The 288,358-nt window shown below is 41.5% G+C and overlaps 13 protein-coding genes and 1 non-coding gene across 19 annotated transcripts in view; 9 read left to right on the top strand and 5 right to left on the bottom strand.

Annotated features, from left to right (window-relative positions):
• LOC138620626 (uncharacterized) overlaps window positions 1-45,345 on the bottom strand; it is a 69,704-nt gene extending 24,359 nt beyond the window's left edge. The window contains exons 1-3 of the mRNA XM_069697992.1: window positions 45,043-45,345; window positions 44,525-44,617; window positions 42,110-42,291 (exon numbers count right to left, since the gene is read on the bottom strand). Of these exons, the coding sequence (XP_069554093.1) occupies window positions 42,110-42,291; window positions 44,525-44,586 (244 nt within the window). The 5' untranslated portion in view covers window positions 44,587-44,617; window positions 45,043-45,345. The remainder of the gene's footprint in view (window positions 1-42,109; window positions 42,292-44,524; window positions 44,618-45,042) is intronic.
• Window positions 45,346-56,023: 10,678 nt separating this feature from the next.
• LOC138620623 (ankyrin repeat and SAM domain-containing protein 6-like) lies at window positions 56,024-65,254 on the bottom strand. The gene is made up of 18 exons (XM_069697988.1): window positions 64,679-65,254; window positions 63,424-63,642; window positions 63,121-63,322; window positions 62,646-62,796; window positions 61,838-61,882; window positions 61,496-61,700; window positions 61,153-61,259; window positions 60,025-60,176; window positions 59,536-59,773; window positions 59,287-59,336; window positions 58,145-58,339; window positions 57,869-58,031; window positions 57,526-57,740; window positions 57,193-57,385; window positions 56,968-57,035; window positions 56,598-56,714; window positions 56,225-56,321; window positions 56,024-56,110 (listed from the first exon to the last, which is right to left on the bottom strand). Exons 1-18 carry the CDS (start codon window positions 65,005-65,007, stop codon window positions 56,061-56,063), a joined length of 2,796 nt encoding a protein of 931 aa, XP_069554089.1. The 5' UTR covers window positions 65,008-65,254; the 3' UTR covers window positions 56,024-56,060.
• An 11,235-nt stretch (window positions 65,255-76,489) lies between these two features.
• rps20 (ribosomal protein S20) lies at window positions 76,490-78,141 on the top strand. The gene is made up of 4 exons (XM_069697987.1): window positions 76,490-76,599; window positions 77,329-77,428; window positions 77,614-77,687; window positions 77,917-78,141. The coding sequence occupies exons 1-4, from the start codon at window positions 76,597-76,599 to the stop codon at window positions 78,097-78,099; spliced, it is 360 nt and encodes a 119-aa protein (XP_069554088.1). The 5' UTR covers window positions 76,490-76,596; the 3' UTR covers window positions 78,100-78,141.
• LOC138620674 (small nucleolar RNA U54) lies at window positions 77,475-77,545 on the top strand. Its single transcript, XR_011310886.1, has one exon. It is a non-coding gene; the product is annotated as a small nucleolar RNA U54 (small nucleolar RNA).
• A 1,603-nt stretch (window positions 78,142-79,744) lies between the features above and the next one.
• LOC138620574 (kinesin-like protein KIF20A) lies at window positions 79,745-86,362 on the top strand. The gene is made up of 18 exons (XM_069697911.1): window positions 79,745-79,756; window positions 79,859-79,954; window positions 80,727-80,846; window positions 80,935-81,073; window positions 81,167-81,351; window positions 81,468-81,537; window positions 82,257-82,436; window positions 82,527-82,638; window positions 82,713-82,775; window positions 83,084-83,230; window positions 83,450-83,616; window positions 83,695-83,879; window positions 84,670-84,809; window positions 84,953-85,118; window positions 85,412-85,520; window positions 85,742-85,812; window positions 85,892-86,011; window positions 86,147-86,362. The coding sequence occupies exons 1-18, from the start codon at window positions 79,745-79,747 to the stop codon at window positions 86,360-86,362; spliced, it is 2,298 nt and encodes a 765-aa protein (XP_069554012.1).
• A 1,119-nt stretch (window positions 86,363-87,481) lies between these two features.
• Window positions 87,482-90,636, top strand: rgs9bp (regulator of G protein signaling 9 binding protein). The gene is made up of 3 exons (XM_069697985.1): window positions 87,482-87,577; window positions 88,861-89,167; window positions 90,260-90,636. The coding sequence occupies exons 1-3, from the start codon at window positions 87,482-87,484 to the stop codon at window positions 90,634-90,636; spliced, it is 780 nt and encodes a 259-aa protein (XP_069554086.1).
• Window positions 90,637-92,355: 1,719 nt separating this feature from the next.
• On the top strand, window positions 92,356-98,113 carry mcur1 (mitochondrial calcium uniporter regulator 1). Its single transcript, XM_069697984.1, has 9 exons — window positions 92,356-92,707; window positions 94,014-94,130; window positions 94,342-94,445; window positions 95,131-95,232; window positions 95,487-95,528; window positions 95,692-95,763; window positions 96,555-96,608; window positions 96,796-96,910; window positions 97,274-98,113. The coding sequence occupies exons 1-9, from the start codon at window positions 92,479-92,481 to the stop codon at window positions 97,327-97,329; spliced, it is 891 nt and encodes a 296-aa protein (XP_069554085.1). The 5' UTR covers window positions 92,356-92,478; the 3' UTR covers window positions 97,330-98,113.
• A 100-nt stretch (window positions 98,114-98,213) lies between these two features.
• Window positions 98,214-101,805, top strand: dph2 (diphthamide biosynthesis 2). The gene is made up of 6 exons (XM_069697983.1): window positions 98,214-98,548; window positions 98,717-98,829; window positions 99,223-99,443; window positions 99,801-100,490; window positions 101,054-101,236; window positions 101,434-101,805. Exons 1-6 carry the CDS (start codon window positions 98,399-98,401, stop codon window positions 101,559-101,561), a joined length of 1,485 nt encoding a protein of 494 aa, XP_069554084.1. The 5' UTR covers window positions 98,214-98,398; the 3' UTR covers window positions 101,562-101,805.
• On the bottom strand, window positions 101,788-106,799 carry ncf2 (neutrophil cytosolic factor 2). Its single transcript, XM_069697982.1, has 15 exons — window positions 106,613-106,799; window positions 106,293-106,375; window positions 106,028-106,136; window positions 105,626-105,760; window positions 105,188-105,295; window positions 104,889-104,948; window positions 104,537-104,580; window positions 104,155-104,296; window positions 103,931-103,996; window positions 103,606-103,660; window positions 103,473-103,516; window positions 103,215-103,363; window positions 103,012-103,123; window positions 102,105-102,222; window positions 101,788-102,001 (listed from the first exon to the last, which is right to left on the bottom strand). The coding sequence occupies exons 1-15, from the start codon at window positions 106,784-106,786 to the stop codon at window positions 101,910-101,912; spliced, it is 1,491 nt and encodes a 496-aa protein (XP_069554083.1). The 5' UTR covers window positions 106,787-106,799; the 3' UTR covers window positions 101,788-101,909.
• Window positions 106,800-107,531: 732 nt separating this feature from the next.
• garem (GRB2 associated, regulator of MAPK1) lies at window positions 107,532-194,759 on the top strand. Of its 3 annotated transcripts, XR_011310882.1 has the most exons (7): window positions 107,532-107,872; window positions 109,244-109,384; window positions 109,674-109,804; window positions 110,333-111,535; window positions 112,873-113,027; window positions 113,169-114,907; window positions 194,703-194,759. XR_011310882.1 is itself a non-coding variant. In XM_069697980.1 (6 exons), the coding sequence occupies exons 1-6, from the start codon at window positions 107,752-107,754 to the stop codon at window positions 114,010-114,012; spliced, it is 2,592 nt and encodes an 863-aa protein (XP_069554081.1). In that variant the 5' UTR covers window positions 107,532-107,751; the 3' UTR covers window positions 114,013-114,932. The 3 variants fall into 3 exon arrangements, 2 of the variants coding, with proteins under 2 accessions (XP_069554081.1, XP_069554080.1); XM_069697980.1 differs by lacking the exon at window positions 194,703-194,759 and having other exon boundaries at window positions 113,172-114,932; XM_069697979.1 differs by lacking the exon at window positions 194,703-194,759 and having other exon boundaries at window positions 113,169-114,932.
• Window positions 117,473-151,112, bottom strand: prkdc (protein kinase, DNA-activated, catalytic subunit). Its single transcript, XM_069697976.1, has 86 exons — window positions 150,841-151,112; window positions 149,909-149,985; window positions 149,722-149,826; window positions 149,349-149,423; window positions 148,971-149,079; window positions 148,753-148,865; window positions 148,433-148,532; window positions 147,706-147,761; window positions 147,559-147,589; window positions 147,316-147,473; window positions 147,009-147,155; window positions 146,657-146,821; window positions 146,416-146,584; window positions 146,011-146,060; window positions 145,762-145,878; window positions 145,239-145,388; window positions 144,920-145,029; window positions 144,568-144,727; window positions 144,273-144,359; window positions 144,038-144,157; window positions 143,456-143,615; window positions 143,245-143,354; window positions 143,016-143,103; window positions 142,718-142,881; window positions 142,423-142,575; window positions 142,062-142,169; window positions 141,670-141,896; window positions 141,358-141,452; window positions 140,785-140,887; window positions 140,305-140,438; window positions 139,884-140,114; window positions 139,552-139,778; window positions 139,248-139,456; window positions 138,992-139,124; window positions 138,620-138,778; window positions 138,159-138,362; window positions 137,852-138,040; window positions 137,584-137,688; window positions 137,311-137,478; window positions 137,069-137,196; window positions 136,262-136,469; window positions 135,875-136,053; window positions 135,592-135,760; window positions 135,003-135,068; window positions 134,851-134,914; window positions 134,468-134,616; window positions 134,154-134,294; window positions 133,876-133,995; window positions 133,605-133,748; window positions 133,267-133,418; window positions 132,712-132,843; window positions 132,391-132,502; window positions 132,000-132,124; window positions 131,642-131,791; window positions 131,036-131,209; window positions 130,786-130,884; window positions 130,292-130,502; window positions 130,009-130,183; window positions 129,689-129,889; window positions 129,362-129,477; window positions 129,085-129,216; window positions 128,776-128,955; window positions 128,352-128,560; window positions 127,613-127,751; window positions 127,338-127,526; window positions 126,771-126,995; window positions 126,502-126,610; window positions 126,239-126,341; window positions 125,988-126,150; window positions 125,726-125,900; window positions 125,420-125,613; window positions 125,006-125,189; window positions 124,049-124,209; window positions 123,284-123,495; window positions 123,106-123,193; window positions 122,864-123,007; window positions 121,713-121,920; window positions 121,472-121,539; window positions 120,615-120,835; window positions 120,299-120,391; window positions 119,883-119,972; window positions 119,612-119,683; window positions 119,313-119,514; window positions 118,875-119,063; window positions 118,192-118,331; window positions 117,473-117,852 (listed from the first exon to the last, which is right to left on the bottom strand). Exons 1-86 carry the CDS (start codon window positions 151,001-151,003, stop codon window positions 117,648-117,650), a joined length of 12,339 nt encoding a protein of 4,112 aa, XP_069554077.1. The 5' UTR covers window positions 151,004-151,112; the 3' UTR covers window positions 117,473-117,647.
• On the top strand, window positions 155,095-192,895 carry arhgap29a (Rho GTPase activating protein 29a). Of its 3 annotated transcripts, none has more exons than XM_069697973.1 (23): window positions 155,095-155,334; window positions 156,597-156,974; window positions 172,844-172,987; window positions 176,207-176,303; window positions 176,953-177,025; window positions 177,482-177,542; window positions 177,886-178,032; window positions 179,276-179,340; window positions 179,456-179,566; window positions 179,785-179,865; window positions 181,073-181,255; window positions 181,700-181,837; window positions 181,973-182,163; window positions 184,801-184,970; window positions 185,470-185,598; window positions 187,024-187,122; window positions 187,372-187,535; window positions 188,931-189,119; window positions 189,595-189,732; window positions 190,002-190,237; window positions 190,351-190,666; window positions 190,780-190,885; window positions 191,000-192,895. In XM_069697973.1, the coding sequence occupies exons 2-23, from the start codon at window positions 156,698-156,700 to the stop codon at window positions 191,959-191,961; spliced, it is 4,077 nt and encodes a 1,358-aa protein (XP_069554074.1). In that variant the 5' UTR covers window positions 155,095-155,334; window positions 156,597-156,697; the 3' UTR covers window positions 191,962-192,895. The 3 variants fall into 3 exon arrangements, with proteins under 3 accessions (XP_069554074.1, XP_069554073.1, XP_069554075.1); XM_069697972.1 differs by having other exon boundaries at window positions 190,777-190,885; XM_069697974.1 differs by lacking the exons at window positions 155,095-155,334; window positions 156,597-156,974; window positions 172,844-172,987 and adding an exon at window positions 174,885-175,222 and having other exon boundaries at window positions 190,777-190,885.
• On the top strand, window positions 193,877-231,598 carry abca4a (ATP-binding cassette, sub-family A (ABC1), member 4a). 2 transcript variants are annotated; one of them, XM_069697978.1, is made up of 50 exons: window positions 193,877-193,945; window positions 195,500-195,593; window positions 195,714-195,855; window positions 196,049-196,188; window positions 198,627-198,754; window positions 199,183-199,380; window positions 202,586-202,675; window positions 204,673-204,907; window positions 206,010-206,149; window positions 208,622-208,738; window positions 209,443-209,640; window positions 212,481-212,686; window positions 212,769-212,945; window positions 213,174-213,396; window positions 214,330-214,551; window positions 215,050-215,254; window positions 215,347-215,432; window positions 215,681-215,885; window positions 216,499-216,676; window positions 217,317-217,448; window positions 217,665-217,804; window positions 217,903-218,040; window positions 219,196-219,374; window positions 219,628-219,730; window positions 220,307-220,512; window positions 220,732-220,786; window positions 220,971-221,051; window positions 221,641-221,798; window positions 221,981-222,105; window positions 222,275-222,373; window positions 222,469-222,658; window positions 222,811-222,905; window positions 223,211-223,243; window positions 223,439-223,544; window positions 223,747-223,821; window positions 224,897-225,066; window positions 225,205-225,382; window positions 225,482-225,597; window positions 226,627-226,774; window positions 226,867-226,990; window positions 227,712-227,841; window positions 228,023-228,143; window positions 228,267-228,329; window positions 228,428-228,534; window positions 228,830-228,971; window positions 229,609-229,743; window positions 229,841-229,944; window positions 230,260-230,352; window positions 230,448-230,697; window positions 230,861-231,598. In XM_069697978.1, exons 1-50 carry the CDS (start codon window positions 193,880-193,882, stop codon window positions 230,978-230,980), a joined length of 6,966 nt encoding a protein of 2,321 aa, XP_069554079.1. In that variant the 5' UTR covers window positions 193,877-193,879; the 3' UTR covers window positions 230,981-231,598. The 2 variants fall into 2 exon arrangements, with proteins under 2 accessions (XP_069554079.1, XP_069554078.1); XM_069697977.1 differs by lacking the exon at window positions 220,971-221,051 and having other exon boundaries at window positions 193,880-193,945; window positions 215,347-215,424; window positions 215,697-215,885.
• Window positions 231,599-231,609: 11 nt separating this feature from the next.
• On the bottom strand, window positions 231,610-244,833 carry tecrl2a (trans-2,3-enoyl-CoA reductase-like 2a). Its single transcript, XM_069697981.1, has 13 exons — window positions 244,623-244,833; window positions 240,903-240,953; window positions 240,580-240,631; window positions 239,823-239,867; window positions 238,389-238,492; window positions 238,077-238,192; window positions 234,666-234,771; window positions 234,227-234,299; window positions 233,994-234,037; window positions 233,867-233,924; window positions 233,533-233,621; window positions 233,388-233,433; window positions 231,610-233,278 (listed from the first exon to the last, which is right to left on the bottom strand). Exons 1-13 carry the CDS (start codon window positions 244,737-244,739, stop codon window positions 233,151-233,153), a joined length of 1,029 nt encoding a protein of 342 aa, XP_069554082.1. The 5' UTR covers window positions 244,740-244,833; the 3' UTR covers window positions 231,610-233,150.
• Window positions 244,834-288,358: the final 43,525 nt, after the last annotated feature.

Below are 288,358 nucleotides of genomic sequence, written 5' to 3'. Positions count from 1 at the left end.
TTGTACCGAGTAAAATAAAGGGGGATGCTAATGCTGCCGCAATGTGCAATGCTGACTATGAAACAAGGCTGGAAGGAGGACAGTATAGATGCATGTTAACACTTCTTACAGTCCAATACAGTTGTCCAAAATGTTAATGTTTCATCAGTCATGTAACCACGTTTGTTTTTAGCATTTTGGCTGCATTTTTAGTCTAAAAGTGTTTTAAATGGTTCATTAAACTGAGATATTGCAGGATGTTCTCAACTCATAAAGCAACACTTCAGCTTTCAGTTTTCAGATCATCAAATTTGGAAAGTTGGAAAATTTGGAAACCGTAAGCAAAGAAAAGATACAGTGTTCGGCCTGCAGAGTCCACACCCCATACGTGTACACACAGACGCAGAAAGAGACACCGATGTGTAATTAAATGGGTGTGAGGTGGTTAATGTGTCCAGGGTTGAGGGGGATCAAGTGATAGCCGTGATGCTGATAATGCTTTATGCATGAAAGACATTAAGGTGTCAGTCAGTAAACTCTACCAGAGGTGTCATGTAGCCACTGCCTGTGTGTGTGTGTGTGTGTGTGTGTGTGTGTGTGTGTGTGTGTGTGTGTGTGTGTGTGTGTGTGTGTGTGTGTGTGTGTGTGTGTGTGTGTGTGTGTGTGTGTGAAGCAGGTAATTTAGAGCAATAACAAGATGCAGTATCCCCCCCTGAAAAGCTATTCAAAGTAAAACCTTTTTTTTTTTTTTTGTCACATACATTCAATCCAATTTTAATTTAAGGTAAAGTAATTAAAGAGTTACCTTATGTTTTCCTTAATAGTTTTAAGGGACAGATTTAAAGCAGACGTTTCTGTAGTTCAGAGGTCTAACAGCTTCAGCCTGATCTGATTTTACTCAGCAGCACCTGTCAGCTCCACTTTAACACGAGTGACTCGTCTCCCACCTTTCTCACCAATAATATCACATAACAATTTGGCTTCTGACAGAGGCAAATTGGGGCATCTGATTAAAGGTAATCTGATTATTTTTCTCCTAACGCCTCATCCTTGTGTTGCAGGGCATTAGGGCCGGGGTGCAGGCGAACACGGAAACCTCACTGAGGCATCTCAAACCTCAAATACAAAGCGGGACCCGCCTCTGGAAGTTAGTTAAAAGTCCAGGGTTTTGAAAAAGGACAAAGATTTTGTGTAGGTGGAGCGATTTACACTCATTTACAGCAGAAATATTCATCTCAACAAGAGTTTCAATAAAAAGAGTTCAAAGAAATATCAGAAAAAAACAAGAATTTCCTTCACAAGAGTAAAGTGGTGGTTTGTCCCATTAAAAGGAAAGATTATTAAAAATCAACTCCATGATATCAAAGAACTTTAACAACATTATAAATCCAGTATTGAGAGGAGTTTTTCATGTTTCTGAAGCTTTTGCAGCCTGACGACACCCAAAATTCAGAGTGAGACACTGAATACATGTAATAAATAAGAAACAGTGTCACACAGGGATGTTAAAAATCTAAAGTATTGAATATCGAGACGGGGCACCAGCTCCTGGCAGCTTCAGTCCAACAACAACTGTGTTAGTTTTCCAAAAAACATTGGCAGATGCTGTAGACGTGAGCTCTGGGAGGACAGGTGAAATCGGCCTTCATCAGGTTGTGGACGTATCGTGACTGTCCACTTGTCCACTTCACATTCTCCCATCTGTGCTCCTTGCATGTCATCACCGCACTCTAATCCAGGCCTGTTTATACCAACTGTGTTTGCTCCGATCACTTCTTTTGGCACAGGGAGGGAGGACATATACCCCCTGTGCTGTGGCCGAGCAGTGTGTGTGTGTGTGTGTGTGTGTGTGTGTGTGTGTGTGTGTGTGTGTGTGTGTGTGTGTGTGTGTGTGTGTGTGTGTGTGTGTGTGTGTGTGTGTGTGTGTGTGTGACTGAAGGATATGGGAGGGGGGGGGGTCTTGATAGGAGGCGGTGGTGGGATCACGCAAGCTCGCTACAAGAGGCAAAGTCAGGAGAGAGTCACGCATGACGGGACTTTAGCTGCAGATGCCGCTCGGTCGCCACTCCACTTCCTGGCATCTGGTGTTAGCGTGATGCTACGAGTGTATACATGTATGTGTGTGTTATGTTTAATTCCTAGCCAACTGATGAGATTTCCAGATTGTAAACATACACCGACTTGTCTGTCCTCTCTAAACAGGCTGTCGCTCTGGAGTAGGAAGACTATTTTCTTTCTTACTGCACATGCAAAGCTGCCAAATGTAGCGCTCCGTGCTTCCTCCGGAGGGAATATTGAACGCACTGCACGGAGAGAAGTTTGTCTGGTGTTGAGCTGGAGGTGCGTCGTACAAAAAAATAAAAATAAAGATGAAACTTCTACGACACTTTTTTTTTTTTTTTTCATTTCACAGAGGAACTCCACCTGCTTCTAAACTCAGTTTACCAGAGAAGTCCTACTCAGCCAGGGAAAGACAGTCGTATAATGTTTTATGTGCCTCTGGAGGATCTTTGTCAAGTCTTAGGAAACAAGTATGATGATGTCATAGTGATGACAACAGCATGGATGTGGAGACTGAAATCTTTGACAGAAAGAAAGGTGTTATAAACTGGAGTTGTGGATTTGATTTATTAGAAGGATGATAGAATAAAAAAGATTCTGTTAACTGCATTATGGTGAACTTTTGAAACTTGACTTACATTAGAGACTAAAACTGTATTACAGGATTTGTCAGCCGACAAAAAAACTGTCTGTGTACGTGCCACAATTGTATGAAAGCGAAAAACTAAATCACTAAAGCGTCCCTTTAAAGTAAAAAAAGAGAAATTATCTATAATGATAATAATAATAAAATTAATTTATGAAACATTTTTTTCTAACAATGTTACAAAGGGATTTATAAATTGGAAATAAAACCAGGCGAGGCCATGAGCACTGAAAAAGTAATACAATAAAATGAGTAAAACAATACAAATTAGCCAATAAAATGAAAATGATGATAAAAAGTAAGATAATGAATTGAAACACTTCAAATAAATAAAAGTATAAACAGAGAAAATACAAATATATGTTAAATATTTCGAAAAGCTTTTGCAAAAGAACAAGTTTAGAGAAAAGATTTAAAAGAAGACTTGTGCTCAATGCAAAGTGTAATTTCTCCCTCAGTGGCCACATTGTTTAAATAGTAAATCTAGTAGTCTTGAAGCAGTAGAAAGCAATTGCGCGATTGACCAACAAAAGTCAACGGTGCAGTATTTTACTGATATTTCAAGGGCGCATTATCAAGATCTCTTTTAGCAAGATATGATCCTACTTAGCAAAACGTGTGTCACTGCTGCAGGGACGTGTAGGAGCACACCAACATGCAAAAGCATTTAAAAATAAAAAGATTACAAAGTACAAGATTATTATTGTGTTCACCAAAATATGTGGAAATTAAGGTAAGGTTGGTTATGCAATGGAGCTGTGCCCGAACATTACGGCGAGGATGGATACGTGAATGATTTTTGTCTTCATCATCATCATCATCATTGGCGTCCAGCCTAGTAAAGCAAAAGTGCGTGCATGTGTGTGATTTTTTTTTTTTTTTTGCGTCTGCAGGCTATAGGTCAGCACTTGTTTTGTGCGCTCGTGTGTGTGTGTGTGTGTGTGTGTGTGTGTGTGTGTGTGTGTGTGTGTGTGTGTGTGTGTGTGTGTGTGTGTGTGTGTGTGTGTGTGTGTGTGTGTGTGTGTGCGCGTGCGTATGACACAGCAATTGTTTGTGTTTCAGCCTGGTGATGATCTCATCACCATGTGGTTAAAGCTCCTTGTCCCCTAAAATGAGACTCACAGCTTCTCACGGAAGCAAAGTCGGGAGCAGCGGTGAGCATGTGTGTGTGTGTGTGTGTGTGTTTGTTTGACTGTGTGTTTGTGTGCGTGTTTGAGTGCGTGTATCAGACTCAGGGAAGAAGAGGGATTGTTTTGGGCAGCGAGGCGGAGTACAGTAGGGTGCAGCAGGGTCAGCAGACAGAATCGAGTGTCTCCGTCCGATGACCCTGAATAACACGCACAGATCTGAACCCTGAACTGCATGTTTCACTGTCTGAAACTTTCCATCTGAAATTCATTTTGAACTAGAAAGTGGAACTCAGAACCAAAATGTTGTAAAAATGTATACATTACTTTTCGTGCAAATTAAAGATGTTTTTCAGGGAAATAATTCTCGTTAAATATCTGAAACTGCGTTTAGACCATCACAGAAAAGTAAGATTCTTAACTGAAACTGAGGGTGACCAAATTGATTTCATTTCATGCTAGATTACTGCAGGATGATGAGAAGACAAATCTCAAACTTCAGCCAGGATAGAGCGAAGCTATAGATTTATTTAAAGGCTAGTGCTTTTATGTTGCTTCTATCTAGAAATCTGCAGATGGTGAAAAGAGCCTTTGTAAAGCTCAGTCAGCGGATAAATGTGGAAAAAGTTGCAGGCTAATTTGATTTATGTAAATAGTAGGTAACATCCAGTCATCATATAATTTGATTTGTTGAAGATTTATGTTACTTATAAAGACAGCAGCTGCATGAAATACAAGATGAGAGCATGTGCATCTGATATTTGTTTTCAAGCTGGAGATTGAAATGTAATCAAACAGACGTGCATCTGTCAAACTCTTTAAAACCAACAATGTCTCAAAGTCCTGAAGGGACTTCTGGTGGTTTTTGAAAATATTCAGTTTAAGAAAGGTCAAAGTTCAGGAAGGCTTCTTGAGAAGGCTGAATGGTAAAAATCCAGATCTATTGCGCGGCACGCTTCTCAAACAACCCTCTCAATTATCGTCTCAACTCTAATGAACCTCACATTACAGCCTGTGTCAGTAAACCACCATTTAGCATCGGCAGCGTATAAACTTCCACCTCGGCTCTTTGGTGGCGCCCCACAGCTGAGACCTGTGGGCAACACCGCTGGACCAGCGCCCGTCTCTGCCTGTCTGACTCCACCGCTGGATGTTTTCATGCTGAATATCAAGAGTTGCTGCACACAGAGGGTTGGAAAGTTCTTTTCAAGTTCTTGATGAGGTGATAAACTCCTAAAACCCATCGTATGAAACTCAAATCAAGACTTCTACTCATTGTTAATCATAAGACAAAGTTTTTATCTCATATCAACCACTTATAATTCACGACTCACTCTCAACTACTCACGCATGTTTTCTGATCCAGCGTCCATCCAGAAATATGATTTATCAAATTAATTTATTGATGGAGAAGTAGTCCTATGATGTGTGCATCTACACCAAACTGCTGCCCGTCTATTTGACTTATTCTCTGATGCTGCAACCCTGTTTCCTCACAGAAATCATCTGAGTTTCATTTAGTCCAATGTCACTGTTGTGCTGGGTGAGATGTGGGAAGGTTGATTTGTGCCGTCCTGACGGTGCTGGTGTGGAGCCAGCTTTTCCGTCTGGGAACCAAATATTAATGGATAATAAATAGTGAGGATTTTGACACTGAGTCAAGTCATGAAATTGTTATGCAAATAATATACATGTACTGACTGTACATGCTGTAAATAAATTCTGTAGCTACATAAACTAAAGTGGGCGGAGCTGTAGGGGTTGTTATAGCATGTAGTATCTCTAAAGACTGCAACATGTGAATCTTCTCAAACACGCGCACGCACGTATGCACGCAGTGAGTGAATGTGCTTCATGTCTGTATTTTGACACTGTATGAACACGTCTGCCGTCAGTGACTCTAATTCAAACTGTTTCTGTGCATCACAGTCATTTTGCCAATTTTGAGGAAATACTGTATAATAATAATGATTTAAAAAAAAAAATCATTATAATTTCAGTGTGTCCCTGAATGCCTCATTTAGATTAAACTTTGTTTTCAGCTCTTCAACAGTCACTCACATCAGTGGTCCCAGCTTTTGGACCAGCGACTGTGTGGAGTCGTGACTGTTGGCAGCTTTTTGGTACCGGTCTTTTTTCAGTGGAAATGTGTGAAATCGGTTTGAGATTAGCCATCAGCAACGGCACAAAGGAAAAGGGAGGGACACGATACTCTTGAAACATGCAGAGGTCCTGTGGTTTAAAACCCAGACTCAGAAGCTCAAGCAGCTGTTTTGTCCATTGAGAGATCCAAAGTCGACCTCACTTCATGGCTTGGTTTAATCGTAAGCATCTCAGCTGCAATCTTTAAAAATCATAAGTTGCAAATGTAAAATTTTGCAGACAGAAATCTTTACACACCGTGTATAAAAGAATCCAAGTGATTCGGGATCAGTAATACTTTTTTCTTGTGATTTTGAGTTAGAGACAATGCAAAAAGACACCTAAAATAAGGTGGAGGTGAACAACATATATATCCATATAATATATAAGATATATCTCCAGAGCAGTTCATGTGGAGCTGCCCTGTACTGTACTGTACTGAACTGTATGTTAAATTGCAGGCCGGTCCTCCAGTATTTTCTGCTTGACTTTTCAGATGAAGCCTGATTTATGAGTGGGACCACAGGAATTCCTGTACAATAGCTTCAGGATGTCTCCAGAATAAGAGCAGCATCTCTGATTTGGGAAAACTATTAGCAGCTAAAAACACTGTGGTGTCACTGTGAGCAACGCACGCGAGGCTCAGCGTACCTTTTTCCCCTCCGTTACATAAAGACTGTTTGTTTTCTGCTCTCATCGGTCCTGTTGTAAAAACCGATGGGATTTCTTTCCACGACCGGTCGGCTGAACAGACTGGACCATAACTAGGATTTGGCTGATGTATTTCATGTTGACATAATTTAAATACCAGGAAAGTAAGTGAATTTTATTTCAATTGTGAATTTCAGTGCGCTGTTATCTGAATCACTGTCACAGTTGGAGAAATTGTTGATAAATTGTCATGCATCATTCCAGATCCACTTACACTTATGAAAGAACAAACAAACTCACACGTCAGCACAATGTGTTATATGTTATCCATTTAGGGACACTCTACACTTCAGCAGGACACACAGCTGCTGCTGGGTCTAAACCACCGTCCAGTTGGGGGCCGGTCTCCCGTTACACACACACAAAATAAACACATGAAATACCCACATCCTCCTCACCCAACAACAGTGCTGCAACTGTTTCTCATGTGACAGAAGAGGGGGTGGAGGGGTGGAGGGAAGCTGCTGAGCTGAGGGAGTGGCGAGGAATAGCGTGCGAAGACCTAATGCAATGTTTCAACCCCAGATGGGTCACATCAAGTAGCCCGCAATCAACAAATTTGGCCCTGGCAAGTTTACACGCTTTATATGTCAGAAGGGACGACGCAGAGAAAAAAGAACAACGGACCCCCCTCCACCTTTTACTGCTTTTTATCGGGCAGCCACAGGTTCTTATTATTAATTACTGTAACTGACAGGAGAAGGAGAAGGAGAAGGAGAGGAGAGGAGAGGAGAGGAGAGATGTTTTGAGCCCAGTTGGATGAATACAGAGCTGGTTCCAGACACATCGGGGCATTTCATGGGAAATTTGTAAGAATAGGTTAAATGCAATAGATGCCTCTCCGCCCTCCCATCCCCAACCCACAAGGAGCTGTGTAGTCAGCTGATCCATTACCTCACTGACACTGCTGATTATTAGTAATACCGCAAGGCAATTTAGGGTTAGTAAAAAAAAAACCTTTTTGTCAGGCCGGAGCCAAGAGGACACCTGGTGAGTAACTGTAGATGGAGGGCTTCCTAATGTGTTCACAGTAGGGATGTTTGAATAAGGCTGATGATATCACGGTCGCCTGAGAAATAAAGGACGAGATAACGGAAATTTACAGCGTCCGGTTCGGCTTTATCAGCAACAAATCACACACAAGCACGCCTGCATTCACACACACACACACACACACACACACACACACGGGGCCAGACAGAGCAATGTGTGAGAGATCTTCATCTTCATCTTCATCTTTCTCTCTCTCTCTCTCTCTCTCACACACACACGCACAACTCTCTACTATTCTCTTCTCTTCCTATAGCAGTGTGTGGTCTTGTCATTCAGTCTTTGTTTTCGCTGTGGCCTCCTCTCTTTAAATAGCCTGCTATAATCTGTCCATTCAAGCACAGACACATCTACTTTCAGACCAAATTTGACATTGGGCTGTTTAAAATCCACCGCTCGGAGCAGAGTAGAAGAACTGCTTTCATGGTTGTACACATAATGACGGAGGCTTTAAATAAGTGGAGAAGATAATTTTTTTCACACTGCCAGAAAGTCATTAATATAGTCTGGTGTGGACGTATTTAAATGGCAATCTGTTCCATCTATGAGTAACTGCAATTTACAAAAGGATCACAAAGTAATGGTGTGTGAATGATGAAGGAGAACTTCCTAACCGTCCACAACAAAATGCTTTTAATTGATGTCATTCAGAGATAATGATTTGACAAACTGCCTGGGTGTGGGCTAATCCTCATCCCCAACGTGTTTATAGAAGAGCACTTGAGTTTGAACTTGAGGGCGGCTGAATATGGCGCTGCAGCTCGAGCACCGATTCCAGTGATACTGAAGAGGTGGGAGGAAAAAAACAAAAAGAATGGAAACCCTTTGCAAGATAAAAGAAAGAGATGAAGAGGATCTGTGGTGGGAATCGTCATAAAAAAAGAGAACAGAATGAGTCAAAGTCTTTTTTCCCACCAGACAATAAAACATGAAAAAGTGTGTGTTGGAAGGAAGGAGAAATCCTTTGTGGCTCTGCTGTGAAGGAGAGTCGGAGAGATCTCCAGATGTGTCTCAAACATGCTTCAAGTTTCATTGTGATACTTAGTGGGTCTTAGTGAAGCAGCTTTGTATTAAACCCACTCCGGGCTGGACCGTGTTCACGCACGACCAGATGGGTAGCACATGGCAGATAGTTAGGAGCTTAATTGTAAAGAAAACTGTAAACAACACTCACCACATTACTTAGCTTTGATTTATTATGGAGCTACCGACAAGATGAGGATCACCATTTCCAACTCAATCTCACACCAAAGTGTGTAATACACCTGTTCAGTAAATGGTACCGTGTCAGTGTCACGTTTTGCCTCATCCAGCTGTGAAAAGTATGCGTACGAGGTTTAGGCATCAAAAACTTTTGAAAAAGATCATGGAAAAATTATGGTTGGGTTAAAATACGTAATTTTACGTACGTCATCTGAGTTACTTAACATACACAAGTTAAATACGTTATATTAAATACGTTCACTTCTGCTTCCTCGCAGACTTGAACACCGGTCGTACGGGTGAAAGTCCTGACTTGGTTCCATCCAAACACTCCCAACTTTGTCTCTATACACACTTTTTCACAATTTGTACTTCATCACACAACATCTGTGGCCTGACCTCCTCCTTTGACCGTGCGGGTACACTGACCATGCAGCAGCCAACAGTGACGTCGCCCATTGGTTTGTGAACTGCCGTTCTGAAGCCTCGAGTTTTGGAGCATTTCGGCTGTCGCCATCTTGCTCTTTTGGAGTCTGTGGATCTGACTGGAAACCTGAGGACTCTATGCCCCGCCCACCTACAGCAGAAACCTGACTGCACTACAGACCTGTCAATCAAACAGACACGGCCCCAAATATACATATTTTTGAGCACTAATATCTAATTAATGATGGGATGATTTTCAGATGGATCGCCAGAAAATGAATCGGAGGGAGTGACTTTAATGAACGACACCATTAGACTCACGGAAAACATGTATTGGCTTTGTATTTCATGAGAGAAGTTGAATGGGAGTCAATGGAGCCAGATCCTTTTTGAAGCCAGCCCCTAGAGGCCCGCAGTGGTACGTCTACTTTTATATTCAGTCTCTGACACTGACATGGTCGCCTCTAGTGGACTGAGGGGTGTATTACATGATATGGCGTGCTACTGAACTGCGACTCTACAGCATCTGTCCACAGCTGTTCAGACTGATCTGGAGAAGCTTTAAGACCACATCAATATTGCATGTTTAAAGGTAACAATTACAAGAGTTTAGAGCTATTTATGTCAGCTTCATTTTACACTTAACTGCACTGGATTTTGAGTTACTTATGAATGACTCCTTAGAGGAAAAAAGAAAACATGCTGAAGATGTAAAATGTATGCAGTCGTTACATCTTTTGTTAAAGACATGCTTTTTAGGTACCTGTGTTTGTGAAGGAAAATAAATCTTACTTCCAACAAATGCAGAGTATATTGTAACACCTCCCTCATTTCAACACTTCCCCGATGTGAAAGTCAGCGCTTGACATCACCTCTCCTTTCCTGCCGCTCTCCCCTCTTCCCCTTTGCACGATGGTCACAGCTTCTTCCTGTCTAAACATTTAGTGTCATCATGCAACAATAGAGAAACCCACCTTTGCTCACTGGGGGAGGAGTGGGGGAGGGGGAGGGGAACAAGTGGTACCACCTTGTTTGTGCCATTTTTAAGAAAAATATTACAAATCACGGTTGATTTTAACATTAAGTATAATTTTAGGATTTTAGGAGTGATATAAAATGAAAATCCAACAATGCATTAAAAACTGTGATAACATTTTCTCCATCACTGCAAACAATATAAAAACCACAACTGTTATTGATGTTGAGGAACTCAAACATCTTCACACCGCAAGAAATGTGTCTAAAATTTGGACTTTATTTTTGCTTTTCAGAGAGCGAATTCATTCAAAGATTCATATCTAACCAGCTCATTTTTTCCCTCACATGTCAAACATTTGCCTAATAGATCTCGACAGTTGGATGGAAACTCTGCTACAGTTAAGATGCCATAGTCGCCTCTCAGGATCTCAAATTTCTTGACTCAAAGCCAAACAAGTCGACTGATAAGCAGCCAACTGGAACACAAACTGTTACGCTTTGGGCTTCTTTTGTTTAGGACTTTTTTTCCTTTTACTTAAATCACATCAGACTGAGATTGAATTTTTAATCTGGCACATAATCACACAGTTTCATCAGTTTCAGTGTCGTGAAGAGCAAAAACAAAAGACACTTTGACAAAAGTAGGAAGAGCAGAGAAGAGGGAGGAAGACTTTTGTTTCTGATTGGTAGTTCAGATGGTGTGTGTGTGTGTGTGTGTGTGTGTGTGTGTGTGTGTGTGTGTGTGTGTGTGTGTGTGTGTGTGTGTGTGTGTGTGTGTGTGTGTGTGTGTGTGTGTGTGTGTGTGTGTGTAACGACTGTCTACTATACGTGTGTGATATCATCTGATCAGTGCCAGGAATGACACCTCTGCATCCTCGAGGCATTTGAGGAGTGTGAGTGTGCATTTACATGTGTGACTGCACCACATCAGTGTATCCAAGTGGATGTGTGTGTGTGTGTGTGTGTGTGTGTGTGTGTGTGTGTGTGTGTGTGTGTGTGTGTGTGTGTGTGTGTGTGTGTGTGTGTGTGTGTGTGTGTGTGTGTGTGTGTGTGTGTGTGTGTGTGTGTGTGCGTGTGCCATCTTTGCGACTGATTCCACCTGATCAGTGTCAACTATATCAGCTCCATATCCTAAAGGTGTGTGTGTGTGTGTGTGTGTGTGTGTGTGTGTGTGTGTGTGTGTGTGTGTGTGTGTGTGTGTGTGTGTGTGTGTGTGTGTGTGTGTGTGTGTGTGTGTGTGTGTGTGTGTGTGTGTGTGTGTGTGGGAGGAAGTGAACTGGGATTCCCTAAAGCGTGTTCAGTAAATCCTCAACCGGCACGGATTTCCAGGTATCTCGTGCAGCAGGGTGGAACTCCTGAGCGAAACCACGCCTCTGCACACATACTGTACTCGCACACATACGTATTTACACATGCATACACGCAGGAGACAACATCTCGTAACAGAGGCCGGTGTAATGGTTACACGGTGTAACAGGGCTTAAACTGGTGTTGTGGGAGGGTTAATGGATTTCAACCATTTATTCACCTGTCAGCCCCATTACATCCGTAGCTGGTCCTTCCGTGACCAAGTGAGACCTTTTATCTTCATAACAGCCTTCGTCTGGTTAACCTCAACCCCGTTCTGTCCCCGCCGTGTGCGTCAGTGGAAATGCATATCCGCTGAATGCAATCGCAGAATGATACTTATTTAATGTAAAGATGAGAGCAACCATCCAACATACCTGCCTGCGCAAAGATTCACCCTCAATATGCTTGTGATTTTCTAAAGGCTGAAACACCTGAAGACAAATGCAGGTTTTTGAAATAAAAGAGCAGGTTTGGCTGATGAGTCTCACATGTTGAGGAAGTTCTGGTTGCAGTGTGGGTGGTCAGTCCACAGCGAATCAGCGCTGACAAGAATAACTAGTCTGAACCATTTCTATGTGTGCGAGAGTGTGTTGTGGCCGTGCTTGTGTGTTTGAGGGGTGAGAGTGCAGCCTATTATGGTCGTCTACACCAAAACATGTCATTGCTGAGAAATGGTTGGTTCTCCACCTCCAGACTATTTTCAGCGAAATGCTTTTGATTTTAAGCAGCCCGCTGTAGAAGTGCACATAAACAAAAGGTGGTTTCCTGTGTTGATCATTAAAATATTTACCAGTCAAATTGGATTTCAAACAGGAAAAGTGTTGAAATCTGAATTCCAGCTGAGGGTCCCGTTTTTGGTACAAAAGCTCCTGTGCAGTTACAAGATGTGGCAGACCGTTGTGGCAGAAGTTTCCACACCGGGTTTCAATGCAACTCTACACGCTCCAGGGAGAGCCGTTCTCAGCTGGTCTCCTTCTAGGACCGACAGGACAGTTGCGAAGTTAGCTCACAAATTTTGCCGTGCTCAATGTGGTCTGAACACAACCATTAAAATGCACCGTGCAGTGGATAATTGCCAGTATTTTCTTGCACTGCCACATCTAGAGGGACTCGACCGATGCTGGATTTTTTTTGGGAGGCTGCAACCATTAACCAATTCTTACTGTATATCCAGTGTATTTTTTAGAAAGACAACATTTTTGTTGTGGTTTTTCAAATGTAGTCTGGCTCTGCAAGACTACTGCTAACGGCTTCAGCTTTCTTCACCGTGATAATAGCCTGAAACCCCTGTTTACATTCAGGTTTGCTCAGCCACTCTGAAAGGATGGACCAATCAGCAACCGGTCTCAGTGGCTAAGTGTGAAGACGCTGAAGCCAAGCATGTTTGGTACACGTATAGTTGTATATGCCGATTGGTTTAAGGCTGTTCCAATAGTTTTAAAATTCAAAGTCAACACATTCAAGGTAGGATACGATGACTGGAAACGATTCCCCAACACCAGACTACCTCAAAGGTGGTTATGTGGATATGTAATGAAGGCAGGATATTCTACAGGTTATTGTCCACACTGACCTCAGTGCCCTGAAACTGTAAACTTCAATGGGAAAAATACACAAACAGCTCTGGTTGTAATCTACCTCAGTCATCTTTTCCTGCATTAAATTCTGTAAAAAATAAAATAAAATACTTTAGTCAACATATACACCGATATTTATATCTGTAATAGGGTGATAAAATCAGCTCTTTTGGTCTATACAGTACGTTCAGCACTTGTCGGACCGTCACTGGTCTTTGCTTCAAGTTGTTAAACTTGAAACAAACAGCTGTTCTGGGCACAAGTCTTTAAATGTCAACATATTTCTTGTCATGTCTGAAATGCTGTCGTTGAGAATTTTATTTTGGGATGGGTCAGTTGGACCAACTGAAGCCAGCCGTCACGAAACATAATGCTGCATCTCATCACTCTGACTAAATTACAAGACAATAAAAAAAAAGCTCCATAATCTGGAGAAGAAAACAAAGTGGATGCAACCCCTTATTTTTTCAGTTATTCAGTAAAAAAAATAGTGGCGATAAGGAGATCAAGCGATAGCATCCCCAGACATGTTTACTGCTTCTGTGCAGGCAGTTGTTTCATTGTGGAAACAGAACATCTCAGAAATGTTTACTTTGTTAGTTTGTCTGGTTAAACCTTCGTTGGCTGAAAATTAATACAATTAAGGAACAAGAAAAAAATGCTGTTGGACGCATGCATCCTACCTCATTTTAGTGGCCATACTCATGTACAGTGCACGAGCATATGTGCAGCCTTGATGTATAAACCTGACACCATTACAACATGTGATGAACACCACCTGTGCAAACAGCACTACAAAGATTTCCCTGTTTTCACGAACTGGCCCTTTAATTAGCCTTTAATTGGGCCAGAGCTCCCACAGCCAGGACAGCGAGAGACGAGCGGCCAGCTGTGGGAGAAGATTAGGAGCATGAACGGATGGAAAATTACTTTTTCCTCCATCCAGCAGTCATTTTTAATGGAGTGATCTCAATGTATGAAACTATATGCAATGAGAAGCAGGATCTTTAAATAACAAAACGAAGATAAATAAGCTAAAGTGTGACGTGAGGAATCCGTCAGAGTACACAGACACACACACACACACACACACACACACACACACACACACACACACACACACACACACACACACACACACACCTCTCAACCCCCAAAAATACTTGATGATTTACAAACCGCATCTGAGGAGTTATGTAATGCTCAAACATGTGGCCAGTATTGAAAACAAACCGTGGCACGCAATGGGAAAGAGGTCACTTTATACACTGTCGAGTCTTACTGCTCCCTCTCCCTCCTCTTTCTCTCTATGCCTCTACCTGCTCGCTCTCTCTCTCTTACTCCCAAAGGAGCACTTATGCAGCTCACAGGGAAAGCGGTCAGACATTATTAGCTCAGCAACATGCCGCCGAGTTCTTCCTGACATAAGTCGAGACCTTAAATAGACTTAACACCGGAGCAGGGACACGCAATGTCTTCTACTTTTAGAGCCATTGATTAAAAGAGGAGTAATCCGCTGGTGAGTTGGATGTACACAATGAAATGCCACCGATCCTGATGGCAAGGTGATGATCCAACTGAACCAAACCGAAGCATGTACTTAATGGTTGATAAGAAACATGTGACTGTTTCTTAGATGTACTCAATGCTATGTGATTTTCATGTAATCAAAACCACACAAGAGTGGCAGGAAGCCAGACAGCGTTGTCCTGCAGGTTTTAGAGAAGACTCTCCTACACCCCAAACTCTGTGTTACTTCACACAGAGACGACCATTTCTCTCTTGGTTGAAAATCAACTTTAAACATAATAGGTGACATATAAACGACCAATAATACGATTGATAGAAGTTCATTTGTATGTGTGTGTGTGTGTGTGTGTGTGTGTGTGTGTGTGTGTGTGCGTGCGTGCGTGTGCGTGTGTGTGTGTGTGTGTAACCTGGCACAAAGTGATATTTTCATGATTGGATTGTACTAATCTTAAGAACCCAGTATTATTATGCAATAAAGATTTTGTAGGTATTACGTCTTGAATTTGGGAGGGAAAAAGCAACTAATAAGGGTTGATAAGAAGTTTAGTCACCTTTCTGGCCTGATATAAATCTTTATTGCTTAAAATATACGGATTGCGGAATGAACACCAAATGAAAAGGGAGCTAAGATTTCTATTAACTACAGGCAGGACAAAAGCTGCTGCTCCTTTGAACTTATTGTACACGTGATGGTATTTAACTATATTTAAAAGGGTGAGAAAATTCGTCCACCTGTTTTCCATTTTCTGTCCTGTATTCAAATGTGAGCTTCATTTGATGGGAAACTGAAGAAGTGATTCAGCAGGTGATCTGAATCTACGAGCTGAATGAGGATAGAAGAGAGTCAGAGAAGAGTCAGCAGTAGTAAACAAAATGAAAGCAGCATGCTCAGATCCATTGTTCTGAGTTTAATTGTGTGTGTGTGTGTGTGTGTGTGTGTGTGTGTGTGTGTGTGTGTGTGTGTGTGTGTGTGTGTGTGTGTGTGTGTGTGTGTGTGTGTGTGTGTGTGTGTGTGTGTGTGTGTGTGTGTGTTTATTGTATCCTGTGCATCCTGTGGAGAAGCCGAGGGAAACCATACCATTGTGCTGATGTGTGTCGACACCTCCTTCCTACCTTCAGCCTCACCAGCATTTAAACGGACACACAATAATAGAAAGTTGTTGTTTTTTCTTCTCGACCTTCACCCAAGCTTTTGAAGGTCGATGCTTTGTAATTCTGACAGCTCTGTATCACCGAATGAGCGAAACGCAAGGCAGGTTCGAGTCATTCGGGGATATCCTCCATTTCTACCTTCAGCTTTGATCAGCAAACATGCTGCTTTGAAAGTTAACATTTTCTAGATTTGTAAAACTTGTAAAAACACATTGTTTTGCTGCGTAGGTCTTTGGAAAGATTGTATTGAGGCGACAAATTTCAAACAATAGAAATTACGATTTGATTCAAATATATCTGCATAGTCTGCTGCAACATAATGCTCCTGAACACAACACAAGTTTAGCTTAAAGTAAGACAATCGATAGCTACAAGTAATGAATGAACAGTCATACAGGTGAATGTAATGGACACTGACAGTAGTTATCTACACGGAAAGTAATGGATAAATAGTCAACATAGGGAAATGTATGAATTCCATTTCTTTTGTAAGCATGCTGCATGTCTTTTGGGAGCAGCTGGAAGCAACAAAACATCACTTACAGAAAAAACGTGCAAAAACTAATGTGATCACGTGATTGTGCACGTGAAACATGTATTTTGCCCACGGGAAACAACACATGGAACATTTTCATGGTGTAATGTGCAGAGCTCAAGTACACTCCCATGTGGAAACCTTTCCACATATTATCATATGTTGCAACATGTGGTAAACATGTGTCATACATGTGATCACGTGTTCCATGTGAAAAACATGTTTTTTTTCTGTAACGGATTGCTAGTGCGTCAATGCACGCATGGCCAAATACAAGAATCTTGGCAGAAATAGTAGAAAATGCAAAAGCATTAGAAAAACAGCTGAAAAAGATTTCTTATGGATGATTGGTTAAAATGTTCCTGTCACTCCAAGTAGAAGAATTTTAAAACAATACTCACTTTTATGTAACTAACACACACACAAGGAAAATTCAGATGAACACATTTGAAAGCAATGATGAAGGGGTCCTTAGATCTGATATGGTTGAGGACACATCAGACAATAAAGTTTAAAACCAATATTATTAGCACTGTCTATAATTCCTGCTTTAGAGCTGCACAGACTCATTGGAGGGATCCAAACATGTAAAAGTTACATAACAAGATATTTTACGTCGGACTTGGGTGTCACTCAAGATTTGATTTGTCTCGTGTGACACACTATTAAATCCACATTTACCCACATTCCAACAGCTGTGTGAAGAATGAATTACTACACGTACAACGAGCACGAGGCCGGATGGCGCGGAGGATCCACATATGGAGGGAGGGACGGATTGGCACGAGTGACTTGCCAGTAATGTATTGCTTCCACAGGATGCCCTGCACGCTCAAAACAAGCCGTAATTGGCCTTGATCACGCTCAGCCATTGAGACATTCAGCAAATGTGACAAGCAGCAGGGAGAGAGAGGAGACAGAAGAGAGAGCGGGGGAGGGAGGGGAGGGGAAAGGAGAGGAGGACAGGGGAGGGGGAGACGCTAAGGCGCTGTGACAGAGTGATTTTGCAGAAGATGAACTGTAAATATTGACCCTGAGAGGAGGGCAAAACAGTCATGCTGCACCAGCAGGGAAACCATATCTCTCACACACACACACACACACACACACACACACACACACACACACACACACACACACACACACACACACACACACACACACACACACACACACACACACACACATACACACACATATATACACACAAACACACACATGGTTCAAGTTCTCCATTGGTCTGGAAAATGGAGGAGGCTATGAATCTTATTGAGGGAAGAGAAACATCTCGTTGGTTTAAGATCTGCTGCAGTGATTATGTCTTCGATCTAAAAACACATTTTTATTTTATAAGACATTGAAAAAGTCTCCTGAAAGCCTTGATAGCGGGTCAAAACAATACGGCCTATTAAATGTGGTTTTACGTCATATTCGCTCCTTGTTAAGACTTTCGTGGTAAAGTAGCCTGTAAACTCTTATCTAAGCGCTGTACATCTTAAGATTCCTTAATGGTGACGAGGTTGAGGCACTTTTATCTTCTCCTGTAGATCTTAAAATCTCAGACTGTGATGGTCGTGTCCAAATGAGAATGCAGAAACTCACCACAACACCCGTCTCAGTTCTTCTCCTGACCCACCGATTATACACGCTTTACAAAGATGCTGCAGCCGAACCGAACAAACTATCTTCCAGCTGTATCTTCTTCCCTTCCTCACATCGGATGACTTCTTGACTTTGCACCCCGTGACGAACCCTCACTGCGCAGGAACGGGCCTTCAACTCAAAGATCGCCCGGCCTGTGAACGCACCTCGCCCCCACCTACAAACACCTCAAACTAAACACACCATAGTTGATCAGGTTGTGTGTTTTACGGCGGTTTTAATTGCCGTTTTAAATTGTAGCCCATTGCCCTTTGATGAAATGTAGAACAACAATAAAACTACTATCATCATCGCTCTTATTGTGGAGTAATATAGAGAGCACTAAGCAGTGATCTATTTCTATTTGCCAAGACACTCACAGCTGCCCAGGATTTAACAAGCACGAAGCTACTTTTCACCTCCTCTCACTTCATTACAGAGCGCTTTGTACAGCAACAGTGTTTGCTGGTTCATAAACAGCGTTTCCAGTTGTAGTGGGTCAGATGATGGAGATTTGTGTTCTCATTTATTGTTGTTTTGACCCAGAATTGAAAAAGAAAAGAATAACTTTCTATTTCAATTTTTCATATTTACAGGTAACGCACGATATTGCAGCTGCTTCGATTTTACACTGGACATCATACTGAAGGTGTAATTGTGACAAACAAGTCCTCCCAGCTCTGCAACCAGTCCGACTTTGTTCTCAAAACCACACTTTCCTTGGTACACAACCGGTGCTGGTGAGGTGCCAGACAGAGCCTAAAAATGTGTATCTCACACCAAAAGCGTGAGAGTTGGCAGCCTGTTCACAACAAAGATCACAATTGTCATGGGGAAGACTCATTCACCCTTCTCCTCCTCCCTGCCTCTCTCAGCCCCTTGTTCTGGTATGCCCTCCCTCCGTCATGCAGTTGTCCCTGTTGAGCGACTCATGCATGGATACAATGTGCTCCACTGTGCTCTTTGAAGGCTAGCATTACTGCTCACACGCAATCTGCACTGAACACCGATATGTTCCTCCCTCCGCCCTTCTTTTTTATCCCAGTTTCATCTTTTGCCCGCTCTGTGTATACTTATAGTCCTTTTTAGCCTTTTTACAATAACATGTTGTACACCAGTTAACTCACCAACAAAGTTAATGATCTGAAATTACATCCATCCTTTGATTATTTTTATGTTTAGTAAAAAACATTTTGCGGTAATAAAGGAAGCCAATACTATTTGCAGATACATTCTCAAGCATACTGACATTCACTTCGTTTTGCTTCAGTGTCTGCTGTGGAAAAGTAAATTAACAGCTTTCTTTGATTAAACAGTGCAGTTTGTCTGCTCGCCAAGGAATGAGCTGGAACAGTCACAGCTCTTATTTTAACACACCAAAAATGGAAAGCACATCATCTTATGTTTGGGGAGAATAATGTTGATATAGGTAGATTCATTTATACAAAAATGTTGATGATTGATGATCCGTACAGAAACAGAAACACATTTCAGTGTAAATTTGATGGATTCCAGACTTTGGCGGGTCCTTGGAAGAATGTATGCAAATTTAGCAATGTGTAATTTAACAGTATATTGTACGGCTTTCCTGTCTTCAGTCTGCCTCTGATTGTTTCCATGTGGTCGGCCTCAGGAATCTCTCCTGGATATTCAGAGCATACCACCGCCACAGCAGGAATCTGATACCTGACTTTCCCCATCTCTCTCCTGTTTTATTTTTTTTCCCCTCTCGAGCCTCTGTGACAAAAATGTTCCCATCTTTCTCTTTCTCTCTGTCTGTCTTTTTTTATTTTTATTTTATATATCTCTTTGCTTTTTGTATTGCTTCTGTCCTGGCAGGCTATCCGCTCCCCCCTCCCCACCCCGTGTGAACTGGACTTAACTTCAATGTTGTTCCCTTATGGCTCTGTGAAATGCTCTCAGTAGAGACAGTAGATCAGCTGTGACAGTGTATGTGTGCATATACATTAAGGACTATAGGTGTGTTGTCATTTAGTAATAGTGCAGTGAAGGAAGCAGATGAACTCATGGGTGCAGGGCTGGTTTCTCTCTCTCTCTCTCTCTCTCTCTCTCTCTCTCTCTCTCTCTCTCTCTCTCTCTCTCTCTCTCTCTCTCTCTCTCTCTCTCCTCGCCTCGACAGATCGTTTTCATAACCACTTTTCTGAGGTCACATCCTCGTCTGCAGTAGTCACGCAAGCCCTAGCTCCCTGCTCAGTCAGCTTTACATGCACACATACAGAGAGTAGCACACATACTATACCACAGCAAGACAACTCTACGTCTTCAAAGAGACAGCGTCTTCAAAGAGACAGCGCGTTGGTTTCCCCCCCTCCCCCCACCTCTCTCTCTCTCTCTCTCTCTCCCAGCAGCCACAACATGTTACAGACTCGCTTTTAAAGGGTCAGCAGGTCTATTTTTGGCTCGCTGTGCTCAAAGCATTCCTCCGCTGCTGGCAACACACATGCAACCTGTGGCTGCAGTGTGGAAATGTAACATCGAGCTGATTTTCCCATTCAACCTCTGGACTGTAATTGTTTTTAACAGTTTTATACGTTCTGTAGAATGCAAATGGAAACACGACATTGTTTTTACGTGTGCCAAACAGTATAGTGGAATAATTACAGCGGTGATATGCCTGTTCTGGTAAAAATCCCGCTTAAGGGGGAATCATAAAAATAAAAATCTCTCTTTATGTGGTTGGTGCATAGTTAGGACGAGCTTTCTTTGAATGTACCTCATAAACTTCATTTGAATCACTGATGCCAGCTACTTGTGACAGTTAATTCTACTACAATGCATGCCACGACCACTCCATCTCTTTGTATGTGTGTGTAACATAATGATTGGCCATGTAGAGCGACTGAACTCCCAGGGTCCAGAAGACAGAGCCTCATGTTGTCCTACCTATCCATGGTCCTCTCTCTCTCTCTCTCCCCCTGTGTCCCCTTGTCTCTGTCTCACTGCCTCCACCAACACCTCTCCATCCTCTCATCACCTTTGTACAAGCGGGATAGCCCGCGGAGGAATATACACTAAGTGGGGATGACAGGGAGCAAGAGGAAGAGACCGTGGGCATCAGAGAAAGTGAGGGCCTGTGATTCTGAATGGGCTCCAGGACAGACAGAGGAACAAAGGAATCATTCACATAGCTGGCCTTGTAAAATACTTTGAGAGACCTACAAAGGTCTGGTTTGTTGGACATGTCTCATGTGCAGTATGACAGATGTGTATGAAGCCGAATACCAATATTTAACAACACCATGTTGAAAACATTTGCAGGAAGAGCAACGAAAAATGACTTTTCCCCCCAAAAATACTGACCAAGATCCATTTTTATTGTTTTATAATGCAGTCTCAGTCTCAAACTGCAGAAATGATGTAAAATGTAAAATCAAACATACTGAATTGGGCCCTGGCAGACTTCTACTCTATTATCCTGCTGCTAATTGACCAAGTTAGCTAATGTAAGCTTCATTAGCTGGTTGAAAATGCTGCCTCTGGTTTACTTTTTAATGTTTTGAGCCGACTAGTTTTATATCAAGAACCATTTGTGATGTATGCGCATACAAATATGCAGATGACTTATAATGTGACTGGAGAGGACCAACACATGTGTTTGGCACAGGTAACTGCCAGATAATGAGTTTAGCTGGGGCTGATTTAAGTCCCCCAAATTCAATGGAGCGGGAAAGATCTGCTGACATTAGCCAACGCTTACTGTTGAAACATTAGGCAGGAAATGTGCCCGTCAAGCTGTTAGCCTACAAAATAATGCAGAAATTTCCAAGACTTTGGCAGTAACTTTGGGTTACTTGTATCTAGTACTTTGCAGCTCATTTAAGATCAGCCAAAGACACTGTTTAATCCATTCTTCAGTTTTGCTCTTGTATTCTTGGTAAAAATAAGAAACCAAAGGACACAAGAGTGCACTGCCTTGCCTATAAGCTATAGGACTGAGTCAAGAGTCTCAGCTTTGTCTGAAAAGCTCAACAATGTCCATTCATTGCATATGAACATATGCCCAAACAGTGTGAATGCATGGATATGCATGAACACACACAAACCTCGTTGAATTCAAATATTATTACCTGCTCTCTTGTTGTATAATCAAAGCTGACACTTTGACACGTACTCTACACAGAGTGGACAATAATTCTTTAGAAGCTGGAATGAGATTTTCCAGCTCATCAAATCTCAGTTTGTGTTTTTTGTCATGACATCACCGGCGAGTGGGAGCGGAGGCCACAAAACAGCCTCAATATGGCCTGGAAATTGACAGAGAATTTGGCCGGGAGAGGTTGCATGAGAAGGAGAAGGACTTGAAGTAGCGGGGAGGATAGACTTGCCAAAAGTAAAGGCTCAGGGCCTGAAGGCTTTTGGCAGGTGTTGTGTCTCTGCTATCCATCCAGCTGCTGACTAAAAACATGGGAGGTGTTACAAGAAAATCTATTAGCTGTACAGACAGGCTGTAATCTCACTAATCTCCTGCCATAGCTGCTTTTACTAATTTCAGCAGAATTACAGCACTTTCTTTTTAACTACAGTACTTCTTGCTACTAAAATGTGACATGATCTTGTGTTTAGGCAGTTCAATATATAACAGGAGTGGTAATCCTATAGTCTTTAAGTGATTTCATTTCAGTCAGAGAGGCATTACTGTAGATATATGTGCAGAGATTTATCTTCAAAGCAACTTTATGAACAGAGCAGCTCTAATTCTATAAAACATGTTTGACTGATTAGTAGATAAACTGCTGAAGAGTCAACCAGAGGCTTTTAACTAATGACGAAGCTTGTTTACTGAAATATCTGAATCATAGTTAATCATCCGACCTCAGCCTCATCAGCGATCTACCAATTAGGTCAAGCCTGGGAGTTTTCTACATGAACTGGCCCATCTGACCTTTTAATAAAGATGCTGGTCCAAGGATGAATGAATGAATGGAGAATTGGTGTTTTGATGGCGCAATAAATTATGCAAGACGCTCTCTCTCTCATTTTGTATTTTATAGCTCCTGGCTTCTGTTTGCAACCCCCATCGATCCCTCATGGCGTACGGCTTTGTGTGACACGTGGACCTCAATGCAAAGGTTTTTTTGTGTCTGAGTCATGATCACGGGAAAGTGAGAAGTGTAAGCTAACATGAAGTTCTCTGCAGCCTATGAAAACAATGAAAAGTGAGTGGGAAGCGGGCTGAAGCCACACCAGTAGGCAGTCAGGCTGAAGTTGTCCAGACCTCCAGCGCAAAGGTGTGGTGGCAACAGCAGAGGAAGGATTAGATGAGAATTTAACAAGCTCAGCGACGGTAAAACAAAGTGAGAAATAAAACAACACAGCTGTTTGCCTTGACAACGTGAATACAACCACAAAGAAAACAATAAAGATGTCCTGTATTCAAGCTGTCTGAAACAGTCTCTTCTGATAAAGAAAGGCTGCTTCACATCAGGTTCATGTGAATGACATTAATTCCCATTTGCTTAAACTGTATTTGACCATGACGATTAGATGAGGAGACAATTGTCAAGGTAAATGTGTCCAATAAAACTGCATCAGGACAAACACAGCGGTGGTGAGTATAGAGATATTGAAAATCCTCTTTAGTGCTTTTCTGTAGTGAAATCTGTTGGACTATTATTAAGTGTCTCACTGCAAAAGCAGTTTAAAGTCACTGAAGGGAAACTTCCCTGTCGAGTTTCTGACTTCCGTTGTGCAGACTTATTTTCCAAAAGAAGCTGCTGATAACGCCTTTATTTAAACCAACTTGAAAGACAAAGGATTTCCACCATGAACAGATGGTGAGGATGATCTGCTTGCCGTTCAAAAAGAAATCCAACAGCAGCATCAGCTCAAGCCAGAGACACACTGACAGGCACAACACAATCCCGTATTTACTGCCCCTGTGCGCATGAGAGCGGGTATTTATAAAACTATCAGCACATTAACATGCCAGAGACATGTGAGCGGGTGCGGCATCTTCATCCTTAACTCATTTAGGACATATTGAGGTCATTTTTGCAGGGTTTACACAACATTGCGTGCGAAGGGAAGGGTATCTGGTGGATCCAATTGCCCTCTGAGAGGGCGGCAGCGCCTCCATGAATGTGGCCTTTGAGTGGCGAGAGGCCAGTAGACATGCAGACAGCCTGTACTTACTGTATGTGGGAAATGGGCCTGATGCGACTTCAAACAACCACAATGATGTTATTATGCCCCCCTTCCCTCCTTCCTTCCCTCCCACCCTCCCTCCCTAAAGTCTCTCTCTCTCTCACTCCTTTCTGAGAGTTGCTGCTCATGAGTCACAAGGAAGGAGTCTCCAGTGATCCCTTGTTTACCCTCATATTACTCATGGTAGAACTTGGACAAATCTCCACTTCAATTTTGGTTTAAATAGGATGTTTTTTTTTGTTAGCACTCCCTCTACGATAAAATGGAAATTGAATTATCGCTAAGATTATCTCTTTTCCCTGCTGAAAATAAAATTTATTTTGGCCAAACTGCTTTTATAACATTTACTTTCCTGAGCAGAAGAAGATTGGAAATCATGACTGTGTTTTTTCAACGGAGGGGAAATGAGGAGTCTCCTTTGTTTTTAATAAGGTAAAAGAGTTGAATTTCAAAGGAGTTTGATGGAAAAAAATACATGAACAACTTCTGAAACGACGGCTGCACTACTTTCAGAGCGATAACCCAACACTGACTCGGTTCTTAACCTTAGGCAAACCGGCATTTCACACTCCTTCATCCTAAACTGGGTTGTCTGTATCTTTAAGCAAAGATTTGCTGTTTATTTTCCCACCCAAAAAATATAACAAGGCCTCCCAGCGAGCATTCTGACAGTCAATAATGTGCAAGAGGTAGCAAAGTTCAACGTCATCCTAAGCAAGCTCAAAGTTTTCACAATATGATGGTATGGCACAGTTTAAAAAAAAATTAAAAAAAAATATATATATATATATATATATATATATGTGTGTATGAAAACAGATTTTCTGAATTTCTATCAGACACATATTGAAGTCCCGGTTTGAGAAAATGACGCAGGTGGCAGCAATGGACACAGAGTGGATGTGACTCCGCTTTGATTTGGCTGCTATATTTACACCGGCTTTCAACGTCGACGCTGGCTGTCATATGAGCGTGATTTCTGTGTCAGAATTTTTCGCTGGGCCGGGCTAACTTTTGACAGCAAGAAACTAGGTTAGACTACAGAATGACAATTTTATCAGCTTTAATTTGTCAAATAACAGTGCAGAGATTTGAACACTTACTTTGTCTTGTGGTTTTAAGTTCCTGTAAAGAAAATGAAGGTTCTGTATCACACGCATCTTGACACTAGTGCTAGTTCTTTCAAAAGTACATAATGTACGTATCTATTTAAAACAGCTGGAAATAGATTGGAAATAAAAATAATGTCTGATGAATCAATATCATATAATTCTAGGTTTCACAGTCAACACATAAACATGCTGACACACCACACTCATTAATCTTCCTGTGCTTGAGCGAATGGTTATCACACACTGCGTGTGTTAATTTAGACACATGGCCAAAGTAAGCACTGAGCGCCGTTATACTTCACCAAAGCCTATGTTAGAAATCAAATATCACTGAAAAATTATGGGAGTGGTGTCTGAAAAATAAACATGGGTGGAAGCCACATCCAGCTCCACATCTGACAGATGACGCTGTATGAAAACAAGGATTAAACTGTCAGTGCACTGGCTGGGTAAATGTGAGTAAATGTGTGAGTGTGTGCATACGCGCATGTGATGCATATTTAAAACATTTGCAATTTGATGATGAAAACAAACCCTGGCACATTAGCATGGAGAATTTCCCAGCTCCGCACGCAAACTTAGAGCAGGGGAGGGCCCCAGTGTGAGTGAGTGAGTGAGTGAGTGAGTGTGTGTGTGTGTGTGTGTGTGTGTGTGTGTGTGTGTGTGTGTGTGTGTATTGCTGTGGGTGAAGCCGGCAGCTGTTTAAATTCAGTGCTCTCTCTGCAACATGCCAATTTAAAGGCGATCCTCAGGGACAGAAACAGAGTCTGACACTTCTCCTCACCATCTCCGTCTCTTCTTTTTTGTGCTGTAGAAAATATTCCCTGACTTCAAATCTGAATTCTATACCAGAATATTTCTCGCTGCACTGTACACAGAACTCCCTTATTTCGCTGCCGCGGTGAGTTCATGCACCTGATATGATGATCTGACTTGATCCCTTTACTGTCTGTCATGTACCATCTAAAAGAGGTCTTGCCATTGTGCCCGATGAATAAGTCATTAGATCAGCGCTGCGTTAGTCCCTGAAAGGTCCGGAGACTCTGTGCCTGTGGCTCCATTTCTAATAAGGTCACAAACACAAAGGAACCAGGGTGACAGGAAACAGCTCTGCCCTGGTTCTTGACAATAATAAAACTGAGGGACATTTTAGACAACTGTGGGAGCAAAAACATCAGATTTAACTAGAAAAAGCTGCATTTTCTGAGGCGGATTAATATGCTCATTGCTGAAATTCTTCTACTCCAATGTTTGAAATAGTTCAAACTGTTGAAGTTGGAGTTAAAGTAGCACTCAGAATGCAAATACTGAAAAATGTAGAAAGGAAGTGGGGAAGTCTTAACTTGAGGTGTAAACACAGAGGGATGCTGGAGTTTCTCTTGAATTGAATGTGTGGAGAGGAGGTAATGATTCAGCAGAATTTTAATCACTAAAAGGAGCTGGAATGTCAGTCAAAATGTTGGAGATGCAGTGATGTGAATGTGTCAGTCTGAAGAGAAATGTGCGTCATCTCAAGTGTATAAATCCAAAGACAATATCAGCTGAAGTGTCCACTGAAGTGTTGTAGTAAATGGTGTATGAACAGATGAAATCATGCAAGTTAGAAAAGCTGAAGTCATTTTGATCTGAGACCTGCAGCAATTAAAGCGTGAGTGAAGTAGAAGCAGTGAAAGATGAAAAAAAAAAAAAGAGGGGAGATAAAACTAAAGAAAGTCTACCAACAGCTTCTCACTAGAAATATTTCAAACTTACACTGTATACAATACAGTAATACAATAATCCACATCTTTGACTCGTTTCTTTTTTCAGTTGAGAACTACACATAAAGTCACTCAGAACGCCTCAGAGTTTTCTCCATGAACTCCTCCGGTGGAGCCGGCGATCCGGCAGCTTCCAGGGAATCTCTTTTCTTTTCTTTTCTTTTTTTTTACCAGGAAAACGATGCTGTTCCAAGGTTTTCAGGGGCCTTACCTAGTCTCAACACACTTATAAACAAAGGAAACACTTGTTTGAGCGTATTGAGTTCATAACATCTTGTAGTGTGTGTTGGTGTGTGTGTGTACACCTGTGTGGTTATGCTACATCATCACTCTCACCGGAGTTTTTCACAACACTGTGTGATAAAATTTCAAGTGAACTCGACACATGAGGAACACCAAATGAAATCCCTTACATTGCTCATCATTTTTTTCAGTGCACGTGCATGCCAGCATGCGCCAACGCATGTGCACATCTCAAATAAATCCCAGGAAGCATCAGGGCCCCCGGTTGTGGCTCTGTTTACTGTAGAACACTTAAGATATACCTTCCTTTCTCCTGGCTAACAAATAACGCCGGGGGGGACTGCAGGGCTGAGCCAAGCACAAGTCACGCAACGGCTTCGCTCTCGCTCTCTGTTTTAGTCACTCCTTTCCCCTCCACACACACACACACACACACACACACACACACACACACACACACACACACACACACACACACACACACACACACACACACACACACACACACACACACACACACACACACACACACACACACACACACACACACACACACACACAGGACACCTAGCTGCCCTGGTGAGACATTTTGCCCCTGCAGAGCTCTCCCTCTTTAACAATGCGCCTGGACGCTGTCAAGCCAGAGACGATGCCGCTGCTGTTAACTGATGTTCGGCTTCGCTTTGTCTTTCTTCTGCACACTGCCCTCGCATGTTGTCTGCATGTATGATGAGGAAGGTAGAACTGACTTGCTGTACCCTCAACTTGCATCGCTCTCTGCCCTAAAAATATTTTGTCAGGCTCACTCATTCGATCATAATTCGGCATGGAGCAGGAGTTCACTCAGAGTTCAGGCTGCTCCGGGTGTGCAGGGTGCAGCATAGGCCTGGCAGCCCATAAACACACACACACACACACACACACACACACACACACACACACACACACACACACACACACACACACACACACACACACACACACACACACACACACACACACACACACACACACACACACACACACACACACACCTTTTAAACACCCTCCTTCATCACATCCTCTTGTCCTCTTTAATTAGCCGTCACTATGGCCATTTCTCACAGCAGTATATACCTTTTACTGGATGTTTTGGGTTTCAATTTGTAAGGTAAATCTCCAACACACTGTCTGAGTCTGAAAAAAGGAACTCTCGCTCAAAGCTTCTACAAATAACCTTAACTTTACATGACATGATCTGGGGGACTATTTATATTCAGGCGAGTTACATGCTGATGTTTTCCCATATCAAATGCTGATGAAAGGAGACCTCATCTGGCTGACGGTAGTAAGCGTATCGAGCTGTATCGGGTCAGATGCCACCTTTGGTTAGTGATCTTTCCAACCGCATGGAAGCATATCGATTTACATTAGGGAACAACAGCAGGGACCGGTACTGGCCGCTGTAGCACACTGAAGCATGCTTCAATTAAGATAAATGGAGGTGACAGACAAAACAAACATGGCCTGACATACAGGACGATCGGGCACACGGACGCAGCCCGGCGACATGTAAGACGCGTGGTCGTTGTGGCACGCGAGTGGCCTTCATCAAAGAAACAACAAGATCCCTATCAGTAATATGGCTTGCAGATATGTGCTTCAGCTCCTTTACAGTCTTACCATCACTTTTCCCTTCTGGAGCTCTTTTTCGACGTCAGCTTGACAGTTTTGAGAGTCCAGAATCACGATCCGTTCAGGTGAGGTGGGAGACTCACAATAAGTTACATTAAATTCACGTCAAATGTTTTCGGTCTGACTTTGTTAAATTTAGTCTTCACTATCTCGTTGATTTCTTCCTCTCACACCATTTTTGTGCTGGTTATTGTTTTTCTTGGGAAGATGTTGTTCCGTATCTCTCCGGAGCAGCAGAGTCACTGGGTTCACTCATCAGTAACTGTGAATAGCCTCTCCATTCGCTCGGTTTAAGCCATCAACAGATCGCATTACTGACACCAGTGAGCTTTTTATGCTGGTGGCCATGTTAAATTGGTTGTGCTGCAGCTAATAGGCCTTGGGTGCCCATTGGGAGGAAAACTGGTGGCGATGTGAGCCAGGATGACAACCAACATTAGGTTGTGAATGTCATCAGTCAGTTCATTGTGGACGGTCTCTAATCCCTGCCAACAGGATAATGGAGGGACAACAAGAGTCTTGTTCTTAGACTTCATATTTATTTTCTAACGATCATTTTGGATTTTATTTTTTTTAATCATTATTGTTTATATGCATTCCAGCATTGTTGATCACACAATAAACAGTCACAAAACTCCAAAAGCTGTTTCTGTGTTGAAGTACCCGCATGCCACAATAAATAAATGTACAAAAAAAAAAGACTGCTCCGAAGCTTAATGAGTTACCAAATGGGCTTTCAACATGTGGCTTTAGGCAATACTCTCTCTGTAAGCCATATTGCATGTTTGCATGGAGATCAACAAAGTCTATTTGTTTGTTGTGCGGGGAGGAATGAACATAAATTGGCAATGTGAAATTATCTAACGTAAACCACAAGGGGTGTAGGTGGGGTTAAGCATGGCTTGAGTGGTGTGCTTGTAAAAATAGCACACAGCAAACCAAAAGCAGAACAAATGTTTGCAATAAGAAGTTTGTCTGCCGTCAATAAGTGTAGATTAACTGCAGTTTGCACAACCAGTGAACTTCAGATATTCTCGACTTCACAGCAACCTGTCAGATTTCTAATCGCATGCGATGTTATTACAAAGTATGTAAAACCAACAGCTGGGAGATGTCAGCATGTTTGTAGCCTCGCTGCATCCTTACAGTGCTGCCATAATATAATTATCTACTTAATCTCCGGGGGTTTTGGTGTGTTTGTTGCTCCCCTCACGGTGCCTCTGCGCTCCCCTCGCTCAGGCGGAGCGCTGCGCTGCACTAAGCGGTAGCTGTGACAGTAATTGCACAAGAAAGCTTCCAACAATAGTGTTGGGCCAACAAAGGCTTCTGCTCCCTCTGCATGAGTCCTAGCTGTCTATTCACACTCACTCAAACTCAACACACACACACACACTCTACCCGTGTGTTTGCACACACACACACACACACACACTTGCACACAAACACACCTCCCGTTGCTGCATGGTCGCCACTAGCTGTTACAGTGAGGGTCTGACGGGGGGGCCCCCCTCGGAACTGATTTGAGTAATTCACTTATGGCCTTTTGTGATCCCAGGGGGCTCTTTCGGGCCCCTCCCTGCCACCCCCGGGCCCGCAGAGTCCAACTCCACTCAAGCGAGTTCAGTGTCTATGGCACGAGAGGCCAGGCAGGGACAAAGCCAGTGTCATGCCTTTGATTCAAGCAAGTAATGAGTTAGCTGTGAGGATGCTGAACACACACGGCGGCTTCTCCATTCATGGTTCTCCACACATACAAGGGATTAGCATGGCTGCCCTGTCGCACTGGTTTATCTGCTATTGTGTGGCTGATTACTGCGCAGGCGGCGAACACACGTGAAAGGGTGGGAGAGTTGCAATTTAACATGGAGTCATTGGGCAGGTAAGAACTTTGTGTTCGCCACAACATGGACAATATAACAACGATCAAACTAAAACTACACAAACAACTAGTACCGGTGTGATTCTCCTTTACAGCATGTGGAGATTATGTAAGAAAGATGGTCTAGCACACCTTAAGAGTGTTGATTAGTTGGGTTTTAAATGGTGATCTTAATGTTGTATCATTGGAACTTTTGAACAAAAATGTATTCACAGTCAAATTAAGTGGTCAAAATGAACCCTCATATCAGCAAAATATAAAAAATATTTGGTTAACTTTACCCAGTAGTCATGAACCATTGGATTACCAATCAAATCAAACATAAAAGTTGATAATGGGTTGCTTTAAAATGCCAAAAAATGTATTGTTAGCTGTAAAAGAAAGAAAAACAAATACTGGGTCAAAACCATCCATTATCTTGGCTTTGATTGGCTGTGCAACAGATATGTACCAATTGGTACTGGGTCAAGTTTTTTCTGGTATTTCATAGACTAGACTTTGGGTAGGAAAAGAAAAAAGAAAAATCAAATCAAGTGCACGTTGTGTAGTTTGAAAACCAATTCCAGTCAAACCCATCTCCCATCAAATGAACAGGATCTGTGGATGCCAAAATAAAGGAAAAGGAATGATGAGACCGGGAGCGCTGGCATTAGGCTAGTCATAACAGTGGGAACACATTAACATTTACACAAATGTATTAAGCGGCCATACATCTACCTTTGTATACAGAGCGTGTAGCACGGAATTACAGACATCGCATGCAGAGGAAAGAGGAAGAAGAAAAGCCTGAGCCGTGGCATTTAGCCTGATCACGCACTCTTCATGAAGCACATGGAGATGAGAGGTGATTTTCTTTCACAGAGGTCAGTGAAACAAACAGAAGGGCAGAACCCCATAGGGAGGAAGAGGAGGAGGAGGAGGAGGAGGAGAGAGGCAGAAATGGAAAAAGAAAAGATAGAGAGGCAATAAAAGGGGTGACAGCGTGGATCTGTACCCTCGTTTGAAGATGATAATCAGTTATAAGAGCACGTTTGCTCTGCTTCAACAGCACACACACATTTGGATGTTGTGAACCACTATCGAATTCAATACACATCAGTTGATCCTATAAAGCCACATTAAATGATCTGATGAATTGTCTGAAAAAAAATCGTGAGAACGTGACCTGCTGGCTACAAACTCTGATTACTCTGTCACGAAAAGCTCAAAGGACGCTTTTGTCCATTTTCAGAAAAGATTTCCCATCCACATGGCCACCTTTTTCTCCCCTTCTTTTCCTCTGTACTCTTAGAAAGTCTCGCAGTGCAACAGTTCGGGGTGCGCTGGAGATTTCGTGCCACCAACACCAGTACGGCACTGGGCAATCTGTTCGTATCTGTCTTCGGGCTTGTTGTGACATATGACATTTAACTGATTTGATGGACTGACGGGCTTCTCGTTCTTCTGTCCTTTGGACTTTGATGCATTGCGTGCTAAGGGGAGAGAGACAAATGCAATACTGTACAGTCGTCCTGTTCAACGAAGGCATTCAGAAAACATGCAAGCATTGATTCACAGCTTGTCAAGTTGGCACTAATTACCCAAAAAGTTCAACCGATTCCCAGTGACTCATACCTCTTAGTCCCTCTAAAGCTGTAATTGGGTCTAACAACAGGGGCGATTGAAAAGGTCAAAGGGTCTGACCCTCACAAGGTTTGAGTGTTCTCCTTAAAAAAGATATAGACAGATGGTTTAATGAGCTGTGCAGACAAGTACTCGGTGTATAGTCACAACCGGGGAGCATATGATACTAGAGCCACAACAGGAACGTCTTCCTTGGAAAACCCAAATGTATCCCGATTCTCATGAAATGGTTAGAAAATGTCAGAAACCTAACATGATCAACACTTTTTGACATTTAGCGGTCTGTTTACCATGTTCTCCATCTTAATTCGTTCAATAAACCCAAACACAAAGTGTAGATCAGCGGTCTCCAAACACTAGATTGTGATCTCCCCTGTAGATCAAGGAGCTCTCAGAGTTAAAAGGTTGGAGACCCCTGTTCTACATCAATCTGATGGGAAACTTGCCAGTTTTTTTGGTATCTGGTCATAAATCAAACTACTGGACAATTAAATAATTAGCCCTGATGATGGTGCTTGTATTCATCGGCTGAATCCAAATGTGTGGACTTCAGCGCCTTTACAGACTTACAGACTTTGTGGGCGTGTTCCCGGGAAGTCTGCAAAAAGAACGTACTATAAATGTGTAGAACAATTACTTTATCTATACTGTAGCAAGGTTTGTGCTACCGGGGTTTCTCCTGGACACAGATGACTCGCTCAGTCACACGTTCGGGGACAAATGCTTTTATTCGCCCTGACCACACACCAATGTCTCTGTGCCAACGCTTTCCTCCAGCCTCCTTCTCCCTGCTCACTTTATAGGGGAGAGCTCATCAGTCCACATTCGGCTCAGCTGTGCTCATTACACCTGTCCGGCAACGTTCCCCGAACCACTCCTCCCACTCTCTACCCTCTGCAGCTGAACTAACCACACCCCGCCACCACATATACGTTACTTGAATCATGTTATATTCAACCGCATCATGATACAGAAATATGTAAAAATACAGGTTGGAGAGGTAACCACAATGATTTTGGTTATTGTCGTCGTTAGGCCTGTCTTTCGGTGTATTGTGCAACCTTACAGTCACGCAGCCTTGCAGACTGGAAACGATGACAGTGAACACATCATAGTTCACACAACTGAACGCTACGTGGAATAAAGTAGAATGAATGTCTAGAGGTCCAAAGGGTGGACATTTGGATTCAATGTCCTCTTGCACCAAATGGCAGATCAATGGACAGACCAACTGACATACAAAACAGTCTTCATCTTTCTTCATTTTTAAGGCATCTCAGTGTTTTGACCATAAAGAAACGAAGGACACTTCCTCTTCATCGTGACTTCTAAGTTGTAGAGACAGTTTGAAACAACATCAGGAAATCTGCTAATTTATTCAGTATAAACTATTAAGGGTGCTTCCTAAGAATATAATGTACATAAATATTAAGACAGAGGATGTTAGGTGGACTGTGAGGAACCCTTTGAGACTGCCTCCGTGCCCTCCCCCCATGCTGGGCTTAGCTCTAGGCCAACAAAAAAACAGAAGCACTGTAAGTGGGTAAGAAAAATGAAGGGTGATTAATGAGTGTAAGTCATAAATATCTTTATATCTGTTCTGCACTGCAGTGAAATGGGTCAAGGAAAAAAGCCAACAAGCTGTTATTGCCATCTTCTGACATTATTTAAGAATGGGAACGGCTGTTTGTTGTAGTCCACGATTCATCGGAAATTTCAAGAGCGAACGCATTTTTTACTTCTAAAAACCCTCCAAACAACAGTAAACTGATCACATCTTGACCTTTGTATTGCTAAACCTTTTCACTTCATTTAAAATCTGTGCAGCTTGCTGACGTGTCTCGCCCTCTGCCCCGCACCATCTCGTCTGACTTCGGGTTGCACAGTGTTGGGGGAGGAAAAAGTGCCGTGGTTCACTGAGAGTTTAGTAAACACAAAGTCTGACTATAATGTGACCCGATGCACATTTCCACCCCCGAGCAAAGACTCCATTCAGAAACAGCTATCACGCTGCACCATCTCCTTCTTTAGGAAATCAAACAGTCTTCTCTTGTATTGACTCGATTGGATACAGACTTGACGTAAAAAAGGATTAACACACATAGCGGTGAGGAGGGTTAAATCCATTTAATTCTCCCAAATTAGTAGATAGTAGAATGAAGATTGAGACTGATTGTTTTTGTCTTGTTCCATCCTTCCTCTATTGCATGGTTGTGGTTCAGTTACAAAACTGTCTCCTGTCTGCTGGCTGACGTCATGGATCGTGCATGCCTGGCATGAGTGTGGGCTCTGAGGCCTTTCTCTTCCTCTTTTATTATAGCTCAGCCAGCACATCGAGTCAGACAACACACATATTGAAACTTGCTTTTTGGTAATTGGCAACACAGATGTATAGTATGGAAGAATCGACGGCTGTTGCATGAAATTCAGACACCCAGTGAGGGGATCAGCATGTCAGGTTACCAAACTTGGCATGTACAGGTGCACTGTAGCCTCTCATCACATTTGTTTGTGTGTGTTCTCGTACCCTTGTCAACACCTTGAGTGGACCGACAGCTATAAGAGGCGGGGTTTCAATTGAGGGCTTCCAGACACACGCACACGCACACGCACACACACACACACACACACACACACACACACACACACACACACACACACACACACACACACATAAATACATCTCACTGCCATGTGGATACACTTACACCACAGGCATTTATATTTGGGCAAGAGGTTTGTTTTGGTGGTAACATTAGGGGCTGCTATGATATATTACAGGACATTGATGATTTTCAGTGCATGCTATTTACTGAAAGCAAAGCAGCACTGCACTGAAGTCATCTGGACGGTTTTCAGGTTGTTGATGTCTCATGGAGAGCAATGTGAAGGTTTTTGGTTATTTTTTTCAATGCAAGAGTGAGCACAAGTTAAGCACAAAAGCCCAACTGAAGGATCCCTCTGCACTGTATTGACTGGTGAATGTGTGAGTGAGTGCATGCGTATGCAACCTGGCATCATGCCAAAGTGTGCAATGCACCCATCAGTCCATTAGAGGATATTGTGTCAGTGTCACGTTTTGCCTCATCTGGACATGAAGAGTAAAGTGCCTTAAGTTAAGCCACCAAAACTAAGTGTTTAATGTTATGACAAGATCATGGTTTGGGTTTAAATAAGTAATTTAACACGAGTAATGTTACGTGAGTCTCATAAGTTCGCATGCGTTACGTTCTGTAAGCAACATGAACTTTTGCTTTCTCAGGGACTCGAACACTCAGGTGAAAACATTGCGTTTCTTCCATCCAACCAACCCTGACCTCCTCCCTTTATCACTCGTTGTGCTTCATCACATGACCTGCTTCTTCTATGCTCATACATGTGTGTGCTGAGGTGAGGCAAAAAGTGATACTGACACAATATCTTCCAGGGAACTGACGGTTGTATTACACCCTTTGGCGTGATACTGGGCTGGTGTAAGAAGTATTTAAGGGACTTTAGAAAGCCCAGAATAGAGGAAGATTTCAGGTGGTTTCAAGTAACAATAGTAATCCTAAAAACACACTGGATGTCCCCGGCTAAAGAACGACCTGTTGCTCAGTCCATCAGAAAGTGTACATTCCTCAAAACTGTTTATCTTCCCCTGTCCAAACTCAAAAATCCTTATTTTCCAACTCGCACGCACCACCTTGAGACATATATACATGTGATATTCCACGAGGTAGAAGTCATAAACTATCTTGACTCCACCGACAGTGGTGACGGAGGTATTATTTGGGTTGAAAACACTGTGCAATGATGGCAGACAGGAAAAGAACGAGCCTCGGCTTCTGTCCAATTAACGCTTAATGTCTGGAACAGAAGTACAGCAGTGGATTGAAAAGGGATAAATAGAGATGGCAAAAGCCAAACACTGTTCATGAATGTTGTTCAAAAATTAAATGAGAGATCAACTCCCTTCTTTACAATGTAGGTTAACAATATAATAAAATAAGAAACAATTAAGCAAGTCATTCATTACGTATCAGACAAACACTGAATACTGTATGGTTACACAATTTCCTCGTGTCATAGAAAATTTTTAAAAACAACCTCTGTACGCTGGAAATTTCGATTGCAATCTATAAACACTCAAATTAAATAACATTCACCAATCATTACAATTTCCTCTTGTCTTTTCTAATTGGGTCAAAGGTTGAAAAACACACAGGAAAGACACACCAACAAATTCAAAAACATGCCCAGAAGAGAGAGAAATATGTTTTAAAGGTCCAAAAACACAAACTGCTGTGACTCAGTGTTGATGTACAGGAAGAGACGAAGGGCACATTCCTGATATGTGATTTCAAGAAGGACGGTGAGGGTAGACAGAGATAGATATGGGCAGTGAGAAATAAATATGGATTCATGCCAACGCTGCTTTTTTTCCTCATGGGTGTGACGGGGAATCTGATCGCAGTGACCGATAACCATGGACAGATGTCTATAAAATAAGCTGCTGTCGCACCTCATCAAAGACGCAGTTAAACTAGACACCGTAGCAAAGCACAGACTCACACACAGTCTCAGCAGACAGACACAACATACATAAACATCAGAGTTTGACGTTCATACCCAGGAAATGCCCAGTACTAGCAGTCCGCTGCCTTGCTCAAGGGTCCTTCAACTTCAGTTTTCCGGAGAGATTTAGTGCCAGCTGAAAACTTTTCCAGCAACTCCACACGTTTTGCAACATCCTTTTCTGAAAGAGTTAATGTTCTGCTTTATCAGACACAGACACACACCAGACAACCGACCACAAGCTATACTCGAACTTGCAGAGATATGACCACATTAGAAACAATCAAGCCCACAAAAGGTGCACAGTGATGCTCGACAGTTTTTCAGATGCATGTCGTGCCAGCAGTTTGTGGTACAACAACTCATATCAAGGCTGTAACGGTACAACACAGTACCCTCATTTATAGGAAGGCAGGCTGTGCATTAAGGAGGCTGGTCTGTGGTTTATTATAAGGTCTCCAGGTTCTCAGCCCTAAAACTCCCATCTGATTCTTATCACCAGCTCTGTTGACTTCTTCTCTTGTTACAGCCAGTTTGAATACATATATGCTTGCGAAGGGAGGATAAGGGAGAAAAGAAAGCTTAAACCAAAGCGATGACTCCTCATCGAGCTGCTTCATTTTACAAGCTTTTGTGCGACAGAAATACAAAAAACAGGAAAAAAAAAAAAAAGAAAAAAACCCGTCGGCATTTCACCCACATAAAAAAAAATCTATTTAAAAAAGGGAACGTTCCTTTAAACATTTCCCATTAATGGCCAGATCCCTTCCACAACTACAGCAGCAGCCTGATTAAAATTTAGAGACAAAGCATATTCTACGTTCAAATAATGAGATAAAAACTCGGCTAAACACAATCACACAAAACAGAGCGTAAAAAACACACATACACCGGAGGAGAAATACAGGCAATCGGGGCAGAAAGACAAATGAGGAGGGATAGTTAATCCTAAGGGTAAATATTTAACAAGCTCAGCAATTACAGTGAGGGTAGAGACCTAACATGGAAGAGAAGGGAATTACAGCCTGCTGACTGTACAGACACACACACACACACACACACACACACACACACACACACACACACACACACACACACACACACACACACACACACACACACACACACAGAGAGACATACCTGATTGGGCATCTGCTTAAAAATGCTGAAAATATAGAAACTCTGACCTAAAATGAAAATTAAATTGAAATGGGACAAAGAGATTCACACAGCCTGGAGGCTATGGACTGATGATTTTTTGCATATTATTATAATTTTTTTTTAAAGGACAAGTTTGCCCCTCTGGACGTGTAGTGCATTTTCACTGGCTCTGCAAACTTTACCAGAGCCATGTTTTAAGGAAACGTGACCATATAAGTTTCTACTTGAGGATAATTGTGGCAAATGAAACTACAAACAAACTAAGACGAAGCAACGAATGGCGTGTTCACATTTAAGTTTTGAGTCAGCGGTTGTGTACAAAAGGACACTTAAAAAGCCTTCGGTACATTTTATACAGTTTCTAATCAAGAACAAATGTTTGCCCAGTGGGGTTTTCCTATTAGAAAATAAAATCAGCTTTTATAGTTTAACTGCACAATAGAACTTTTTAATTGTGTGAATCTGAATACCTTGAGAGATGCTTCTCCTCCTGCAATCTGAATGACATTTCCTTATAGCCAAACACATTTCCACGTTAAGCATCCTTGTAAAAACCTGGATTTCCTTTCATATTTGCAAGCCAGCAGAAGACTGAATAAAATTCAACTTAAAAGAAGGCGGCACAGTGAGGCAGAGGTTAGCACTGTCGCCTCACAAGGTTCGATCCTTGCTCAAAGTGAGCTGGGGGATAGGCTCCAGCCCCCCCGTGACCCTAGTCAGGATAAAGCGGATATAGATGATGGATAAAAAAATTAAATCATGCACCAATAGCCTTTATTTATTTTTCTGCTTGGGATGCATATGAAACAGCACCTGGAGTCACCTCAAGTCGTATGTCAGTGTGCCTGTAAAAAAACACACTTCATTTGAATTTCTGATGAACGGTTGAATCCCATGAAAGTCGTTAAGGTGAATCTCTGTCTGATGTTGTTTTTTTAGTGACACACACACACACACACACACACACACACACACACACACACACACACACACACACACACACACACACACACACACACACACACACACACACACACAGAGAGAGAGAGAGAGAGAGAGAGAGAGAGAGGAGAGAGAGACAGCCTAAGGGTATATTTGCATAAAGTGCATAGGTACACAGTGTTCTCTGCTCCACCCTGCTGTAGTCACGCAATACAGATAACTGGCAGAATCATAGGGAGCTTCCAAAAAAAAAACACCTGCTCTATGACTTTCTTTATTTCCTGCCTTTCTGAACCTTTAAACAAACTGTAAGTTAATATCTTAGATTAATGCGACACAGCTCAAACTGGAGCCAAATCTCATACCCACTTTATCAGTAGTGGGTATGAGATGGACATCAGACATGACTTGGTAGAAACTTCACTGTCCCCCCAGTGGACATAAAGGATAACTGCACCTTCAAAATCTCCACTTCCTCTATGAAACTATTTCTGAAGGCAAATGAAACCTAAAGCTGCAGGTTTCATGGTTTTATCGCATGTTCTCTGTCAGTGACTCACAGACAATTATGACTGTTGTTCCAAACCACAGGAAGGATGTGGAAATGTACTTGTTGCTCTCCTTAGATTTATCTGGAAAAGCTCTGGCCACACTCCATGTTTAAATATCAGTGTGTGTGAGGGAGGAGTTAAATGCTATTGTGAGAGTCAGCGAGTCGACCAAACGGAGGGAGGGCAGAGATTCCAGATGTGCACCACTAAATCCCTCATGTTCCACTCTAATTAATCTCATTAGCGAAGCATCAAAAGACAGCTAAGCTGGTCACTACTGCCACCGATAATAAGGCACCCAGCAGTGGAGAAGCACACATGCACACAGACTTCAGAACAGAAGGTCCTGAAACATTTCCAGATAAACGACACCTTTTGTGTCACTTTAGATACTTAAAACTGAGCTGAGAGCTGTATGTGAGCCTCGGGTGGCTATTAGCACTGCCAGACAATACACAAGCAATGATGCTCACTTTCAACAGCTTCTACATGCCTTTCAACACATTTAGCAGCTTCCCACACATGACTGAACCTTCTCGAGTCATTCCCCCGTCGCCGCTCTGGCTCGGCTCTGACAGCCCTCAGCATCGCTCCTCATCGAAGCAGCGGTTTGCGGCCTTGATCTCTGCGTGAGCCCTGATCCAGGAGAGGCACCTTTAATAACGCCGATTAGCATCTGTGCTTCAACTTTGCGTGATGGCTAAGCTAAATGAGCATTCAGGGTAAAATAACAGTGTGTGTGTGTGTGTGTGTGTGTGTGTGTGTGTGTGTGTGTGTGTGTGTGTGTGTGTGTGTGTGTGTGTGTGTGTGTGCGCGCGCGCGTGAGTAAAAGTTGCATGACTGCAGGATGCCGGTTGTTGATTGCCATGTCAAACCAGAGCAGCGGATGATGGAGATTAAGGGTACTGTAAGGATCAGAGGAGAAGAAGGTGAAAGAAGGGAGCCGCACGTGACCAAGAGGCGATGATCTACAAAACGTTTTGCTCCTCGGACAACTGCTCACGCCAGCTCTCACACATCAGCTCTCACACATCAGCTCTCACACACATCAGCTCTCAAAGGGAATTTTTCTTTCAGCTTGCAGAAGGTAGTGAGCCTCACAGGACCTCTGCTGCTTCCTCTCCACCGTCCCCCTCCTCCCTTCGCATGCTTTATCACATAAGTTTTCCCATGAAAAGCCAAGGCGAAGATGCTCCTTTTTTTTATTTTTTTTGTTAATGAGAAAAAAGTAGCTTTTTTTTTTTTTTAAGAGCCGTCACATCCAGCTGTGCCGCTGGCCTCTGTGTTGATAAGGCAGCTGTCACGGCCACCGGCAACAAAATACGTCCCGAAGGCAGCACATGAATATTTGAAGCGGCTTGCGGAGTAACACGAGGAGAGGAAGTGAGGCATTCAGTGGACAGCGGGAGGGTGGGAAAACAGGAGCAAGGCTCGATATGCCCTTTAATTACATGTGACACAAAGGGATGAGGGAGATGAGGGGTGTACGAGCAGACGAACAGCTTCCTCATATCTGCAATTCATCTTCAAAAACCCTCCTCACGAGCTCAATAAAACTTGTAACTGGAAGTGTAATCAGATTACTTTTTTCAGACATTTCATGTCATGGAGTTTGTGAAAGATAGAAAAAGTTAGTGAGTTATTTCAATACTCGGTGAAAGAGTGCAAAGAAAGGGAAAAAAATGATAGAATAAAATGTACCCTTTCTTTATCCGCTACTTAAATGCCTTTGACCATCACTATCACACACACAGGCCTGAGTGTGACAGTCACAGAGCACCAGGGTTGAACTAAGTTACGTAGTAGGCACTTTTTATTTTTAGTTTCTGATCAATATTTATGAATGATATTGAATATCTTTACTGATTTCAAGGTAAACCACAAAACAGTCAGTAGTTTTCCCAGTAAATTGAAACCCTCAAGTTCCTACTTATAACACTGTGTTTGTACACTTATGCAAAATCTTATTAACATGGTTCTTTAGAAACTAGAGGTTTATTTTCATCACACTCAGCTTCACTGGAAATATGTCAATCAGCCTGCGGTGTCATACTAATAGATCTGTGGTGGACAACAGTGACCTCTGTGGCTACATACAGCCAATACCAGCAGCTACCTACTGACTCAAAGCCCCACACACACACACACACACACACACACACACACACACACACACACACACACACACACACACACACACACACACACACACACACACACACACACGCGCACGCGCACACACACACACACACACAGAGAGAGAGAGAGAGAGAGAGAGAGAGAGAGAGATAAATAAAATAGCCCAACTGCTGCCACTTTAAACACAATCTTTACCTTGGAAGAAGCTCTTGACTCGGAGGTAAGAAACTGCGAGACGCAGCACTGACAGCTTGTCCAGCTTGGAGATGACATCCGGGGGGAACGGCAGCAGGCTGGCCAGCCGGTCCAGCTCCGCGTTCAGCCTGTCCCGGTGCCGTTTGGACGGGTTGGTTTTGTCATTGGAGGAGGACGGCTTCCTGATGACGAGAGGGACGCAGGTTAGAGGTAGACAGGGCCAAGGGGACATGTGTGTGTGTGTGTGTGTGTGTGTGTGTGTGTGTGTGTGTGTGTGTGTGTGTGTGTGTGTGTGTGTGTGTGTGTGTGTGTGTGTGTGTGGAAACATGTGTAACTATCAGAAGTCATGTAATAAAATAAGAGGACGTTCCACATACTTGACAACACCACTCAAGTGACAGCAACACAAACTGAAGGTTTACTTCACTTGTTGGACAAATGCCTCTGCTAATATATATTAAAAAAAAATTTTAATCTGATTCACACGACAGCCCTTTTAAAAAAAAAAAAAAAAAAAATAAAAAAAAACCTTAGCTGGTCAATGATCTTGGTCTATACAATATCAATGATGTACATTTTCTAAACTAAACAGGCACTAAGAGCAAGTATTGTATATGTTTTGCCACAAATGTTGTTAAAACACACTCGTATCGCCTGTTTCTGGAGTTGAGGTGAAGCAGTGGCCGACTCACAAGACTGTTTATTGTGTGACAGATTTTTTTTTTTTTTTTTACACCAATTTAAAAAAAAAAAATAGGTCACAAAACTGTTCCAGAAAGCACTGGTCTGACTGCTTTTTCTTTCACATATGGTTTCTAAATTGATAACTGTCAGTTAATTCATTGTTCCTCATCAGGAGGACATAAACTCCAGAATGATGTTTTGTTTTATTTATGTATGGAAAGCAGCACAACTTGCAAACCCCAAGTAGAAACACATGACCAAATAAATACACGCTCTGTGCACAAGTCTGTCTTTCTTTTAACTCCATTTCCTTTTGACTCAGCTTTCCCCAATACACCACCCACACCCACACACACACACACACACACACACACACACACACACACACACACACACACACACACACACACACACACACACACACACACACACCTCACGGATCGGTTTCTTTCAAAGACACGTCTCTTAAAAAAAAATAATAAAAGATCTGCTTCTTCACAACAAGACAAAACAGATGATTGAAGCATATCAGGTGTCAGTCCCGCCAACATATCTCAGTAAAGTCTACTGTGGCCGCTCCATTCTTCTGAATGTCTCCTAATGTTTAAGGTATACTGGGCGGACGGCTCGATCCTTCGCAGCGCGGCAGAGAGAATCAAAAACCCTCCTAAAGTTATTTGTGTATTTTGGTGGTGTACCACAGCTTTATCGGCTGAACTAAACATGATCCACGTACGTTTTGGTCAGCTCAGACTTTCACGGCTGACAGTTTCTGTTCACCGAGACGAAGTACTTTTACGTGAGTGGATAGGTTTGACTCTGATTATTCAGTTGAAGTTTACCTCAGTTGTAATTTAAACATAAAGCATGAGGAAAAAAAGGCACCAAAATAACTTTAAAATACTAATATATATATATATAAAATTCCTTTAAATTGTAATCAAAAGTCCTGAAAGGTCTGGTGTCATAAGGAGCAAGTGAAACCTTTATTTCTGTCCCCACTCTTTATGGGTTTGATGAGGCAAAGAGTTCCTCTCAGATCAGCAGCAAAGGCAGCGCGAAACATGAAAACTTTATAAATGCCACAGGCCTTGTTAAATTACCACTTCCTTCTTCAGAATCTTATATAACGTACTTGTCATTATTCATGACATCAGCTGAAGAGATTGTCACCTAAAAAAAAAGATATGGTGTCCTGTCATCCGAAAACTGTGGGCACTTAAGATAGCATCAAAAAAATGCATACAAGCGAGATCTATAAGGCTGCATGGAGCCATGCAAAGTTAAAAAGGGAAGAAAAAAAAAAAAGATACTAAAAGTTTAAATATTTAGGGATCAAATATAAAACAAGTTCACATCAGGTTACACATAATTCCCCCATTTATGGCTTTCTGGGTCCATTTCTTGAAAGTAAAAATGTGCCAGTACAAAGTGAAGACTTATAATTAAACAAGTTTATGATAAGTTCTATATTATTAGAAATGCTGTGATCACTGTTGTATGTGTGATTTAGTGCTACATTGCCATTAAATGGCATTAAATGCTTATGCCCTCATTTTCCCACCTTCATCAGTCCTCTCAACAACTTCCTGCGATTTACTCTTAAAATCATAAACCTCGAGAGAGACATTTCTTTTGCACGTAACCGCACAAGAAAAACACAAACACAAATGTGCAACATCGGCAAACAGTGATTGAACACATGCAGAATATCAACCAGCGCTCCTTAACTGTTTTTGGACGGGCTTCCTCCTCTTTCTGCCCGCATACATGCAGTCTCCCGGAGGAATCATGGTGTTGCTCTCCGTGGAGGTAACAGGTGCGCTGCGGAGGAGATACATAGAGCAACTTTACGTGAGGCTGCAGAGAGAAAACTTTACACACGTGCAAGAAAGAGGAGCGTGCAATCATGTTGAGACTAGTTGTTGCACATCAATCACATCACTAAAAGTCAGCCATCGGGATCAAATACTACAGGAAATCCCTTGAATTAAATTGACAGTCCAGTTAAGATCCTGCAAACAAAACATTGAGTGAATTAGAACAGTATTTAGATTTGTGATGGTTCTTAATAGCTTTATAATAACTGCCAAGAATAGACTAGAAATAAATAACATGCCGGTGCAACTTGAAGAGCCTCTTTAGAAAAGTGCAGAAGACATGCTGGATCCTTAAAAATAAAATAATTATTAGTTGTAATAAAAGAAATGTTTAAATCACATAAAAGCTTCACAGAATAAAGCACCAACCGAGGATATCCGCGGGTTACAGTTAATTCCAGTATAGTGTTGGCTGTGGAGTCACATTCAGTAAATGCAGAGAAGAGATGAGACTCCCGGCGCGCACCGACTCGACGGATAAATCCAAAGGAAATCAAATAAATCGGGAGAGGTCCTGCACGAGCTCCGAGCTGATGTTTTCATCAGCTTTGGACTGCTCGGGGCAGATGTTGGCTGATGCTTTATACCCAATTGAGTCGCCTTCACTTCCTCGCGTTTCAGGTGGCGGATTCCACTGAATGACATGTCGAGCTCTTCGCACGCAACTCTCTGCCTCGCAAACACGGCGCAAGCGCACACACACACACGGACGCTCACACACACGCGAGCTTTATGATGCTTTCAGGTGTTGTCCGGGCATTAGGCTTTTGTTTGGTGTCGGTGTGGTAATTTTGCTTTAATTTGGATTATGAGAAAGAAAAAAAAGAAAAAACGAGGGTTTATTTTATCACATTGGCTGCTATCCATTTTAAACGTTTTAGTCAACATTAAAAAAATTCGCGTGTTTACAAAGTGTTTTTTTCTTCTTCTTCTGTACAAAAGCTTCAACTCAAATTCGAACCCAGCAAAAAAAAAAAAAAAAATGCCACCGGAAACGACTGCAGTCGCTTTTATGTTATTGTGCAACCGGTGGTAAAGTAATTTTCTTCGTAATTCATTTGAAATTGCTGTAGTTTGTATATTTCCGAGAAGTCATTGAAAGTAGCCATAACCCGACCGGAGCGCACAGCCGCGCGCAGGACGCAGGACACGCATTTCAGAGCAGCGCGAGGGGAGGGATCACACGCGAGGGGCGACAGACGGACAAACCTATCGGCTGGTGGACGGCGCTCGCGAACCTTGGGGAGGGGAGGGGAAGGGGTTGCGTTCACGACCCGATAAGGAGAAAGACATTTTACAACAGAACTTATTTTATTTTGTATATATAAAAAAAAAAAAAAAAAAAAAAAAAAGGTGCGGTGTACTGGACTGTGTTTCCTGTTACTGATTTAGCGGATGTCGCTTCCAGAAACTGTCTCTCTGGGACGGGTTCACTGAACCAGCTGCTTTCAAGCGCCCGCACATACGCCGGAAGTAAGATGCTTGCGCCTTCAAAATAAAAGCATTTACGCGTCGCGGATCTGTCTGCAATGTTGAAGGGGTTCGTCTGTAAGTCTCTGGAGTAAAATATAACCCCACCGTGAGTGTGGAAGGACGAATCAAGGTTGTGAAGACCGTGTTTATTTAAGTAATGTATAGTTTTTAATGGGTGATTGAATGCCGTCACATTTCATTTTAAGTTGTATAACCGGAAAACGCTGTTAATCTAATGGATTTGACGGAACTATGCTCCGATTAATTTTTTTTGTTTTAATATTTAATTATTCATTGAGTAATTAAGCCATATGACACAAGAAGGATAGGCATACAATGAAAATGAGGCCTTATGGCATCAAAGTTTGATGTGGCTCGAGTTAACTCCTTAATGAAGCTTAAGTCGAGTAATCAATTAGTTGATTGACGGAAACTACTTTTTCGTAATCAGTAAAAGCTATAGTAGCTGCAACTTCCTTCATCACGATTGGCCGCTGGTGGACAACAAAGCAGATGATTCATTAATTATAGGACAAGGACAAAGCTTCTGGGCTTTGGTTGATTTTTTTCAGTGCCATGTTTTATGTATAAACTGTCTCCAAAATCCCATTTATAAATCCAGTATTTATTCAATATTGCACCAGACAGCCAAGCAAAGCTGTTTTGTATCAGGGCACTGCAAAAGGAAATCTGTGGATAACTCTGCAGTCGACCTTCTGCAACTACAAATTCCTACAAAAAAGAAACAGTCAAAGGATACCGACTGTTGACTACTGATCTGGTATCTGCTCCCCAATGCTCAAATACTCTAAACACGTGGTTGAACCCTGTGCAATAAACATGTTTTCTTCCTGCTGATTAAAATGTTTTTTTGATTAACTTTTTGTTTTCAAAGAGTTTAATTGTATCCATTGGCTTTTGAATGTTCATTTGTGATGTTAAGATTGCTTGTAAAACTTTAACTTAAAGTGTGCTGTTGTAATCTGTTGTCTTGTGACTGTATGGTAGTCTCCTCTACTGCACCCTAGTGTATAAATTCATACGCTGCATTTATCCTGCAAGCCAAGTTACCCTCAGATACTTCAAATAAAGATGACAGTAAAGCAGAATCCGCTCACTGGTGATGTGCCACACACCTAATAAACTAGAAAAGTTAGACAAACTACGTTTGTTTCCAGAAAGTGTGAATTTCCTTCGTTTCCTGACAACAAACTACCACTGAGGCATTTCTTTGAAACGAAAATATACAGGGGAACTGGGACACATGGAATTAAACACAAATATAGAGGGTTACCACATTATTTATAGAAAATCTTGCGCCACACGGACGAGATGATGTGATTTGGCTCCTCCTACTAAGGTTCATGACAACCAATAGGATTACTTCTGAAAAGCTCTGCGTACTGTTTGTGTAACTGCAACTTTAATCTGTGAGCTAATGAAAACCCCTGACAGCAGCCAGCGGGTATTTTTGGTAGCACGATGAGAGCAGAGTACGTCTCTGCTTAATCACCACTGCTCTTCCATAATGTCACAACAAATGCATGCAGAGTATGAAACAGCGAGCAGAACAACGGCCTTGTGGCTTGAGGTTGAGGCGACAAAGGAAACCCGATATGTTTGTCATGAAATCACCATTTCCCCAGGCTCCTGACTGTTTGGAAACGTGAGGCACACGATAGTCAAGTTGCACCAGTGACGGAGCAGATGGCTGTTTTATCATGCGGCTGTATCGAAGTGTCCATCAGGGGAGACGTTTCATGTCACTCAGGTGGAGTTGTGGATTTGAGGGGGTCCTAAGGTCCTGTTGACACCGTCAGCAGCTGCCGTCACAGCTACGGTGAGCTTTGGTATCGATGCAAATTCACTGTCAACACCATCCAAGCTGCCTTCCAGATTAGCCCGGGCTTAAAGCTCTGCTAACGCTGCAGGGGCAGACCTCCACACGCAACCGGGTGTGCACGTGGCCATGCGCGGCCACGCATGCGTGCGTGCACGGCTGTGCGTGCGTGCGTGCGTGTGTGTGTGTGTGTAATGTATGCGTGCGTTGTGTATGTGGCTAAGTACACATTTGTGAATAATGACGATGGAGCCAAAGAGGACTCGGTGAAAGCCGTCTGTAATAGTGTGGCTTTCATTGATTAAGACATCACAGTGGGACTTCAGGGGACACGCTGCGCTGTGACATGACAAGTCTGATCCTAATGGACATTCATAATTGATGGCATGGTCGATGTTGGAAAGGACCACACATACACTCTGTCACTGTCATTTAGAGCAAGCCCCGTTTCCACTAAGTGCGACATGATTGCTCAGTCAGAAGCAAAGCTGTTCGCCAAAACAAGACGCACAACCGAAAACACAACTAACGCAAAGTGTACCTGACAGCCTTGAACCTTGCAGTACATCGGTGATCCTGTGAATGAGAGAAAATATGGTGGAACTAAAGTAGCTGGGCTGAATTTTTTATAGAAGTGGTGTTAATAGAGGTGATGACCTCACTTAGAGGACCATGACCCCAGAGAGCTTGAGGAGTTCACGGTGCTGTCGCGAAGCAGGAATGTTGTTGTGAGGACCTGTGGAGTCAAGAGTATGCTATAAGCCATGACAACATAGCTGTTAGTGCAAAAGAGCAGCTCAGGGATGCTCTTATGTCAGACAAGGTGGCATGTTCTGACCCCGCCGACATACGCTTATATATGTAGCGCACAAAAACAACGGCGAGGTTCCAGTCGTTTCCCTACATGTGCAGAAACGCTGGAGCGACCACACACTGACCTTGAACTGTTTAATACCATGTTTGAGCTGACTGTTTATTCAGGGACAATGAACAGATCTCCTTTGAGCTCTAATCCAGGTCAAAATTTGACGACAGAAGGGTAAAGCACAGATTGAAAAAGATAGACACACAAAAATGGACATTATATAACCGCTACAAAACCTGACAGGAAGTGTCTGAGGTGCCTCTAGGATCTCCTTTAATGAGCACGTACGATAGGACTGTGAAGCTGTTCTTGAGTTGTACTGCTGTACTTATATACTCTCGTGGTGATGTCAATCAAAAAGACATGAGGTGTTCCAGACATAAGCAGACCATCACAAAATCAATACTGCCTTTATTTTTCTCATCAAATTAATTAAACCTGCAATGCAGAACTTTTGTCTCCACCTACTGCCAGGGAGAGTAATTACAAAAACACTGCCGACATGCGCTTGGTCACATTACAGGCTCCATTAAGTCGACACCACCCCTACTGTTAATGCAGGAAAATGGTAGCGGAAGAGTGGATAAATGAAATTAAAAAAAAAAAAAAAAGGTGTCACAATAACCCATAAATTGACTTGTTCCACAATCAGAATTTAAAGCAGACCAATAACATCTGGAGTACTAATTTCAATAAATAATCAAGTCTAAAAGAGCCGCTTGATTTAATTATTTTCTCCCCATTCAAGTTAGCAGCAGGCTAAATCGATGGTTGGTCTCCAGTGCTAATGCTCCGCCCATGGAGCATGCTCAGTTTTCATTCATCCAGCCAAGAGAGTCTCACCAGACACCAGATTTTAAAACGGTCTACTGTGAAATACAGAGATTAATGTGGCAGTGGCAGGTTTATTCAGCATTATGAACTTGTTTAAAAAGGACTTGACTGTAACAGACCTTCATTTATATATAAAAGTCCTACATGTGAAAAAGTCTGGCATTTTTTAACTGGTTCCTCCTACTTAATCTTACAGTAACACAAAATATGTTGTTGTTCAATATCAGTAGTTTTGAGCTTTTTGCTGTTGACACAGCAGAGAAATGTCACCATAAGGCGCCACATATTACAGAAAACCCTTTAAACTCGTGCTGTGCTGTCACGTTCCTCTGTATCAAGAGCTGTGTCAATTGGTTTGAGAGGGAAAACTGTCTGTTGGGACTGTGTGGGGATAATCTTTTGTTGACATGTGGATTTGTGTATTTCGGAGGTCATTTTGTGGTCAGAATAAGGGGTCAGATAGAGCGTTTCTCCTCCTCCAGCTCCCCCTCAATCTCCCTGTAATCTGCTCCATCCCACGGCTGCGGTTCTGATTCGATCTGTGTGAAGCGCACAGAAAAAAAAACCCCAAAGGGATCGGAGAGGAGAGGCCGACGGAGAGAGAGGGCCACGGTGTTGTGTAACACCCGGGATGCTGAGAAACCCTGCGAGCAAATGAGTCACTTTTGTAAAGGATGGATGTTGACAGTGGAGCACAAATGTGAAATCAGGCAGCAACTGTTTGCTTGGACACGGTTTACACAAACAATACACGGGGCTGTGATACTTTGACTTTTCTAAACTGTTTAAAACTGGCAGGTCTTCAGAGAGAAAGAGGGAGAAGTGGGCCAGAGAGGTAACGTGAGAGAGAAATGAGTCAGCGAAGGAGAGGAAAATGTAAAATATGAGGACAGTAAAAGCTTCAGAGACTTCAAACCTGCAATCACTGCTGCCCACTTTATCACACAAGATCCCCCCCCTCCCCCCCCACACACACACACACAGTGCAGTAAAGCTATTGCCTTAGGTGATGTGCATCTGAAAAACCGCACCGGCTTGTACAGCCAGAGGCCGATGGCCACAGAGTGAATTTCATGGTAAAGGACTAAATCTTCCTGAGAAGACTCCCAAACGCTGGAAATATCCTGCAAAACTGTCAATGTAGGCAGAACCTGTCACCACCAGACAGGAAGTCCCTTGTTTAGGTGTTTGCTGCAATCCCAAATATCTCCACACACACATCTGATGGTGCACAGCAGCATCACAGTTCCTCAGGTTTAGTAAAAGCTTGTATTTCTTTTTAACAGGTGAAATTAATGGGGAGACAGACTCGCTCGTTTCCAAGTCAAATCCGTCACTGCAGTCACATGTTCCAACACTTTTAAAACCAGATGAAATGGCTTTAAAATTGGCTGATTTTCAAGGGAACGATCTGAAGCAGGAGACTTGTCGGGATTCTGCGACACATTTGCATTTGTGGGTTTTGTGAAATTTTCCTCAGTCCGCCCTGCGTGTCTCTGCTGAGGAACCCACAGGGTTCACACTCCAAGTCAAACGTCAAATTCCCTGACTTTCACTGCCTAAGAAGCTGAACTTCGATGACCTATAAAGAAGAAGAAGAAAAAAAAGACTGCCGTTGTGCTGAGCAGACAAGAAAAAAGAAAGAAAAAAAAAGGCTGTCACATGCCCCTCTGGTTGATATCGAAAGAAATTAAATAAATGTGTAAATACTGGTTTCAGAGGCAAAGAAGTTACCCAAGAATAACGGTAATTATCTTGCAACCTAATAAGCTACATTTTCAATTTCTGTCAGTGACCACTAATGCTACCAAACATACACACTGACAATAACTGACTAACTGACGTTATAACGACATGACTTGGCCCAAAACATGATCAAATTCCCTGAAATTCCCTGACCTGTGGGAACCCTGAATACAGTTTGTACCGCGGCGGAGGAGCACGGGGAACGGAGATGGAAAAACTGCCCCTGAAGGGAAAAGGTTGGGGATCTTAAGTTGGGCTTTAATGCAGACAGACTCAGATTCTTTCAGTCAGACTGTTGAACCACAGATGGCGTCCTCTGTCAGCCTGTGAGGTAAAAAGCTGGTCGGGATCTCAGCATGAACAGAGGTACTTAAAAATCCAGTTTTAATTAATCCTAAACAGAAAAAAAAAGAAAGAAAGAAGGATTCTGTTTTGTTAGTCTTCAAAGAAACAATCCTCTTCCTGCTTCACTGTGTGCAGTTTATGAACCCCATGCACCCAAGATCTACGTCCGTTGTTCCTCACTACTGGAAGACTACCGTGTTGACAGTTACAAACAATATTATTAAATGTTATTCAATCCAATCAAAACCGTATGCGAGTGAAAACTATCGGGAAGGAAATTGAATGAGTCACTCCATTTGCTGCCCACATGCCACAGCGACGTTAATATATTCCAAATGTACGTCTCTCTCCTCCAGTTTCTTACAGCTCACATATGACTGTACATCTGAGCGCTCCATCTGCCAGAGTCCTGGAGAGGAGCGCTTTTCTTCCGCTGAGCGATGCTTTTCATTAAACTCTACAGGAACCCTGTCGCCTGCCTGTCGGGCCAGTCTACAGCCAGGTCATCAATAACAATTTCAGTAACGCCAGCGTGTTGCTATTTGGTCGTGTTTGGACCAAATAGCTTCAGAGAAAGTGGTTTGAGGCGCTCATCATTTTGAAGCCGATCTTTGAAAAAAACACCAAGAACGGACTGCACCTCTTCTATTCAGAATTACAGCATTAATGAGGACACACTGTGTGTTTAACAGTCAATATAGAAATGGCTTATGTTCTGAACACTTGTTTCTTAAGAGTCCTCTCTTCGAGTCAAAAACATGTTTTTCTTTTTGTAAATAAAAATTCAAACAAGTTTGTTTTCACATTTATCACACAATGGTTGTTGTTTTTGCACAATTGTGATTTGGAAACTTGAACCCTTCAGTACAAAAGCATGGAGGAAGTAGGAGACATTTTACATCCAGAGGCTAAACTTTTGAAATGACAAGTTGCAATACTTTTTTAAATACCTTTTTTTAACTATTTAACCCTAACCTTACCCCAATCCTAACCTTACCCTACCCTAAACCAACCCTAACCTTACCTCAACCAACCCTAACTGTACCCCAACCCTAAACCAACCCTAGCCTTAACCTTAACCTAATTCTAACCAGAACCTTAAAAACAAGTTTTGGCCCTCAAAAAGCATTCTGGACCCCTGGGGATCTCAATTTCATTCCCCACTGTGACAAATGTCCCCACGGGTTGGTGGTTTGTTGCACTCAGGGTATACAAATATGTACACACACACTGAACACTTTAAATACTTGCCATGACTAGCAGTAAAAACAATGAGCTAGTTGAGATGAAGCTGTAACTTTAACATGTCTGCTGTAGCCGAAGAGAACTCAAGTCAAAAAGCTGGATAACAGACCTGTGGAATGTAACATGAAAGTTACTTTACAGCTGATCAACCGGAGGTTGCTGCCATCTTGTGGAAGAAATATAATTTTACATCATACTGTAGATTTTTATTTGTTTTTATGTATATACTTTTTTTTTTTTTTACAAAAGTAAAGTTGGACTTGAAACCTGGTTTCCAACTCGTAAACCCGAGCACCACTAAATGCAGTTTATATTTGCCATTTCATTCTGGACACTCATTATATTTAGTTTTTTCAGTGATTCAATTCATCATCCTATTGATGTTTCTCAGACTCCACATGACTAAAGAGGAAATGACATCCGGCCAATCTCGTATTCGAGTGGACAATCCCAAAGCCACAAGCCATCATTTGGATTTAAGACCTGAATCATATGTACCTGATATTTTAATGATATTGCAAATATATAGCAACAGAGAGTGGAAAGTAACGCTCAGTGCACCTCTTTATACGCCCCATGAAACGCTTCCAAAATGTTTTCCCCAAAGTTTTCTCATCTCGAGTCAAATAAGATATTAAACAGTAAAAAAAAAAACCAAAAAAAAAAAACATTTTTGTTATTACATCATCATAATGTTTATTTATTCATGACAGCACAGTCTTTGCTATAAAAAAAATAAAAATCATCTGTGTACATAGTGGTTTGTGGATTCAAGACATAAACACACCAGTAAAAACAGTCCAGACTGGAAGACAAAAAAACAGCCTGGCTAATGTCCTGTTCTCTGTTTGCTCCCCTCAACCGTGCACCTTCTGACTCAGCATCTACCTTAAAGGGAAGCTTTGGTATTTTTCAGCCCTGACCATCATTTCGGGTTGCTTCAGTTGGCAGCTGTGAAACAGGCTGTAAATGGATGCCAACACTCCTGTCAATGCACTGCACTGTGGAGACCACGCAGTGACCATTTTGATTGTCACTGCTGGCGTACGACAAAGCACTTTCTCCCGAACCCCCCCGCTAGCTGTTTCAAGAGTTGCTGCAGACAGACCGCAGGTAATGTTGTCAGCTGAAGTTACTCTGTTGAGAAAAAGTTGAGCAAGGCCTTTGTTTCAGGTTAAGGATATTTTCCATAATGTTATCAGACACATTAAGAATCTGAGACTGTCAGAGCCAAAAACAATAACTTTTAGTGGAAGTACATTGATGGAGAGCGATTGCACCAAAGTATTACAATACAGTTTGTTTCACAGCTGAGAACTGAAACGCTCTCGCTCAATACTGGACCGATTTCAAAAGTTATTGTCCCCACTTTGACACCAAAATGACGGGAAAATTGTGTCAGGGTTGAAATATACTGGTTTCACTTTAAGGTCTGAATCACATGCTGTGTTTTAAATTGCGTACCTACATATGAACACCTTGTATGTTGAGTGCATAAGTGCATTCAGACCGTCAAGTATAGAAATATGCAACTATGAGTACCTGGGTGGTGAATTCAAACGGCCCACAAACTGAGTATGCAATGTTGGACACTTTTCACACTCGGCAGTCACCATTATGTCTGTGTAGCAGAAAAGAAGGGACCACCGACTTAAAAGTATTTTCGAACTGCGAATGCAGGGGAAGATGCCGCTGTTGTGGAACAACGAACAGTGTTTATTTTCACTGAGTACCACCATACTGTTGTTGGACAGAAGTCATCAGTTTGTTCATGGAATGCGTGAAACACGAAAAACATCAAATCATTTACGGTAAAAAAAAAAAATCAAAGCTGGCAGATATGTTGGCAGGTGATGAATTCAAACGTTCCGATTATTTTTGTTAAGTGCAGAAATGTGCAAATTGAGACCCTGTTGAAAATCGAGTACAAACATAGACTGTAAATAAAAGTGGACGAGGCCGGTGGGTCTGAAAAACGAGGCCCATGGGGAAGTGCCTGAAGCTGCGATACCACCGAGTGCCACTAGAGGTCGGCTCCAAAAAACCTCCAGTTCCATAGACTCCCATTCAACTAGTCTCATAAAAGTCAATAAATATTTTCCATGAGTTATTTTGGTTCCATTAGCCAAAGTCAGTTCTTCTTATTAGTTTTGTGGTGGTCCATTTGAAAATAATCCCGTCATTAATTAGAAAATATGCTCCAAAAAGTTTGAGATTTTTAGGGGCGTGTCTGTTTGATTAACAGGCCTGTGGTGCAGCCAGGTTACAGCTATTGGTGGGCGGGGCGTAGTGTCAGCAGGTTTCCAATCAGATAGAGTCAGAGCCACCGCTCGCTCCTCCCCCAGCTCGTCCAAATATGGTCCCATCCGGCTCCAAACCGCTCCGAACAAGCAAGATGGCGCCGGCCAAAATCCAAGGCTTCATAACGGCCGTGTACAAACCAATGGATGATGTCACTGTTGGTTGCTGCACATGTAAGTGTACTCACTGCGATTTGGAAAGCAGCCACCTGTTTCATGGTGAACACATAATGTCTGTCTTCTTTTCTCTTGACTAAATTTACCACTTTTACAATACATTTGCTGCCTCTGACATTTATTGAGATAAAGTAAATATCTCTAATGGCTCAATCTCCCTCTCTCGGCTGCGTATCTGAGGTTCTTGTCTTTCAGCACTCCCGGCTCTCTCTGTTTAACCCCCGTGCTGCATCAGCAGTAGATCTGGCGACTGCATTAACACGGCAAAAAGTACCATTTGTCACACATCATGTGCTTTGTTAAAAGCAGCAGGGCAGTGAACTCAGCCAGCCCTGTCACATCTCCCCTGCTTTAAAATCCATCAGAGGGATACTTTACAGCAGTTTGTTCCAGGAGGGTCCTATAAAGGCAGTTTAACAGGGCCTGGTTGGTCGTTTAGCTACAGTGTCCTCTCGCACTGAGACCTCTAGTAGTTTGGGACACTGGCGTTCAGGAGGCTCCATATTATTTGGCAGTGAGTTACTCTAAGTACCTTTATCGTACTTCCTGGTGGGCTGCTGGGTTACCGCTTGCTGGAGGAGCGAACCTGGTGTCTCATCCAACTTGTTGGAGCTGATGAAGAAAGGTGGAGAGAAAGACAAACATATTAAGATGTTGTCTTTGCTGGAAACCCAGATGGAAACATTTGTAGAAAGTTCACACATGGTTTTAATAGTTGACACTTACAGCGGGGCTGTCCTGGTTGCCTCGGGTTACTGGCGCTGCTCCCAAAGGAAGACTGGAAGTTATGGATGGTCTCTTGGAGAATCTGCCTCTCTCGACCCTGATGACAGCCAACAACGACTGTTATATATCTTTTCATGCAAAGATGCTGAAAACGCTCTTCCAATACTTTCATACATTGTGTCCCTCTGATATAAAATGCTCCTTTTAGCAATTACCATCCATGTTTAAATAATTCCAATAATAATTCATGTGACAGTGTTAGATTATACTGTAAAGAAACTGAAGCTGAAAGACTATAAATTAAGCACTGAAACACACTAAGGGAACAATTATTATATGCATAACCATTTACAGTATGTTGAACCAAATGCACCTTTCCAGCATTGAGCTCTGATATGGCAGCTAAGATCTGCTGTCTGGGTCCGTCTGTTTTAATGCCCAGCTCCTTCAGGTCTCCATCTGTTAGAGTCAGGAATGCCTCCATGTCCACCTGCAGAAGAAAAAAGAGAAACACACTCTATGAAACACGTCAAATCAAGTAATCATAAATACTTTTCTGCTTAATATAAGTGCAGATCCGTCTGATCCATGAAGTCCTTTCAGACACTGCAATTCACTAAAGCATTGATGGGAAAACAGTGTCCTTCATTTTGAAAACCCATCACTCAAAAAAAGGGAAAATCTGACTTTATAGGTGAAGGAAAATGTTTTCTTCTCATTTTGAATACAAATAAATAAATTACCTCCTGTTCCTCAAATATAGGCTGGTACTTCTCAAGGGACAGTTTCTTCAAAATACTCGACAGTTCATCTGAAACAGACAAAAACAAGGTTCAGCCTGGCGCTCACATTTGCAACCAGCTTTAGTTTGTGATTTAGTTTACAATTCCACTAGAATTTTGTATTTCACAGTGTTGATTATCTTTCCTTGATGATTTGAGTTGATGCTTAATACAATGTGGCGTCACCTTCATCCGTGATGGTTCCACTGCTGGAACCTCCGCTGCTCTTGGAGCGTGGATGTGAAGAGGCTGAGGACAGAGAGTCTCCCGGCCCGGTAGGAAGCTTGGGCGTTGGGGAAGGAGACGGTGTGAGAGTGGGCGATGTGCTCTTGGAGGTGGAGGAGTTACCTGACTGGGGTCTCTTTTTCAACTCCATCTTCTACAAAGAAGAACAAACGAGGATGGAGAGTAGCACCGGTTCACTGATAGGATAAGAGGTTCTTTTTCATCTTTGACTGTTTTATGAAGATCATAAAGAAACATTGCTGACAGTAATGTCGAAGTAATCGTATTACAGACCCGTCTGGGGTGAATGTCGGGGGCAACCAGGCTGGGGTGGGAGTGGATGTCAGGGAGGCTGATGTCAGGGGGGGGCAGGCCTGGTCCTGAAGCTGGGGGCTGGCTCTGCGTCTGGCTGGGCTGTTTCTCTGGAGCGTGAGCCTTTACTTCTATCAGACCAGCGGCTCTTTTACGTTGGGCTGCGATCTGGGAGAGAACACTGTCTGCACTGCCCCCTGGTGTCGGGAAGAGACAAGAGCAGATTGTGTTTTGTGGCTGCTGTATAATGCATATATCATATGTTTTCTTGACAATGTAGTTGCTAGCGTTTGTATTGTTTTTGTGTGGGATTTTTTTGGTGAACCTGAACGGTTGTGAGAGTCCCGGTTGAGCCCTGCTACTCCATTTGAGCCCCCAGAGGAGTGGGGGGAGTGGTAGTGACCAGAGTTGGAAGGAGAGGATGAAGATGGACCCTTGGGGATGCTAGGAAACTTGATGGACCTGCTCACCACACGACTGATGGACGTCTGTTAAATAAAGGAGCGAGGCAGAGAGGATAGCATAAGGATCGCTAGGACACCGACATCAACTAGGACACCGACATCAACTTGAACACACACCCCTTCTCCCTCACACTCACAATATCGGAGTTTCCACTGCTGTTTAGCTTCCTTTGTGGTGGCATGGGCAGGCGGGGCGCTTCGCTCTTCCCCTCTTTTAGCAGGCGGGAGCGGTCCGAGTTCCACGGCTCGAAGTTGGACGGAGGTAAGAAAGGAGGAATCACTGCTTTCAGCTTGTCATTTGGCAGCCGGGTGAGGGGCGCACCACTTCTCAGCTAACGGAGATACAAAACACAGTATAGGAGCAGCACTCATACAGCAATAACCACAATCCTAATTTATTCATACACAACTTATTAAAAGTACAAAGTCTAAAACTACACATCAAACCAGTTATGTTTCTGACTTAAAATAACTAGTTTTAACATTTTCTTTAAGGCCACATTATGCACTATATACGAGGGACATTCAAAAAGTTTCTCTTGCTCACAAACAAAGCTCAGCACCGTGATGCACACGAAGCAATAACTTCAGTAAGTATTTCAAGTTACGTCACCTCATCAACATCAGCACCCGAATTACACATGTTTTTGTGACAACTGGAACATGAATGTTTTCCCTCAGACGCCAGAGAACATCAACAGTATGACTCAGTATTAAAAGTCTGACCCTGGAGGATGAATTCACGGAGCACAATCCTGCCAATGTAAAAAAAAAAAAAAAAAAAAACTCCTGGTTGCCTTCTGACCTGATGGGCCTTTTTGTCTCAGACAGTGACGTTGTGCCCCACTTGAAATGCAAAAGCCACTCAAAATACCTCCCAGAGACATTTGTTTCATTGCTGTAGATTTTGTGAAGCATTTTGTGGATTTCCAGAGTTTGACAGAAAATCTGATGTCTGCTCTCTGCTCATGCTGATGATGAAATAGAAAATACTATGATGAAATAGATACGAACGGACCACTGCTCATGCTGTGTTGCATCCCGTTCAAGCACAACAGCAGCAGTCTTGGAGCTTTTTGATTGGCCCCCGTAGATTTGTAGATAAAAGACAAACATCAAAAACACTTGAGGCAAAAGAACAAGTTTTTCATTTCATTTCATTTCACGATGGATGATAACTCTCTGAGGCTGTGAAAGATAATTGATTTAAATTACAATGCAGGCCAAGCTAAGACAATCGTTCAATCAACGTAGTTTACTTGAAACCAACCGCTCCTACCATTGTGGTTATTAGAAAGTCCTCCTTTTCTGAGGACGCTCTGCAATGACCTGAGAAAAGGAGAACACATCACATTTACAAAGAGCTTTGTCCACATCCAGTGTTAAAGCATACGAGTCTCTATAGGAAGCTTCTGTATGTTACTGAATTCAAGGACCAACATGGACAAATGCTCAACTATATTTTAAATAAACATCTGATGTCATCAATGTGCATATGGCAATTAATTCTGTTATCACTACGGCTCACCAGCGTCTTTGGTCTTGACGGCCCAGGCGGTGCTGATGTCATTTCCTCCCAGGGCAGGAGTCGGTGCCACGGCCCCGTTAGATGCAGCAGCGGGCTTCCTGCTGGCCTTCATTGTGGCGTCCAATGAAGTTTCAGCATCGTCGGGAAATGGAGCCAGGCGACTGGACGACAGGCCGTGCCTCAGGGTGTGAGTCAACTTAAGCCGCCGGAAGCGATTTGACATCCTGCTCCACCACGACTGGAAGAGGGGAATGACGTAAAGATCTTATCCATAAAAATGTTGCTTAATTATCCATGATGTAATTATCATAACATCATGGATAACATCTGCGATGTGAAGTGAACAATAAGAAACTGAACAACAACTTTTCTCAACAGGCAGCAAATGAGGGCCTCAAGTCATAGTGTCGTTGTGAGTGAGTGAGTGTGAGTGTGTGTGTGTGTGTGTGTGTGCGCGTGCTGAATCAAAACAGGATGTCACTTCTTTACCTTGAGGCCTCCCTTGTCATCAGGCGGCACGGGGACGTTGTTGAGGGACTGCCGGCTTTTGGAGCGACTCATTAAAGCTCTGCCGCGGTGTTTGGACTTGTCTTTGTCGACTTGCATACACACGGACGCCAGCAGACGCACCAGCTCCGTGTCTGACAAAATCCAGACCAGACACAAGGAAAACAGAGTAGGAATCACTGAGAGAATAAAATTCAATCAAACATCATGGAAACCGGTAGAGACGGCCTTAAAAAGATAACGAGTCAACACATAGTAAGAATATGATTTCAGTTGGTTATGTGGGCAGATATCGCTCATAACACATTACAAACACTGAAACAAGCATGAAAAGAATACCATTTTACCATGACAAGCCACATTATGCAATAACTTGTGACTACAAAAATTTTAAATGTGACAATTTAATAAGGCTTTTCAATTAACCTCTTCATTATTTTCCACATTAATGTTTTTTTGGTTTGATTTGTGAAATTCAGAAAATAGTGGCAGATGCCAATCACAAGTTGACATGTATAAATAGCTTGTTTTGTCCAAACAACAGTCCAAAAAACTAAGTTTATCATTTACTCCTGGTGACATTAAAGACCTTGAGACAATGATGACATCTGAGAAGGGAACACCAGTGAAATCCGGTATTTTTCATTTAAAAAAAAGAAACTACTAACTGATTATCAAATTAGGTGCCATTTTATTATTGGTCTGTTGGTTATTAATTAATGGAGCATCTTTCACAGTATTATGTTCTATAAGAAAAAGTTGTCATACCAGTGAATATCTGCTAACATACATGTCAATATCTAGATATCTGTGATGGGCCAAAAATCGACCGGCTGATACATCTTTCAGGCTAAAAGTATAACATCTGTCGATTTTTAGTCTTAATATTTAATGTATATTTTGGAAAAATATGCTTCTGAATTTTGATTGGTTGATATGAGAACTCACTACCTCTGCCCTGTATCTCAGACTTAAGTCTTTATGTAATAGGTACCTGTTATTAACCACAAATGATTGAAGTTTAATTGTATTAATCCTGCAATTTATTACTGTATATTAAGAAGTTTTTCCCTAAGTGTTGTCAAACAGAGTGATAATAGTGAGAACTACCTGGATCGTTGAGCAGCATAACTAAATCAAAGGCTGTGTATCCATTCTTTGCTCGTAGGTTGACATCAGCCCCTTGACTCAGCAGGTACTTCACGATGTCTTTATTGCTGGAAGAAGTCAGGAGAGAGAAAAAAGAAGAAAGTAGGAAAAGAGTGATGACATACACACTAAATGTACAACTATATTAAGTCAAACGCCTTTAAATACTATCAAGTTTTCACTTTTTATCACCCTGAAATTGAACCCTATTAAATCAACATGTTGATTTTATTCAATTAAATATAATAACCAACGAACTCCTTATAAAATCTCTGACAAAACTAAACCAGCAGCTGCAACTGACCCGTGATAAGTGGCCTGCATTAAAGCGGTCCACCCGTGGACACCGTCTTGTTTGTCGATGTCGGCGTTCTTGTCCACCATCAGCTGCACCACCTCTAACTGACCGCTCACTGCTGCCATCATGAGAGGCGACGCTCCCTCCTGATTGGATGAATTCACCTGAGCAGGATCCTCCTCCAGGATCTCTTTGACGAGCTGGGAATTTCCTGAATCAACATGACGCACATATATGGCCACATAAATATGCAAAAAAATGGACTTGACTCACCATTTCTAAAATATAATATTACAACAAAAACCTAATTTCCTCACAGTTTTGGTTTATCTATTTAAATGAACTCACCCAATTTGAGAGCACTGAACACATCTGGTCTTCTTCTGTCGTCATCTGTGAAGAAACGGAGAAAAGAAAAAAGTTCTGTGATACTCTGAAAATACAGCTCTACTTGGCAAGAGTCCACGTGGCCCAGCATTGTCAGTCGGTGTGTGTGTGTGTGTGTGTGTGTGTGTGGGGGGGGGGGGGCTGATTTGGTGTCTAACAATACAACCACAAGTGATCTCTAGTCAAAGGTTTTCTTGTTATTTAATGCCACGATCAGAGCTTTGAAAAGAAAACTGCATCAACGTGTCGGTAAACTGAGCTAAAAGCTAAAACACTGGTGAGAGGAGCTATTCAACATCAAAGAGGCCGAGAGCCCCGACTGTTGGCTTCGCTTTCACTGCAGTGTGAACTGCAGTGAAAGCATACATCTGGAATACATCTAGTCTTGTTGTGACAACACACACAGAATGTGCCAAGTTGTCCTGTTAAAACATAAGAAGTGTTTTTCTCCAAAATAAAAGTCAAAAATGATTAAAAAAAATAAAAATGTCATGCACTCTCAGAATTAATGAGTAAATTAAATATTTACAGCTGAAACATATGATGGTTCTCACCATTATCACATTCATTGTTAAACAGTATCTCATCTTGCTGTGATATTATTTGATTTTTGTGTAGTATATTCATTCAGCTGTAAACTGTTTATATATTGTAGTTGTGTGGAACCAACTTGTTTCCTGTTTTTAAATGACATTGTGACATTGTAAAACTGTACTTCATCATCATGTCAATTAAGCAGGTTTGAAATCAAAGAGAAGTCCTACAGTACCCGTCTGGGGTCGAACAGTGGTGATGGAGTCCAGATAGGCCTTGATGTCTCTCTGTTTTAGCTGCATGGCGAGTTCAAATGCTGTCTTGGACAGAACATTGAGTCGGTCTGGGTCAGCTCCACGCTCCACCAGCTGCTGAGCCACAGCCACCTTTGAAACACACACAGATATCATATATGCCTGTATCTGTAGGCTGGGCTGATGATGTCACAAAGTTGCATTCAAGTCAATGGGAAGGGGGAGGGGGGGTCATTGATTTCAAAATGCCTTAAAGATACAGACAAAAAACAGCCATTTCTTTGAATCCCAGAAAGAAGCTCCAGAGAAGACAAACCACAAAAATATCTTCTTCAAGATATCAAGGCTGCAAATAAAACACTATAAAAGTGTAAAATATGTGACGTTCAAGAGGCACATGACACCCACAATATACAAAATGTGTTATCCAAATATATTTCCATCCATTGGCCCCACCTTTCCACTGAGGGTGGCCACCATCAGTGGTCCCCAGCCGGTGGTTTTCTGGGAAAAGTTGACATCAGAGCCCCACTCCAGCAGCAGGCGCACACTGGCCTCATGACCATGCTGGGACGCCACCATCAGGGCTGTGATGTCCATGAATTCTCTGCCGCTCCCTCCTACGGGACATCCTTCACCAGCTCCAAAACCAGCAGCACTGTGGGGGAAAAAAAAAAGTCAAATAGGTTTCTCACGTGACGATTAAGCACCCTGTCAGACTGAAGATGTCATTCAAAGTCTTTCTGTGGAAAAACAAACCTGCAGCTGTTGTTGTTGTTGCCATTGGAGACGGCCTCTGCAGCGACCGCCAGATGATCGTAGTCATCGACATAGGCCCCGCTCTCCAGAAGTAGCTTGACTACATGAGCGTGTCCCCCACGAGCTGCCATAGTCAGGACGCTCGCACCCAGCCGGTTCCGGCCGTTAATCTCTGCCCCGTTCTCCAAAAGGATGTGAGCGACAGTCAGGTGACCAAACCTGAGCGGAGAATTAAGAGAGAAGACAGAGAGTGAAAGAGGAAGTGGAGCTTTAAGCATCACAGTTCATCAAATATGACAGATACAGATGCACTAGGATACTCTTCCTTCAGATGAACCAGCTAAAAGTGTGTAAAGCCGGCATGGTCACAGACACATCAGCTTCTTTACTGTCATTTTTTTCTCCAACATTTTTGACTAATTGTCAATAAATGGACATGTTTTTTCTTGTCTTTCCTGACATGTCAACTCTTATCATGATGGCACATTGGCAGATGTTATAGTTCACGTCACATTTCCTTTTAAGAAATGTTCATTCTGGGCCGATGCTGATAACAATGATGTGCCAATACTATCCTGCATCCCTATTGATTGTTGAGTCAGCACTAAGATGAAAACTACAATAATGTCCAACTGATTGAAATTTCCTGAAGATCAGTAAAGGCTCATCTTAATTTTGCAATATCTTACATTTAGCTGAGGTCGTTCGCCAAAGTTTTATGGCACTGACACTGAGATTTTGTGGTTAAGTCAACATTAATTTAACTCCTGTTGGCTCCATGAAACTTTAGCAATGTGATCTCTGATAGAAATGAACAGAATGTTAATGGACATGTGGCGCCACCAAACTTAATGCAAGAAAGTGGAAGCTGTCAAGTGAAGATTTACACACACACACACACACACACACACACACACACACACACACACACACACACACACACACACACACACACACACACACAATCCAGCACAAATACAACGCAGTCTTAATTTTAAAGTAATCATATGGTGCCTGCTTCCAATATAAGGCTGCAAAAGTTTTATGATAGAAAAGATTTATGATGGAAAAACAATCAAACCAAGAGACAGTTTTTTTTCTCACTAAAATGTGTTTTCTATCCGACGAAATGAGTAGGGGCATTTGAAAATTCATATTCTGTCTTGTAAAGACATTAAATGACAGATGAAATAGCCCCATTTTTTTTTACACGGAGTCTGGTGTGACTCGTAGAAAGTAGTGCAACGAGCCCCACCTCGCAGCCTGCATCAGCGGGGTCCAGCCGTAGTTGTTGCGGCTGTCCACCGAGGCCCCCTTTCGGAGCAAAAACCGGACCAGGTTCTCGTGGCCGCTGGCCGAGGCGAACTGCAGGCCGGTGTTGCCCTCCTCGTCGGTGCAGTCCACCGGCACCAGAGACAACATGTCCGCGGCGTTACACTCCGAACCCGCTTCGGACCGCAGCCTGCTCTGCCGCCCGGACTCTCTCGGGGCTCCGGGCTCCAGGATACCCCGGGCCGCTTCATAGTCCCCCTCGTCGCAGGCGCGTAAAAGCAGCAGCGAATTCGCGGGGACACCGAAATTCATGTCTTCATTTAAATGTTCCGTTTCTCCTCCATCCAACTGAGGTTTCTTTCATCGACGGAAACAGTCCAGAACTTTTCCTCTGTCATTTGGCGACGGCCTGTGTTTTAAAAACATGACGCACAGCAAAACAAAGTTCAGTCTTCAGGTCCTCTCCAACACTACCCTCAGGAACTCTTTTAAAGTCTCCACTTTTAGTCACAGCTTTTCGACTCAAAAAGTTTTCTGGCAACCAGCCGGCACTGCCCGGTTCCGTTACTTGTCCGGGAAGCTCACCACCGTGTACACACACTCACAACAAGACTTCCGCTTCCAACTTTCAAAATAAAAGTCGAATCATTTATCAACACGTTGAGGTTTTTCCATCTTTTATTAAAATTAACACGTATGTATTTCGCCAACCGATATCAACCTTAGAAAAAATGTCAAAAGATTATCACAATTACTCATTGCAAATGCAAGTTTGTGTAGTTTTATATTTGTATTTATATTTGATTTATCCGGAAAGTTTTGACTGGATGTTTTGTGTTACATCTGCCGTGACATGGTGCAGCCCAGTTTGCCATCAGATGTACTACACCCTTGGTGTTACGAGGGCAATCAGGGATAATGGAGACGAGACAGACAACTGAGGAAACGCACCCAAGGAAATATTTTACCGACCTATGATTTTGAAAACGAGACGTGTTTTTTTGTTTGTTTGTTTGTTTGTTTGTTTGTTTTAGGTAAATCAAATGTTTTATTGAAAAAAATCAGAATTGGAGCTGCTGTGTAGGGAAGGATATTAGTAACACATTTGAAATCACCAGGACAAATAAGGGAAATCGGTGCAAATAATCGCATTTAGTTTTTATTTACATTTTACACAGCCTTCCAACTTTTATGGAAACGGGGTCGTAGTGTCATGTAACTTTCTAAAATGTAAGTGGGTGAGGGCTGTATGACCTGTACAAAAACTACTCATCCTAATCTATCATCATGCTAATTCACAGAAGAGTCGGTTTTTTTGTTTTTTTTTAAATGATGTTAAACAGTGGATAACATGAAAACTGCTACAAGGGACCAACGATATAATCCACAAACTCTGGGTATCATCGTTATTCCCTTTTACGAACAATAATCCTTTGCATCGTTTACATTACAGCTGTCCTTATTTAACCGAGTTGGCCAGACTGGCTGTGGAGCCTGGCAAGATTAATACACACTATACTGTGTATAAATACATTGAGTGAGTAAACTATTGCTATTATCAAAGCATAGATTTAGATTTAGATTTAGACTTTAGACTTGATTAATCCCACAGTGGGGAAAATTAGTCGTCACAGCCATGTCTGACCATGTCAGATATTAACCATGTTACATGTTTCTATGGTTTTATCGTAAGCAGCTTTGTAAGAACATTTCGTGTTTTTATCTTGGTTTTAATAAAAAATAAAATGTAATTTGAGCTTGACGATGTAGTTTGTGTTCTTACTCAGCAAATGATTATTACAGTTTTACATGAAACCAATATCATGTGATAATGTGCTTTACATAAATAAGGAAACGTTTCAGGATATTCAACCATTTAACAAGATTAATTATCAAGAATCAAATGTTACATTTAAAAAGTGACTGTTGGAGCCTCACAGAGATGTTTCTTGTAAAGTAAACGTGAACATTAAAACTACAAATCCGACTCTCCATTTGTCACCGCAGTAAGACCGAACAAAGTAAAAGTAGCACATCTCTCTGTCAACACAAACTCAGAGGATCTTCATGGATGTGGTGTACCTTGCAGGGCTGTTGTATTGGATTGGATTAGATTGTAAAGGCCTTTCTATTTTTTTGTTCACTGAGTGTGTTGTACTTCAAGGTGTCTTATGCCCCTCTGTAAACACTGAAGCCTGTTGTACCTTTATCCAGGCAGGAAGTGATTCATACGGTGTAATAGTCAAGTAAACACAAAAAGCACGAACAGAATGAAAAGTTGAATTAAAAGTGTATTTTGTCCTCGTAATAATGTAGATCTGAAGTAGTTCACTGCAGCAGGCCGTCCTGTCTTCATCACATTTACAGTATTTGGTAATATGTATTAAAATCATGTGCCTGTAGAATTCTGTGGAGGTTTAGTGAAGTGCTTTGAAGTCTGGCGTCATTGTGATGTCACGACTGTGATGTTAGAGTGGAACATTCTAAGATCATTGTAACAGCACGCAGAAGACGAGTTCACCTCAGAACAGCCACACACACTCAGGAGAGTTACACACACTCTACAAGTGACAACAGATTATCGATAGCTCTTCTCGTATCATTACGTTGAAACTTCGTTTGAACAACATGGAACACAGGAACTCTACAGAAGAGAAACATAGAAGTAAGTACGACGTCCTGGCACAATGGTGGGATGGTCAGTGACTCGGACTCAGTGAGTCACGTTTTTCCACGTGTTTCTGTATTTTTAATAAAAACACAAAAGAGAGTTTCAGAACTAATTTGTCCGATTTGCAGTGAAAAAAAAACAAATGAATAAATGAAAACATGAGCTGATATTAAAATGAGCAGGATTTAAAACAAGTTATAGTTTACAGTTTTGTTGGTTTCAGTCACAGACTTTTTTGCTTTGATTTTTTTTTTTTTTTTTTTTTCAGTTTTACTGCTGAAGCGAAACTATTTATTGAATCACAAACACATGCGAAAAAACTTTTTTTTTGCAACTATAAACAAATTGATTTGGATCAATTACATGGCTCTACACACAGAGTTCCCTATTCCCACTGGAAACACTGGACAAGAGAGAATTGTGTTTGAGCTACTTGGAGGTCATTAATCATTTTATTGCTCTTTTTTACTTAAATGCTTTTAAATGTAGCATCACGACTTCTATTATCTATATTTCACGTTGTCTTGGATGGCTGCCATCTTGGCATGCAGCCTCTCTGTAGGCCAACGTTTGTCATGCCTATGTTAGCTGAGGTTAGCTTCTCATGTGTAACACATTATAAATGAAATCCAACAAGACTCTTATAGTTTTCTGTGACCGATAGTTGGAGTTGACGAGTTTACAACTTTGGTATGCTGCTCGTATTCCAGCGGTACAAACTGTTTGTGAACAGGGACATAATTCAACAACAAACCACTCTTCACCAAGCGGCATGTGTGTTAGAAAACGGATACCAGTAGGATCAGTATGTGCCACTGACACCGACCATATGAAACATTCATAACACAAACCATTAAAAGAATAAACCCATGCTATGCTACGTTTAAAAGTAGTAAGTTGGCAGAATGGCCATTTTACACAATTACAAATTTCATTTTGCTGCTGTCAACAAACAGGTATTTCACTGTGTTTCCCTTCATTTAGATAATGAATCCAATGTTAATAAATCCAGCTGCAACACGACAGAGGATGGCACAGCGCAAGGGGGAAAAAAGAAGGCGACTTCAGATGACAAAAGGTTGAGGAGTGACAGAGACACCAACATTGGTTCCTCCACCAATGTGCAACAGGAAGATGCAAGTGTCTGGGGCAGCAAGCGGAAGGCGGACGCTTGTGGAGAGTGCCTCAAGAAAAGGTTGAGGGTTGACAGTGACCTTTACAGCAGCTCTTCCTGCAGTGTGGTAGCAGAGGGAGCCAGTGTACAGGGCAGAAATCAGAGGGCTGATGCTGCTGAAGGAAGCCCAAGGACAGAGATGAGCGACACCAAGGACACCAGCAGCAGCGAGAGGGGCACCAACTCAGATGAGACCCCAAAGACGTCTGAGAGCCCGAGACACAGCTCTGACGAAGAGGCCCAGTACGACTTCCCCTTCCTAATAAAAACAAGCCGAGGTGAGCAGATGGAGTGAAAGAAAGTCAGGGTAGTCTTCAAGGTTGAAGGAATAGTCCGACAATTTTAGGAATGTGATTATTTACTTTCTTGCCAAGAATTAGATGAGAAGATATATACCACCTCATGTCTCTACCACATATATGAAGTTTCAACCAGCAGCTGATGAGCTTCACTTCACACAATGACTAGAAACAGATAGCTGGCCTGTCTCTGTCTAAAGTTAATAACATCCACCTACCGGCACCTCCAAAGACGAGGCTCCTCTAAGCTCGGCTGACAGACAGCTTCACACGTTGTTGGTAGACGTGAGAGTGGCATTTATTTTCTCATCAGAATCTCTATTTGAAATGTTGCTAATAATTATAATTATAAATGTGTCTCTCTCTCTGTAGATGAATTTGAAGAAATGTATCAGGAGGTTTGCCAGATTGGTGAAGGTGCATATGGGTCCGTGTATTCAGGCTACCGTAGAACAGACAATGTACCAGTAAGTTTCCTTATCTCACTCTTTGTCCCCAAACAAACACACACACACACACACACACACACACACACACACACACACACACACACACACACACACACACACACACACACACACACACACACACACACACACACACACACACACACACACACAATGCTCAGAGTAAAATACTTGTTATTTGTCCTGCAGGTTGCCATGAAACACATTCAAACAGAAAATGTTTTCTACATCAAAATGGTAGGTGTTCACGGTTTCGGTTACACGGTCATCATTTTTCATTTAACCGAGGATTTCTTTTCTAATTCATGAATTGGGATGCTTTTATTACCTTTAGGTCCAAAAAGGAAAACAGTATCTGATCCCTGAGGAAGTGGCCCTCATGGAAAAAGCAACAGGCGGAGCTAAAACATGCGGGAAATCTGCTGCCATCGCTCTGCTTGACTGTTTTGATCTGGACGAGGAGCTCATCCTGGTGATGGAAAGACCAGTCCCCTGCATGGATCTGGAGGATTACCGCATAGAAAAAGGAGGCCACCTGACAGAAGACGGCGCCAAGGTAAGGATCAGGACTATGTACTGGACTAGATATTTTCAGGGTGTAAGCGAAGCTAATCTGCTGTTAGTGGTAGTTTCGTATTTAGCAAACAGACATGACAGTGGCATCAATCTTCTGAATAAGCATATATCCCAAAATGTCACACAGTTGCTTCAAAGTACCGTCCGAGAGCAAGTCAGAACTACAGTCGTCACTTTGTCATCCGAGCTTCCAGCACCACCTTTTCAAGGATGTGAGCTCATGTCTGACTGGACATTAAGTCAGACTCCACTCCACTTCCTCACTGTTTCACTCTCCTTCTATCACAGGTCATCCTCAGGCAGATGGTGGAGGCTGTCATTGAAATCCACTCAAATGGAGTCTTTCACAGGGACATCAAGATGGAAAATGTCCTGGTGGAAGTTGGACCAGATGGCCCTCGAGCCCGATTGATAGATTTCGGATGTAGCTGCCTTGTGAAGAACGGGTCTTACAATTCTTTCAGCGGTACGATATCTGCTCTTTGTCCTGGATTTCAATCAGTCTTTGAAAGACACAACTTGGATGTTTAAACAAGGCTTCTGCTCCTTTACTGACTTTTTGACTCCTTCCCTCCATCTTTGTGTCCATCACTGTGTATTCTAGGTACCCCATTGTTGGCCCCTCCAGAATGGTTCCTCCAGAAAAATTATAATGCTGCTCCCACAACTGTCTGGCAACTGGGAGTATTATTATATGACCTGCTTCATCAGAAAACCTCATTTGATACGATGAAGTATCTATGGGGGAGAGCTAAATTAGACGCCAGTCTATCCACGAGTAAGACAAACACAGTTTACATTTAAGAAGACATTGTTACAAATTATTTCTACCGAACATGTCGTTTTTAATGAGTTTTAGAAGACCAGAAGAAGCTAAAATACAATACATTTACAAAAGCTGATATATAAAACCACGATACACTGCAATATATTGTAGATGATAATGTAGATAATACACAAGTACATATACTAAATACATCTTTGAATATTAAGTAGTCCTATTGGTTTTTGAGCTGCTACTTAAACTATGCTCTCCTGCTCTCTCCTGCTTTTCAGACTGCAAGGATTTTTTTGAGCTGTGTCTGGCTACACAGCCTGAGAAGCGAGGCACCTTCGAGGACCTATGGCTCCATCCTTGGCTCAAGTAATGGACACCAGACCACGTGTGCAGGTCCTCTCCTGGGTCAACCAATCGCTCCAGCCACACACCCCTCAACCCCTCAACCAGTCAACCCAGCCCCCACTCAAACATTAAATCCACCTACCAACCAGCGGACCAACACACCAACCAAACTTCTGTCCATCCGTCCGATCGCCCGTCCAACCGAACGTCCGTCCCTCCATCCCTCCAATCGCCCGTCCAACTGAACATCCGTCCATTTGTCCAATCGCCCGTCCATCGATCAACTAACCATAGTGACCAACTAATAAATCCATAAAAAAAGTAATCCACAAATATTAAATAAAAAGAATTAACAGTGGTGCAGTGGTTAGCATTGTCGCCTCACAGCGAAAAGGTTCCGAGTTCGAATACGGGCCTGGATCTGTGTGGAGTTTGCATGTTCTCCCTGTGCCTGCATGGGTTCTCTCCGGGTGCTCCGGCTTGCCCATCCAACCGAATGTCGGTGCATCCGTCCAATTGCCCTTACAACTGAACGTCCGTCCGTCCCATCACCCGTCCAATTGAACATCCTTTCATCCGTCCATCCGTCCGATCGCCTGTCCAACCAAACGTCCGTCCATCTGTCCGATCACCCGTCCAATTGAACATCCTTCCATCCGTCCATTTGTCCAATTGCCCACCCAACTGAACATCCGTCCATTTGTCCAATCGTCCGTCCAACTGAACGTCCGTCCATTCGTCCATCCATCCACTCGCTTGCCAACCGAGCATCTGTCCATCCGTCCGATTGCCCGTCCAACTGAACGTCCGTCTGTCCATCCGTCCGATGGCCCGTCCAACTGTGCATTTGTCCATTTGTCCAATCGTCCGTCCAAATGAACATCCATCCATTTGTCCGATCGCCCATCCAACCGAACGTCCGTCCATCTGTCCAATTGCCCGTCCAACTGAATATTCATCCATTTGTCCGATCGTCCGTCCAACTGAACGTCTGTCCATCCGTCTGATCACCCATCCAACCGAACGTCCATCCATCCATTCAATTGACCATCCAACTGAACATCCATCCATTTGTCCGATCGTCCGTCCAATTGAGCATCCGTCCATTCGTCCATCTGTCCAATCGCTTGCCAAGCGAACGTCTGTCCATCTGTGCGATCATCCGTCCAACTGAACGGCCGTCCATCCTTCCGTCCAATCACCCGTCCAACTTAACATCCGTCCTTTTGTCCAATCGTCCGCCCATTTGTCCAATCGTCTAGCCAACCGTCCATCCGTCCAATCCGCCGTCCAACTGAGCAGCCGCCCATTTGTCCAATCGTCCGTCCAACCGAACGTCCTACCATTCGTCCATCCATCCACTCGCTTGCCAACCGAGCATCTGTCCATTCGTCCAATCACCCGTCCAACTGAACGTCCGTCTGTCCATCCGTCCGATAGCCCGTCCAACTGAACATCTGTCCATTTGTCCAATCGTCCGTCCAACTGAACGTCCGTCCATCCGTCTGATCACCCGTCCAACCGAACGTCCGTCCATCCGTCCAATTGCCCATCCAACTGAACATCCATCCATTTGTCCGATCGTCCGTCCAACTGAACGTCCGTCCATTCGTCCTTCTGTCCATTCACTTACCAACCGAACGTCCATCCATCCGTGCGATCGTCCGTCTAACTGAATGGCAGTCCATCCCTCCATCCAATCACCCGTCCAACTGAACATCCATCTTTTTGTCCAATCGTCCGCCCATTTGTCCAATCGTCTGTCCAACCGAACATCCGTCCACTCATCCATCCATCCATTCGCTTGCCAACCGAGCGTCCATCCATCCGTCCGATTGCCCGTCCAACTGAACATCCGTCCATTTGTCCAATCGTCTGTCCAACTGAACGTCCGTCCATTCGTCTGCTCGCCTGTCCAACCGAACGTCCGTCCATTCGTCCATCCATCCAATTGCCCGTCCAACTGAACATACATCCATTTGTCCAATTGTCTGTCCAACTGAACGTCCGTCCATTTGTCCATCGATCCAATCGCTTGTCAAACGAACTTATTTCCATCCGTCCAATTCCCCGTCCAACTGAGCATCTGCCCATTTGTCCAATCATCCGTCCAACCGAACGTCTATCCATCCCTCCGTCCAATTGCCCGTCCAACTGAACATTCATCCATCGGTCCGATCGCTTTTCAAACGAACTTTTTTTTTTAAATTAAATTTTATTTCACTTTATTAATCCCCGAGGGGAAATTTCGAACTTCCGTCCATTCGTCCAATTCCCCGTCACACTGAGCATGCGCCCATTTGTCCAATTGTCCGTCCAACCGAACGTCCTACCATTCGTCCATCCATCCACTCGCTTGCCAACCGAGCATCTGTCCATCCGTCCGATTGCCCGTCCAACTGAACGTCCGTCTGTCCATCCGTCCGATGGCCCGTCCAACTAAGCATCCGTCCATTTGTCCAATCGTCCGTCCAATTGAACATCCATCCATTTGTCCGATCGTCCGCCCAACTGAACGTCCGTGCATCCGTCCGATTGCCCGTCCAACCAAACATCCGTCCATCCATCCAATTGCCCGTCCAACTGAACATCCATCTATTTGTCTGATCGTCCGTCCAACTGAACGTCCGTCCTTTCGTCCATCCGTCCATTCACTTGCCAACCGAACGTCCATCCTTCCGTGCGATTCCAACTGAACGGTCGTCCATCCCGCCGTCCAATCGCCCGTCCAACTGAACATCCGTCCTTTTGTCCAATCATCCACCCATTTGTCCAATCGTCTGTCCAACCGAACATCCGTCCACTCGTCCATCCATCCATTCGCTTGCCAACCGAGCGTCCATCCATCCGTCCGATTGCCTGTCCAACTGAACATCCGTCCATTTGTCCAATCGTCTGTCCAACTGAACGTCCGTCCATTCGTCCGATCGCCCATCCAACCCAATGTCCGTCCATCCGTCCAACTGAACGTCTGTCCATTCGTCCATCCATCCAATTGCCCGTCCAACTGAGTATCCTTTCCATTTGTCCAATTGTCTGTCCAACTGAACGTCCATCCATTCGTCCATCGGTCCAATCGCTTGTCAAACAAACTTTCATCCACTGTCCAATTCCCCGTCCAACTGAGCATCCGCTCATTTGTCCAATCGTCCGTCCAACCGAACGTCTATCCATCTCTCCGTCCAATCACCCGTCCAACTGAACATCCGTCCTTTTGTCCAATCGTCCGTCCAACTGAACGTCCTTCTATCCGTCCATCGGTCCGATCGCTTGTCAAACAAACTTCCATCCATCCGTCCAATCGCCCGTCCAACTGAACATCCATCCATTTGTCCAATTCCCCATCCAACTGAATGTCCGTCCATTCGTCCATCAGTCCAATCGCTTGTCAAACGAACTTCCGTCCATCCGTCCAATTCCCTGTCCAACTGAGCATCCGCTCATTTGTTCAATCGTCCGTCCAACCGAACGTCTGTCCATCCCTCCGTCCAATCACCCGTCCAACTGAACATCCATCCATTTGTCCAATCGTCCGTCCAACTGAGCATCCTTCTATTCGTCCATCGGTCCGATCGCTTGTCAAACAAACTTCCATCCATTCGTCCAATCCCCCATCCAACTGAGCATCTGCCCATTTGTCCAATTGTCCGTCCAACCGAACGTCCTACCATTCGTCCATCCATCCACTCGCTCGCCAACCAAGCATCTGTCCATCCGTCCAATCGCCCGTCCAACTGAACTTCCGTCCATCTGTCCAATTCCCTGTCCAACTGAGCATCCGCTCATTTGTTCAATCGTCCGTCCAACCGAACGTCTGTCCATCCCTCCGTCCAATCGCCCGTCCAACTGAACATCCATCCATTTGTCCAATCGTCCGTCCAACTGAGCATCCTTCTATTCGTCCATCGGTCCGATCGCTTGTCAAACAAACTTCCATCCATTCGTCCAATCCCCCATCCAACTGAGCATCTGCCCATTTGTCCAATTGTCCGTCCAACCGAACGTCCTACCATTCGTCCATCCATCCACTCGCTCGCCAACCAAGCATCTGTCCATCCGTCCGATCGCCCGTCCAACTGAACGTCCGTCCATCCATCTGTCCGATCACTCGTCCAACTGAACGTCCATCCATCTGTCCGATTGCCATCCAACTGAACATCCGTCCATCCTTCCGTCCAATCCCCCATCCAACTGAGCATCCGCCCATTTGCCCAATCGTCCGTCCAACCGAACATCCGTCCATTCGTCCATCCGTCCACTCGCTTACCAACTGAGCGTCTGTCCATCCGCCCGATGGCCCGTCCAACTGAACATCCGTCCATTTGTCCGATCGCCCGTCCAACTGAACGTCCTTCCATTCATCCAATCGCCCGTCCATTGATCAACTGACCATAGTGACCAAATCCATAAATAATAAATACAAATAATAAACAGTGGTTTAGCATTGTCGCCTCACAGCCAACAGTCGGTCCACTGATTGACCTTTCTGGGTGGAGTCTGCATGTTCTCCCTGTTCCTGCGTGGGTTCTCTCCGGGTGCTCCGGCTTCCTCCTACCATCCAAAAACACGCACCTCAGGTTGATTGGTGGTTCTACAAATGTCCCTTAGGTGTGAATAGGCTTTGGTTTTGTCTGTCTCTGTGTTGGCCCTGTGATGGACTGTCCAGGGTGTCCCCTGCCTTCGCCCAAAGTGATTAAATTACATTAAAGTGACAATAGAAAACATGGGAAAGGCTCTGGGATGCTCCTCTGTCCCTTCAAAAAAAAAAAAAAAATAACATGAGCACACACCATTTCATCACAACACCCTCATCACAGCTTTCTACCATTCACCTTCAATTCAAAACATTTTACTTTATAGACTAAATATTACTGTGTAGGCTCCTCCATCGTGCTGGATTTCACGTTACAATACAACCATCAGCACAATTTGAACTTTAGCACTTTACAAAATATGCTTCCTCTTCAAACTTTTTTTAAATACTCGTGTCTAATTATCAAAACAAATATAGGCATGTTGTGTTTAAGCGCTGCCAATCTTATCACTCACTTACACTGAGATGGTGACCATGGTAAACAAATGACTGGATCACTAGTTGGAAACTGAAGAAAGACTTTGTGATGGATTTACAACCAGTCCTGTGACGTCCCTCCCGTCCCTACGGTGTCTCCCACCAGGGCACTATAGCAGCCCACCATCAGCTGGATACAAAAAAACAAAACAAAAAAAACCACTTCAATTTCTTCCATGGCCTCGAAATACAGATAGTAATCTTAATGGTGTCATTTTTCTTCATGTTTATTTTGAAGATCTTCGAGGATGACAGCTCAGCTGGCCTCCAGTGGTCAGAGGTGTAAAACAGAATTCCACGTCAAAGCTGTATTTAGCCGCTAGAGGTCGCTGTTTGTGACAGATTAGTCTAAAAACACCAAAGAAGAAGTAGCGGAGAACCCGGATGAAGAGTACATAACCGGAAACGGGCGTCTCTTCTTTCTTTCCCCGAAGAGCTTCACCACGCTGCTGGCGTCCGTTCCTGGCTCACCGCTGTTCGCTTGAATTTCTTCCGAATAAGTCGGTCAGGAATAATCATAATGGTATGAGCTATTTGAGTTTACCTTCGAGTCACTCTTACGAAGGGACTGTGTTACTGGTTTCAGTATTTTAAGTCAGTATTGTACTTTGAAGTGAGGGAGCTGGCGCCCACAGCTAATGGCGCTCGGAGCAGACGTCCCGCCGGAATCAATTCACAAAGCGCAATCTTTAACAATATTGTGATTGTTGTCAATATTGTAAATATGTCGGTACTTGAGATAGCGACTGGACATTTTTAAGAACACAATTAACAATTCGGCCTACTTTCAAGTGCAGTAGCGGACTTTTTAGATGGTGTTTAAAGCTTTCTTTGTCTTGGTGGCTCTGTTGTCGCTTTGTGGCTTATCACGACAATCAAATGGAGTAAATGACTCAAATTTAGACTGGATCAAAGTTGACTGAACTGAAGACGCATTTTGTCAATCACTTGCGTAAGTAACGCAGCCTAACAGTCACTCCACGTGTTGGTCAGCTGGTGATGGGTGGAGGTGGATTTATTCTGAGTCGTAAACAAGTCCGAATAATATATCCGAGACTGGACTGTTGATACTGTCTTTACATTTCCAGTGTGTTCATCAGTAACCACATATTAACGCAGGGAAGTGATGAAAACCAATTAATAGTGTGCACGTAATGGACTTGTTCTTAAACTAATGTTGGTACTGTGACGCGTTTCAATCATGTCGAACAAAAGTTTATTGATTCATTAACTTTCGTTTCCACTTCCGCAGGCTTTCAAGGACACCGGTAAGGCACCCGTTGAGACCGAGGTCGCCATCCACCGCATCCGCATCACCCTCACCAGCCGCAACGTCAAATCTCTGGAGAAGGGTAACTAAAGTCAAATTAGTTCATGTTGTGGATTAAATGTTGATCTGGGCTATGAGGATAAAAACATTTTACGTGATCAACCGTGATGACGGATAAATACGCTATTCTGAGCCATGATTTGAGAAGTGTCTCCCAAGAGATCTGGTGTCGCTTGTGTGTTTAAAAGTTTCTTGTTTGATCTGCAGTCTGCGCAGACCTGATCCGTGGGGCGAAGGAGAAGAACCTGAAGGTGAAGGGACCCGTCCGCATGCCGACCAAGGTACTGAAGATCACTGCTCAGACAAATATTAACCCAGCACTGTACTAGTATAACAAATCGATCGGCTCTTGGCACTATTTAAGTATGTTCAATACAATTTTATTGTCCAGTTGTTCCTGTATATCAAATGTAGTATAAATATGAAACGCTACACGACTGCCCTATTCACCAGTTTTGGGTTATTTACAATTTGATCGAGCTAAAATCTGTCTTTTGTGCCTCCCTCCAGACTCTGCGCATCACCACCAGAAAGACTCCCTGTGGTGAGGGCTCCAAAACCTGGGATCGCTTCCAGATGAGGATTCATAAGCGCCTGATTGATCTGCACAGCCCGTCTGAAATCGTCAAGCAGATCACCTCCATCAGTATCGAGCCCGGTGTTGAGGTCGAAGTTACCATCGCAGACGCATAAACAGCGCAGATGTTTCAATAAAGAAATTAATAAGGAAACTGACATGGTGTTTGGGTTCTTACATGGGGCATTTTGACTTTAAGGCCTTAAAGGGGCAGTGTGGGATCAGGATTTAGAGATTAATCAACTTCATTTATAACTGGTGAACTTCTATTATATTTGTTTTAAATTGAAGATTTATTACTTGAGATTGATACTAAAAACTGGTTAATAGGTTTATAATTCAAAGTAAAGCTTCAGTTTAATTAACTTTTTTTAAATTTTATTTTGGTGAATATGATTTATCACCATGACAACTGGAGCAGACTGATACGAGCGAGCACAAAATGCATCTTAACCAGTTTCCTGGCAGGTCAGTCCAGAAGAATTTAAGTTGTTGAGTTCACCCACGATGTTGCCTTGTTTTGTTTGAATTTTTTTTACACTGACTATCTGTTTTTACCTAAAGAAATATAAATCCCCTTTGCCTGGCACTGCTTCTATTCCCTCTGTGCAGTCACAAGAGTAGAAGTGACATGTTTGCATATATGATAACTTTGCTTTCCACTACAATTGATACAAATTCAACATAACCAGGGTGATGGCCATGTTTGTTTTTGGGGAAACCTTAAGTTCAGGATGACGCCTGCATGACAAAATGTCAGGTATGCTGTTCCAGGAACCTCTGAAGGTCTTCTTTATCTATCCTCCTTGTTAAACTTGCTTTAACCCAACAAGAGAGGGTGCATGATTAATGTATGATGTTTTTTCTGACATCCCAACCAATCCAGAAATAAGGTATTCAGTCTTGGTAGGCAGGAATTCCTCTTGAGACCTGTCAGATACTTGATACTGTGTCCTTCACCTTTGGACATAAAATCTATACTCCTAAAATTGATTAGGCTTTATATGGATATTTTTCTCTGATATAGGCAAAGGGATTTTAGTTATAGAAATGTATTCTGAAAAACAAGAGTCCACAAATGTCTTTTTTTTTTTTTAAAGATTCTTCCTTGGTAGCATCATCTGACCAATGGAGAATGTCTTTCTACTCACAGGGGGAAAATAATTAATCACCAAACCATCAAGAAACATAATTCTGTCAGTATCATTTGATATCTGTTTAAGGACTTTCTTCAAACTCGTTTATAGCTGCAAAGAAATTCTTGGTTGTTAAATCAGAATCTATAATCCTTTAAACACCAAGAACAGAACCTCAAATGAGGATTCTGACACATCGTCTATGAAATGAACCCTGTAGACGTAGAGACCTCCAAGCTCATTGGTCAAAACCTGATGATTTGTTTGAGTTCACATATGCCTCCAATTAGAAGTGATTACAAGCTCCCACTTGATTTTCAGTGGAAGAAGGTCAGCAGACCTGGTGGCTCTTGTTGAGGTAAAATAAATCATTTCAAGGCCAAAGGATCCTGTTAATCGAGTCAGAGGCTGTTAAATCAACATTTGTGCGTGAAAGAAATTAAGTGCACAAAAACATTGTTGTTTTGGAGCTGACCCGCCTCAACATGAGCACAATGAACGACTCAATTAAGGAGGAAAGTGTCTGTTTGGAATCTGTTGACATGGACTGGACTTGTATTGATCCTCCTTTCAGCACCTCAGTCCTGCAGGTAATGTTCTCATCTGACTTCAGTGCTTACTTAAGATGCCCGTCCAGGTTTGTCATGAACAGACAGGCAGGATTGAAATAAACTGTATAAACTCAGCTCTTCTGCCCTGACGTTAGTTTGCGGTCTGACTCGTCTTCTTGTGCTGTTAGATGAAAGTGCCTGGTGGAGCCGAGCAGCAGACGATGAGCGTTTACCTCAGAGTCAGGCCCTTCTCTAAAGACGAACTCTCTGACGATGAGGATAAGGTACAGTATGTCAAAGAAATGGTGTCAATTCATCATGTTCACCAGGAGTCGATTATAAATATTACAGTCTGTCCTGTTTTCTTACTTATGCAAGTGTTGCATTATGTACCTGGTTGCCACCAAGGTATGGGTGAGACTCCACTCGCTTTGACATAGAAAAAATAAACTAATACACTTCTCCAATATCTCAAACATAACAAAAGAGGAAAAAGGAAAACAAATATTTTATCAATGACATATTGCAATATTTTCACCCCACTCAAAATTCCATAGAAATAACTAATTGTATTACATTGTTTTGTTTTTTTTTTTCTCTACGTATTTGGGGAAAATAGTATTTAAAAAACAATAACAAATTAACATCAATAGGTCATATCTTTTTTGTAGCCCACTGTGTTTGAGTATGGCTTGAATGGAAATGTCTGACTGCCCGTCAAAATAAAACAGTAGCATATAAAAAAGAAGTAACATGAGTTCCTGACTTGGGAGACGAGATGGCTCTATAAGCCACATACACTCTCACAGCCTTCCTTATTAACTCCATGATTTATATGATGTTAACTTTGTGACACGTTTCGCCCTATGTTAGTCTGTTATGATACAAAATGATGGTGGGAGCAGTTATTAATGAAGATCCATGATGATTGGCAGTGGTGATCCTAGACTGTAGAAGTAGTTTGCTCCATTGTTACTGTGATTGTCCTTTCTTTTCATTTAGGCTGCTCTACCAATTTTCCTCCATTTGTCCCCCCCCTCCCCTCCTCCCCTTTAGGACTGTGTTGTGATTGAAAACAGCCAGAGGGTGACACTGAATGCACCGAAGGGCTCTGCCACCATGAAGAGCAGTGAGAAAGGGATTGGCATGTCGCTCCACAAATTCTCCTTCTCACAAGTCAGAAATGTCTAAAATAAGCTTTGTGCCATTTTATGTCGATGTACACATACATTTTTAACTGTTTATCTTTCTGTTGGGCCTTTAGATATTTGGACCAGAGACCACACAGGCTGAGCTGTTTGAGAACACAGTTAAAAGCCAAATGTCTGATTTCCTGGAAGGGAAGAATGCACTGATATTCAGCTATGGTGTAACCAATGCTGGGAAAACCTTCACTATCCAAGGTGAAGAACACCACAGCAGCATCAAGTCTCTGAGCTTTAGTCATGAACAGAATTCACCTGAAGTTGACCTAATTTTGTTGTGACGTGCTTTAGGAACTTCAAAAGAGCCAGGAATACTTCCTCGAATGCTGGACGCCACCTTTCACTACATCGGAGGTCATCAGTATGAGGGAATGGACCTGAAGCCCTACCTCAGGAATGATGCACAATATCTGGATCCTGACCAACTGAAGCAGGAGAGAAGTGCTAAAGCTGCCATTTTTGCTTCAGTCAAAGAGGTGAGGACTCAGCTCTGCCAAAGTTTATTGCTGAACATGGAAAATAAACAATGAAACATCCATAAACATAAAACTAGCCGCATAACATCTTATTATATGTCTTTGCTCTGTTGTAGGAGTGTGATCCTCACAGACCCAGTGTATGTTCAGAGTCCCTGCCCTCTTCTTTGTCCTACAGTCAGACAGGTAACATTCACTAACTCTGCACACTGAATTTGGTATATCTTGGAGTTAAAATTGTTCAAATATACTTTGTCCACATGGGAATTCTATTCAGCAAGTGCAAAGTGCCACTTTGGGATTAAAGTGTGTAATCCAGTCATCAGTCCACCAGATATTGATCAAATAATGAAATGTCAGTGTCATGTTGTCTCTCGTGAAAAGTAAGTTGCCTCAGGTTTAAGCACCAAAAACTACGTGGTTATGTTTAGGTAAAGATCGTGGTTTGCTGCAGCTATTTGCTAGTGGTTGAAAACGCTAATCAAAGCTATTGGTTCATGGTTTGCAAGTCATTTTACACAAGTCAAATTTCGTATGTCAACTACGTTGCTTAACGTACGTTACGTTATGTACAAACTTACTTGCATCCCTTCAAAGAACAGCAGTCGTCCAGGGTAAAGTCCCGTGTTTGTTACCCCAACGTCTTTGTAATACTGACTTTATCACTCTTTATACTTTGTCACTTGACCTTTTACAACCCTGCTCATACATTAGCTCACTTTTCAACGCCTAGCTGAGGAAAAAACGAGACTGACGCTGCGTCCTCTAGTGGACTGATGGGTGCATTACACACTTGCTGGGATTTAGGCAAGATGAATTATCGTAAATTCCAGGTCAATGGGATACCTGTTGTTCCTCAAAGGTTTTTATTGTCCTCTGTGCTCTTTACGTTGTTCCCACTTAAGTTTTGACAAACACCCCAACAGAAGCCAGCAACAACATCCAGTTTGCCTTGTGGGTGGCTTTCTTTGAAATCTACAATGAGTGCGTGTACGATCTGCTTCAACCGTCCCTGTGCTCAAAGTCCAAGAAGGGGACTTCTCTTCGTATGTGTGACGACGGTGCTGGAAATGCTTACGTTAAAGGTGTGACGATGACTTTACCTTTAATCTAATACAAACATAGTCTAGATGTTGCTTCCCACTTGAGAACAATGTGTTTTTATTTTGTTTCAGACCTCAAGTGGATTAACATCCAGAACCTCGGGGAAGCCGGCAAGCTCCTGCAATATGGAAATAAGAACAGAAGTGCTGCATCCACGAAGATGAACCAGTCCTCCAGCAGAAGGCAAACTTGAGTAAAACTTGTCTTTACTTGGTGTTCTCTTCTGTTTTCAAAACTCACAGCAGCTTTCGTTACAGCCACAGCATATTTACCATGAAGTTACTGAAGATTGATGGAGGTGCAGTGAAAAGGATCTCAGAGTAAGTATCAGAGACATAAACATGTTGCAGTTATGATACATATTTATAGCATCTTTCTTACAGAAAATGCAGCTGAAAAAGCGAAGAAATAATTTAAATAGTGAATAAGTTCAACTATAAAGAGAAGGGAAATAAAATGAGGCATTTGAAACTGGAAAAATAGAAGTGAGGTTGATGAATATTGAGTTATTGAACCAAATTTCTAGTTGGTTATGCTTAATTTCCCATCACAGAAAATGTCTTCTGATAGGTCCAGCATCATAAACACGGCAATAATACAAGAAGTAACTTTTTGATCTGTTTCTCAGGTTTTCTCTGTGTGACCTGGCTGGCTCTGAAAGATGCAACAAAACGAAGACATTTGGAGAGAGGCTGAAGGAGGCGGGAAACATAAACAACTCGCTGCTTATTCTGGGGAAGTGCATCACTGCCCTTCGTAACAATCAGTTCGACAGGTACAGATAGCTGTCTGACTTATGTTTGACAAAAGATGCCAAAACTTTGAATTGTAAAGGATTTGACTGCTCCAGTTTTGCTCGGGCACAGTAAAATGCATGTTGATCATAAGCAATAAATTGAAGTGAAATCTCCCAACTGGACATTCAGTTGAAGTGAGACGAACATGACCTCCATGAACCCCCTCTGTGTGCTTTTACATCGTTCCTGTTCATAAGAATGAAGAGCAGCTACGTTCCTTTCCGAGAGAGCAAACTCACCAAACTCTTCCAGGCTGTTTTCTGCGGCAAAGGTAGAGCCTCAATGATCGTCAACATTAACCAGTGCGCTTCCACCTACGATGAGACGCTCCATGTTATGAAGTTCTCTGCCGTTGCCAAACAGGTGACCTTGAGGACATAATGAAGTGAGATTAATCGGGGAGCATCTGGTTGAGCTGAAGCAGTGACCTCCCCGTGCTCTCTGCAGGTGGTGCAGGTGATCCCAGACAAGCCTCTGGTACCTGTGGCTCCCTGTCTGGTCGGTCGAGATGGGAAGTCCCTGGTGAAGAATGGGGTGATTGACAAGCAGGCCCTGGAGAGCTACCTGTCCGAAGAGGAGCTGCTGGATGAGGAAGATGATGCTGACATGTCTTTGCTGCCACAGAGCGTACAACTGCATTTTTTATTTTATTTTACAGATGAATCGGATGCAGTACATCAGACATCCCTCAGTTGTTATTTGAAAAAAAAAAAAAAAAAAGCTTGATGAACATCAGCACCTGTTTGTTACCAGCAGTACATTCACCTTTACAAAGTCACCGTGGACTTGAGCAAAGAGGGCACATAAAAGACCCTCGAAATGCTGCAGAAAGTCTGCAGCAGCGAAGCAGCGACCTGACGAGGTTTTCTGAGTGACATTAATGTTTCAAGAGGAACAAAGCGTCTGTGACCTTCTGAGGGAAAACATTCAATGCAAACCAATCTGAATTGTGGTGCGACGGGAATTGTGTTCCCCAACGTGACAACGTGTCCGCTCTTCGCCCGCAGTCGTTCCCAACCCGTTGCTCCTCCTCAACTAATTTGGCTTCCTGCAACAACTTTTTATTCCCTCTTGAACCACGAATGCCAATCAAAACACCTCGCCTATCTCTTTGCTTCACTGTTGTAGATTTTCTGAAGCATTTCAAGGAACTCTGTTGCTGATTTCCTAAATCTGACAAAAAATCCGACGTGCGCTCTCTTACTTAAGAAAAGGTATCAGTGTCCGTTACTGTGCTGCTCTTCATTTGTCTGCAACAAGAACAGTCTCAGAACATTTTGATCACGTGTAATGGTTTGAATTTTTTTTTTTTTTCACTTTTAAAATACAGTAGTTGGTAAATAGTCACTGTTCATTCATTGCAGGATCTACTCCATTTCTAATGTTGTTAAACTGTATTTGTTTTCAACGTTCCCAGGAGCTTTTGACTATTGTTGAGAATCTACGAGCAAAACTACTGGCTGAACGCAAAACAAATCTGATACAAGAAGTGGGAATTCGCAAGGAAATGGGAGAAGCCATGTTTCAACAGCTCATGGAGAGTGAAGAGCTCCGCACGTATGCTGCTACTTTGGTTTAATTTTGCAGGATTAGACCAGCGATGCAGTTCTTTCATATAGGTTTTTAGTCCGTGTTCATTTGAGCAGCAACGCCTCCAATGTAACCAAACCTTGTAAACACCATGTTCTTTAACCGTTCAGTCGACAGATAGAGGAGCTGAAGGAAAGCTACCAGGAGAAGCTGGAGAACACATTTGAGATGTACAAAGATGCAATCAAAGAGCACGCCTACCAGAGTGCCATGAACAATCTGGAAGATGACTACGTACCACTCGATGAGTTCATCACTGAACAGGAGAAAGTAGATGTAGGTTTTACTTTTTTTTTTATTGGCTGTTAACAGTTCAGAAAAAATATAAATCCCTACCAGGTTTTTGATAAATTAAGACTTTAAACTCTATCACTGAAAGTCCCGGGCCCGACGTCAAGGAGCCAAAGCTTCTAAAAGAATGAAATTGGTCATGTTGAACTGCGGCAAAAATATAACGAAAGAAATATCTTCTCAAATTTCAGATTTATTGGCTCACAATCAAAGTATTCAAAATCCTTTAGATCTTTTACTTATTTACATATCGGATTTGTCTCCGACCGACTGTGTAGGCCCTCAGACGTAAAGTGTCTCAGCTGTCCAGTGACCGAGAAGTTACACCTGTTCAAACGATGGATCAGCAGTGCCAGACTCAAACAGCTAATGCAGCAAAAGAACCAGGTTAGCATACTTTCATCTTTTCATGGACGTACCTCAACATCTTCCCTTTTTTTAGGAAATGTGAAGAGAAATATAGATGCGTTTTTTTGTGTATTTTTTTGTGTATTTTATATTAATGATTTCTATAACGTGTTGTATGTTTTGTTTTACATCACTCTGTGCTTAATAAGTTCCTGTTATTGAAATGGCAAAGTGACAGTCAACACATTTGACCCTCACAGGTGATGAGCGATGGAAATGGCTTTACAAAGAAAAATGTATCCTGGAGAGAATATGTGAGGATAAACAACAGGTAAAGAGGACAACATTTCAGTCAAACATCAACTCAGTCTGGTTATGTAATGACGTCAGTGTTGTGTTTTGGTCTTCAGTTGATTTTGTCTCTAGAAAAAAGGCTGATGGAGCTCAGTGAAACTCTGCAGAAGGTCAGAAACAGCTTCCTGGAGAAAGTGTCCGATCTGGAGGCTCTGCAGACGAAGGCTGAAGATCAGGTGAGGCGGTGCTGAAGGGTACAAGGTGAAGGGTTGGATGTCAATATAATGTCGGGTAACCATGATCTTACCAGAGTGGAAGTTTCTGTATCTGGTTTGAAAGTTGTTCACATTTTTTTTTTTTTCCCCTTCAAGAAAAAATCTCTGGAGGACATCCGATGGCAAATTGTTGAAAAGGACAAGGAGATTGCGTCGCTGAAGTCCGAACTTGTCAAGCTCTCCCAGAAGCCCCCCGCGGAGCCGAAGACCAAACGAGGCCTGCTCGCCAACATCAAGGAGGCGGTCACGTCGCCGCGGACGAGTACGATCGGCCGAACACGCAGTAAGACAGTGAGGACAGTCCACCAATGAAAAGTCCAACATCTGCATGCACACCAGTTTTTAAATACTTTTCTTGGACAGGTTTAACAATTGCCATATATGCTATACAGTATTAGTTTTAGTTTTTTTTTTTTAGGTGGAATATTTCTTTTATTCATGTTTGTGACGTTCTTCTAGTTTTTTAATAAAAATCCCTCCTTCTTTTAAACATATTGACTTCTAGTCACGTGTTCCTGTAAGTGTTTGGGTTGCTTCAATTACAAGCACCACTTGCGTGATTTCATTTCATGGTCACTGCACTGCGGGTTTTATTCCAACACGGAAGCCTTATGAATGAGTACATACACGACTATAGAAATGTCGCGTGCTTCTTACGAGTCAGAATTGAATATAACAACCTGGTCAAACGAGGTCATTCATTTTCCAGAGCCTGAGGGAAAAGGACCACAAAGGACCTTGATGGGACAAGGAAACCAAGTAAAGCACTGAAGTGCATCACTATTCACTCTTTAATTTTCTTATTCGTGTATCTTTACACTCAGTCTGTAAAATCCCTTAACTCTGCCAGTGCGATGTACAAATATTTTCACTCTTGCCCCTCCTTGCTGATTCGTTGTGTTGCATGTTGACCTTTCCAGTTGAGTGAAGGAGGTGCAGCCAGTGTGGTGCGCTTGAGGTAACGGAGCACAGCCTCCTCTCAGTTAGTGAAAGGGCCATTGTGGTAGACAGCCAGCTGCTCTCCTATCTCTCTGGTCTCAGTGATGGTTAATGAGATTAGCTGTTCTTCTAAGCCTGTGTCAGTGCAAAGGGGTCAATCACAGGATTAGCACCTTGCTTAAGAGTTACATCAGTTTATTGTACTTTTTTTTTTTTTCCTCCTCTTTACTTTCACTTTCCCACAACTGGCTCAAGTTTCCCAGCGTCTGTACGAGAGTATGTTTGGCACCTGTGGTTGCACTTTAGTCGCCGGAGTGGGATACTGCAAAGCATCATGCTGCCTGGGGATTGAGTCAGTCTTGACCCTCGGCCGCTGAATGAAGCATCTTCCAGGGGAGTAAGAGGAGCAGGGGCAGCCAGAGAAGTGAAGGGCAGCTGGGCCAAAATCTTGCCTGCTGTGGCAGAGTCTGAGACTCTGGACAAATCATCCTCATGCCACTTGTAAATAACAAAGTGGGCGATGATTGCACAGTCGGCACAGACAAGGCTTTGGCTGATGGAAAGGCTCTGGTGGATTCTTTGGTCAAGGTAAGCTTCTCCAAGTTTGAAGATTTACCTTGTGTAATGCATAATGATTGATGTGGCATAATTCTGTATTATTCCATTTATTTTACATAAAGTCCATGTTGCCATCAAATACATACATTTCTAAGAATTTAACTGAAGAACATACCAATGAAATGTATCTATTCCTACAATGTATTTTATATGTAAATATCTGATATAGTCTCACAAAAAGGCAGTTACAGTGGAAATAATGTATAGAAAGTTAAATATATTTTGTTTCAGCAATTATTACCATCTCCACCACGTACATCTTTGACAGACTAAATGCACATGAAACACTGAAACATCTTTTCCTTCCCCCTCAGCTAAAAAAGCACTCTCACTGAAAAGATTTTCTTGGTCCACTGCTTCTTTATGACTGTTAGATAATGCCATGACCATGCCTCGCATTCATACCCCAGTTAGTAGCAACTATTTAGTTGTTTGAACTCAAATATTATTAGTTTGTTTGCGTTGTAGAATAATTCTTGCACAATCAGCAAAAAGCATTTTTGGTAGCTTACAACTGCAAATGGTATTTTTTTATTTTGGTACAAACAGCTCTCAGGTTGCACCTGTACAGGCTTGAAGTGCTGTTTGCATCCAGAAAAATAATGTAGCAGTTGTAGTCATTGTCGTTGTGTTCCCTCGTCTCATCTGTGAAAATGGGCCGCTTGTACTCTGAGTGCACAAGGTTGCTCTGGCTTATCTAGAAATAGATCAATGATAATGAGCTTATTTATAATATTTTTACTGAATGAAACCACACCTGCTAATCCACCAAGATTAAGCTAATAACTATTAATAAAACATTGTGTTGGCGTATCACTTTTTATATATATATATATATATATATATATATATATATATATATATATACATATATATAGGGAAATCAGAACTGTTCTGTTTTCCATATTTCCCAGTTAGTGTTTCAAAGAGGTTAAAATGGTTCATGTTGATATCAATCCAAAAATGTTTTCAATAGTTAACAGTTCATTGAATGGATTTCTTTCTGTTGCGGTGCACTAGTTACATAGATGTGTACTGACGTGTTCAGTAGTGGTCAGCTGCTCAGAAGTAAAGTTAATCGATGTATACCTCATGAAGATTAGTGGTCTACACACTTGATCAGGTGATGAACATGTCCGTACCTACACAAAGTTCCTCTTACAAACTTTGAATTTGAAAAACTTTGAACTTTGAAGTTCCTTTGGCTCAGCATATTGAGTTACTATATCTGTTGCTTCTCTTCCCTCACGCAGGTGGTGGCGTGTTACCGGCATCTGGCCTCGTGTGTAGGTGGCAGCACAGACAGCCTGCAGCTGCGGGATGAGCTGCGACAAACACGAGAAAAGGCCCAAAAGTTGGCCGTGGCCATCTGCCATCACCTGACCTCACAACTCCGGGACAAGAGCCTGCCCGAGGAGCAGCGTAAGGAGATGGAGCTCCTCTGGGTGGCCTTCTCCTCCAGCCTGGAGCTCCTCCATGTTGACATGTGCAAAGTTTTCAACATGGGGAACATTTTCTCCCTGGCTAACTCGGTCAGCCTGGTGCAAACTGGCCTGCAAGGTAAATGAGAGCTCTTACTGCAGGACTACATGCAAACTGTACTTTAAGTGGTAGAAGTGATACCTGGCATGTCGATAATATAAAACAAAGTTTGACCAGGGTGTCTGATATGAACATTTTGAAGGTAATAAAACTAAATTTAGTTTATATTCTGCAAAAATATCTGCTCTACATCGTAGTCTTCAGAGATTCTTCATCAACATACAAACAACCAGATGACACTATTTTATTTCATGACGAACAATGATTCAATATTGATTGCTCTTCTGTCATCACAATTAAATTGAGCTTTTAAAGTTACCCCAAAATGAAAGTGCTGCTAATAAGAGGAAATGTGTTCTTCGTGACCGGTGCCTTTTTGAGCTGATATAAGGAAACCGTTTGTGACCGGCAACTCTCTCTCAGTTAGCTGGTCATGCATCTCCAAATCTTATTGTTCACTTCTACGTATCATTAGGTCGAACAGCTGCAACAGTTAGGATAATAATAAACTTCAATATTGCACCTTTCAAGAATGCAAAGTGCTTTACAATGAAAACCATACAATTTACAATAAAGCAAAAAGCCAGGAACTTCAGAGATAGCCAAGATAAAATTACAACAAATATCCTCAATTTAGAAAAAGTGTGAGAATAATAGAAGTGTGTTTTCAGCATCAGACTCAGTGATTTTTCTGTAAATTTGAGCCACATTAGGTTCATGGCTGAACGGATGTTTGTCTTTCATACACAAGTATGTACCGATGTTCATCGACGATGATTGACTTTAAAAACTGCCTGACTTTTCTTGTGTTTTTGAGTTAATTGTTTCAAAAGCTATGACATAGACTGCCATGCAATTTTTCATTTACAATATTGTTGGATTTTAGATTGAATTTTTGGGATGTATGTTTGTTTCTCTGGGTTCAGTTTTTGCTTTTTATTAACTTTATATTCACAGTTTAGATACAAGTTTTCCAGAAGTTATCAGCTGATTGTACGATCACCGTTTGTTGCCACAGTTTACGACTAAATTTTTTTTTTTTTTTTTTACCAGTAAATGGCAATAAGAGTTGACTGTCGGAAATTTCAAATTAGAATTTTGGTCCTGCAGGAGGAGGCAGTGAGGTAGCAGCTCGAGCACTCAGTCTGCCGGACCTGAACCAGGCTCAGACTCCAACCCTCCCTGAAGGCTTCGAGAGCCAGGAACGCAGCACCATGGAGGAAGAGATCAGCCAAATTGACCACATGATCGACGACATGGAGATGAAAGTGAACGTGTTGCGCTGGATGGTGGAGTCCCAAGGGCCCCAGTATGCAGACCCGCTCAGCGGCACCGACAGCGCCTCGCTAGCTCCGCTTTCTGTTGACGAGGAGCAGCCTGAACACCAGCCTCTGTGCCAGCGCAGTCACATCTTCGCGCTCTCTGTGCTGATTTCTGTTGTTTTTGTGGCGGCCACGTTATCTGTCTGTATTGTCCTTTTCTCATGAACAAAACCTTAATGCACTCAACTTGTTTGTTTCCGTGCAACCTCAGAAATTCCCACTGCAAAAATGGCAAGTGTTGCATGTACATTAGTTTTCTCTTTATGTACTTTACAATATTTTTTATTTTGTAATAGCAACTCAATTATTTATGAGTGCATGACATCTGTTCTCTAAATATACACTAAAGTAAATCTGGATGCCATTTATTGCAGTGAATACAAAGCTGCCATACACTATCTTTGTTGAATAAGGTGACAATAACAGTACATGGTTACCGGTTGCAAGTGATTTGGTAAACATGATCATGGGAGAGGGGGGTTATTTTATCTATTCAAATGTAAAAAGATACAGCTTATATTTTCCTGTACATTTTCCCGACTAGTTGGTGATACATGAAAGGAACAACTTCTGATTTTAAAAAGCCACCACTTGTCACACTTTGTTCCTTGTTGCCATTAAGACTACATAGGTGCTGATGCTTGGTAGTTGGTAACTGTTCGGGGATTCATTGTTATTTATTTTGTACATAACCTGTGCTGTAGACAACTCACAATATATATTATAGTTATGCATTATAAAAGTATCAACTTGGATATGACACCATGTTGTTTTTCATTCATTTCTATTGATTAGCGCTTTGGTAAAGCATTCAATCATTGTATGCAGAGCAGCAACAAATCTGGAGGATTGAGATGGTTTTAAACGTCTAATTATACGATTGTTTTTTGTGCCTCCATCCTGGCGACCGCTGTAGCTGGAGGCATTTTTTTCAGCTCTCCATATGTACCTTCATAAATACGTCTGTCGCATCCTCGTGAACGTGATGTTTCAAGAAGGGCTTGATGGTTTCTTCAAATTTGGCACAAACATTTATTTGGTCACGGAGAGAAACTGATTTTAAAGGGGTCAAAGGTCAAGGTCACTGGCACCACATGTCAATTCATTCTTGTGAACGTGATACCTTATTAAAGCCTCGAAGGTATTTTTTTTGGTGTTTTTTTTTTCAAATTTGGCACAAACGTTCAATCGGACTCAAGGATGAACTGGTTAGACTTTGATGATCAAAGGTCAGAGGTCAAAATCCCTGTGACCTCATGTCTGTCATATCCATTCATCCCGTTCTCATGGATGCAATATCTCCAGATTGCCTTGAGGTGATTTGTTAAAATTTGGCAAAAACATTCACTTGTACTTGAAAATGAAGTGATACGATTTGTTTGGTCAAAGATCGAAGGTCACTGTGACCTTTCAAAGATTAAATACAAGTAAAGTCATGAACATGACAGTTTTCTGTTGCATGAGGCTTATGCATTATGTTTCATTTCATTAAAGATACCAGAAATAATTGTTTGTTTTTGTACATTAAAATTTTCAAGGCCCGAATTTCTTTGAAAATTTTTTTTTTCAATCTTTATTCTGTTTACAGAATTGAAGAATAATCTGTATTTTGTGGGTGAAAGACAAACAGTAAAGATAACATATCCTAATTTGACAAGGAATAGCCTATAGAAGTATCAATCCCTTGAAGGGGACAAGCGTAACGTCATTTAATAATCCAAAAAAAAAAATTGCTCAGTTTTATATGACATAATCTCCGAGACTGAGAAGTGTGCTTTATTTTGAAAAGCCTGACCAGAAGTGTGATGCGTCCTCATCGGCTGTGATTGTTGTGGGACAAACACTGGGTGGGACAAACACTGGGAGGGACAAACAGACAAACACTGGGTGGGACAAACACTGGGTGCAAAGTGGCGATGCGGGCTCGACGGAGGGAGTCAGTCCTTTTCACAGGAGGAAGTAAAGTCTTCACAGAAAGTTGTTAGAGGCGAAACACGAGCTTTGAAGATGGTGCTGAAACAGTGTCAGTCGCGACTTAACCGGTTGAGTTTTAACCCAGAAAAGTGGTTTAATCCTCGTTTTATTCAAAACGGAGCGTCGAGTTTGACAGCTGTCAACATCTCGGCGTGTTTCCAGACTGTCATCTCTCCATCTCCTGTGAACTTTGAGAAGAGAGGCAGACGAGCTCCTGGACTGAGGAGGCATCTTCCTGCCGGGACGCGGACGTCCGCCAGAGGTAACAAACTTTAGTTATACTGGAAATCAAAAATCAAATCACTTTAAAAGCGTTTATCAGCAAAACGAACTCCAGTTTGTGGCTGGAGACATTGACGGACTGACTTGAATATATTACTGAAATTTTTTTAAAAAAAGTGCATAATTTCTTATGCTGGACGTCCTTCAAAACCCCTCGCGAGACTTTAAAGTTGAATTAAAATCTCTGTTGAGTTTCAGTATCCTTTTTGAATGTCAAAATAAAAGCCCTCTTCTTGTTTGGTCATTTTTACTGCATTAAATTCATCACTCTAGGGCTGCACATAAAAATCATTTACATTATCAATTAATACTCAAGTATTTTCTTGATTAATAAACTAGCTGTTTGGTCTTTTAAATGTGTAATTTAAATGTAACGACTAACGAGTCCTAAAGCCCATGGTGCCGCCTACAATGACTTTGTTTTGTTCCGGCCAACAAGCCAAAAGGTTGTTATTATTAGTGAGGATTAAAGGAACCAGAAAATATTGAGATTTAAGTAGAATTTTAGCATTTTTATTAAAAATCTTAAAAGTTTCTGATTAACATCCTGTAACTAATCAACACAGGGCAACATCACACTATCTTATTTTACGGCTTGCTTGCATTGCAATCTTAATGACATAAATGCCACAGAGTGCATTTTGGAGCGGGAACCAGCGTTTCATTATTCTGGTCACACGGGCCACATCTGGAATGGACAACCCAGTCTTCATGGATGAAACCTCCTGACTTACAACTCTTGTGATCAGCTGTGTTTGACATTTCTCGAGCCAAACCCTGATGCTACATCAGTGTTTTCAGTTTAAACCACTGCCCACATCCCACTCTGTGTTTGCATAATATGAAACTGTGCCTCCCTGTTTTCCAGGTGTGTCGCCCCCACAAACTGTTTTTAAATAATAACGTTTCATAAATCATCTGTAAATTGTTTGAAAAAGTGAAGCAGAATGAATTGTACAGTCTAACATCAAGAAGGACATGTTTACAGATGTAAACATCACCTGCAGATATACTTTACATTAGGAATTTGACTGCGTACATGGCCTTAATAAAATGTATATTTAAAAAGCACCTCATCGTCCATGTGATAAATGCCGACAGGTCACAGTAGCTGGAGAATGTACTATTTATTTTATGTACTTTTTCTAAAGTACAGAGGTTACATGCAGTAAAAGAAACATCTGTACAGTGTGATTTAAGATGGTATCGTGACATACAGTAGTAAAGAAGGGAAAAGTAATATCTGTGTAACTCCAGTGTTCTGTGTATTAATTTCCTGGTTTCAGAGCTAAGTACCTCGACCAAAACCTTCCAGTATGACCTGAAACCAGATGTCCCAAAGTCTCAAGGCCGCAAGCTGTTTTTTGACACTCATGCTGTGGTGCGACTCCTCGAGGAAAATGGTTTGGTTTCTTCTATTACTTCAAAAATGACTTCGTTAATAACAACCTTCTGATTTGTGTACATAGGTATATATTTGTTTCTTAGCTGTATATATGTCTATTTATGTTTTATATGTATATAGTTCCTTGTATGTGTAAACATACCTGGCCAATAAAGCTGATTCTGATTCAGATTTTCCTCATGAAGAAACATTTTTTTCTCCATCAACAGGTTTCACGACTCAGCAAGCTGAAGTGATGGTTAATGTATTGGTGAGGATGACAAACTCCAACATGGACGTCATTTATAGTGACATGGTAACCAAAATGCAGCAGGTGAGACTTATAAGAGGAACTTTTTATATTCTATATTTACAGTAAGTAAAATAGTAAGCAGGTCCTGTTTGTGTCTGTCAGTCTCTCAAACATCTGTGTCTCTCGTCCTGTAAAAGTCAATAAATCAACATCATTGTGTTTATCTTTCAGGGCACATTTATACCATTCGAACACCACTGACTTAAATACAAACTGTCAAATTTGGTTGTTTAGAAAACATTTCGTGGGCATGATGATTTGATGTGGGATTATTGTTCCCAGTCACAGGAAAGTCTGAGGAACCTGGAGAATGAGAGTTATTATACCACACGTCTTCTGGACCATCGTCACTAACTCAGTATTTAGACAATGTTGAGATTAATTGTCTTTTGTAAATAGAGGAGGGAAATAAAATCTATGGACGATCTGATGTTTTTTGTTCCTTGAGGAAATTTACACCTTTTATGCAAAGTTACTGTAATAAAATATACAGAAATTCGTATTCACTATCATTTCCCTATTTGCCTTTCAATGAAATACAGTTTCCCTTCATTAAAGGCATTAGATTTACATCATGATTTGCAGTTCTCAGCCATATCAGCTAAAAGAGTTCACCATCCACCTTGTGATGTAAATAAGTACCTTTGAACTGCAGTCCTTGTGTTTCTCCTTTTAACTGTTGTGTGTGTTGTGTGATTGTTGTCAGGAGATCATGTTGCAGCGTGTGATGTCTCAGATAGCAGCGGTTAAGAAGGACATGATCATCCTTGAGAAGAGCGAGTTCTCTACTCTGCTGGCAGAGAACGAGGTAACAAGACAAAGGCTGAAATAAACTGAATTTAATGATTAAAAATAAGTAACTAATACATTTTAGATCGATATAAATCAGTCCCAGCAGTGTTACTGCAGATCAAGTTGTCGGGGAACCCAGTTGATACCAAAGTAGAAGATTGTATGACTTTCTTGCTTTATGATTGTCAAACCTGAATAACGTACAGTAAATTATAAGCGTTTCCTTCTGTTTTTGACCTGACATTTTCAGTATTTTAACATTTATTCCAGAAATTAAAGAACCAGTTTTTACAGCTGAAGGTCCAACTGGCTGTAAGTGCTTCTTCTTATTATTAATTATTACTTAAATCAGACCCTCCATAGTACTAATAATTGATAATTGAACTTGACTTGGTTGAAGTATTTGTATTATGTTTTATTACGCTGTCGTGATGTTGTGACTTTTCCTCTGTGTGTCTCCTCCACCACGCTGCAGGATGTCATGAATAAATTGCGCTCAGACACTATTTTGGACATGAATTTGGAGAAAAGTCGTGTTAAAGAATTGGTAAGTGTTTGAGGAAAGCAAATCGTAGGTGATATTATTGTTTAGAAATCAATGGATTGGACTTAAAATGTTGTATTTAAAATCACAGATGACTTTATTGTTGAAACGTGATGTTTTGAAAGTTGCTCTCTTTAATATATGTGTCTCTTCTAACACATATCAATACTGTATCTAATGCTCCACACGGCTATGAAACCTGTCAGAGAAGTGTACGTTTTTAATCAAACGGATGGAGGAATATTGACAGTAAATTCAGAACAAGCAAACCACACGTGTGTTCATGGACAGACGAGCTCATTTTCCCTCACCTCAGAAAGCTGGTGGAGGTAATGAACAAAACGTGAACATGGCAGAAACATCTGCGTAAACACCGTGAAAACCACATTTTTAACCTTCTGACAACTCAACGTGGTATTTTCTGACAACAACAAGACGTATCATGAGCAGAGCTAGCAATCAGCACCAAGGAGGAGCATTTTCACGTCGGAGCTGCGGTGACAGACTGAAAGGACGGGGCGGGTGCAGGGTGGAGTTTTCCATATCGCTGAGCTGCTGGCTCGAGCAGCAGGCGAGTGCCAGAGGGACGGGTGGAGGCGGAGGCAGGGATTAGTTGCATATTCATAGATCCACCGTACTGATCCCTACTGAATTAAGACAAAGGAGTTACGAGTTACATCTAAGCCACTTTATGGCATTGCTGTTCTCTTGGAAAAAAACCCATCTAAAACTGTCATTTTGTCAGACAGAGATGAGTTTTTAGGGGTTTAATAAAATGTTGTTTGTGTTTTCAGAAAGCAGAGCATGACAAGAAGCTTCTAGAAACGCGGACTGAGATCATGGAAATGGTTTGTATACGTGCAGGACACCTACAGAGTCTTATTAAATATCCTTTCTGGTTCATTGCTATCGACATAACAAGCAGTGATTTGGGCTCTTCTCCATAGTTCATACTTTGTGTTATAAACGTAATGACTGGTAGGTGTTCGGTCGGCTTTTCTTTCACATCTCTGTCTATTTGCCGTTTCTTTACAGACTGCAGAACAAGATCGCCACCTGACTCAGACAAACATGAAAATAGACACTGAAGTGGCTGGTTTGAAGACCATTTTAGTGTCTCATAAACTGGATACTATAAAATACCTCGCAGGTAGGGCACGATGGCACTTCGAAAGTTTAGTCAGCAATCATCACAATGTCTTTCAATGTCAAATTATTCCTTTTTAAGGGGAATAGTTTCATCTTCATTTCAGTGGAAAAGAAACTGTTTTCAGAGTCTTATTCAGAAGAGAACCAATGGTGCAATTTGTAAATTATTCATTTAAAAGTTATTGAGTACATGAATGTGCGAATTTGGACATCTTTATTTTGAACTTAATCAGAAAACTGAACTTTTTAACACTTGAAAAGTAGCTGATATAACATTTTTGAGAATACAAAAAAGAGTCTGTCACAGCGACACGTCGAAGCCCTTTAAGACTTCTGATTGTTGAATGTTTTTTCTCTCTTTCAGGTTCAGTGTTCACCTGTCTCACCGTGGTCTTGGGTTTCTATCGTATTTGGATGTAAACATGGCTTTTATTACGACTTTCAAATGATCCGTGGTAAAACTTGAACCTTTAATGGATCCTGCAGATTCAACAAAATCACCTCTGTTTCCCTTCTGACATCATTTTGTTGCATTGTATTGATCAATTTGCCTTTACTGGTGCAATCATATTCATTTTCTCAGAAGTAAAAGTTTTGAAGAACAGGTCTCCCACCTGGTCACTGGTGGAACTTTTTGATTAATGAAACTTTTAGCCTAAAAGCTAATTAATATATATATTTTTTTTTACTTCCCATTGTCATCTTTTGGCTGCTGGAACAAAGTTACTAGATTCACTTATACGTTTTGCACTAGATGTTTTATTCAGATGGTAATTTACTGTCTCCATTTAAAAAATGCAGAAAATTAAGCACTGAGCTCTAATGTTGTCTGACATTGAAGAATAACTTTTTTTTATGTTATGTAAATATTATATATACATATCAAGCTGTTGATACTGAACACAACTATCAGAAGGAGATGCGGTCAGTGTGACTCTTAATCACTCCAGTATGTTTTCACAAATATTTCACTGGTTTTTATCTTTACAATTTGTGGTGTCAAAAATATCGGAAAGAATTGTGGACTGATATTATTTAATATTTGAATGAAATTGTCAAAAATTTTTTACCTTTCCAAACAAATGAAGTGTTTGATTCCATTTGTGTTTTTGTGTAGTGATTTCTAAATAAGGTCGATTTATTGTATTACCTTTGGGTTTCGAGGTATTTTGGTAATCTATAAGCAATAAAGTGATACGGAAAATATTGAGTTTGTTATTTTTTTTGTGATGGCGTTATACCTGGCTTTTATTTTGAAACACACTTGAACCGGAAGTGTTTTCCCGAGTGGAGCCGCTGCGATGCATTGACAGCACGTGTGTAGCTGTCGGAGACGTGTGTGCATGACGTATTTGCGTTCATATTTTTCACCATTTAACAAGGACTTTATAAATGTCAGTCGTGTTGTCATTAGCGTGGTTGCTTGTTGTAGTTTGTTGTAGTTTTGCAGGCTCTTTTTTATTATTTTTTGTGAGTGTTTCCTGCAGTCATGGCTGATGCGTTTAGCAGCAGCTCGGAAACTGTAATCCAGCGTGTGGTCGACGTTACAGTGAAGACAAACACCCCCGAGGAGAAACTCCAGGAGCTGTTTCAGATCAACAAGACCTGCGACTTCATTCGTGAGCATCAGTTTCAAAAGGTGGGGGCGACTCTTTTAGTCTTTGATCATGCAAACATCTGCAAACATGTGTTTACAAGAGATTGATAAGTCTATTTCTGGTTTAGTAAACCTCTGTGATGAGTTGTCTGAAGGGCAGGAGTGGCTCATGCTTTTATTAATATTGTATAAAATGGTTGCAATTCCCAGGTTGCTCTGCAGTTTCCTGACGAGTTGCTGGTGGATTCAGTTGCAGTATCAGAGGAGATCAGGACAAACACCGGTGCCAAGACCTTTATTCTGGGAGACACGTCCTATGGCAGGTAACTGTCGTAACAATGCTCCCATGCTACAGTTTTTATTGCTTTGAGGTGAGAAGCTTTAGTCTAGCAGGTGAATGTGAAGTCAAGTTTACGTGCTAATTTCCCCATTTTGACGAGCTCACACTTGTCATTTTTTAAGATTTATAATAGCCTCTCTAACTCTGTTTTAGTAAATGAGAATATTCAACTTGTGAGAGTATATTTCATATAATTTCGCTGATTTTCTTTTGTTTCACTCAGTACAGTGGCATGTCAAGAGTTGTAAAACACCAGCTTTTGCCTCTAATACTGTGACTTTTATTTCGATACGTGAGCATAGATCCATAACGTGGTCACACTGCTTATAAAACAGTAAGTAGGTATAAGTCGAAGTTTTATGTGGTTTGTGTGCAGTTGCTGTGTGGACGAGGTAGCTGCAGAGCATGTGGGAGCTGACTGCATCGTTCACTACGGCAGCGCCTGCCTCAGCCCGTCCAACCGGCTGCCGCTGATGTACGTCTTTGAGAGGAGGCCGGTGGATGTGGAGAAGTGTGCCTCCTCCTTTAAGGAGCTCTACCCGGACACGCACAGTCACATCATCATCCTCTACGATGTCAACTATGTTCACGCCATCGGTAAGTTATTATCCTCTTGTGTCTGATGTCTGACATCATTGCTAATCACAATGTGTAATGCCTCACAAATCTATGATATCTTTAAGATGAATATGGTAGGACAAATGATTAATTATGAGCATCCTCAGTCCACAAACATAAATTCCAGTGAGTGAATACACCCTACTGTGCCTTTGAAAATGAACGTTGCTTTATTTTGCATTTTAACTCTATTTCTGTTGAATTTTATGCATTTGATCTGTTTTTATATGAAACACTGCATGTCATTGTTCTTGCTGTGAAGCACCTTGAGCTGCATTTCTTGTATGAAAGGTGCTACACAAATAAAGTTTATTATTATTGTTATCATTTTTCCAGATGATCTTCTGACTCTTCTGTCACCGGAGTATCCAAACCTCGTCGCCTCAGCACTCGTCGTCGAAGGGGAGCAGTGTTACAGTCACGGCCAGATTAAAACACAAAACAATGAGTCCTGTCCGTCCGAGCAGGACGACACTCGGGTTGTTTGTCGGTTTGGAAGACGGTTCTCCCTGAAAAGTGGCTCAAGCATTACAGATTACAACATGTTCTACGTCGGCCAGGAGGGAGCGACGCTACGAAACTTCATGATGACGTGGAACCGCTGCTCGTTCTGCTCCTTCGACCCTGCGACGACGAAGGGCAGGAGGGAGTCCATCAGCATCAACCGCGCTCTGATGAAGCGATATTACGCAATAGAAAGGGCCAAAGACGCCAACGTGGTCGGCATCCTGGTCGGCACGCTGGGCGTGGCCGATTACCTCACCATCATCCAGCAGCTGAAGGAGACCGTCCGCAGGGCCGGCAAGAAGAGCTACATGTTCGCCATGGGGAAACTGAACGTCCCCAAACTGGCAAACTTTCTCGAAATTGACATCTTTGTTTTAATCGCGTGTCCCGAGAACTCGCTGTTGGACTCCAGTGAGTTTTATAAACCTGTGGTGACGCCGTTCGAGATGGAGGTGGCCTGCAACAAGAAGAGGGAATGGTCAGAGGAATACGTCACGGACTTTAGACATCTCCTGCCAGGTCTGATTGGGATTTATTCACAGTACAAATTTACAAATGAATTATTTTCTATGTTAAGGAACTGTATGAAAAATGTTACGGGGGACGGGTTGTGTAATTTTATTTTTGCTGAAGCAGCGTAAGTTTGGCCTTCTTGTGGGAGCTGTGAAGGGTTTCTAATCCTTTCTATCTTGGAAAAACACCAAATACATATGAACTTAATAGTGATCCAAAACATCTGATACAGTTATTCAATGTTGTACCTACCAGAAAAGTTAAAGTTGACAAACACTTTAAGTTCAGCCTTTTGTTTAGGCTTTATTCAAAAGCATAGTGGCTCGATTAATAACCATTATGTTTTGTTTCCCAGTGATAGTCCTTTTAATATATGTATTTGTAGGCACAGTGAATATTATTGTATGTTATGCTTTTAGGTGGATCACACGTCCTCAGAAATTTGAATACAGCTCTTAATTAGCATGTTGTAGCTGCTATCTATTTTTATTAAAAGTAGGAAAATGAAGGTTGTGAAAGTTTTTTTTTGTGTTTCCAACTTCCTTTGTGTTTCCTCAAACTTGTTCCAGGTAGACAGAGCCACGTGCCTTTGGCTGATGAGCAGGAGGAGGGCGATGAGACGGACGTTTCATTGATCACTGGAGCTCTGCGCAGCAACAATCTGTTGACCAGCGAGCCTGCAGAGTCCCCGTTCGGGACGTCTGTGGTCCTGAGGAACCAGGCGCTGACTGTAGCCAACACAAACTCAGCCGGTACGAGACGATCACAAACTTCTGCTTCACTTATTGAATGTAGATTTATTTTTGAATTTTGCATGTGCACAATAATTGTTACACTTTATGCATGAGAGCCTTTCTCAGGACAAAAACTGCACGGTGTTGTACAGTTTTACACAGACGCAGAAGTAAACATCCCTAACTGACATGTTGTTGTTTTTGTTTTTTTCCAGCATCTTTTCTGGCAGGTCGAAGCTGGCAGGGTTTAGAGCAGAAGTTGGGAGAGACGCCTGTGGTGAAAGCAGTGAAGGGCAGGAGAGGCATCGCTATTGCATATGAAGAGGAGGGAACATCTTCATGATCATTTCACCAGCAAAGTCTTCAACTGATTATTTATTCATTCACAAATGCACCAAATGTATAATATATAACTTGTAATTACTGGAAGCTGTAAGTATTTTATGTTTTTCACAAAGTCAGTACCAGATTCCGCTCGTTTTAATTACCGTATTACTTTCCGAGTGTTATAAACAGTTAGAAGCTGTTATACTGCTGTCAAGATCATGGTGTATTTTAATTGTAAAAAATAAATATATGCAAAAAGATTTAGGCCTTAATTAATGAAAATTTGGTTGATTATAAATAGTTTTTTGCAGAAGGTACCGACCAGTTTTCATCTTTGGTCACTGAACCGTATAACTTATATAAATTACTGGCCATTCACAGGAACTTCTTCCACAAAGGATGCAGGAAATATGCCCGTGTTCCCGTTACATTTCCCTTCCAGCCAGTCCTGGTTTACTAAAGAAAAAGAAAATATCATCAATTAGAATCATATTTCTTGATTTAATCGTGGTGTTTCCAAATGTTTCATATTTATATTTGGACAGTATATTAGTATCACCTCTGGACAGCAATGTGATTTTGTCCCCTAGTTGGAAACTCAGGTCCTCTGGGTTTGACGAGTCGTAGGAGTGAAGTGCCACAAAGTGAATCTTGTTCTGTGGCTTTTCAACAGTTTGCTAAAATCACAAAACAAACAATACTTTTCAGATTAATTTTATTATAAGCCAAATGTTTTTTCCAGCAAAGTTCTACTTAAACTTAATAACTTTGAAAAGTGGGCCTCATATTTATCCTGCATTTTGTATGTTTAACACTGAATCAATAGAATTTGTATGTTTAGTCGCTCACCCACACAGACACATTTATCTTCAAAATTATAGTGAATGTAAATGAAAAGTGAAAATATTTTGGAGTTGTAAGTATTTGCATTCCTTTTCAGGGCAACATAATGCCAGAGGGTTGTAGTACACCCTTCAGTCCACCAGACTATACTGTACTGTATCTGTGTCACCTTCAGCCTCGCCTAGCTGTGAACAGAAAGGTGTTTTAGGTTTAGCCACCAAAAATCATTTATTTAAGGTCAGCAAAGGGTGGTGGTTTGAGTTAAATTAAGTGACCTTCATTTTAAACCCGGGTCATTCATGCGTGTACTTTTCACAACTGGGTGAGGCGCAAAGTGACACTGAAGGGTGTATTACACTCTGCTGTGATACCAGGATGTACAGGGACAGACTTCAGTTAATCTGCATTCAAATTATTTCAGTCAGTACATAATGCAGAGGCTTCCATAGTGGCAGTGTTGCTTTTTCACCCTGATGAAAATTTAATTCTCAGGAAACATGAATAGTTTATGAAGAAGATCCTCTGAAACGTCTCAAAACTAATATTACGAAACTGCTCTGTCAACCAATAGGACGTGTTTTATGAGGACAGCTCAGAGCAGAGCATCCCCCCCCCCTCTTTACCTCCTTGGTGTTACACCACAAAGTGATGCACCCACCGCTACCACGGCTCCACACACTGTCCATCTCTGTGTCGGCATCGATCACACTTTGTCCTCCAGCCTCGGAGGTGAAACTAAATCGAACAAAAGCAGTGAATTATATTCTCGAGCAGTAAGACAATCTACCAACTTCACTCCCAAGATTTTTTTAAATGAGCTCCCTACCTCAAGGTGACAGCAGTAGATGGCAGATTCAGTTTCCTGCTGATCGTCTCGATCAGGATCCCGTAGGGAGACCCACGTGGTACTGACACGGCAAAGGTGAATGTGAAACGGACCTTGACGACACATGAATTGTCGTTGGACTGCTCCTCCTGGCATTAATGGAAGTACACAAGGAGCATCCGCTTAAACATTTCAATACTTCACATGAATCTTATTTATGCACAGGACTGGACAAATCAGGGAAATGCCTCAGCATACCTTATGTTCAGCGTTTTCTCTGCTGTTACCACCAGGAGTAAGACCTTAAATACACAGAATGAGACATAGAAGTTGGGTCATCTGCGGCTTAAATATTTGTTGTTGCTTCAAACTGTGTTTCAATTAAGTGTACCTTGTACCCTTTCAGGTCTAATTGGTGGTTCTTGACTCAGAGATGCAGTTATTCCCTGTTTATGGCCATTCCCATTCAAAAAACAAAAATAGAGATATAACAACAATATCTTCACCAAAATTTCAGAAATACGACTGTTAAGGTATTTAAACACACATTTTAAAGAAAATGGTTTTTTAGAGATGAGAATGCTCTTAAAAATACTACGAGGCTATCTGCAAAACAAGAAATGATTCATACTGCTGTAATTGTTACACAATTGTATCTAACTATGACAGTAATATATTATGACACCAACCAAATCATGTAAAAAATAACTGCTCACCTTGTTGGTTTTAGAGGCCAAAGAGATGTCCAAATGTTCCAGGTAATTATAAGGAACAAGCCCCCTCTATTTGACATCATAATGACGATTACTCTTAACTGACAACAGCATTGACATGAATTCTCATAATGTGATGTGAATAGTGGGTTTTATGCACAAAAAATAAAACATCTTCCATCAATGGGTCTCCTGTCAGGTTGAGGTTCTGTAAGCAGATGTCTTACTCTTTCATTGAAGACCACAGACGCCCAGTTATCGGCACCCTTCTGCAGCACAAACACAATGTTGCCCGGGACGACAGCCAACTCATCACTGGTCTCTGGAACGAACTCAAACATCACAGTGTGCGGTATTCCTTCCAAAGCCCTGCAAAGACACGAGACACATTTCATCCTGCGAAAGCATATAAATTCATAGATATGGTTGATATTGGTTCTTATTTCATATTTCCACTAAGAGCTGTTTTCAGTGTTCGTCAATGTCAAAATCTTGTCGAGTAGGAAGGTAATTAGCAATCATCTTTAGAAAGAAAACTGAAAACAAATCATATTATCTAACGTGTATCTATCCATGACGTGTATTTGTACAGCTTGTAAACTGTTGTACCTCAGAACCTCGGGTTCTTTTGGACAAGTTGGACCGTCTTCAACCTGTCCCATGTAAACAAAAACACAAAGCATCTCATTGGTCTCTGACATGGTGCAGCACAACATCCCTGCAATGTTAAACATGTTAAAGTGAGAACTGTGTGATGAAATAGAACAGAAAATGTCATTAATGCATGTATGTATAATGTAGCATATGTAAATACAAGTTCCCTTCCATCATGTTCATCAATATACATTCATGTTTTTAAGTCTCCAATATGAAATATTATAATGTAGCATAAAAAAAAGCTAATAACACTTTGATTTCTTCATCATCAGACTGTATTGTGCTGTTTTTGCCCGTGTGTCACCTGTGGCTGTAATGGGGCAAATCCAGAGAACTCGTCTTGTGGGACAACAGAAGCAATAACCTGATGATAATACAGGAAAAGTAGGTTATTGATGTAACTCTGAAAAATAACAGAAGCGTTTGTCTAGAAAATGATCTCAAATGAAAATGTACGTATTGTATACATTTACTATAAACTCAGTGATGGACATTTCACTAAACTTAATAAGCTGTAATAAGGTTCAGTTTAATGGGGTTCATAATCATACGGATCAATAATGTGGTATCATCTGTTACTAATGCAAAAACATATTGTTTTACCTTTGCTTTGCCCAGGTAGTCCTTCTTCTCCAGCTCAGCAATGTAGCCCTTTTTTGGTTTGAATAGCATGTTTGATGGAAACTCAACGAGCTTGAAAAGTTTCTGTTTCTGTTGAAGTATCATTACAAGTGATATTCAAGATATTTGTCAAACAACTCTAATGTAAACATTGTTAATTCCGGTACAAGCTGTGAGCTACACTAATAATACAACAATAATTATAAATCCACGTGACTAATACGAGGCTTTCTACTCCGACAAGGAAAACACTCTGAAGAAACTAAGCTGCAGTAATTATGCAGCATTTATTGTCATGGATGTAACTACATCAAAATATATTGAATAACTGAGTGAGACATTTTACTGATAGGTGAAATCTGAAGGTTTTTATATGTCCAATGGTTTCATCTTCATAATATTGACAACATCATAACTGACCAGGGTTGACTGCAGAGCTTTGTCGATGATGTTGAGCTTAGCGTCTGTCTTGTAGTCGAGAGCCTTCGCGAGGTTCTCCTGGGCCTTTTCCCAGTAACCGAGCTGAGCCTCCGCCAGGGCCATGTTGTGGAGAATCTGCAGCAGGAAACATTGATGTCGAATCAGATCAGCCCTTCCCTATTCAAAATCCTTAAAGCTACTTAGATCCCTCATGCAGACACAGAGTTTTGAAATAATACTATAATAATGGTATCATTTTTAAGATGTTTTCCCTCTCAGCCTGAAGTGAAAAGTGTTGAAGGAATGACTGACATCAGCAATGCAAATTGGAAACTCTTTTTGAACGTGAAATTAGTTGATAGGATCTGAAAAGTAAAACTTATCAAGTTTTTAGACACTTACCTCACATGCATATAATATGTATCTGAGACCAAGTGCTTTGTAATCTATCAGCTGGTTTCCCCGCAGATTTTTGAAGGCCATCTGGAAATCAGCTAAACTCTCTTCATACCTTTGAAAAAAAATTAAAAATTAAAAATGAAATCTAGGGAATCACTTTTGCATATAATAACCCACAAACGAATGTAAGAGTGATGTAAGGAATCAAATTGTTCAAGAAATGCATGCAGAATGTGGCAATTTTGTTAAAATCTCTGGTGTGTCTTGCCTTTCCTTTCTGTAAAAGGTGGTTCCTCTTTGAAAGAAGGCGATGGCCAAATGCTCATCCTTTCGTATGCTGCCATCAAATGCCTGAGAAACATTAGAAAACACAGTAACTTCCTCTCCAAGAGCAGAAACATGGTAGACTTACTTCTTCTTTCACGGTGACTTGCACATTCAGACAGTGTAATATCGCCACACTTCATCTCAGCTATATCCACCTGATTTTTCTTTTTGATTTGTACGATTACAAAATGAATACTGTGGATATTTTTGTGTACAATGTTTTAGCCTGCACTTTACCATGCAGGTCAGACATAGACCTACCGTTTCAGCAGCATCCAAGTCTTGGTTGAGAAGATGGAGGCAGCCAATGTTAAAACCGATTTTGGAGTTTGGTTCTTGGATAGAAAGGAAGATCTTGAGTGCTGTAGACAAATCCTGTTTGTCAACACAAGTTACAGCCTCATCCCACAGGCGCAGAGTGTCCACAAAAGACATATTTACTGGTTGGGAGTACACTGAGCGACAGACCAAATTAAGGAAGCTCTTCTTATTTATAACAGAGAGATGAGGAAGTGTGATGACAGATATTATCTGTACGCAATACCACAGCCTAGTCTTCCGATGTAATGCTCTGACGTCTGCCTTTTCAGTGTTTGTGTGTGTTAGGTAATTTAATTTTGGTATACTTTCTCATCATGGTTTACCTTTTAACATAAAAGCATAAAAGATAATGTCATACATGTGGTTCTCCAAACATCATAGGATGAAGAGGGGTGACGGAGAGCTAGAATGTAAGAAAATGCACGTTATTAGATGTAAACAGTTGAAATTAGTGTTTTTTATTTATTTATTTTTTTAATTACGATTTATAGTCCAATAACTGCAGCACCAGGTACAATTTTTTACTTTGGAATAACTCTTTATTCTGTCTTGTCTTTAAGTTGTCAGAAGCAACAGTGCCCGACTTTACACAAAACTACAACTTCCGGTACGTACTTTTAAAAATACACCTCTCGTGACCAGCCATTGATCTCTAAATAGCTAATTACATCCACGCTTGCACAAAATATCTTACTCTGTATTCCAAAAAGAAGCAAACAACATCACACAGCAACAATAACAGTTTTTTTTTTTGTTTTTTTGTTGGCGTATCGTTCATCCAAAATTCTTTCTTTAACCAAAACAAATGCTCTTATTTTGAAAGAGAAAGTTACGTATTTCCGGTATTTGATGCAGTCCGTCGCGAGCTAAACAAACATGTCTCTGCAGCGTTACCGGACGACGACGGACCTGCACGATACGGAGGCTTCATGAAAAGGGAACAAATATGTGCCGGGTGACATGAAGTGGTCGACGGAGAGTCGCTGCGTCATTTTAGTCGGTTTTGCTCACTTGTCGCCTTTTGTGACCGCGTTGACACACAGCTAGCTCTCCAGCGGGGCTAATGCGAGCTAGCAAAAATGGACCTCGGAACAATGTTGTACAACAATTTAAAAGATGTTACGTGGAGCACGACGTCGTTGCTGTTAGATCAACTCGTCAGCGCTTACAAGTTGCCTCAAATTGTCAAGCTGGATAACGGTTAGTCACTTTTACCACCCCCCTCCCTCCCTCTCCCCCGCCATTGTTTTGTAAAGCTATCGACCAGCTAAGCTGCTCGTCAGCAGCAAAGTAAACAGATGTTTGAAAGTGTTTTTGTTGACTTCTCTCAACTAAAGTTGTTGTTTACGACACGAGGTTTGCACCTGCTGCTGCTTCGTGCAGGTTGAACCAAATAAACACGAAGTGAAACTGCAGTGGTGGAAAAAACAACAACAACAACAACAACAACACAACAACAAAGTATTTAGATCCTTCACTGAAGTAAAAGTACAAATAATTTACTCTGAAAATACTGCACGAGAAGTCAAAGTACTGCATTCAAAACTTGGAGTTGGTAAAAGTATGTAAATGTTATCTGTAAAATGTACTTAAAGTGTTGGAAGTGAAACTTCATCCGATGCAGTTTGACTGTTTCTGTGACTGCCTCGTTAATGTGTGTTTTATTACCACAGTTAATAATTTAATATGATCAGTTAGTTTAATCTGCAGTAATGCATCACTTTCTGTGAGATCTTTAAAAAGTCAACAGTCAGTTTTCATATGTCTTAAGATTATAATAACTTAAAAAAAAAAAAGCGAACAAAGGCAGAGCTGCAGGATAAGTTTGAACCTCAATCACATCACTCAATAGTGAACTTAATTGTTTAATTGAAACATCGTTCCTGTATTATTGTCTGAGGAAACTTATCTGTTCTGCAGTTTTACCTCTCAGGTGTGTCCTGACTTTAAGCGTGTTGATTGCAGCATGTGCTTTCAGATAAAGTCTTTATGATGGCAACGATATATATATATTTTTTCTCGATTTGTTCCCATCACTGGTCACGTTGTGCTAAGTGCTGTTCAGGATTATAGTGGTGTCCTGTGTTTTCAATGATAAGTGCATGCTTTTTTTTTTTTTTCCTAGTGGTATGGATTAGGGCATTAGCCACTGTCCATGGAGGACAGTGGCTTGAGTGTGCTCAGTAATCCAATACCTTCAATTAAGTGGGGAGGCCTGTAAAGCGCACAAATACAGTAGTATAAAAAAAAGGAAACAGTCTTCGTAGTATTCCTCATAATGTCATTTAATGATTTGGCCTATTATACGAGGTGGTTGTGGTTCATTAAAGGGATTTCATGACCCACATTTAAGACAGTCATATTTATATGTCTAATCAGGCTAAGTAACCACATTAAATGCAAAAAATGTAAACTCCAGATTTGTCCCCCTCTCTAAACTTAATAAAAGGCATCTTACTTTTTGCAAGTTGTGTCACAGGAGGTTTTATCTGTTACTCGACAGTTAAGTCAAAAGTACAAAAGCTACGATGTTCTGCTTTGCCAACGGTGTTGTTATCGTCGTCCCTGCAGGTCAGCTGGTTGAAGGGCTCAGAGACAATGACTACCTCTTGATTCATTCCTGCCGTCAGTGGACGACCATCACTGCTCACAGTCTGGAGGAGGGACACTATGTCATAGGGCCCAAAATAGAGATCCCAGTTCACTATGAAGGTGAGACACAGACACTGATATTGTTACTGTCTTTTGATGACGGATCTTTGTCTGTATTTAATCATTATTCACGAGAGCATAACGTGATGTGCAAGTTTTTATTGTTGTTAAAAATTCATTTTGACACGGAGCACGCAGCTCTATAAAACAAATGATTTCCTGTCAGAATCAACAATGATTTCTCCAGGTTGATATGTGGCAAACCCTGGAAGTGTCACAATGCAGTGGAGGATGTGTTGCCGATATTGGTCACTCATTGCCGGCTCGGTGTGTCTTTTTCCTACTTCAGGTCAGTTCAAGCTGCTGGAGCAGGACAGAGATGTCAAGGAGCCGGTGCAGTACTTCAACAGTGTGGAAGAGGTGGCCAAAGCTTTCCCTGAGAGGGTGTACGTCATGGAAGAAATCACGTTCAATGTTAAGGTACATTAAAAAAAAAAAAAAGATTATTCTAAATGATACCATGTTATTAAACCCTGTAAAACTATTGACTCCCAGCTCTGACATCACAAAGAATATATTCACATTCCCAGTTAAAGCTGAGTTAAGGCTCTTCAGACAGCGTAAACTGGGTGTCCTCATGTTATTAAATACCTGTTGCTTTGACTCGTATTCTTATGTGTTCACTTACTTTATTATTTACATGATGTATGTGTTAATTTCAGCAAATAGTAATGTGCAAGGGATGGGTCATGATTTTGGAATTTGTAATTGGTTATTAATAAAAAAAAAATTAAATCTAATAGTTTATTTGACTTTCGTCTCGTCTTAAAAATAGTCTCCCTGGTTTTTACAATGCGTTGTTGGGAGGGTGTTCGAAATACTTGTCAAGTAGTTCCCAGTGAATATTAAATAATATTTTTGTTTGAAATGTCCATTCCTATAATATACTAACTCCTATCTGTTTGTTTGTGGACTACCAGGGTTTTTACTAATGTCGTCTTTTGGCAGATGGCTTCAGGGGAAAGCAACGAAGACACAGAAGTTTACAACATCACACTGAGCACCGGCGATGAGCTGACATTAATGGGCCAGGCTGAGATCCTCTACGCCAAGAGCTCCAAAGAAAAGTCAAGATTCAACACCATCTTTAAGAAGATCGGGAAGCTGAACTCCATCAGCAAGATCGGCCGGGGCAAGATGCCCTGTTTGATTTGCATGAACCACCGCACCAACGAGAGCATCAGCCTGCCGTTCCAGTGCAAAGGCAGGTTCAGCACCTGCAGTCCGCTGGAGCTTCAGATGCAGGACGGCGAGCACACCATCCGGAACATCGTGGAGAAAACCCGCCTGCCCGTCAACGTCACGGTACCCAGCAGCCCGCCCCGCAACCAGCACGACCTCCACCTCATCCGGGAGGGACACCGCTACAAACTAGTGAACATTCAGACGAAGACGGTGGTCGTGTGCTGCATCTTGCGAAGCAACAAAATTATCCCCGTCCACTTCCCTTTCCACATGGCCATGCCGAGGTTTATCGTTCCGGAGGAGATGCTGCTGGGGGAGTTGTGGCTCGACACCATGGTACACCGCTGGTTCTCCTTCTGCCAGGAGCAGTTTGACATAGACGACTATTCTCGCGCCGTCCGGGACGTGCGGACGGACTGGAGCGACGACGGCAAGAGTCCCAAGAAAAGCTGTGGCAACGGCAGCTGCAGCGGGAGCAGCGGAGGCAGCGGCAGCTCCAACGGGTGTCCCAGCCACATGCAGATTCCCAGCTCTTTAACTTACGCCCGAGACGAACTCACCCAGTCGTTCCACCGGCTGTCCGTGTGCGTGTACGGCAGCAACCTGCACGGCAACAGTGAAGTCAACCTGCAGGGCTGCATGACCCTCTGTGGAGATTGGGCTCTTCTGCCGTCTGACAGCAACCCTTCAGAATCCGGAGAGAGCGAGCACTTTTTCCCCGAGCTGTCGGAGACCACGAACCAGCCGCCGGCCCTCAACAAGCTGGACGTCCCCTATGAGGAGCTGTGGTTGGACCACTTGAGAGGTCACATCCCAAAATCCTCTTCCAACGAAGGAATCCGCGGCGTCAACAACGGCTGCGCTACAACAGCTGCCCCGTCCCACCCGGTCACGTGTCCTCTCGGTGCCATACCCGGTTCAGAGGCGCCTCTTACTCCGCCACCAGTCCCACCCAAGTCTGAAGCTGTGAGTCCAACCTGTCACATTTCAACTTTTAATAGTTACGTTTTCAGGCCCGGTTCAATATTGTGAAGTGTTGAAAAATAACTTGTCAGTCGTTTACCAAATTTGGATTCCTGGCCTTCGTCCACATGAACATGTTCCGGTTTTAAAAGCCATAACTTTTGCTGCATTTCCGCAGGAGTGAATGTCATCAGTGTCTGTGAGCCTCTACATCATTTCTCATACAGACTTCACTAGTGTGGTTTCGACTGACGTCAGTCTTACATTACAACACCCTATTTCAGTCTTTTCAAAATGATTTGCAACACATCTGTCTAAGTTGCGTACATCGGTAACTACAAGCAGCTTGCTGGCGTCTACCATCAGCCTGCATATTAGGTGTATTGGGCCCATCTGTAAACTGTAGCTTCTATCCATAGTCTATAAATAAGGGTTTTATGGGAAATATGTAAATTGTAGCATCTTTTAATAGTTTGCATGCGAGGCGTTTAGGGGACATCTGTTCAGTGGAGTTACAGAAAACAACCCATGTTACACTTTGCGTCTCAAAACTGCCTGAAAATGGAACATTTGTACTGTAATGCTTCTTATAATTTTCTTTTTGTTAAAGTGGATCGTTAAAAGAAATATGGTTCAGGAACTGGTATTAAAGTCAAGGTATCGGTATCAGTATCCAATAATTTTGGACAATAGCGAGCCCTCGTGACAGCTTTGTCCAAAGTACAACGTTGAAAACTGTTTACAGTGCAAACAAACAAACAAACAACAACAACAAAAATCACAATTTTAATAAAGCGCTCAGTAATTAATTTTGGCTGAAGATCAGATTTCCTGCAGCACACAGTACAGTTAATTCTCCACACGCCAGCCGGACACAGTAAAATGGTTTGACCTGCTGCTCTCATCTCAACTCTCCCTTGTAAAACTGACAAATAGGCTGACCAAAACAATACCACAGATGACCATCGACTTATTTAGAGTTCTTAATAAATGGTCACATAAGCATGGCAACAACCACATTTAGGTTTTTTTTTCTTTTTTTTTCTGTGTTTTTTTGAAGCGGCAGTGGAGCGTTTCATTTGTAACTTCAACACGGTGTGAAGACAGTGAGGCTGTTATCAATGAAACGAGATGGCGTGCATCCGTTGTTCATCTCTGAATCCATGTAAACTTCGTCACCACCAATAAAACTCCTCTATCGAGAGGTCGTTGTAAAGACTTTGAATGAGTAATGCATCAAAAGTGAGCTCTGATTTCACGAGAACCTCGAAGCAGCCTCGAACACGTCCAGACTTACAGAGTTTGCTGTCTGTTTCAAAGTCGTGTCGTTTTCATCCCAGGTGAAGGAAGAATGTCGTCTTTTGAACGCACCTCCAATCCCTCCTCGAAGTCTGAAACAGATGCCGTCGCTGCCCGTCCCGTCGAAGCCGCGGCAGCAGGACACTCGGTCTCCGAGTCCGACCCTCTCGTACTATTCCTCCGGGCTCCATAACATGTAAGAGTTGGAGCGCACTGGGACTCCTTAACCCAGATGGGTTTCTTTCCCCACATCCTAACATCACGTGATCTGTATGAGGTTGCCTCTTAAACTACAAATTAAACTCCTGTGGTTTTTTTTTCCCCCTCTCTCCGTCAGTAGCGGAGCGTGTGAGCAAGAAGGAGCCGACCCACAAGAGCAAAGCCACGCGTGCTACCTTTGTAACTGGGGTAAATCCAACAGCACCGAGCCGACCGCCTCTTCGCCCACCGCCAGCCTGCTGTCGGACGTCGTGTCCTCCCGGCTGTCTTGGCCCAATAACTTCAGCGGAGGAGAGTCGCGCTGCGCCGACGAGTTCCTCCCATCCGGCTGTCGGAGTTACTACAGTTACCCGAGGAAGAGATCCTTGAGCGCCGCCAAAACCTGCACGTCCAGCCTCGTCGACTTCGACGGCCGAGAGCGCCGCGGCGACGACTTCAGCCTGCAGAAAGCTTCTCTGAACCACTTCGCCACCAAATCTGCAAGTTACAACTCCGAAATGTACAGAGACAAACCGATAGAAGAGTCGAACACCAAGCAGAGCCTCTCGTGCCCCATCCTGCCACCGAGGACACCCAAATCCGGCGCCATTAAGAAGTGCGCCGATTTCCTGTCGGTCTGCGACGGCACGCAGGAAACGTCCTCACCGAGTCCCCACGAGCAGGACGCAAAGGAGATCTACTCCGTCTCGAACTCATTACCTCTCGACTGTCCGTCTTCTTGTCCCGCGGCGGCGTGGCAGCCGCCGTCCAGCCTGGCCGGCATTTCCATCGAAGAGGTGTCCAAGTCTCTGAAGTTTATCGGCCTGCCCGACGACGTCGTTTCTCTTTTCGTGTCGGAGAAGATCGACGGGAATCTGCTGCTGCAGCTCACCGAGGAGATCTTGTCGGAGGACTTCCAGCTGAGCAAACTGCAGGTAAAGAAACTCGTGCAGTTCATAAACGGCTGGAGACCCAAGTTATAAACAGTACACGACACTACATCCTGCTGTAAAGCAGAGGAAGACATGCCTTCAGTATATATGCTATGCACATCCAGCCACAAAGAGTTTCTTTTTGTATTATATGAACTCGTTTCCTTGTTACTACATTGAGGGGGTGAAAGCTGGGGAACATTTCCCAGCACGCTTAAAGTCTGTGACGGCTACTCGCTCACTGAATGGAACCATTTGGCACTTTGACGAAGACATTTCCATGTCAACTACTTTTCGTCCACATCCTCCCGGTGTTCATGTCATCACACACATCCTGGCTGAAGTCAACAAATTTAAAGGAAATCAGCGGTGACGTTGAGAACACGAAGACACAAAAACATAATTTAGAGGTCGGCTTGAACAGAACTTTGTCTGTTCTTCATGAGATAAAAAAAAAAAAAGAAGTGCTTTTTTAATTTGTAAAGTAATTTGAACGACAAGCTTACATCCAAAACATGCTGTTTAAATGTGTCCTATGAGGGACTCTGTTTTTAGATCATTATGGGATGCATTCAGGGTTTTTCTTGAAGTCAGGGAAGCAACATAAAATGCTTCAAGGCCTTTCTAAACATGAATCCAGACAGTTTAAACTCACTACTGGAATGAATGAAGTCCAAACCGAGCTCCCGCCGACACCTACTAAGATACGACAAGGTGCGATCCAAAAGCACGGCAGGTTTCATGCGTTGTTGTGACCGCTGGCCTTCGGTGCCTTCGATGACAGAAAGTCTCTCTGAGACCGAAGAAGGAGCGTCAGGTCAAAGAGCTCAACCACGACGCTTTTGGACATTTGCCGTGTTGTGCACTGGAATTTGTTCCCCGGGGTCAAATTAATTCAATTCAATTCAATTCAATTTGATTTCTATAGCGCCAAATCACAACAGAGGTTATTTCACGGCACTTAACACATTAAGGTCCTTTACAACATTATACAGAGAAACCCAACAATTCAACAATTCAACAATTCAACAATTCAACAATTCAACAATTCAACAATTCCCACATAAGCTTACTACCCACAGTCGACGGTGCTCGACGCGCTTCAAGATTCCCAGCGGATTCGATCGCACCTCTTTCCCGCGTCCTTTTAAAAATCTCCCGCTTTAACTCGCCGTCAGCCGTAAGCTTAAACACTCTTTACATTTTGAAACGGCAAGAATTGGTAAATGCCACGAACCCGGTCCCTGAGCGCGTGGTGTCAGACTGATGTCCAGCTCCTTACAGAACGACATGCAGAGAAAGACGAGGTGAGCTGTGGCATTACTGGGACAAACAACAAGGGACAAACAAACGAGAAGAGCAGCTTCAGGACCAGGGGTCGTCTGCACATCGGTCTGATACCAGGTGAGAGTGACGCCTCAACACCAGTTGTTGCACGAACTTAAACCAACTGGACTTTGACGGCCGTCAGAAATCGCATCTGTATTATACTTGACTTAAAGGAACCATGCCGATAACAAGAAGCCAAATCGGATGATTATCATCTCTAAAGAGCAGCCAGATGTGACGAGAACACTTCTCACGCAACTTCTAATTTCTATTTGATGCCTTTTTTTTTTTTTTTTTTGATTCTTCAACCTAAAATCTAAAAAAAAGTTCAACAGAACCGGAGGTTTTATTCAGAGTGGGCGACTCTCCTCTCGACGTCTAACGGAAAAACTACCACGGTGGTAACGGACCCGCTCCTCACGCATCATGCACTTTGGTAGATTTCAATTGAAGTAATTACAGTTAAGGTCGTTAAATACAAACCTATAAAAGAGTGTCTATTTAGAGAGTGAATGCACTACGTCTCCCCCCCTCCCTCCCCTCACCCATAATGCAATGGTACTACTTGTTCTTAGTTCTCATCGTTTGTATCGTACGTGTCCTCTAACGCGCCTTAACCCACAGACCTTAAAATATTTAATACGATTTCACTCTTTTTTTTTTATTTTGTCTGTCGCCGTGAAAAGCTATTCAGTCGAACAGCTCAGACTAAGTACGTCCTCTCCGGTCTGCGTCCCCCCCCCCCCCCCCACAGACCGCGTTGTGCTATAAAGAAACGTGTTTGTGTCGGTAACAAACGTGTTTTTCTGTCCCCTTCGTTCTGGATCGATGTATTTATGTGCAGATTATCCAGCGGCTCTGGTCTCTCCTCCAACAGATGTTTTCCCTCCTGATACTTTGTGCTGAGGGGGTGTTACATATTTTACTTGATATTTTTTATTTTGTATGGAAATGCGTTTTTTTTTTTTTATTTTTTTTTTTTAAAAGAAAAATGATTACTAATGTTGAGGTTATTTTTTATTGAGAAAAAAAAAAGAAGCTTATGTTCAAATATTTTTATTCTGTAAAATGTGGGTTCTTTTTGGGGCATTTACACACTACATCGACATTGACCAAAAAAAAAAATTATATTAACATTGAGGTAATTTTCCAGATTTCCTCACAACTCTGTCGCAAAATCAATAGTTTTTAAATGAGGAATGGCCCGTGTCTCTGGAAACGATCATTATGTGGCAGTTGATGTCCGAAGAGACCGTGGGAAGGAACGACGAAGCAGTAAAAGGCAACGAGAGTATTACGTGTATTGAAATTGCCGCAGTGTTCATTTCTGAGAACTGTGCATGCCAAAGGACTTCTTCCATCATTTACTTGAATAATTCTGAGATATGAACTGTGAACACTAGACGAGGAACGGCCCACTCCCACTAATCCACCACCGTCAGGCGGTCTGAACATTTTCTGTCGTGGCCATTTCGATGCAAAAAGGCAGCAAATAAACTGACTGTGACACCGAGTTTGACGGCATCACTGAAATCTTGACTTCTGAAGTTACCTTTCGATTTAACTCGTTTCCCTATTTTTGATTGTATAATCTATTAAAAATGGATTAACTGGCGTTTGTGTGTTTGTTCTTCACGACCTTTCACATTTCAGATGAGCAGTTAGTTCCAACATTTCCCCAGATTGGTTGCACAAGTGTCACACAAAACTGGGATGATGAAAGTGACCAATGAGCAGGTGGAGCTTTGTTGGGTTTTAGCAGCAGATTACAGATCAGATCTGAAGCGTTTCAGGAGTGACGACATGCTTCATCCGTTCTGCTTTTGTGAGACCGCAGCAGCTGTTTCCTGCCTCACGTCAAGCAGGTCTCGCTGTTCAAAAGGTAAAAACAAGTTCTGCTTTTATCTGCAGAACTTTTATACGCTCGAAGACTTCTGCAAGTCACGGTTTTGATTACATTTGCATCTGGAAAAAAAACAACCAAAAAAACATGGTGCCTCAGTCATATCTATAAAAATCCCATTAATTTAAGTTCCTCTGACTTTACACTGATCAGAAATGAATGAATGGAGATTGACCGTATTGCTTTCTAAACACTTCGGTACATTTTTATGCAGTTACGTCTAACTTTGATTTCTTCTTTTTGAATAGATAATGATGTCGTACAAACTCTTTGTTTTGACACGGTTTATTTTGAACCAGTACAAAAGATATTTTAGATTACAGGGGTCAAAACAACAATAACATGCCATCAAATTTCCTTACCCACCTTTCCCCCCAACAAGTAAACATCTGTGCGCCTACAAAAACATTTGTTTTGGAATTATTGGGAATGACAACACGGAAACACGGCAGCATCAGATCCACGGCTCCCAGCCCCCCCACACTCGGCCCAGCACGTTGGGGTCCGTGGCCTGGTCAAGCAGACACTCCACCTGCTTCTCCACTGACAAGCCTGCGGCTGGAAGCTTCGCACGGATGTTGTGCTCCTCGGTTCCCCAGGCGACGGACTGCATCCCAGGGAAGGCTCTGTCCTTCTCAAAGCCCAGTTTCAGCTCCTCACTGACAACACAAACAACATCTGATCACACACAAGTTGAATACACTTAACAAATACCATTTTTTTTTATTTTAAACCGATAATTAATTGTATCAAGAAGGTTTATAAAAAAAAAAAAAAAAAAAAGCTTGTGAAGCAGAGTTTAGATTATGAGCAGGAGATTAGTAACTATAACAGATCTCTGCAATAAAAAGTGATCATTGTGTCACAAAGGTCGTTTTTTGAAGCCTTTTCTCACATTACTTTCCACCATATTGATGTCAGTCAAACACAATTACTGTATAAAGTACAGAAATGCTCCACAGCAGACTGGCCTGTCGCAGTAGGACCGGTTTACATACCAGGTTATAACAGCTGGATTTGCTCCCTCTAGTTTCCTTCTGGCAAAGTTGACCTTCTGTAAAGGATACCAGTTGATTTCTTTGGTGTTGACGCTCTCGGTCCACGTGCCTCCTTTCTTCAGCTGTTTCACCTCAAAGTTCTGTGTGACAGAATTTTTTTTTATTCATTAGTAGTGAAGTTTGAAAACAGGCTCAAGTTATTTACTACATAAAGAAAAGAAAAGAAATTAGATTAGCAAAATATGATTAAAGGATTAAAAAATGTACACAATAAAATATACAATACTGTGACCAAGTCCACAAACTAACCACAAGCACACATATATATATATATATATATAACAATACTATCTTGATTTACAGTATGATGAATAACTCAGCACGTTCTGTCTGCATTGGAAAATATATCCTATAAATATAAACATCCTATAAAACTTGAAACTGCACAAAATCTGATTTACATTCCTTCCAGTAACAGTGCAGATGGAATCTATTTGATCTCATGCTCCGTGTAAATGTCCGATCCTCATCAGATCAGGAACAGGCTGCAAAGAGGGCAACGAGTTCACGTGTGAACATACTGATCAGATGATCTGCGCTTCTTTCTCTGTCTACATCTGACATTTAAAATAGTGTCCAGAGTCTCTCTGGTCAGGAGAAGCCCGAGCAGCAGCGACGGTTACCTTCCAGTCCAGCGACGGTTCCTTGACGAACACGTCCATGGTGTTGAGCAGGAGGTCGGGCTCGGCCCTGTAAGCTCGCAGCGAGTGCACCATGATGCCCTGGATCAAACCGGACTCCTTCAGAGGTTGCATTAGATTCACAAACTGCGGAGTCAGCCGGAAAGGCATGAGCTCGGGCACGGGGAGGAACTGGGAGACAAAGACGAGATGGACAACCTGCTTCACACTGATACAACGGGACAGAATCATCTATCAACGATCTAATTATCTACGGTTAGGATTTATATTACATTTATACAATGGCAATCATCGTGTCAACAGATTTTTTTTAGGATATTTGTTGTATAGTTTCTGTGAATATATCATCTCCCCCTTCATATAATAATAGTTTTACAGTTACTTTGTGACCCACATAAATGTGATCCCTTATTATTTTACCTGTGTGGCGGAACCAAATGCATGACCAAAGTCAATGCCGATCATGCCTCCTGTCTCCATGTTGATCATGAAGTTGGAGAGGTGGCGGTCTCCGATACCCAGAATCCAGTGGCTGACACACAGCAGAGCGTGAGAGCTGATGAAGTGGGAGCGCAGCGACAGGAAGGCCTCGGGGCTGTTGCACATCTTTAGAAAGGCTCTCCTGGAAAGTGAAAAAACAAAAAAAGAAGGAAAGAACACGTTTTATAGCAAGTGTTGCCCTCCAGGAGAAGTTGTGCTGTAAAGTTATTTAAACTTACTTGAGGAGGTCACTGGGAACATGCTGCAGTACTTTCAGGAAGCTGCTGACCGTACCGGCACGTTTGGCTTTCCTGCCGAAGAATAAAGTGTGAGGTCACGATTGTCTGATGTTTTAGAGTTGATAAAAATGTTTTCCCTCTGTGGTAACACCTGATCTTAATACAGACCATAATACATGTGGTTTCACGTCACAATAACGTTCATTTAACTCAGTTGTCATGACGGCTGGTTGTAGCCAGTTTTATATGGACAAGAATTCGGTAGACTTACTCGTAAGCCTGAGCATACAGAGGGACACCGTCCATGCTGGATTTTGGAGGTTTGAAGGTTGAGAGCCAATTCTGGTAGATCAGAGCACAGCTTGAAGAGAAAAACACCAAAATGGAAATATTACTGAGATTGTATTGAGGTGATACAATGTTTTTTTTTTTATTACAATACTTATTAAGTAATCAGACTGCTTGTTTTGACTGCTGACTGCAAAGCAATATTTGGATATTTTTCCTTTGAAAGAACTCAAAGCTCAAAGTTTGTATCTTGGAAAAAAATATGATTTAAAAGTCTTTTAAAAAAAAAATCTATTGAAATAGTACAGCCAGGTGTTTGTAGCGCTGAAGATGACAATTCATCTTCATCACTGAACAGTGGCATGACACCAGAGGTATTACGGTGAACAGTGAACGTACCTCTTCGCCCTCTCCTGCTCCTCCTCAGTCATCGTGTTGTACACAAACTCTTTCAGAGTACTCGTATTTTCCATCCATTCAATGAGACCGATTCTGTGAACACAGTGAAGTCAGTTTCTTGGTTTTTTAAATTCTTACATTTAAAAAAAAAAAAAAAAAAATTCTATAATGAGTGTGGAGCAGAATAGGTCAAAATAAACACAATAAGATAAGATAATGTTGGTAAATGAGGGAAGTAGACGTCGCTGTGTAAGAAAATAGAACCAAATTTGATCCCGTGCGTGATGTTAACTGAAAGGACAGAGACACTCTTCACCTGGTGGTTATAGGGATGACTTGATAGGTGCGGAGCTGCAGTCCTCGGTTTGTGCACGACGTGTCATGACTCAGCAGAATGTTCATGACGGCAAACAGCTGCTCGATGCGTTGGTCCTGGCGGAGGTCCTCGCCTCCTTTTACCAGGAAGGGGTGGTCCTGCTCGTCATCGCCGCGGATGATCAGACGCTTGGGACGACGAATGGAAGTCATCACCTTCACCTGCAGGGCGGAGACACGTGTTAACTTGCTGGTGAACCCCTGAAGGGATTTTACATTCACACACAGGACGATAAAAGACCATCAACCAGGGTTGCCACTCAGGCGCTTTCATTTTTAGTCACTTCGCCAGATAGAAAAGTTGAATTTTCATGACCTGTATTGAACTAAAAAACAGTCGCCTTTGTGCTGATCAGACAAAATCCTCCCACAACTTTACATCTGGCTTTTCTCAATCTTTGAAGTCGTTGTTTTGTAAGCCAAAGCTGTAGATTTTTTTCCCGTTCCTGACATGTTTGCCTTTATTAGCAGCTACAGGAAAAAGCACATCTGGACTGACGTGATTGTTGATGAGCAGGAAGAAGATAAAACCAATCAGGAAACAAGTTAAATAATTCTACTGTATGTAGAAGAATACTTCATGGAAAATTGTGACATTTTGATAAATGGCAACTAAAATATAAACATGCTACGAACATAATTTCATAACATGCCATGACTTGGCCCCCAAAAAATGATCAAATTGCTTGACTTTCCATGTCTGGAATAGAGTTTTTATAATTCCCTGATATTTCATAAATCCCATGACCAGCGGGAACCCCGACTCCTGTTTTACACTGAAAGTTGACGAAAACCTACTCTTTCATCAAAGCCAGTGATCTTGGCGTGGTACTCTGGTAACGGTTTAGATCTGCCGTCGTATTGTCCTGCAACAAGAGGAAAGAAAACAGCATCATCAGGCAACAGAATAATAGTTGTTTCTTGTTGACTGAGATGAGTCATTAATACTCAAGGCAGCAACTACAAACAACTCACAAGTGTTCAAGCAGAAGACTCGTCATTCAAAGAGCTCTGGTTACCAGGATTTCTACGGACTGACCTGGGATCTCCAGCTCGTTGCTGAAAGCGTCTGCTTTGAATCCACTCAGCCAGGGCGAGTACTCCTTCAGGTTCCCCGGCTCCTTCGGAAATCCACGCATGGATGCAGCCAGCTGGTTCACCGACTGGACAAAACATTTGTCTTTCCTCTTCTCAAACAGCTTGCTGCCGTCAGATCCCAGCAGCTTCTCCACGTCTTTGGAAAATTTCTGCAATTTAAACAAGACAATAACAGCGCGGCATTGAACTTTGTGGCTTCGGAGCTGCAGCTTGTTGAGTAATTTCAGAAGTCGAGTCTTTTCTCACTGACTGCTACTGTTATTATTGCTGGTGTCATAACTGAGTCCCACAACTACCAAATGTAGGACGAGATTCTAAGTTTGTTAAAAAAAAAAACTATAACTAAATAAATAACATTGCAAATACATAGAATTAAGTTAAATTACATGATTTAGTTCAAATAATAATAAAAAAAATATTCTATTCATTCCTCAGTAACTGAATTTGTTTTCCATTTGTTTTAATAATTTTTGACACACAGTCATTCATCTATTTTCCCTGGTAACAATTATTTCTATCACATGAAGAAGTTTATTTATACATGTATGGTAATGAGATGAGTGTGTAATATCTAAAGCAGTGATTCTGCCAGAGTTTGTGGACGTATGTAACACCATTGAAAGAATTTGAGAGTAACTAAACATCCACTGAGCACTCGCCTTCTCAGCTAGCAGCAGCTAACCGTCATTACAAAACGACACCAGCCAATGAATGTGATGTTACTCAGCCATGTGCCACACTGAATATTGCTGCTATAAAATATTCTAAAGAAGAGCTTCAACATTTAACATCAGCTTGCAAACTGATGTATTCAGTTTTACTTCTGACTTGTGAAACTTTTCACAACATTTTGTCAGTTTTTGGTGCTCCAGACTCCAGCAGGTGTTTTACAGGTAAAATCCTCTGGACTGGAAGTGAAGCAGGTTGGGTTTGGAATAAAGTGAAATGGAATTTAGATACGTTGTACATATACAAAAGCACAAACTTCAATGAAAACATTAGAAAAAAGATGTCTTGGATATTTGCATTTGGCATTTTAAAATGAATAGAGGATAAAAAAAGAAAAAAAAAAGAAGCATAAAAAGGACAAACCTGTATGAATTTCTTGCGGAACTTTCCGTGACCGTCGGTGTTACGATCCCCGAGCAAAGAGCGCATCTCGTCGTACATGTCTCTCATTCGCTTCTTGTCAAAGTTTGGTTTTTCCAGTTCATTTTTCAAGCCTTCCCACCAATCCTGTTTGGACCAAAGGACAATAATCAATGTCAGGCTGAAAAAATACAAAACAAAAGGAGGCGGCTTGTTTACTTCCTGGTTGAACTTGAACTCATTACCTTGAAAATCATCTCAGGATTTGTGAGCTGCTGCAGAGCATCCACAAAGTTCTTCACAGCTGCTCCCATATCCAGCAGACTCCTGAGTCTGAGGACAAACACACACAATATTCACACACACTTTTACTATCAAACGAAGCATTCATTCAGTTTTCTTCGAGACAAAACACGAGTTTACCTGTTGACGAACTCCTGCTGCTGGTGTCCTGCAGCCGAGTCCTCGAACTGGTAGTTCTCGCCGCTGATCATGAGAGAGTAAACCAGAGCCTGAGGGTAGCACTCTGCTATCTGCCTGATGCAGTGCTGCACTGCCACAGATTCATGCTTATCCAGCAGGGCGACCAGTTGGCTGATCCAGCCAATCAGCATCCAGCAGGGAACTGACATCATCTACATACAGACAGACAGGTCTGTCACCGTCAAAGCCAAATGAAGACTCCTCATGACAGCACAGATGAAGAGTTTTACTTCCAAAACTCCACAGTGTCAGTTTAATCGTCATTTTACGGTGTTGTCTAATAAGATTTAATAAATAAACAACAGTGTGGTTTCCGCTGTAGATGTGACGATACTTTTTCTTTTCTATGGTTACTTTTTGAAATAACATGCATGTCAGTGATACTGTCAGTAAACCGTGTCTACATCTCCACAAATAGTGAAGGACCAACACAAAAACAAAGAACCGGTGCTATAAATCAAAAGAGTGACTTTATCTACCGGCCAGAAAATCATGTAAAAGTCTGTGTCAGCTAGAAATACATGCGTGTTCAGGAAAACGTGTTATTAACTCCCCGATCTACATTGAAATGTTGAAAAAAAAATAAGTAGTACTATCTGCAGCCTCTCGAGTGTCAAATACCACTAGATCCTACATTTATCAGCTGTACTGGACTCGTAAAGCCACACTTGTATAAAGTCGTACCGCGTGTGAGGATAAACTGACCTCTTTCGTCATGAGGTCCAGCGTCTCCGACGGGTACATCTCAATGATCTGGAGCAGACGGGGAAACTTGAGGCGAGCTTCCTCCGAATTCATCTTCAGTGCTTTCAACATGCTCTCCACGACATGAACAGGCAGAACCAGCAGGTCGGGAAACTGGTTCTCTGGAACCAAACACAGAAACCAGGGTGATGAATTGCATCAATCTGAGGAAGCCCCTCGATCTCGTCCCTTAATAGACGCGTCACTTCCCTCTCTGTTAGCGTGGAATAACAATCGACCTGGAGCCACATGACCATATACCCAACCCACCTCTAGCGCTGTTATGTGTGTCTGTATATGATCTGTTTTAAATCCACCCGGTAGAAGTGTTTGTTGAAGGTGTTTCATGTTGACCCTGATGACCTTTAAGTTGTTCTACCTACTGCAAGTGTTATACTTTGATCTGTCATTCATCCAAAACTAGACATTTTCACAATTCTTTATCTTCGTAAATTGAATTTCCACAAATAAAAGAATATATGACAGGTGCTTTCGTGGTAAGCATAATTTGAATAAAAATGTGAAAATGTCTTGTTTACTGTAAAATGATCAATTCATGACGGTTCTGAGTTCTTTGACCTTCATCCAGTACCTGCTTTTATACTGGTTACATAAAATGTCCAAAAACAAACAAACACCTTATATCAAAATGTATATAAATATTTAGATGATCAAATTATTCCCAACTTTTTATTCACTGTTTTATGGCACATTTTTCTTCGTTTGATAAAAGTATCAGGAAAGTCAGCCAGACTTGAGTCCAGGACATCGCAGCTGTAAGTCAGATCCTTGTGGTGCAGTTACAAAGAAAAAGTGCCTTCTGTAAGCAGCTTTAATTGTTTTGAGTTTTCATGTCCTGTAGTTTAAACAGCAGACAGTCTTTAATAAAATTCCCCAGAATGCTCTGTGGTTTCTCACCGGCATCACTCTGCTCCTCCTCTCGCAGCCGCTTGTCACAGAAATTCGCCAGAGCCATGTACGTCTCGGTGATGCTGCCGGTCTCCACGCAGTCCTGAGAGTAAGACTGAAGCTCCTCATCGGCCTTCCTGGTGGCTTCACACAGCAACTTCAGCGCCCGTAAGTGCAAACCCTCCTCCACTTTCTTCAGGAAAAAAACCACAACATCCTTAATGACGTCATCTCTTTTTCATTTACAGAGAGTCTTAATACATGTTTAGAGTTCCATATAAAACCACAACACAGAGTTAGCAGGACACAATCAGCTGTACGCGACCAAGTCTTTAAAAGAAGGTAAATAAACCACCTTCTCTCGTCCAACTGTGCAGTTTATTTTGCAGTAAATTTGTGACTGATATTGTGAATATAAAGTACCTTCGGATCGTCAGAAGGCCACGCAGCACCAGAAAGAGTAACAACGGTCTCTGCTTTGTCAGCTTCAATAGTTTCCAGCACTGAGGGGCTTCTGCTCACAGCGGTGGCCAAGATGTGGAAAGATGTCCCCTGGAGGATCTTCTGGTATCTGAAAACTTTAGCCGTGGCACTCGGACAGTCGTCCTGAAGGTCCTCTGCAGAGAGAAGAGCTGATAAGAGACAACTCAACAGGAAACAAGATGATCTGAGGGTCCATGTCTTTAATATTCGAGTGCTCTAAACTGGTCGGTCCTTTTCCCTTCTTACCCAGCAGTGGGATGGTCTTCAGCATGGTTCTGATCTGCTCCACGGGACCCTGAGTCTGGCTCCGTTTGTGGCTGTATCGGCTATAACTGTGGACCCACCGCAGCAGCCAGCCTCGGTTTGTTTTGGCTTCTCTTTGAAGTTCCTTCAGCAGTTTGTTGGTGACCGGGAAGTTGTTCTGAAAACAAGATTAGCAGTCTAAGATGAGTCTGACAGGACGCCATGGGACAACACAGACAAACTACCTCCCGCACTCCTTCCTCACCTGCTTCCATGCGCTGTCGGCCATTTGCAGCTTCATGTTGAACTTGCAGTCGTTTACTAATGTCTCAATCTCTTGTGTCGGGTCGTCTGAACCGTCCACCTCCATGCTGTCACCGGGGGCGGGGCCTCGCAGCTTCTCCATGATCTTGTCCAGAAAGAAGCACCTGAACCATAGAGATCAAATTTAAAGTTTCGTCAGCTTTTCTTTTAAAATATTTTTGTAAGCAAAGTCTTTAATCCTGTTCTTCTTACCGAGACGTGATGATGTCATCCCAAACGATCACTGGATCCACTTTAGGATCAGGATACCGCTCAGTCCACAATCTGATGAGGCGCTTGACGGAGCTCACAGACACTAAAGGATCAATAACATAAATATTGTTTTATTCAAAGTATTAAACAAAGACGGTTGCAGGAAATTTATTCTGAACTCTTAAAAAAAGGGAAGAATACTTTTAACTGTTCATTTTATTTGGATATTCATTGTTTGAGTTTTAAAGACAGTGTCTACCCACCCTCTCCTCTGATGAACAGCAGGAAGTCCTGGATCTCGGTCAAGGCCTGCACTGACTGCAGAATAGTCAGGCGGCTTTGAGTCATCAGTGTGTCCACACTGGAGTAACTCTGGGTGAGACGAACACAAAACGCTGTCGTTGAGACCCAGATATCAAAATATTTCTGCGTTTTCTCTGAGATATGTGTAAATACGACATGTACGCTCAGTATATATATATATATATACGGATTAATATCTATCTTTGTTGATCGAAAGCTTCTAACAGACCTCCATAAAGAGCTGCATGGCGTAGCTGGTGTAGTATTTGGCCCGGTCGTAGTCCTCCTGCAGGATGTAGAGCAGGCTGAGCTCCTGGCTGTACTGACTCTCCAGCAGCTTTTTGCGCTCCTCCACCTTCATGGCTTTGTCGATGAAGCTGAGGAGAGTTTGGTTCCTCTCGCCCAGCTGCAGCTGCTTCAGCATGCTGCGGATCATGTGCTGCAGGTACATTTTCTAACACACGGCCAAGAGACTCATGTCAGCACAGCATTCAAGTCTGTTTGAATGTTTTCTGGAGATCGTGGGATTTCTTAAACTGAATAAATACCACACACAGAAACACAAAACTGCTTTGCTGGTTCAATCTTGTTGTAACTAAGCTATCTGTTGTAAAAAGAAATCCATGGACTCGTGTATTTTTAAGATAGCCGTGTTACCGACAATGTACAGTTGACCAAACAGGTTTCTTGGTCTGAACTACTTGTTTTTATAATTTGGAATTAAAACGTGGAGGATGTCAGCTGTCACTGGTAGATGGCTGATACTTCCTATGCTGTTAAATGTCCCTTGTGTTACCTGGTAGAGAGGCTCGGACCACATCTTCTCCAGGTCGGGTGGGGACTGTTCATCTATGTTCACAGTGGAGCAGTACTCAAGAGACTTCCACTTAGTCAGATGACTGTAGGCCTCCAGAGCAGCTATTTCCCAGAAGTGCTTCTCGGAGTCTGTGGGTTCGCCATCAGGCCAGTCCTCGGTGTTGAGAGCCTGTCGGTCAGGAAGACGGTACACGATTTTAAACGGTGCTGCACCCGTCCATCAAAAGTCATGGGAGAAACCAACGACTTACACACCTCGTTGTAAAGGTTCACAGCTTCCGCAAAGTCGCTGTTGGCTTCAGCTTGAAGCGCAGCACAGGTGACCGACTTGGTCCCGACTTTACCACCAAAGATGCCGCGGACAACATCATAATCCTCCAAAGACCTGTAAAGCCTGGAGAGCAGAGGAAACAAACTGCACGTGAAGCACTGCGCTTAACGAAAGCAGATTCAATCATCCACGTAGTGTAATGAAGGTCCTTCAGAGCTGCTGCTGTTCTTACAATGAACCACGAACACTGAAGCAAACAGAGGAATTTGGATCCCAACTTGTTCTACTGTGGATGAAGTGAAAGCTTTGCTGGCTGAATCATGGAGGAAACTTTCACCACAGCTATGAAAGAAACTGTTTGATTCCTTGTCCACATGGTGTCAAGCAGCTCTGTGGGGTTAAAGGGCAGCAAACTAAACACTAAGACATCTTCGGTGAAGTCAACATTGGGTGTCCAATTACTTTTCGCCTTCACTTTGGACTGCATATCTGTTGTCTTACCTTTTAAAACTAAACAAACTTCTTTTTGAGGACTATTTGCTTGGAAAGTGTCATTCTTTAAAATAAATGGCAACAATTTGACATTTTGTTATCTAATACAATAAAAATTCATGCATTTAAAATATGTTTTGGGGCCAGAGTAAACACTGTAGTATGTTATTATGTGCCCTCAGCTATGAGCTATTGGTGATCGAGCCAGTATGGAGGTAAACATTATGATACCGTGCGAGGTGGATCCATTTATTGGTGTCTGGAGGGATTTCTTTGCGTCCTCGGGAGCGTTTGGCAGGACGTTCATCGGGTCCGCTGGCATGCAGCAAGCCCTCCTCCAGCAGCAGGATGCCCGACGGCTGCTGGAGACTCATGAGACAAGTGGAGCTGATGTCTGCTGGATTGAGCTGCTGCAGGTCCTTATGCTGGTAGCACATGTCCTAACAAAAGAACCAGCAGAGTCTCAACTCGTCAGCCTTCAACCTTAGGAATTATAGTTTTGAGTAGTTTCACTCTGTCTAACATAAAATATGAGGTGTGAGTCAAAAAGTTCAAAGACGGTTCCTGTTTGGTGCAAACACACCTTTAATGTGCTGCACATTAATGTGCACCAAGCTGGAGGTTCATGTGTAAGTATCCCAAAATAGTTTCCCACCTGCACACATGTGATGAACGGAGGGAAGCAGAGCGTACTCTTGCTCAGGAACGTGTTCATGTTGCACCGCAGCTCCTCTTTAATCCTCCCGCTCTCCTCGGGCTTGTGTTGCTTTTCCATTTCTTGGAGGATGCTGGCAAACAGAGAGCTGAACAGCTGCTTGGCTAAAATTGGGTCTCTCTGGAGGAGACATACAATGAAACAAAATAAGATTAATCAAAAAGGGATCAAATGTTTGTCTACTTTCATGCTGAGGATTTCTACAACATACATACTTGGGATTGGCCCAGAAAGCAGCGTCAGTCCTACCTGTGCTAGTGCTTGAAGAGGGGCGATGAGACTACTGTACGGGATCTGGATGTCTGGAAAGTCTCCCACTCTGTAGTTACGATACAGAGTCACCTGAGCCTCTTTTCTCAGCCTCTGATCAGCTTTTTCTTCCTGTGGGACGTCCAACAGAACCACTGCTGGTTAGAGACACTCACAGGTTGGAAACGTCAGTGACAGTAAATAAAGCAAAGCAGCATTTCATGTTTAATGTGTGTTGTTTGATTGGCTCCTGGTGGAGCCCCAGTCTGTTGGATACCTTTTTCTGCCTTTGATGTCGGATCTCTTTTTGTGCAAAGCTCAAACTGACTTTGTCCTGATCCTTCAGAAATCTGCGTCTCAATCTCAGGATGTTATTACGTCGCTCATCTTCTGCTGTTGACATAAAATGTAAAAAAAGTCCCATTTATAGCATCTGAATGAAAGTGAAATGTTTAACTTCTGCATATAAAACCAAAATGTGTTTGCTGCAGTGGTTATTTCGTATTTTACTTTTCTCGCTCAAATTCTTAAACTGAATAATCCCTTCACAAGTCAAACTGGTCACATAACAGGTCAGATTTTCCTTGTTTTCTTGGACACTCACCTTTTGTGCGACTGTCCACCTCATCTGTTGCTGCATTCAGGCGCCTCAGGCCAAAGCCTTCCCCTACCGGTCTCCTCGAAGTTTGTCTCTCTTGTTTCTTATCAAACACCAACAGTGATGATAGTGACTCAGAGCCCAGTGTGTACTCTGCTAGTGTGTCCACACTGCTGCCTGTCAGCCAGTTATAAGCAGTACGTCGACCTGGGAAGAAAAATACCAGTTTTACCTTGAAAACTAGACCACAATGGAACTTTTCTTGAGTTTGTGGACCCAAAATTCACATAAATATCTTCGTGAGTTAAGTGATTTAGAAGCAGTACCTGGTGTTTGGGTTTGGGAGAACTGTAATGAAGTCTGGGTGGCTCTGATCTTCCCCTTCATGGATCCAGACTGGGACGCTGCTGCACTCTCTGGACCTTGAGAGCTTTGGGTTTCAACAAACATGGGAGTCATGACTGTACTCCTGAAGCGCCAGTTGGAATCAATCACATAGTCCTGCAGAGCAGAAAAATCATCAGGCACCTTAATAACATGCAAATCAAAATCTTAAATTAGCTCCTTTTTTTTTTTTTTTTGTTCAGCTAATTAAAATGAAATGCTGACCTGGAAGGTGCACTCCGACAGAGGATACTCGAACATGTTTCGTGTGAAGTCGGGACTCTGGCTGGTCATTTCCAGCAGCAGATTGGTGGCCAAGCTTAGAAAACACCGTTCGATTTGACAGGAGTACAGAGAACGAAGCACCATCAACATTCGCTGGAGGGTCGCTGTGGGGAGGCGCTTCTCCTGACTCCAGAAGTTGCGAACGTAAAGCCTGAAAAGATAATAAAGAGGGGGAGGATCTGTTTTAGATAACTAACATTCTGTATCTTGCACAAATCAGAAGGCAAAACACAAAATAAGTAAGAAATAAATATAAATTTAATTATATAAAGAAGAAATTCAAAGACCACAATAAAATATTAGTATGACAATAATAGAAAATCAAAAATGTACATAATTGTTTTAATACATTAGACTGAGAAATCTTGTGTTAAAAACTAGTTTGGGTTCAATCAATAGGTCAAGTAGGGAAGCATGAAATAGTTGATGCTTACTGAAGGCCTTGGTTTTCCTCTGACAATCCCTGAAGCAGAGTTTCTTTAGCTGCATTCAAAACCTCTTGTGAGGTGTCGTCTTTCATGCTCTCTTCATCACTGGAGTAAAAAACAAAACAAGATCACATTATTAATACAGTCAAGAGAAGCAAAAATACTGAAACATTACTATATTTTGGACTTAAATAAGAGGAAAAAGAGAGTACAAAATTAAGATCTGTTTGAGAACAGGCGGCAGAAAAAGACTGACCCATAGTTGTCCTGGATCCACATGAGGATGTCGTACATCCTCTCTCTGCAAACTGGTGAAGGATGAGAGATGAAAGCGGTCACAGCTCCCAGGAGCTCCTGAAGCTCACCGGGTGTCAGGCGGCCGATGATCTTGTGGATGATATCCAGACACACTCTCTGTCTGGCTTCATCTCTGAGAAGAGAAATGTGCAGCAACATGGTTCACAAATACACGTTATTCATTCACACTTGTTATTTAAAGGCTCAGAAGCTAAATGAAGAATGTCAATTCTCTTCCAGTTTCCTGTATTTGATGTTCATGTATTTTTCATGTATTTGATGGCCCGTCCATCTTTTCCCATCATTTCTTGTCTATCTCCACTGTCACTGTCAAATAAAGGCATAAGATGCCCAAAAAATAACCTTTAAAAAAACCTTTGGCAACGTTTGTGTAAAAGATTTCCTTCCAAAACTAGGTCTGACTGGTTTTTATCAATCTTTTCTGTGCTTTCATTTATAAATCAATGTCACAAAATGTTCGTTGCAATGACAGATGGATATGAAAAAAAACAAAAAAACAGAAAGAAACCCGTTGATCATGTGGTCGAGAGTGACTCGGACTCACCTGTGGCCCATCATCTGAATGAAGCCGGTGATCTTCAGCTGCAGAAAGATGTCTGGAATGACGTCAGCTCGACTCAACACGCACTCCAAGCAAAGAGTCTTTAAGATGCCGTGCAACTTTGGCAGGAGGAAGAACACGTGGTTGACAAACCTGGAAAATTATAATAATAATAATTTAAAAAAAGCTGTAGTTAGCTTTGTAGCTAACTCAACAACTAGACAAGACAACAAATAGATAGGTTCAAAAATAAAGTTGATTTAAAAGCCTGTGGTTAGGTAAAAGGCCATTTTTGTAAAATACACCCATGACAATCATTTTTTATATCAAAATATAATAAATAGTTCAAATATAAACCCACCGATCCATGAATGGAGGAAAGTGCTTTGACACTTTGTTCAAGCAGATAATGAACTTGTCATCCAGGTCTTTTTTTTTCAGATTTGTTATTTTATTTGCAGTCAGACTGAGAAGTTCTTGATGTTGCTGAGACATGAAAGAAGATTAAAAAAAAGAAAAAGTTTGGGTGAAAATAATAACAATTTCATGGATTAAAAATGGAAAAATAAGAACAATGTCAAACAGATGACATTTGAAGAAGGTTTGATTATCCTCATCTGCTTACTTCACCGAAACATGAACCTCTGAATATAAATAGTCTTCTCCATGTGACATCTTCCCTAATAGGCTGCTTTGAGCTCTCCTCAGACGCAAACATGAATGATGATGATAATTGTAATTCAAGTTCATACGTTGCCCATTTCGGTCATACTCTTCAGGATGAGGCCGGTGATTTCAGCAGCGGCTGCGTAGACGTCTTTGTACCTGACGAAGGACACGTTGTTGGAGAGAGACTCGATGTACCTGAAACACACAAATGATTTAAGGAATTTTGCAAGGTGGCTACAACACACATGTACACACATTTGAAAATAAACTATTAATGTCTGAATAAACTGCTCTCCACTTATGTCCCCTGAACCGGCATCTTTTTACTTGTAAAAGACAATCCATGTTAATATTATCAAATTAAATCAAGGTTTCAAACAGGTGAGACAATGAAGCTCCACTACCGCTCATATTCAATTTCACATGAAGCATCGTAAGCAGGCAGGTTGTTGGCGAGGATGATTCCCAGCAGCTGAAGTCCGACCGAGTTGTCTTTGCTGTTCGGGTCGGGGCCACAGAAGCGCTCGTATATCAAACTACAAAGACAAGAAAAGAGATGAAAGCCAAGGACCAGCTGTTAGCTACTATGCTACCAACTGTTTAATCATGACAATGTTTTAACACACGCTTTCCTAGATTTAATGGTTAGGACTAGAAAACAAAACAATAAATTAATAATAAATACAATTGCTGCCCTTTTCTTGCTTTTTGTAACTCATGGGATGAAATTGCAGCCGAGAACAACAGACGAATTTAATAAAATCTCTTCTCAGATTTCAAAGAACACTGAACAACAGAAACTCTTGGTCAGACTATCTTATCTTTGTTTTGTTCTCATATATTCAACCTGAAAATTGAAGTTACATTTTTTTCCTAAAATACACAGAGTTGATAAAACGCAGTTTAATCCAGTGTCTGAATCCGCTCTCACACTTCAGTCCCACTCCGTACAATACTACCTGTAAGGCACATGCAGACAGTCTTTCCAGCACTCCACCAGAGTGCGAATGATCTCCAGGTTGTGGCGGAAAACGGCCCGCTTCGAGTGAAAGCTGTTCTTCATCAGGAACTGAAACAGCCGGTTGGCGAGGACTTCATCTCTGGGGTTACCCTGACATAAAAAATATTGTTACTGATAATAATCTGTTAGGGCTTGACAGCAATTTTATATCATAATAAAAGACAAGAATAGCAAAAGGAAAGGACACGAGGACTTTTATGACACTGTATTAACATCTGCTGAAACGCTAACACTATAAATATGATGTGTTGTTTCTTAAATGGAAGAATAACCAACTTTGGGGCTGGCCAGACTTGTCCATGACAGCACTGTGACCACAATATCCACCACCATAAAATGGATCCCCTCTCCTCCATTGTTTCCAGACACAACGAGCTGTAGCAGCGGCCCGAGCCAGTGCTTCGCATACGGACGAAAAACCTGGAGAGACACGACAGCAAAGATTCAATTCATGAATGCAAAGTGAGTATGAGATGCCACATGCAGGAAAATACTTTTTAATTAATTTACGACTACTGTTACTGAATAAATATAGAGGGACATTCACCTCCTCTGTGTTGATGATGAGCTTCGAGATGAAGAGTCTAATGTTCCGAGGTGTCGCTGGATTTGCCAGTTTTCCATGAAGGAATTTCATCCATGGAGGAAGCTCATTAGGCACAATTCCCTGTTTTCATAAACAACAGAGATAGATCAGTTGTAATGACACAAGTTCACAAATAATGTTTACAGATTGATTGTATTCATTAAAGTAAGAGATTAAATTATTGTAATTTATGTAAAGTAAGAACATCTGATGTTCAGATGAAATGTAATGCAAATGACCTGTTCAGTTTTGGGGGTGATGTTGTTCCTTCGCATGTGTCCAATCAGAGCAGTCATGCTCGCCATGCACTCATGTTGGTTCAGCTCATCCATTTCTAGATCCACCATTGCATCCTGGGAAGGACGCATCTCCTCCGTCTCCTACATTTACAAACACACCAACAAACCTTCTTAACACCAACAAAAACAGATTATAATTCATCAGCCAAAAATTTTAAATGAAGTGTAAAAGTCCTAAACATGCAAATGTTAGTTGGCTCCGAGGACCTTCTAAAACAATGTTTAGACCATCAAATGTTAAAACAAAAACAAACTCTTTTTGCAGCTGTGCGTTTTTGTCCTTCTGGGTTTTGGGAGCTGAAGGAGAAGCTTTGGACTCCTGTGGAGAAGTCGAACTGACTCATCTCCTCGCTCAGGCTGCTGTCGGCCATGTAAGACTGGGAGGACAGATACACGGGCGCTTCTATGGAAACCACAATATAAATCACATCAACAAACGTCATCAACTTGATTTACTTTCACTGACCTCTGTGCTCACCTAATATTAACTATAAACCATCACATTTTTTTGTATTGGCCTAAAGACAAGTCTGCAATTTGAGATAATGTCAGTACATGCAGTAAAAGTAAACAATTATAATGCTGTGTGACAAAGACGGCCTCATCACGAAGGAGTAAAAACATGAGCCGTTGATACCTGCATTCTCCTCGCTCACTTCTTTTCGAATAAGGATGTATTTCTTCTTCCTCTCAAGCGGGACCTGCAGTGATGTCAAAAAAATAACGAACCACAACTTTAACAATATACTTTAATAATGAAGTACACTGTGAAACAAACAAACAACATACCTCAATTTCAATTGGAAAGTTGTAGGTCCTACTAACATCGATGATGTTTTCAAGAATGAACTGATTCTGGAAGAGGAAGGAAAAAGCACACCATCAGTGAGGGCCTCTTAAAGCAAATACTCTTACCGTCTTTGTATGGAGCAGTGGTTGTCAACTGGTGCCAGCTCAGGTCCAACATTTTTCCTTCGTCACCAAATTTTTAGGCCCAAATTTTACACGTTTTTTTTTTTAGCCACATTTAGCAAAAAAAAAGTGCAGTAATACAGTGTCGTCATGCATACATGAAATAAACAAAAACAAAAAATAATCAAAAGAGCAACTAGGGCTAAAAATCCAATAAATTACAAAGACAGACTTCCCTTGAACAAGTTCAAAGTGATGATAATCAAAAGGTTGACTTTTTTCTTCCAACTCTTTTTTTCCGGCACAGATCCACGACCCACTCAAAATGACCCTCTGACCCACTTTTGGGTCCCACCCCACCACTTGAGGACCACGTCATTAGACAGCAAAATAATGTCCGTGATTAATTGAACTAAAACGATAGAGTGCAGTGTTGGAGTGACTTGGATGTTTTCATAAACAGTACCTTCTCTGGTTTCTCACTGAAGAGGAAGACTTGGTAGAATTTGGGCTCACTGAAGCTGCAGCTGATGACGGCGGTGGCACAGTTGTATGCAGCGCAGTGATAATGTCTCCTGAGTTCAAGGAACTGAGTCTCTCCAGCCATGTTCTCAGTGAAGGCTTCAAAACACGACCTAATAAGATAAAAAAATAAAATAAAAATAAAATAATATATATATATATAAAATCAGGATTTATTCACAGAATAAAATGGAATAAAAAATGACCAAAGTGTTGGGGAGTCCTACTTCATCAAAGCCTTGGACAACTCGTTTCCTTCTGGTTTGTCGGAGCGACAGTACACCTGATTGATGCGGGACTCCTTCGAGTAAACCTCCTCTTTGGGAAGCCGTGAATACAGGAGCTCCATCAGCTTGTAGCAGCCATTCTTCTTCAGCAACTGGATCTCAAACGCAGCTTCGTTTGACTGAAATGAATTAAACAAAAACAACAACAACATAATACAATAACATGTTTGATTAAAAGCTAGATATACCACATTAATGAATCATTAAAACTGAACATAAAAACATTGCTGAAAGGTATACGTAGTTCATTTACAAAAAAAAACTACAACAGCTACCAGATTAATTATTGTGTTATAAAGAAATCTTCATGTACGTTAAGAGGCAGACCTTGGTGAAGCGACTGAGCAGGAAAGCGATGATGTCACAGACATTTGCCACAAAGAAGTCGTTGAGACCCTTGATGCTGCAGTGAGAGGCCAGAGGCAGCAGAACTCTCTCCATCATGGCCTGCAGCATGGAGCTCACCGGCACATCACCCTGCTCAATCACACCGTATGCTGCGGACAGTAGCTGGAGCTGCCGCTCACTGCTGGACCTAATCAGACGGTGACAAACACAGGGACAAGACACAATAAAAAACCAACTCCTGTATTTCACTGTGGTGGAACAGTACATTTCATTTCATTTAGCTGACGCTTTTATCCAAAGCGGCTTACAATAAGTGTATTTCAACCATGAGGGTACAAATTCAGAACGACAACAATCAAGAAAGTACAATTTTCTTCAAGAAAGCCAAACTACAAAATGCTATAAGTGGGTGCCATTTTAAGTGCTACTAAAGTGCCTCCTATTCAAGGTAAAGTCTAAAGAGGTGTGTTTTTAGTTTGCGGCGGAAGATGTACAGAGTTTCTGCTGTCCTGATGTCATTGGGGAGCTCATTCCACCATTTAGGAGCCAGGACAGCAAACAGTCGTGATTTTGTAGAGTGTTTAGCTCGCAGTGAGGGCGCGACAAGCTGATTGGCCGATGCAGAGCGGAGTGAACGGGCTGGGATGCAAGGTTGGACCATGTCCTGGATGTAGACTGGACCCAATTGGTTCGCAAGTACAAGTACAGCTCAAATCACTGCTGTAGTGTGTGTCTAAACTCCATGCTAACCTTACTTTTCCCCACAAATGAAGAACTTTTACTGACCGCCTCGCAATTCTTTGGAAGCAGGTTTGAAACTGCTCCTCCATGATGTGTTTTCTGTCTCGACACAGAACCTGTGCCAGCAGTCGGAGCAGGAGAGGACTCTGAGAAAGCTCCAGGGCATCCAGCAACTAAAAAGACATGCAGGGTTGGCCCGAAACAACAAGTAAAACAAGTCTTTAATGTCGTTAAAAGCAAATTGAGTTGAAACTTGCATCCGCCTCTCTCTGAAGCCCTATCTTTACCTTTCGGATACAGTCCATGTAGTTGTTGCGGTGCAGGGAGCCCTTTGCAAACTCATCAGACTGCATGGGGAAGTGAGAAGCTACCAGGGTGTCGAGGGCTCTCTGCAGCTCAGCTAGTGGCTCCTCTGGGAGGGTTGTGAAGAAGGGCAACACCAGCAGGGCCTGGCTCTGCAGAGGTGACGAGGACAGAAGGACAGAAAAGGTGATAAATGTAGAGTAATCTGAAGTCATCAAATATACTGACGATGCGATAACATGTAAACTCTGTATTACCTTGAGATTCAGTGGCAGATTCAGGTCCACCAGCAGCATTGTGAAGGTGGAAAACACCGGTCTGAATGCTTCATGGTTGATATCGGAGCAGACGGAGGAATCAATCTGATCAGAGATGGGAAAACAATGGGAAACGGTAAGAATGGACGGCATGGTTTTTCACATAAATGATGACTTTTATTATTATTCAAGGGCGTCGATGTATATTTGTTTGGTTGTGTTCTGCTAGGGTGCCTGCAAATGTAGCTGCAACGTGTTAATACTGGACCTGTAAAAGCTTTGAGAGCAGCAGAAGAGTGGCGGTCTTGCTCTCTGGAGTCGAAGAGTCTCCATCCCACCACGACTGCAGACTCATCCATCTTCTGAGCACCTCTTCAACCAGCTGTTTCCCCTGAGTCTTCCTCACAGAGCGTTCTCTGAAGCTGTGGTCCACCATGCCGTTCAGCAGCACACTCACCTGAACGAAGAAGAAAAAATAAAACACGTTCAGAAGAAGAGGTATCTTCCTTTACAGGTGCACGGCTACAACACACTGTATAATATTAAGGTTATTATACTATCTACATGTGAAGTACCATGCTGGGATTTTGAGAGGAGACTTTCATGAGGCGTGGCACTGTGGTGTCCAGACTTCTGAGCAGCTCAGTGTTGACGGTCGTCTGGAAGAGGCTGTAGAAGTACTCGCCGTGCGAGAAACTCAGGAAGTTGTGGCTGTGACTTCCAGATATCGGCACAGAAAGCATGATGGTGTTCAACAGCAAACCCACCAGCTGCTCACTCTGCAGGGAAATAATAATGTGCAACAAAAGGCAGTAAAACACCTGGTACCCTCACAGAAATACATGCTTTTATAACATTGTCTTTTATTGCAACGTCTAGTTTTTACAAGCTCTGTATTGATACTCTGTTCCAACCTGAGAATCTCATTAGATCCAATCCACTACTTCTTACTTTCAGACTTTTATCCAGTTCCAGTGAATCTACTGGTTGTTTTATCAGATTTGACCAAACCTGTGTAAACAGTAGTAACACTGACCTGTTGACTGAGAGAAAAGGCAAGCTGAAGCAGGCCGTCTGCGACCCTCCTGGTGGTTATATCCAGGGATGGAAGTGCCTTTCTGTCCTCTCCAGGAGCGATTCCTTTATACACCGTCATTAGAAGTTGGGACCCGAGAGATCTGGCGTCAGATGAATCCTTTAAAAAAAGACAGAGAAAAGTGTGGAAGCTAATGAAAAATCTATGTAATACTTCTACACCTAAATATGTCATCAGCATATAAATTAAATGCATTACTTTAGTTCATTTGTCTCAATGTTTTGTGAGTTTGCTGATAATGAAAGCTATACTTTGTGCCACACTTGGACAACTAAAGACCTGTGGCACAAATATTAAAATTGATGTTCATACCTGGCTGTGCAGGATGGAGCTGAGGAAGCCGGCTTTGTGGATCTGCTTACAGGAAGAGAGAACCATTTCCATCTGGTCGTGGCGGCGGAGAGTGCTGGAATGGTAAAGGTCTACAGCGCACAAGTCCTCCACACTGTGGACAGTTAAAAAAAAAAAATGTTAGAGGTGTTAATAATGGCACAACTATATATGATGTTGTTATGTTTGAGGATGCGGCATGTCGCTTGTGTTTTACTACAAATGAGAGCACAAACACCTTTTATGGGAGATTTTTGTCCGCAAGCTGCTTTCAATGGCACTGCGGTAAGGCGAGGCCAGCAGTGCCTTCAGCAGAGGAACACACATTTCCGGTAGGTTCTTCATCACCTCCACGTCGGCCATGTTGAAGCCCACAGTGGACGGCTCACACACCACCGTTGCAGTCAGCTCAAAGAAAACGCCGCAAAAGAGTTCTTGTTCCAGAAGCTGTGAATAAAATTCAGAAATTATGAGTACAAACTTTCAGAGGTAGAATCAGGACTGAGCCTCTTGATGTCGGAGCGTCTGTAGTTGAGCGATACCTTCCAGAACTCCTGGTCTCCTTTGACCAGAATCATCGAGGTGAACTCCAGCAGGCGGACGATGATGGTGCACTTGCTGTAGTTGTACTGCTCCGCCTCTCTCGGGCTGAAGTGGGAGGTCTTCTCGCCGAGAGGGAAGCAGCTCTGTGCTGCTGCCAGATCGTGAGTCGCCAACTCAGACAAAAAGAAATGTGTAGCTTTCAGAAAGCTCGACTGGTCTTTGGAGCCTTGGAAGCAAAGGAAATAGTTAATAAGACCACTTATTATCATCTTTAATTTAAAATGTTGTATAAACGCGGGAACTCGTTAACGTCAACCCAACTAGGACTTACTCAGAATGCACTGAGACTTGATTATGTGTAAGCCGATGAAGGTGTTGTAACAGTCCAGAACCGCCAGCAGCAGGTCCATCCACTGCAGCGCGGCTCTGACACTGAACGGGCCCTTCAGCTCCCTGAGAGTGGGCTGCGAGAGGAGACCTCCGCCCTCAAACCGCGACGTCAGGAAACCTGGGCCGTGATCCTTCAGCATGCCCTCCAACCACTGAGGTGGGGATTTATTTCCTAAGTCACACACATCCACAAATTTACAGTAGAGAAGCAGACGGTTTCAACTGTTGTTTTCAAAATGTAATTGAAATGAAGAATAAAATGGGATAATGTTCATATTTTTTTTTCTTCTAAATTATGTATCTGTTCTTGTTTTTCCTTTTCTTTCAAGGTAACCTCAGAAAATGAAGAACTTGGTTCTGACCTGGGAGGAGGGGAATAAATTCATACAGGAGCTCCATGCTTTTGTGGCGACACTCCGTCTGCGGCCGGCCACATTGTTCCAGGAGCCATAAAACCACATCCGACAGGCACAACTTCTCATCAGGTGGAAAACCCCTGAAGGGAGAAAAATAAATGAATACATGTGTTGTCATACAATGCAGTAGGCAACTGCAAACTTTTCATTTAAAAGTGACCACATCGTACATTCTAGTTGTATGTTTTCTGATTCTTTTTTTTTATCCTAAAGGTTTTGTGTTGTTTCTTTTGTATATTTTCATAATATAGAAATAAAAGAGAAAAAGCAATGGCAGTTTTTGTTTGCACAAACAGGACATTGGTACAAGTATAATTGGATGTAAATTAAGGAAAAGGAAAAAAACTTACTGAAGAGCATTTTCACTTTGTCTGAGATGTGAAGATTGATAAAGGTTGAAGACTGATATACAAACGGAGTACTAACCTCGGGACGCGTGTCTTCGCATTGTGCTGATTGAGACTGGGGCCCTTGTATTTGATGATTCTTTTCAGATGGTCAATAGCACTGCCGCACTGCTGCAACGTACCTGAGTATGAATGAGAAGCAAAAAGAGCTTCTTATTGCTTTAAATATAAAACGCAATCAGAAGTTTCCATTAATTCACAATGGAGCCAAACATAAAACGCTTTTAACCAAGACATCAATACAAATCACATACTGTGCTTGTGTTGTGAACATACATGTATTTCATGAACTTTAAAAGTCTTTCCTATAAACACAATACAATACTCAAAATTCTGAATACAAATATAAACATATAAAACCCAAAACGATTTAAATAAATGCTGGCACAAGAAGAATAAATCAATAAATCATGTTACTGAGCAGAAAACATTCTGCAATGGTTGAAATATCAAAGGTGCATCCCTTTTCAAATAATAATAAAAAGCTTAAAACATTGAGGTGTATCTGCTCCATACAGTAAATTGAAAGTTGATAAATTGATATGAAAATCTAAGTGTCGTGTCTTTGGAGCTAAAGTGGAAGAACGATTACCCATCGATCGCTCATCTGAGTGTGCGAGAGCCAGACTTTCCATAAATACGACGAGAACTTCAAAGACAAACTGTTCCACCAAGGAATTTTCCTCCCTGGAGAGACAAACACACACAAATCATTCAGCAACGGTGCAATAGACCTACATTTAGGTGACATGACACAATTTCTCTAAAGGACCTGTCAGGGACACAATCTAGAGTAAAAACTTAACTCTAAACATCACGAACAAAACACAGTACAGCTTGTTAATCTCTTAAAAGTCGAGACATACAAAAGCATCTCACAGAGACCGATAGAGATGCATCATACCTGAATTGTCTGTAGATACTATTGAAAGCTAAGGCGGCACCGAGTCTTTTGAACCCGTTGGGGTGGAGAGCCAAACTGTAGATGCGTTTAAACAAGGACTTCATGTTGGTGGGGCTCTTCTCCTGCTGCTTAGGGGTGGTTTGTTTGATGGACCATCTAACGAACTCTTCGATGCAGCGGCCACAGAAGTCTCTGAGCGTGCTGTCCATCGGGTCGACCACACCATCCTGAAGAGGAGCAACCAAACCAGGAGTGAGAAAATAACTTTTATCACCATAAGCCTAAAAACTCAACTATGTGTTGAATGGTAGAGAGGACAGACCGTGCCAGTACATTTCAGAGCTGCCATTAATGTGAGCCCATAAAGCTCTTCATAAAATATGAATGCTTACCAGAATGGCTTCCAGAACAGCTACTGTGTCTTGGCTCTCAAACTTCTTGTTGTTTGTGAACCAGTGAATGAGCTGCATGACCAGAGGTTCAAACAGCTGTCTGGTTACCTGGAAAAGAATTCCTCATTCAGAGAGATGTAGAAAACAACTTCTGCCCGAGCATCGCTGTAGGAAACACCAATATCCACGTATGCGTTTGTGCACAAAAATGTTATTAAAAGTACAGTAAGTTTCCACTTACAGTGTTTGATGAACCAATATGTTTTATGACTACAACCCATCCTAATCCAATGATATTTGAGGCCATTTTATGGCCAGTGAAAGTTTATCTGTGGTGGACATCTGGCCGGGGTGCACATACCTGATCGACATCGCAGGCCAGACGCAGCAGCACAGGAAACAGTCTTTTGTGGAGCTTGTACATAGGTGGCAAGGTGTCCTGCCCTTCAACCATCTGAGCACTCTTACCAACCATGTAGACCACCAGGCTGTGGAGCAGCTCGCTTGCTGCTACCTGCAAAGACACATGGCGTAATCCTTTATTTATTTCTCGCTGTTAGCACTGACATCATGTCAAAGAAGGGAATCTTCACCAGCATTTTCAATTTACTGCCACGGATGAAGGAAACTCTTGAAATAGATGTCAGATGACATACTTTGGTTTGTCTGTCACTTGTGGACAGAGCCAGCTCACTGATGCGAGGCAGAAACGGGTCGAGGAAGATGACAGGCTTCATATCCATGAATGGCACCGCAAAGCTGAGTCTCTTCTCAGAATCCCAGGCGACAAACTTCTTCATCATTTCTTCTGATGAGACCACTGAATGACAAATATAGAAGCTTGTGATCAACAAAAACAGCCAGCGTCCCGATGAGCAGTCACGGTGCTCTTAAAACATGCCTCTAAAACAAAGTCCAAAGACAGCAGGTTGGTTATATTCAGTAAATCCTTACTGGTCACCAGGTTTCTGTTCAGCTTTCCTCCCAGGTGACCGAGCAGCTTCACCACCCTGAGCCTCACCGTGACAAGAGGAGCATCTTCCTGCGTTCACATTAAAGTTAACAATATGCTGAAACACATATTTAACTGTTTTTTTTACACTCAGTTGTATCTTTGTACTGTAAAATAACATCAGAATATTTTAAGAGCAAGTTGCTCCCAGAATACAGAGATGTTTCTTACCATGGCAAGCTGGTTGGATTTCTTCAGCAGCCTTGTCATCACTCTGTTGTATCCTCTTTCACTCCTTGAAGACATAGATGACATCACCTCCCAGTTGCTCTCATCTTTGTCTAAAGTGAACAACATTTGATTTTGTTAAGTTGGCTGATATGTCCAAAATGTGAAGTGGAAGCATTTACGATTCGGCACAAGCGTCCGTCATCCATCTTACTGTGAGTGGAGGTGGTTTTCAGGTATCCGTCCAGAAGAGGAAGGATGTTGGTGAAGCACGGCTGCATGGTGTCCAGAGGAATGTGGGAGGACCAGTCCTCCAGAGCATCGAGGGCTGCGTTGGCCAAAGGAACGTGGCTCAGACCCAACTTCAGAGCCGTCTACACCCATTCAGAGGACACACACACACACACACACACACACACACACACACACACACACACACACACACACACACACACACACACACACACACACACACACACACACACACACACACACACACACACACACACACACACACACACACATGTACATCTTCGAAGTCAGGTAGGAAACACTTTCAAACACTTTTACAACACTGAACCAGTGCTTCCCAACCTGGTTTGTTTTTCCCTCATATAGAGAAGTTCTCCACAAACGTCGACATGTTCAAAATTTAAACTTCAAATTGTAATTCCTTTGTAATCAAATTACATGAGCTAATGAAGAACAAGTATCACTCCACTAAAGCAGCTGCAGTACATTTGCATTCTGTCATCTTTTTTTGGCTCACAAATATACAATGACATAAAAATCCCACCTCAAGAGCAGGACAGTAGGCCTTGATGTCCAGAGCGATGATGTTGTGGTGCAGCGAAAGGACAAAAGTCAAACAGGACGCCAGCAGCTCATCTTTGTACTGCTTCATCCTCACACACACCTAGTAGGAAACACGCGTCACATTATATCACACGTCTGCGACCGTCATCATTTCAGTATATATCACCAGCAAGCAAGTTTACAATAATCCCAGAAGACATTGGAAGGAGAAATACCTCTTTTCCAAACTTAGAGAAGAGTGCGAAACAAGCACTTATCACCGTGTCGGTCTGGGGGGACGTGGAGCTTCTCACGCCAACTCCCTATTCAAAAGCAAATGTGTTATATATTGGTATTATACAAAAGAAAGATGACACACAATCCGGTGTATTTAATTTGTAAGAGAAGTTGAAGATACATTTGTCTACTCCACTGGTAGTTTGGCCCCCACAAGTAAATTTTTTGAATGCTCTGACAGAAGAGTCCGGCATTGTGGCCAAAATAACTGCTTAGCAACAAGTGAAATATTACCTGGTAGTACTTGATTTTATTGGCGATTTTCATGGTGACAGACAGCAGCTTGTAAAAGCCACTAACGAGTGGGTTTCGTATGGAGTGGAGGATGAGGTCGTGGCTGAGGGGATACATCCAAGACTGAAAATACTCCACGTGTTTATTCAGCAACAACTCGCTGCAGAGGCAGAAAAGAAAAAGAAAAAAGATCACCTGAGATCTTTGTATGAGCTGTAAATGTGCTTCAATATACAGAATATGTTCAATTTCACTACGATACGAAGCATCCAACACACTCCGGTTCTTCTTATAACACCTGTGAGGGATGATGATGATGATGATGATGATGATAATGTTGTGTCTCTGTTACCTGCAGAAGTCAACCAGGTTGATGAAGGCGGTGAAGTCTTTGATCTTATTGGGCAACAGATGAGCTGTGGGGTCGGAGGAGGGCAGGACGTGGGCGGCATCATCCGGAGCCTAACACGGTGAGCGTCATGAATTAACAGACCACACCAGTTATGTTTAAATTGATGCTAGTAAGTACTCAAGAAATATTGGATGTTCATGACATCCACAAGAATGTTCTTTCTGGCCTATTGTACAAGGAACAGGTAGGAACCACATCAGTTCGCTTTGTACGGAAATAGAAATACATCTTGTAGAAATACATCAGAGTGAGACCTCACCTCTTCTCCTGTTGCTACTTTCTGCACAGACAAGTCCAATTTTTCCACAATGCGTAGAATCGATTTCACCAGCTCATCATACAGAAGACGACTCAAAGACCCGAGAGACGCATTCTGACTCTCAAAAGCTCCGTCCAAAAATCCTGAATCCTGCAAGCGGAACAACAAAGATAAAAAAAATAAATGTAATAAAAAATACTTACTTATCTCAAGATAAGTGCACCTATATATTGGCCATATAAAAGTGTACAATACAAGACTTTGAAAGTACCTCTCTATAATGTTTATTAGGCACAGTATGTAGCCACATGCATTTTAAGTAGTTTTACAGTATGATGATCGGTGATGTAGATTGTAGGAAGTTGAGAGACATTTTTATAATATTTATAAAATACGTTAATGTTGTCTTCAAAATGAAGAGACTCGATCATATGTAGTGAGGAATATATCGCAGGCTAAACAAATCTGCTGAAAATAGACATATTTTAACACATCTTAACGTAACTTCATGACATAACTGTACCTTCAACTGATCACAGTCTAAAAGCCCTTTAAACAGAGCGAGGTAGTTTTGACTTGATGGAACTTTCCACTTTCCAGTTTGAATTTGGGAAGATTCAGACGGACCATTTCCAGTGTCCTGAGAAAAGAAGGACAGAAGGCATACAGTATTTAATCTAATCAGAAATATATTTTTAAGAGGACTGAATTTAGCCAAGTAAATATACATTTATGTTGTTATACAAACAAAATCTGTAAACATGAGTCTGACCTCAGAGAGCATGATGGGCTTTGAACACACTCGAATCAAGCCCTGGTGCACTGAAAAAGAAGCAGAGGTGGATATTGTAGCTCTCAGAAAACAGCCATACAAAAGCAGTCTGCTGTTAAAATCTAATTTTAATGGAAAGTTTCTAGTTTTACTGTTACCAGGAGTTCTGAAGGACTCTGAGATTCGATCTCTTTCTTTGTAAATAAGAAGGACAGTTTCATAAAACAGATACAATAAACTGGCAATCACATATATTTTAGCGAAATAAATAACTTTTTTGAAACAATGTCCATATTAACATCCATACCAGGTGTTTCTAAAACCAGTATCTGATAATAGACAGCGTTTTACTGTTAAAGATGCTGACTATTCGACTCAGATACAATGTGCTCATGATCAACGTACCCACAGAGCTGATAAAACTCCACAACACAGGTCCTTTAGAGGCCATGGCCACCAGCACCTTGAGGATGGACCTGCAACAGGCGGTCTGCATTCTCTCGCTGCACTGAGGGTAGCTGTCGATCTGCACCACGAGGAGGCGCTCCAGCAGCGGCGTGTACACCTCTGGAATCTGACGCAGAGGTGTGTATTAGACAACCGTTACCAGTGCAAGACGTAATGGTCAACATACGGATACCTTTACCTTGTCCAGGTGGATGAGGACACTGGCTATGGAGTCCAGGAAGCTGGGCAGCTGGTAGAAGTTGTCGTCCTCAGAGTCAGACTCTGTCAGGTACATCTGCTTACAGCGCTGGATCAGCTCGGTGTACATCAAGTCCACATCCTGGGGGCAAACCTTCTTGCATGGCTAAAGAAAAACAAGTTTTGCATTTTGTATGAAGAACTCGAGTGTAATATATGAACAACAGAAGCTGCAACAGGAAACTAAACATAAAGCATAAAGTAGATTACAATAACTTAATTCATTTGTGTGGATGAACTATACATTGTCGTCTATATTTTGCAGTTAGAGCAAATAAAACAGTAAAACATACAGCTGCAAATAATCCATATCCTCGTATGGCGATGGACAGCTCTTTGTGTGTGGACTCCATGGTTTTAATGATGCCGCAGAACGTCTGCATGAAGAACTTCAACTTGCTTTTGTGCTCCTCAATATTCTCTGCCACCAACATGGCAACCTGGGAAAATGTTCATAAAAGCAATGCACAGCAGTGGTGTTGGAATTCAGAAATATTTGTACTTTAGCCTGAAAAACGTCTGAAAAGAAGTTATCCTAATCATGGAATAAACTGTCAGTCAGCTGGTTGTACTTATGTACAAAAGGTCTGCGGTGTTTACCTGTTTGAGGAAGGCCTCGAGTGCATAATAACTCGTCTTCTTCATCTCAGCATTAATGTGTCCGCAGAGCTTACACATTTTGTCAAACAAAGCTCTGTAGTGCTCCATGAGGCAGCTGCTGAACTGGGACGCGTGTCTGGCAAACAATCTGAGTCCAGCTGATTGAAAACAAAAACAGGGTCAGCGAGAGACTTGTTTTCAATAAGTTTTATCTTCATTTGGTCACGAGACGGTGAATCTTACCAAATGTGACAGCGTAGCGACTCATTTCCATCTACATCAGAGATTAGAAAAACAAGCTGTCACAAAGCAGCTCATTATGCCATGAAACAGTATGTACACATACAAGTAAAAAAAAAAGAAAAAAGACTTTAATACACATTGAATTACCTGGGGACTGATTGCCTTCAAGGCATACTGAAAAATGTCCTTAGACGTAGCTGGGTCTGCAATTTAGACACAAATATTAGTTAAGCAGAAATGAAATTGAGAAATATTTGTTGTAAAATGCACTAAATTATCCAGAGTAAACGTGTGCATTTAGTTTTGCACCTCACTTTACCAATGTGGATCAAAGCGTGAACTCCAGTGTTTATTGTGCGATCGCCACATTCAGGTTGGGTGTGTTTAAAAGACACTGATATGTTGAATGAATCAATCTAGTTGGCTTTCATTACACTTTTATTGCACAGTAACATAAGGAGTGTAGTTGTCGTCAACTGGAATAACGTTCACTGATCCATCTTGTTAGCTTTCGTTACATTGTCATGGTCACCGGTGTAACCATCGGTGACATCAAAACACAGCAGAGACTTTCACACTGGGTTCAAATGAAACAGGTGCACATAAATTTGGTAAATAACATAAATATTCAATTAAATGTTTTGATACTGTGCCAAATCACAACATAAATCATCTCAGGCACTTAACACAGTAACGGGCTTACAACAGAAGCTCACAACATGACGGAGAGATTCAATAATTCCCGCATGAGTGGGAGCTGGAAGGAAAAACTCCCTTATAACACTCACTTAAAACAATATTTTGTTCCTTGCAAGGTGGAGGAGAGTACAGTTGGAGGGATGGGCCACTGAAGGAGAAACACACAACCACCCACCTTCCTCCATGGTTTTAGTGAAGTTGACCATTAGAGCAGTGATTCCTCTCAAACATCCAGCAACTACAAAAAGCTTCGGTTCCTTTGTCGAAGAAGTCATCTGGAAAAAAAAAAAGTTAAATCGCAGCTGTTTCTGTTATATCAAGTTCAGGAAACTCGGTCTATAAAAACCTGCAGGCGAGTCTAACAATCAGGAAAAAAACAATACATGTACAGGACCGGCATGTTGCCCAAACTCTTAGCAGCACTCATAAAGTTAATTCCGATTTTTTTTTCTTCATTTTTATCTCCGTCGATGCTCCAGCGTCAGTAGAACATACCTGCTCCTTCAGCTCTGCTAGATAGGCCCTGTACAGTTTGTCTGAGTTGTTGACCATCTCACTGGGATGAACTTCTGCAAGAACTCCCAGCAACTCATAGATTTTACCAAGAACTAGTGCAAAATTGACAAAAAAAAAAAGTGAATAAGAGTTTATGCCTGAAAAAGTCATCCTCATTATGAGGTTAAACCGAAGATTGGTATTAAAGGACCACTCACCTGAATCGGCTAATTTGTTCCTCTGACTGAGCTCGCTGTAATATCTGTTAAATATTTCACCGATTCTGAAGTCTGCAGCAACACTGGAAGCTTTGGTTGTTCGGAGAACCTGCAGTTTGGAGAGGAATTAACAAACATGATGATTAAAAAGGACACAAGAACAACTACTTTTAGGTCATTTTCAAAAAGTGCAGCAAACGTAATTCGACTATTTGTAATGTTGTTACGTGACAAAGTCCATATTCTCAAATATCAACGTGCCACAGAGATCAGAGGAATAGTTAAGTCTGCTTATCATCGATCGATTGCTCTTGCCTGAGAGCAGCTCCTGATGCTCACCTAGAAAACAATAATACATCACAAGCCAACAAAACTCACCTTAATAAGGAGATCCAGCACTGGAGTCCTACATTTGGCTACTTTTTCCTTTGTGTACACAGACATGCAAATGTCCTGCAAAGCAAAAGCAAAGAGTAAACGACGCAATAATTGGGAGCTCTTCGATGCATATAAGCAAATGTTTAGTAGGAACAATGCTTAATGTGGTAACGGTGCCTGCTGTCACAGCAATACCTTCCCTCTCTGAAGTCTTTGTTGTGCACATGAGCACATGTAAAAAGCCAGTGATGGTATGAACTAGCTCTGGATTACAATTCTGACACTTGTCACTAAAGACCATCAGTGTCCAACACGTCTTTCTAAAGGCAAAAACAAACAAAACATTTACTCTGGTATCAAATGAAGAACTCACTCTTATGTCAGTGGCGTAAGTCTTTTCCCAACCTTTGACTCTCGGCGAGACTTTGTCCAAAAACTTATCCAAAAAACCTAAGATCTCGACCCGGGTGTCCCGCAGCTGGAAAACAGATGTTTCTGTCAACATCAGAACTCAGTGCACTATGTGACTGTTTGCTTACCGGACGGCCCATGATACCTACCTCTTCCAGGGCCAGGGACTTCCTGAGGAAGCTGAGCAGTCCGTCGTCTTTTGAGAACAGCAAGGACGTCTGTAAAGCTGAACGAGATAAAGATGCAAAGAATCATGAATGTCAATACTTATTTTGGTATATTCCTTAAAGTATGTGCATCGCTATGACATCTGTACTGCGAGAACACCATTGGATAACAAATGCAGCTTCCACTTGGACCTTTTGCAGTCGACCTATTGAGGCAAACATCAAAGTTGCATAAAAGTTGGGTGGAGGCAGGAGAAGCATTTAGAAAAGTTTCCTTTAAAGGATTAGACAGTAAGTGACTGTTTGAGAGAAGATGTTTCCACCTCTCTGATTGGATGCTGAGGCAGAGGGAGAAATGACCTGGGTCATATAGATTGTGATCGTAACGATATGAGCACGTGCTCTGCAGTGCATATGTTATGAAGTGAAGACTGACTCCCCCTAAAGGTTTAAGTGCCACGATGGAGGGACTATGCGGTTAAGAGCGACATCCTGCAGACTTCTGAACTCAAACTAGTGTTGGAATTCTGCAACATGTAATCTTTATTTTACGTGTTTAACTGTGCACACTTCCGATTGAGCTCTATTTGTAACTTCTTGCAAGCTTTGTTTATTGTCAAAGAATTACGTGTTTTCAGGTTGTGCTTTGAGCGAGTGAGATTTGACGGAAGAGCCCGACATTAAACAGGTTCGTGATAAGGTTATCAGTGTTACTGAAGTATTTACTGAATGACGAAGTGATAAGTAGTATCTAAAAATCCATATAGCACCTTTTACGGCGAGGTGTTTAACGTCCGTCAACAATAGAAGTGTTATTGATTGAAAATGACCAGATTGTTAATGGACTTTGGCGCGAGTTAAATGCGTCCGTGGGAGATATCGAGAGGAGCATTTGACGGACTTTGCAGTCTTACCAAGTTCATTCTCGGTTGGTGTCAGCATGCACTCTTGTCCCAAATCCCCGATGATATCGTGACACTTCAAAGCGGCGGCTCGGATGTCTTCGTCTGAGAGTGATTCATGAAGTTTCAGAAGAAGCCCTTGAATCCCTCCAGCAGGGATGCTGCTGGAAGCCATGGCTGCAGCAGTGACCTAAACTAACATCAGCAGCACCAAATATCACGTCACTAATAAGTGCACGATCACAGAACAACACCCCCAACTAGCTGAACAACAGTTGATCAGGTTGCCAGTGCAGTCATTCGGTTTCAAATCCCTCCGCACGTCAGGAAGACTCACAACAGGATACCAGCGGCAGGCGTTTCAAAATAAAAGCGTGTGTGTACCCGCCCCACCCCAAGTACAACTGAATCTTCACTACCATATGATGACAGGGGGATGTTCTACACAAAATACACAACTCAACCTTTCAGAAAAGAAGTATCCCGCAGACTTTGTGTGTATATACAAGTCTTCCTATTTTTTACGAGTTTTATTTTGAAATGTCTATTGGTAATCACTTTTGCACGCGAGGGTACAGACTTTGGTTTTATATTAATCAGTAAAAAGTATATTATTATTATGCCTGCTTGGACCCTCCTGGAGTTTCTGGCTATAATGAGTGTACAGTGCCCTGAAGGTTTACTTTGAAGAGATTACTGGAAAATGTAAATTCAACATTATGTCTGCATTAACCGTTCAGATGAGAACATTTACAGTCTAATCATCATCATCATCATCATCATCATCATTCAGTGCCCTCCAATTGTCACAGCATGCACCTCAATCTGTCATAAACGTTTCATTTTAAACCCGAGCACTAAACATGACCAATTATATCATTAACTAATTATACAATCATCATTAAGGCCCGAGCACCGATGGTGCGAAAGCCCTATTGTTATCCAAGCGATTATTATGATTCTCCGTAAACAACTGCATTTTTGGAGGCTTTATCATATTCAAAAACTCATGAAAGTTTTTACACCCATCTCTCCCGCGAAAAATTTGGTATTTCAGTGGAGTCGCGAGTGGGCGTGGCCAAATGGCTCTCTAGCGCCCCCTACACAGATGCCCCGGCGGCTCCATTCAGCTACATGCACGAAATCCGGTGGACACGTGTATCACACCAGACGAACAAAAAAGTTACATTGCACCATTACCTCACCTGAACAGGAAGTCCGTCATTTAGAATTTAGTGCCTTTTTTGGCGATTCCCACATGTTGGTGTTAGAGTAGTTGCTCAGTGTGAGAAGTAACTTGAGGCATGCATGTCAGAAAAAGGTCATACTCCAAAAAGTCATGAAAAGTCACCCAAAATATCCAAAGTATGTTGTCCAAAATATTCAAAGAAAAGAAAAGTCACACTATAGCATGTCATCCAAAAAGTGACCCAAAATTCATGTTTCACCGTGACACAGGAAGTTGATGTTTAAGGTCAAACGATGCTCTAAACCTCATGAAACTTGCATCAAGCACCAACTTTCATGAGTTTTTAAAGATGTTAAAGCCGCCAAAAATAGCCTTTTAAAAAAAAAAAAAGAAAGAAGAATAAGGAACAAGATCGAGAAAAATAAAAATAAAACTGCAAGTGGGAATATGCCGACCTTGCATGCTGCACGTCGGGGAGCCGGTGGCCCCGACCCGACGTGCGCATATCACTGCTTGCAGTTTTAATTATTGTTATTATGCCATGTTTGCTTTGTAGTTGGCGGAGGGCAGAGACGCTCATTTCAAGACTATTGATTGTTCTTGTGTTTTTATATTGCATTTTATGTGCTTTATAGTTGTCTCTCAGACTGTATGGTTTTAACACGGTAACTAATACCTCTAAAAAACAGGAGTATCGACGAAAAGTTATTGTCAGTATGCCTATCATACTATAAAATTGCCATTTATTGAATACGTTGCAGGTTCTCATGTTCACCACCAGAGGGCAGTAAATACTGGTTTGTATCGCAGTCATCATGGATTGAGTGCTCTATTCACTCTGTACGCAGCATACAGTCTTGTATGTTTGTATGTTTCTGATGCGGGTTTTTTTTTAGGTTTTTTATTTTTATTTTTTGTAATTTTTTTTTTAGTTTTTTTTACTTTGGCAATTTGAAATACAAAGTAAATCCCAAAACACTACTATGGGTATTTTAACATAAATAAAACACTTCATATCTTTTTTCAAAACTCTTGGGAGTTTTTACATCACTTATTAATGTATGTTGGCTCATAATTTTCAGTGGTTGTTTTTTTTGTTTTATGAGCCATTTGGTGAGTTTTGATTTAAAAGAAAGGGTAATACACTTTGTTATACACGTGTTGCCTAATGTGAACTAAGAAATCAGTTGTCTGTTAAGATATACAACATTCCTCCTTCAGGCCCAGGAAGAGGTTGTTGAAGTTGGTTTATGCTTGTAAAAATATTTTGGACTCAGTCACATGAAAGGGTTTCATTGCAGTGTGTCTGGTTCTCTCACAGGACGTTTATCAGCAGTTTCAGTGGTCAGCCTACAGTGGAGGAAGATTACACGGGCGAAAGCTGGTGATGTACCAATAATGCATCTCTTCTGAACCAAAGAAGCTCATCACTGCATGACCACAAGAAAACAGCTATGAACTGCGACCGTATGGGAAAACTGTTTTCTAAGGTAGCACGATGAAGGTAAAATACCATTCAAATTCACACTATAAACAAAACGTTGTGAGCACAACGGTGCTTTATTTATTGTAAATATCGAGATTCCCGTGTGACACAATGAGCGTCTGCCTTATTTGAATGCAGTACATAGATATCACCAGAATATGTCAGTCATGTGCACTGTTACCTGAAGGTTCAAATCCTTTTTGGGTCTGTTTGACAATTAAGAATTTAAATATATTCACACATTAAAGGTTTGAGTCAATCCTATCAGGGAAAAACCCTTAAAAGTGTTAAAGACTCAGATAAACTGATCATCCAAGTACAATCCCCAAAAGTTACACACAAGGAGTCCATTTAAGTTTGAGCAGTTGTTTCCTGTGAGTAGATTATACTTTGCAAACAGTTCAGGTGTAATTAAAAACAAAAACCTTTACATGATCAAGACAAAACTGGTTGTCCTGAGGGATGTGCTAAAGACTTCAGTCTGACAATGAGCCCTTCTGCTTGATTTAGATTTGGTGGAGCAGCTTTTGTTTACATTAGCTGCTCTCTGTTAGTTTGTCCCTGAGGAAAAAAAAATCCTATCAGGGAAAAACCCTTAAAAGTGTTAAAGACTCAGATAAACTGATCATCCAAGTACAATCCCCAAAAGTTACACACAAGGAGTCCATTTAAGTTTGAGCTGGAAGTGAGAAAGTTTTCCCGTCAAAGATCTAAACAGCCAGTAAATTCATGCTCATGTTACACCGTGGTTGTCACAAGTCATTTGAGTGATAAAAGTCAGTGAGCATCAGGTGATATTACAAACACAGTTCCCATTTATTCTTATTCTTAAAGGACAGAGAGCATTTCTTCCCGAGGGGAATGTCCCAATCTCCAAACATTGTATACTGAGTTAATACAGTAAGCTGTTACTGTAAATAAATGAATTACAGTCCAGGCAGAGGCAGTAAAATGTCTGTCAGTGGACTTGAAACAACAGGCTGGTGCACAGTAGAGTGAATGCCAGTTATCAGACTTTTATGGAGTCTGTGATTTTGAACAATGACGTATTGAAGATATCTCATACTACTCAGGTTGGTCGAATAAGGTTAAGTCAACCAAATACTGGAGGTAGAGGACTTTATTTTCAGAATAAAAGTTTAGAGGCTGTTTCTATGTGGGCTTTCCATTCAGGGATAAGACTAGTTGTGTAAATTTTTTAGCTTAAAATATATATATAAAATATTCATAAAAAAATAGGCTACTCTATATTAGGATTTTGTGATAGTTTTAAAAATCGTCTTAATTGCTATGACTAGTCCACGTTATTCTCATGACTTTTTTTTTATTTTTTTTTTAAACAAAATCAAATAATTTAACTTTAGGAAAAATTCCATTATTTTTTTTTTACTAAAATCCAAATTATTTTAATTTGTTAATTCTATAGACTTTTAATTCCCAACAACTGTCACGCAGCGAGTTGTTCGGCGCTTCTGGCCAAGACGTTTATTTTGAAAGGCATAAGAGGAAGTCCACCGTTTAATAATAATTCACCGATTTACCACTTTTAAAACTCTCGGCACCTGTTGTTAAGGCGGTAGGGACTCCACACAAAAATCACGCAGCACGCAGACACGCACACCAATCACAAGTTATAGTGTATCTCACATGGAGAGAGGACACGATTGAACACACAGCTGAGCCGGACAGAGACGAGCTGGGAGGTACAAGTGTGAAAGATCCGGACAGCGCAGAGTCTCTGAGGATTAATGTCTCTCTCGATACCGGCAATCGGACACTTTTTCACTTCAGGGTTTTTTCTCGGCTACAATGTTTCAGGATCCAACAGCAGGTGAGTAATTTAGTCTGATCATTGGCGACTTTTATTTGATCGCAAATTGCTGCTGGGGAATCACTGCAACAGACTTTTTTTTTTTTATTTTATTTTTTTTAAAGTGGAGAAGAGTCTGGAAAAGGACTGCGTGAACCGCACTTAACACATTGAAATTCAGGCGAACTCCGTTCACATTTCGTGCGTTTTTTTGGGGTTTTTTTTGCGGCCAAAATACCCTCGTTTATTATCGAGGGCGAAATTACTCAGTACTTCTTGTACCATCTTAATACACCAGTTCGGCATTCGTTAAATACACGAAGGATGCAAGACTTTCTCTGAACTCTAGGTTTTACGTCGAGACATTCAAGTGGTGTAGTCGCGATCATGCCGTTAAGAGCAGGTTGCAAAAGCCCAGATTTCATTACAGAAAGTCTTGCTTGGTAGATTTTTTTTTTTTTTTTTGGATGCCGAATTAACTAGTCGACTTTATTGAACTGATCGGCTCAATGTGGATTGAACTCATCTTAAATTATTTTGCAGTTAGCAAAAAAAAAACATAACGCTGTCGGATATTTAACTAGAAGTGCTGCGTACTTAAATTACGTGTAAGCGTGGAGATGTGCTCAGATAACGTATTTCTGATTGGACACTGATTTTGTTAATGAATATTGTCTTAAATTTCAAATGCATTCAAGTGCAGCATATGCAGATTTACATCAGTTATAACATGAGACTCCGATGCTTCTAGAAAGGTTAATTTAGAAATGTTAAATGTTCAGATTCTTTGATTTTTAGGTTGAACTCTCAAGTCCTGTCAGGTGTTGCATATGTTCAATGTAGTACCAAACTTAAGCACAGAAAGACAGTCAGTCAAAGGCTGGTCTGCTATGTTTGGGGTTGTAAATGGTGTCATTATTGTATTAAGAGCAAGCAGACTGATACAGCACAACAACAAATGCTCACACATTGTTCAAAACTACGCCACTTGTGAAATACTGCAGGCAGACAACAGCACTATTCAGGAGCTGTCCAGGTGCGCACATCATTTCTTCTGACTGACTCCCTGCAGACTCTCAGTAATATCAATTTCAAGGGACATTTTTAATGAGGAAAACTAAAGCAGCGTGAAGAAGATTCCAGTTTTACTTGTTGCTGTCAGAGTGTACCTCCGGCTGAATCTGAATCTGATCTGTGGTTGTGTCACAGTGGTGGTCAATAATGTAATGCTATTGCAGTTGATCTTTGTCTGGAGAAGTAAGCGTCTTCTTTCTCCTTGGCAGTGTTCTTCATCCCTGTTGTGGTGCACAGTTTGGTCTAAGAACGAAGCTGAACTGAGGGATACCGGCCACCAGGGCCCTGAGGGCCACCGGACCAGGAAAGCATGCTTGCTGCCATGCTGCGCCAGAGTAGTGGCGGAGGATCAGGAGGTGGTGGTAACGGCGGCGGCGGTGGAACCAAACTCCCTCTGGGTATCTCCAGACTCTCCAGCTCCAGCTTGGGTTCAGCAGGGCCTACAATAAGCTCCAAGAGTGGTTCTGTGACCCCGGACAACACAGACGTGCCCACCTCAGACCCACACTACATCATGCAGCTGGTCAGCGACGTGCGCAAGTTTGCTGATGTGCTTCTGCAACTCAAGGAAGTGTTCAACTCCAAAGGTATGTTGGAAGAAGGTTGTGTTTTTTTTTTTTTTTAGCTGCGGACGCAAATTGACAGACACCCCACACTCTTCTAACACACTCAACAACAGTCTACTGATGTACAGCGTAGTTCTCTCACACTAACAGATTCACCTGTTCAAAGCTATGTCTGCTGCTGTTTGTCAAAGTGTCTTTGGCAGTAAACTGTAAATGATTTGTTTCCACACGGTTGACCACTGTAGATGCGGGCTTTTCAGTAAGTTACACATGCGACTGCTTGCCTATTTTAGGTAATAGGATCTTGTATCCCTGTCCCTATCCCCTGAACTTTGTTTGGCTTGTGCACACAAGACACACACTCCCTCTTCAAACCAGAGCTTGTAGCAGCGTAGGAGAGCAACAGGAACGCTGAATCGTGCCGGTAAAGCGAAAAGGGATTTATAACGGAATGTAGCTGCCAATCCAGTCTTGTGTACACAGTCCGAGGCCTGTGTACCTGCTCTGTCGCCGGGCGGCCTTGGTAGCGCGGTCAGTCAACCGGCCTTATCTCACTTTTTACTTTGCTTCCTATCTTCCCTGGAATAATGTGCATTAATTAATCTCTCATACAAACACACAGGGAGCTTTGAGCAAAGAGAACGTGAAACGACAGAAACAGGAACTTTTTGACGGCCAAATATTTTAGATGGAATAAACCACTCGCAAAACCGATAATCAATAAGGCTTCCTTTTGATTGATGAAAGTGTGAGGGAGGTAAAGATTGGGTTGCTGCGGTCCGTGTGTATTTGTGTGGGTGGTTGTGACACTCCTGCTTTGGTATGTTTGGCGTTGGCTTTTGGATCAGACCCAGATTTGTTCATTCCCAGCCCTGGTGAGGAATATGGAAACAAGATAAGGGTCAAGGTGCTTGTGATGGTGGTGGTGCTACCCCCCCTACACACACACACACACACACACACACACACACACACACACACACACACACACACACACACACACACACACACACACACACACACACACACACACACACACACACACACACACCCACACCTCCCCCATCAGCACTGCCATGACGCCTCACCCTTAGAAAAAGGAATCCCAGTTTTTTTGTCTTTCTTTTTTGTCTGGAGAGGTCAGTAGAGGTGCTTGACCTGGCTGGGGCGACATTACAGAGAGCAGCTTGAGAGACTTTTCAGTGACCTGTCAGCATGCTGTAGATCAAAGCAGTAAATCATCGTGTGCATGAGACTGATGTCTGCAGCTTCAGAAATCTGGCCTGTTTGATAGCTTATTAAAAATGATCTACAGACATCATGCGAGCACAGGGTGTTGCTATGTAAGAAGGTTGCATTACTGTCATCCTCGTCATTTTGGCTTTTGCTGCTTGTCATTAAGGAAGCGGTTTCTTATCTGTGCTCTTTCCCGCTTTTAATTTCAATCGGCTGCAGATAGAGCTGACTTTAAACCCTCAAATCTTAAACATAACTCGGTCAACTTTGCTGCTAATGTAACTGCAGGTCTACGAAGCACAGGCTCCTTCATGCCAGTGCGTGATTGTAGAGTAGAGAATTCCCATTGGATGGCTTATTTTGGATAAGTACAGGAAGGGCTCGATTTGGGGGAAATAGGGCAGATTACGGTGCAGAAAACAGATCTGTTGCTGTTGTGGAAAATGTCACAGACTATTGTTGCCTTAGATTTAGTTAAAACCTCAGATTTTTACATTGTGACCCCCATTGCAGCACAGAGCAGGTTTCAGATCTGTCTTATTCCACTTCTCATGCAAGCCTAATTACAAGAGAGGTCATCAAATTTGGTCAAAAGGACTGAAATCTGAAAATCAGCTTTTATTTTCTCTGTGATATCTCAGTGTTTTGTACTTGCCGTGTCATTGTTAAACGTTTATCACCCTGGGCTTTAGGAGAGCGGCAACAGCTTGTTAGCTTGTTGGGAGTTGCTGACTTGTGCTTCGATTGGATGTGATTTAAATCCTCCCCCCTCTAATTTATGGCCATATTGTCTCTGCGGCGCTTCACAATAGTTCAAACCTCTCATTACCCATTGCCACTCACTGAAACCGAAAGTTTTTTTTTGTTGTTTTGGTTTTTTTAAGACTTAGAGCCCTGCATCTCTCGCAACACTGCCTTCATTCACAGTCGATGATGTGAGTCTGACAGCCATTGTCCCAGGAGGCATCTCCAGACTAGCATGCTCCTGCTAACCGGCAGCTTTTTTGTAGAAATGATTCTTTCCCAAGTCAAGAATAGCTGCTGGGCTGCAGGATCGATCCCTCGGGGGCTTCCCTCAAGCCCATGTTATTTTTCCAGTGACGCACATCAACCTAAAATGGTAATTATTACACAGCGTCTCTTCAGTTGCAGTCAGTGACGCATGACTGGGCTTTGTTTTTTTACTGGTGCCTGGGAAGGAACTGTTTACATGCCTGTGTTGCTGTCAGCTCAATGTTGAGGACATGTGTGACAGATATCGCCATTCTTTTTTTTTTTTTTTTTTTTAAGGTTGCGACCTTGTCCACTGGCCACTTGTGAAGGACATGTCAGTAATTGGAGGGGATTATTATTTTGAAGGTTGCTCTTAAGAGGGGTCAGCGAGGACGTTCTGGAGACCAGATGAGCCGTGGAGGTGGTCTGCGTGGCCTTTGTGTTTGACGGTGAATGGGGGCCTCTGAGGCTCTCCATCATAAGATTAGCGCAGCAAACATTTGGCCCGAGCATGTCTTCATTCAAACAAACAGCCGACTCCACGCTGTTTTTGAAGTGTCTGTGTTTTTCAGGATGTCTCGTCGTCTATTTTTAGGATTGAGGGTGTTGTTGTGGCTGCCTGTCTTACTGGCGCAGGTGTGTCATCAGTGTTTTAATGCTGACTCTCGCCACGCAGAACGATGGCCCCATTACATGCGTCAGCTGCTGAAGAATGAAAACTGTAACAGTAAGCAATTCACTTGGTAAAGCTGAGGTGACAAGGGTGGCACAGGAAGAAACAGTCACGTGTACAATGAACAATTATCTCAATCTTCTTGTTGCTGGCTTTTCAATTTAATAAGTTAATGTTGCCTCCTTTTGAGCAGCCTACCTGGTCATGTTTCAGTTCCCTGTTCGCACGTTGGTCAAAGGTGTAGTCCTATTTTTGAAGTACGGTAGTGCACCTGTGAATTGTGCACACAAGGGGGTGCATAGTTACGGTGTTGCTGTTCCAAAAGTTGTGTGGCCACCGTTCCTACAGGGGCAGGTTTATATTTAGTCAATATGTATATTTCCATCACTTTAATTTAAGATAATCCAGGTTTTCTTTACAGTTGTTCTGGATTACTCAAATGTTATTGTCTGATTTCAGTCGTAACATGTTCATCCAAATGTTTCAAAATAAAGGCCTTAAGGGCTTTTAATTTGAAGCGTATACAGGAAGTGTTGGGTTTATATTAAAGCAGTAATTTTCACAGGGCAAACGGTAGCGGATGAAAACGAGGCTTCAAGTTAACATTGTGAATCAATCAATGCACTCCAAATGCCTGCATGATAACTTTGACCACTCCATTTGTTTTTATTGAGTCTCTTGTGTTACATATGCGTAGAGATGATTGGATCTTCAAGCACTTAAAAAAATCTAAATAAATTTCAACCTGATAAAGAGAAATGTGAATTTATTCTTCTTACATTTATTATATTATTCCAGTGCCCATTGGCAGCACTACATCTATGAACTTCTTTTGCCAGGCTGTGTTTTTCTGTTATGTGCTTTTGTAGTGATATACAGTATTGTCTCCACTATGAATCTACAGTGCCACGTACAACATCTGAAAATTAATAGTGAATTTGATTTTTTTTTGGATTTTATACACTTTATTAATATGCATCGACAGCACCACTTGCTTCATTTCCCCGCCACACCTCCTACTTCCCTCGTTCTACATACACCTTAAATTCCTACAGAATAAACCACCCAGTTGTTGCTTTGCAGACCGATGAAACATGACAAAGTGTAACTGGGGCAGTCACAGTCATGACAATTAGTTGCCATACAAATAATGACTCCAATTACCTCTCTCAAAATATTTTCCTACCTTTACAACACTTGGGTGCAGCATTTTTCACAGCCTCTCGGGCACTGTAGCTTCACTATAAGCTTTGTTTTACCAGTGTTTGGTGATTATAATTTTTATGGCAGACAGTGCATTTTTAAATAATTATTTTGATGATAATAGTCCAAAATTATGTGAAAATACATAGTTTTTAGTCCAATAACTGCAAACCAACTACCACGGCACCTAAGCCCTCCAGAAACCAGGAAACACCCTGCGATTAACAATTTATCCTTTTCTCTTCATTTAACTTTAACCTCCAGCTTTTTGCTACAAATCACTGCCTCCAAGTTATTTGACCCTATTTCATTTGGCTTAAAACCAAAATGTTCCCACAAAAGTGGTGTAATGTTTTGCTTTGCAACTAAATCCATGATGTTTATTTTGATAGATGCTCATTGTTATACAGATATGAGAGGTTGGGCACCTTCGCATAAACGACTGACAGCGCTAATTCTCCTCTCAGGCCATTAAACCTTAGCAGACGAAGGTGGCAAAATGAAATGACATCATCAAAAGAACAACAGTCACACCTTAAATGGAGGAAAATTATGTTGGAATCTGATGTTTCTATTTATTTCATCCAGCTGTTTTTAGACAACAAATGAACAAAATAATTTTATCGATAATGCGAAATAATTGTGATCAGTTCAAAGCCAAGTATTTTACCATCCTCTACTTGAGTGAAATCAAATTTTGAAAAGGTCGAGCTGTCTGAGCCTGGGCCCTCACCAGCTCTCTGACTCAGATATTGCGCAGTCCACCTCATTCGTTCTAGGAAGGATTGCGTATGCATAAAAATGAGCTTTTTAACAGCTCCCTCACTATGAGTCACAGGTGTAATATGTCAGTGTTAAAGAATGACTCGTATACCAGCTGTCTTTCAGTTAGCTGTGTGTTTTGCTTTGAGTCGGAAGCACTGAGTTATAAGTGTCCTCGGTTAATTGTTGGGTTTTTTAGAGGCTCTTTTCTTTCAGTGAATGTGTGAGTCACCATTTTAATGATTAACAGGTGGCTACTAAAAGTGTCCTGCAGGTGTTGTGTAATGGGCAGTGTTACTGTCATGCACCTGAACATTTGCTTTCCATCTATCTTTCTCTTTAAAAGAAAAAAAAAATGGTACCACTGGTGTATTAATGTTAAATGTAACTTCACTGAGTTGAATTTTGGCTTTGTTTTTTGTTTTTTTTACCTTTCAGATGAATTATGTTGCTAAGTTGTGGAAAAATAAGTTGTTGTTTTTTTTTCTCTTTTTGAAAGCCAGCTGAGTATTCTGCCTTGATGCAAAAGCTACGTGGGAAAGTAATTCTGGTCTGGGTCCTCAGAGAAAGCCTTCATGCTATTTTAGTAATTTGTATTCTAATTCACCCCTTGTGAAATACCAGCCTAAAATTAGCCCTACTTGGGCTTTTCACAAACCATTCCAGACTTTTCTTGATGGCTGCAGCTCTGCTCTGTTTAGACAGTCTATCCCACTGGGTCTGGGATCCACTGTAAAGCATTGCATTGCTTCTTCTTGCCTCCAAATAGTTCCTTTTAAGGTTCTTATACGGTGCCCATGTTTAGCGTCGTTGTAAATTATCCTGCGCACAGGACTCCAAGGCTTCATTGTCTCTGTAAATATCTTGTTACATTCAAGGTTTGGAAGTCTGGGAGCGAATTTAATTTTCCAAAGATCTCGATTTAATCATCTTGTGGAGTAATTCCGCTAATCAAGCTGCCTAATAGGATTTATTACATTAGCTTAATTGTTCTGGGTGATCCTTGGTTAAAAGCACAGCTATTGTCTTAGCATTAGTTGATTTGCAGGGGTTAAGTCTTTGGGTGGTTAACCCCCCAGGATTAAAGTGCACAGTATTGTGACATATGGCAGGTCCATTTATCCCCTCTGCCCGAGGAAACAAAACATTAAATGATGCACACCATCAGCTGAAAATCTATCTTTCGGCTGTGCGCAGTATGTTCATGATGGCACGCCGAATACAGGTGGCAAAACCATGCTGACTTGTCAAGTTTAATAGCCCAACTCAACTTGAAGATTTGTGTTTTCAAGTCGGAACCCAAGGGAGCTCTCTCTGTCTGTGTGTATTGTGTATTGTGTATTGTGTGTGTGTGTCTCCCTCCTTCCTTCTGGAGAGATTTATGGTTATGGGCAGCTTTGTTGCAGGAGGCTGTTGATGACGCCATTACACACTAAAATAAAGCTCCAGGATTCCCACACTGGACACAAGAGGCTGAGGGTTGAGGGCTGAGGGCTCTGATGAGAAGCTGAATTAGAGAAACTCGGCACACAAAGCTTCTGTGTGTCTATACAGTTGATGTTTTGTTTTTTTGTCCAATAGTGTACAAATTGATACTGAAGATGACTGGGTCTTGTAGAAACAAAGAATTGTTACACATTTTTTGTCTCCATCTCTTGTTGTAGTTCCCTGGGTAGCAGGAGCTATTTTCAGCATAATTGGCCTTGTTTTCCTGCCAGTGCCAACCTTGGGGCGTGCTCGCATGTGACTGGGTCAGCCCCATGCTGGGTACAACTCACAACTTGTTAAAGGCCGATGGAGCTGGTGGGAGCGAGATGGATAACCAGCCATTGTCTTTCTCCACAACATTCGGTAATTTTAGGAACCCAGTTGCCGTGTTGAGTGAAAGGAACAGAGACCCTTTATGATATAGTCATAAACAGACTAAGCCTGAAGCATAACCAGGACCAACTGACGTCTGTCCTGTCAAGTAAGACTCAAATTTGATCCCATTGGGGTGTAGATAGGGCAATGGAGGGAAGTGGACCTGTTGATTGAACTTGCCAGAGCAAACAGCACCCAAGCAACAATACCCGTATAAGTCTCTTATCCGGCATCTCCAAATGGATAATGGTGCCCTCAAATAGTGTCTTTACCTCTAATCGGACAGAAAGCTGCATATTTCAAAAGTAACATAACAATGTTTAGTACTTTTGACAAGTCTGGCAGGTGAAGATCACCATCGGCTCTTCACCCCTGAATACCTTCACTCCCATGAAAGGTCTGTGTGTGCTCAAGCTGTTAATTGTAGCCACGGTAAGAACACAACAGTGGTTTTCCTGAAACTCTTCAGATGTTCTTCTTCTTTATATTCTTGAAATGCTAGGTATGTTCCAGTTCCAGTTGGACGCACACAAAACATCCCCCTGAAGTCAACACTTTGTGATGCCCAGAGTTCACAGAAACTTGAACTTCACAAATGTTTTTTTCAAATTGACTGAAATGTACTATTTCAGTCAATTAAACGCCTTGACAGTTATGAAAGTAACTGTGTTTTGAAGGCCTTTTTAAGCTTTTTAATGCACAAAGCCCGTTCTCGCAGGGATTAGGATGGGAGCAAAGCTAAACAGTATCCTCTTGTTCTCAACGCTGTGTTTGGCCCTCAAACTCAGCCCCCTCACCTCCCGATTCTGTCCCTTGACAGGTGTACTAAAGGGGCCCATCTCTGCGCTTGTTGGACGGGTCTCCCAACTCCCTGGCCTGCTGATTTTCTTTTTGCCTACATTACACAGTCTCTTCAGCCTAGTGCCTGAGCAGTTTGGCTGCCAGCTAGAGGTTGCACGGTGGGGGGATTTGGAGTTTCTCTTAAAGAAAGCATCGTTGGAATGCCAGCCTTCAGAGCTTTGCATCAACAGTGGGCGGCGGCGGCGGTGATGTGGGGGGGATATGTAGAGAAAGGTTGCCTGTCTTTCCTCACTGTGACAGACAGCTCCAAAGAGAAATGAAAGAGGGGGAAAAACTAATTCTTCACTCCACCCTGGGTATCTCATTTATATGCGAAGGACTACAGAGAGAAATATTTGAGGATAAATATGTCTGTTGATTAGAAAGAGATCTTGGAACATTTCACCCTCATCAGTTGTTATTGGATTTTTACTCGTGAAGTTTTCAGTGTGTGGTTTAACCTTGTGCACTTCTTTGTTTCCTTAATGGCAGGCAATTTTTCCATAATTATTCATAATTTTTCATTTGCTTTGCCTTAGCTGACTGCTAACAAGCCTGACAGTAGCCAGCAGAACGGGAACAAAAAAAAAGCCCCCCCACTTAGGTGGAAGGTGCTGTGTGTCTACCCTAGGGGTCTTTTTCTTAAACGCCAGCTCTTTGTGCATGCAGTCATGGGAAAAATGGCTTCAAAGGTAAAGCAACAGGGAATGCCTCGGTATGAGTATAGAAGTCTGTGAAGGCAAAGTTCCCCTGCCTTTTACCAGCTGCTTGTAATCTGCTAATCCGCAGAGTGGACCGCCGGTGGTCCGTCGACGGAGGTGGAACAGGGCCGCTGACCGTAGGAAGTATGTCGGGGAGGGGGATATCAAGGGATGTACGGGCCACCCATTGCAGTGACCCTGCAAAGTGCTAAAGGTTAAGTGGACCTATTTCGCGAGGCTGCCTTTTAGTTGTGCAAATAGTTCAAATTTGGCTTGAAACCATTGGGGTCATTTTTAGCGGTGAGGTGTCATGCTGGTGAGAAGGAAATGTTAAAAGAATGTGGCATTTCACCCTGACCAATTAAAGAAGAATCCATTTGAACAAAACAAAGGTTATTGAGTCACGCAGTGATTGATTATTAGACCCACATTTGTTTTTTTGTCTTTTAAAGAAGGGCCCAAGTCTCAGAGGAGCCTCTTGAAACCTAACCTTACCATAGCTTCCGATGAATGCACAATTTTCTTTGAAACAGCAGCCAATGCAGGGTAGTACTTGGTTATTTAGTGGGTGAGTGGAAGGAATGTCCAGCCGTGGTCTGTCTCAATAGGACACATGGAGAGGCTTTGATTGACATTAGTCATGGCTTGCCTGTCCAACATACTATTTAGTCCCCTCTGCCATGAGCTGTCCCCATCTGATCGGATCTCTGCAGACCCGGTTGTGACATGTTTAGTGATTTCACACTTGTTTTGTGGCGATGAGCGACCCTCCGTTCTCTCAAATGTTTTGAAGCATAAATAATACATTGCTCCCATGATTTGCAATGCATGACTGAGCATAGCTAGGGTCGCAACGAAAGGAATGTTGCAAAGTCATATTGTGTCAGGCCTAAGTGGAAGCTTTGTGTTTCAAAGAGTCAAGCCATTGATGCGAGGATCCAGAAGTGAGAGTTACCATATGATGCACATGCAGGGAAAAGCATCAGCATGTTTTAAAACATTGATGGTGTTACACAACAGAAATAATCCCTTTTACCATACGGTAGTCCATTCATTGTGGGGAAATGTTAAGTATGGACAACTCTTTCAGTTGAAATGAGTCTAGGACAGTCGGACTCTCCTCTAATCTCTGGATTTACATTCTTTCCTTATATCTCCGTTTTCTTTGAGAATCTAACTGTTAAACTAACCCGTGGTATAACAACTTGCTGTGCACATTTAAAGATGAAACACAGACAAGTGTAGCTTCACTTTGGTATGGAAAGTCTTGGTCTAACCAAGCAGATGTTGAATGTTGGTATACACCTGCCGTTGTTCCTTTTCCACTGTCTGTGTTACTGTTGTTAACTGGTGCAGCCGGACCATTCTCCAGCGCTGGGACGACACGGTGGCAGACACCGTGATAGATCTGGCTGTGCAAGACTAAGAGCGTGCGTTCCAGATGTGGCTCTCCATGACACCACCAGATTTGTCCTGCATAACGTTTACGTTTTGCATATTACAAGTCAGAAATCGGAACAAGCTCTTGCCAAAGGATGTGCCAAGAACATGCTTTGGATGACACTCGTACCAACTTTATTCTACTGTCTTCAAACAGGATGATAAAGAAATAACCAAGCTTGACCATTGCATCAGTCCAGCAGGTTAACCGTAGACCTGTGTAGTGCCTTGTACTTTGATAAGGTAAAAATAAAATCATTCCTCATCAACGTGGGAGAACTTCACAAGATAATAATGAATTCCCAAATATTCCAGGTAGATCATGTTGCTGTAGCGGGGTTTCATGCTCGCCGATATTGCCTTCTTGTGTACTGTGTAGATTAAATCAGTGCTTCTTTCTGTACCAGATTCTCAGGACTAAATGTTATCAACTGGGGGTCTACGGCCTTCATTTTTATTTGTCAGTCCACGACATGAAGATTTCAAAAGAGTATGTTCTCCAGAGGAACATCACAATGTTTTGGTGTTGAGGTGTCATCTCAGTGGTGAATGATCCGACAATGTTTTCATTATGGATCCCCCTCCACCCCTCGCTCCTGCGACTCCCGTCCCCGCTCCCAAACAAGAGGCTGGAATGTTGGGTTTCCATGACGCTAATGAAGTAAAAACCTGGCAATGTGTTGCTGGCAGCCTCTGAGCAGCTCCTGATCCGCGGCCTCCTTCTCATCAGGATCAGACTCTGATCCCCCTGTAGCCTTCATTCACCAGGGCTTATTATGCCCAGGAATGTCTCTCACTCTCTCCTTCTCTCATAACCCCCACTGAAGCGGGGATGTGGGGTGCAGGGGTAAATTTGGGACAAATCCCAAGTGAGAGTACTACCTCCAATAACACGCAACCCCCTTCCTCTTTTTTTCTGACTCCCACACCCACCAAAACTCCTCCCCTGTTACTCCCTACAATCCTTCCGCAGCTAACCATCACACTCGGACAAAGACACGCACACCAACTCCAATCCTTCTTTCCCGTGGAAAGTGAAAAGCCATCGTTGTGATTTATTGTTCCATAAATGCTTCATGTGGCAGGCCCATGAGGCGACCAGTCCCACTGTTTGCTATTGGCCCCAGGGACAATAGTGAGTTTTCGGCACTCAAACAAGTCCTCGCTCCAAACTCTGCAGACTTCCCTGGGGAAAAACAGAGAGATCTTCCCAGCAGCTTGTTTGTTTTTTTAGTCCATTTTCAGATGGCCTTGAACTAACATTTGCAAATTGAAACATCTTCTGTCTCTGAAACTTTCTCCGCAGAAGTTTCCCCTCCAAACATTTCCCGTCTTAAAAATGACAATACCTCTGCTAAAACAAAAGCCACTGGTCAGATGCTCCTTTAACAGGCCCTCCCTGGTGGGAACGAGTCTGCCTCTCTTTGTGTCTCGCCCAGAGTGGCAGTTGAGGGGTTAAATAATCAGTCTCTGTACATTATCCCGTGTCCTGCTGGGCTGGTGGATGCAACCATAATGTCTTGCTAATTAGCCTCCATTTAGGATTTTCCAATAGGCCACACAACCGCCATTGACGACTGAAGCCCATGGAGCTTTGCAAAGGAAGACCCTCTGTCTCGTGGGCATTCATAGTTTAGGCTTGTCCTTAATAAACCCCGAGCTTGCCCAAGCTTGATGCCTCTAGGACTTGGGATTCAGTTACTCGGCTGATGAATAGGGTACATTGCCTGTGTGGGGATGATTTAGGCCATTGTGTGTATGTTGTCATTCAAAGGATAATGTCCATAAATGGGATCTAAACTGACCAGGGCCAATTAAGGGCTTAAGGGTGGAAGTGGCTCATTGTAAACTTTGACCCTTATCAAATCATTGTTGGTTGGGGTCCCCATATAAGGCTGGGAGAGATAATGTCTCTGGGAGGATGGGGGTCTGTAAACAAGAAAGGGCCAAAATAAAAACACATCCTTCAGGAAAACCATTTTACATTTTACTAGTTGGTAGTTTATCTAATATTGTTTTATTTTATTTTTTGATGAATATGTACATAAATTATGTATTTCTATTATTTTACATTAGTTAATGTGGTGCCAGTGGAAATGTGTACCATTCAATGGTCTGAGATCGGGACTGAAAACAAGAGTACATGTCGTACCACTACAAAATAACGTTTTTACTGTTTTGTCACTTTTCAAATGACAAAACAGTCCAGTCTACCAACAGTGGAGATGACCCTGTCTGTACACCCGTGTGCTTTGATTGTACAGAAGCACTGAGTCTCAGTTTGATGTGCAGCCGTGCCAGGAGCACACCGCTGGCTCTTTTCCTGCCTCGTGGGGAGTTTGGGCAGCTGTAACAAAAAGACGAGAGGCTTACGTCATCAGAAAAAAAGCACCAGGTCCTCGGCACTTGAAGGAACTCTGCATGGCATCTGATGAAGATGGATGAAGATGGTTGTTATGGGGAAAGATAGGACTCTCCAGGTCCTGTGGAGAGGCTTTTTGGCAACCTGGAAGCAGCAGGGCATGTTGGCATGGAGCAGCTCATTTGGACCAGTCTGGGATTGCTGCTTGTCTTATGTACTTATGTAATTATTGTCTCACTGCTCTTAGCCGCCACTACGTTTCAATGAGTACTTTACATTTAACATCACTCTCTTCAGTGTCTTCAATGGGACATACTCAATAAAGCCATTCTCAGATATACATAATATATTCCTTTTTCAATTTATTTTATTTTATTATTGTGATGGCTTTTAATTGATTTTAATCCCAAATGGATGTCTACGGGCGGATTTTAACGTGCTTCCGTGATAACCACGTGTCACTTGTTAAGCTGAGTTGACAGTTTAGATGGTTTGGGATGCCACAAGGCACGTGAGTGAGTGTATGAATGACAATGTATGCAAATGAGGCTGCATTAGGATAATATAAAAAAAAAAAAGTCGGATGCATGCATTAAATTCCCTGTATGTGAATCAAAATATATATAATACAATATATATATATATAAAAAACCTAAAGCAAAAACTTACTGATGTACAATTTAACTTGAAACGGTTGATAAACAATTTTTTCTCAGCTTCTCAAGACACACACACACACCTGTCTGTCACAGTTGATAATGATAAGTGACGCACGGTGATTGCGTCATTTAACTTGAGCTGCTTTTTTTTTTTAAAAGTCGAAACGGAAAGAATGCAGAATAAGAAAGTCGTTCAGTGGACCAGTTTACTCTGCATGTTACGACAAAACTTCAATATTGAATCTTGAATCTTTTCGCAACAGGTTGCACATTTTACTATGGATTTTAAGCTGTGTGTGTGTGTGTGTGTGTGTGTGTGTGTGTGTGTGTGTGTGTGTGGGTGGCCTCTTGACCACTTTACAATGTTATTTCAAAGCGTTACTGTGCCCTACACAGTCAACCAGGGTTTATGTGTATGCTTAGTGGTCCATTGTTCTGATTGGCTGCAATAAACTTGTCAATAAATCAGCGGTATGTATTTACATTTTTGAACCTTGTGACTGCTGTGTCTCACTGCCAGAGTCTTATCGGGAATATGAACTGTGTCTTTCTTGAATCATAAATGGAGAACACAACAGTGAGTTTTGCGCATCATATTTTACCTGACCTGTTGGTCGGTGTGAACTCGTCACATACTGGTCACTTGGCTGGATTTCCGGGTCAGGCCTCAGCTAGCATTGTCACGGTGGCCACACAAAGAGCCTACATTATTAGCCCCACTGGCGGCACTATTTGTCCCACACCGAAAAAGAGGGCTAACGAATAAAAGAAAAAATGGGAGACAGCTAAAGTCTTTCTGATCCCCCTTTCCATGAAGGGTAATCCGGGGGTGATCGTCAGCACAAAATGTGGCTTTGACCGCATGTGTCCATTCTGTATGTGTTTTTGTGTGTGTGTGTGTGTGTGTGTGTGTGTGTGTGTGTGTGTGTGTGTGTGTGTGTGTGTGTGTGTGTGTGTGTGTGTCTGTGTGTCTGTGTCTGTGTGTCTATGTGCTTTTAAATTGATCTTTATTTGGAGACACAAATTGTAAGGAGAACTGACCAAAAAAACAGCTTTTGGAAAAAAGTAATTTAAGCCTGTAAGATCATTACGTAGAAAACATGAAATGAAAACAAACTGCCCAGCGGCCCTACTGTGTAGTTAGTGTGATTACAGCCTTGGACCGGAACATATCTGAGTCACAATGGCAATTATGTGTATTTGTGTGAGAGAGGAGAGATATGTCTCCCCTTTCATCTCCATTTCCCTCTTGTACCATTCATCCCTGGGAAAAATACCCACGCTAGCTGTGTCACAACTTAGTGACACAACCTTGTACATTTCCAATAAGTAGTAAAAAAAAAAGAGGCATTTACATTTTCCCATTCATGACCTCATTCCTCAAGTATGCCAAGAGTACATTTTCAAGGTTGCTTGATAACAAAGTGCATTTTGTCCCTATGTAAGTGGGGATGACTCACTGTTGGTAAAGTCACAGCTCTTACACAGAACTGCATACCTGAGATGCCACACTCTCTTTGATTACCTGACTAGATAGCCGCTAATTGCAGAAAGACCACTGCAGGTCATGTTTATTTACGCACTTAGAAGTCAGGTTAGTGTACAAAACCTCTGCCATCCTTGCTTTATGGTCTAGCAGCCTGGACAGGCCATTGACAGCTGCTGGGTTGACCAGAACTGCTCGCAGTGAATGGCTGTAGTCATTCATGTGGCCCCGATGTCCGCAGTTTAAAGCTACCAAGGTGGAATGTCATGTAGTAATCCTTGTGACGATGTGTGTTTATTTTGATAGCTGTCTGCTCAGGATTTTTACCATTTTTGGGATGTCAGACTGCTGACACAATTCATACTACATACTACTACATAGGCCCTTGACAACCTGTCATTTTCTAGCCTCTGAAATAGCATGTCATCATCATAACAGAGGAACATGGAACAATACTGAGCTCCTATCTTACTGGTCAAAGGTTAAGTAATGGGTAGTAATGGAGTAGCTGTATAATACGACATCTTTTACAGTGCTATTACGTTAAATGGTAGATTGAGGGTTGATCGTGAAAAGCGTTTCCAAAATCTCAACAGCATGTGATGGTTCATACCAAAACATTCTTAAAGAAACTGGCCTTTCTAAAACCTTTTCCATATGTTGCTCTAAATATAGATGCAGTCCTTTTTATTATTATGTTGGGTTATGGTGGCTGAAGTATAAGTCTTGCCTCCATGATTTCTAGAATTGTATAATTTGCAGTGGTATCTACTATAAGGGCTTGTCTTAAAAAATATATAATATCCAAAGTCAAAACCATGAAGCATCCCTCAATAAGTGTCATCCAGTCTTTAGTCCATCGATGATATTGTGATATTATGTCCGTGTCATGTTTTTGTCTCGCCTGGGCACAAAAAGTAATGTGCCTTAGCTTAGCCACCCATATGGTTAGGTTTAGGAAAACACTACTTGGTTAGGGTTGGGTAAATATTTCTTAAAATAAATCAACATCACTTTCTCTTAGAGATGAACCCTGATCTTCTAAAAGTCCTGGTTTGATCCATTCAACCACTCTACCCGGACTTAGTCACTCTTGAACTTTGTCAAATGTCCGTCAAGCGAACTTTGTCCCTTTTTTCGACCTTGGTCAAACATGCATGTATTTTACACACCTACTCGAGGTAAAAAGTCACACTGACATGGTGTCCTCTAGTAAATTCACTGATTATATGGTTCTGGGTGCTGCATAGGGAGTTGTTTGCAGTTATTGAGTCCCACTGGGTGTAGACCTCGGCTTCATTTTGAAACAATTGGAGGAGCTTTAGCCAATCGGGATACGACGAGCGTGCTGCAACTACATTTAGAAAAGAAATGCTCAACATATGTCAATGCAAGTCGTGTTTCCTGAAGTCTGGCTAATCATTTAGTGGGCTGACGGCAGGATTACTTGCTTTGGTGCGATACTGGGCTGCTTCTCTACATAAAACTACATATTAAAACTACATATTATGAAACCAGCAGTACAATGAATATAGTTTAGTTACAAAACTAAGAGAGTACTCTGCTTCACAATTCTGACTGCATGTAATATAACAATGATAATGATTTTACATCAGAGGAAAGTTGAGTACACAATATTCGCCACAATAAAACTGTCTCCGTCATGTTCCAGAGCACCAGGACTGCCTCCATCACGCGGTCCACGAGCGCCTCGGTGAGCTGCTGCGAGTCCTGAAAGCCATTATCAGCAAACACCAGAGCCTCAACTCGGTGGACATCCTCAGTACGGCTGGAACCGTCATCGCCACGGTCAAAGGTGAGCCGAGATGACCAGCTCTCTCTCCAACACACACTGTCTATACACACACACACACACACACACACACACACACACACACACACACACACACACACACACACACACACACACACACACACACACACACACACACACACACACACGCACACATAACTTTCCCGTACAACACACCAGCTACTCCTCCGCTCTTCCTTTGGTCTGTTTTCTGTCTCTGCTTATCTAATCCTCCCCTCTCCTCTGACAGTCCTCTCTCCTGGACGTTCAGTGTTTCTACGTCCTGTCTCACACTGTCTTTTAAACCAGTCTGAAGAGCTTCGCGGGGAGCGTTTCTGACCAGTGGTCTTTTAGCTTCAAAGCTCTTCAGAAGTCACTCGAGTGCTTAGAATGCAGCAGCGTCTGTTTCGAACCCCGTACGGGGAGCGTAAGAGAATAATATTTGGGAGTCAGATACTCGATACTTGAAGATGCAGGGAGAAGCGGGTGTCCTTTGTGCTTTGTCTGCCCGTCCAGAGGGAACTACACCGAGGAATCCTTTTCAACCTCTCATTCTTTGAGATTATGATCTGGCATGCAGGTCAATTCTTAACTTGGCCGCCACACAAGAATCCCCCCCCCCACCCCGGAGTATACCTTGTCTCAATTTGCATTGCAAAGAGGGGCATAGCTTTTTTTGAAAAGCGTTCACTTCATATGGAATTACGACATGACAGGTTGAACAAAGCCTATGAATGCAGCTTACCTTCGCTGATATATTTGGAAGGAGTACGCACACTTTTGGGCGTGTGCATGTGTGTGTGTGTGTGTGTGTGTGTGTGTGTGTGTGTGTGTGTGTGTGTGTGTGTGCCATAAACAATCATTAGATGCACACAAGTCCTGTCTTTCACACAGTAACTTGACCAGTTAAGTGCCAGTGAAACATGTTGATGCACAAGAGACTAAAAGAGTTTGAGCTTTTTCAATAAGGATGGCTTAGATTTGTCAACTGAAGAGTATAGAGGCTTTATTATTTAGGCTTTTAATGACATAGCATTAATAAATGGAAGGATTGTTAGGAATGTAAATAGAAATTTTCAGCTGTTTTTCAAACCTGTTTAATTATTAGCAACTGATTAATGGGTACTGATGTTATATCTCTGAACAGGTTCCTTTACTGAATAGTAAATAACGTAGCAGCTTTAGCATTGACAGTAACTGTAATTAGTATTAACTGTGTGGTGCTATAACATCCCTTCTGCCACTAGGTGGCCAGAACTGCTCAGTTGTCGACCCTCCACCAATGGCAGTGTGTGATCAGCTGTCCACTTGTGCCATTACTTTCACGACCAAGTCTCAAAGCTGTTGATGCCACACAAAAGTTTACATGTTAAATTTAGCAGGCTTGTATTTATGTCATGTGACCTGGAGGTTGTGTTGTGTCCTAACTTTAATTTTAGATAGTGAAAAGATTTAACTTGTACTGTTTTATTGTACATAGCATTTTGTTTTGCATTCCTACGTCATCGCACCATTAAGTAGACCCTTACTCGAGTTCTTCGTACAAAACTGAACCTCTGTCCTGTGATACCTAACATTGACTCGCATGTGTCGCTACACCCTCATGTTACCCGTCTATTGGACATTCGGCTCCTTTATGCCCCAAACGCTGTGCAGGACTTTGCTGCCGATGAGTGTTTCGAGAGTGTTGTGCTTTTCCAGTGAAACAATACCATTTTTTCCTGATGATGTAACTTCCACATTTGTACCACTGGGTTGGGGCCTGAGCGAGTTGTGGCATTGTATTCCAGCAAGCCTCAGGATGTCCTGTTGGGGGGAGGTAGGGGGTAGGGGTTGGACACAAGAAGAGGAGATGTAACAGCACAAGAGTTGTGTGTGCTTTGAATGGTGGCGGCTACAGTAGCTGCTCTGGGGCTGACAAGAGGCTTCCAGGACCCCATGGACATGGGATCCTGTTAAAATCTGTTTTTTCCCACTCTTCTGTCAGAACCTCAACACTTCCTGTGCTTCAAAGAGAAGAACTGTTGTACCGGATTTATTTCTCAGTCAATTTTTCCTTTTTGCTGGGCAGAGGAAGCTACTATTGGATCCCCTAAAGACATGTAGCTTCGTCGATGCCATGTTTAAGGTGTTGGGACAGAAAACTGGCACTTCACAAGTATTCACAAGTAGATGTTTAGTCGTCATGATCAATGAGGCTTATTTCTGTGTAAAAGGAGAAGAAAAGCTCATTTGGAGGTAGGTGTTTGGTAGTTTTGCCACTTGTACTTCTTTGACAACCAAAAAAACCTTGAGTCAGTAAGTAGTAGCTACCGAGGAAGTGCATTCGTGTTTGGTAGGCGATGGGAGGAGGACGCTCACAGATACTGAAGGCCTAACTGAAGATATAAAACTAAAACTGTGGGGACAGTTAGAACTGGTCTTCCTTTACATTTAAGAAACTATTTAAGATAAGTTCAACAAAATTTTGACTTTTCCCAACCTGAGATTAATCTTAATATAATTTTCTGCTTCTGTTACAAAAACGAAATTCGAAAACAAAACCGCTGTTTGAGCTCGGCTAAAATAAATCAAATGAAGACGGTTTTCCATTAAAATGTCTCCTCTGAGTCTTTGAACTCCAGAAATCTCCATTGTTCGAATAGAAAGGAAAGACTGAGGAAATCGTGGAGGCAGCAGAGTGCTCCGTGACATCACTGATTTATTACCGGCAGTTTGGTCTCGTTTTTTGAGCATCTCTCTCCAGGTTTATTTTCTCTCTGCTCGGTCAGGACAGGAAGTTTATTGTGAGGACTGATTACAGGCGTATTTGCACTGCTGTTGTTTTTTTCCCCCCCTCCGTTCTGTCCTCAGTCATCGCTGTGTTTAGACTTGCAGCAGGAAACTACTGCCCGACCAGATTACAGCCAAATATACACACTTTGCAGTCTTTGCTTATCTTCTCTGATTTAACATAACAGTTGTTTTTGGATTCCTCCGATGGGACTTCTCAAATATATAACGTCTGCACGTTTAAGATACGAAGTGAACAGCTCTCTGGCATTTTGAGGAGCACAGCATGACTCGGAAAGGGATTTTCACTGACTCCAGGCTCGACATCATACACAGGATGATGAATCATGCAATGGGATTGATGCCTGAAACACAGGATATCTTCAGTCTGCGGGGGGTTAGATTTACTACCAACACTTGACTCCACCCTTCTTCATCCTGATTTAACAGGAGTGAACTTTAAGGAGGTGAACGACGAGAACAAGCAGAAGCTTTTCGGAGAGATCTACACTGCTATCGACACATTGGCATTCACCTTTGGCAATGTGTGAGTATGATGCGATGACTCATTTCACTTTGAGATCTTTATTACTGCATGAAATTGCAGATAAGTTGACAGTGTGATTTTTAATCAGATTTAATTTGTGTGTGTGTGTTTGCTCTGTCAGTTTTTTGAGTAAATTATGAATGTAGGTTTGTTAATATGTAAACAGCATATTTTTAATGATCCACAGCAAAAAGAGCTATATATATATATCCTATATAAATAATAGGGACCAAAAAGGAGAATAGATTCAGAACTAGATAGTAACCTGAGAAAGACAGATATTTCTGTGACCTACTGTCACAGTGTGCTGTTCCAGGTACTTTCTGTTCATGTTCTCCCCGTGTTTATGTTGGTTTCCTCCCACCATCAAAAACATGTATGTTTATACTCCTCTCAGTACCCTGACCAAAAGGCTCTGGCAAAAAGAGGATCACCATCTCCACGGGGACTGAACAGATTCAGAAAGTCAGAAAATCAGAAAGTCTGTTTTTTTTTGGAGTGTCCCGGCTTCATGGAAATGCAGCCCTAAAGCACTTTAGTAGGGTACTCAAACAGCAAAGATAATTTGAGTAGTTTAAACAGATTTCTGCATGTTTTCTATGACAACTTTCATCCTTTGCTCAATCCATATTGTGTATTTTTTTTCCAGAGTGTCTGACTTCCTTATGGGAGATGTAGAGAATGGATCAGTGTTGGGGCTCCCCCTGACTAAGAGAAGCAGGGTAAGAAAAGTTCAGTATTTATGTTCCGTCACCATCTGATAGGTCTTTTAATTAATTTAGCACAAGAGATGTATCACCTTCCAGAAGTGTACTAGGTACCATCAATGAAAGGCTGATATTATTGTTTTCATATGGACCACTATTCTTCTACTTGCATTAATCAATAGTTCATTCATCATCCTCCTGGCAGGATGCAGCCTACTGCCCCTGAATTGTCAAGTAAAAGAAATGAAGCAGAGTGCAGAGTTCAGTGCATGTTCCTGACATGGCCTCCTCACATGATGAATTGATTATATGTATTGTTGTTTTCCCGCTGCAGGTTGTGTAACTGCTATATGGAGGAAGTCAGGGTTCTGATAAGCCTCATTTTAAGCATGTTAGCCAAGCTTCGGGTAGGAAGTTCACCCTCCCTTGTAGGTGATTTTTTTTTTTTTAATACATTTGTCTGTTTTTCAGTCTTTTGAGAACCTCTCTGTGGAATCTGGAGGATCCGGTCCTGAGAAAGATGATCCGCCAGGTAAGACAGATCTCTAACACACTGCTACTGTCCTCTATTCTGCTGTTTTCTGTGCTGTGTCTGTGTGGGTTATCCGGGGTGATGACCAGTCACATTAACCACGTATTAATGCATGTAGTCAGTCTGCTGTCAGCACTACTCACCTTCAAATGGTATTAGCCTATATCTCGATCACCCGAGGTCAGCGTGGGCTTTTCCTGCTGACTGACAGTCACGGATGTTGCCAGATAAGCACACATGTAGGGCGTGCAGCGGTAGTGAGATGTGTGCGGCTGGTTGCCGGCCGTCATGTTTAAGGCCACCGTTAACAAGCTTCCTCGTGGGGTTCTCGTGGTCGTCACAGGACCGTCTCCGCCGGCTCGGGCCGAGGAGGTGGACAGGACGCTGCAGCGGCAGGACAGCGGAGTGGAGTCGGCGCTGCTCTACGCCAAGGCCTGGTCCAAGTACACCAAAGAGCTGCTGGCGTGGGTGGAAAAGCGTCTCAGTGTGGGTGAGTAAGGACACTGGTGGATTGATGAAGAGGCAGCAGCTAAACGGCACCTGTCGGTCCAAAGCTCTACCATGTGTTGAACTACATACTCTTTCTTAGTCTGACTAGTCATGTTAGGCTGTTTTCATGGATATGTCATGCACTTTTGTCATACATTCCTTCCAGACAGTTTTAAAGCAATGAAAAATATTTTCCTTTGAACAATAATTTATACCGGACGCTGTCTGTTGCTTTTTCTTCCTAAAATTACATCTAATCTTCTCCGTCATTGAATCATTTCTGAACATAGATATACTGTTCATCAACAGGTTAACTGCTTGATACAAGATGACTCTTGTTTCACTGAGAAGTTAATTCACTGTACATGTACAACTCAGGTTATATTTTGCTCCATGTTTGTTTCCAAGCTAGTTATGATGTCACAATTGTAATTGTAATTTGCAGTGCTTGTCCCTCGATGGGCCTTTAATACAACAAACGCAACACTTCACAACACACGAGAAAGTGCAAATCACAAACTCATTAATAAGTGTGAACATTTGTAACACGGAACTGGACAAGAAAAGCATTTATAAATGAATTGAACATTAGAAAATTTTATAAATTTACCAAGACTTAACACATTTCATTTCTTATGGCAATGATGTGATCTTATTATCTTCCTGTCCAAAACTTTGACTCGAAGTAGGACATTTTTCCTGCTTTTTATTAGTTAATATGTCCAGGTGGTGTTAAACATGGCTCCAGGCATCACGACACGGCTAAAAATGCCTTCTATTACTTATTACTATTTTCATCCACAGCCAGAGCTCAAATGTTGGGATTCATTTTGGCCCAATTATCCTGAGAAATGTAGTTGGTTGTTTGAGCTGGACTAGAGACAATGAAGTCTTATTCAGGCTCAAGGTTGAGTTTGGAGTGAGAGAGCTTTTGTTTGGTAGCTTGGTTAATGAATGCTTTTACTGGCCAATGACACAGAGCACTCAGTCAAGCTGTACAGTACATTTATTATCAGCTCGTTTGTTTTAACACATGGAGTTTGGTTTATTTACTGATCTCTTTTTACCGATGAGTCTTATTACACAACGACTGGGTGTGATTTATTCAGAAAATACTTAAGATCCAATTACTGAAGTGAATACTGAATGAAAGGTACTTTAAATTATTTGTATGAGCTGCACTAACTGTGTATGTTGGTGCATTTCTTTTCTTATGTTCAAACTTTGTCGTCGTCCATTTACAGATATGGAGTGTGCAAAGAGTTACGCCAAAATGGCCGAGACCGCCAAGACGCTTGCAAGTCAACAGGTGAGGACATGCTGCAGCTGCTAGATGTATTAAAATCATGTTGTTGTTCTGATTTTTGCTGCCAACTCGGAGCTGTTAAAGGTGTGACTTTAAAACTTTGTCCTCCTTGTTCCAGGAGTTCATGCCTTTCCGTGAGCTCTACATGACGGCTTTCAAAAATGACACTGAATACAGCCAGCTGGTACTTCAGACCGCAGCCGTCCTCCAAAGCAACAAATTCATGCAGGTATTTCATCAAAGCAACATTTCTGAAGGTGATTTGAGTTACATTTGAATATAATGAAAACAACCAGTCTTACTCTGTGTGTGTGTGTGTGTGTGTGTGTGTGTGTGTGTGTGTGTGTGTGTGTGTGTGTGTGTGTGTGTGTGTGTGTGTGTGTGTGTGTGTGTGTGTGTGTGTGTGTGTGTGTGTGTGTGCGCGCGCGCGCGTGTGTATCCATCCAGCCTCTCCTGGCCAGAAAGAACGAGCTGGACAAATTGCGAAAAGAGGTCAAGGAGCAGTGGCAGAGAGAGCAAAAGAAAATGGTGGGTTGACAGTTGTGGACGCTGCACTTTGAAGAGGGCCACACACACACACACACACACACACACACACACACACACACACACACACACACACACACACACACACACACACACACACACACACACACACACACACACACACACACACACACACACGAAAAACGAATGAAAAGATTCACTGACCTGCGGCCTCGGTCCAAGAATGCTCTTGAAGTGCTTAATTCTAATATACACACACAGACGAATGCTTTGTTTTGTCATGCAGCTTGACAGGACAATCTTTCCGGTCCACCTGTGAAAGAACTAGTATCATTTATTAGGCTAATAATGCTAACAATGAACATAGTTATTAGTCATTTGTAAATTAATTGCTATTCAACATAAATCTAAGTAAGTAAAGTTGATTTGTACAGATATAAAATCACAAAGTCTAAATCAATAAAACACCAAATGCCAACAAACAGCGCAAGGCTGAACAGTTAAGATCACAGCAACACCAAACAAGCTCCGAACACAGGAGGAGAAATAATCCAATAGAAAGGTAATAAATAAAATAGAGCACTTCCATAACCAAAAGCTTGTCTGAATAGAAACGTTTTCAACCGTCTCTTAGAAATGTGGCAGGAGTTGAGAGGTTGCTATCGCAGTTCGAAAAGCTTGGTCATGTTGGGTTTTAAAGGAGGTTCGAAAGATAAGACAGTCATTTCTGATCAGCAGATTTTAGAGCCTGATTGGGTGCGTAAGGAAGGAGGAGATTGGTTATGTAATGGGGTGTTTGACCACTACAGAGCCCTAAACGTTGTTAAAATTAGTGCAGAACTTAATTGGCATGGTATGTGATCTCTTGTTACGTCCAGTTAAAAGTCGAGTAGCTGCAATTTGGAATAGTTTTGAGATAATTCAAAGACTTGACTCTGACTTAAACAGTTAAAAAGAGAAATTATAATAATCTAAACAAAAATAAATAAAAGCATGACCAATCATCACCTCAATCGTGGTCACCACAGATCTTATTTGAGCACTTTTACAGATCCAGTGTCACTATATAAGCTCCCAGACTTGCTATCAGAACATTAATCATTTATGCAATGCTGTGTAAATAATGTTGAATACCCTAAAAAACATATTTATGTGTTTGCATTGACTGTATGTTCATGTATTGTGTATTATTTGTCTGTGAATGAACTTCATACGTGTTCATCTCCAGCACGAAGCCGACAGCGCTCTGAGGAAGGCTCGGCTGCTGCAGACCCAGCGGCAGGAGGAGTATGAGAAGGCCAAAGTATCGACCAGCCGCCTTGAGGAAGAGCAGACTGGAGGTGGAGGAGGAGCAGCAGCTGCCAAACAGCTGGAGAAGAGGCGCAGGCTGGAGGAGGACGCCCTCCAGAAGGTACAGCACCTCCTCCTCTTAGATTCCTACGGACTCCTTTCTGATGGTTGTGAATGTTTTTCGGTTTTAATCTTTTGATTTATCCGGCTTTGTTTTTTTTTTTACAAGGTTTTGTTTCGCAGTAACATCTTTTCTGCAAACAAATAAGAATATGGGACAGATTTGTATTTTTAATTTGTTAAAAGTTGTTGTATTTCTTGTGATCAGCTCTTGTTTTCCACTGGAGGATGACAAATAACATCATTTTTTTGAAAAATAGAAAATGCCACCGTCATCTCAAAGATCATCAGTCTCTGGTTGTTTTAGCTCCTGTTTCTGAACATCTTTGGTTCATCAGATAATGTTGAAACTAAACCTGCTCAATCCAGAGTCAAATCCATCACATGAATGTGATCCACCAGAGATTTTAGAGTTTTAAATAGTTTGTCTTCCTCCTGTTGGCAGGCGGAGGAGGCCAGGGAGCACTGCAAAGCATGCCAGGTGGATGTCGGCGTGAAGAGAGTCGATCTGGCCAACACCAAGAGTGAGATTATCACTCAGATCCGAGAGTTGGTCTCCCAGTCCGACCTCACGCTCAAGGCTGTACGTTTTCATCAAACATGTTTATTTAAAGAGTAGAAAAATGCACCGTACTACACTGGACTGATAAGGAGGCATTAAATGATTACTAGCGCTTACTAGAGTGCACAGGATGATGCTGATTGGTTCTTATTTCAGGTGAGCGTCAACTGGTTCCAGCTCCAGCAGGCCCAGGTCGTGTCTCTCCCCGTCAACCACCAAACTCTGTGTGAGAACGCCAAGCTGTACGAGCCCGGCCAGCGCTACATCGACTTTGTCAGGAGTCTGCCCTGCGACGGCCCTCGGCTGGAGTCTCACTCGTTTGATTCGGCTGTCATGCAGAACACAGGGTAAGACACGCCAAGACACTGATACAGGGCAATCTCTAAAGCCTCCCGTGATTCCTGGTGTGGTTTTCCTAATCTGATCACAGCCTTTCTTTTCCAGCAACAGGTCTATAGGTCATCCACTTTTCTTTGCTCTCGTTCTTTTTAAGGTAGTGAGCCTGAACTGAACTCGATCAGCCCTCTCAGTTACCACTGTTTGTGTTTACTGTGACAGATGCTATCAGGGGAACTGAGTTATATTTCAAAGTTGTGGCTTTCCGTAACACATTTCAGTCAGTGCATACAGTCCAAAGCTTTCAAAACCAAGTACATCGATATTGCAGAGATATTCTAGGGATGTCTATTGATGCTTTCACAAAATATGTACATAATGAGATGTGATTAATGGGAATAATGTGCATATAATGACTAAGTGTGTAAGACATAGTAGAACAGTTACAACAGTCTGTTAAATGGCATCACTTTACAGGAAAAGAAAACACTTATGCCATATCATGGTGTTACAATATCTAAACTCTAAGACGATATCCAGTCTCAGACCAGCGGAAACCAACACGTCGCCCATGAACTGCCGTTCTGAAGCCTCATGTTCAAATTCTGATTGTCGTCAATTTGTTATTTTGGAGTCAGAAGTGACCATATTTGGACGAGCTGGGAAGCAATGATGGTCACTACACCTGCCCACCTATAGCGGAAACCTGACTGCACCACAGTCAAACTACCCCCTGTCCCCCCAAAAAAACAAAAAACATTTTTTTTTTTTTGCAGCCAGCCCCTAGTGGCCCTTGGTGGTATTGTAATTTAAGGCACTTCACGCTGTCCTCACTTGTCAGACCCAGAAGCTTCGTCCACTTTTATACACAATCTGTGGTCTCGTATCACGATATGAAATAATATCGATATATCTTCCGGCTCTACTGTGGGAACACAAATGTTTATTTATGGTGAGCATGTGGTTTTAAATGACGTGTCATGGAGTAACTGTTGTACACTCTGAGAATGTGGACCTCACTGGTGAGAGGTGCAGTGACGGAGTGAGCGGGCTTGTTTTGGGAAAAAAATTCAAACAATCGGGTTGGTCTGGGCTTCCTGCGGAAACCACTGCGGTCACGGGAGAGAGGAGCTCGGGCGGTGGGCTCTGCCATCAGTTTGAACTCTTTGAACATTTTCAGTAGCCTTTAAACACACACGCACACATACGTCTGACGAAGGTGAAAAACACAGTGGTTATTCTGCATTCAGCTCCAATTTTAGTGCCCAGTTCATGTGAAGGCTTTAAAATAAAAATAGTTAAGTTTCCTCTTTTGAGAGAGTCTTGTTGACGCAGGTTTGTGGTCGCACACACGCACACGCGCACACACACACACCAGACAGATGGAAATAAGAGAGTGCTTTGTTCTCACTTAGTCCCCCCCCCACCTCCCCTCTAACCCCTCCTCCCTCTACACACACACACACACACACACACCCTTGACTCTGATCTCGCTGATCAAAAGAGTTCAGCTTGGGAGAGGAAATGAAACTTCAACACACACACACACACACACACACACACACACACACACATTCTCACACACACACACACACACACACACACACACACACACACACACACACACACACACACACACACACACACACACACACACACACACACACACACACACACGCTCACATGCAGCTACAGCGATGGTCCTCAAAAGGTTAACTATAGACCACTGACCTACTTGTATGTTGTGAGATATAGTAGGGCACTTCGGGGAACAATGGATGACATCGTTTGTAGATGTACAGCAGCCGTCAGTTCTTTATGCTCTAATTAACAGCTGTCGTTGAAGGTCTGATCTCATGATCTCACCGTTATTCAGAGGTCTTGTCAGCACTGATAGAATTTGCAAACATAATTGTGTGTTTGGTGCTGCAACAGAGGAGAAATTTGAGACACTGATCACATTTAAAATTGTCTGACGAGAAAGGTGTTACTGTTGCGAAACGGGTCCTAGCCTGTCTTACTGCTGGCCTTCAATGTCTATAACGTGTGTGCAACTTCTAGCAGTTTTTAAAGTAGCCAGAAAACAATGGAGAAAGGAGAACATGTCGTGTTGTACTCCTTTTGAGCTGCTTACAGCTTTTCAGCTTAAACTTTTTTTGGATGGATTTTTTTTTCTGAGCTGAATTTAGGTTTTAAGGATAAAGGCTGCAGTGTATTGGACAGGTTGTAAAGCCCAATGAGAAAAATATGTAACTTTTTGGTCTATATTAATAAAAAGGACTTAAATAAATTGTTGTGATAAGTAATATTTCGCTTAAACGTAAAAAATATTTTATTGTTCATGGCCGTCTTCTAAGGTTTCATCAATATACCCAACAATGTGCTTTTAATCAAAGTATATAATTGGATATAAAAGGTTATAATTTTACTCAGCACTGTCAGTGATGTCAGCCTGAAAAACCTGCAGTAAAGCCTCTTTTATCCTTGAATTTTAAGAAGAAGAATATATAAATATGTGGACTGTATCCAACCCAGTTGTGTCTTGTGTTTTATCCTTCAATAATACATGTTGCTCCTTATCTTCTGCTGCACTCCGAGTTAAGTATCAACAAGTGTCCTCATTTTCCCTTTTTCATTATCTGTCCCAGGATGCCTTTCAACAAGCGCTCACTAAGTGGCAGCCACTCCTCCCACAGCAACCTCTCTCAGGCGTCTGTGACCTCTGACCTCCTGGGTGGCGATGACGTGGACAGTCCCATCAGTGCCCAACACGCCAAGGTTGCAGAAAGACGCTCCAATGGTAGCACTGATATCCAAGGTACACGGGGTGACGGTTAACAGGAACGCTTTTTAAGTGTGTACTGACCGACAGCAGTCTACAGTCTCGTTTCATGAGCTATAATTTACCCAGTTTACTGATCTGGCCGGGTGAATGTCTGTGTAGAAAAGAGATCTCACCCTTTGCATTGCCAGTTTCCCATGTTGATCAAACTGTAGGAAAGCAGCTCTGGACTTTTTTGGTGCATTAGTGTTTAATAAGCTCAATGTTTCAGCCCATGTAGGTGAATAGATTGCAGTTGTATGCACCATATTTATTATTTTATGATTATATAAATACCCATTATTAATTATGAAAAAGGAAGGCTATTTTAAGAATAAAATAAATATTTTTTTTTTTTTAAGTATCAGAGACATGAATTAGAAACAAGGATTCAAGTAACATTGATACTTTATGTATATTTTGTAATGAACTTTTTGCCACGTGTTACTGATGTGTGTTTTCCTCTCTTTCACTGTTGTACTTTGTTTCTATCCAGCACTTCGGATTCAGGGCCCGTTTCGTCCCTGGGCCTCGGCCAATCAGAGCGGAGGGATGTGCAGCGACTCAGAAAGCGCTGGAGGGAGCAGCGAGTCCCGGTCCTTGGACTCACCCACCGCCAGCCCAGGTAGGACCACGTAGACCCTCCTCAACTGATCACCGTCTTATTTCTAACAGCACACCTAATGTCTGTTCAACAGCAAGATATTTGATGCACTATTTCAGTCTTCTGGTTATATCTTTGTATTTTCTTACACCGTCAAAGAAACTATAACACATTAACTTCATGCGGTGCTTTTATGTTTCCGACCTCGCCAAGGCAGCCGACCCACGTTTCCCCCTCTAGTTAAACAACATCTCATGTACTCGTGTGAAGTCATTGATGAAGTGAACTTAATCGGTAAATGACAGACAGCAGAGACATTCCTCAGCACTGACTGTGGCCTCGGGGGCAGGACAAATATTTTTTCACAGTGAACTTGATGTTCACCCAACTTTGTTGCCATGTTATCTTAGAATCTATGGGCTTAGCAACCAGAGACAGTGGTGCCTCTTTGTTGAGCATTATGCAACTCTATTACTCTCCAACGTACACAAACACACTCGAGTTGTTGCTTCGTTTGCTATGCAACAGCACATATGTGTCACCGTGGAATTTTCTTGCACCATGTTTCAGTTTTTTAAAATATTGTCAGCTTGTTTTTGCACTTGCAGTGCCTTTTGTGTTTTTTTAGTTGTGTTTTCCACCTATTTTCTGCATTGGGCTCTGCTTTCTCACGAATAACAGGTTTTTCTAAATGCTAAGATTTTTTTCTATTTGCATGTGTTTTCTTAAAATGCGATGTGCTGAGCTCTCAGGGCCATCATGTCATAGAAAACTGCGAATGGGTCAGGCCTTCTCCAAATGTTTGCAAAGGAGAATTTAAGTAAAATTGTGGCCATTTCCTGTGGCTGGAGAACACGTTTTCCCTTCATTGCATTGACTTCTAAAGCTGAGTCTTTAATCACAATGTCATTTACACAGTTGCAACACATCTTTGTTAATCATTGGGAGTATTACACATTTTACTATTGAATATTTTCTTGAGAAATGGATTTGCATTGTAGATTTTTACACAGTGCTGCATCTTTTTTTCTGCATACACCTCTGGTAATTACGTTTACTAGTAGAGATCAGATCAGCAATGCCCTTGGCTTGGAGAGGATGCTAGGTTGTTAGTAGCATTGTATCAAATAGTGTGAAGTCATCTCCAATGGTCCCCCCACCCACCGAGTATGAACGCCGTTTACAGCAGTTTAGCCATGATTAGCCTCCTTAAAGGGCTCATCTGAAAATCACCTCTATCAAAATGGGCCTATTGGCACTGATTGATCAGTCATGTGGTTGTCAGCTATAAACAACAGGAAGTTGACCACGCCCGCCCTCACTTGCTGCATTAAGTTCTGAAAATTCAGACCACTGTGATGTGGAGCACAGGAGGCAGAAAGGTGAAGTGAGCTGATGTGACTGTGGAGATGTGGACTTACTGGTGTGTGCTGCCTTACTGTGCAGGGGATTTCAAGAGGAGATTACCTAGAACCCCATCCACCGGGACCATGTCGTCCGCCGATGACCTGGATGATAGAGAGTTTCCGTCGCCCTCCGATAACGGTAACTCACTTCTACTCTATAATACCATTTGAATAATCTTCTATTTCTTTATATATGCAACATATATTCAATTTGTTGCTGTATTGTTATCACAGGAAATGTTATACTTGAAATGTCTGTCACATTTCGTGTTGATATGCATTTTTATTTAGTTTTTTATAAGCGAATGTGCCCGTTTCTTTTGTAGGATTTTTGACAGGGCGCGAAAAGGGCTTCTATTAATCCTCTTTTGCTCCTTCCTCGCTGCAGGTTTAAGTGAGATGATCATCGAGACAGCCAGCTCCCCGGGACCCTTCAGGAACACCCAGATGTCCAAGGCAGCTCAGACCCACAAGCTGAGGAAGCTGCGAGCGCCGTCCAAGTGTCGTGAGTGCGACAGCCTGGTGGTGTTTCATGGGGCAGAGTGTGAGGAGGTAACCTTGGATTCCTTCTTATTTTTATATATATATATTTTTTTAACTAATAGAACAAAAACACACAATCCAACCCCATCCTCTATTTGGACCTTTAGTAAATGTAGTCGACAGCATCCAGAGTGATACAAGTTCAAGATGAAGACGGCCAAAAAAGTCTCACAACGGCTTCTTTTATCACTTGTGGCGAACAAAAATCAAACAAAAAAAAGAGAGAAAAGGCCACCTCTCTCCTGATCAAAATGTTTGAATAAGGGAATAAAGGGGGAAAACACTCCTCAGAGACCAAATCCACCAACTGGTCTCGGTCGGGGGAACGGGCAGTGGAAACTGAAGACCTTTTGTTCGTCTTCCGAGGAGTCCCTTCCACCGTCCCTGTGCACCCCTCCTCCCCCACCACTGTTGACTTAAGATCAAGTTTCTGTCCATATTTATTAGATACACTTGAACAAGACAATAACAAAGTGGGAATAAAAAGCTCTTTAAGATGTTACGTAACGCTGGTAGACGTATTGACGAGAGACTGACAGAAGAATGTGACTCGCTGCAGGGTGTTGGAATCATTCACTGCTGCTGGTTGAAGGGGTTACGTGATGTGAAGCCTTCCTTGTTGGCTTTTTTTGGAGGTTTAATTCAAGGGGCAAAAGTAGCTGCACAAAAGTGTGAGGACATATTTTTGGGCCTAAACTGTAAAACCGGAACCAGCTGGGTTTGATGGTTTTAATGGCTTCAATAGGTAACATGGTGTCCATAGATCCTTAAAACATGCAGCTTAATCTAAAGATTCTGTGCATTTTCTCCAGATTTAAAAAAAAATTATTATTATTTTTTTACATTAGATGCATTTACAGTATAAATAATCAGTGTTTTTGTAGTATTATAATAATAATAATCTTTATATATATATATATATATATATATATATACACAGTGTTTCACAAAAACCCCCACAAACAACCTATAAAGCCAAACCAGCTATAAAATCCAGCAACACAGTGATATTATAAAGTAAAGCAATGACTGTATGGTAAACCATAAAACAAATAAAACAGTAACTGTATAAAAATAAACAAAAGTGGTTCACTAAGATCGACTAAAATCAGGAAAGGCTCTCTGATAAAAATATGTTTTTAAGAAGGGATTTAAAAGATGTCCTGACTCTGCAGACCTAATTTCCATACCTTAGGTATCCAACAATGAGGTCAGATAAATGGGATGGAGAGACCCTTAAGGCTCTTACTAGAGCTTAAAATCAACTTTAAAACATACTGAGCTGAAACAGGTGTGATGTGGTCCCTTCTTTTGGTTCTTGTTAAAAGTCTGACATCTGAGTTCTGTACAATCTGAAGGTGTATAACATTTCATAACTGAGACATGTTGTCTGTGTGTTTGCAGTGTTCGTTGGCCTGTCATAAGAAGTGTCTGGAGACTCTGGCCATCCAGTGTGGCCACAAGAAGCTCCAGGGGAAGCTTCACCTGTTCGGGATTGACTTCACACAGGCGGCTAAAAACAGTCAGGACGGCATCCCCTTCATCATACGCAAGTGCACATCGGAAATTGAGAACAGAGCGCTTAACATCAAGGTATTTTTACTCAAATAGTAACGACACTTAGCATTTCAACCATAGAATTATTACTGACAGATCAATAGAGGTTTTTATTAATTTAATTACTTGATTTTGAAGAGTCATTACTTTTACTGTAATGTGCAGTATAATGTGTGACTAAGCTGGCACAGTGTTTCCAGGGATAGTCCGGACACATTTATTGTATCAAAATGTGTGATAATGATGCACTTGTTACCTTTGCAGACACAATCCTGATGTTTGCACCAAGTGAATACTCATAAGCTACTTAAAAAACAGAAATGAGGTGTTATTGTCTAAATAAAATTAATTCTCAGTTCAACAATAAAAACAGTGTTCACTTTTTATGCAGTTTCCTTGGTGGGTCGGGTTAATATTCTGCAGCTGCGTTTTCCCAGTGTTTCCATGGTGATGCAGAAAAATTGCATCTAATTTTCCCACGTTGAATGCATTTTGTTTTTGTGCTCTGAAGGGTATCTACCGCGTGAACGGTGCCAAGTCTCGGGTGGAGAAGTTGTGCCAGGCGTTTGAGAATGGCAAGGACCTGGTGGAGCTCTCGGACCTCTATCCCCACGACATCAGCAATGTGCTCAAACTCTACCTGAGACAAGTAGGTGGCCTCTCAAACCACATCCTTTTAACATAAGATAGTCACCAAAATGTGATTCAAAATTCTGCACAGCAAAATCCCTGCAGTGCTGTTTATTTGTCTTTGTTTATTTTTGGCACATTTTTAGCCTCTCGTCCCACCAGATCTTATCTCATTTCTAATTCCGTACCTCTTGTGTATTTACTTACATATTTCAGTAGTCTGTTTATTATTAACTTCCTTGTTTTGCTTATTTTTTCCAATTCTTTTTTTCCCTCTGTACGTTCCAGCTTCCAGAGCCGCTCATCCTGTTCCGCTACTACAACGACTTCATCGGTTTGGCCAAAGAAAGCCAGAGTATCATCGTGGAGGAGCTCGAAGCGCTGCGGCTTAGTCCCGCCCTCGCGAGCCCGGCCCAGGTCAGCGTGGACCTCAACCGAGTCCTGTTCAAGATCAAGGATCTGCTGAGGCAGCTGCCACCAGCTCATTACAAGACACTGCAGTTCATCGTGGAGCATCTTCACCGGTAGGGAGTCGAGCACCGGCTCTGGGCTTCCATCAAATAAGCCGTAAAACATGTTCCTGGACTCAGTTTCGTTGATAATTCATCATTCCCTCCTTCTTCCTTCCTCTTTCCAGGGTGACAGAGCAATCAGATGAGAACAAGATGACGGCCAGCAATCTGGGAATCATCTTTGGCCCGACGCTGATCAAACCGAGGCAGGCCGATGCTGAAGTTTCCCTTTCCTCCCTGGTGGATTACCCCTATCAGGCGCTCATCGTAGAGCTCCTGATCAAACACTACCAGATGGTCTTCGACACGCCCCTCAGTCCTCTAAGCCGCACCTCGCCTACTGAGGTCGACGCCCACCACCGCCACGATACCCGCCTTACCCAACAGGAGAAGGAGCAGCGGCTGAGCAGGCACTCCAAGTCGCTGGGAGACATTAAGGAGGTAACAGTTTGACAGTTGCTTATATTAATGGTACTGCTTGAGTATACATAATGTATACAACATCATTTTCCAGTTCTCATTCAGCGTTACTGTCTGTCTTACCCTTACAGCAGAGCTCTAAGGTCTACAAGAGACATTCCTCCATTATTCCTTCTTCGCATCTGTTGGCTGAGGTTGAGGAGACCATGCCGAGCCTCGACGGAAGTGACTTTGAACCTGGTTAGTTTTCCAAAGCCAGATAATAACAGAAGGCAGTGTTAGTAGGCCCATGAATGCCCTAGTTTGCTTTATTTTACTTTGTGTGTTTAACCTCTTTTAAATCTGTGTTTGCAGCTGATGAAATGGATTCAGAGACCCTCGATGCGGTTTCGTCATCAAGTGTCCCTGAGGTCCCGAAACCTGGCGAGAAAGGCCTATGTGGTTCTCCACATATCACAGTGGCCAGGGTCCAGCTTCGACAACCTCGCAACAAACTCTCCTCTCGGCCAATTAGCATGCCGGCAGAGCGAATACTCAACCGAGGCCAAATAAACGAGAACAACACCCGGAACAGCGCCGAGCAAGATGACCGGAAAGGAGGCAGCTGTGACCAGTCCATCGAAGAGGTGGACGAGACTGAAAACACAAAATTGCGAGCGGGCATGCATTACCGGAGTACGTTCATCGACACCCAGACATTACGCAGAACTTGGGACAAACAGTACAAGCATGATGCTTCCAGAGCTGTAAGACTCGTGGCCAGTTTGCCTTCGGACAGTGCAGCGGGGGATGCCAACAACTTATCAGCTTCTGTACCGTCAACCTTCTCCCTTGGAACTACAGGGGGCACGATCAGCACCATTTACCCCAACAGACCTTACGCAGTCGCAGTGCGACCCAGCAGGACTTTGAGAAGGGAGGACAATGTTTCCAGGTATAACCCCGTTGCGACGGTTTTCAGACCTCCCAGGACTCTCCAGCCTCCCCCAGGAACCTTCTACAAGCCGCCATCGAGGAGCAAAGCCAAAGCGCTGCAGAACTGTGCCTTAGCTAACAGCGCAGAGGAAGAAGATGATGACGATGACGAAGATGAGGATGAGGAAGAGGAGCTGGGGATTGAGATAGAGGTGTCTGTAGATGAGCCTCTGGAAGAGGACAATGAGGTTGAGCAAGCGGCCATGTCTCAGTCTCCCATGTCTCAGTCTCCCAGTTCTAGCCCAGAGGAACTGGGCTCAAACCAGGCCAAACCAATGTACCAGAGACTACGGCCCAGGCGCCTCCAAGAGGTCGAACACAGAGAGGCTCATTTTGTTTGATCCACTAAAAGACACTAAGAAACAGGGGGCGATTGTGTGCCATACTATTTTAGAAAAAGACAAAGAAACATCGGCGATTCGTCTGCAAAGAAAATGAACAGATGTATGATTGCGGGCACTGCGTGTAAAATCATTGTACCAATTATTGTCCCGTTGGTCCTCAAAAGACAAACAGGATGCACTTAAAATTCTGTATATCATTAACCTGATTCCTCAAATCCTTCATTTACCAATCGGTTGCTCCGTACACTCTGACGTCTAGTCAGAATATTTATGTTTTTTTTTTAAACTGTGCAATTTGTTTGAATATTTTGTATAAATTTCTTACTGGCTCACTATCTATGTATGTTTATATACCAAAAAAAAATAAAAATGTTACAATAGTGCATATAGCCACAATGCTGAAAACCGTTTGGTGCACTTACCTGACGTCAATACTGTTCCACAAATCCTGTCAAAGTCATGTCTCCCCTACTGTGAGTAAGAGTGTTTTAAACTGTTACATGTAGGTTTTAATTAATCATTTTTGCTAATAACTTCTGTATAAAGCAATACAATGTCGTACTGAGTATCGTTATGAAGCACCAGTTGCAAAGGGTATACATCCACTTGTTTTTATACTGTTCAACTTGGATGGTGTCAACTTTGTCTGAAAAGCTTTTAGAAATGCCACTGGATTCTATATAACATTTTACATTTCTTCATAGCCAAAGTTTTTTATTTTTTATTTTTTTCACAATTTAAGTAGTCTGATCAATAACCTAAATCTTACAGGTTCTTTGTAAGTAATAGGAGGAGCATCATTTATTTAAATGGTATATGTTTTTCATGGTATTGTACAAGGTTGGCAGAATGTGGAAAAGTTCAGTGTAAGAAAGCAGGTACATGAAAACAAACACCCTTTTGTAACTTATTAAAATATACCTGACAACTATGATGGTCTGCTGTTTTTATTTTTCTTTAAATGTCCACAACAACTGTTCTAAGGTTATCTGAAATTCAGTCGTGACAGAAGCTTAGAAGATGTTACTACATGATAAAAAAAAAAAAATGTAGATAATAAGAATATAATAAGAATATAATGTTGACCTGATGCCATGAAAAGAATAATCTGCTCATTATGACATTTGCTACATTTGGTTGAACTGTAATTAAAATTCAAATATTCATTCTTTAATGGAGTTAGGATTATAACAGTGGTTGGATTATACGGTGTAAAGAAGGCCAGGTGGTTAGGGCATTTAGGTATCTACAAATGGGAGAGAGGCGTGAGCAGTCTCCCTGCACTGAGAAAGGAGATTAAATCAATCTGCTTAACTATTCACAAACAAGCTGTGTTAGCAACCACAAGGAACACTCGGGAGACTATGTGCTGGTATGCTTTATCTATTGGGTATCAATCTACTGCGCAGGTGTTTTTCTGAGGTAAGTGATACGTTATTCTGTTTTATATGCTTTATAGTTTAGTTACAGTGGATCCTATTGACGTGGTCGTCTTAAAATGCCGTGATATCTGTACATTACTTTGCTCAGACGTAGTGCTGTATACGTGCATCAGGATTGTGACGCATTTTATGAGTTTTAGTCGTACCATTAACTGCAAACTACTTGACAGCATGTCTGTAGACTGGGGAAAATGTCTGTAACAGTTATGCTGATCATGTGAAGTGTTGAGCTCATTAACCTAATTACTGAGCTATTGCTGGTCCTCACCTGGAGCTGAGGAGGAATGGACGGCCGGGTTTGCGGTGAACATGGAAGCAAAGCCACAGAGTGTCGTCTTTTGAGTTAAACGTTTATATTAAAGTCGCAAATGTCTCAGTAAAACTAGATAAAGAGATGTTGTTGAAATTATTGTCTGGCTAAACACAGGTTCGTTGGCTGGAGCCAGCCCCTGCGGGTGTGAAAGGGAAGCTCCATGGGGGCAGGACGGCAGGTCAGACTCCTGCTGTGGAAGAACTGGACAATCCGCTGGAGGCAGAGGGTAAAATCCCATCAGCCATTAATTACACCATACACTTATGCCAGAAAAGGTTACGGTTAACTAAATGGTGTTTTTCTATGCACATGATACCAACTAATTTACCTTAAAGGTTATTTTGACCAAAACATGCATTTAAGAGTTCATTTGATTTGAATCCAAAAGAACACGTTTTCGCAGAACTGAAGAATCCTTCCGGATCTGAATGAGTTGGAAAACTAGACTGACTGTGACCTGAGATGACTGGGGAACTAACTCGCATTGATGCACACAGTTTAGACAGTTCAAGAGAAGAACTTATCCATTGCTGCTCTCTTTTGAGCATATAACTGTATGTTTGAATATTTTCAATATTTCTGCATGAATATAACTTAAAAACAACAACAATGACAAATTCTTACAGGAGTCCTATAAGTAGATAAGGAGAACACAATTAAACCAAAATAATACACAAATATTCCACCTGGTCATTTATTTATTGAGTATAATGAACCAATATTACATCTGTGAGTATTTATAAAAGTATAACCGCCAGGATTAGCAGTTAATTTGAGGTGAAATTAGAGTCAGTGTGTTGGAGACGTGTTACAAAGAACAGATCTATTTAAAGTGTTGCTGCGTTCAAATAGAACTCGTGAGCTCGTGGTCACAACATGGGAAGTCGCGTGCATCATAGACATAATACACCGTCTGCTCTGTCGTGAACATATAGAAAATTTGGTGTTCCGACGATGTGAATACCACACAAATCACAACACAGGTTATTTCATGGCATTAAACACATTAAAGTACTTACAGCAGAACTTTACAACATTATGCAGAGTTCATATGGACTCTTCTGTACACCATAAATACCGTAAATGTCTGCAGACCTCAGAAAAAAGAGTTGTTGATGTTCATCAGGTTAGAAAAAGTTGCAAAACCTGCTCTAAAGAGTTTGGACTGCACAGTTAAAACTGATGGTGTGCAAATGAAGGAAATTCAAGATCACTGTCACAAACAAACATCTGAGAGAAAAACTGATGTTGTTTCAGGTCATATTCATGTACAAATGTAGAAAATTCTAAAGAGTTCATAAACTTTAAAGCACCACTGTATAATATTGAAAGTTGTAGGCTTTTCTACTGTTACATATACACTAGTAACTCATTCTCACTCAGCATTCATGTCAATTAATCCAACTATTTTTCATCATTTCAAATACCAAACTTTCTATTGCAGCTGCTCAACTGAGAGTTTATTGTATTTTCTGAGTAGAATATTATACAGGCTGTTTGATATGTATAGTGGCATCACCATGACTTACTGAAGACTGTCAGGGCTACCACATCAAGCGAAGTGGTAACATACACCTCAAGTGTTAAAGGATTAATTGCCTACTGCACCAGTTTATCAAGTGTCAAACTAGAGAAATGTATGTTTATGTTTTTCAGTCCTTTTTGCATCTATTCAGAAACCAAACACTTTTGACATATTAAGTGAATGAGTCACGGACTGAAAACAACCTTCAGAGTGAAATGCAGATTACATATAACGTGTGTTGTGTATTTTAACCAGGTCCGGTTCTTCATGGAGATCATGTGGCCTGTTATGCTGTTCATGGTACTGGTGTGGCTGAGAAAAGTGAATCCTCTGTACCGTCAACATGAATGTGAGCAAAGAACTTTTTAAAACGGAAACTGTCTGCAACATTTCAGACCACAGAGACAGAAAGACAACAATCCTTCTCATAAATGTTCATAACAGCTAAACAGTATCTCATCTACCTCAGGCCACTTCCCCAATAAGGCCATGCCCTCGGCTGGAGTCCTGCCGTGGATCCAGGGAATCTTCTGTAATGCCAACAACCCCTGTTTTCAATACCCCACCCGCGGTGAATCTCCTGGGCTGGTGTCCAACTACAACAACTCCATGTAAGTATCACTCTGAGGGTGATTGTTTTAATCCAGAAGTGTTGAATTCCTATGAAATATATTTATCCAAGATGAAGAGGCAGAATTATGTAATGGAGTCAAACAGAATACATTTAGTTTAACTTGTTTAGAAGACTTAAATGTGGTGTTAATCTGTTGACACGTGTGTTCTGTGATTGATTTTGCTCCTCAGATTGGCTCGGTTGTATTCGGATGCACAAGAGCTTCTTTTAAGTGACCCGGAGTTTTTGCAGCTTGGTCGCCTCTGGAGGGAAGTGAATGCCATGAGTAACTTCATGGACACTCTGCGCACCCATCCTGAATGGGTCTCAGGTCAGTGCTGCAGGCTTTCATCAACATCCTACAAAAACAATATCTATAGAAGCAAAAAAAAAAGGTCAGGGAGTTTATTCTGGGTAGTTGGCGCAATAAAATATACTTTATAGGCTTCCCGCTAAAAGCTTTAAGTTGGAAGTTTATATATTGTTTGTGCTCCTGGAAGCACATTCAAGTACCGTTTAAGTGTATTTTGTAAAGGTATTATAAACATCTATGGTTTTGATTTGCTAATCTTTGAGGATAAATGTCAAGCTTTAAAACTGGAAACCATCATCTGGTAATAAACTGCACTACAGTCTACATGACACCTCACATATTTCCCCACAGTCTGTACAGTGTAACCCAGTTAAATCACATGGGTTTAAGACAGGCCTGTAATGTAAACTGCTTACTTTTTCTGCCAGCATGTTGTTTATTTGTTGGGAAAACGTTTAATGTGCCACCCGTCCACACTCCTCTCCCCACTAGTGAACATAGAAACACTAATCTGCTCATCTATACATGTACATGGACGGTATGTTGTGCTGTACTGGACCGTGTTTCCCTACTAAAATAAGCTTTTTTATGATGGGAGTGGAGTGAGCGTGAGTGCATTCCAGCCTGTGAGTGATTATGTCTGGCTGCTCTCTGTGCTGCCACTCTCATGGAGAAATATGTAGATGGACTAACAGAGCTAACAGAGATATGGATCCACATTCCGGCCAAGTTCCCAGGACCCCCGGGAAAGAAAACCGAATCATGTTGAGAACCAACTTATGTAAGGGATGAACAAAAAACAAAAAATGGTTGGAACAGACGTTCACATTCAGTAGTGCAAGGCCTTTGATGATGAGCGAAAGTGTATATATGTGTGTGTCCAGCTGTATGTGCTCCATAATAATGTATCCCAACAGAAAGGCCTTCTGTATGATGGCACCTTGGATATGGTTTGACATGTACATTTAGATGTACATTTGTTTGATTTGTGGCATACAGTGGGAAGAGAAATGATCAGCCAGTGCCCACCAGCACCTCTAACACTCACTAATTAACACATCAATCCAGATTTTTTTTTCTATCATCTATACCAGAGCTGCTCAAATTATGGCCCAAAGACCAAGTTTGGTCCACACTTTCTCTGTTTTTTGGCATTTAACAAGCTCTTGCTTCACCCCCTCTCCTCCCCCCTCCACACACACACACACACACACACACACACACACACACACACACACACACACACACACACACACACACACACACACACACACACACACACACACACACACACACACACAACAACATATGGAAGCGTTTTGCGTTTGACAATAATTTGTGCAAATAATAAAAAAAATCTAGTTACATTTTTTATCTTTCATGGGAAAGAATTTGGGCACCTTTGATCTACACAAACCTAACATGCAAAAATGAAATATAAAATGCTGTTTTATGGGAATTTGTATGGACTTTGTTTTGGACGGGGCCAGTTACAAAGCAACTAGTAAAGACTGAAAGTTAGGCTGCCTGTTTCTTTATGCTAAGCTAAGCTAACTGGCTGCTGACTATAGTATTATATTTACGTGTTATCGTTACTGTTACATAACTCTGGCAGGATGTGAATAAGCAATTATTAACAAAATGTAATCATTTCTTAATTACCACATTACAAGCTTAAATGCCCAAGGTGCACAATGATGTAGATGTTGTACAACATGCATGTGATGAAATATCATTTTTTAACGACTCTGTCGTGACTTGCCTCTTAAACTCTGTGTCCACAACGTCACCACGAAAACATGTATTACGTCAACAGATATATCCCCTTTTTCTCATCATGTGGCACAGTAAAGCTTTTACATTTTTCTGTGAGTTTATAAAGCACAAACGTATTTTTATTATAAAATAGGTGTAGAAATCAAATAATCTCAAGAGCTTTTTTGGAATTGATTTGCCCTCTTGGCAGAAACATGCTCTCAGGACTTCCATTCAATGAAAAAGTGTAATGAACGTGTAATGAACTTTTCCCGCCTCTCCACGCCCTTTCCTTCTTTCACCCTCTGTGTTGTTTTCAACGGGTGCACTACGAGGCAGGTTCTCCGACAGAACCGGGAGAGAGGCCAAAACAGCACTTTGCCGAGCAAAGCAAACTATATTCATGCACAGACAGGCCGCTGGCAATAATGTGACAGTTCAGAGGTGGAGTGTCTTCATCCGATGTTTCTATCCTGTTAATGAAGCAGATTTGTTCAGACATGCCTGAAAATATGTGTCACTAAGGATCCACATTTTTCCAACCTTCCCACATCTCGGCTCAAAGGGAAGTTTCATAATAACAGCACGTAGTTATTAAAGCCAAACAGCACATGAATGTACAAGTGAGGACACTAAAGGAATCCATTCACATTACCTCATTAATTTCATGTCACGTGAGCGGCCTCTGTTTCTCTCTGCAGGTCGAGGAGTGAAGGTGGAGATGATCCTGAAGGACGATGAGACTCTGACGTCATTCCTGCTGAGAGACATTCCTCTGACAGAGTCTGTGGTCAATCATCTGGTTAATGCCCAAATCAGGCCTGAACAGGTACTTAGACACTCACACACATATAAACACACACACATAAATCAGAACCACTGGGTTAGTGCGAGCAGCAGCCGGCGCACAGACCAGTCAGACTCTGCTGGAGCACTTAAGAGTGTAAAACATGAAGGGGGACCTCAGCTTATTTTGAGGACCTGAAAGTTTCCCGGTAATCACTTCTTCCCTCCGTTGTCCCTCTTGGAAAAGCTATTTGGGCTTCGAAGAGTTCAACATAAACTGTACAGACCACAGGCACAAAATGTATTAATGACACTGTAAAGTGAATATACACACAGTAACACAGTTATTTGACTCAGGAAATGGAGGAAAAACGACTCATCTGTCAGCCTGGACTGAAGACATGACGAGGATCTAAATCTCTGTTTGACATAACTCGAACCTTCGCTCATGTCCTGTCCGCTGTCTTTCAGTTTGCCTTTGGGGTCCCAGACTTCCATTTAAAAGACATCGCCTGCAGCCTGAACCTGCTGGAGCGATTCCTCATCTTCCCCAACCACCGAGGACTCTACGCCGTCCGCAACGCCATGTGCATCCTCACGCCACAGCGGCTGCAGATCATTGAGGACAGATTCTACGCCAACGTCGACTTTTTTAAACTCTTCCGGCTGGTCAGTGCTGGTTCACTCTTGGATTTAAAGGCCTGATGTGTGTAATAGTATGAACACATTGAAACAAATTCAAGTGTGTAATCACAACACACACACACCAGAGATTAACAAAAAAATGTATGGCAAATATACAGTAAGCTAAATTCTCATTACTAAAGCAGCCTCAAAACTTCATTGTGCCATGATTAACTGGGACTGCCTTTGTTCACATTTACACATTGCTCATAGCTTTGCCAGTGAAATTATTAAGCCATCCTTTGTGGTCTGACTGTATACAGTCCATGGAAATATCATTACATCACAATTTGGCAGAGTTATCCAATTAGTTAATGAATAGGAACAAGGGCAGTATAGCGCTGTATTTGGATGTGTCCCATTTGGGATTTTGCCATCTTTATTAACTTACTTGCAGAGATCTATGTGGGATAAATCAGAGAGGACAGAGCCAAGTGCTGGCTGACCTAAAGTTTAGCTGGCAGAAGGCATGATTTGGCAGGAAATGGCATTTGTAAGATAGTTATCAAGTAGTGTCAGAAAGTGTTAACTTTTAGCCACACTTTGTCCCTTACAGAAAAAAAACAAAGAGTTTTCCACATGGCACACATGTGATCCTTTGTATGACACATGTTTACCACATGTTGACACATGATAACATGGGGAAAATATGTGGAAAGGTTTTCCCATGGGAATCATACACGGGTCTTTTACACATTACACCATGAAAATGTTCCAAAACGACATGTTTCCATTGGCAAAACTCATGTTTACCGTGTGCATGTGATCACATGGGTTTTTGCACGTGAGACTCATGTTTGTTCTGTAAGGGGTGTCTAATAAATGCATTCATATGGATCGTGTATGTTGTAACCAACACATGTAATCCAGAGAAAATTGAAATTGCCACACAATTCATATTATTTATGATGTTAATGACATTTTTACTTACTTTACTTGAACAGAAGTGTTTATTATAATACTATTACGTTACTATTCAAATACTATATTATACAACTAAAAAAAACCTACCACTTTCACTGATCGGCTACAGGTAAAAGTTATCATGTCTCAGTTATTTATCTCATTGCATCATCATCACACCCTCAGCTCAACATGAAGTCCACTCACACTTGTGTACATTTTGTGTTTTAGCTGCTTGCGGCTCACGTCCGACTTCACGTCAGCGGTTTCTTCTCATATCACATCCAGATCAAATTCTAACCAGCTCACACAAGCCCATCGTCTCACATACATTTTGAGTCAGGAAACACAACGGATAAACAGCTGTCAGTATTTTTACAAGGGCTGTGACTCATTGGGTGGCACACATGTTTCTCAGGGGAAATACAGAGCAAAGTAAACATGTTTTCCTCCTGCATGTATTAAAAACAAAAACCTCAAAGATACAAAACGCCACTTTGTGTACGAGAGATATGATTTCAAGATAACTTTCATGTCACTATCTGATTTTATTTGATCTTATTATAGTGCATTAATTTGGTTGGAATATACGATCTGAGTATTTTAATATTAGACAAAGACAATAAATTAAAACTTTAAAAAAATACATTAATTAGCTGCCAAAGACTAAATTAAGACTGTGCTTGCGTGCTTCAACTAGACAGGGATAATGCAGACAAGTAGTACAACGGTAAGCATGAGCTGACCAGCCAGACTTGGCTCTCGCCTCTTCCTGTAGTTGGCTGCGTGTGGAGTCACTGCTCTCTTAAGTAATCAGTGCGCTGAGAGTAAACATGGGCCAAAACAACATCAATGGCTTCCCTCGGCATTCGTCTTCATCCAATCATGTCAGATTGGGTCAAGTGTGCTTAGTCGTATGTGCCAGCATGTCTGTCTCCGTCTGTGTTATTATTCCCACTGCGTTCAGTCTTAAACATCAGTATTTGTTTTGCAATATTGGCCACTGGGAGCTGTCCAGTATCACTACAGACACTGGCATTGCTTGTAATTTTACAGACTTAATTAATTTTACTCAAATCATGCACGCACACACACACACACACACACACACACACACACGCACGCACGCACGCACGCACACACGCGCGCGCGCGCGCACACACACACACACACACACACACACACACACACACACACACACTCTCTTTTACCCTCATGCTTTGAGATAGGAAGAAATGTCCAAGAGGAAGGATGTTTCCGTTGGCAACTCTGTGTCTTGGCCTCGCGCTGCTTCCTGAACCTTTAGTCTATTGTGTTGAGAGCTTTCTGGAAGCTTTCTGCAAAAACCAGAAGATCCTCAATAGCAACTAGTCTCAGGTAAAGAGAAGGGAAAGCTATAACTAACTACAGTTGTATGAGATAAAGTTGATTTAAAACCTTACTTAAGTAAAAGTATGTAAGCATCAGTGAAATACACTTAAAGACTGCATTAATGTGCGTTTTACTGATATAAGTATCTATAGGTATTTATATACTATTGGTTTGTTTAATCGACAGTTAGACATCCTATTCCATAAGATCGTCATGTGTTTGTAGCGTCGCTGTCCTGTGAGAACCACGTGTCGCTAAAAAAGTCAACAGGCTCATACAAATAGTCCTTTTTTCAACTTTCTGACGATGCATTTTCAAAGTGGCTTTTTAAATACTTTATTTAGTTTAAGAAGTCGAAGAATGTTCTGGACCCATAAAGGAACATTTATTTGTTCAGTGTATCAGAAAAATTGAAATTCAAAATCACTCAAATTTGGAAGACACATGGTTTTCTCTGGACAGAGAGGTATTGAAAATTGTAATCTGAAAAGTAACTGAAGCTGTCAGACAAATATAGTGGAGTAAAAAGTACAAGATTTTCCTCCAAGATGTAGTAAAGTAGATGTATAGTCACATAAAATGAAAATACTCAAGTAAAGTGGAAGTACCTTAAATTTGTACTTAAGTAAATGTACTTATTTACATTCCACCGCTGGCTTTAACATACAGCATTAGTGATAAAGGCAGTTTTCCAGGTATTATTAACTACAACATGTTTATATCTCTACAGATTTTATCATCTAATTTTCCCATATGTCCATAAAATCTATTAGTAACAGCCACTGTGTTCGGAGGAACTTGGGTTTACGGGGAAATGCATTTATTATGAAGCTTTTATTACGATAATTGATCTATTATGTGAAGTTGAAAAAGATGTTCAAGTATTTTTTCCTTCTGTATTTGTGTTTGCCACCAGCTCCCTCGTGTTCTGGACAGTCACTCTAAGGGCATCGATATTCACTTCTGGGTACGGATCGTTTCTGCTGCTTCGGACAAACTGAACGAGGTAAGACCCCCACAGCCCCCCCGCAGCCTCCACGTAGCTCCATTCAAAGGTTCACCGCTTGCTATTTTTAGACATCAGGAAACAGTTGCTTCCTCTCGCCTCAGTTTTTACGTAAACACAGACAGTAGGTGGATATCATTTAGTGCGTATAAGGAAGGCTAAATCCAGAACAGGCCCGTTTAGCCTTAAAAACAGATACATCATCATTATGGTGCCATCCCACTGGAAAAACACACACACACACACACACACACACACACACACACACACACACACACACACACACACACACACACACACACACACACACACACACACACACACACACACACACACACACACACACACACACACACACACACACACACACACACACACACACACACACACACACACACACACACACACACACACACACCGAAAGTGCGGGTGAAGCCTCCTGTCATGGAAAAGGTTAAACAACAGTGATGATTAAATGATCTGTTTGTGTGTTTCTTTCTTTCACTGACATGAGGTTTATATTTAATCATATTCCTTTGCTTAGATTACCCTCGTCAGCATATTTTAACGTCTTCAGTGTCACCCTGAGCTCAGTCACTACTACATATGAGCTGCATGCAGTGGATAAAGATCAGTGTCTTTAACAAGTCGGACTTGGACTTGGATCTGACAACTTGTGTTGTGCCTGTATTTAAAGCATTCAGTTTACGGGTGTAGATACGTACTGTGATGTTTGTTGTGGATGTTTCCATGGGATGTTCGTCGCAGCGGACAGTCTGACGTCCTGTTGGCGAGACATTCATCTCCGTCAGGACCGAAGCAGTCGTTGGTCAAAACGGAAGATGGAAAACAATCTGCTCATTCCTCTTATTTTAAATCAGAGACAGAAGATCCCCAAAACTCTTCCAAAGATCAGGTGGTCATGAAAATATGCATGTAGCTACATGTTATTTAGAAATGTAAACTGAACTAAATGTGACATGTGCGATGTTCATGTGTACAGGATAGCATTTTTCATGGTCCTGTGTTGAGTTTATGTGGAAACAATGACATCACAGATCCTGTAAATTAATATTTATATCACAGGTTCTGGAGGTGTTTTTCCAACTGTAAGTTAACTTCATGTTTTATTACAACAGTACAATTAATATTCCTCAACATACAACTACTCCAGAGTTTTTGATGATTTACTGTATATATAAAAGGGTCATGTTGAGGCATTCAGTTATAAATAGTTCACTTTTTAAGACATTACAATTTCCCATGCAGCTCCTTGAAAGATGTAGCTGATTAAAGTTTAGATGTAGTGGAGGAAAGTAAATAATTACATGAATTTAAGTCCTGTAATTATAGTATAATTTAGAAGTACTTCACTTGAGTATTTCCTGTATTATGAGTATTTTCTGCAACGTTATACTTCCACACCACAAAATCTAAGAAGGAAACATTGAACTCTCTACTCCACAACATTTAACTGACAGCTTCACTTACTTTTCAGACCAATATTTTATACCTACTGTAAAGTGTACGATCAGTTGGTCATATATGCATTAATATACTCAGATTTAGATGCTTCATCATGTGTTGGCATTAGCTCTACCATGACAACATTAAATGCTGCTCGCATATACATGTCTATGGAGCAATAATCCAGCAATTTCACTATATACTGGCACATTTTGAGTTATTAGTACTTTTACTTTTGATACTTTAAGTACATTTTACTGACATGTACTTTGATTTCAGTAATATTTTGAATACAGGACTTCTACTTGTAATTGAGTGTTTTTTCGTTGTGATATTGCTGCTTTTACTGAAATAAATGCTCTGAATTCTCCTTCCACCACCGTTTGGATGTACTTTTGTGTGTTTTTAAATCAATGAGCCAGATGTCTTTAATGCTGTCTCTTATTCATTTTACTGATATAACAAATGAATTTACACATTTCCACTGATCCTTTTTAACGAACGCTCTGTTGTCTCTTGTTTTTCTTCAGTTCTCCCAGAGGAGTAGCTTCAGGGAGTTCATCCAGGTCACGACTCCTCTCTTCCAGAACAACCTGTCTTTCAGGGAGGTGATGGCTGCTGCCTCCAGCCTGGTGTGTGGCTACACTGAGGGGGCTTTCTCCCGAGTCACCTCCTTTAACTGGTACGAGGACAATAACTACAAAGCTTTCCTGGGCATCGTCAGAGGCTGGTCTGAGGCCCACTACACGTATGACAACAGCACCAGTGAGTAAACACCATATCATAGTGTAACAGATATTAGACTATACCAAACCAAAGGAATTGTTCATGAGACTGGAACAATGTTTCTGTCCATTTTTTGGAGTACACTTTCTTTCAATTGTGCTTAATATGTAGAATGTGCTTAATAGATGTCCCTGATTTGACAGACCCACTGTTTTTATACTGTGTCACTTTATGCTTTTAGTTCACTTTGATGGTTAGTTTGAAAGATATCACAAAGCCCACAGATGTGTGACTCTATGTTTGTTTGGGATTGTTTTCATGCTGCAAAATGAATTTGGGGACAAACCAGATGCCTCCCTCATGTTATTGCATGATGGATAAGAGTCTAAGAGAATAAACAGGACTGTGTACTCTGGCCCACTTTAGAAATGTGTCATGCAAGAGAAAAACTTTTTCCTTTTTTTCTGAATTCCTTTGTTCAGGATGAATTGCTCTTTGTATTTTTGCAAAGCAGGTTTTTCTCCATTTCACCTGCAAATTTAATCCAGTCTTCACCTGCCAAATGAAAACAAACCACCCTTTGTGTTTTGATGAGCCATACAGTTTTCTCATAATTGCTAAATTTGTTGGTGGCATGGACCTAATATTGTACTATAGGCCTCTAATTGCCCTACCTAACTTAAACCTGTTGTGCAGAATTTTTGTCTGCCCCTCTTGCCAGAGTATTACAAAAACTGCGTCAGCAAATGCTTCCATCATAGACTCTGTCAAAGCCCTCGGTACTGTTGCAGCTGCAAAACGGTGGATAAATTCGATAAAAGGCCTCACAAATCCTATAAAACAACTTATTCATTGTCAGAATTTGATCCATTTGGTCTAATAACATTTGGAAAGTCTACAGCTGCATGATGGGACTTTAAGGGCTAATCTGAAAGTTAGCCAGCACGGGCGTGTCCCACCAGACACCAGATTTATAACTCTGTACTTTGCTAAAATACAGATTTATCAGGCAGCGGTATGTTTAATCAGTGTCATGTGAACTCATTTAGCAAGAGCTTGAATATAAAGGACATTCATTTATATGTAAATAGGTTTAAAATTGCAACAGCAGTATCATATAACACACAATCTTTCTCCCCAGCTCCTTTCTGCAATGATCTGATGAAAGAGCTGGAGTCCAACCCTGTCACCAGTGTTGTGTGGAACTCTGTGAAGCCCATGCTGATGGGACGGATCCTGTACGCCCCCGACTCGCCAGCTGTCAGGCAGATCATACGAAATGTAAGCAGCATTATAAAACATGGTTTACTAATCCTGTCACATACACTTAACAGCTTTGAAATATGCCAGTTACGTTCAATTGTTGATCAATATAACCAGTCAATTGAAGCTTGACTTGATGTACTTGATGCCTGGTAGGAGCCTTTGGGAAAAGTCTTAGAACAGACAAGAAGTGATGGATTTATTTTTTGTATTCTGGGCTTAATTTGAATATACAGTGGAATAGGTAACTGGGCAGTTAGCACGGTCACAAGTAAAGACAAGCAATGGCCCGAAAGAAACACAAATGGGAGGAGACACTAAAAATATCCATCCATCCTTTATTTATACCCGCTTTATCCTGTACAGGATCACGGGGGAGCTGGAGCCTATCCCAGCTCACTTTTGGGCGAAGGCAGGATACACCCTGGACAGGTCACCAGACCATCACAGGGCCAACACACAGAGACAGAAACAAAGACCATCCACACCTAAGGGCATTTTTGTAGAATCACCAATTAACCTGAGATGCATGTTTTTTGGATGGTGGGAGGAAGAAGAGAGAACCCACGCAGGCACAGCGAGAACATGCAAACTCCACACAGAAAGGCCCGCCACTAAAAATATCTCAAAATAAAATCAACTAAAGGTGAAATCACAGATGACGACCTTTCTAATTTTTGTTGTTAGTCCATGACATCCATATCTTTGTTTTTCTTCGGAGCGGACAGGTCTACTGCAGTGAACAATGCACTTTACCCCAAAAGGGGATCAGCTTTCCTCATGTCATGTCCAGCCCTTTGTATCTAGATGTAGATACGTGTTGGTCAAAGCCCTGTTGAGGGGGAGCAGCAGTCATGGATGGCTTAGTCGCAATTGACGAACACAAGCCTGATCGGATGTGGTGACTACTGGCGCCATGGCTTTTCACACTGTTATGCAAGCGCCAAAGTCTTCCCTTAAAGACATACGATCACACACACACACACACACACACACACAGAGACACACACTTGTGTTTCCTCCTTCCTGACCTTTAATGACCTCTTTGTTTTCCTCTTTCCTCAGATTGGGATCTTAATTGCACTAAGAAAGTTCTAACCAGGGGGTTAATCCATTATTTTCCAGGACTAAAAACATAGCTTCTGTAAAGCTCTTTGTCGTCATGCTGTCAACCCTTCATGCATCAGTGTATTTCAGGAGAAACTCAAAGTGCGTTTAAACGTATGTTTTCACGCTTCATGTGACTGCTCTTGCGTAATGTTGAGCTATGGAGGTCTTTCCTGTGTCCTGCCATCACTTGGCTTTTACTTTGTTCTGCAGAAGTTCTTTAATATAACTTGAATTCAAATTGGGATGTTTTGATTTTGAAGCACAACCACCAAAACAAATCATAAGTATGAAGATCACAAATAACTGTACAGCATAAATGTTCCTGTAACCTCAAACCAAGTCTACATACATCGACTCCATGCTGAGTGATGATAGGACTATCAACAGGACTGAGTACCCCTTACATAAAGGGTAAGATGCATCGTGGTTATGTTTCAGGGCTTCACAGGGGTTTCTTCAATACTTGTGGAGCAGAGTATCACTACAGCATTGCAGCATTATTTGTATTTATTATCCGCCTGCATAGTACAGAACACTCTATGATCCTTCAGCTCCTCCCTTTGACGAACTCACCTTCAGGAATCCCCCAGTTCTCCTCTCCTCTCCCTTTGCCTGCTGCTTTAAATTGCCTCATGGAATGAGGAAGCGCTCACTTGTGGGAACCTGACTGGGATTCACTGGGCAGGCTGAATGCATTCAGCCAGTTGTCACCAACGGCCTCCATTGTCACCCCGGCTCCATTGTCCCCATTGTCACCCAAAATCAGACACACACAAGAGGAAGGCGTTTAATTGGGTGTACTCTTGAGTGCTTTCATCCCCCACTGCACATGACTGATTGCTGAAATGGCCAGCCTTGGGTGTGTGCCACACAAAGCACTGTACCCACACACACACATCGAGGGGTTTTAACGATAAGCGTGCAGTAAATATTTGTCGATTTGGCCCCAGAGTGCGTTTGTTGCACAGTTGCTGGTTATCTGTACGAGCCCGCGGGAATTCTTTGTGTGAGAATGTGTGTGTTGTCTTAGCAAAGCCTGTTTTCACAGAGAGTTTAATGTGGGAATGGTATGTAGCAGGAGATTAGGGAGATCTGTGACAGTGTGTGTATTTGAGAGCCTGAATGTTGTGTACACAAGTGTGGATTCGGTGTTTTCCCCAACATGTTCGTGTCCAAAATCACTACGTTTGCCTGTTTTCCACCCAAATATTACATTACATTACATTTCATTTTGCTGACGCTTTTATCCGAAGCGACTTACAATATGTGCAATATGTGCATCATTGAGAGTAGTTGTGTTTGTGTTTTTAAGAATAATGTCCAGCATTTCCAATTTTGAAGCACCAACCACTGACACACACATTTCCATCTCCCCTGCAGGCAAACACAACATTTGAGGAGCTGGAGAGGCTGAGGACGATGGGGAAGGCCTGGGAGGAAGTGGCTCCTCAGATCTGGACTTTTTTCCAAGAAGGAGTCCAAGTCAAGATGATCAGGGTAGGACAAAAATATTGTGTGACTGAATGCATCCGTGTCAGGGGTTTGGATTCTTTTAACATGATAGAACTACAAAATAAATGAACAAAAGACTCAATTCCATGGACAACCTCCTTAATAAGACGACTGAATGTAAATTACTTAAACTAAGCGGACTTAACTTGAACTTTTTGGGGGAAATTACATTCACAAATAGAAAAAATAGCGTCTATGACACATGAGATTTGTATGATAAAGATCTACCTCATTGTTGCCATTCAGCTGACATCCAATGCCCAACAATTGTCTGTTTGAATGAGATGATTAATGATGTTGTTGTTATTTTATCCTGGTCTTTTTCCGCACTAATTTTTCTGAGCTCTCAGGAATTTTCTGCTTGAATATAGATGCTTATCTTTCCACAATATGCCATCTCTTTCCCTTTTCTATTTATCTCTCTCTCTAACTGTCCTTTTTTCTCACGTATTATTCTCTTCCTCTTCCTTGATAGAAGCATTGTTTGTTAGTTTTTTTGTCCCTTTCAAATTGTCCTCATCACGTTACACTACATTTTCTTCACTATAGTATTTCATTCATTGTCTTTTCTTTTTTTTTGTCTTACTTGTTGTGTCATGTTTATTGTGTTCCTCCCGGTGTCTCTGCACTTAATGAAAAAACAACAACTGGATAAATAAGCATCATTACCCGACTTCCTTTTGTTTCAGGACACCATCTGCAATCCGTCGGTGATGGATTTCATTGACAGGAGTCTCGAGATGGCGCCGTTCTCCTCCGAACACATCCTCAACTTCCTGTACAACGGCCCACCGGAGGAGCGTCCAGACGACTTGCCCAATTTCGACTGGCGAGACATCTTCAACCTTACTGACAGCGTCATTCGGATGCTCAACCAGTATGGAGATGTGAGTGTGACATCTGTTCTTTTAGCTCTTCTTTCCTTTTGTAGGAAGCTAAACTACCTCCCAAATACCACTGACTACATTTTGAGAGATGTTTATCAGCGTGTGGAATCATACTGACTAGTCAAAAGGGGGCTCCACATTTCCAGATGAATATAAAGTGTCAGGATCATCTTTGCAAACTTTTTACCTTTTACTCCCTTTTGGACTCTGACAGTAAGAATGTGGACTGTCTTGCCGTTTCATCTGACCTGAACTGTTAAGTTCGAGGACAGGCCTATTCAGGAAATAATCCAGTTAAGCACAGGTCCTGTCACTGGTTGATTTCCATCCCTGGTTACCCAAACAGTCTGTGCTCAGTGCCGCTCTTGACGTGACGTGAGCATTTAGATAAACCGTCTTTTGGGCTCTGTAATTTGTCCCCCTGTCCAGAGACATGGAAATCTACCCAGGTGGGCATGAGACAGAGCAACACACTAGCTGTCGAGGCTCTTTTGTTTACTGCTGATTTAGGGGAGGGTTAAGGAAAAAAAAAAAACAAAACATCACATACCATCTCTTGTGAGGGCCCTCCACATTTGAGTGGGGGCCAGTGTGTTTGAAACAAAGTTCAAATTGCCCCTTTCCCTGCGGAGGCTAATCGGGATGAGAGGCCAGTCGCGCCAGGGGGTGACACGGGGGGTACCTGGGGGGCACAGCCGGGTGGATGGTTGCTGCTCTTTGTTTTTGTCCGAGTTGAAGCTTACAGCACTTGAGTGTGACAGGGAGAGTGGGAACGATTGAGGCCGATTAGATACAGCTGTCACTCTGCCCACCGTCTTTTATAGAGAGACAACAATGACCGTGGGCTTGATGGCTGCCTGGCTCACGTTGGTGGCATGCAAGCGTATCCCACCACCCAGCGGGGCCGCAGTGTTAGAAGGTGAATGCTCGCGCGAATTAAGGAATGGCCTTTTAGATGTGAATCATTTGTTGGACATGTTTAGTGTGCATTGTGTTAATGCATGCATGCATGTATTTTGGATGCATATCTGTGTTTGAATGGCTAATGGTGTGTATTTGTGTTTTGTGTTTTGGAGGGTGTGTGTGTACTGTCAGGGGTAAATAGCTGTTTTGGAGTGACTGGATCAAGGCACTCCCTATTTGCATTAGCCTACAGTGAATGGTTGCATCAGACAGGCTTTTCAAATGGCCCCTGAAAATGTGTGAGGATCACCATGACTCGGGTCAACACTGGTATCGCTGGGCTTTTCACCTTTTAAACTATATGCTAGCTCAAAGGATGGCAGTGTTGGTCTGTCATTCAGAAATCTTAGTTCAGACTGAAGTATGAAACTGTTTGATGTAAAACTTTGATTTTCTTAAAGGATAAATCCAAAATGATATATATATATATATATATATATATATATATATATATATATATATATATATATATATATATATATATATATATATATATATATATATATATATATATATATATATATATATATATATATATATATATATATATATATATATATATATATATATATATATATATATATATATATATATATATATATATATATATATATATATATATATATATATATATATATATATATATATATATATATATATATATATATATATATATATATATATATATATATATATATATATATATATATATATATATATATATATATATATATATATATATATATATATATATATATATATATATATATATATATATATATATATATATTTAAAATCTTTTGTAAATGTCAGATTTTTTGCTAGAGCCAGCAGATCAGCATCTTTCATCCACTGAATGGATGTGCACACGATTTTGTAAAGAGATTCATGGTTTCCATTGATTTATCCTTTTGACTTCTCATGACTTTTTAATTTTTTTTTATTTCAGCAGCACCTTGAAGTTGACTTTTTTGGCCTTTGCGAAATGTTTTGTTGGATGTGTTACTAGGAAATGCTGTACAGACATTTATATTCACCTCAGGATGAAGTGCAATCACTTGGTGATCCACTGACATTTCACCCGGTGCAGTCCATCATCTGTACCCACAATATTCTGAACGGGGTCACGGGTTGGCTGGAGCCTATTCCAGCTGCCTTTTGGGCGAAGGCAGGGTACACTCGGGACAGACAGAAACAGACTTGCATGCTCTCATTCAAACCTACGGGCAATTTTTAGAATCACCAGTTAACCTAACATCATGTTTTTGGATGGTGGGAGGAAGAAGAGAGAACCCACGCAAGCACAGGGAGAACATAAACTCCACACAGAGAGGCCTCCGCCCCAGCTAAGGTTCAAACCCACAACCTTCTTGCTGTGAGATAACATTCACCCGGTGCAATCGTCATGTTCAAACTTGAACGTACTCTTGAGTTTATGATCATATATATGTCATACAAATGACATTAACAACAGCCTCAGCTTTACTTTGCTTTTAGATCTACTTAGCAGAGGTTAGCATGCTAATGTGTTAAACTAAGACGCAGAATCTGGGAACCACTATATCTGCTTAACATCAGTATGTTAGCATTGTCGTTATTTTTATGTTAACAGAGAAATGTTTGCGTTAACAGGGAAATGTTTGTGTTCAAGGTGATCTTGACTTCCAGACTACCTGTATGGATACAGTAATGGAAAAGTAAAACTGAAAGTAAATAATCCTCAGCGGTAAACTCCTGTAATGCAGGAAGTGACCAATAATGAAACTCGTTTTGTAAACTTTTAAACAGACAGCACCTGAAATGCAGTTTGGTGAGCCTCCTACAGGTCTGTCTAACCACATGTCTGTCTGTCTCTCGGTCATCTTTCCTTTTCTCAGTGTGTGACCCTGGATAAATTTGTTCCTCTGCCTGACGAGAATGCTGTCACTTATCGGGCCTTGGACCTGATGGAGGACAGCAAGTTCTGGGCCGGCCTCGTCTTTGTAAATATGTACTCTTGGTCCACCAATGTTCCGCCTCATGTAATGTTCAAGATACGTATGGATATTGATGCAGTGGAGCGCACCAACAAGGTCAAAGACAGGTCAGAATCAAACCCTGGTGGAAATGATGTCTTTAGTATAATGATGTCAGACTCAGAGGCTGAATATGTGTGTATTGCTCAGGTATTGGGACCCGGGCCCCCGAGCTGATCCGATGGATGACCTCCGCTATGTTTGGGGTGGCTTTGCTTACCTTCAGGACTTAATCGAGCACGGCATCATCAAGGCTCAGACAGGGAAGGAGTGGCCGCTGGGTGTTTACCTACAGCAGATGCCGTACCCCTGTTATGTGGATGATCTGTGAGTGGAAACACAAGTTTAAACACATTTAACAGCCATGTAGCAGGGCTCATGGTTTGCTTTCTTTTAGCTTTTGATTTTCAAGGTAAAGTCATGAATTTGTGTTACACTTCTTGTTTTGTTAATGAACCTTAAAATATGTGAGAATCACACAATTCTGGTTCCATTCATTAATCAGGACTGCTTCTCTTTCATCCTGCGTGTCCTCTGTCTCTCTCGTCCGTCCAGCTTCATGCTGACGCTGAGCCGCTGTTTCCCCATCTTCATGATACTGGCCTGGGTCTACTCCGTCTCCATGATAGTAAAGAGTATCGTCCTGGAGAAGGAGCTCCGCTTGAAGGAGACCCTGAAAGCTACGGGGGTCACCAACGGTGTCATTTGGTCCACTTGGTTTATTGACAATTTCATCATGATGAGCATAAGCACAGCTCTCCTCACCATCATCATCATGGTGAGGAAAAACTCACTGAAATTATTTTCTTTGTCTCATCCTTGTTCTTTATATTTAGGCACATAAAGAACGGATAATTCAATCTATAAATAGTACATAAATGTTGGAGCTCCTACATATTATATATAGACTTTTCTTCACCACATACCAGCACATTTCTGATTTCCACCACCATTCAATTTATTGACAGTTAGAGTAATATATAATCTGCTTTTATTATAGTGTAAATCATTACACTCTTTTGCCTTGAAATAATTAATCAATAACAGTATTTCACCGAGTGCAAACCAACACTATTAATAATTAATGAAAGACCTGTGAATACCATGACATCATGGGAATTATGTCAACGGCTTTGCAGGACTGGGCTGGTCAATGATTAATGCTCCTAGCTCAGTCACTAGTTCCTTCATTTGTCAGCAAGTCTTGTTGTCCAGCTGACACGTTATTATTGTAAGATGGGCTGTTGTGACCTCTGGAGGAAGCTTAATGTAAAACATTAAACATGAAAACATCTTAATTTAATGTAAAAATTCCGCTTTTGTTTTTTTTTTTTTTACTTTGGACAGCTGGCTACAATTTCTTTAGAGTTATTTACAACATCCCAAAGTTTCCAAAAATTTCACAAAAGTTCAAATAATAGGCAAATGCATGTGGATACTGTACATTTTGACCTGCTTGTTTATACTGGACGAGCATAGTTCTGTCAATTTAAGTGTTATAAAAGATGCAGATACAAAATATAACATGTCTTATGTTGTCTACATGTAAATATAACCAAACACATTTTCAGTAAAACTCTGTCCAGGTCACTTTTAAACATTTGAACCAAAATCATTTAAATATTTATATACAGACATCTGTTTGGTATTTTAATGCAGATGTGTACTGCACATGAAAACATCACCGTGTGTGTTTCTTTCCTGTCTGCAGGAAGGGGGAGTGTTGAACTACAGCAACCCCCTCATCCTCTTCCTCTTTCTGCTTACCTTTACTACGGCTACCATCATGCAATGCTTCCTCTTCAGCGTCTTCTTCAACCAGGCTAACCTGGCAGCAGCCTGCTGCGGTATCGTTTACTTCACCCTTTACCTTCCACACATCTTCTGCTTCGCCTGGCAAGACCGCATCACCAAAGATATGAAGATCCTGGTGGTGGGTGTCTCCGACTGAGAGCATACTACGCAGGACTAAGTTATTCCGTTTTAGTAATAGAGCAGGATTTATCGGAAAACTTGGAAACTAGATTTACTAAAGGGGAAAACAATCTCAGCTATTTGAGGTACAAGACTCAGTCAAAACCCATGATATGGCTGGAGCTTTTAATTTGAAACAACAGCTTTTAATTTGAAACAGCTATGAACTGCCTAAATAGCTTAATATAGAAAGAGCCGAAAAGAATACGTGCACATAAAGTGCTGGTGTGCATAAAAAAAGTAACAGTACACCAAAGAGTAAAATGTAGAAGTCATGGTACTGTGGACTGGTAAGTACCGGCCCAACTGAAGCACAGGATATGAAACAGATTTTCAGATTATACCAATCATTGCTTAATTAACAGACAGTACATTTGTAGTGCAGTGAACTCAGTAATATTGATGGAACTTGAAGAATCAAACCCGTAGATGATTTTCCCTTTGCCTCCTCACCCAGAGTCTGCTGTCCCAAGTGGCATTTGGCTTCGGGACCGAGTATCTGTCCCGGTACGAGGAGCAGGGTCTGGGTCTGCAGTGGGACAACATCCAGACCAGCCCACTGGAGGGCGACGAGTTCTCCTTCCTCACCTCCATCTGCATGATGGGCCTGGACACTGTTCTCTACGCTGTCGTGGCCTGGTACTTGGACAATGTCTTCCCCGGTCAGTGTGTCAGAGAGAAATGAAAGGTATGTTTTCAACTATTGCACTTAAAACAAATGTGCTCATATATTTTTTATTTCTTCTCGTTACAGGGCAGTATGGAATTGGTCGTCCATTTTACTTCCCTTTCCTGCCCTGTTATTGGCTCAACAGTGTGGCTCCAGCTTCAGGTACACTGGTAGTTTCCCTATTTGCTCATTTGTTAGAATTTCTTTTGGCATTTTTGCATGACATTGAGGGTGACTTTGGGGGCAAAGGTCTCCAGCCTGAAATGAATTAAACAAGTCAACTACCTAAACACGTGTTCCCCATTCATTAACTTTGCATTAGGAAAGATTAATTTTAAACTGATATGTCTAAAATAACACTGGATTGGACTGGATTGGATTGGATTGGGAATTTTCTATCTACATATACTAATATAAGCCCCCATTTTCTGTAGGGTTGGATAAAAAAGGCTTTGACAACCTAGCAAACAACGGGCAGGGAGAGGAGCCGAAAAAAGAGGAGGAGGACGACCAAAATCTGGAGAAACCCACAACTGTGGAGAACACACCGTCATGTGAGCACCAGGATCAGCGTGAGAGGAAGGAGAACCAGGCTGAGACAGAGAAGAACCAGGAGAAGGATGGTATAATGGATGCTCATTTTGATTTTCATTAGGATTTCTGTACAAAGCTGCTTGTCTTACAAAGAGAGATGCAGTTTGCTAAACTCATAACCGACGTGCTTTCAATACATTATAACTTCCTGGAGTAGATGCACTTCAATATATTTAACAGTTTTACATCTATCATTATCTCTGCTACTTTCTATTACCAAAGAACTACAGTATTACAGCATACGTTGACACACAATTAATTATGTAATCATGTCATATTTCTCCAAGCAAACAGCTGATCTCAGTACGGGATTAGTGTTCACTTCCCTCATTTACTCCCTCTCTCCCAGTCAATATTCATTGTGTGGGAACTCAATGGCCTTGTGTGTGTTTGCAATTGCTGTCATATATGAACGGACACAGTAAGCCTCTCAGTTTCATGCTTAGCTTAATAAGTGATGGAAACGTTGTTTTTTACACTTTATGGCATTCCGATCGCTTGATCTCATGTTTGTTTGGCATCTTTTACAGACTTTTAGGGACTGAAATAAAATAGTTGTTTCCTGGTTAAAAGAGATATGATTATATCCTCTGATTCCTGACAAATTAGTAACAGAAATGTGTTTGTCTTTGCGGCATACAGAGCAGTCATTCTTCGAGGCCGAGCCGGCTGATCTCATGAAGGGTGTCTGTATCCAGGACCTTGTCAAGGTGTTCGGCAGCAGCGCCACACCGGCCGTCGACGGCCTCAGCATCAACTTCTACGAGAGTCAGATTACTGCCTTTCTGGGCCAGAACGGGGCTGGAAAGACCACCACCATGTACGACACACAGATTCTGTACATACACATGTTCATACACTGAATGCTGAATGTGTAGGAAATCATTTACAGGGTTCCCAGGGGTCAGGGAATTTCATGAATTTAAAAAAACTCTTTTCCAGACAGAGAAACTCAAATTTGAGAATGTTTTGGGGCAAGTCATGGAATATCAGGGAAATTTGTTTGCATGTTTAGATTTTAGTTTCCATTTATTTATCAAAATGTAATATTTCCATGTATGCAGCTGTAGAGTTAGTTAACTGGTGTGTATGTTTGGTAGCACTAGTGGTCACTGACAGAAATTGAAAATGTAGTTTATTAGTTTGTGAGCTAATTACTGTTATTGTTAGGTAACTTCTTTGCCTCTGAAACCAGTACTAACACATTTATTTAATTTCTTTCAATATCAGTGCGCACTGGAGGGTCAGCCCGTTTTTAACAGAAATGTCACTGTTTCTTGTCTGCTCAGCACAACTGCAGCACGTTTTTCTGGTTATTATTAATCCTTGAATTTCAACTTTCTAGTTTGTGGAAGTCAGGAAAAAGTCAGTGAATTCGACATTTGACTTGGTGGGAACCCTGAGTCTAAAACGTCTGTCTTCTCTCTGCACATCTGTATTTCTGTCTCTGTCTCTCCCAGGTCCATCTTGACCGGCATGTTTCCGCCCACCTCGGGGACAGCAACCATTTATGGCAAAGACATCCGCACAGACATGGACACCATCCGTCAGTCTCTGGGGATGTGCCCTCAGCACAACATCCTTTTTCACCAGTATGTAACCCCCTACACTATAGATCAAAACTATTAAAAAAGATTCATTAGATGATGTAATGTATTAAAAATACTCAAAAATAACTCAAATAAGTACATTTTTAACACTTTATATTACCTCATAACTGAGAATATTAAAACAATATAATGAATAAACAGAAATAAATAGCTGTAACTGTATTATTGTTTCTTCGTCTTTCTCCTGTCCCTGCTCAGTATGACCGTAGCAGAGCACATCCTCTTCTACTCGCTGCTGAAAGGCCGTCCGATAGCCGAGGCTGAGGAAGAGGTGGAGAACATGCTGCAGGATCTGGGTCTTCCTCACAAGAGAGACGAGCTGACCCAGAACCTCTCAGGTCTGTTGGGGAAAGAGTCGTACGCACAAACTCATTAATGCTCACTGTTACACACACTGATATGTGCACCATCAGTACATAATGGTGTTGTAATGCAGGGGGCATGCAGAGGAAGTTGTCAGTCGCTTTGGCTTTTGTTGGTGGAGCCAAAGTGGTGATCCTGGATGAGCCCACTTCTGGGGTGGACCCCTACTCCAGACGCTCTATTTGGGACCTGCTGCTCAAATACCGTCCAGGTAACACTTTCCCTCGCTTTTTTTTTTTAACTTTTACAGTTATAGCAATACTGCATTAATATTAAGATATACAAAACAACAAAACAATTCCTACAATGTAAATATACAGTACAAATCCCAGTTTTATATTTCTGTAGTTGACTTACATTAAGTTTCACTGTCATCGTCATGTAGTTGCAGTATTTGTATTTATGATACCTTGAATTCTGTTATGAGCACCTCATTAATAACCAACCATTAATATGGTATTATATGCGAGGTAGCTTAGTGGCAAGTAAGGTTCATGACATCATAGCATTATCAGTACAAAACCCTTCACATAATGGATTATGTTGAATATTACCTGATCTGAGCCAATCAGAGATCCTGTGACAGCATAGTTTGTAATGCTGGATTAAATGACATGCAGAGGCCAGAGTATAAACAATTCTGACAGGTTTGTCTGGTCACGTCACACATAATTCAGGGAAGAGCCGAGCACAAATCACTGCAGCATTTATGTCACTACTGACGGCGAGTGTGTCAGTTCTTTCAGTAAACCCAGGCGGCGGTTTGAGAGGGGATGAAGGGGGACGCCGTCCTCCTTGTTTAGCAAAATGACCAAAGTGCATCCCCCTCGTTAACCTGCCATCAGGGGACCAAGACCAAATTTCAAAAGCCTCTGAGAGAGTCAGGTCTAGTGGGACTTCTGGAGCAGACACACCACCTTTCAAAAATTAAAATCTCTCTTCTACCTCTCAACAGTTTCTGTATTTTTCGCTGCGCTGAGGATACTAAACTATAGCACAGAGTCTGCATACAGGACAGCCTCATGGCAGATGATACCAACCTCTATTAGTTACATTTTCAGCGGCTGCTGCCACCTTTCCACAATCATAATGTGGACAAGTTGCACAGTAATAGTATTATTGAGTATAGTTATGTAGACTAAAGGGAAAGTCGATCAGCACCATACAAAGTCAGGTATACACATAAGTATATGGACTATATTTGTGTATTCACAATTAAATATCTGCCTTATTATTTCACAGCAGAACAGTAACGCTTTGATCTTTATAAAGCTACGTTGTAATAGAGAAAAGTTTGTCCTGAATCAGAAACATCAAACATCTTTTTCTTTCTCTCTGCGTCCCTTCATCATCCCTCGCTGTGCAGGTCGCACGGTGATCATGTCCACCCACCACATGGACGAGGCCGACCTGCTGAGTGACCGGGTGGCCATCATCTCGCAGGGCCGCCTCTACTGCTGCGGGTCCCCCATCTTCCTCAAGAACTGTTTCGGTGCTGGCTTCTACCTCACTCTCGTCCGCAGGATTAAACACGACATGCCCAAGGTGGGAACTAATAAAAATGGAACCGTGTGTGTTTGTATATATCCGTGTTTAAATGGTACAGAGTTGTAGCTTTGAAAGGGAAATGGTAAAGACTAGATTACACTTTTAACATCAGACTAATACTGTGGTTTCACCTTTCTCCTTGTTTTTTGTGCGCAAGTCTCCTGTGAGACTGAGGGGGAAGAAAATCGATGTAACTATTAGCTATATTGTTAAAGTAAAAATGTCCTTCTGGTATCGTGTTGTCCTGCAGGCGAGCTGTGACTGCACAGAAGATTGCTCCTGTAAATGCTCAAAGTGTTCAAAGTTTAAAGAGAACCAGGAGGAGAGCCAGGCACCGGACAGACAGATGGAGGGTAAGGTCACCATCAGTTCAAACACTGTACGAGTGTTAGCCTCAGAGATCAGTTTGTTGAACCTGCTTTTAGTCTTTTCATCTTTAAAAAGATTAACACAATAGGACATAATCTCTTTGCCATCTTTGTCTCTTTGTTCCTTAGCACTGGATTGTAGTTTTTCTACTTACTGTACAGTACCTGCTGTCAACACACCTAGAAACACCCTGTATTCACTGTACCCACAGCTACTGTATGCTCATTATTAAAAGTCAATAGGACACGGAGATGTCCTCAATAAATACGACGATTAAATTTAAAATCAGCTCATTCACTGCCCCTCCTGTGCTTTCGGTGTAACTGGAGTTCTTAAGGTTATGTGAGAATAAGCTTTAATAGATGAGTTGCAGCACCAACATTAATAGTAACACGATGCAGCAAAGAAAATAGGATATCTGCCAACTGAGTGCATGTTGCATGTGGAAATGTATGGAGTGTGCAAACTCAATAGGAGAAAAAGTAAAACGACAAATAACACAAGTCGCAGGGATTAAAGTTGAAGATAAGATTAAATTAATTTCTTCCCCTCATCTCCAGGTAACATCGAGACGATCACAGCCTTGGTTCATCATCACGTGCCGGAGGCTCGTCTCATCGAGGCTATCGGTCAGGAGCTCACCTTTCTGCTGCCCAGCCGCAACTTCGAGCCTAGAACGTATGCCAGCCTCTTCAGGGAGCTGGAGGAAACCCTGGTGGACATCGGCCTCAGCAGCTTCGGTGTGTCCGACACGTCACTGGAGGAGGTGTGTGGAAAAACAAAAGAAAGTTTCATGCAACTGTTTGGACTTTCTTTTCAGAAAGTAGCCTAATTAGCATTTCAAAATAACATTGTGGTCTCGGGACAAAAATAATTTAGACAGCAAAACAGCAATTTGTACAATCAGGATCTATTTCATGAGGTTTTGTTCATAAAGAGCTTCTTTTAGTCTTTGCTAACAATACAATGATTTATTTTCTTTTAGATCTTCCTAAAGGTCACTGCAGATGGGAATGCAACCAACAGGAAATGTATTACAGGTAAAGTAAATAACAAAACAGCAGCAGTTTTAGTTGGATTTTCCTCCTTTTCTCGTCATGTTGATTTATTTTGAGTCTTGGTGTGTCGTTCTGTTGTCGTGGTTGTTCTTGTTGTCCTCTTTTTCTCAGTCTACCCCTGATCATGTGTGTCATGTCCTTCACGTTTGTTCTTGAACTCTCTCAGATAAGAAATCATTCCAGCAGATTTCTCGTGCTAGTTTCTGTGGATTCAACAGGGTGGCTGTTGATATGGAACCACTAAAAGGTGACAGTGGCTTTCAGCTGACAGCTCTGGACAACTGCTGCTGTTGTAGGAAAACCATTTTCACTGCAGCCGCCAAACAAAATGCTAATAGAAGAAGAAGAAGAAGAAGAAGCGCCATGCTTGCTGTTGGCCCCTGCTTTCAGTCTTTGTGCTAAGCTAACCAGCATCTGTTTGAAACTTGTATTTACTACATGGACAAGAGATTGCTACCAAATTTTTCTTATCTAACTTTGGGCAAGTATTTCTCAGGATATGAGACTACAAACTGTTATTTTAAAACATTTTTGATCTCTTCCTGAGAATACACTTTGGTTAAAGGTGTTTTTCCAGACAACAGTGTTATGCAGAGAGCTTGTGACCAACTTATATGTTGATCATAAATATATATATATTTTTTTTACATTGGTAAAAGTCCAAATGATTACTGTATCCCTGAAACACTTGAAGATCGCTGCTGGCTGATGCTTTTTGAACACTGCACACAGAAGACTAAACACGCTTGGGTAGCTGGCTTCCTTTTCCAATTAGACTTGGCCATTACTGGAGCAAGCTTTAGGCTGTGCCAACTTGACCTGAGCTCTTGTTGCAGAGTCCAATGGCCAAGGCCCATGTGATAGCTCAGACGGCAGTGCTGGCAGGGGATCGTACCAGGTTAGAGGCCTCTGTTTGACCATCAAACAGTTCTTTGCCCTGCTGATCAAGAGGCTGCATCATGCAACACGTTCCTACAAAGACTTCATTGCCCAGGTAACCTTCAAATAAACACTGGAGCATTTCGTATTTGAACTTCAGGTCATATTTTTTATAATAACATCGCCAGGTTTTTGCAAATGAAACAGCAAGCAATCTGCACATTTTTAGTCCCACCGAGGCAACGTCTCAAAGATTTAGCTTTTTTTTAATCGCAGTTCTGTGTCTGTCTCTGGTAGATTTTGCTGCCAGCCAGTTTTGTTTTCCTGGCGCTGACGTTCACTCTCATCGTTCCACCTTTTGGAGAGTATCCTAGTCTGACCCTCAGCCCCTGGATATACGGACGACAGTACACCTTCTTCAGGTGAGCAACAGCTTGTCTTTGAGGAGATTTACCTCTTCAATGAGATCAGTATGAGACCAAAAAAAGATTTTTGCTCAAATGACTAAAATGTTTCTTAATAAAATTTGGGCAAATTAACCAAATTTGTTTTTATTTTTGTGACTGTATTTGCTTAATTTGTCCACTGCAGTAATGAGCGTCCTACGGATGCTCCAATGAGATACTTTGCGGAGGTGTTGCTGGACCGGCCTGGCTTTGGGACTCGCTGCATGGTGGACGAACCTTTAGAGTAAGAAATCTTCTCAGTTATAGATCTATTTTTCTCTCCACACTGTCTGCTGCGCTGCTTGTCTGACATCTCGGGTTTATTTCTCCCACCGGCAGAGATTTCCCATGTAACAACATCACCACAGAGTGGGAGATGCCCTTGGTTAACCCTTCCCTGATCGACTCGCTGGCCGGCCCAGAGTGGAGCTCCCTCACACCATCTCCAGAGTGTCAGTGCAGCACCAACAGGAAGCTCACCATGCTCCCTGTGTGTCCTGCAGGAGCTGGAGGTCTGCCACCTCCACAGGTAGGTCGGGTAACTGATATTAAACATGACAAGACACAAACACAACATCATCCTCTTCAAGCACACAAATAAAGAAGAATCACTTCCACTTCTCCATCACAGCTAATAAGTGTCGAATTTAAAATATACACCTGTGCTGCTTTGTTCTTCAGAGGATCCAGTCAACAGGAGATGTTCTCATGGACCTGACAGGCAGGAACATCTCTGACTATCTGGTGAAGACCTACCCCACCCTCATCAGAACCAGGTACTGGAATCTTCTCAAAAGTTAATTGTTAAAAAACTGTATATATATGCAAACTGACATAAGATGCATTAGATTACTGTACTTAATATTATAGAACATAATAGCATCCATTTATTATAGATTCAGAGTTCTGCATTGATCTAAACATAAGATATGAAACAACAATATAGTACAGTACTGTTCATTTAAAACCATTTCAAAATGTTGTGATCCTGTTGGTGATGTTTAAAAACTTTTTAAATTGTAATGTGTTCCTGTATGAGAAAGAATATATAATCTTTTGTGGGTTTGTGATTTCTTTCCAGCTTGAAAAGCAAATACTGGGTGAATGAACAAAGGTAATTGGCATCCAACTGATCCATTGAAAGGTTACATTTATGTTCAAATAGTGATATTTTACAGGCATTTTGAAGTACTGTACATTATTTTTCCTGGAAGGATGTGTAGTGGTCCAGTTCTCCCTCTGCTGGTTATAATAGGTAGTTGCAGAAGAGTTTTATAGATATCAGAAGGTTTTTCTCTGGGGTGTCCAGGTATGGAGGGATATCAGTGGGAGGACAGCTCCCTGTTTTAGAGCTAGATCCAAAGACCATCCAGGATGTGGCAGCTCAGTTGGGACGCCTGCTCAACGTTACTGGGGTAAGGCTTTTAATGTGTGTGTGTGTGTGTGTGTGTGTGTGTGTGTGTGTGTGTGTGTGTGTGTGTGTGTGTGTGTGTGTGTGTGTGTGTGTGTGTGTGTGTGTGTGTGTGTGTGTGAGTGTCTGTTTGTTTACTATTATCTCTGTTCCTGCATTCACCACCTTACTCTTTTGTGTTGTTGTTTTTGTTTTTTTATTACCAGGGTAAATACTCCAAACAAACACTGAATGACATAGGGACGTTCCTCAGGTCCATGGAGACTCATAACAATGTCAAGGTCAGTCCAGTAACACTCATGGTTGGATCTCTGTGTGATCAGCTTGCCTTGTGTTATATGACCGTGGATCAATAAGTTCAGAGACTACTTCTGTTGCACGTGAACGGAGCGTAGCATCGTGACGTGCACGGAGTACAGAGGAGCTGTGCCCTTCGTGAGTAAGTACTCCAAGTTTCATTCCTTAATCAAAATCAGCACCTGAGTTACACATGCTTTTGTGAGCAGTGATCCAGGTGCGTCGGTGATGTTTTACGCACCTGAAACTTGAGCAATATGTACACATTAAAGTTTGTCATAAAGTATTGGGGAACGGAAAGAAGCAGCAGGGAGTTAAATCCAGTGAGTAGCGGTGGTGGTAAACAACGACTGTGTTGTTGTGGGCAATAAACTTGTGCGTTTCCAATGCGCTGAGTGGGCGTGTTGTCATGTTGGAGAACCCAACTGCTCTCGCGCCACAGTTCAGGTCACTTGCACTGAAGGTTTTTCCTCAGACACGTCAGAACATCACAGTTGAACTTGGTGTTGAAAGTCTGACCCCAGGGGACGAATTCACAGTTTACAGCCCTCATGAATGTAAAAAAAAAACAAACACCTGGTTGAGCGCCTGACCTGACGCACCTTTTTTCAGTTTTGGACAGTGACGTTCTGCCTCAAAAATACGAATGTCCCTCAAAACACATCACCTGCTCATTGCTTCATTGCCGTAGACTTCCTGAAGCATTTTAAGGATCTCTGTTTGACACAAAATATGGTTCCTCTGGCCCAAGTCCACAGAGAAATCTCCATGTACACAAACCAGGACTCACAAAAACGTGTGTAACTCAGGAACTGATGATGATCCGGCGACAAAATGTGTAACGCTGACTCATTCGGGTTATACCTCCCTTTCTGCTCCGTGCACGTCACGGTGCTGCACATCGTTCGCACGCAACAGGAGCAGTCTCTTAACTTATTGATCCACAATACGTTTTTTTCTTTCACAAACCCAGTAAAGGCTGTAGTTCATGGATACAAACCTGTTGTTACCATCATAAATCAACACTTGTCAAAGTTCAGCATCCACTGCTTTTCCCAGGTGTGGTATAACAATAAGGGCTGGCATGCCATGGTATCCTTCATGAACGTGGCCAACAACGCCATCCTCCGTGCAAACCTGCCCAGAAGCGCGAACCTGGATGAATACGGCATCACTGCCATCAACCACCCTCTGAACCTCACCAAGGAGCAGCTCTCTGAGATCACTGTGTGAGTCACCACCAGCCAGATAGTCGTTATCCCCTTATATCTGAAGCTCTGAAACTTTTCCCAGGTGTGACCCATGTGGAGTAACCTTCTGTGACATTAGCTTGTAGCAGCTCATCCATCTCTCTGTCCTCCCCTCAGTCTGAACACATCAGTAGATGCTGTGGTGGCCATCTGTGTCATCTTCGCCATGTCCTTCGTCCCGGCCAGCTTCGTCCTCTATCTCATCCAGGAGAGGGTCACTCAGGCCAAACACCTGCAGTTTGTCAGTGGCGTCAGTCCGCTGGTGTACTGGATGGCCAACTTCCTGTGGGACATGGTACGGTAGCACCGTTACCTTCTGAGAGTGTGTCACTGCCAGTGCCAGTATGATGTAATAATAGCTCCTGCAGACACTGGTGTTTTCTGTGTTCTCCAGGTCAATTACTCCATCAGTGCAGCGATGGTGGTGCAGATTTTCATCTTCTTTGATAAGAAGTGCTACACCTCACCAGCCAACCTCGAACCACTGATTGCTCTGCTTATGCTTTATGGGTAGGCTTCAATTTTTTCTTAAGTTTATGAAACACAAAAACCCCAAAATCAACATATCACAGCCACAGCCGGACTTTGTGAAAATAGTTATAATGACTTTTATATTGATCCCGTTTTCAGTACAAATGTGTTTCCTGCAGCTGAATTGATGACACACCTGGCAGATTAAAAAAATAAATATTGGATCAGTGTTGGTGAGGTTACTTTTGAAATGTAATAAATAATAAGATTACCAGTTACCCTGTTAAACATATAATAAGTAATGTAACTGTTTCACTGACTTCATCAAAGTAATATAACTTACTACAATACTTATGATACATTCCGTTGTAGCTCCTTTGTAATCATCAACATATTGAAGAACTAAGAAACTAGAAGCTAATTTCGTTACACTTTTTTTTTTCTCAGTTACTTTAACAGATTAAAGTTACTTTTATTTTGTAATTTCATTACATAACTGTTTATTTTTCTTACTGATCCCACAATGATCAGTTCAGTAGCTGTATGGATTTCTGTACGGTTTTTGCTTTCATCCAAATCAACACACAGTATGGATAGATTTTTAAACGCCTCGCTCAGTGGATATTTTTCATCATCCTGCCTGAATGTGAGCTTCTGTCATCACCAGATCGTTGTCACTCTCATGTGGGTTAAGTTTACTGAGCTGGCTCAGCTGGCCAGAGACAAGCTGAGTCAGCTGTTTGTGCAGTCAAAGTATCAGCAAAGGAATATATTATTAAATACTATTAGATCTATAATTGTACACTTCATATGCAGTCATGCCTGTGTGACTGTGTTCCACACTGTACCGTGTTTTTTATTGCTTCATATCTTCATTAGCTTTGTCAACTTTATAGTGACTGACACATTTTGAATTCACATTTTGTATCAGCTTTTGTCAATCAGCTTATTTTTTTAATTTTTATTAATGTTTGTTTTTTTCGTATTTTCTTAATACTAAGTTACTGGTGAAAAACATCAAACTTTCCCTGTGCTTCACTGATTCTTTTGTTGCTCTCTTTCTCTCAGCTGGTCTGTGACACCCATGATGTACCCCATGTCCTACATCTTCAGTGTCCCCAGCACAGCCTACGTCTCTCTGTCGTGCATCAACCTCTTCATCGGCATCAACAGCAGCGCCATCACCTTCATCCTGGACCTTTTTGAGGGCACCACAGTAAGCTCAGGGTCCCTGTTTATCTAAATCCTTTCATCCATCCGTCTCTTCCATCTCGCACTCACTTTTGTGCGTGTTGTGTTTCTTCCCAGGGTCTGTACAAGATCAACCAGCTGTTAAAGACGGTGCTGCTCGTCTTCCCTCACTACTGCCTGGGCCGAGGTCTCATCGACATGGCCATGAACCAGGCTGTGACTGACATCTACGCTCGCTTTGGTAACTGCAACACACACAAAACATCCGTCACAGTCGAGCAAGCAAACGGTCGTACGAGATAAAGTATCCGACTGTCGGACACCATCTCAACACTTTGAATGAAGGTTGCGTGAGAAACCTGACAGCGTACATTTGCCATTAAGGCCTCAGCCAGCTGCAGAGCTGTAACACGCTCTACAAAACCGCCCGTGGACCAAATCCAACAACAGACTTTCCACTGTTGATGAACAACCCAGGAAAAGATTATGGTTTCGTTAAACTGATTTAAATTCAACGAGTTCCTTAAAGACTATGTAACCTTCATCGTCATGGCAACAGTAAACGTCTAATTAAGGAACTGTCCTGACTTGTGGTTGGAAACAGGAAGTGAACAGTGGTCTCGTGTACCAAAGTCTGCTGTTATATCGAACGATCAAAACTAATGCCATGTAATCTACGTCCCTTCTTTGAGACCCCAGATTGTTGTTATTTATACGACCACTAGAGGTCGCTTAACTTTAATACCTAACTGGGTCAGAATTAGCTGCGAAAGAACTGTGTGGTTGTTTCTTAAGGAGGACAGTCTTGAAATATTAATTATGTGTCTCTGATCTTTATGTATTTCAATGTGTTAAATATTAAATAGACTGTAAAAACTCATTAAAGGTTGTCAATGAAAAACAAACAACACTAAATGTGGAAGCAGGATTCACAGATGTGTCATGCTGATATGTTTCCTCAGGTGAGGACTACAGTCCAGAACCATATAACTGGGACTTTATTGGGAAGAACCTGGTCTTCATGGCCATTGAAGGATTTGTGTATTTCATCCTGAACATTCTCTTCCAGTATCACTTCTTCCTGGATAAGTGGTGAGTGCATCATTGAATCAGATGCCAAGTTTGCCAGATGTACTTGAATAATTTACACACGTATTGAAATGCAGGGAAATTGTAATTTTTCTTTCCAGATAACACAATCTAAAATGTGATGTTACTGACACATAGATTGACCAGATGTTGGTTTGCTAACTTGTTATTTTTCCACTGGCAGGACACAAGACGGCCCAAAGCCTCCCATCTCAGACGAAGATGTAGATGTGGCCAAGGAAAGAGAACGAATCTACTGGGGTGGAAAAACAAATGACATTTTATGCATAAGAGACTTGTCCAAGGTCAGACCTTTTTCTAATTATGATAAATTATCAAAAGTGTGAAGAATATAATGAGATTAATGTTTGAAAAATATTTTAAACCAACTATATTACTTGGATTTTGTTCTCCTCTTGCCTTGGCAGACGTACTCAGGAACAGTAATCCCCGCAGTGGACCGAGTCTGTGTCGGAGTATCACCCGGAGAGGTTTGTACAGGTTGAACTGATTTTGAACTGATTTACTTTTCAGCGGAAACAAGCTGTTAACTTTACTGTTTGCTTTTTCTTCTCCTCATCATCGGCAGTGCTTCGGTCTTCTGGGCGTAAATGGAGCAGGGAAGACCACAACGTTTAAGATGTTGACTGGAAACATAGATGTCACCTCCGGGGAGGCCTCAGTCGCTGGTCACAGGTTGTTAATGAACCCATATTAATATTAAAACAAAGATTCTTCTCAATTATATTCTAGGTGAAAAACAATGCTTGATACCCATCTCATCTTTGTAATTTCAACATGTTAAGGCATAGAAATAATTTACTAAATCCAGATTATTGGCTTCCTGTAACTGTAATCTGGATCAGTTCTATAACAAATACTTATTTAAAGTCTTATGAGAGGTTGCTGGTTATTAGTCAGATATTAAGAAGCACATTACAGAGAACTCTTCCTCATGTCTTACTGTGTTTCCATTGCGTTATCTTTGCAGCATTTTGACCAATATCCTGGATGTCCACCAGAACATGGGTTACTGCCCGCAGTACGATGCCATAGATGAGCTGCTGACGGGCAGAGAACATCTTCATCTCTATGCTCGCCTCCGAGGAGTCCCAGAGTCTGAGATCAGCAGGGTGAGAGGCAGCTTCTGAAATAAATAATCCTGAGAGCTGTTTTTGATGATCATAAGCAGAAAGTCTAACTACAGTCTTGACCAGCATTTGTTTGGCTCAGTTCTGTTTCTACCTGCTGAACAACTGCTAAATTTATTACAGTGTGTCAGTAGCTGAGTTAGAAATGATTATACACCCGTTCATTTCCTCCCTGCTTAATTACTGTAATTCCCTTTCCTCCTGTCCTACAAGACATCCCTGATCCTCACACAGCTGGTGCAAAATGCTCCAGCTAAGTTCCTAACCAAATCCTATAAATGGACTAATGCAACTCCAATCCGGATTTCCTTACCGTGAACTCCCATCAAACTCGGAATCAGGTCAAGATTGTTACGTGTAGAGCCTTGCATGGACAGGCTGCAGAAATCCGATCCTCTGATCAAGGTTTATTTTCTGCTTCTCACTCCAGCCTCAAAACAAAAGGAGACTTGTACTCTTTTAGACTTACAATCTCTCCACTCTGCTGACTGCTTTTAGAATGCCTCCCAAGTTTATTGTGTTTTATCGTTAGGCACATTTTCTATTCTTGAAAGAAAATAAATCTACTTCCTACTTTCTTTTATTATAACACAAAGCTCTTTACCCTCCTCACACTCAGGTTGCAGACTGGGCCATCCAGAAGCTGGGTCTCTCAGAGTATGCAGGTCGAAGCGCCGGGACCTACAGTGGAGGGAACCGGAGGAAACTCTCTACAGCGATCGCCATGATCGGCTGTCCTGCTCTGGTGCTGCTGGTGAGGCCAACACTGGTGCTGGGTTGGATTACGGGAATTAGGACTGAAAAACTGCTTTTGCGTTTATCTTAAAGTGTTTATTGTAACTTTCCTTTAGGATGAGCCCACTACAGGTATGGACCCTCTCTCCAGACGCTTTCTGTGGAACTCCATCATGAGTGTTATCCAGGACAGACGAGCTGTGGTCCTCACGTCACACTGGTAAACTACATATATAACTATTTTTTAGGGATGGGTCACGAATTATGAATATTCGATTAGTCGTTTTAACGACGAATCAATTAGTACATGCGACTTCCGTTCTTCCTTTTCCCCCCTGTTGTCCCCAGCGCCTGGTTGTAATGCGTTATTCCCGTCAGAAGATGGCGGAATATTCAAAGAAAAATTGAATCGTTCAGAGCAAATTTCAAATAGTAGTTTTGCTTGAAATACCCAACCCTACTGTATATGTGTGTGCGCACACATGCATGTGTCTTTGCGAGCGTAGAATTAACTGTTATGATTTGGTCTTCCCAGTATGGAGGAATGTGAGGCGCTGTGTACCCGCTTAGCCATTATGGTCAATGGATCCTTGAAGTGTTTGGGAACCATTCAGCATCTCAAATACAAGTTGGTCCATTTCTTTTATTTCATATTGTTGTTACAAAATACTCCAAAATGTAAGTACAAACTCAACCAACCATTGTTTGAAAATGATGATCTAGATATGGCGACGGCTACGTGGTGACCATGAAGATCAGGGCAGCTAAACCCGGTTGTGTCCCAGACCTGAACCCTGCTGAAGCTTTCATGGACAGCACTTTCCCCGGCTGCATCCAGAGAGAGAAACACCACAACACTCTGCAGTACAAGATCCCCTCTTCCTCCCTGGCCAAGATCTTTCAAGTAGTCCTGTCTCACAAAAACCAGCTCAACATAGAGGACTACTCTGTGTCACAGACAACTCTGGACCAGGTAAAGGAGCATCGAGGAGGAAGGCTTACATCTGTCCTATCTGATTTTAACCATCTTTCATTTTGTTCTTTATTTACGGTCAAAATGACGGAAAAACACTGAGCTGCATGTCAATCTGCTTCTTTAAACAAGCCTTCATGTTCATGTTTCTATGTCCTCGCAGGTGTTTGTGAATTTTGCCAAGCAGCAGTCAAGAGAGGACGACAACATTGTACTGCATCCTAAAGCTGCAGGAGCACAGCGACCTGTGGAAGACGCACCCTGGAAGTCTTTGAGGAAGTGAACTTCCCCTCTCTGAGCTCAGCTGGAACAGAGCTGTCCGTTTACATGACGAAGGCCGCCACATTCGAAGGCCTACGGATGCGTGCACGTCGGAGGACTGAAAGCTAGTCGGCAGAAACGGAGCCTCCGTTTCCTTGTTTGAGACAGTGTACAGAAGAATAGTGTCGTCACCGGTAGCCTGATAGAGACCGGCGACAGGTGCGTCAAGTTTGGGATACTAAAAACCACAGAGGATGGATGGGTTGTGTCCTCCAGCAAAAAGAAGTCTGCGTATTTAATCCACGATGGAAGGAGCCTTTAGAACGGGGAAGTTGATTGTTTGTATGCAATAGACTTTACAATTAAGGCTGAAGGTGGTGGCCCATTTGATTGATTTGACATGCGGCAATACTGCACATGCCCTACTTTGCTTTTGCAGTAAACAGGGTTAGCGGGCTTTGAATTTGGAAAGTGTGGAGCATTTGTGTGCCTGCTGTATGTTCCACGTTCTGCTCACCTCGTAGGCCTTGCAAACTAAATGAAACAGATTTAGAAACAAGACAAAGTCCGTGACTTTGATTCATCACATGTTAACTTGTAAAAGAAAATAAGCATAGATCCTTTTTGCTTCAGTTGCCAAGCAAGATTATCTTTTTATTGCCTTCTTGAAATAAAAATGAAGCACTCGTAGAAGCGTAGCGGCAGCACTTTATTGATGCAGCATTAATCGAAGCATCGCAAAGATTCGGTGCAATCCAGCTGATAGTTGTTAGAAAAATCCTTCTGCTGCAGTTAAATTCATTTCGACACCATGTCATATTTTAATGCCATAAACCTTTTGTTCTATCCTTTGCGCTTTATCATATACAGTACTTGTATTTGGATGACACAATGTCATAAAAGTGATGTTTCTATAAGGAGCATTTGTCAAATAAACTCTCATTTTTCTTTAAGACATTGACCTTTATTCAAACATACCTCATATTTGACCTTATATTCACTTTTATGAACAAAAACAGTTCAATAAAACCTGAGATTAGACAGTATGGACTAGAGAACCACAGCAGGTGGCACTGACGACCCTATGAGGCCTTTACACATCAATGTTGTGGGTTACATTTTAACAGTGAAGTTTCCATTCCTCTGAAGGAAACTGTCTTTGAGTCTGAAAAGCTTAATATTAATGTAATTAAACATCTGCTTTATCAGCATTCCTCCTGAGAGCTTACAAGTGATGTTTCACTCTTAAATAGATGCCATGACATTTTAAATGCATTAGTTTGCTTCTACAGGCACTTTATTATGACGAAGTGTATGTTCACTTGAACCATGAGAATTTTTGTAACTGAAAAACAAAACCTGTTGGATATTAATCCAGCATTTGAATATAAGCTTTAAAATGCAACATCTTCCAGCCTTTATTCAATATATGAGGAGCCAAAAAGAGAAAATCTAATGTTGTGACAAATGTTATCAAAGCATAGAGAATATGACAGCAATGAAGATCGATCTAATCTAATTTCCAACTTCTATCACAATGCCAAATCAAACGTTCAGGCAGCTGGGAATTGGGAAAATGTTCCCTCGGGAACATCCCGCTTCCGAGTTGAGCGCGTTCACAAACAGGCAACATAGCTGCCTCTAGAAAATGTGATCAATTTTGCTGTCAGAGTACAGAAAAGTGAAAAAACAACCTTGTTATTGTTCAAATAAACCAACACAGACAGGAAGTAAAGCTCAGGAGGTCAACTCTTAATTTCTATGTTGTGATGTATTTCTGTTTTTAACATTTATCACAGCTGGCAAACAAAGCTAAGCTAACCACATCTGGCTGGTTCCTCTTACTTTTTAAGTTTTTTTCCACAAACGCCGCCTTGTCATGTGACATAAAACCTTCTTTGTGGAGGTCTTAAAAACGTCCCACTTTCCTAGTGTGATATTTTCAGTTTGGCAGGCGTTGAGGTGTATTTTCCAAGTCGGAGGTTTGAACTTTCCTACTTCCCAGTTGCTCATGAAGGCAGCATAAACGCAGCGTTAAAACCGTAGACGGGTTAAAACCAAATAATGCCAACATCGCTTATTCCTACATTTCTCAGCTCATTCATTCGTTAAAAAAAAATAAAAAAATGCATAGTTGGACTCAGCAGCGGCAAACTTCTTTGTTTACACCCCTCTATAGGTTTCAACCACTGTCAGAGAATCAGGGGGATGATGGCGACCCGGAGGCTGGGATAGTCCTTGAACTCCCTGCTGTACGCTCTGTGCTTCCCTTTGGCCCAGATGGTCATCTGAATGAAGCCCAGTAATGTGTAAAATGCCACTGGAAGACAAAAAAAAGAATCACACATGCAACCCTGCAGTCCACACTCAACTGCAAGTGGTGTCATTACAGATTCATGTCAGCTATGTTAATACACAACAGAGCGTACCTGGCAGACACTGGGTCATGATGGTGAAGCTCACCCAAGCTCCAACCTACAGTACATGGCAAGTGTGCAGAGACAGAGAGGGTGAATACACAAGCGGGTGAGATATTCACAACCATGATGAATTGCTGTACATCGTTTGTGTTACCTCATATGTGTAATTTGGACAGGATACAAAGAAAAACAGCCATGTGAAGGGGTTCTTCGTTGGCATAGGAAACTTTCTGACATTTGACCCTGCCAAGTTTGTGAAGAGAAAGAAAAGATTGTGTAATATTTATTTTGTGTAGCATTCCTCTCAGTGACAATCATGTACTGTAGACACTCATCATATTTCCATGGTGGATCAACAAAAATAGCACTACGTACTTATGAAATGATCATTCGGGGACAAGTGAATGGTATAATTTCATATCAGAATCTGTAAAATACTCCTTTTTCAAAGACTTTGCAAGTGAACAGATCAACGCTCAGCAACTCACCCTCTGCTTTGAGATTATTCAGAGTCAAATGAATGGAGAAGTTGCCCAGTTCACATATCTACAGCAGAAATGAACAAGTCAGGGGGCTGAATTATTGTTGATCCACCGTGAATATCAGCATACGTACCACAAACATAACTAGTGCATAGTTGACTTGTAGTTCTCCATATGCTGTGAAGAGAGAGAGTCTGGTATTGATATGCTGCTTAAAACACCCCCCCCCCCCCCCCCTGTGTGTGTGTGTGCGTGTGTGTGTGTGTGTGTGTGTGTGTGTGTGTGTGTGTGTGTGTGTGTGTGTGTGTGTGTGTGTGTGTGTGTGTGTGTGTGTGTGTGCGTGCGTGCACCCATAGACCTACTTACACGGCGGTGTATAAAGAGGGTGGTTGATATGATAGGCCAACCAAGCTGAGAAACACCAGTAATAGGCACAATGCTGGAAAAAAAAAAAAAAAAAAAAGAAACACAGAAATATTAAAATGTACAAATTATTGCTTGAACTACTTGAAATAAATCCCTGGAATAACTCGGCATAAAGACATTGTACAGTGTAAAGATAAACATTATTCTGCATTAGTTTTCTGCTCTGGTTTTCTGTTACTTTATGGTATTGTTGGGTTTTTGTTCATTAAAGGCCCATCTAAGGATGTGAATTGGCACGTGGCAATACGGTAATGATCCATGCAATATACTTGTCCCCATATATAAACATTAAAAACAGCTGGCAAATGAGGCCACACGTTGTGAAAGAACCGAGCTCATAATCAGAGGCTCTTCTTTTCAAGGTGAGCCACGTCCTCACCTTGACTATGGTCCTGAGAGGCATGGTCCCGTGGGAGAAACGATGCACAAAGATAGTCTCTATCAACCTCTTCAAATAGTGCATGGTATGACAGACACAGGCGAGTCTGAGCGACACAGAGGAGGGATGAGGTCAGAGGAACAGCTGCATACATGGAACTTAGTTTCTGATGCTGTTGTGCTTCTTTATTTTTGGCGGATGTCAAATTTGAGATGAGAAAAGATGAAATGTAATTGATCCAAACTGGGTTGCTGCAGAAAAACAAGTTGTATGTGTGTAAGTATGTATGTACAGTGGTGTGAAAATGTGTTTGCCCCCTTCCTGATTTCCAATTTTGTTGCATGTCTGTCACACTTAAATGTTTCAGATCATCAAACAAATTTAAATATTAGTCAAAGATAACACAAGTAAACACAAAATGCAGTTTTTAAATGAAGATTTTTATTATTAAGGGAGAAAAAAAAAAAATCCAAACCCACATGGCCCTGTGTGAAAAAGTGTTTGCCCCCTCCTGTTAAAACATAACTTAACTGTGGTTTATCACACCTGAGTTCAATTTCTCCAGCCACACCCAGGCCTGATTACTGCCATACCTGTTCTCAATCTAGAAATCACTTAAATAGGACCTGCCTGACAAAGTGAAGGAGACCAAAAGATCCTCAAAAGATAGACATCATCCCGAGAGCCAAAGAAATTCAGGAACAAATGAGAAAGAAAGTAATTGAGATCTATCAGTCTGGAAAAGGTTCTAAAGCCATTTCTAAAGCTTTGGGACTCCAGCGAACCACAGTGAGAGCCATTATCCACAAATGGAGAAAACATGGAACAGTGGTGAACCTTCCCAGGAGCGGCCGGCCGACCAAAATTACCCCGAGAGAGCAGCGACGACTCATCCGAGAGGTCACAAAAGATCCCACGACAACATCCAAAGAACTGCAGGCCTCACTTGTCTCAGTTCAGGTCAGTGTTCATGACTCCACCATAAGAAAGAGACTCGGCAGAAATGGCTGCATGGCAGAGTTCCAAGACGAAAACCATCGCTGAGCAAAAAGAACATTAAGGCTCTTCTCATTTTTGCCAGAAAACATCTTGATGATCTCCAAGACTTTTGGGAAAATACTCTGTGGACTGACGAGACAAAAGTTTAACTTTTTGGAAGGCGTGTGTCCCGTTGCATCTGGCGTAAAAGTAACACTGCATTTCAGAAAAAGAACATCATACCAACAGTAAAACATGGTGGTGGTAGTGTGGTGGTCTGGGGCTGTTTTGCTGCTTCAGGACCTGGAAGACTTGCTGTGATAAATGGAACCATGAATTCTAATGTCTACCAAAACATCCTGAAGGAGAATGTCCGGCCATCTGTTTGTGACCTCAAGCTGAAGCCAACTTCGGTTCTGCAGCAGGACAATGATCCAAAACACACCAGCAAGTCCACCTCTGAATGGATGAAGAGAAACAAAATGAAGACTTTGGAGTGGCCTAGTCAAAGTCCTGACCTGAATTCTATTGAGATGCTGCGGCATGACCTTAAAAAGGAGGTTGGTGCTGGAAAACCCTCCAATGTAGCTGAATTACAACAACTCTGTAAAGATTAGTGGGCCAACATTCCTCCACAGCTGTAAAAGACTCATTGCAAGTTATCGCAAACGCTTGATTGCAGTTGTTGCTGCTAAGGGTGGTCCATCCGGTTATTAGGTTTAGGAGGCAAACACTTTTTCACACAGGGCCATGTGGGTTTGGATCTTTGTTCTCCCTTAATAATAAAAACCTTCATTTAAAAACTGCATTTTGTGTTTACTTGTGTTATCTTTGATTAATATTTACATTTGTTTGATGACCTGAAACATTTAAGTGTGACAGACATGCAAAAAAATAAGAAATCAGGAAGAGGGCAAACCCTTTTTCACACCACTGTATGTATCCATATGTTTATATAATTAAATTAATATATCTAGGTATATAGATAGATATTAGGTATATAGATAATAAATACATTTGACTTTTATTTGATGATACTGATAATTCTGGAGAATAATTATATATGTAGCAAGTGCTACATAAAATCGTGGTGGTAAGTCTCGCGAGAGCTTACAAAGGGCCGTTGGTCAGGGGTCGCGTGTCGGCGGTGCACTTGGCCAATGTCGCTCGCTGGTGAACTCACGTGGAGCACAGATCTAAACCTGAAAAGTTTCTAGTCTGTCAGCGACTGTAACGGAGAAGGACGAGCCCGCTGTCTTCAACAACGGAGTGGACAACATGAAGGAGCAGGACAACAGTGAGGATCACGAGCATGTCGGCTGTCATGACTGCGGTGAGGATCCAGGTGATTAAAAACAGGTGAATGCAACGTGTCCAGCAGCAGCACCTGCAACTGCACCTGACCATCTCCCCTCCTCTGCACCTTTCTGACATCATCCAGTCAGCCAGCAATGGACCAAGAAGTACAGACTGCTAAAACGTTCATTTTGTCAGATCATGCATTTTGTTTTGATTGCGCACATCTTGATCAGCAGCTCCACCTGGAGCTTGCACCTGGACGGACGTAAACACCGTGGACACGTGGTCTGAATTCAGCAAGACATCATGGATGCTTCAGCCATGACCCACAACAACAGATGTGCCATCCACAGGTGAGTGGGCTCCTCCGGTGCGTGTTTTTATACGCGAGTGTGTGTGTGCAGTTTGATGGAGAGGTTCAATGTAAAAGCAGACCCGGTTGAAGAAGTCAACAATCGTCACTGCGCGCGTGCGTGCGTGCGTGCGTGTGTGTGTGTGTGTGTGTGTGTGTGTGTGTGTGTGTTGTCTTCGGCTACAGTAACACTGTATTTGTTGTGTGGATGATGACAATATAAACAGACTACTGTTGCATGGTCCAATGGTATTGTAGTTTGATTATTTTAAAAACGGACTTTGAACTCTCTGCTGTTATGTTGCAGCTACTGAACAACTGCAGGGACAAAATGACAAAAACTAGATATAAGGGAGGTTTGAATATGTTGTGTGGAGTCATGATAGTGTGCATATTAAAAGATTGCAGATGACATGAGTTACAATCCCCCATTTCTAGGGTGTAAAAAGGTCTGTGGTTGCAACAGAAAATCGGATTATAGAAATAAATGAATGAATGAATAAAAGTAACTGTCTCAACCATCATAGCAGCCTATGATGTACATTTTATTAATAACAATGCCATTTTGGTAGAAGCACTGATGTGACAAAATGCAGTTACTTATCCTGATTTCATTCAACTGAGACTAAGTCCTTACTAAATACATGTAAAGTCCATCAGTAATGAGGCATTACAGCGAATACAGAAGACAATAAATTAATCTCATGCTCAGTAGGCAGCATGTTTAGTCGATGCTTAGCGTCATAAGCTTGTACGTGTGTTATATTTGATTTCCCACTTACGTGACAACAGGATAGGGACTGGAGGTAAAGGCGTGTGTGTGTGAGTAAATGTACGGTAGTCTAAAATAGAAGAGGAGGTAGGTGAGGAGGGGTCCAATATACTCTGCAAGAAACACCTGAGAACAGAAGAACAGAAAAATACAACGAAGACAAAAACAACAAAGTAAAAGATTTAGATGCAAATTTAACGGCAACATTATGTAGCAGGTTTATCAGGAAAAATATGATTTCAGTTGACCCTGATTACAGACACTGATTTATTTTCCATCTAGAATTCATATATTATACTGGTAGTTTAGAAAGTTTTCTTACCATAGTCCAACCTAACTGTGGACCGAGATCTTTAAAGTACATGGTGGCAGTGGTCCCTACAGGTAGATTCTGTAAGATTTCATCATCTCTGAGCAATTTTCCCTCTGAAAAGAAGAAAAGAAAATGTCTATTCAGCAAAATCTACAGCGATACTGTCAGATATTTTGATTACCCAGTGGATGAGGCTGCCTCTGTAGAGTTGAGGAGCGGCAGAAATATTCATAGTGTCGTGTGTTTAGTTGCATATAAACTTAATAGATAGTGAGTGATGTGGTTTAAAGTGATGTTGCAGGTATTCAGTACGTGTTCTCTCTACCTGGAAGCTCATTGGGCCACAGCCACTGATCGGGCTTTAGTAATTGGATGGCGTTTTTAGAACATCCTCAGGGGGAACTGACCCAAATAGCTTTTAACTAAATTTCTCCTCCTGTAATTTTTAGCGGCTCTCAAAGCCTGTTCAAAACCAAAGACCTGCAAGGTCGTAAATCAATGAATGTATTTGGCTTTACTGTTTTAATTCAGGCTGAAAATGCAATCCAGCAAGTTTAAAATGACCAACGGCACCATCTGCTGTATTGGAGGGTGAATTACTCTTCAGAAAATCTTCACCAAACTGACACTGGAAAGTCACAAGGTATTTTTTTTGTCTTTGTGGGATAATGTTTTTTGTAATTTGTAATACATGCTGCATTTGTCTCTGCTGGATGATTCCAAGTACGTAGTGTATTTGTTTGTAGGTGTGTTTTGTATTTGCAAGACAAAATGCTTCGGTTTGCTGATGGTGTGTTTGTATTTGGAAACCAAACTGTGTTTTATTTGTGAATTGAAGGGCATTTGTAAAATGTTTTTTTTTTTCTCGACCTCATTTAGCGCAACGCTGCATCGTCAGCTGATGTCTCGAATGAAAATGTTGTCATTTAAAAATAAGATCGCATAGAGGTACGAATCCAGATCGCGTTTTTAATACGATTAATCATGCATCCCTATCTTTTACAATAGTGGAGCCTTTGTAAACAACAGAAGCTAACTGGCCTCATCCATTTGTATTCGAAAGAACTTCAAACAACCTCATGCCCATTTGGACTTCATTTTACTGCTCTAACAATGATCATATAGCAATATATGTCCACCTAGATGATAAGCATCACATATCCTGGATATGTAAGGTTCTCTCATAATGAGACTCATTACAAACTTAAAGCTGAAACATAAACTGACCTAAATACTAGCGCGGGAGCCCTCATCCCACACTTGAATGCCGCTCTTTTATATTTTTGTGTAGAGCGTCACAAACTGGATGGTTAACAATACTGTCTGATCTGGACCTACGTGTCCTCACACTGTTTGTGGTGTAATGAAGTCCAAATATTGTCACCAGTATCAAACAGTGAATAGTTACCACTCTGCAATTATGTAATTATAACTACTACTTACTGGGATCAAGTTTCAGGGCCTGTCGTGCTGGATACCAGTGAGGATCTGAGCAGATCAAACACACACACACACACACACACACACACACACACACACACACACACACACACACACACACACACACACACACACACACACACACACACACACACACACACACACACACACACACACACACACACACACATATATATATAAAGTTGGACAGAGCTGGCATCGCACTCAGTTTTTTTGGCCTCAGGCCCGATGATAATTGATCACAATGGAATAATGTTGAGCTCGGCTGCTCTGATGGCTGCTGATGGCCTCAGGCTTGGCAAACATTTGGTAACTTTTCTGACCAGACACACAATGCTGACAGAACAACTGTCGACTTTGGAGGAGTAAATAAGAAATTGCTTTTTAGCAGCACATCTCTCCAGGGAGGAGATGTGATATGAAGTACGATGAGATGTTTCCCTCAACAGCATAGCAAGTGTGTTAATCACCATTTAACCAAATGACGTCCAGTTTTACCCTACAGGAACAGTAAATATGCAATGAAAGATGTAAAAAACTAAAACAACAGTATAACAGTAAATTGATAATTGAATAATAAACCGAGTGCACAGATCCTGCAGTTTTACACAAGTGAACCATTGTATGAAACAGGATTTTATTGTCAGGGATCAAGATGAAACATAAAGGCCAAAACTTCTGCTCAATATATTAAAACAAGACCAAACTGACTGATTTGATTTGAATTAAAACCACTCACATGATTTGTGGAAAAGGCTCTTTATGTCTCCTATTGTTGAGCGAGGCTCCACCTGGATACAATGCAAACAGAGAGTATGTAACCTTGATGCAGAACCGCTTAAAGCTTACAGTCATCATACACTCAGAAACACACAAAATAAATAAAAACATTGTTCGAACCAACAGAGCTTTATGTTAAATTATTGTGGCAATCACAAAGAATCCAACAAAACCAAAACAGGAAACGGAAACACAACTGCATGCTCAGGGGTTTGAAATAGTTCTGTACTTATTTAATTCACAGATTTTTCATTCAAACCTAAAGCCAATGTGTCAGCATACCTTATCTAAAAAACTAAGCTGCTCCCTTGTCTTGGCATCGAGAACCTCCACCTAAAGAAAGAATAAGATGAACCACTGTTAAATGCAAGATTTCTTCTCTACTTTTCTTATACAGGTTTTGAATAGCCAGTAGCACTTATCTTTTTTGCTCTCTGTAATGACATTAATATGATTTAAATACAAAGGCCAATCAAATGGTTCCCAGACTGCTCCTGTTGTGTGTGAAAGGTGCCCAGTGCATGCAGCAGGAGGAAGCTGTAACCTTCTTGCGTAATTAATTGCTTGATCAATAACGGCACCTGAGTTGCACACGTTTTTGTTAACAGCATTATGGGTACATTTGCAATTTGATCATGCACCTGAAACTGGAGCAGAAAGCGTACATCAATGTTTATAACAGATTTTTGGGGAACAGAAAGAAGTTGCAGAGACAAATCGGGTGCATAGTTACGGTGGGGAGCTACAACTGTGTTGCTGTGGGTGAGGAACTCTTGTGTTTTCAGTGTATTGTGAGTTGTGCCTGCATAGATGCGTTAGCTGTAGTCACCGTACAGGCCGCCATGTTTAGACCATTCCTGATCCTTATGGTGCCTTTGTGAGCAACTGGGAAGTGGGGAAGTTCAACTTTCAAGTGGCAAAATACACCTGAATGCCTGACGAACTGGGAGTATCCCAAAAGAAAGTGGGAGGTTTTTGAGAGTAGATTTGACATCACTTGAAATGTCAGTGTTTGTGGTTGAAGGAAGAAATGTACGTGCTCTGAAAATGGGAGGAAGGCGCCAGACCTGGTTTGGCTAGCCTACCTAGTTTGCGAGCTGTGTTAGAGGTTTAAATGACAGTACTTCACAAGGTGTAGATATGTCGTGTACAAATGATATTGACCTCCTGAGCTTCATTTAGTCTCTGTGTTGGTTTATAGGGACGATGACGAGGTGGTTTGTCACTCTTCTGGCTGCCACGTTGCCTGTTTGTGAACACTTTCAACTGGGAAGTGGGACATTCCCAAATGGGAACTTTCCCACTTCCAGCTGCCTTAACACACAATTAATTTACTCACAAATGCAAAATAGGTACTGTTGGACATGTAGTCATTATTGTAAAAACATGAAATGAAATCAGAGCCCCTTTGAATAAAATATAAACATCTGGATAGAAAGTTTGATTGTACAAAACACACATAGCAACTCAATTAAATTTCTTGAGCAAACTACAATTAAAACAATGAAAATATAACCTCATTTGACGTTCTTCGACCTCCCTAAGCGTGTCCAGTTTGGTTTCCCTTATTAAGTACAGTGATCTCTGTCTGAGTAATGTGGATGCTTGAGGTTGTTAGACAAAAAAGAGAATTGTGTTGCTGTCTTGCACACATTTTTTTCCCCATCTTAATTAGACCGTGTCAGTGGTGATGTACAGCATATGCAAGGAGGAAGCTGGGTGGGCTCACAATTTGCCCTGAAAGCACTCCATACTGTGCTGCTCAGCAGAGCTGTCTTGCTAAATTGGGTCCTTTCCTGGACGGTGTAATAACCCACTAATGGACACCTAAAGATTTGCTGAGTGCACAGTTGAGAGAAGAGAGCGAGGGAGCGCTCCACATACTGTAGATACCTTCTGCTGTTTGCGTAGTTAAAAAAAAAAACCAAAACATAAGTCCGATCTAAACAGTCTGCCGGTGCAGCGAGGGTTTAAGTAAAACGTTTCACTGTTCTACGTATAAAACTGTGTTTCATCGTCACTCTCTGCAGTGTGAGTTCATGCTTTGCGGGATCGGAGCATGCTGACGTCTGAGTGGAGGGCGGCCTGGGAAATGGGTTTGTTTTGCTTTCCATCCGCCAACCTCCCCGGCTGCATCCTCGTGGCACATGTTGCTGTGTCTGCGAGGAGCATCCAGGGGGGGCCGCAAGGGCCGCGTGTTGTGAAACAGTCGTGCTGTGCCCTTGTAAATGTGATTATCGGATTCCCCGGTCCTCTCATGGGCATACAGGGCACTGTTGACAGCGCAGGTCATACGCAGCATGTACGTGCTTGTGAGGGCTTTGTGGATGTCAGGTGAATTTTCAGATGAACACTTATCTTTCTATGCTGGCTAGATTTGGACATATCTTGCTTTTAATATTGAAACCAACTGGACTCGTCTCTTAACCATAATAGCTCCTCTTAATGTGAACGCAGGTGAATCATGGCTGATCATGAAGCACGGGGGTCATTACTGTAGACACCGAGCATGATACTGTTGAAGCTTATCAGCTGCAGATGGCTGCTCAGTATAACATCATTGTGCTTTTTACTTTCACTTACGAAACTGAATTTCTCTTTCAATTAAAAAAGTAATCAACGAACTAGTTATCAGTTTCCAAATTTTCCAAGGGCATCTGACCCGGTGCACATTTAGAAAAAGTCCAGGATGTGAGAATAAAGAAACCTTAATGACAGTCGGCTAAGACGAGGCTGCTGGTGCTCAAAAGAAAGCCTCGGTTTCCTGGTGTTTCATTAATTGCTACAAGGAAGTACTAAAGACATCAAACCCGTTCTCATCCCGTGGGTTGTCAAATGCTGCTGGTGTGTCTCAGATGAACACAAAATGCTTTCGATTTAGCCACCAAAAACCACATGGTTACATTTAGGAAAAGGTCATGGTTTGGCTTATATGTGACACAGTCATAATGAGGGTTATTAGCTTAGCTTAGCTTAAAGAGAGGAAAAGAACCCGTCACTACCAGGTGTTGGTAAAACGTACGCGGTGCTGTGAGATTAGATGCAACGGTACAAAAAGCAGAAACGTGCAAAGACGACTACCGTTGTAGAAAAAAATGTTCCGTGTGGAACTCCTTCACAACAGTAAAATGAGGTGCAGTGAAAACTTTGCTGTGGAAAGCCAGCGTATCTCAAGTCTACCAAGAATATACAGTCGTTTGAGAGGGAAGCACTGAGCAGATTGTCCATCCAAAGATTTCAGTCAGTGGCCAGCTGTCATTACGACAAGTGAGATTGATGTTAGATGTGCAGAGTAAAGATCATCTCAGAAAAGAAGCTAAAGACGAGCTTCTCATCAGCAGGGTTGTCAGAGTTTTGTTATTATTAGTTAAGCCTGAGTTTACGACATGAGTGAGTCTCCTTCTCTTTATGCGTGTTTGTGGGCAGTGGTCTTCAAATAGTAGTCAAATAGAGTATTTGTGCTTGAAATGATCATCCTTAGTTTAATTACAAGCTTAGCTTTTGGAAACAAGTTCACTTACTTCATTGTAATTTTTTTTTTACAGCTGGCACTTTTTCCTGTGCTCAGACTTGAGAAAACGTACATCATCCTCATGAGCCTTTTAAATATTTACTAATTTGGCTTACAGCCTTTCTGCAACAGCAACTGAGAGCATGGCACACATCCCAGAGCATGTTGTAATTAACTGGAGTTCATAGGCCCGCTGCACTTACAGCAAATTACTTGTCTACTTCTTCGTTAGTGCTCGTCAGGCCCGCGAGACGAGACTGAGTCACGAAAACGGCCCCCGCTTTGAGTTTATCTGGCACGGAAACCAGGACTTCAGAAACTTCCCTGATTCTTAAAAACAGCAAATGAAAAAGAAATTATTCATTCAGTCTCATTAAGGATTTCACAGATTCTGTCCAACCTCTTATTGCTCGAAGAAGTCTCTTGCTATAATCTTTACAATCAGAGAATGTCAGTAAATCAAGTGTCAGTCGTACTGTACACTGACTTACCTCAAAGAAGGTGGTCCGGCTCATGGCGGTGGCTGGTTGTCGTTTTGTCCTCTGAGTACAGGGTGAAACAAAAATCCTAACCATAAGTACACAAGCAAACACAACACACACACTCATTCCTCTCTCTCTCTCTCTCACACACACACGCAGAAATAGCTCCTCTCCTTTCGAGGACAATCCCTGGACTGACCCCTTATTCTTCACAGTCTTCTTTTCTCCCTCTCTCACACACACACACACACACACACACACACACACACACACACACACACACACACACACACACACACACACACACACACACACACACACACACACACACACACACACACACTCTCTCTCTCTCTCTCTCTCTCTCTCTCTCTCTCTCTCACACACATTTACACTCCCACTCTCCCTCCTCCTCTGAGATAATGCTGGGACACAGAATCACCAGAGGCACTCCAGACACATGGTCTCAGCCTGGCTTTTCCTTTCTGCTGCTGCTTCCTGTTTTCACCTCTGGAGCTCCGTTCGCAAGGAAGCTCTTCTTGACACAGTCCAACTCGGCTCAAGTAAGCAGATACCCACCGGAGACCACGACAGCTGAGGAGGAGGTACATGAATACCAATAGAGAATGAAAAACACAAGATGACACTCAACTTTTAAAATCTCCTGTGGTTACAGCGGAGGAGCTAACATCATAGAAACGGCAGAAGAAAATCATTCCAGAATACATCATTTCCTACTGAAAGTCTCAAATGAAATGTCCTAAAAATACTGAAACCTACAACAAAGTGGTCCTCTATTAATGCAATCCACCAAACGCCAGCAGAAGAGTTATGACTCGAACCACCTTGGTTTTAAGCTGCAATTGTGTCAGGAGAAGATGAACCCACCAGGGGGAGGAGGGGGGGGGGGGGACTGAGCACCAAAATATCCCACACAAGCAGAGAGGTGTGGGGTCCAACTGTACTCCATGTATACAGTATGGAAGTCAAAGATGCAGTTCATTTGAGTTTACTCCAAATTGCAGTATGGAGTGAATGAATTCTGTTTTTAAAAACTTGTTTGAGTTGTTCAGTGTAAAGTCACCATCACAGTCTAGTGATCCTGTCAGAGTGGACGTGAGGAACCCAACCGTGTGTTTCACTGCATTGTTCAATCCAAACGCATTTACTACAAACCCTCTGTAGCACCCAAATCGTTTGAGATTTTATAGTTTATGGCTTCCGATGCACTTCCTCATATTCTTCCTGGTTAAACCCTGTGTGTCGTTTTAATTTTCATCATGAATAAAATATGTTTTCCATTGAAAGTAAATGCAGTATAATAAATACTATAGCAGTAAAATGTTTGTATCCACGATGAGAGCAGCTCATTTGCTGTATGTTTGCCGCTCGGTGCAATATTTATTTTTCAGTTTATCACTTGAACGGCAGCCTAGAAATGCACTTTGGGATGATCACATAACTGATGGATGTTCAATACAAACAAAACACAGACACATCTTCAGTCCCTTCTTTTGGCATTCTGAGCTTTTAATAAAGAAGGGGACTTAAAGTTCATCTGATATCAGTTTATGTAAGTGTGATTTTTACAGTGAGTCATTTTAGTGTTTGTTCTAAACCTATTTTGTGTATATACAACTAGATAAGGTAGCCTGGTATCACCATGCTCCATTTAATATTGCTTCCAGTTGTTGGCGTACAATCTTTGGTTAATTTTATGATTATTGAAACAGCCTTTAACCAATTGGCAATGACCACCATATGACATATGTTTTGAGCTGAGACCCCCCCCCCCCCCCTCAATGTGAGCAGAGGGCCAAATAATGTGGATGAATGATCATTAAAGTACATTTTAAGACATGAGGAGAATTGTTCTTGCTTCGGCTTTCTTTAGTGGACATGTTTTTCAAGTACCGGCAAAGCAGTGTAACATAACTGATTCGCCCGGTGAAAATATTTTTCTTGGGCCTTTCCCCTCGCCCCACACACACAGCAGGGAGTACGGCCACTGGACAATCTAATTAGCATTTCCCCGCATGCTTTCTTTCTTTTTTTTGAATAAAGCAACTACATTTATTAGGTTGAAGTGATGGTTTGAAATAATATTTGTTTTTAACATAGCATGCAGTTTTAGAACATTATATTTAAATCCGATAATGATACATAAAATAGGCTATGACTCCAAATCACAAGTTCATAAGATGACCTATAATGATTATTTCTAAAATAAACTTTCCCCGCATAAAATTTGACTGGCCTCCGGACCATCGCTTATGTCAAACCCTGGTCTGTCCGAAACATTTTGCGTATACTTAGCAAGAGCAATTAATCTGAACCTGTTTTGACAGAGCATTCACAGCCAAGAAGTTTATATTAGATGCATTTATGAGTAAACACAAATATGAGGCTACATAATGATTGATTGAAGCTGTTTGTACTACAAGACCAAAGTTCAGTCTCCCTGTCATGCAGCCTTGGTGAAAAATGTCCACACTTTGTGTTTGTTTCGCCTGTTTAATGAGGTTTTCTTCCAGCCTGCTTTGCCTTGTAGTTTTTCCACATGTGCTTGCTCAGCTCTGTTTTTCTCCACTTGTCCCCTTCAAAAATGGTTTCAGACACTGAAAATCAAGTGGAGCATATATTCACGCTGTTGTTGTTGTGCTGCCTGAGGGGATTCAATTTGTGGAGAGAGGAGGCTCTTGGATACGGAGCTGGACGAGAACCTAAAGGCCTCAGGCGAATGTAAACCAGGTAGAACTCAGTGAAGGATGAGACGCAGCAAAACACTGTCTGTCTGTCGCAGTCGTTGTTGAACGTAAACCCTTTCACCAGTTCTTTGTGGAGTCTGTCATTCTCTTCGTGAGGATATCAAAATGAACAAGGTGTTGTATCCTTTTGGTAACACCGTGTGACATATTAATGAAAGAGATGGAGCAAAATATATCAAATTTAAAGCTTTTCTTTGCGTAAGTGGATGAATGTTTTAATGTAAGTGTTCTTTTAGAAACTCTAGTCGCATTGTGAGTATGTTTGCAGTGAAGTTGCTCCTTTAGTCCTTCTTGATACGTTTTATGACACTGAAGCTCGTCTTTACAGGGAATAGCGAGCAAAATGCAGAAAACATATCACAGTTGCTGTTCTCCACTCAAGACTGTTGTCACTTCCATGAAAGCACATCTTTCGTTCCGCAGCCTCATATGCTTTTTTTTTTTTTTGTGGATATATGTTTTTTATGGAAACTGGTGAGCTGATTGGCCCTGGTGGAAACAATTTTCCTTGGCCCCTCCTTTTACCCCAAACACCCCACACATGAGATATCACAAACTACTTAGCATTTCCCAGCATGCCCTCTTCCCTCATAACTTATGTAAATAAAGCAACAGAATTGAATAGGTCTAAGTGATGGATGATTTAAGTGATTTATTTGTAATATAACTAACATGTTTAGAACTTGGCTATGGCTGTAAACCACAAGTACACTAGGTGGAAAGGTGATATGTATAGCTATAACAATCATTGTAAATGTAAAGATTTGGAATAAAAATGGACTTTTCCACCGTTAAATATTAGTCTTTGAGACAAAATTTATGAAGTCATTTAAATTGACTTTAGTGTGCTGCCTCATCTCATCTGTGTCTTTACAAGTAGTAGCAACCGATCATCAATTCCCTCACAATGTGGCACTCATCCTGATATCATTATTCTAATTATTTCGATCACATTTTCAATCAATATTGCGACAATATTGTTATGTGAATAATTTTGGTCACAATAATCAAGGAAAATCTGATATGGTGACTCCCCGACACCTAACGAGTTAAAATGTAACGGGGCAATGAGAGAGATATCAGTTAAACGTACATGGCAGACACACAGTGCTCAGAAGAGGTCTTCTCACCGTACCGCGGGTGTTTCAGGGCTTTGAAGTTGAATATGTTGACTCCATGATACGACATACTCTCCCACCTTCATATGATTCTTCCTCTGTATGGCAGGAGACTGTCCTCTGCTGGTGAGTGTGGCCGGTATTACCGTGACGCTAATGCTGATCATTATTTATAATTGTGTACTCTTTACTTCCAGTCACAGCTGTATGCGCCACCACACAGTCACTCATATGATGACCACGCGATAGGTTCATTAATTAGCAAGTTACTTTGAAGACAAATGCATCATTTATCATTGCAAAAAAGGTCCCTGGAATCATGTCTTTGCCTTTTGCAATTCACTGAGGAATTGTTATTTTTTTTTTAACCTCAATAGGTTTTTAATATTTTCTCTGTTTACAGTTTAGCAGAGAGAAAAACTTTTGCTTACTTTTAAAAAATGAGTTGAATATTTCAGAGGAAAGTTTATTGAACCCTGCAGTTTCTCAACAGTTTAAAGCTTAGTCATTGCAGTTGCCTTCTATGATCAAAAGTTTAGAGTCTACATCACAGCCGGGGCCTGTCGCCTGCTGCTCCCAATGGCCATTATTGACTTTTCCATCAGGCTGCATCACCCTCTAACCGTCGAGGATGCCAGTTCATTGTAGTTTGGGGCTTTTTTTTGTGTGCAGAGATGTGGAGTTTAGATGGAAAGGGGCTAGAGGCTATGGCTAAATGTAATTGGCTCACTGCAGGGTGAGGGGGAGTGATGGTGGCTGGCAGGATGTCTCCTTCCACTTCCCCTGCAGAGATGTGAGGCTGCGACCCGGTGTAGGAAGACCGTGTGTGTCCATGCACAGCTCCGAGTCTCTGGAGTTTGATGTCGAAGCGGTGGAGGCACCGCTGGAGAAAACTGAAGAAATGTCCAAGACAGTCGTGTCGTCATGAGTAGGACGGGGTGCCGAACTTCGATGCATTTATGGCACCGATTGAATGGCTTCAAATACGGTCTAATATCAAAAAATACCTTTAGTAACAAATTCCAATACCTAGGCTACATCCATACTTATACTTTTTTTTTTTTTTTTCAATGAAAAACTTACTTTTTGGCCATGTATGTGTTGCATGTTGAGTGTGCTGCACTAACTTGAGACTTAGCTTCCATCTACCAAAAGCATGTGAAGCTTTAAGGCGACATCGTAGTTTGTTGTGTAGCAATAGTGGGAGACATTTAGGGGACATCTGTAATTAAAGTGTAGCCGGCATTTGAGTCATCGAGGTGCCGTCTGTTAACTATAGACACCAATAGTTGTCTACTAATAGTCAGCACGTGTGGCGTTTAGGGAACATCTGTAACTTGTAGTATCTACCAATAGTAGGCATGTGAGGTATTCAGGGGACACTAAAAATTGTAGCTAAAGAAAATACCCTTTGTTTAAACCATACTCCTCTGAACTGCATGGAAACTAAAGATTTTTACTACAATGGGTGATGTCGTTTTCCTTTTCTTAAAATTAACTTAATACAATTTTTATCCAAAAAAGTGTCATCTAAGAACTAGTACCAAACTCAAGATCTCAGTACCAGTATTTAGCAGTTTTTATTGATACCCAGCTCTTATGATCAGACAGTGTTGGGTATTATTGTTTTCATTCAATGTTCTTTATCAGTTTAAAACAAAAAAACAAAACTATGACACATTCCCCAAATCAAGTCAGAATAATATTCCAGTGTTAAAGTTTAAATGTGTTAAATTAAACCCTTAATGTCTTAATGAAACTTTGGTACTGCATCAAATTATAGATTAATAAAGCTCTGACACAGAGACAAAACTGTCGTCATCCAGCAAAATGTATCTTTATGAACCAAAGTTGGCTTTTTGATAGAACTGTTTAATTTCTATGCAAAGGAAGGCTGAAGTATAGTACTGATTTAGGATAACACAAAAAATGAAAAGACCCCACCTTCAGCCAAATTAACTTTACATTAATTATTCTAAACAGCAGTCCACTCCTAAACTGAAATGCAGCCCACTGTTTTGTGGGATAGGACGGCTGGGGGCCCTGCAGAACTTCTCCCACCTGGTTCCCATGAGGACATGAGAGCCTCTCATGCCAGTGCTTGAATCCAAACATGCCCAGCAGTCTACATGGCTGGTGTAGAACAGTTTGTTTTTCATTAAAACTGCTGCATGCTTAAAGTCATGTATTTATTAGTTTTATTGTCCAACAATTAAACCCCTGCAGCAACCCTTTCACACCGCAGTGTAATCTATAAACTAATCTGCCGCCTAGAAGACTATATATTAGTTTAATATGGTCGTTTAATTATTTGATTGTGGTCTCCAGCATAAATGGTGTTTCTCCAGTAGGGGGAGATAGTGACCCAGCACTCAGTGGTACAGGTGACCTGCAGAATCTGTTTTTTTTTTTTTTTTTTTTTTTTTTTTGGTAGATCTGGGATCTCTTAAATTCTTAAATCGCTGTCTTTCATGTGTCTCTGTTTGATCGTCTTCCACAGATCCTGGTTTGGGTTGAGGTACCGAGCTCATGAGGGAGAATAGTCAGCCCAATCTGTTGCTCCTCTTGATGTGTCGATACGGAGTGAAGCGAACTGAAAATTAACTGTCCAGGTCTGAAGTTTTGCTTCAGGTAAAACTAAATCTGGGAGGATTTAAAAATGTATTATACTGTTATACATAATTGAACTACACAAACTACAAGTGAATAATCTCAAAATAGTAAAACCAGGAGAAAATAATGCAAAATCAACTAATTTATTACCATAATCCCGTTTTTTTGGGGTCTATTTTTCTCTTCCATTTTACTTACTAATGCTTTTGTTAAAAGAAATGTGGTGTGACTGTTTGGATATGTAAATAACATAAAATATGAATTGAAAACATTGTAGGTTTGAATATTTAGTAACAACGTAGTATTACATAAATACTGAGATCAATGAAAAGAGGTGATCTGAAGTCATCAGTTATGTGTGCTTTTGTCAAATGAGTTTGAATTATGAGCAGAGCCGACTGATGCTGGATTTTTGGGGCCCATACTGATAACGGTATAAAAAAGAAACTTGATAGATTGGCTGATAATCTTTATACCGGCCACTTTATCAGGTACACTTTGCTAGTATTGGGTTGGACCCCCTTTTGCCTTCAGAACTGCCTTAATTCTTCGTGGCATAGATTTAACAAGAAACTGGAAACATTCCTCAGAGATTTTTGTCCATTTTGACATGATAGCATCACGCAGTTGCTGCAGATTTGTCGGCTGCACATCCACGATGCGAATCTCCCGTTCCACCACATCCCAAAGGTTCTATTGGATTGAGATGTGGTGACTGTGGAGGCCGTCGGAGTCCAGTGAACTCATTGTCATGTTCAAGAAACCAGTTTGAGATGATTTGAGCTTTGCGATATGGAGCGTTTTCCTGCTGGAAGTAGCCATCAGAAGATGGTACACCGTGGTCATAAAGGGACGGACACGGTCAGCTACAATACTCAGGTAGGCTGTGGCGTTTAAACGATGCTCAATTGGTACTAAGGGGCAAAAAGTGTGCCAAGAAAATATATATGTGATGGGCTGATATCAGCAGATAAAAGGGTCCTGTTGATATCTCTCTCTCGCTCTATTGTCAACACTGCTATCAGTGCACTGAAACAGTATTGTTCACTGAGAATTTCATAATTATAAATAACTGCACTGAAACATGAATGGAATTTAAAAAAAAATAATTTTTTTAATTTCCCCCAAGAATCTTTTTCTGCATTACGTTCAGTAAAATGTTTAACATTGGGGCATATCGGCTAACATTGCATATGCTGATATCTGTGACAAGCCGATATCGCTGATATATCGGGATTGAATTATAAGTAAAGTTCTGAAGTCTGTTGTTTCCACAGTACAGCGAGACACTTTTGTCTAGAATTTTTCTTTCACACTTCATCAGTTCAGAACCAAATGAAGTGAGAGGATACTACAAGAGGTGGGAGTACTAATGTACCTTATGAGGCAAAAACAACCTTTTATTTTAATTTTGAGAAAAAACGAATGGGTTGCTAAAAAATAAATAATGAGAATTCTGTGAAATGACTTTAATCAAAATTAATTTGCATGGAAAATGGCAGACTCTTGTCTGGCAGGTAAGTCATTCACCACAATACAATGTCAGAGTGATTGGTTTTTGCTCAGTCTGCAAAACATGTTGCTGATGAATATGATTAAAGTAACTGAATCTAATGGTGTACAATTTAGACGGTATAAATCCCATTTTATCTCAAAAGTGGCAAAAAAAAACACGAATTCTGCATCTTAAAAAATATTAGCAGGTATAATCTGAGTTTATCTGACCTGATCTAATAATTACACTGACACAAGATGCAGAGGAAAAAGTTAAGTTGCTATAAAATGTGATATTATGTGGCTGTTACTGCTAATATTACTTGTTCTGATGATAATTATCAAACTTTTAATGCTGGGATTTTTGATACAGTTTTCCTCAAGTCTCTCATACATACTACCAATATACAATTTGATATACATAGTCTTCAGTCTTCAGACACAATAATGTGTGTTGTTAACAGCACTGAAGTCAGCATCACAACAAAGATGAAGGAAATGTTTCACCACATTAACTGCAGATATGAGTCTCTCTCAAGGAGGGGTGTCATTGCTGTTTTTTGTTGCCTTGTCAGCGCTAAAGGGAAAATATATTATCACTGCTGCGGAAGAGATCCCAAGTAATCAGTCAAACCATTACCATGTGCTCCTGCAAGCGCACACATCATTGTTTTCATTAGTTGTACTTGCGTAACGTCATCGTTATTGTCCAGACAGATGGTAGATCAGTCAGTTGCACTCGCAGTTGTTCTGAAAGTTTCGTTGGAGCCTTTAGACTTGGGAAGAGTCAAAGGGCCCATTTGCTTCTCCTTTTGGTTCACGGTTTTAAAGATCACATTTTTCTGATTGTGTTTGTAGCTTTGTGTTTTTGGCCTTTGAGTTGTTGCCCTTGTGTACACACAACCATAGCTGCCAACTCTTTCTCAATAGTGTACTTGTTAACCTAGATTTCTTGGCATTGCATTTTATTTGAATATTATTAACCAAAAGGTCTCAAGTCGTTACTGGACCCTTTACATTTTTTCTTGGCTGTAAATCAGATTTTGTTTTTGAACATATTCTTTCCCTCTGTGTCAAACTACTGAAAGATATAACACAAGAAACAAATCATGAACAAGATAAAATGATGTCTCTGCTTTTCCATCTCTTCTCTTTCTTAACGGAGTCTTTACTGCATTTGGAATGAAATGTTTCTGTTTATATTCTTACCTTACCTGAACTTCATGTATACGTTGAAGAAATAGGTCGAGCATGACCTCTAGAGTAGCTACAAACAGGGCTTTAGCTAGGATTTCTTGATACAGAGATCACGTGTCAATCCCCGCACAATCATTTTTGAAGATTTTCTGCAAGATTCATTTAGAATTTTTACAAATTTCTATGACAATTTGTCACATTACCATATCCTGAAATTCTGCTAGAAACAACCTCTTGCCTGAAGGTAGTCAAATTCAATCATGTAGGTTTCAAAGTAGAACGTAAACTATGCCGAGGTTGCTTTTAGAGGACACGACCTCCGTGTGACAGCTACACATGTCCTCAGTGTAAAACTTATTAGTTTCACAGAACGCCCGCAACGTTTTCAGACCGGGTTGTCGAAGGAGAAAGTCGTGTGATGAGGTAGGGAGAGTTAAAGTGTTCGTGTAGGGAGGAGGCTGGAGGAGGGTTGCTTGATCACGCACACGATTTTCAGCCGTGACACCAGTGTTCAAGTCCGTTTGAAAGAAAAATTCAGTGAATTTATTTAAAGTAACGTAAATAAGTAAAAAAAAAAAAAAAAAAAAAAAGATTTAACTGACGTAACAGATATAAGTACGTTTGTAATGGTATTTCATAAGTAATGCTAGAATATAAGGCACGTACTTATTTGAACCCAGACCCAGAACTGGAACCTAACCATGTGGTTTTGGTGCCATCAATGGGTTTTGTTGGAAAGTCTCGTAACAAAGACGGGCCAATAATAAAAGAATTGACCAAGGGCAAAAACGTTGGCATACCACAATTTTGTGAGCCGTTATTGTGAAACATGTTTGTGAATATGTTTTGTGCCGTGAAACCACATCGTTATCCAACATTTTATTGTGAGACTGTGTTATTATGGTGCTGTGGTTCTAGCAGTTGAGTGACAAAAGAAAGAAGAGGACAGACACAACAGACAAAAAAAAAAAAAAATAGACTAAGATTGGTGTTTTCGTTTTCTATATGTGAGCCAGTTGAGTGACTGGATCAGTGTAGCACTGTATATCAAACAGCAATTACAGCAGCATTATCTGCACTCCTTCACAAATTTATCCTTCAAAGTTCCCTCAAATTTCTATTTCAGCAAATGTGCAGTAAACAAGAGTTTTAGTGGACAAAGGCACAAAGTGACCAAAGTATATGTGTGGGTGTGATTGAGCTGTCGATCAATAGCAATGACTCAATGATTACCTGGCAGAGTGCTGCGATTTCTGACTTTCAAAACTCACTTTCTGACCTTTCCTCTTTTCAGAATGAAAATAGCCTCTCTGCGCTGGAAATGTGACATTTTAATATGCATTTTCAACTACTCAACAATAGTCCAGTAATGCACTACAAGTGAGGCGTTGGTGTTGTAAACCATTTCACTACCAAAGCTAAAAAGCTCACTTTTCAAGCCAAAAAACGTAAATGGTAGAGTTGCACTCTCATGCCAGTATTTTGTGTGAAGTACTGCCACTACGACATTTATGGAGCTCTTGTGTAATCGTTACCTGCAAGATTGCCGGTTTTAAAAACTTTGACCTGTATCAGTTTTTGTCATTTTTTTTGACAAAATGATCAAAACAATTAAGGTATCCAGCAGCACAGGTATTAAAAAGGGCTATAAAAAAAAAAGGGGGGGGGGAATTATTCATCTGTACAATGCTTTCTGTCTAAAGCACTCCCTTTGAAACATTCACATACATGCCGATGACAAAAAGATGACGTTGCAAGGAGCCGGGTTGTTCATCAGGAGCAATTCGGGGTTCAGTGTTCGCATTTTACAGTCAATCTGATTCAGAAAATCCCATCATGCCTTGCTAGAATTTGTTATATATTGGTTCAGTTGATTGACGTTTTAGGTAATTTTTATATTATGGTCAGAAATTCCTACTATAATCAGGAATCTCTAAAGTACCAATGTGTTGAATTACCAAATAACAACATCATTTGTCTTTAGCGGTGGCGTCCCCAGCAGTAGGTGATGGTAGGCAATCAACAGTAGAGTGCCAAGAGTTAAAATAATTATATCATTTTGTTTGTTGTTTTTCTTTAACAAATCAACATTTTATAAAAATTTAATCATTTAATGAAATAACAAAATAGTTTTACAGAAAATTAGAAACAAAATATACTGTATATTCCGATAAATCTGTCTCTAAATATATTGTGAAATAGCAAAACCATATGTTGGCTGAATCAAATCTAATATGTAAAACATCTGTATGAATAAATGTTAAAATACAAATATTGAGCAGCCCAGTTTTAACTTAATACAGAACGTGTTCAATCATGTCACGTAAAAGTTCTCACGGTTTTAAAATATTTGCTTTAGGGATCCTAAGCTCTGTCATAATTAGTCCATAATTGCCTGATTGCGATATTTTGAGCTGACCACAATCATTTTGGATAATCATAGAATCGTTTCCGTTCATCTGTATAAACCAGATGGATGAAACTCACAAAAATGTCACATTTCCTTCATTATTTCCATGTCGGTTTGTACTGTTTGAGGTTCGACTCTTTTAATGCTGTCATCCCATTGCTCTCAATCCTCTGCTATAAATTCATGGTACATTAATGGAGAATTGGCGCCACAGTAGTACATTGTTTATTTTGATTATTGGTACCTGTCATTCTCAGTAATGTCTCTGTATGTATAGTATTAGGCTTATTTAAGTTATTTATGTCATATTTGTGCAATTGTTTCCTTACAAAGCCTAAAAGGCAAAGATTTGTATTTATCTTCCAGTGTTAAAAAACAATGAATGTTTCTTTTTCTTCTTCATAAGGTTTATTACGAAACTATGATTAGGCTTATGCTATAATAGTGGAATAAAATATACAGGAAAAGACAATTTAACTGTTAATTGCAATTATTTTCGACAATTAATTTTCTACTAACATTTTCTGATTGTGACAGCTGTAGGGATCCCTGCCGCGTACATCAATGTTATCTGAACAACAGTTGCAGCTTGATGTCTGCCAGTTCAAACAGCAGGATATTCCTGATTCTTTTCGAACAAGGCACAGATGTGTGGCTTCCAGCGCTCACTGTCGTTTGTCAGTAAACTGTAGAATATCAAAGAATGCCATGTTTAGAAAATGCACGCACACTAACCTGGTAACTAACTAATGTTGGAGATTTAAACAACAGTTATTATTTCAGATTGATGGGAATCACATCAGTTTTAACAGCTGAAGTGCAAATGAAAGAAAACCTGCAGCCAAATTTTAAAAGTCACGACATTTATTTTCAATTTTCTGTTAATATAAGCATCTAAATGCCTCACGGTGCTCGGTGGGGCATTGGGATAAAATCAAATTCAAGGCCTTCAGCCAGGAGGGTCTCACTGTGCATGTTAGCAGGCAATGAGATGTTGCGCTCCTTGTTAACTAAGAGCCACCTGGGAGAAAATCTAGGCATTAAACTGCAAGAAAAGAGCCTCAAGTCAAAATGAGAAAATGGAAATGACCTTCTGGGCAGAACCAGTAGTGTGTGGTAAAGGTCAGAGCCAGAGGAGCAGGAAAGTGGAACAGCTATGACAGACGTGGGGAAGCGAAAGCCACTGGCACGGAATATTCAGACCCACAGAGGAGGCAGACACATGGACTACGTCGAGCACAGAGAGAGGCTAATGGAGAGGAAACGGCGAACCACCTATGGAAGCAGATTTGGAGAAAGAGTGAAGCACATGTGAAGGCAGAGAGGCAGCTAAAGACATCAGATAAGAACCGGAAAAACCAGAGCACCTTAATGGGTAACTTCAGAATTCTATTAGTGGAGGAAACACAATGATGCTGAAGGGATAAGAACAGGACAAGGACAAAGTATTCGGAGAAAAAGACAGATTGCAGATACAAATTGATAATTGTGCGCCAAGCAGAATGAAGTGGTCAGTGAAAAACAGCTAAGAGACAAGCAGAGGAAATCTGTAATGAGTTCAAATCAGAAAATATTGAAGCTGGTGAAAGTAGGAAATATTGCTTCCACAATTTCTCACTGGAGATTTTCCAATTTGAGAATTTTGTATTTTTTTTTTTTGGTTGCAATTATAAAGTATCACATGGTGACACTTTGTAAAGAGCCTGCCACCTGCTTGTGTTGCAGCTGAAATGTTTGGGGGAAATTACCCATGCTGCGTGAACAGATGGCTCCCTCTGTGACCTCTCAATGGTTTTCTTTAGTCAGCCGTGACATGTCTGCTGCTGTGATAAACATGTCTTTTATGCGGCAGTTTTGATCAACTAAACACATTTTTTTTTTTTTTCACAATTCTCTAGAGCTGCTGTTTTTTTTTGTTTTTTTTTTCTTCTGTTGAGGGGGCAAAGTACATGAGAACGTAGCAGTGAGCCAAGTGCCACAAAAATCAGATACACTACAATTTTTCAAAATACAGATATTACTGGAATTACAGGTACATTATTGTAATAATTGTCTGTAGTCAGAGAAACACTGTTTTTTTAACAAAAGGTGATCACTTTCATCATTGTGTTGTGGTTCTTTAATACACTTCCTTGACAAAGACAGACCAATAACATTTAATTACATTGACATGAGGCTTCTGCCGATTTGGTTAGTCAAGCACAACTAAAGCTACGCTAACACATGATTTAACACATTATGTCTCATTTATTTCATTAGTACACAAACTGAAGTGTAAAAAAAGTGACATGTTGTTCTTTTGTGGAGACTTATGCATCAGTCTAATTCCTGGGTACTTGTCACTCCCGGGAAGTGACTACGAGAGATAGTCCTTAGCATAACCACTCAAAACACACACACACACACACACACACACACACACACACACACACACACACACACACACACACACACACACACACACACACACACACACACACACACACACACACACACACACACACACACACACACACACACACACACACCTATTCTTTTAAAGGAACATTGTTTTGGATTTAGTGGCATCTAGTGGTGGGGTTGCAAATTGCAACTCGATCGTTCCAACAAACACTCCTCGCCTCTCCCTCTCCCAAACGTATGGGCGAATCTACGGTGGATGAAAAACTCATGAGAAACAAAAGCACTTCACTAGAGCCAGTGTTTGCTTTGTCCCTTCTGGGCTTTTGTAGAAACATGGTGGTGCAACATGGCGCAGGAGGACCTGCTCCCTATGTAGATAAGGGCACATTCTTAGCTGACAAAAACACAACAATTCTTAGTTTTCTGTGATTATACACGAATAAAAACCCAATGGACCTTTCAGTCACTGGTTTGACTGTTATCATCACAGATTTGTCCTAAAAGTACTTGTTACTACCGATTGTCACGTCACACATTTCTTCTTTTATATTGTCTTTGATTTTCAAAATTTTGCATTAATACCTCACAGTCATCTTACAGTACAGTACATGGGTTTAGAAAAAAACGTGTGTTCTTTATGAGCATGTGTCTATAAGCTTTATTGAGGATCTAATGTATTTGAATGTCTTTGTCTAATGCATTTTAAAGGACTGTTTGACAGTCTTCCCGGGTCACATATATACCCCCAAGGACACTTGAAATTGTACTTAAGAACATATGTAATCATCCTGAAGGGGATGAAAGCGCCTGAAGCTATAGATTACCGTGAGTTCCAAGAGATGACCAAATTATCTGATTCTTTTACATATTTTAGTTAATTTCTAACTTTATTAATTAAAGTTTACTTTTGTTTTTAGGTTCATCTCATATTGGTTCCCACTCACTTCACTGTGTTTATTCAGTCCTTTAATTTATGATTGTTCTGTATAGGTTCAAAGTCATTCTTACCTCCGTTATGATAAAGGTGTCATCACTGTCCAGCCCCACATGTGGTCAGTTTTTTTTTAATTTACTCAACCAGAATGTACATCATATCCCAAGGTAATAAATGTAAACTGCTGACCAAAGCACTGATGTCAACAAATCTTAATAATGGACTAGTTTAATTATTTCAACAAATAGTGGATCAGCCTGCTGGATTTAAAAGATTGCACCAGTGGTGTTGCATGCTTTGGTCCATTAACTACAATATTGCATATACTTTACATCGTCCTAATTTCGAGATTAATTTCCGACCTGTCAGGCTGCCAGTAGTTTCAGATAATTTCAACAGCCCACAGAACACCCCATCTTGTTATAGATAGATCATCCATCATAGTAAATAACTTGGCTGTCTTTTTCTGTGGTAAAGGTAAGTTATGGAAATGTGATAATGGGACTGCATTTATATAGTAAAAGCCTTTTTATACAAACTAGTTTACAATTCGTCTCGCGCACACACACACACACACACACACACACACACACACACACACACACACACACACACACACACACACACACACACACACACACACACACACACACACACACACACTGAGCATATTCTGTTATGCTGCGCCGCTTTTTATGAGGCCAACTCTCAATTCTCCGAGGTCTTGAATTGCATTTACATTTACATTTAATATGACAGTACATTGTTGTGTGATGACGGTATGATTGTGATTTCACATGGAAAAGTAGGATTTGGTTGTAAGAATCGGAGGCGGTTTGTTCATGTTCAGCTGGTCGTTCTATCAGTGAACCTCTTGGATATTTACAGTGTAATGTGGTTGTTCATGTGCATTGAAGCTTTTTGATGCACAGTTGTCCCCGCGGTTCGTGCAGCTCCGTTACTGGGCGTTCTTCTTTGCTGTTTTTCCTCTGTTCCCCATTTGATCTCTGTTGCTGCATTAAAATCCCTTCCCTGGCGCCCTCATTATAAACTTCAAAAATAGTTTTGATTGAAAAAAAGGAAGCCAGCAGACAAACTATCCACCGCAGTTTGTGAACACGCAGAAAAGTGCTTTTAAGATTACTACGGATTTCATCACACTTTCTCCAAAAAGTCAACATGCAATTAAAGCACGATTTATATCTTTGGCAAATTCATAAATCTTGCTTGAGTATGCTTGCTGCAGTGCAGCTCCATACATCCTCGGGGTGCTGACCAACAGGGTTGCTTTTTGAATTCTGCTGAGCTGTGAGAATGCTCCGTTAGGCGGCACTGATTAGCATGCTAATTGTTAGCCCTTCTCTGAAGATCCCAGCTGAACTTCTTCATACACGTCAGTTTAAAGACTAATCGGGACATCTGATTCAAATCATTTGACTGCTGCTGTCAGGACCGTTTCCCCTCTGGGTCTGACAGTAAGAGCTCACCATATCGTAGCCCGAGGCTGTTCCACACCTGCTGGGGTTGATTCAACGCTGCCGTCCCTGGCCACGACAGAAGAGGTGTCCACACACTTAGACTCGTCCGTGGTTTATTCAGGAAGCTGCTTGCTCACAGCACAGATGTGGGAATTTATCATACTAGCTTCTTGTACGTGACACACCGTCAAAAGTGTTTGACACCCGTCCTCCAGTCAGGGTATGGTTATGAATATAAAACCCTGCAGAGTGGTGACGGGGTGTCTTTTAGTAAAAGCAACAGATGAGCCTTCAATAGCATAACTGTCAGAACTATTGCTTCCGTTAATAGGACGCGCTACGACCTCTGCTACATTTCATCTAAAAAGATATGATATCTCTAAAGGGGATATGATGAATATTTTATATCAACCACATCACTACTTGTGTGTGTTTTTGCAGCTCACAGTCCCTTCTCTCCTTGCATTGTTTTGGCAGAAAATGCCAGATTCCCCCCCCCAAAAAAAATTACCCCGTACGTCCAAGCACCTTATTACAAACCAGTTACCTTTTGAAGTTAGGAAACCTTTCGTGGTTGTATCACATGATCACATGTATCACTTGTCCCCCGCAGAAGTGATGCAGTTCAGACGACGTCAAGGAAATGTGAGTTTGTCCTTGTCGGGAGGAGGTGGGATGAGCGGCTGGTTTGATACAACAGTAGACTTTGCTGCAGGAGACCTGAGTTCACTTCCTGTTGCAAACCACAAGTCAAGACCATCTCTACTGTTGCCATGACAACAAAGGTTGCATAACACTTGCTAAGGACAGTGGTGTTAGTTGCCCATTTCTAACCGTGAGATGAGACCGTTTAAAAAAAAAAAAAAAAAAAAAAAAAAACCTCTGTCTATTGTTGCCATGACAGCAAAGATTGCATAACTGTAAGGAGGCAGCAACTTTAGTGCACAACACAGTTCAAATCATCATTTGAACCCTAACCACTATTTTACTGTAACCCTAATGTGGGGCGCTAATTTAACACTCCTGTAGGTTGTATTTAAGGCTGGGAAAGAATGACCAGCATGAACGCACAGGTTGGAGGATTTTGTTGTATTGGATATAAGGGGGAAACTATTTTCTTTGGAAAATTAAATAATAACCCTGTACTTGACCTGTTCAGCACCAGACTGCAGACAGACAACATTTGCAACTCCCCGGTGAACATAGTGGAACATTTTTATATGTTTATTTAACCTGCATTTAACCAGGAAGGTCTCATTGAGAATAAATATCTCTTTCTGCTGATGAAGTGGCAAATATTTCTCAAACTAGTTGCTTGAAACCAAAACAGAGATAAATTATATTGCTAAAAAGATCAGCTCTCCCTGAGTGTTTCTTTTGTGTGAAGAGCCACAGCATTATCCTGGTTTAAATTCTCTGAACTGTGGCTCACATGCCTTATTTGACCAGTGAGCAGAGCTTTAAAAGATGTTTTAGAATGAACCAAAAACTACATGGTCACTGACTGCACATTTCTTTACCAATTTAAACCCTTTCAAATCAGTGAGGTATTTTGCAGCCTGAGCGTGTACTGCATGTGTACTTTTCTAAAATTACCTTTGAAGGTCTTGCTGTAGATAATGGCAGACGTATAGGGGTTGTTCAAAATGTAAGCAGACAACCCATCTTAACGTTCATTGACGTCCAAAACAGCCAATGTTTAAAACACATTTTCATGTCTCCTCTCTTTAAATGTGAAATACTTCAATTATTTAGAGTTGATGTGCTTTGATGTCTCATCAAACCAAACTCATCCCAACATTATGAAAGAAATAGAGAGGGTTTGGCAGTGAAGGTGACCTGGAGCTTATTGTTCTCCCCGTGAAGTCAGATTAAAGCTTTATGTATATAGGATGGAGGTGACCGAGCCTGGGGCCAAATGATCTGTGTGCGTCCCAAAAGTGATTGTTATCGAGCGGTGAGAGGCACCTGTGGCTGAACACTTATTTCACATGAATTTTCAAACTAAGCCACTAAGCAGCCGCTGCCAAGGGACCTGCAAATGATCAGCCTTCCCTGGTGTTTTTAAGCATCAGTCCTCGCACTACCATGGGCAGCTAATGAGGAGGCTGAAATGAGAAAGAGCTCGCATATGCTGCCGCGACCAATCTGCCATTCTGCTTGGAGTTGCATAGAGGAACGTAGCAGCCTGAATCCATAATGGTACGGCGCTCTGTAGTGGCATGCCATTATGACTATCCTTTTTTATGTTTTAGCGCAAACAGAACTAACCTGCTGTTCCTCGCACAGCTGTGGTATGTGAGTGTCTCTCAGAGAAGACTGTAAGCAGAGCAGGATGCTATAAATTCAATCAGTTTCTTACTTTTTCATGCACACCAGCCCCCAAGGATTTTTAGATGTGGAAAAGCAGGAGGCAAAGACGAAGACGTAGCCAAAAGGCAAAGCCACGCCTGCCTCACGAAATAACTATGGGAAGAGCTTTCTCTTCCTTATCCTTCAAGCTTCCTGGCAGATATTGTGGGTTGCCTTTGATTGGTATGAGTGATTTAGTAGCTTGGAAGATGTCTTTGAAGACAATGACTGTGTGATCTAGCAACACCTGGGGCCTCTGATGAATAACTATCCTGTGTGGCTCAGTCTCAAATTAAAGGTGTTTCTTCCACGACCCACAGTGTTAAACCTTGATGTTCATAGTTCAACATTTCACTCCATTCATCTCTTCAGTAGTGTGTTGAGTTGGTTTGCTAATAGCGCCTAAAACTTGACACTGTCTATTGTGTGATTCATTTCCTCGCAGCCTAGCTGGAACAGTGGTATCAGATTTATTTCCCTCTACTGGCTGCCTCTGAGGTTTTGGTTTCAGTGAGTAATTTACATTAGCTGTGGGAATGATGAGATGGAATTTGAGTTGCAGCCTCAACACCGTGTCCATAAAAACACAAGAATATTATTTTCCTCACCTCTGCATATGTTTCTTTCTCCTTCTAAGCTGAAAGGCTGTTGGAGCACGATAAGCAGGCATAAACCAGGAGACTAATGATTTTCTTCCGCCTCGGATGTTCCTTGTCTTTTATGGTTGACCCTTAAAAATGGCACCGCAGCCCAGGAATCTCTCAATCATTTCAATCCCAACCGTATAGATTATTTTACGGGGAGACGTTTTACTTCCTCATCGTGCCCCATAATGATCTGGGAGGAGTGGATTCCCACTGAAGGAAGCGTGTGGCACTTCCAGATAACGTTCGTGCCGACTCAATTGACTGTTGGATTTTATCCTGCCCCCTCCCCCCACCTCCCCCCACCTCCCTCCCCCCAACACACACACAGCCCTCCATCTCCTCCTGACCACACCCATCCTTGCCCCTCGTGCTAACTGCTAAGCATGTAAAATACAAAGACACACCACGTTGTATTTTGCTTCCCTTTTACTTACTTTGAATCCTAAAAGCATGCTTGGCCCACAAAATGGATGAAAAACGAGAGTAAAGTGGAAGAAGCTAGACTGAACAGATGGGGGAAAGATGCAGAACAGAATATAATTCCTTGATAAATGACTTGTGTGAATGCTGTGTGGGCTCACTTGTTTATTGTCACTGCCTTCTTCTTTTGTTAATTTAGACTTTTGCTCACTCTGCCTGCACATACAGCTTCTTAACTGAACTCTGGTATCCAGGTGAATGCAATGAGCATTGGAAGCACAATAAAAAAAACTTCTGACACTGATCCTGTTGCACGTGAAAGGAGTGCAGCCCAGTGTTGCGCATGAAGCAGGGGTAAGCAATAACTTAAGAAGTAGTCCAAGCTGCGTTACTTGATCAACATCAGCACCTGAGCGGCCAGCTCGATATCATGGTAAAGCGTATAGTAAACATGCGTGTCAGCCATGTGATTTACAGGAAAACAAAACCTCATTCCACATGGCAGACAGTGACTTAATTCACCCCTCCAACCTCAGCTGAAAAATGTTGTATGTACTGGATCTCAAGATCTCCGTTGTGGTAACACACAGAAGCCTTAGCCACGTCACATTTACGTACATGTAAGTTTCACGCCCAAAAAAACGTGTAATAGACACACTACAGCAAAACGTCTAACTCTCAGGCCTAAACAGCCCCATGCGTAGCCATCTCACGTTTTGCTGTAGTGGACGGGCGTGCCTATTTCACACTTTACCGTGACACTGGGTTAGATCATTGATTGCATGAGTTTGACACCAAATTTTATTTGCACTTTCTGCTCAAGTCCATAGTAGAATTGCAAATACGCACGTAGCAGTGGTCACAAAATAAATGTAACACGGGTGCTGATGATACTTACTCACTTATAGCTTCTCCCTACTCTATGCACATTTCAGTGCTGTGCAACAGGAGCAGCCTCAGTACTTTTTAAACCTTGTACAATGTGAGGTCAATTCATAAGTAGGCTGGATTTAAGGTGATGCTTCCTTTACTGTCAGTGATGGTCAAAACTATTCCAGTTTATTTAGAAACACATAAAAAAGAATACAGAATTCAAAACAAGTACATACTTTAAAATGGCCGTAATTCTGTTTCCTATTTAAAAATGACCCTGAATGTTGCAGAGAGGAACTCTCCCTCAGGAATACTGTTCACTTAAAATGAACGTGACATTCGTACCCAAGGCGACTCACACTGAGACATCAGGTTTCGGGTCAGTTGCTTGCTCAGAGATACTTGTTCAGGACACGCATCTGTCAATGGACATTGATTGTTGTGAGATTAAACCTGGACCCTTCAGCCTGCAGCACAGACGGTCTAGAAGTTAGGCTGCTGAATAAATGGTGTCAGGAAAAAGAAGTAGGAAAAAAGGAATAGCAGGCTTAAAAGTCACTGAAAAAAAGATAGAAGCATTTCATGAAATCCTCTCGGCAAAATGTGCTTTAAGAAATGATTTATTTCAGAAAGGTTTGAGATTACCCTACCTATAGCTGATAAGGCAGGGTCTTTCAGAGTACTGAGACTTTGCAAGACCTCATCAACTTTCGTTTTCAGCTGAGGCTTAACTTTGAAAGTAATGGTGCATTTCAGGAGCAGCATTTCCTCCCCGCAGAGCATCAGACACCTATGAAGAATCTGAAACCTCGAAATATGTCAAAGCTGCACAAGTAAATACATCATATCACACACAAAGGCATCTTAACTGTCCCTGTGGGTAGAACAATATGTTCTCAAACATAACATCTGCAGCAATAATGGATACCAAAAATACTCCTCGTATAACCTTCCAAATCATATGGTAGTAAACTTAGATATTACGAGAGCCTTTAGGAGGCATTTATGAAAATGTCTTTGCAATATCTCACCAGACTGTCTTGTTTCTATAGTGGATGTAAACATTCATGAGACTTAGATTATCATAGTGGTCACTGCAGTCATTTCATGTGGTGAATGTTACATGATCAAACTGGCATCAAAATGTTCACGGGGCCGATAAACCGACTCGTATTTCCATATCGGAGACAGACAAGCTTTTGTTCGCCAAGTTTAATGGGGTACACAAGCAAATAAACCTGGTTAATTGGTGCCAAATGCTGACACGTTGGATAATACTTCTACAGCCCTGAAACATTAAGAAGCCTCTCATGGCATGGTGCAGACAAGACGTGCTGTTTAAAAGCAGAGAAACCACAGTATGAAGCCAAAGAACTCCGTCAAGTTATGCAATTGTCATAAATGGTGCATAGAAAGAGGTAAATATTTAGGTAAATTTGTTTCGGCAGGATACAGTATATGTCAAGATCAAAACATTTTATAAGATTTAGGTCTTCTGAAACGCACACAAAAATGATAAATTTCACAACTTTTTAGATTTTTCTGACTCGTTCTATCTACCCTTTAGATTGTCAAAAAACAGGCAAGCGAAGACTTGCCACTATTGTCAAATTAAAGCCATACAAGTGCCTCCAGAGAGGCTGCTACTCATTGTGGTGCGTCAGAGCGACAGGGCATCGAGCGTGAGGCTGTTAAGAAGAAACTTTAGCAGCGGGGAGATGATGCCACATTGATGCAACAACACTGAGAAAGAAAATACAGCTTTACTAAGCTGACTATAAAACTCTTTACATACAGTACACAAATACGTAACCACATTTGTATTCATAAAAAAATTCAACTGATGTTTTAACAACAGGGAATAAAGCAACAATTTCACCAATCATCCATCTATTTACATTTATATCACACTTTTCCCCATCACAGATGTGCAATATTGGTTCACTTTCCCCCCCAAAATAAATGGCCAATTATAATATTTTTGTCTGGTTCTTTTTCTCATGTTTTAGGTCATATTTAATGCAGAAATATTGATAACTCTAAAGGGTTGACAAACTTTCAGGCACCACTGTATGTATGTTAAATGCTGTGGCTCATTGATATAGATTTAGATTTACTCCTGTGTAACAAAAGATTTAAAATCATAACGTGATAGCTTAGGTATCGAAATGTGTTACCAAAGGAGACGGCATTTGTTGACACTCCACAGTATTCGAGGCAAATTGGTCAGAGCCATAAAAGTATTAAAGTTTTCTAACCAGTCCTACTTATATTATATTACTCGAAGTGATTAAATATTGTGCAGCCATGACAGCACCTGTCTCAGTCATTCTGTTCTCGGTAGCATGTAAAAACAATATAACAACACTCTTCAACAGCTTTTTTCTTTCTTTCTTTTTAAAAATTTTGAACAAATGGCTACAACTCTGTGGCACTTTTCTCTCCTCACTCTCACGCTCACTTTTTTTTCTCTACATGGACAAGAGCTTGCCATCACTCTCCATCATGGAGACCCGAGAAGTAATTTGAGAAAATATAGAAAATCAGGAGCTGAAATAGAGGTAGACGAGGTAGGCTGAGTAAAAACGTGGCTCCACCAAGAAAGTAAATTACAACACTTCATCACAAAATAAGCTGTGAAATGTATTGAAGATCCCAGATTGATGATATATAGCAGTTTGAGAGATTCAGAGGGGTGTGTGTGTGTGTGTGGGGGGGGGGGGGGGTGAATTCACCATCGTCCAGCCTCACCTAATGTCCGCAGCCCGACTGAAAGCCGATGATCTAGTTATAGCGATTAGACGTTGGGGCAGTGGATGCTTTGAAGCAGACAGATATTTGTCATGTTGACGGGAGCTGGACAAACATTTCTTTTGAATACCAAAACTAGCTATGTAGCACAGCAGCTGTGTGACTGAATCTCCTTTCAGCCCTGCTTCATTCTTCCCTCTGACCCGACATCATCACAATTGGGTGGTTTTGTGGAAATGCAGGGGAGGAAGGAAAATGAGACAAGGACAAAGGTGAGGGTTAAGAAATATGGGAGTCTGTTGGGCAGAGTTGAATCTGCTTTTTTTAATTTTACGACAGAGAGGACTTTCTATCCGAATGTATCTGCTTGTTGAATACCATACAGCCTACAGGCACACTGTGTGGAATATAGATCTGATTAAAGCATATGTGGGCTCATAAGATGTACGTTCAAAATACATACTGATTGTAATCATTGTAAAACACATTGTTTATGCAGAAACATATCACGGTATGAAATATGGCCAAAAGTAGGATGCAACTAGTGCATCATATTAGGAAATGAAATGTGTTCGAGGGAACTGAATGTGTTGATTGTTTGTATTAACATAGACAACAGGAATCTGTGTGGAAGGGTCACATGGGGTGCAACTCCCTATCAGGCAAGAGGAGGTGTGGAAAACCACTGAGACAAACATACTATGCAAATGTTCCCGTCACAGTATAGGTCACGCCTCTTCCAATAGTATAAGGGTATGTGCCGGAAAGCGGGAAGTTAGAATCCAACAAAGAGACGTTAGTTGATGTTGGGCTCTCCAAGATATCTTGTAAACTACGCTTAATAAAAATCAACTAAGACCGGTAACTGCCTAAAGACTGCTTCTATCAACGGACTCGGGGAAAACAATTGGGAATACAACAACTGTCAATCATTTTGTCTCTTGAATGAATAGAAATATGCCACATGCACATAATGCTCTAATGTGTGTAGCTAAGAAGTCCTAGTTTTTACAGTATCCAGTACTTTAGCATTCACACTAGCACACAGGAGTCCTTGAAATTCCTTGTAATTTGGGGCAATTCCAACCAATTTGACAGAGCATCTGTTCTCCTTTTGATCTTGACTTTGACGTTCTACGTAGAGCAGTTGGGATGTGGTAAGACGTTCACAGTGGGTTTGTCGAAGCAGATGTCAGGACTCTCCCAATTTGTCAGTCGGTCTCGGCCAAAATTGACGTAAAAGTTGCCCAAGGCTGGTAATCTTTCTCCTATAACAAAAGTTACACAGTAACCACGCATCTTATGTAGTCTGTGTTTGACATTCCCTCCCTTCCCACGTAAGGGCTTAATTTTCTAATTAGGAACTACTTGCAATGCAGATCCACTCATAACTGTCTAGCATCAGCATGGGGTTCACTTCAGTAGTTTCATTGTGAAGGGAAACTACTGATCTGATCCCTGATGATGATGATGATGTTTGAATCAGCCGTACTACAGCTGCAAATATTTCAATTCATTCCTTTCAATTCAGTCAGTGTTTTTCTGCTGTACTCCGTTGTTGCTCTTGGGCTTAAAAAAAACAACCCAAAAGTGAGTTTTTACACCCTGTGAGCATGCACCATGGCCCGGACCGCTCTTTATACTGTGAGCTATTGACTGAATGATACACATAATGATAATATGTGAGAATATTGCAGAACCCCCCCTTGTTCAAGAAAGCTAAGAAACCAAGGGAGAAGGGACATCCCACATGGTCACATCAATAAGTTCTTGTAGGGAGGCACTACACACATGAAGGACTCTGGTCACGTCTACATATCTAAAAGAGGCCTATTCAAGTAGTGGCTTAACGGCCTGATTTGGCCCTTTTTTAATTTGTCTGTGGCCCGCTAGAGGCTGCCTGCTAGTCAATCATATACATATTTACATATAAAGATGTAAGTGAAAGGAATGGTTGTGGGCATCCACACTGAGCTTTAAAACCTAAGGGTGACGTCATACAGGTGGTGTCGATTTTTGTCATACAGTCTGTGGTAACCTCGGCGACAGGATAGCGCGGTGACAGGGAGGAACAGGGAAACCCCGGGTTTGTGTTAGCGAAAGCACGGGCTATGATTAACTGCAAACAGCATTACACCCGCTTGCAGTCTGGGCTGGCAGGCCACAGAGAAACTCAGGTTTGGTAAGCTACCAACAAGCTTCAAAATGTCTCCTTTGAAGCTAAAGAGACATAAAGTTGATTGTGAAAATTGCTAGTTTTAGAGCAAATGGATTGACCGGTATTTATTTTACTTTGCCAGCTGGAACCGTACCGGCTCTAGTCAGGAATTGATTATAATGATACCCTTAAAGAACGGGGATGCGTGTGACTAAGTTATTCCATGTAGTAAAATATCTGTCAACATCATATTGTCAGTTATTTGTAGCCTTTAACTGATAAAGTATTCAGTTTGGCCCACGACCTCCCTGAGTGATTTTCCTATTTATCCCACTTACTATTAAAATGGAATAACCCTGGTTTAAAATGTGCAAAACAAGACAAAAACAGTTAAATCATTTGTATGTGTCCTACAATGTGCCTCTAGATCCTATGTTTCTGATCACAGTAACAGCCAGAGCTATTTTAGGACCTCAAACAACACAGCACTGCACCCTTCTAATCCTCGTGTACATATGTTTATCATCAAAGCTCTTTAAATTCACAGAACAAATGCTGACATTCACACAACATTGAAATGGTATTAGGGAGACAAAACAGTATTAATTGACCCCCTAAAGTGAAGCCTGCAGGTATGTGGCCTGAATTGGGGGGAGACATGCCCGTCCAACATGTCCTTGCATTCTTACTTGCTGTTTTTTTGCTGCTCTGTATTCCTCTCTATTTTTCTGCCTTGTGAGCTCCTTCAATGTGTCTCCCTCGCCTGAGCTCTTTGGTAAACCATAGCTTGTTGCTGTGGCGCACTAGAATGCAAATGAGCTCGCTGAAACCACAGGAGTTTCCAACCTTACTCTATTTTTTTGTTACTGCAATGAATTATAGAAATCGGAGCAGAACATTGTATACTACTAAACAAACAAACATACGCAGATGTCTGTATTGGAAGACACCTTTAATTCAATGTTTTTATGCAATCTATGCAGGATCAATGCAGTGCTGGGCATGCTGGTTTAACTGTGTTGAATGTGCCCTGACATTACATGATACTTTTTATTCATTTTAAATCTTAATGTAGGAATCCATATATTCCAGCCCCATCTTTATCTATATATTGAAAATACCGATCGACTACAGATGTTCAGGTATTTTCTGGCATATTTGCTGAGCTTTATATTTTCATATTGTAGGAAGGAATTTCCCGGCAACTCTGCTGGTATGCAGTGACCCCGGTTGTCACAACCATGAGCTCAAAGCTATTACACCAGAGGTCAATGGAATCTGTGTATTTGTGCTGTTGGATGAAGGCTTGCTCCAAACAAATTGTCAGTCGTAGCTTGGACCTGGAGCAGAACAAGCGAATTTACTAAGTTTCCCTATCTCTGTATGTGGGAGGAGCAGGCTTCAGTCTGTAGGCTGCAGAGCAAATGCAGCACCAAAGGGGCACATTCGTGAAGCGGTTTTGTGCTTCGCCACCCAGAATGTAGATGATGGAAATGTCACAAAACCAAAATATACACACCCACGATGAAGGTGCATCTTACTTATTCCTCAAACTAATGAAAAGTGGTCGTTTAAAGTGGTTATATTTATTATTTCAATATCAACAATGGAGCACGACTGCTTGTTTGTCCTAAAAGATCCCATACAAACAGCTGCATTCTGGGAAAAAGACCTGAAAAGCAATTGCGAACAACCCATCCGCTCCAAATGGCAGACAGACGACTGCGAGTGGAGCTTTCAGCAGGTAAAGGGTCAGATATTTCCCTCAGGAGATAAATGAAAATGGGGGCTGGATATGATACTTCCAGTCATGGTCTTGATCACGAGCAGATATGGGCTCGGTCTCAATGAAAAGCAGTACCAAGTGGAAGTGTCTTTGTTGGTGTCAGACTGACACAGTTGTCGTTGTCACATCCAGGGCCGACATTTGTTTAAATAGCAAATGTACTCGCGTCCATCTGAGCACCAGTGTGTGTGTTGTTTTTAAAATGGGGTTTGGTGCATTGTTAATGCATCTTGTAGCAGCTGGAAGTGATTTCCCAACAAAAGTCTTGTTTTAGGTCAATGGTGAAGTATTTTACTGTCATTTTAAGGGTACATTAAGATAGTAATATGTATCTACATAGGTGGGGGCCAAACGTGCATGCTCTCTGCTTGTTACACACATGCAGCAGCACACAAACATGGAATTTTTTTTTAAAATAAAATATTACAATGTAAAACATCATTACTGTGTACATCGATTTGCTCAACCTGTGCACGGGAAGATCTGTTTCCTCCTCACAGAAGCCGTTATAAGAGCAATCCACCAAGGTGCAAGCTCACCTGTCTCTTAAAGGGAATGGGAGATGACACTCGGATTGGTTTATTTCATGTTACGCCCAAAATATGCCCATGATTAATTAGGAGAACAAGTACAAACCCTTTGAACCATAAACCTTACTTTGCACTCAGATTATCTGCCTTTAAAATAGCAAAAGTGGATTTTGAAAAGCCTTAAATGCATTTATACCCTGTGCTTTAGACTGTGCACTTTGATCACTACATCAGAGCCCTAAGTTTGAAAACACATCATATCAACTTCAGGCTTTAATTAGCTTATTTTCTGTAGTGGAGTGACCAAAACATTGCAAAAAATTACAACTTTATCTTTCCATTTAGTGCATTTACCTGTTACAACTTGGCAGTTGTCTGCTGTTAAGAAGCTGTAAGAAGGATTTTTCTAAATGTAGACAAAGATATGACAGCTTAGGAATTCTGCAGTTTAAACTACAGCGTATCTTACACTGTGATATTCACATTTTCTGATGTGTGGTGCTTTTAAATGTTTGGATTTTTGCTTTTGATAAAACTGAATTGGTTACACTGTTTAATGAGATTAAAGGAGCAGTGAGATAAAAAAAAAAAAAACATTTTTTTCCCCATCTTTTTTATTCATTTTTGTCCCTGACATCCAGCTATGAAGATAATCTTCTTTTAACCTCATCCTCTGGCATCATCGTCAGTTTTTAATGGTGGCATCAGTAGCAGACACGTTGGTGCAACTGACAGTTTGTTTGGGCTGGTACGCTGTGTGCTGTCCCGTGAAGTATGCTGCCTTTTGAACCTCACTCTGTGCCTCTCATGTGTTATTGTTCTGCATTATTTGAATACCTGCGGGACTCTTCATAACAGGGGCTGTCCACTCAAACTATTATCACCCTGTCTGGGCTGATGTTTAGTGCGGGATCAAGAGGATTCACCTCGCTGCCATTCAGTCGTGTACTGAATGTTAAACACTGGTATTTTTCAGGGACGGTAGGGGAGCTGTACCAGAATAACTCAGATAGCCTTTATATGCACTTTGTTCAACTTGTTCAAATGGAAATTAAAACTGTAGACAAGTGCTGTCTGTGGGAGAGCGAGGACATCGGAAGATGGAGTGTTGCCTTTCACACTCCTGACAGCCTATAAAGCCGGGGGAGAAAAGTGGCGTCAACACGCTTCACGGGTGATTGACACATTTTGGCTGCAAGTCAGAGCATTTAAAGATTCTGGGGGGATAGAAGTACTTTAAAGAATTAACACAGGATGCCATCAGGTCGCTCTGTTCGAGTCCAATACTGAGAGAGAGAAGTTCAACCCATGCATGAGAAGTTTGAAGCCCTTTTCCACTAATAGATATGAGCTCTGGATTCACATCTTTGAGCTTTGATCTGGATTAGATGAACACCAGCAGCAGCATTCAAATCTGAGATGTAATCAATCAATATTTCGAGCAACACAGCATCACCGTGCATCAGAACATTAAGAGTTTGAAAAGTTGAAAAGTTTTTAACTTTCAGGCAACTAAAATTGGTAAAGTTTACAAAAAAAAGAACTACACTATTATCTGCAGAGTTTATTCTTAAATTACATGATTCTGTGTTGTTCTTTATAGAGAACCATCTGAGAAGTCGCCCTTGGAAACTTTGGAAAAAGGCAGGTTCTTTCAAAAAACTTTTTGGCAGGTGATTTGATGAATCATCTGTCAGTGCACAGGTTCAAATAAGTGTTGTTTTTGAATGAACAGTTGCTGCTTGCCTTTGTTGAAGCTGCCAGCAGGTTCTCTCAGGATGCCGATCGGTCATAGCCTCTCTGGTTCGGCCACAAACGCGTAACTTGAAGCCTGTCAAGATACATTTCTGATTTTGAAAATCTGTCTGCTTTGTAGGGTACGTGAACGCCACCATCAGATCAACATTTTCTGGTTTTTAGTTAAATATTTCAACAGCTATTGGATGTATTGCTATAACATTTGGTAGAGATATTATTGTTCCCCAGAGGCTGAATCGTAATGACTATAATGATCCTCTGAGTATATACGGTGAAATATCTTAAAATCCACTTTGACTAGCACAGAATCTGTTCAACTGTTTCAAGATGATGAATCCCAGTAACTTTGACTCCTGACTTTTCCTTCAGTTCCAGCACAAGGTTGTCATTTTTACACAGATTAAAAAAACCTCAATAACTGTTGGGTGGATTTCCATGACGCCTTGATATCAGGTGTAAGAACTTTGGTGATCCCCTGCACCACCAGCAGGTCAACATTTTGTAGCTCATGACCAGTTACCTGAAAATGAATGACATTTCCAACAGCCTTTGCTGGATTTGCATTTAGTGCTCTCTCATGGTAGTTTCAACATTTAACTCAAAGCAGCGCTCTTCATAGCTTCATGCTGGTGTGGATTAGACTCGTTTCTGTGTATTCGATTGTTGAGAACATGGTATTCCAAAGATTGTTATTACGTATTGATGGTCTCCCCCATCTGCTCCAGTCTGACCAGGTTCATAGAAATTATTATTATTTTTTTTTTATCTGTATTTTAATTAATGCACTAGCGATGTGCCATATCAGATCGTTCATAATAAATTTGGTATATTTTTGACATGATTTAAAAAAAATAAAAATTGTTTTAGTCCCAATGCCAATATTCTGACTTGTTGACATACAAGCACACAAGCAGTGTAATAGTATGATATACATTCATGTGTAACTTGTGTACAGCACCAACAAACATGGCTGAAAGCAACTTTATTTTATACAGTCTGTATCAGAGTTGCTGTTGTTGTTTACAAACTAAAGAACCCAGAAATAATTTTTGTTGAGGTTTTACTGAATATTTGAGGGCAAAAACAAATTCTTTTTGTCATGCTATGTTGTCATATCTACAAGAATATTAATTAATATAATCACAGAAATAACCTGAAATATCATTATTTTATTTTAGGGCCATATCGCGCACCCCTGTTGTGGGCCTTTTTTTAAAAAAATCTAAATCAATCCATCAACTTTCTTCTCCTTGCTTATAATTTGACTTCTGTTGGATGATTTTACAAAACTTGATGAACACAGCACAGAAGTTACTTTTTTTTTCTCATATTTTTTCTGATCTCAGACACGTCCCAGCATTAATCTAGATCTTTTGAGCTCTCCTTCACTCACATTGTGGCTTGAGGGCAGTCCCAGTTACTGACTATGAATTTGGCTGCAGCCTTAGTAAATTTTGTGCTAATTAGACAGATTGTAGGAGTGAATTGGATGCATGTAAATCTGGTGCTGAATATGAAGGGCAAAACAAATTGGAGACCTGGATTAAAACCCCTGCAGTACCAAAAACAGCAGTCTGTGATCATGTGTAAGTAACAAGTGTCTGTCAGGGATTCTCTTTTATGTTCTCAAATTCTACCTCGGTTTCTTCTATCAATTAGAGGAGAACGATATCAGGCATCCCTTTTAATTAAGAAAGAAATGAGTCAGGATATGACTTTCTCCATGCAAATGGAGGAGTGTTTGCATTACAGCCACCCAAATTTGCATTTATAGTGTTTCAGAAAGCTGGTTTAGTTGTGTGTTTAATCATCAGGGATATTTCTTGCTAAGAAGGGGCTCATTAAATTCTTGTAAAGCCTCCGATCAATACTGTTGGCTTTTATCAACGCAAACAAGAGAAGGAGAAAACATCTCTTGACTCAAAGTTTTGATGAGGTACAGCTCATGTAAGTCTACCACTTATCTCAACTAGAGAGACTGAAAAATTAGTGAGATTTATTGCAATAATTTAGCTGATACAACAGTGGACAGACTGGATGTAAATAACAGCTGGAATGATTAATTTACTCCAAAAAAGTGACACACTGAGCAGGGTGTGCGCAGAATGACAAGTAGGTCGGTGAATATATTGAGTCACATTTCATTATCAGTAGAATTACTCTCTCCTCCGTTATTATGAATGTGATAAAGACCATCCACAAGGTTGCTGAACTCATCCACGACTCTTCTGCACTGCCATACTTTGGAATTAAATGGCTAAATTACATTAATGTGGGTAATTGCACTGTTTAGGCTACAAACGAAAACATCGGGAACATAAACGCGGGGCGATTTTTTTTTTTTGTATAGAAAGAGACGCCACTGAGGTGACGATTGGCATCAGTATGATGACATAGTTGTTTTCAGCTTTGCAATCAATTCCAAATCTTGTGACATTATATCAAAATGTTATCAATTTTAATTGAGTAGCTGCCAGGAGAATTGTTAGCTGCTACATTGTCATAAATCCAGTTTTGTTTTTTTAGGCTATTTGACGACTTCATACAATAAGTACATTTTAATTAATGGCATTTATCCACATGTGCATGTTGCAGTATTATCGATTAAACTGACAAAATGATCAACACAGGTAATAATTAGATGGGTTAATCAGAAATAAGTGATCCAAATTTGTAATTTAATTACACTGCCTCCAAAATATAATTTCCTTTCATTTGCATGAAATCTGATTTCTTTTTATGAAGCTGTCTATTCTCTCTTTTTTTTTTGTCACCTCAATGAATATTCTGTCTAAATTCATAATATCATAAATGCAACTGTAGACACCCAGTGTCCCAGTTAACAGACAGCTCTCTCTCTCTCTGCCTCTCTATCTGTCTCTCTCTCTCTCTCTCTCTCTCTCTCTCTCTCTCTCTCTCTCTCTCTCTCTCTCTCTCTCTCTCTCTCTCTCTCTCTCTCTCTCTCTCTCTCTCTCTCTCTCTCTCTCTCTCTCTCTCTCTCTCTCTGTCTGTCTCTCTCTCTCTCTCTCTCTCTCTCTCTCTCTCTCTCTCTGTCTGTCTCTCTCTCTCTCTCTCTCTCTCTCTCTCTCTCTCTCTCTCTCTCTCTCACTGTCCTTTCTGTCAGAAGGCAGCATAAGTCACTTCTCTCAGCTATTTTGGATACAGCTGAAGTAGTTTTCTGACAAACTGAACTCCAGGAGATTTTCTATTTGCTTGAGAAACTCAACCTGCAATTGTTTTTTGCCATCTCAACTTCTGTTCCACTTTATTCTTCTTTTATTTCTCTGTTTGTGTGTCTTGAGGTTTAATACACATTTTGTTGACATTTTCACTGTATTTTCACAGGTTCTTAAAATGTGACATAGTTATTATGAGTATTTCATCTTGTCATCCTTTTAAAAAAAAAATTGTTTATACGTTTTTCCTGTTTTGTTTCTTTTCATAGTGACCCAATGTAAGGGTACTGGCAAAATGATATTCTATAAAACAAAGTTTACAATGTTCAGATTATAGACAATACATTACAATCTAAAATTGTAGTTTATTCATATTGAAATACCAGGTTTCTATTGGGACAAATGTGAGTGTTACAGAAATAAATTAGCATGTTTACAGTTCAGAGCAGCTAGTAATTAAATAAAACAGTAATATTACTTTAACATGACAGGACAAACCAAGAAAGCAGAGTAGCATTGCAATACAATTAACCATGGAATAATATGTTTAAAAAAAAAAGAAAAAGAAAAAAAAAGAAGAGTTCTTCAATCAATTCTTTATTAAAACTTATATCTGTATGATATACGTTATTTTTGTAACTAGGGAACAAAGCATTGTGCAGAGAAAAGGGGGATGATATGGACGGCTGGATGGATCAGTTCACATAGATCACAGAACTCACAACATTGATGCAGGATATATATATATATATATATATATATAGAGCAGGACTGACTTTCTCTTGTGGTTCTCACTGCAGCGGAGCTGAAGGAGCCGTTGACTGAAATCACTCTGCTATCTGACCAGCAGGTCAAACAGGTGATGTGAAGTGTGTCGTCCGTTATGCAAAACAATTTGTGCAACATCCTCCTCTTAACAAATGAGTCAAGAGGCTGCAGACTCCAGCACAGAGCCAGCTATCTTTATCTCCTGGTGTCACCAGCTCTGATGCTGCTGCTCCAAAAGATGTCTGCAAATTGCAACAAGTTACTGGCGGCTCTGCAACATCTTGCTGCACACATTAATTGACCCTAAGCTTCCTCAAGAAGTGAAGTCTGCTCTGTGACTTCCTGCAGATGGCCTCAGTGTTTCATTTCCAGTCCAGTCGGTTGTCAAGGTGAACACCCAGTTATCTGTAGCCCTCCACGACCTCAACCCATTTGATATTCAATAATGGTGTGTTTTTGTATAAAGTGACGACAGAATATCTGGGAAGTGTGATTAACTTTAGGAATCCAATGCGGATCCATCTGAGCTTCTGTGATATCAACAGATTATAAAAAGTAAGGGGTCAAATGTATGACCCATGCTTTTATTCAAATCTTTATTCAGATTTTTGGGAGAACATACATTATAAAGAAGAGTGTGCCAACTCTTTTAAAAATCGTGCACAAGGAATTTCAAGCATAAATGTTTATGATTAGAGGATACACCATCCAGTTCTTATTCCCAGGGCATCAAATACTAACGATGTGTCAAAGCGGTTGTTGGGAAGATATGGATATGGTGCCCTTTGGCGTGGACTTTCATCCGTGAGAGTTCATGAAAAAGCAAAAGTCAATGTGGATTTCTTTTAGCTAATGTAAATAAATTACCTAAAGTACATGTCGTATGTAATGTTAGTTGCGTATATTTAGTTATATTATCCTAAACACACCTGGGAGACTGGTGTTTGATCCAGTAGTAAGCAAAAGTCATGTGGATTTCTTTTCAGTAGCACAAATAACTTACTTCCACTACGTAACATATGTAGTGAAGATCATGTAACTAAAGTACATGATGACATGACGTTACTTGCGTGTATTAACTTATATTATCCCAAACACAAGACTTTCACCAGAGAGACTGGTGTTGGAGTCCATGAGTAAGCTAACGGCAACCTGCATTTCTTAGAAGTCACGTAACCCATCAAACTTATCACATAAGTCAGTAACTCATGTGATGTGTGTGACGTTACTCGTCTGTAAATTAAACAGACTCTTGTTCACCCATTTGTAAAGTAATACAAATTTTATATGAAATTTAGGTATAATTACACAACCCAGTCCATCATAATAACACAGTGCAGTTTCATACAATGCCTCAACATGATCAGAGTTTTAATACAGCATCCAACCAGACACTAAGCGATGCGACCGGGTCAGAGTCAGACAGGATTAATTGAAAGACATTTTAATTAGTGTAACTGCAATAATTGTTGAGCTATTTATTATTTTTAATCCCCTCCCAAACAGCTGTGTTGGGATTTCTTTCCTCCTCAGCACTGGTTTTAATTTCAGTCCCCAGTTCCATGTTGTTTCTGTGTGCCCTTGAAGGTGGTGGTCCAATAACCTGAGTCCTGTCCACGGAGGCTCCTCCGGGTTTCATTTTCTTTGCACATGATTTGGGTGTCAATCATGCTGCACAATTTCCTTACTGGCAAAGAGCACCTTGTCTATGCGAGTGAAGACAGGCTGACATTAAAGCTTCTGATCAGTCACTTTCTAATTCAACAGCTCAGATACTATATCCAGCCATACCACCCTGCACCAAGGGAGACATTAAAGTGAAGGTGAAGTCTCCTTCAGGAGAGTAAGATCCTGCAAGATACTATGGTGGGACTTTGTATTGTACCATACTGTATTTGTGGGATAAACATTGTTGAAGAGAGAAGGAAAACAATTTCAGCTTGTTGAGACACATCATCAACAGTGTCTCTACTTGGGAATAATTATTTTCTGCTTCTCATAATTCAACTAATAAGCACTAATGTTTACCTTCCCACCTGCAGCGTAACATAATTGAGATTTGGCCACCGTTTTCATGGGCCCCTCCCCTCACCCCAAACACAAAGTGAATGCTCGTGTTGTTGAAGTTGAATCATTAAAAAAGAAAATACCAGCATTTCAACACAATTTATCACAAATGAAAGGCAAGCGAGGTCAGAGGAGAGACAGATGATCAATTCCCAGCATGCCTTATTCCTTAGTCATTTTTAAGAATAAAGCAGCCAAATGAAATAAACCTAGGTGATGGGTGGAAGAAATATTATTTTTTAATAAACATGCTGTTTTGACAGATTTCAACAAATATATATATATATATATATAGATTCTCTCTCTCTCTCTCTCTCTCTCTCTCTCTCTCTCTCTCTCTCTCTCTGTATATATATACATGTATATATATATATATATATATATATATATATATATATATACAGCTGTGATAATCAATCTGTTTTTTGTCTGAAATTGTCTTTGCAGAAGTGGCCCCACCTTCAAATTCTTAAATGGACCCATGTGCGCTTCTGGGCTGCATTGCGCTTTACTGGTTTAACTGTTGATAGTTTTGGCCATTACTCCTCAGGACTAATGTTGCATGCATTGATTTGTTTCAATAATTTTCTTTCCTTTTTCAAGAATGTAGTCTAATTTATTTATTTTTCCCCCGGACGTACTATACTTAAAAAAGGAAACAGACACACAACTTATAATGTTGGTTTGATCTGTGGGTTAAAGTTCGTGTCTCAGCTTGACATTTTGCCAAAACACATTGTTGAATGACTAAACCCGTGAAGCCCCTCATGCTCACAGAGCGGACACGCCGCGCACAGGGAATCCACACTTAAGAATAATACAGAAAGACTGAACTCTCCTGTAATTCCACCTGGACATGGCTCTACAGATGAAGTTTCAACTCCGTGACAGACAAAGTTAAGCCACACTAACTGACAGTGACATTGACTGCAGGCTTACCCTTCCATAAAGCTGACAGAAATGAACGTAAGAAAAGCGGAGCGGTAGCTGAGACAGCAAAGGAGGAAGGCATCCAGTGAGGATGTCTCTATACGAAGCATATTGATGTGCTGTCGTTAATCTCTGGCAGCTTGCCATGAAGAAGCACCGGCTCTGAAACTAATGCGCACCTGTGGGAATAAATCAAAGTTGTCAATGACAGCGGCTCATTTTTTTACTGGATTGAATTGTAGAAAAATAGCACCATCAGCGTTGAATCCCTAGGTACATCTCATTAAGCCCTGTCTTCTTTCTAATTTCTGTTAAGCAAGGCCCTAATGCAGCAAACCTCCCAATTCCTCTGTTTCAACACAGACACACTTTGGCTTTGTGTTACTAAATGATTCACTCTTCAATCCATACCAATGTTTTGACTCGCACTGCTAAATTAACAATATCAGACAGGAAAGAAAAACACACGAAGCAGGTTGTCAGAGAAAACTATAAATGTTTTTAGCTTCACGGCTCTGTAAGTGAGACGTCTCACATACACGAAACACGGGGAAAAAAAGCGAATAAAGAAGCTTTGATAAATCTCTCTGGCATCCTGATACTGCACATGCTAACTATGATTTGTGTCCATGGTTGTTTTTGTTAATGAATTTCCCCTCCCTCGGCTCTGGCAGGATGCACATCGTATCACCTGCAGTATATCTTGCTGTGCCACTTACCTGATATGAAAGCCATTTATCACCTGAGCGGGGCAACAACAGGTGAGGTCGCAGCGGCTTATAAAATGGCACGCTGACAATGTGGTTTGTGGATCAGAAAGGCAACACTACGCGACAACAGAGGACTTACGACTGCGCGTTATTACTTCGGACAGTTAGAGATAAGTTTGTCAATCTGTACTCCAGATGGAAAACTCAAAGAGCAGTGATGCAACAAATGTGAAATATCTGGAGCTGCCCAGATAGAAATGAATTATGAAAGAGTATACAGTTATCTTCCCAGAATAAAAACAAACTGAGCTACTTCACTGATAACCCAGCTTCCAGAATAGAATCAGAATAATTACTTTGTTCAATATCACCTGAATGTCTGGCTAACATAGGTTCAGGTCACAGTTCTGTGGAAAGATGATGTAATAACTTGCTGTTCTTTAGGAGGCGCTATAGATTTGATTCATGTTTTTGATTTGTTGCTCTCTGTTAAATAATTATGAATGACCTATATCAGAGTTTAAAGCTGTACATGTTGTCCTGTTTAGTAACTGTGGATAATGCCTGCTAAATGCAAATGTTATAATAAATCTTCTGACACATCTGTTGCAGCAGTTAGTTACATGTTGTGCCAAAAGCACAAAGTCATAAACATGAAATAAGTTTACATTTGGTTTATAAATTTTGAGAATGACGTTGAACATATATAAATAAATAAAAAAAGATTGTAATTTGGGATAATGTGTAACTATGGTGAAATGTAAGGGAACTTTGTGACTTCAAATAGGCTTATAATAGATTTAAAACATGGTAAGAATAATAGAGACCTGTGATTGGGCTCGTTACTGAACTTCAATTCTTGGCATCACCTGAATTGATTCAGTACTACCTACTATTGAAAAAATAACTTGTAATTGGGCATACAATTTTGATATCTTGGCTACCTTCACATTTACGCACTTTTGTTTCATCAGTGTCTGAGCCACAGCAGGTACCTCTTAATTTTAATCTCTTAATTTCCCATTTAGGTTAAATCTATAAATTTTACATAAAGAAGCCTTATTTCACTCTTTTAAAACCAAGTTTTTGCCCACACCTTTCAGGGTTATTTAAGTAACTGCCTGGAAACCTCTCTGTACACAGATTCAGATTCAACGTTATTGTCATTGCACAGAGTACAAGTACGAGGACAGCTGGCTTTCTGGAACCTATGATAGCTTGTGAGGCTTTTAGGGAACATTGGTAAATTGCGGCGTCTGGCTTTGACTCGCATGTGAGGCATTTAGAGAAAATCTTTAAATTGTAGCTGCAGAAAACAACCTGGGTTACACTCTCCCCTTCTAAATGTGTAATGTCATTTACTTTTTCTTAAAGTGGATTTAATAAAAAATAGTATTGAAATAAGTATCGTTCAGGAACTACTATCAAAGTCAAGATATTGGTATTGGTACTGGTATTGAACATTTTTGAATGACACCCAGCCCTACCTGAGACATATTTGATAAAAAAAAAAAAAAAAAAGTGAAATGTCAAACAGATAGGGGTTGACTGTGCCCGTTCTTGTTTATCGTGTACCCCTTCCAATCAGAACAAAGCAGTATTTGTTTGCTGTTGTAATTGTTCATGTACTACCTGCTGTTGACACATGTCAGCTGAAGCAGGGATTGGTGATAAAGAGCCCGGTAAACACACGTGTCCCCCATCCTGGGCTGGTCTCTGGGTTTATTGACATAGACTGTGTGTAAATTGCCTTTCAGAGCTTTTGAACTCTTGATTTCCATGTCAGTATGAACGTCTCCAAAGCACTTATAACTTAATTGAGCACCAACATTCACTTGGACGTCTGCATAATGACGATTGTGACATTGAAATGGCGTTTAAAATGGTTGACTTTACTCTCATGCATTAACACCGGAGAGGGAAAAGCTCCTTCCTTGTCTGCTTGGACCTGCTGCTGTGTTATCTGACATGTATTTAAGAGACAGGTGTTTATGTGTGTGCCTAGTTTTTTCTGTCTCTTTGCTGGCAACCATTCAACAAGTTGTTTACACCTCACAGGCAGCTTTATTTTTCAGAGCCTTATTAAAAATCTGTCGATGACAGTGATCCAGCTCCTCCCAGGGTGAAAAGCTTTCACCCAAGTTATTTTCTACAGGTTATTCCAACTCCTGACAAATGTGTTCCTCTCCCTATCCGTATAAACAGAGAGCATCACTTCACATGTACAATCTCAATCCTCGGAAGTACACGGGATGTGCATAGACCAACCACAAAAGCAACAACAAAGTTTCTCGATGATTTATATGGAAATCAGAACAAGACCTGGACTTTGCAACATGAAATGAAATTGGAAGTTTCTTTTACTTTTGGTTTGGTTGAGGCTGAATCACACTCGGATACTTTCTCCTTCCTAGTAACGAGGGATTAAAATGATAAAAGGTAGAAACACGTCTCACCTTGTGGCTTTATTTCTTCAGCTTTGTTGTTGCGAAGGGTCCTAATAGAGCACCCCACTACCTTTCAAATGGATGTTGCGCCTTTCATTTTTACTTTAAATGTCTTCAAAGGGTGAACTTTCTAAAAAGAAGAAAGAAAGGAAGAAAAACAGATATCTTTTTTTTTTTTTCTTCCATTGAGTGAGCTTTTTAAATGGCACTTGGCATCCAGAACCAAATGTGCCTGAGAGATTAATGGCATTCAGCTAAACTTAGCCGTTGTGGGTTCAAAACAACCTTTTTTTATGAAATCTTCGGCACAAACGATGATAAAATAGGAGTCAGCTGAATCATCTCTGGCAACCTTGTAGCTGTACTTTCAAAGCCAACATAAACTTTGATGCATCCTTTGAGACATAATGCTTAATTCACCAACAACTTCACGCATTAGATCATTAGGGCATTTTGATCAATGCTTTCCAAAAGCAAATTCACAAGACCTGATGATTCATGATTAAAGCTTGTGTCCCAGCTAACGTCATGGTGTATATATTTTCTCATGTCTTATTCACAAATACATATTTCACTGGTGTAATAGAATAAACATAACCTCATAGACCTCATGTTGTTTCCCTACAGATGTTTATCCTTGAGGGTCATGGGTGACTGGAGCCTATTGGACAAAAGGTGGGGAGCTTCCTGGATGGGACACAAGTCCATCGCAGGGCTAACACAGAAAGACAACCATCCATTCTCACATTTATACCTGTGGCCAATTTAGAATCGCCAATCAACCAAATATCCAGTAAAACCCCACACAGGCACAGGAAGGACATGCAAACTCGGGTTCAAACCCAGAATCTTCTCGCTGTGAGGAGACTTTGATAACCACTGCTCCACCGTGCTGCCTTCCCCACAGACATGAATAGAATCAAAATAAAATAATCATACTTTCCTATAGATTTTCCAAACCTAATTTTGCAGGGTGTATGATGGTTTAAAACATTTCTTTAAAGACACTCCTTCTCACATCATGTGATGAACTTAGAAGCTGTATTAATGCAGCTTGGCCAAAATGCTAAAAAAAAAATGACCACACAGCCCGGCACCGTTCCCAGGGACTTGCTGTTATAAAGAATTTGACAGATTTTTTAGAATTTGCTAAGCCCCTCCCCCAAATACTGATTATCTATTCATATTTTAGCAATTGTAACTACGTGCACATGTAGGCTCGTTCGCTCTTACGCTAGTGTGTAAGGGTAAAACACATCACATCAAGGACTGTACACGTAGTCTTAGCTGTTCGAATGCTGATATTTAAGAGAATAATCTGTCAATGTAATTAGAACAAAAAATATGTAATTACATAAATGTTACATTTGTACAGCTGGGAAAAGTTCAAATCAGCCATTTACTGGTGTTTGACATGTCTAGCATTAAAGCACTGTTGACAAGCATACTATGAAAAACACTCCCAGGCTATCGGTGTGATAATAGCTGGAGGTTTTAAGCAATGTAATCTGACAATTTTACCTGTTTTCCACTCAACCTTTCAGCCCTCTTTTGGTGATAGATAATGATCTCGCTCCACTTCGAGGCATGTCGAGTCATGTCACGTTGGACGACACAATTTATACATGATGACATGATAATTATCAACTGGAGCGGCCAACAAGGTTGTGAGGTCATTACTCCCATGGTGGATAATTTTCCAGCCTTTGAAACTCACACAATAGAAAGTGAGAAGTAGAGTGAAGGGCAGAGGGAAGGGGAAAGAGAGAAAGCAATCCACAAGACAAAAATTAGCATTTGATATCGACAATCACGTGGCACCAGAACTCTGACTTGACTGAAGTGGTTGTGGATGTCTCTCATAAAACGTATATTACATTAGGGCTTCGGGGAGATGAGGAGAGGGGGAGGAGGGGGGAGGGGGAAATTCACAATACAATTAGAATTCATCAAAGAAAGTTTAGTTTCTTCTGTTGATGTGTCAGCCAAGATGGAGGTTGCATTTGGTAATATGAACGTAAAGTAGTTCTGGCAGATGTTTCCTGCCTCCTGTCCTCGACTTGAAGGAAATTTCCAGTCTCACAGAGCTGCGGCACACTCTCAGTTTAACTTCCCAGCTTCTAAGGGAATTGGCATACATCATAGGGGCCCACAGCAATCAAATCTGGGCAGGTGACACCGAAAACAAAGTAAAGCAGCTCTGAGTGGAGCCCTTCATGGTAAAATTTTACAGGGATTTCATGGTGGAAGTTTCAAGGCTTCCTTTTTTGTCAGCCTAATCAAGGATGAGGTGAATTTAAAATCAATGATGGGCTCACTAAGATTATTGACAGATACCAGCGAGTCATTAACAGCATGAGAGCAAAATGACTTTTCTTGGTAATTTTCATTAATTTAGCTGAAATGGAACAGTGGGCATCAGCCCTGCACAGCAACATTTGGATCAATAAAAAGGAACAGCAGAAAAATGCCAATTGATCTCCGTTAAAATAAACTGCAGGGGACTGTTATGGTACAGAATGTGTTCGATTGGAATTTCACGAGTCCTTCGTGCGACTCTAATAGAGCAACAGAGAACATTAAATGAACACTAATGCACTGTCTATACATGGCATTTATGGAAAATGTCAAACAAGCCCTTTGCTTGAGATAATGTGGAAATATATGTTGCCACAAACGGCTTAATATACAGATTTGCAAAGAATATCAAATTTGAGACTAAGTTACAGTAAATGTACCTGTTATATGTACTCCATATAATACAAACTGCCTTTTCTAGAACCTCCAAAGGGAATCTCAAATCCAGCTCAACAATCCATTTTAACATTGCCTTTCAGTACTCTACCTAACATGAGCTTCAAATTCAGAACTTCATGTGTTATTATTCACGTCATAAAAATAACACTTCTTCAAAGGACATTTGGAGCACACCAATTAAATCATGACATGAAAATAAACCAGAACCACAAACTCTCATCGCTGATGTCACACAGTTGGCATGTACAATACTGTGACTGTCATCTCAAGAAAAATTACAGCATCAGTCATTGCATTACATTGCAGTGATGAAGACGTTTCATGGGTGTGTTCATTTGAACAACGTGTCCCAACGATGTTAAATTCAAGTGTTTTTTTCAATATAGGGTGGTTAGTGCGGATTTGTTAAACGCTCCTCCAATGATTTCCAAATTAACCCGAGGTCTGCGCCCATTGGGATGAAACGACTGACAACAATTCCCTATGAAGCGATGCCAGACCCATATATTCATGCAGGGAATATGCGCAACTGGAGGGAGGTAGTAGGATGTTATTATAGAGTCTACTGATGAAAGAGGTTGGGGTGGTTGGATGAGTCAACAAAACACTGGTGGATGATCACTTTGTTTCAGAATGGCAGTCAACAATGTTTTTTCTTTAGCCATGACTGCAGTAATTTAGTGTGGTATTACCAGACCCAAATCCTCTGTGTAAATAGATTGGGTCTGCATGGCCACGCTGCATTGAAGATTGTTAGCAGTTATTGCAGCTTAATGGGAGGAGACCTCTGGTCAATTTTTAAACTACTGGAGCAGCCTTTTACCAATTAGCATTGACCACCGTATGATGCATGTCACATCTGCCATTTTTGGAACTATGTTTAGACATACATACTTCAACTTCATCATACTTAACCACCTCCATTATTTGCTGATTGGTGCACCCTAAAGAGTGGCTGAGCGAACCTTCATGCAAAAAGGATTTCCAGGCTATTATCACAGCAAATTTCCTAAACCTGAGCAATCCCTATTTATAGTGGCATCGCATGAACAATGCATTTTGACCTTTTGTTTGGAATGCTTCCAAGTCTTCCAAAATCTCAATTTACCAATTATTTCTTGTCCTCGGATATCTGTTGTTCTTGCTACTTGTTGCTATACTTGATGTATGTACATTTTGCTTTAGTCTGAAAATACTGCT

The sequence above is a fragment of the Brachyistius frenatus genome, unplaced genomic scaffold, assembly GCF_029030835.1.
Source record: "Brachyistius frenatus isolate BFR_SWC_R1_liver_20210118 unplaced genomic scaffold, ASM2903083v1 Contig_25, whole genome shotgun sequence".
NCBI lineage: Eukaryota > Metazoa > Chordata > Actinopteri > Embiotocidae > Brachyistius > Brachyistius frenatus.
This window is presented reverse-complemented; position numbering and strand designations above follow the sequence as displayed.

Coding starts and splice junctions, on each gene's coding strand:
- LOC138620623 (XM_069697988.1), bottom strand. CDS start 65,007: ATGAATTTCGGTGTCCCCGCGAATTCGCTGCTGCTTTTACGCGCCTGC. Junction 60,177..61,152: donor TATGCTGCTCAACGATCCAG/GTAGTTCTCACT, acceptor GGATTTTGTCAG/ACACGGAGCTGGTGCGTCTG. Junction 56,715..56,967: donor CTATATTTGAGGAACAGGAG/GTAATTTATTTA, acceptor TTTCTTCTGCAG/GTGGACATGGAGGCATTCCT.
- rps20 (XM_069697987.1), top strand. Junction 77,429..77,613: donor CGTCAAATCTCTGGAGAAGG/GTAACTAAAGTC, acceptor TTTGATCTGCAG/TCTGCGCAGACCTGATCCGT. Junction 77,688..77,916: donor CCGTCCGCATGCCGACCAAG/GTACTGAAGATC, acceptor GCCTCCCTCCAG/ACTCTGCGCATCACCACCAG.
- LOC138620574 (XM_069697911.1), top strand. Junction 82,776..83,083: donor GCAGTGAAAAGGATCTCAGA/GTAAGTATCAGA, acceptor TCTGTTTCTCAG/GTTTTCTCTGTGTGACCTGG. Junction 85,521..85,741: donor TAATGCAGCAAAAGAACCAG/GTTAGCATACTT, acceptor TGACCCTCACAG/GTGATGAGCGATGGAAATGG.
- rgs9bp (XM_069697985.1), top strand. CDS start 87,482: ATGCCACTTGTAAATAACAAAGTGGGCGATGATTGCACAGTCGGCACA. Junction 87,578..88,860: donor TGGTGGATTCTTTGGTCAAG/GTAAGCTTCTCC, acceptor TCCCTCACGCAG/GTGGTGGCGTGTTACCGGCA. Junction 89,168..90,259: donor GGTGCAAACTGGCCTGCAAG/GTAAATGAGAGC, acceptor TTGGTCCTGCAG/GAGGAGGCAGTGAGGTAGCA.
- mcur1 (XM_069697984.1), top strand. CDS start 92,479: ATGGTGCTGAAACAGTGTCAGTCGCGACTTAACCGGTTGAGTTTTAAC. Junction 92,708..94,013: donor GACGCGGACGTCCGCCAGAG/GTAACAAACTTT, acceptor TCCTGGTTTCAG/AGCTAAGTACCTCGACCAAA. Junction 96,911..97,273: donor TACTATAAAATACCTCGCAG/GTAGGGCACGAT, acceptor TCTCTCTTTCAG/GTTCAGTGTTCACCTGTCTC.
- dph2 (XM_069697983.1), top strand. CDS start 98,399: ATGGCTGATGCGTTTAGCAGCAGCTCGGAAACTGTAATCCAGCGTGTG. Junction 98,830..99,222: donor GGAGACACGTCCTATGGCAG/GTAACTGTCGTA, acceptor GTTTGTGTGCAG/TTGCTGTGTGGACGAGGTAG. Junction 101,237..101,433: donor AGCCAACACAAACTCAGCCG/GTACGAGACGAT, acceptor GTTTTTTTCCAG/CATCTTTTCTGGCAGGTCGA.
- ncf2 (XM_069697982.1), bottom strand. CDS start 106,786: ATGTCTTTTGTGGACACTCTGCGCCTGTGGGATGAGGCTGTAACTTGT. Junction 103,517..103,605: donor TAGACCTGAAAGGGTACAAG/GTACACTTAATT, acceptor TGTGTATTTAAG/GTCTTACTCCTGGTGGTAAC. Junction 103,124..103,214: donor TCTACTGCTGTCACCTTGAG/GTAGGGAGCTCA, acceptor TGTTCGATTTAG/TTTCACCTCCGAGGCTGGAG.
- garem (XM_069697979.1), top strand. CDS start 107,752: ATGGACCTCGGAACAATGTTGTACAACAATTTAAAAGATGTTACGTGG. Junction 109,385..109,673: donor GATCCCAGTTCACTATGAAG/GTGAGACACAGA, acceptor TTCCTACTTCAG/GTCAGTTCAAGCTGCTGGAG. Junction 111,536..112,872: donor TCCCACCCAAGTCTGAAGCT/GTGAGTCCAACC, acceptor TTTTCATCCCAG/GTGAAGGAAGAATGTCGTCT.
- prkdc (XM_069697976.1), bottom strand. CDS start 151,003: ATGGCTTCCAGCAGCATCCCTGCTGGAGGGATTCAAGGGCTTCTTCTG. Junction 139,457..139,551: donor GAGACCAGGAGTTCTGGAAG/GTATCGCTCAAC, acceptor TTTTATTCACAG/CTTCTGGAACAAGAACTCTT. Junction 124,210..125,005: donor GGAGGAGCAGAGTGATGCCG/GTGAGAAACCAC, acceptor GTTTGGTTCCAG/AGAACCAGTTTCCCGACCTG.
- arhgap29a (XM_069697972.1), top strand. CDS start 156,698: ATGCTTGCTGCCATGCTGCGCCAGAGTAGTGGCGGAGGATCAGGAGGT. Junction 156,975..172,843: donor GGAAGTGTTCAACTCCAAAG/GTATGTTGGAAG, acceptor GTCATGTTCCAG/AGCACCAGGACTGCCTCCAT. Junction 182,164..184,800: donor GCTGTCATGCAGAACACAGG/GTAAGACACGCC, acceptor TATCTGTCCCAG/GATGCCTTTCAACAAGCGCT.
- abca4a (XM_069697978.1), top strand. CDS start 193,880: ATGGGGGCAGGACGGCAGGTCAGACTCCTGCTGTGGAAGAACTGGACA. Junction 222,374..222,468: donor ATGGTGGACGAACCTTTAGA/GTAAGAAATCTT, acceptor TCCCACCGGCAG/AGATTTCCCATGTAACAACA. Junction 222,906..223,210: donor CCCACCCTCATCAGAACCAG/GTACTGGAATCT, acceptor ATTTCTTTCCAG/CTTGAAAAGCAAATACTGGG.
- tecrl2a (XM_069697981.1), bottom strand. CDS start 244,739: ATGAGTGTGTGTGTTGTGTTTGCTTGTGTACTTATGGTTAGGATTTTT. Junction 238,493..239,822: donor GGCCCTGAAACTTGATCCCA/GTAAGTAGTAGT, acceptor TCTTCTTTTCAG/AGGGAAAATTGCTCAGAGAT. Junction 233,279..233,387: donor CATGACCCAGTGTCTGCCAG/GTACGCTCTGTT, acceptor TTTGTCTTCCAG/TGGCATTTTACACATTACTG.